The following is a 271,046-nucleotide window of genomic DNA, read 5'->3' as shown; positions in this document are numbered from 1 at the left end:
TGAGAACTATAAATATAGATTATTAGATCATACTTATATGTTAAAAATTAAAAAAAGTTAATAAATATGCATTCACGGTAAAAAAAAAAACAAAATCACATTATTAATTTATCATAATTATTATTTGTATTATTTTTATACATATTAAATTACATTTATAATTTATTTAACCATTAAGTATTTTGATTTTGACCAAAGATCATGTATTGGAGATTGTATATATTGGCTAAAAATATGATCAAAATAAAATATATAAATTAGTTTTGTAGATTTAAGTTAGACACAAACTCACGTTTTAAAAATGATATCAAAATCTATTCTAATAAGTGTTATTTTTATCAAACCACCACTAGATCATTAATTATTATATTACTAATAAATGTTCGGTTTTATAAATTTAATGTTTGTGATGTTTAGTCCTTGACATGAAGAGAAATATGTGTTTGATAACTTACATTGACTAATTATATGTTTAAATTAAAATATTTAAATGGGGTAAGCAAGTTTTGTGAGTTCAAAATATATTCAAATCCAAATTTTAAGATGTTGCAAATCAAATCTTTAATAAGCGAAATATTTTTTTTATTATGTAATGTCATAGTCAATATTTTACTTATATTTTTTAAAATATATTATGCATTTAGTTAAATTTATTTAATGATGTATCCAATAATTTTATAATTTTATAAAAAAAGAACTAATTTAATTATATATTATAAGCAATTTTAATTTAACGGTTGAATTGATAAAATTTAATGTGTAAAATTATTGAATATAATAACTTTATAAAAAAATAATCTGAAAACAACTTGTATATTTATTGTCCTTTTGCAAAAAAAAATTGCATTAACTTAATGAAATTTTATGAGAAAATAACCTAAGTGTATGTGATTCACATTTCTGAGATTCTAATTAAGTTCAAAATTTTCATGATTTCACTTAATTATTTAGGTTTTAAAAATGTTTGATGGACACCCATAATGCCATACAACACCTAGTTAGAGAGAGTAAAAAGAGAAAAAAATATAAATATGATGGATTTATTTGATATATAGGAAGAGAGATAAAGAAAAATAAGAGATATAAGTGAAATGTTTAAAATAATGAGTGTTTATATATCATAAAAGATGACAACACCTAACACACAAAAAAAGGCTAAGATCACTTGCAAGATAAACCAACAACGAAAAATGTCACACTTGGTATATATCGTGGTCAGCTACACATGATGCCACCACGCCAATCACTACAATGGTGCCCATGCTTGTGAATTTTGCGCCCAAAGGTGGCCAAGTTAGAGTTCGACGCCAGTGGTTTCTACAACACCATACCTAGCATTTCTAATACCTACCCATTCTTGCCTATTGATTTTTTTTTCTTAGTTGCTCATTTGTGTCTGTTCTTCTCTAATTTTTGTTGAATACCAAAAACTAAAATGTAATTACTTCCTTTTTTAATTTCTCGAACAAAAGTGTACTCATACATTCTATTATATATATGCAGTAGTTGTACGATTGATACACTTAATTGTGTCTTTAACACCAATAGGTAACAATTATCATGTTATCTCATCTAATCTCTTGTCATATATATGAACACTAAGAAAAAGGCCTATAAAGAAGACTTAATTAATTAGCATCATGTATACCAAGTACGCCTTAAACACTAACCACGTCTTAACTCTTACTCTTATTGACTTAAAGCATTAGAGGCATTACAGTTGTGACCTTCCTCTCATCATACCTAACTAAAAAGATCACCTATAAAGGGCACCAACCCTTCAACGTACTTTCAACCTGAAGGTTTGTGGCAGACACGTGTTTCCAAGGTTTGAGCCAATGAAAAACAGATAGGATAGAACTTAATTAGAAACACTTTTTTGTGGTTGTTCTCCTCATTAAAATTATAATTTTACTTTTATAACCTCTATAATTGAAGTCGGCATTAAAGATAAAGAATGATTATTAAATAAACCTCTAATTTCAATTGTAGAATAAAAAAAAAACTTAAAATGAATTGAAGCCAAAGTTATGTATGTCTCCATATTTCACGTACATTGCAGGTAGATTAATTGTTTCCATATATCAGTAAATGTTTGAACTTCGAAAGCAAAAACTTAACACTCGAAACAAATCTAGCCTCCTAATGCAAGTGGTGTGGACTACATTCCCATATCGTTAACTATGAAAACTTTTTGGCTGAACGTGGGGTTTGTCTTCACTCGTTATTACTTAATGAATTATGACATACAGCTACCTTGTCAGCTGCGTAAACTACATTTTTGGTGAACACTCGATGAGATTGATTGGCATATATGGCATTAATTCTTGAGTGTAATATACGCATTTCTACACCACCGTAAATATACTTCAGTGCTCACTCAGATACTAGCTCTAACCCCACACCCACCTAAAAAGAAAGAAATTAAAACACGTACAAAACTCTCAATTAATATATAATAAACATCGTCGATCGAGTATATCCGTGTTACATAGTATAATACAAAATTAAACATTTGCACGTAATTAATCCAATAATATCCAACATCAGTAATGCACATTAGACAACCAACGTAACTTTGCAGGAAATTAAGAAAGGGAAGGCTAAATAAGTGAGATATATATATTGCCGTCAGTTTCAATTACATTTCTAATGCATATTCAAACCTTGAGTTATTACAAACCGCCTAATGACACTGTTTTCAATTCCCATTAATAATAATAATAAAAAAACCTTGAGCTGAGATCAAATAATTAAGTGACATGACAATTAATTATGACTAAAATCAGTTAACTGTGCTAAGTGTTGATTATCGTACTCAACACCAGTGCTGTCACTTTACAGCCGCCACCTCAGTCCTGTGCATGGGTTAGCTTTTAGCAAGAAGATTCTGCTCCAACGGTGGAAAATCTTATATAGCATATTAATTCTTTACATAAGATTCCCACTAAATCCTGGGAGTAGTTAAAGAACGTTAATTGGACTTAGACAGTGCTGAAAGTTATTCTCCCTGGCAAAATTTCATATCCATATACGTTGAATGGTGGATTGGCAATTGGTGAATGTGGGCCACGTTGATCTTCTTCAACAGCAGAAACTTCCACGAACCATTTCCCTTTGGTTTCAATTTCCAAAGCTTTTTTCAGAAAAAAAAAATTAAAAACTTTGACAAAGCAAATGCTGTGCCACAACAGAGATAATCTCCGTGTGCTAATTTTCTTTCTCCTTATGGAATTTTAACTTTTTCATTTTTTATCTACTAATAGTTTTACGTTACCTTCCTTCCAATTTTATTTTTTTATATTAAATTAACGTATTTAAAAGTCACATTGGAATATATATATATATATATATATATATATATATATATATATATATAATAGATGTAAAATATTTATTAGTTTTACTTATTAATTAGTATATATTTTTCATTGAGAACCTGACTACTTATTTTTAACAAATATCTCTTTTTAATTACTTTTTTTTATTCATAAGACATAAATGTAAGACCCTTGCTTAAGGATTTATATCAAGTTTCATCACAATTAATATGTTAATGTTGGTAGATTATAATTAATTTGAATTGGATGGATTTATTTAAGCTCCTTAACAATTTTTTCCACTTGCAAGACTCTATTTGAGATCTTGTTCACATTACATATTTGAGTCTTTTTACTTTTAAATGAGATCAGTTTTAAGAAATGTTTTATTTTTTTATTATTTTACGTGACTTTATATTTGTATTTTCAAATACTGTTACTTAAATTTAATTTAATTTTAATTTTAAGTTTTAATGCATTGTAAATTAAATATATCTTTTTTAAACTAAAAGGAATTTTAAAATTATCATAGTCCCTATAGCCGTAATTTAAATTTATTTTTGAAATTTAAACTTATTTATCGAAAAACATATTTTTTATATTTTTCTTCTAAATTTTAAAAAAATGATCTATTTTATTTATTTTCATAAAATAAAATAAAATATATTAATAATATTGAAATTATTTTTAATGTAGAAATTTCATTTAAATTTAAAATACTCCTATAATATACTAAAATTGTACTAAAAAATATATTTGTAACCTTATCACTCTAATCACAAACATCAGTCTATCATATATCCTTCCCTCTTGATGATCTGGCCTTAGGATGAAAATAAGTTAAAGAAAAAACAAAAAGAGGAAGACAAGAAAAATGGTCGTGTAATTTGGGTCAAATAAATGTGCATCATAAGTATTTTTTACACAAATTCCAACATTTGTATTCTTGTGTGGTTGAAAATTTTGACTCTTTTGTCTGTTTCGACGACAATAGCCAGTCTTTATCTGTTCGCCACCCATGCAAGGGGAATGGCTGTACCATCGTTTCTTGTAGTCTTCCTTAGAATTTTCAAACATAAGTTGTTCAATACAACATTTAACCCAAAGAGGATCTAGAAATTTATTAAATGACACGACCACAATTTAGTCAGAGTTAATTCTCAATTAATGCTCCATTAATAGAAAATAATCAAATGGCACTCGCGTTTATTAAGTCATATCATTATCAACCTTGATTAGTGATGAATTTAGATATAGGGCGTGGAACTGGTGTAAAGCCATGATAAAAGGATTCGATTAATCCTTGTATATATGTTTGGAAAATAGATCCCCTGAGTGCCGTTCTATGCATGAGTGAGCACGGGTCTACTTGGTTTATTGTTTTGGGATTGAGTCTACTATAGTGAATAGTACATGGCTGCAATATTTATGTGACTTCTTATATATTGGATCATCATTGCAGCATCACACTTACTATGTTGTGCTTGTATAACTTTTCTGGTTGACACATCTTGTGGCAGCTTGTTTATTAATATTAAATTCTAATCTTTTTTCTGTGAAAAAAGTTAATTTATAATTGAATGATAATATAAAATTATTTAATGAAAGAAAGAAGGAAGGAAAAGACGAATCCTGGGTTGGGGCATGTATTGAAAGGGTAAATATTCTTTACCTCAAGAGACTTGCGTGAGCAATTTGTATAAATATGGAGAAAAAAAATACAATTTAAATTATATATAAAAAGATGTTGAAAAAATAGTTTTTTTTATTAATTTATAAATTATTAACAAATTTTATTGCAGGTAACATGTTTTGTATAATATATGAATTTTCAATAAAAAAATCAATAAAACAAATTATCAACTTTATTTAATGGTAATATACTAGCTAGTAGTTACAAATGAAACATTAATTTATTATAAATAATAATTAAAAAATAATTTTTAGTATACTTTTTATGTATGAAATTTGTAATAATTTTTAAATATATTTATTAACATGGAAATTCATATATCGGGGAAATATATTTAAACTAGTGCATGTAATATGCAATAGTATTATTTTAGTTAATTATGTATTACATTTAATTAATATAGCATTTAATATTAATGTGAACTTAATTTTAATTATATAATAAGCTTATAAATTTATCTTATTATAAATAATAATTAAAAATAAATAAATTTTTAGTGAGAGAGGGGGAGAGGGAGAGATAAAGATAGTGTTAAATATAAATAGAAAATAATAACAATATTAATATCATATTACGATATTTTTATGTTTTCCCGTATTATTATTTTAATATGTATTTTGTTGACTTCCATCTTATTGAATTTAAATATTTTATTTTAATTTATTATATTTATATTTATATTTAATTTCTCAAAATTTATGAATTTTCTTAAAAAACATTATTATATATTCATTATTTTTTTTTTGTATTATAAGATTCAGCATTTGATTTCTTTTTATTTCAACATGTTTATACATTATAATATGCTCCAAATAATAATGAAAATAATAATTTTCTTTAAAATATGTTTTTAGGTATGAAATTTTTCATTTTTAATTATGATAATAATTTTATAAATATATTTATTAATATGGAAATTCATTAATCAACATAATATATTATAGTAGATGAACGTAAATGTTATAGCCAATGTATTATTGAAGCTAATTATGCCTGTATTTAACAAATATAGCATCTAAATTTAATATCAATTAAGTTTATTAACATAATATGTTTATAATTTTAATTTGTTCTAAAAATTAATGTATTTAGTATATTGTTTAGATATTAATTTTCTTATAATTAATTTTACAATAAGAAAAAATTAATATATTTTTTCAGATATAAATTTTTTATAATTACTTTTATGATAAAAAGGTTTGAATGTATTTATTAATATGAAATTTAATTAATTTGAAAAATGCTTTATAATTAATTAATGCAAAAATGAATAGTATTATGTATGTTAATTATGTATTACATTTAATAAATTTAGTATTTAATATAGGTATGTAATTATTTTTTATGATACAATATACTTATAAATATAAGAATCTAACTAAATTAATTAAGTATCATGCCTAAATTATTATAATTTTATTGATATTAAGTTTGATTATTATAAATAAAAAATATTTATAATTTAATTTATTCTATAATTCAAGTAAGGAAGATTTGAAGTTAGAGTCTTATAGTTAAAAAATGATGATAAAAAAAATATCTCACTATGATAATCAATTAATAAAGATTAAGGATCACTAAAGAAGTTGATGAATATTTTACAACAGTAATAAAAAATATAATAATAAAATTATTTTCTATACTTATGTTATTATTATCATTTAGGCTTCTTATTTAAAAGCAAAAAAAAATGATTAATTTTTAACAAGTTAACTAAAATTCTAAAAAAGTTCAGCTATTTATTTGAGTTTTTATTTTTATTTTGAAGGACTGACTTATTTATTTATTTTTACTGAGAAAGATATGTGATAATTCATTATAATTTTAGAATCAAAATGACTATTGGCTCGTATAAATATAGATGCATTAGAGATTCACATATACTCAACTCAATTTTTTTTTGGACTGTATACTCAACTCAATTAATCATCACTTATCACGATAAAGTAGTGAATGAGTCGGCGAAAAAATAAAAAACAAAAATCTTGGTGGACTCACGGGGAGAAATAAGAAGAGAGGAAAAAAGACAATAGACTTAATTAATAGAGAAAAAGAATGATAAAAAAAATTTATACAATCATTTAATTATGATTTTATTATAAATTTAATAATTATTAAATAATTATCTTGAACTAATTTAAATAATAATATAAAAATAATTAAATTATTCGTGCATCAACATTAACTCTAATTGATAATATGATTTATTAGTAATAAATGCGATATAAATAAAAATAAAAGGTAGTAATTGCATTATTTAAAGTTTAGAGGATCACAACAGATGTCGAAAATAAAAAGATAGTGGCCATGTACATGTACTACGTTGTAAAAAGTTAATCCTGTGAGGTCCCAGAGTTAAATACGTGGACACCTATCATTCAGTGTCTCATTCTTTCCCCTTCAGAAAGAAAGAACTTGCTCTGCTCTCTCTTTGCTTTGCTGCTTCTCCCTATAATCTCTCTGCAAACTTGTTCAGGTAAGCCATAATATTATGGATTTTGACTCACCATCATATATATTCAGTCAAATTTAAGTTCTTATGGTATCAGAATTAATTCAAGCTGACTCATCTCTCATTTCAACTCATTTTTTCTTTGCATATTCCAGCAAGAAACCACTTTAGAATCAGCATAAAGTTGGGTTATTTCAAGCTTCTGATTCCAGGACGACAACAACAACAACAACAACAAAAAGTGGTTCCTTTTATTTTTCCTCAATAAAATACCAAATATCTTACTGTATCAAATATAATCACCTCCTGTGATTTATACTTTTGGTTCTTAATTTCTCCCCTCAATTTCCAAATTCTCTTTTTTGTCTTATGCTTAAACCAGTGAAAATTCTAGTTCAATAATTTGAGATAATTTTCTTCACATTTGTGTTATGTGACTATGCAGGAAGTGATTGATTTGTGATGGAAGATAAATATAGTCTAGGCAGGCAGCATAGTGGGATATGGAAGTCCTTGAGAGATGGAGACTTTGATGAAGAAGAAGTTTGGGACGTTTTCAAGAACAGAAGTAGTGATTATGGTACTTCTGGGGTTAGCAAGTTCAAAGACAAAGATCAATCCTCTTCTGTTCCTGTTCCTGCTAGGCCTAGTTCAGCCAGAATGATCCCAAGATCTAGCAATAGCAGCAGTGCTAGTTCCTCCAATGAAGATACGGTTCTTCAGCAATCAGCACCTGTCAACATTCCTGACTGGTCAAAGATTTATAGGACTAAACTCCCCAAGAACAGTGCTAATTCAAGGTTTGATGGTGATGGTGTTGCTAACTATGGTGGGGGTAGTGATGAGGATGGAGAGGAAAATGATGAGAGTGATTCCAAGCTTCCTCCACATGAGTTTATTGCCCGAAGGCTTGAAAGGAGTCAGATATCCTCATTTTCTGTTTTAGAAGGTGCTGGGAGAACCCTCAAAGGTAGGGATCTTAGCAAAGTGAGGAATGCTGTACTCTCAAAAACTGGTTTCCTCGAATCACTATAAAGAGGTCTCTTGAGTAGTGATGTAGCTTTATGGTAAAACATAATCAATTAATTTTTCATGGTGAAGGTAAAAACAACAAATAGTTGTTTCTACTTTTTTATGGTATCACCTGATTTTATGGGGTAGAATTGATTCTTATGTGCCATCCAAACATGATAGTAGCTCTTTTACATTTGGGATGTATAGTAGGGTTTGTAGTTAGAGGTTATTTAGGAATGGATGTTGTGTTCATATGCTTGGGGTATAAAAGAATTGTTTAGTAGCCATGTTCATTCTCCTTCTGTTATATCAAATTGTTTGTGGCAATCATAACTGATTTCATTCTCCTTCTGTTATATCAAATTCATGGGATCAGATGTGTGGTTTTGAGCATCCATACAAACTTAATGGTGAATCATAATTATAGAGCCATAAAACATTTTGAAGGATATAAGTGTTTTTCAATTTTACTTTGACTGTGAGTTTTTGTTTTCTTTTCCCCTTTGTTTTCCCAGTGCACAAGTCCAACTCTCCAAGCCTTGGTCTACTTCCCTAATCCTTTATTACTCTGTAATGAATAAAGATTCTGTGAGGTGTATCCATCCACCTTTGGATGAGGAAAGAGTGATAAGAAGTGATGGGATATAAAATAAGAAATGTCATGAGCGAAAAAAACAGATACAATTATACAAAGAAAAAGAAGGTGGAGAAGGAGTTGCTAGAAAACAGAAGTATATAAAAATTATTACTCTCTACGTCATTGATGCGTGAATAATTTTTTTCTGTTTTTAATGCTATTTTTTCCCATTTGGATGCTATTACCTACCGTATTTTTTACAAGAAACAAGTGATGATATATTTTAGACTATTACTTGTTTGTTGTTTTTAATAAAAAGGATCAGATGTAGTATAGTATTAAGTGAAATCAAAGCCCATGACAATATTGAATAGCCCTTGCATGAGTCGGAAAATAATATTGGTAATACAACTTCCACAAAGTTGTAATATACATCGACTCTGTTTGCAATTTTCTCAGTCCAATAAACCAAGCGTTTGCCATTTCACTTAAAAGTTGAAATGAGTTACTCGTTTGTGTAAAGCTATATGAGTTGAGAATTTCTAATAAATGTGGTATAAACTCGATTAGCCTCAAATAATTGTTTGTTAGTCCAATTTAGAATGACAAGCATTTATAAGTCTTTAAAACAACGAGACTTTTATTACCAGAACTCTGTAAGAAGGGTCTAAATTATTCAATCATGTTGTGGGGTGGGAAATTGACAGAGACATTCACCAACTTCGTGTCATCTAATAATTATAGACTAGATCAATGTATAGTATCTAATGACGTGTGACAATGTGAGAAGGGAAGGGGAAACAGAAACACCTAGTATGCAGTAGTCCCTATCAATTTTCAGCTTTGATCTCCATAAGATTAATTTAATGCAACCTACGTCTAGTGTACGCTTTTTGTAGCACATTTCAATTTTAAACGAGTTTTATTTTTTTCCCAATCATTTTTTTTACCTTTATTGTCTGTTTCGAATATCCATGCCAAAAAATTATTAAATGCAAATACACTGATTAAGACCTCTCTTTTTTAATTTTAAATCAGAAATGCATAACTGATAAAAAAAAATGAGAAATACATAAAGAAAGAATAAAGTTATCTATTGCGCACAATTCTAGTAGCATTATATATAGTACAGTCAACCTATCAAGTATCAACTTCTTTCACGACAGATTCCATGTTTAATTGAGTTCTTTAAATATAAACTACATGCCATTATAGGAGGAACAAATAGTCAAATACTACCAACAAGACGTTTTCAACATATTTTTGAATAAATTTGAACAATTATTCTAGTGATACCCAATATATGAAATTAATTTAATGATAAAAAATTAAAATAGGTAACTAACATGTATTCTTTATTATTGTAAAACATTCACGTGTCTTTTGAATCAATTCAACCTCGTGTGAGTTTTTGTATTTAAACTAAAAGGGGAAAAAAACTTCCAACGGTGCCATGACATATAACTCAAACTTTCATAACTGTTTTGTTTATTATAAACATTATATCGGGTTTTTAATAATAAAAAAAGTTTTCATAGACTATATCGTTTTAATGATTGCAATGATTAAATGTAAACTAAATGAGTAATGTTTTGATTCATCAATTTGTTTCTTGTTTTTCAAATATATCGGTGGCACAATATTATAAAGTTTTAAGTTAAAAATAAGGTGCATGTATATTTGGAATTAAATTTTTGTCATTAAGGTTTAGGTGACTTAAATGCAAAAATGAAAGATTACATTTTATTAGATGAACCTTAGTTGAATGGATGCATTGAAAGTTATTTTGTTTCAACTTTCAAGAAAACTTATTTATTATAGTTTGTGACAATCTTCACTATAAATAGAGAAGAGATTTAATGGTGAAACAATACATGCAGAGAGAGTGTGTGAGAAGAGAGATTGTGAAACAAAGTCACTTGTTGAGAGAAAATTATTTTTGTGTGAGAGTGCTATCATTTCTTGTAATCATTGAGTGAAATACTCGGGTTTATAGAGTGGTACATGATTTGGGGTGAGTTACAATTTTATAATCATTTTTGTGATAATGAAATATTTTTTAAGATGATTACATAGACATAGGTAAGAGGTGTCGAACCACATTAAATTCTTGTGTTTGTTATTATTTTTCTAAGGTATAATCTTTGTTGTGTTCTTATGATTTTTGTATATGTGAATAATTTTATTTGTGAGAGCGTTGATTATCCAACAAAAATAAGGGATATAGAATGAAGATTATTAATCTTTCACACCTAAAATAAAAATAGCATTGTATTTTTGTCCTAAATCAAACTAGCTAGGTCCAAGGGACAGAGTAATAGAGTATGTTGATTTGTCTCTTGCATCATATGGGACAACATACATAGTACATAGACAGCTATGTTTCATACCGAAAATGTTTGTTATGACCAAAAAAGCATCATGGAAGACCTTCCCTAGGAAATGTCCAATCTTATATGGGGTGCCTTAATTATGAAGAGGAGCTCATTGATCTTCTCACTTCACATGATATTTGTTTAGCAACAGGATAGCTTCTCTTAACTAAATAATCCAAACTTAGAATGGGGTCTAATGACTCTTATTCATCTACTATTATTTAATATCTACCTTATTCTCGTTTATTATGGTTCAATGACCCTACTTAACAAATTTCTTGCCTTGAAGAATACTATGCCAAACCCATGAAACAAAAATAATGAATTTGGGTCTCTATAAGCCCACCAATTCTACTTTGCTAGACGAGTAGTGTTACTAAAGGACAATATTTGCCAACTATTCTAGTGCAATCCTCTTCCTACCCTTATTCCTCCATCAGAACCTAGCTCCTGAGGAAATTAGAAAGGTACAAAAAGACTTAGGAAAGTGTATAACAGGCATTGCATAAGAGAGAATCCCTTTGTAAGACGACCTTGATTAGAGTTTCCTCTTCTCCCTAATCCACTGAAGAGTGATATTTCTAGATCTGCCCCATTCTGTTGGGAGACCAAGATAATTACCAACAATTGCCCAAGCTTCTTTTCCTAAGACACTAATAATATATATCTCTTTTAGTAGCAGTAGAATATATTTGCCAAAGATTAATCTAGACTTTGCTAAGTTAATCCTTTGACCCAAGACAGATTAAAAATATGGACAGCTTCTCCAGCACAAGTAATCCCAAAGATAAGAGCATAATCTTCCCATAGAAGGTATGTAGGAAAGAGTTGGGCTAGAAGGGGTTCACAATAAATCTCCATATGTAAGAGCTTTCTTAATAATCAATTCATCCTTAAAATATTACTCTCTTCTAAATAGTCTCTAATTTTTTTTTTTTTAAAAAAAAACTACTCAAGTGATCCCAAAAGTATAAAAAGTTGTGTTAAGTAGTTCTCCAAATATTAAAAAATACCTTCAAAATAGTTGTTAAACTTTGCTAAAATACATTAACTTAAAGGATTAAAAGTTATGGTTATTCAATACTTTAAGGATTATTTAAATGGTTATATTAATTTATGGATTATTTAAGGGAGACAGTAATACTTTAAAAACGAAATTAATGATTTATTCTTTTCTTCCTGCTTGAGGCCTCTGTAGGACTTTGGAACACATTTAGACTGTATATGTTATACTAGACAATAAGGCCATAACTAACTTAGCCCATTTATCCCGAAACCCATATGCTATTAGAGCCTTCTCCAGGAAAGTCCATTCTAATTTCTCATAGGCTTTACTCACGTCAAGCTTTAGGGCAATTCTTTATGTACCTTCTTTGCTCCTTCTCTTCAAAGCATGAAAGTCTTCATGTGCCGTGACTATTTTGTCTTGAATTAATCTGATTCCTACAAAGGTACTCTTATATGGAGAAATTAATTATGTTATAGAACCCTAAACTTAACAGTAACACAATAATCTTTGCAATAACTTAACATTAAAATTATAGGGTTCGATTATGTGTCTAAAGTGATTTATAGTCTCTGGTTGTGGGAGTTTAGAAACTATGGTCACAAGAGTTTCTATAGAGTAAACAGATCGGTATAGTGTTAGGATTGCATTCATAAGTCTGTAAAATTAACCTTCCAACCATGCCTTACTGTCGCCTTTCAATTTGTGTAAGCATATCCTATATCTTTGGATTGTAGTAGCATGAAAGAAGCTCTTGTTATTATCTCCCAATTTCAGTCATTTCAATCTAAATCTTTACCCCCAGTAGTCCTACTTCCATAGTCCTCCTTTGAATACTCTCCATTTCCTCACAAGTTTTATTATTATGGGGTCATTTCAAAGAACCAGCCGTTAGTCTGTTAGAGTCTAGAAATCTATAGATTTGCATTTGAAAAAATTGAAGTCTTTATGTGCCACTGTAGTAAGGTATTTTTGCAGATTTTTTATTTTTTTTATTTTTCAGTTAACTATTCCGTCCCCAGCATCTTCCTTTATCCTTCCCTTGTCTCTATCCTTTTTCACTAAGGTTCCACAATGCTTGTACTTTTCCCATAATGCCTCGTATTTAAGTTTTGGTAAAATATACTGTTATTATGTACTGTGAATTCTTGTTTTAATCCTTCAATTTTTTATTGGTTTAATTCATAAATTTTTAAAAATTTAGAATGGTCTCTATTATCATTTATTAATGACATTAGCATAAAATAGTCACCGAGGTAACATGTCCTGCTATCACTAAATAATGTTAGCGACCATTGAAAAAATATATAAAAATCAAATCCAACATAAGTTATTTTGAATGACTAAATCTAAATTTTAATTTGGCATATTAACAGAGACTACATATTTAAATTGTACTTTTTTTTATCACTTCTCATTTTTGGAATAAAATAATGACTAAGGAACAGTGATCAGAACTCACACACCTAACGTAGTTGTCACTATAGTTAGAGCCCTGTCTAGCTTTTTCTTTGTAGAGACAATATTTCTAGGATTATTTTGCCTTGTATACTTACATCCTTAGGGTAGGTTTGATTGTATAGAAGAAAAAGGATTGAAAGAAAAACGAAAAAAATGAATTAAAAAAGAAAAAAATAGGTGTGAGACTCACTATTTTTAAATTTTTTCCCATTGAATAGTAACCTCTACCCCACAATCAAACCATCCCTTGAAGTTGTGTTTGTCAGCAACAAGATAGGGACAATGGGCAACAATGGAGTTTTTTAGGTGGTTTTATGGAGTTGATTTGTGAGCAAGATTTAATTTAATTGGGTGAAGGTGGGTTCCTCCTTTGAAATTTTTGACCTAAAGGTGAGGAATGTACATTTATGTTTGTGTCCTTTTTTACCAATAAAATCCATTTATTTGATAAAATAAGACATATATTAATAAGGGTATATTAATATTTTTTATATGATTATATTACTGTAATGTTGTCTGTTAAGCATGATTACACTAAACCTTTATTTATAATAAATAAATATGATTAGTAGTGATTATATATGTGATAATTGTTATTTATAGGTATGTTTTGGGATTAAATTATATAAAAATTAGTAATTTTTTCTCTTATTTCTTTCTTTTTGTGCAAATAATTATTATTTTAATATCATTTAAGTTTTTGTGTAGAAAATATTAAAAGTTAATGAATTTATGATGTTTAGTGAGTAAAGTAAAAACCAAAAGAGTAATTTGAAAATTTGAAGAGGTGCCTTAGCGTGTCCTAGGCACTTAGCGTGAGGCACGGGCTTAGCAAGAATAACGCGCTTAGCGCTAAGAGGATAATTGTGGAAAGTGAATGCTAATAAAGGAAAACACACTAATTCAGGAAAGAGTCGCTTAGCACGATTCACCCGCTAAGCGCAAGAATTACTGTCATACTTGCTAAGTGTGATAAGCACGCTCAGCACGAAGGTTGTGTGAAAATTAAGCTGATCTGTTTCTATAAAAGAAGGAGAGAAAAGAAGGAAAAACAGACAAAAAATTCAAGAAAATACAATTCTTTATAGAAAGTAAAGGCTAGAAGAAGGAAAAATAATCATTGAGAGTCCTTCTTTCCCTTCATTTCCTTCCTCAAATTTTTCCTTTACTAAATATTTTTCTCTTGCAATTGTAAAACCTTTTATGACAATGAGAAACTAAATCTTCTTTGTTGGAAACTTGGTAGCCAATTATTTTTTATTTAGTTTTTGTTCTTATCTATTTAATAATATTAGTTTTGCATTATCCTTTCTTGTGCTTAGTATCATTCCTTATGGTTTGATCACTCATTTGTATGATAAGTTTTAAGGGTAACGTTAGAAAATGTTATTTTCTAATAGAATTAGGAAATGCTATCTAAATAAAGTTATCACTATGGGAGAAAAATAAATAAATTAAACTTTTTCACTCGAGGGATCTTAGTTAGAGTATAAATAGATACATGTGTAAACTGAAATCATTATAAATAGAAAAAAATTATTAATATTACATCAAGAATAACTCTGGTAGGTTAAGTTTCTAACAACCTAACATCTTATTTGTTTCCACTTTATTTCTCTCCTCACAACAAAAAAGGAACATTAGATCTACCTCCATCGAACTGTATGAAGATTGGAGTCTCCTCCCCACTTTCTCTATTTCTCATGTTAAAAGAGAATGCCATTAAAATGCCTACATAGGACCAAGCATTTTCAGCATCAAATTAGATAGACCCGGTACTATTAATCCACAAAATTCTCCTTTGACTAAGTAGGGTTGCCATAAATAAAAGTGCATGTATTCTACAAAATTTCTACTCTTATTAAATATATTTTTTCAATTATTCTGACTACTCTTATTAATTTGAATTAGTACTTGCATGGATGAAGTTAAGAAAACGGGTTTCGACATCAACTTTGGCTTTATACCTACATGGATGATGAGTACATTTTTTTGTAAAAGGGTTGGGGTAGCTCTTAGTACCCCTTAATATTAATACTTTTACTGATAATTAAAAATAAACGTCGTCTGGTTCAAGTTGAGTTTAGGTAACTAAGTGTTTCTTCACGCTTATAAGAAATAATTAAAACACACACAATCAGTTTAATTTGTATTTAATTCACTAAAATAGGATTATTACATATATATGGATCAGTTTGAATTTTCAACTGCATAAGCATGAATCTCAAATAGCATTAAAAATAGAGTCCTGCTGTTTAGTGCAAAAAAAAAAAATAATAATAATAAACCGCGCGAATACTCGTGCATATTTTCTATTGGAATTAATTGGAAGTTATAAAAGGAAAAAATAAAATAGCGTGGTTGATGTAAAAACACGGTGAATATTTGGTATATTATTTTTCGTACTAAAAAGTATTATCCTTGAAAATAAATTTTACACATTAAATTATGAAGTAAAATATAAGTTAAAAACTTCTGCTATATATACCATCAGATTTAATTTGAAACACATGATCGTGCAATTATTGTCTATGAACCGCACAGTTGATCATGTTCCGTACATATGAAGATGGACAACAACCCACTTGAGATTCCAGATATATAGAAAACTTAAAAGTGGCTAGAAATTAATAAATAAAACTAGAAATAACATGAACATCTCTGTCCATGAAAAATTGCAGTTCCTTGAGTGCAAGATGTCTCTCCTCTTGCACATGTTTTTCCATGAACCCCATTTGTAGCATTCCCCTCATCATCCCCACATGAAATCCAAAATTTCTCAACCTTTCAATTTGGTCCTCACTCCCACCTCCCAAGATGGCACCAGACGCAGCCCCACATGCATGCAACCCACCGTCCCTTTTCTCCAATACAAAGCGCTGCATGCTTTCCACGTTTTGCACCTCCTCACCACCGTCCCACAACGTTTTCTTCACGTACTGCGCGTCTTGCAACCCCACCGAACCCACCGCACGTGATATCTCAATCATCACACGTAGGACTCGCTCCGGGCTCGCACTTGCTGGCCCGTCGGGCCTCGCCAGCAACTCAAACCCGAACGGAACAATCCCGTCCCCGGTGAGGAGTTCTATGTTGGGGCCGTACATGGGCCCGTCGGTTAGGTGTTCATGGGCGTGTGCATTGGCGAGGTTGAGTAACAAGGCCGATGCCGCGGCCATGGCTTGTTGGCGGTGACCGCCGACAAGCTCGCAGGCGGCGAGGCATAGGGCCGGGACGGTGGTCCGGGGGGCGGAGAAGGCGAGGTGGAGCATGGGCTCGAAGACCTCGAGGGGTTCTTTGAGGGGAATGGTTTGTTTGAGGTGGGCTTCAATGTCGGCCTGCAAGGAGGCCCAGTGGGGGTAGTGGGGAGAGGGCATTCTGAGCGGTGCGGGCTTGACGGGTAAGGGGACACGGGCTTGGCATGATATGAGTGAGAAATGAATCTTGAAGTTGGCGTTGAGGAGAAGGGCTCCAAGCATACTGAGTAACAAAAGTGGGGAAGTGGTGGTGGTGTTGAGATGAATGAAGATATTTAAGGGAGAAAGAGGAAGCGTTGGGAGTGTGAATCTCACTGCATTATGTTAAGTACTAGCTAGGAATTCAATTTGAGAGGTGACTCTCACTGCATTAATGGGCATAAGAACTTGGCTTAAATAGACAGGGAAATTAGGCTGCTATTTCTTTTTTTTTTTTTGACAAATTGAGCTGCTAACTTTATGTTGGTTAAAGCACGTTCAACTGTTCAAGATAAGAACTAGGCTTAAATAGATAGGGAAATTAGGCTGCTATTTCTTTTTCTTTTTTGTCAAATTGAGCTGCTAACTTTATGTTGGTTAAAGCACGTTCAACTGTTCAAGTTACCTAAAAAGTTATGTTTTTCTTTTATAAAGTTAGATATATATATAGTTAGTTATGTTAGGGTATGTTTGATTTACATTTTTATTTTTTAAAATTGTTTTTATTTTTAAAATAGAAAAAGATGTTTGATTTAATTTTTTGTTTTCTACTAAAAATGTATTTTCAAAATGAAATATATTTTTAAATTTGTTTAAAATTATATTTCTTGTACTCAAAATGAGATTCTTGATCTCAACTGAAAACACTAAAAATGAGATTTTATTGTTTCAAATTTTTGATTCGCTTGAAAAAATATTTTTATTGAAAATGAAAACAGAAATCTAACCAAACACATTTTCATTATTATTTTTATTTCCAGTGAAAATAAAAACAAAAAACAACCAAACTAAATATCCTCTTAAACACTAATATTACCTAATTAATAATAATTAATTGGGTCTTAAAAGTGATTAATATTAACACATGGATAAATATAAACGATTATATTAATTTACCCTTAATCACTTGTGAATTAAAAATGTATATAGTTGACCATATATATGAGTAGACACTAAGTAAAAAAATTTCCACATATACAATAATTCTTATTCTATTAAACAATTAAAATTAAGAATTTGAAATTATAAATTTATTACTGTAAAACTATTAATCATTAAGAAGCTATACTACGTATGAATATCAAAATAATTATTGTAATTTTAAATTAATATCTTTTTATACTATTAGTATGTAGGATATTTATTATAAAATTAAAATTAATAAATAATTTGTAACATTTAAATTTATTTTTAATGATTTTTTTCAAAATTTCTTTTATTTAATATTTTTTTATTTTTAGCGGATCAATTTACTTAGTTCCGAAATGAGTCAAACATATAATTTTTAGGACAAAATATGTTTTTTTTTGTCTCCACACTTTAAAAAAAAAAAACAGGTTTTAATCTTTATAATTTCAAATCAACCATTTTGGTTTTCAAATTTTGAAAAATATGCAGAGTTAGTCCTTTTCCTTTAACACGTACTGTTAATGCTGTTAAGGAGTTAAATTTACATATTTTTAAAATTTTGAAGATCAAAATAATCAATTTGAAAATACAGAACCTAAAACTAATTTTAAATAAAAATACAAGAACCAAAAAATAGATTTTACCCGCATTTTTATTTAACTCGCCTAGGCAAGTGAGATTGGCTCACTACGTTATCTTAAAGTATAGCACACCACACCTATATGAAATGAAAGAGTTATGTAACACGTTCTTCCCAATGACAACGAAGGCCATATACTTTTTTGAGTTTTGTCCTTGTCAATGCTTGCCAATTATCAAACGTTCATGTGTTACCTAAAAACTAAAAAGTCCCCTTTAAGTATTAGACACATAAATAATTATTGTATTTTAAACGTGTTTCGCGAGTTTGAGTTTGAAGTGTAATCTATAAAATTATTTTTCTTATATTAAAATTTAACTTTTATTAAAAGGATAAGATAAAGGCAACAGAAATTAAACTTAAATTAGTTGATCATAAGTTTTTATACTATGCCATGAATTATTGGAAGAAAAAAAAACCTCAAGCAAGTCCAATGAAATGAAACTGAGTTTATCTTTCAAGTCATAAATTCAAATTCCCACTTGTTATCTTTTTATGAATGCTCTTTGGGCTTAGAATTTTTTGTTTACTGTGAATTGAAGTAATGTCGTCTTCACTAAAATCTTTTATAAGAAAATAAAGGAATTATTTCAAAGTTTTATATTGTTAAACAAAAGTACATAAATATGTTTATATTACGTTCGAATCAGAATGAACCTGATTTTTTTTTTAAACGGAGAGTTTCATTTTTACTAACTGAAATGGGAATTCATATGAAAAGCATAAATAACATAAATAAGGGATTAATAAAAAATATTGAATGATTATAAAACACCAAAATACATAAAATATTAATAACTTATATTTTTAAAAATATCTAAAAGAGCATTTATATTTATATATAATGGAAAAAAATATAATTGGAGTATTAATTAATAATATAAATATTTTATACTAGTACTACATAAAAATTAAACTCTAAAAAAATCTCGTTTTCTAATTAAGTAGGCTGGACAGCTGCCCACTTGACAAAAAGCCTAACTAATTTAATAACGAGATACGACAATTGTATGTTTAATTTTTGCCGATTGTAACAAACCAAACCTACTTTTGAAATATTTAATACTTAATGAGTTTAATCTGTCCTATATATCATCACTAATGCTGTAGTATGAAACAAATAATTATACTTTATTTCTAGATGCAGATGCAAAACGATGATTCTATATCGGTTTCATGACATTTTTAAATACGGTTTTAAATTATCTTTATAATTAAATTTATTGAAAAAATTTCTATGACAGTTCTTATAAAATTGTTTTAGAAAAGTTATATATTTTAAGATGATTTTCACAAAAATAATCGTCTTAGAATAATCAATTCTGATTTGATTCTTGAACCTAGAATCGTCTTAAAATATATTTTAAAGAAAATTAAAATAAATTTATTCCTCACTAAACAACTTTTATGAATTTTAAGTTTCTAACCCATGCCAATTGGATTAAGATTAGCCAAATATATATGAAATAAACTTGGATAAACTTAACTTGTTGACATATTAATACTATTAAGGTTACATAATTAAAGAAGTATATAATTATAATTAAAATATATTTTATAATATTTTTTAAAAATAAATAATATAAATATAATAGAATATCAAACAAAATATTATTTATTCTTAATTAAGGAGTTGTATTATCAATATATAATTATTTTTTTAAAATATTATACTTTAAAAAAATGACATTGGACTAGGTTGAAATGACCTAAAATATAACTCTAAATCTATCCTTAAAACAAATTGATCTAATTTCTTTAACTTCTCTCATTAAAAAAAATCCTTTAAGAATGAAAAGGTTGAGTTAGTAAAATGAGTTAGGTCACGAACACCCCTATCTCATATTATCCAAATACTCTCTTTGAATAAGTTGTCCCCAAAGATGAGTTGACAAATACCTATAATTTATATTAAAAAGCACTAATATATTTACCAACTATTTTTGCAATGAATCGAAATATTTATATTTTAATAATCTCAAATCACCCTTTTTAAAATCCCTATATAATTATATATATACTTAATCATTTTAACTGCTCGTCTATTTCAATATACCATTTTTGTAATCCTTATCTTTCAATTAGATTTTAACAGTTTTTTTCTTCTAAAAAAACATAACAATAGTTAAAAAAATAACTTTATATTATAATTTAATTTTTTATTATCAATTTAAACATAAGTTATATATATTTAAAAAATATTTACTTATTATAAATTTTAATATATTGAAAAGTATTAGTTTGTTATAACTTTTTATTATATAAAAATAAAAATGTACTGCATACCGTAGTAACCGTACTACTTATTTTTTTAACAAAATCGATAGGCAACAATATATTAAAATTAATACAGAAAATAATTAATTTTGCCAAAGGAGGTCGCAAGAACAAAAGAAAGAGAGAGAGAGAGATTAGAATAAGTTGATAACACCGTCAAAATTGGTTCCTCAGAGTTGAGGAGGTATTGTGTAAGGGCACGTTCTGTTACATCGTTCTTCATTTTGATTTTGGATGGATAAAGGTAAAGGTGCCAAGGCATTAGCGACCTCTTTGCAAAATCTCGATTTGAATCCTCCATCCAACGTCAAATCCAAGTCCTCCATTTCAATCACCCACCCTCAATTTCCCGGTATTTTTTAAACCCCTTTTTCTCTCTTTCAATCTGCTTTTGTATTTTAGAGATGGGGTGTTATGTTTATGTAAAGCTTTCACCTTTCAGTGCCCCATGATCAATTGCACTTGCTCTGTTTTGGGGATCAATTGAAGTTGAAAGACCGTTGACAAAACAATACTAACTCTGAAATGCAGTGGTTCTTTGTTTCTGTGATAATTTTAAGTAGAAAACTTCAAAAAACAAACAAAAAACACTTAAACACTCATTTGGGCCTTTTATTGCGATTGGTTTCAGTTTTGATCATGTTGCCAGGTTTTGTGGCAAGTGCTCATTGTTTAATTTGGTTTTGACCTTAGACTCTGTGTTTGTATGACTGGATTATGCTGAAAATGGAAGCTCAGTTTGAGTTTTGCCCCTGAATAGAATGAGTAAAATTTGTTTTCTTTGAAGGAGACACTAGGTGGGTGTTAGTTGTGAGAGGTTTCGGTAGTTTAAATGAGATCTTAGGGTTTAAACCTTGGTGGTACCATGCACCGGTTATTTTTTCATAAGCATGTGCCACATAATAGGCATTAACAAATTATTCGAGAAATTTTTGTGCAGGATTACTGCCTATGAAGACAAAGCCTCCGAGTTTGGTCAGCCTTTGCATTGGAGTTCTTGGAAGACATTTGGAGGATATTATTGCAGATTTGAGTGAAATTGCTATCAACTTGCCAGCTGATATAAAGGTAGGTTGCTAGAGAATGATTCTGATTCTTCAAATCCTTTAATAAGTCATTTATCCTAATGCTCATACTTGTCAACTAGTGAAATTCTAAATTTATAGTGTTCTCAATGTAAATGTGTGAGAAACAAAGGTTTCTCCAGGATTTCCCACTTTCTTTGCTAAAGAAATATCCTTTGTTGAGGCACCCGGTTAATATTCTTAAGTGGTTGAAACTTGTGTTCCGCTCACTGTCCTAAACACTTCTTTGTTTATCCCTTGTTAAAAATCTTTGATTATAATGTGTCTTCCCCCAAAAAAGAACAAAAAGAATCTTTCATCCTGCATCATGTACTTTATACATACTTACAATACAAATAAAGAAGTTAGTTATGCTTAATGACAGATAGCAGTGGCAGCTATTGCTAGAAGAAGAAAATTGTTGAATGATGATATCCTGATCGCATTAGCTGATACTTCCTGGGAAATCCTTGATGTCTCTGGCTCAGATGTCTCTGATTTTGGCTTGATAAAAGCAGCTGAAGTATGTAGATTCATTAAAGCTCTAGATATAAGGTATAGAACTATAATTTTTTATTTTATTTTAAAAATGAAACAATTACTATGCTTTAATTGTAATGCAATCAATCTTTGATGTCTGAGAAATGAGAATAAATAAGCTGAAAAAACAAGAATTTTCATAATATTTAGTCTTTTCATGTATATTCAAATTTCGGAAGACATTTCATGCAATATGCTCTAGCTTGTAGTCTTAACTCTGAAGCTTACTTGATGCTACAAGAGCATGTCATATGTCCCATTCAATGGACCAGCTGGTAGGCACATTTTGATAAAATATTTTGCTGTTTGAACTATATCATGAGTTTATTAGAAGTGAGTGATGAATGCAGATTGAGTTTTATGCTTAGATCTTCCTCTTCCATTGTAATTTTAATTGTATTTCATGGTTTTACTTCTACTGGATGTGGTTATTATTAATTTTCTTCACCTTGTTTTTGGTCCGTCAACAACTTGCCTTGAGGTTAGCATATTGTAGGATTGATGTGATGCTAACAAACATTTTTGTAGTGTTGTAGTGTGTTTTTTATATTATACTTCTCTCTCTTTCAGAATCACTTGATATATTGAGACTATTTGCAGCCGGTGCACCAAAATTACTGCTAATGGTATATCTGAGCTTGTGAAGCACTGCCACTTATTGGAGACATTGAGATGCGGGTACATATCTTGTGTTATCCACTTTAAGTTTTATTTCTTTGTTAATGCAATTTGTTCATTGTTTTGTTTTAAACTGTATTTTGTCTATCATTTAAGACATAATCTGAAAACTTGTACTTTTGCTTCAATGGGCCCTTTAGGTACCATGTTCTTGTTACTATTGTATCCATCATACTTTTATCGTTAGGATATGTAAATTGAGTTCTCTTCTAAAGATGATCAAAACATATTTACTTATTTATTTATAATGCCAAAAATTGGCTTTGATATAAAAAATTTGATGTCTATTCTCACGAAGGAAATGTTATCCGAAACTTGGGAAGTTGTAGGTATTGGGAAAGTTATTTTATTTTTATTCTCTCTTTTTAAAAAAAATCAAATTAAATTAAAAAGGTGGAAAATCATGTAATTTTAAAATTGTTTAGGGTGCTTTTTTCTTTTCTTTTCTTTTTTTGGTGTTTTCATGGTAGTAATTTCCTACTTTATTACACAGTTTTTTGTCTAATCAATTATAATCTTATTGGATACAAGACTGTGTCTTGACTGGGATTACATCATTACAAAACTCATAACAGGCAATGAACCATAATTAATATTGCAGAGGGTGTCCAAGGACTGACAACACTGCACGAAGATGCTTGGGTATATTTAAACCAAAGTTTGATGATTATGTGGAGGAGGATTCTTGGGAGGAGCTTGATACAAAAGAAATTGCTAGTGGGGCACAATCACTCAGGTGGCTAGTATGGGTATGAACTTGAAAACTTCTGTCTAATTTGTAATTGAATGCTAATTTTTGTCCTTACTGAAATGCAAAAATTCATTTATTTCCTTCGTAGTTTGATGTCTTTGTTTTTATGATAGCATTGGTTGCTGTAGAGACACATATGCTGCACTTCCTCCAGCCAATGGGGATGGAGTGAGAATTAGGAAAAATAGGCATGATGGATGGATAAGGATTTTTCTTTGATTCTCATTGCATATAGAAAATAGAAGTTGCTAGTAGTTTAATATTTTTTCATGGCCGACATTTCTTCAAGAAGTGATTATTTTATTTTATTTGCAGCCAAACATTGATAAAAATTCTTTAGAGGACTTTTCCACTGAGTGCCCACGTGTTGTAGTAAATCCTAAGTCATCACCCTTTGGGTTTAAGGGAACTGAGGTTCCTCGGGAAGCATTACAAAATATCATATTGGATGATGAAGTTGTCAAGGACATTGATCCCAGAACATGGACAATGCATGGGTTTGCATTGAAGCCCATCTCTCCATCTTCAAGTTCCACTGAATTATCAGTAGCCGAAAAATTCAGACTTGCATTTGTGGAAAGGGATAACCGATTAGCTCCGAAGCGAGCTAAAAATGCCCGGCAACATCAGCGTCGTGCAGTGAGGGAATTGATGCTGATGAGCACAAGAGCCAAGGCAATGGTCTTAGCCTCACAAGCAAGCAAGTCCCTTCATGGCCGAAGCTCATAGAGTTCTCACATCACATGTATTTTTCAGTTGCCCCAAAATGTACTTATAGCATTATTAACTTCTTCTGTATATAGTAAGAAGTTGTTGGTCATACAGATTTTGAATCTTAAGATGTCTCCTTTGACAAGTCAGAAAGATCAGGGCTTTCAATTTGTGCCTTGTTTGAGGTTTCTCATGAAATGAAAATTGTTCAGTTGCCCATGTTATGGAAGAAATATGATTGCCTGTTGCTTTGTTCCATTTATTGTGGAAATGCAAAATTAATTTTCCAACATCATTGCTTTGGAAGAAGCTCTTGATTCAAAAGGATGAAGGATTCCTTCTGCATGGTGTGATGTGGTACTGCTACCTAACGGTGCTTCTGCTGAGAGGGGCCTTGTTTTGTGGAATGGTGTGATGCATGGCTGTTCTGTCAAAACTGCTTATAATCGACTGTTATGGGAATGGTTGATGAGGAAAAGGACAGTGTCTGGCAATTTATACCCTGTTTTGAAATATCTCAAACGGAGAAGACACAAATTTTCCAAAGCAAAATTTTTAGCTGCAACTAAAATTTTGATTTGAGTCAGATGCAAACAGGCTTTAAGCACAATTATTGTGCATGTTTGATTTTCTGTTATAAAATTACGTTTGAGGCATAAGTCATTTTGTCAATGCATCAGGATCCTTATTTGTGCTTTTATTTTATTTTTATTTGTTGGATTTGCATTAGAATGTGTGTTACAACAATTCCAATTGCAAATCAAACATACATTATGTGTGCGAATTGGAGCTTGTTATATTCATTTTCAATAAACTTGATTTCGTATAATTGATTTTAGCTTGTGTTTGGACACTTTGTAATGCAAAAGAACATGTCAAATTTGTAAAGATCGTACTGTTGAATGGTAAAAGTTTTCTGTAGAATGATGTTTAAATATAACTGCTCTTTGTTAAACATGTTTAAATAAATTGATTCATGTTTAGTTACATTTACGAGAAAATTATTTTTAATCCAATGAATATTGTTTAAATAATATTGATAAAAAATACTTTTCGATGCACAATTCTTAATATAACTATGTATGTTGTCAAGTAATAATACAATATTAAATCATAAGGACATTTTTTTATCGAAGACATACTTAAGAGCATTTTTCTTCATGGGCTACTTTTGCGGTAGGGTTATCATGGTTGATCATTCTTGTAATTCTTCTACTGAATAAAAATAAAAGTAGTCTCTCTCAATGTTAATAAAAGAATAATTATTACGTAATCTTAATTTAAAAGAATAGTTTTTTTTTAAAAAAACTTAAATATATTTTTAATCATTTAAATTTGGATAATAATTTTTTTAATTCTTCAAAATAAAATACATTTTTATTAGTTGCTTAAATTTTTGAAAAGTTGTTTTTAGTTCCTTTTATTCTAATAGCATATACTAAAAAATAATTAGCCTAAAAAATATAAAAGTATTTATATTAATTAATTTTATATTAAAAAATGAATTATATAGAAAAAAATGAGAAAATAAAATTTAATAACTTCTAATACTAAATACTAGTAGTAGTATCAAACTTTAATTTATAATAAAATTGTCAATTTTATTATTTTCACAATCATAACAATTTGTTGAAAAAACATCTAAAAAATGGTTTTTGTTCTTTGAAAATAAATTATACATACATAATAAGATAATTAGATTTTATAATAAATACTAAAAATTGTAATTAAAATTTTTGTGATTAATTAATAAATTAAACTCTTAATATAATTTTGTTGAAATGTTTGAGTTGAGTAGTCTCAGTTGGGTTGAGCTGCTGCCACAACACAATCTCACAGCGCAGGAATTGAAGGAAAGATAGAGAAATGTGGAAGAGAGCCTTGGTCGGCGCCGTGGGTGCTCTCCGGCGGCCATATTCGTCGGGAGGTGGCGGCATCTCCTCCGCCGTGAACTCAATGCTCCTCCGCTCTCTAAAGGATCACTATCAAGAAGTCGCCAAAATGAACATGCCCCCTGTAAGCTCTCTCTCACTCTGTTAGTGTGCTAGGGTTTTACTTTAGGTTTAGACATTGACTAACTCACGTGAGAGTGGCACGTGCCTAGCAGAAAGTGAGTCCTCCTTCGCCGTTCACGATCGTGAAGGGAGCTCTGGACTCGCACGGTCCGGTTCTGAAGCGCAGCTACGGCGACGAAGAGGTGAGCATCTATGTCATGCGGTTGTTGACCCCCGAGGACGAGGATTCCGCCATCGACCAGCTCTTCATCCACGTCGACGTCTCCAAACCTCAGCAGAACGAATCCTTGATTTTCCTCTGCGGTTTGTACGAGGATGCTCTTGGGATTCACTCTGTTTCCATGAGGCCCAAGGTCCAGGACTCCGGCTACCTCCTCATCCCCTCCCAATACACCGGCCCTGTTTTTGCGTCAGTTCTGTCCTCTTTGCTCTCAATTTTTCTTTGTTTAGGGTTTATGCTTCTGTAGTGTAGGTCTGGAGATTGGTAATTAAATTAAGAAGAAAAAAAGTATGCACTCATAGTTTAAAATAGTTTTACATCATCATCCAATCACAAATCACGATTTTTACAAAACTATACACAGTTCATGCATCACCATTAAACTCTTAAATTAATGTCATTGCAATCTCTAGAGTATGTGAAAGTGTAAGGTGGAAAAAGATATATCAAACATGGACAGAGATTCAACGTTTACTGGTGATATGATTTAAGTGGGGAACAATACTTATTGCATGAGTTATCTTTTGAAGTTCTAAGATGGCATTGGAATCTTAGTGATTGTACTCGCTATCAGGTGTTGTTATTGGATCACCTACAAATATTCAATCTTGCAAGCTATAAGTTATGTGTAATCCCCGGGGTAAGCATGTGTCTTGGAGATCTCATGTTAACTAGTGATATGACCAAAATAGTACATATAGGTAGGAAGAAGCATTGAAATTTTTTGTAGACATTAGGAATTTTGGATTAAAAGAATGGAGATGAAGTAGAATGCCCTCCACTCAGAACTCTTGTTTTTTTTTATAGTAATAACTATTGTTGAAAATATCTCTACCGTGCGAGTTACTTCATTTCGTTTTGGAACTCAATTGTGAGTGTTTAATTAAGGTCAACGTCAATGATATGATGTGATTGATTCATTTTGATGTTCTTTCCCTGGTGAGAAAAGATAGGCTGGACTAAGGAGAAGAAACTGCGGAATTGTGTTTTGCATTTTGGGAGAAGAAAAAATTTCTTACTTTTGGAAGATGCGAATACGCGTGTTGTCCTAGAATGCCCGTTTTGTGTTTTATCATATACCTGTTAAATTTCGCTTGGAAATTCTTATGTTTTGTGCAGCAGGCATTTTTTTTTATATAGTTTTGACTGTCTTTTCTGTAAATGACAGAGAACTAGATGAAAAGATGAGAGATGCGTTTCACAGTTACATTGAGGAGAGAGGAGTGAACGAGAGCCTCTTTAAATTTCTTCAAGCATGGCTATATGTGAAGGAACATCGAAATCTGATGCGGTGGTTCAAAACCATGGGCTTGTTCATTGATGGAAAGAAGCCAGCTACAGGTGCATAACCCTCCGAGAGATCAAGTTATGGATTCAAAACTTCCAAGTTTTTCAATTTAAAAGTCCCTAAAGTTTCATAGTTGACTATTAGTATATTTATTTTGGAGGATCAATGCACCCACATAAGTACACAACTTTAAAGCGAGTGGTAAATTTTATCAATTTAACTATTTGTGATATGTAATGTGATTATGACAAATATACACACAAAATTTAAGATGATTTTTTTTTAAGTATCAAAATTCAATATTTGATATTACATTACAAAATATTTTGTGACATCATCTAATCAAACAGTACACCAAATTAAAAATAAGCCAACTGTAATTAGTAATGTTTATGACTTATCTGTCTCACTAACTTTACCCGTAGTTATTAATGATTGAACTTTCTGACTTAATTTAATACACAATGTTTTACCTAAATTATATTTTTTTTTACTTATTTATTATAAATATATTTTAATTGTAATTATATATTTTATCAAGTTTGTGACTTAATTATATATAATATAAAAATTGATGTCATTGTCATGTTAACAAATCAGACAATTTCAATCTTATTCTATATATTGTTAGGTCTTAATTAGTTTGGAACTTAATTCAAATAAAAAATTCTATTAAAATTTCATGTTGGGCAGAATCAATAATATTCAGGCACTAGTTAAAAGGGATTAGGAGATTATTATTCAGCACGTTCAATGTGCGGGTAGCCTATGTGTTATTCTACTGATAAAAAAAAAGTGTTATTGTGTTAGTTTTCTGGCCAAACAAGGTTCTAATGAACTTTTTATGCATTTTGTGTGTGCGTGAAATAGCGATAGAAAAAAAAAATCCAATAGTGTGTTTGGATGTGCTTTTAAGATATCATTTTCCTACAAATCCACGTTCAGATATTTAAATTGACGGAGAAGCTAGTATTTTAAGTATAAGGTTACGCATGTTTACTGGTGTAAACACCCAACCAAACATGCACGGAGAAGCTAGTATTTTAAGTATAAGGTTACGCATGTTTACTGGTGTAAACACCCAACCAAACATGCAGTAGGTCTCACTGTTAGGCCCCAGGGGTAGCCACAGTTTGGTTTAGATGGTCTTTCCATCTAAACCAGTCGATTTTGTTTGGTTTAGTTTTGCTTAATTTTAATCATAACTAGAACCAAATCAGCTTGGATCAGGTTGCCAATTTAATAAAAAAAAAGCAGATTGTTCAAAAAAAAATTAAAAGAAAACTAATGTACAAGCAAATCAGTCTTACTGTATGTGGAGTACAAATGGAGTTTGGCTTTTCAAATGCGGAATTCCCAACGTGTATTTTTTATAAAAAAAATAAATACTTAATTTAATTAGGTTTATTTTAATAATTAAATGTATTATAATTGATTTTTATTTAAAAAATTGATTAGTTTATGTTTTAAAATGTGTTAGACTTGTGAATTTAGGTTAAAATGATGCATTATTATTAGTATAAAATAAAAGATCAAATTGTATTTTATTAGTGTAAAATATTTTTTTTTTTGAAGTCATATGTAAAATATTATATAAAGTCACTAAGTGTCAATATGATAAGGACATTTTTTTTCTTAATATATGACCTTCATTTTAACGGAGTCCACATCTTTTGGATATTTCCGCATTTTTGCAAAAAAAGTACTAATTTGAAATTTCATTATTTCCCAACCCTGTTACTACTAGTAGTACTATATGGGGCGGCCATCAATGATCAAGAAAAACAATGGCAATGTAGGTAACATCCTCAAGTCGTACATAACAGGCTTCCTCCACAATGTGAGACCTATCACCATTGATAATTAACATGAAATCGGCCGAATGAAAAAGATTTAAGAATTCAGGAATTATCATGTAATCATAATGCAATTTTATCACACATGTATTCACAAATTTGTGCATAATCAAACATCAAAGTATCTCCCTCACATTTAAAAGTTTTTGAAATTATATATATTCATCTACCTTATACTTATTCTAGTCAATAAGTTATTTAAAAGGGTAAAAATATATTTTTTTCTCAATAAATTTATTTGAATTTGTTTGTATTTTTTTATGTTTAATAGATTTTATGAAATTAAAAATATTTGAAAATTCCATACTTTATTTCGTTTACTTATTTAAAATAATATTTTGGGAGGGATGCGTTTATATTCAATTACCTTAATTTAAGATTAAAAATGAAACAATAAAAACCTTTTATAAAATTGTAATAATGCACGTGATCAACTGAGAATGGAAAACTTTATAACGAAGAATTTGTTTCTTTGTTAGCAAGAAATTCTAATGAATTTTAGTAGCTTATTGATTCTAATTTAATGTTCTCCTTAGTATCATTTCTTTACATATTTAAAGCTATATTAATCCTCCATGGATTAACATTTTCTTATCTCTACTCTTGCATTTGAACAAGAGATTCAAAATTATGCTATTCATTAATTATCTAATAATACTGAATATGAAGATTTGAATACTAGTTCAATCGAACATTTGACGGGTGCACTGTTCAACGAACAGCGATCGATGCCTGTTGATCAGAGTGGGTAAAACTTCATTTCTTAAATTTGGAGTTCCCAATACCTATGTATATTAGCTTTTGTCTTTTGAACTCAATTTTGACCATGTCAATGTATCATACTGCCATGGGTTAGTTGAGTTGTTTTGCAATCCACGTGCTTTGACCCCTTGCAAGGTTACTAGTCGTCGGCATGCATTACATACAACGTCGCAAATATTTGTCTTTTTTTTTTTGCTTTCGAATTTTGAGAGATTTTTTTACCGTCATTAACGAAAACATATTGTATTTGTTGCTAAATCATATATATTTCACGACCCAAAAAACATATCTTACATTTGTTTTTTTTCTTCTGAAAAAAAAATATTAATGAAGACTCCGGAACCATTATCCTTAAATTAACTAACGAGTACTTTATATGATTTTTATGTTTCGATATAATAATTATTATTTTTTCTTACTTTTTATTTCCTAGACAAGTACATTCAGTTGTTATAACATTTTTTTCTTACTTTTTATTTCCTAGACAAGTATATTTAGTTGCTATAGCATTTTCATTTTTAACTTTGTGGTCATATCTAGATAGAGGGGTGTGGTAAAAGTTTCACGTGACGGAAAAAAAAAAATGAAACATATTGAACATCAGATAAAGATAATGTCGAGATAAATCATGTAAGTGGAGAACAATTCTTATCTTACAAGTTAATCTGTAGGGTTAAATTAAAGTTTAAACCCACTTTCTGACATGATATGAGAATAATTTATCTTAAATGAATCCCTATGTTTATCTTATTCATATAATAGATGAATATATATGTGCACCAAGCTGTATATCAGAGGCAGAATAAGATTAAAAAAAATACTAGCAGTTCTAGAAAGCAAGCAATTTAAAATGGAAGATGTTAACACACGCGGAAAAATAAGCAATCAATAATCCAACACGTTTTGATACTAATAAACCATTTGACCATGTAATGTGAGACTTTCCCTGAATGAAGGCAACGCGTGACCCTAAATATTGATAAACAAATAAGGAACACATATTTTTGAAGCGGCAAGCCAACCTTGACCATACATTAATTAATTACATATGCCTAGTGGCCGCAATTACCGCAACTATATATACAGAACGGGGTGGCATCACATAATCGTTTGAGAGTCAATTCTATTGTATATTTCCGATCATTAGTTGTTATTATTCTCAATAGCTATGTACCTCTCAAACATCTTCGGGTGCTTCTCCGAGGGCTCACCTGAAGAATCTCAAAAATACACATGCGATGGCAATGTTTGTGTTCTGAAAAACCCGAAGGAAAACATGGGCAAACCACAAACATTATCTAACAGCAAGAAATCAAGGCATAGCCTTCGGATTTCGTTTGCTCGTTGTGCCAAAAGGTCTCCTAGTTGTTAGATTTTTATATATATATATATATATATATATATATATATATATATATATATATATATATATATATATATATATATATCACTCTTGTGAATGGAGAGAGAGAGAGAGGCTCAGGTTCTGCTGATGCCATCAACACTACAGGTTACGTTTTATTGGTTTCATCTGTGATTCTTTGATCGTTTTCATCTGCTGTACAACGGCGTAGCTTATTCTATTCGCATGTATAAAAATTCTTAAAGAGATTTTAACTTTGATATTTAATGTTCAGTTATTAATTAATGACTTGTAGATCTCTCATATGCTACCTGTTTGTGAAGTATGCTTCAAAGATACGGGATGATTTTTATATGTATTGAATAAATGTAAGAGTTTTGATAATTCACCCATATATATAAAATGATGAATATTATATCATCTTATAACTTTATATTTTCTTAATTATTGAATTAAAAGTTTTTTTCAACATATATTCTCTTACCCCGTAACATATACTTTTTACTTTATGGACTTAACTTTCTTTTCATAATTTTTAAATTATAAATGAGTGATTTCTATACAAAACAAATACCATGGACCAACGATTTAATTAATATCGGTTTAATCTTCGTTAATATAGTGTTTGTTATAAAAAAAACTCTTAATATAAATACTAACAATATAATACATTATAATAAGAAATATTTTTTATAGCAATAATAAATAATAAATAATTTTTTAGTGTAAAAAGTTAATGTATTTTTATCAATAATACTTATGAATATAAATTTACAATATATCTATATTAATTTTTTTATTAGACAAAGATTGTGTATTTAAAAAGACAATTTTAATAATTAGTGTTTTATCCATTATACTAAATGATTTTTAATGCACATTCTAGTAATCTCTTTACTATTTAATTACCTTCTGCAATCACAAGAATCAAGTGTTCGATCGGCCATAAAGAAAAGTCTCGTAATGTCAAGCAAAGCTATAAATTTTGAGTCTTTGAAATATCTTTGCTTTTTGCTTCTTGTGGTTAATGTAGCTACTTTATAATAAATGCACATCTTTGTCCTCGATCGACCAGAAATTGTCCCTCGTGAATTCCTCCTTTTGGGGGGTTTGTTTAAAATTAAAAAAAGTAGGTGCAATTCGATTTTTGAAAAAAGTAAAAAATTATTATTTTTAAACAAAAAAATTTAAACAAACACAACACAAAAATAAAAAGAATAATTTATTTTATTAAAAACACTTTTTTTCAACAAATAAATTTAAACAAACTGATTTTTTTTATTTATTAAAGAGAGCGTGATTTTGAGATATGTGTATATATACTAGCAAGATACTATCTAAAAAATTTAGGCATATTTTTCAATTTAAATAAAATTTATAATTGCAACGTATTTTAGAAAGTAACTTGTAGAATTATGGATTTTTAAGTAGTTTATATTTAACAAAGATTCAAAATTTTAATAACATTTACATATTAATTTAACAAAATTAAGAATGCCATATGTCATTCTTCAAGAAATTAAAAGCATACATAGTGTTTGTTTGACACGCAAAACTTAGACATGAAATTAAAGCCAGTAATTTGAGTTGAAACTTAAAATTTGAGAGTTTCTATCTTTTGACATAGTTTTTTACCAATTAAACTTTATGTAATTTTTTCATTATTTTTTAAAAATTTCAAAATTTTAATTTTTTAAATAATAAAAATATGATTAAATATAATTTTAGAATTCTGAACTTTGAAATTTTTATTTTCAACACTTTTTATAAAAAAATATTTTGGAATTTAGGATTTTTTTTTGTTATTGTTTCTTAAGTGTTAGTTTTATAAAAAAAAATAATCTGATTGATTAAAGAATTAACGGTATCAAAACTCTCCAAAATATCGGAGTTACCATAAAATCTATCTTAAAATTTTAATTATAACTTCTGGAGGTTCTTAAAATTACAATTAGAATTTCAAATGTCAATAGCATGGAATTATAATGAAATCAAAACTAACTTTTCACCATTAAGATAAAAAGAGTCTCCGTTTATAAATGAATTCAAGCAAAGCTAATAGTAAAAAAGGTTTTGGCAATTTAAAGATTTTCCAAATTTGAATTTGGCTGCTGCTTGAATTATAACGGTTGATTTGGTAAACCAGAAAGAATAAAGGAAAGAAAAATTATGTTGGACTTTTCTACTTGATTACGTAATGCTTCTTGGGTGACTGAGTATCATAAATTTATTATATATATTCTTTTGGGTACTTCTCATTTATTTTTATCTTTTTTATCATATCATAAATTTTATTATATTTATAATTTTTTTCTTCTTTTTTTCAACTCTTTCCAAGTGTAAAATAATATCATAGATGTTCATATTTTTAAATAAGCTAAACTCATCAAATTTCATATGATTTAAGTTTTTAATCTTTATAAATAACTTCATTTGGTCTTAATCTTTCAAAGAAATTGTTAATTTTATTAAAGATTTGGTCGTATTAGTTTTCAACTATGACATTGATCTAAATCATCTAACATCAATAATTATGAGATAATATGTAATGCAACAAATTAATGTCACATTGTCACTAAAATAGTGATAAAAGTATTTTGAAAATGTTAAAATTTACAATAACTAAAACAATTTTAGAATCTTAAAAAAAATAGAAAATAAAAAGCGAAATAGAGTCATTTATGAGAGCTAATTAAGAAACATAATTGAACCATCTTAATGTTTAACTCATTTCAAATAAATGCATCAGACTTAGAACAACTTTTTTTAATCATAAGTCACTTCAACCTTCGTATTTCCAAAGAAAATTAAAACTAAATAAAGTCATTTATGAGAACTAAGGAACATAATTTAACCAGTTTTATGTTTAGTTTGATTCAAATAAATGCATCATTTTTTAATCATAAGCCAATTCAACCTTCATATTTCCATAGTTTGATACTTCTAATCACAAGCTACTCCAACCTCCATAATATTTATGCCAACCTAGAAAAATTTACACTGAAACACCCAAAACACTAGTTCTGAAGGGGTGTACAGTATTTTACTTAAATGTTGAACTAGCATAGTCGGGTAAAATTAAAGAAGGAAAAGCAAGTTGAGGTTTTTTTGCATTCGGGACATGTAAGAAAAATATAGCAGCATTAAGAACTAACAACAAGTGATGCCTTGCCCATCAATTCAGGTAAACAAGTTATAATCATCTAATGAAATCAATATCAAGGCAACCGAATTTCAACCATTTGTAAAGCATCATCAACAGGATTTATTGCTCACAAATTGAAAAATCTAAGTAACGCTTGATCATGAACGACTCCTAAATGTTATATATGATTTTAACTCTAGGATATAGAGCACAGACATGCTGCATTAACTCGGTAATTGTCATCTGGAAAAGATGGAAAGTCTTGAAATTGTTTTCTGCCAAATCTGCTCAAGTCTTCTATGTTGACAAATCCTACTTAAGAAAACCATCATAAGATCCCCAACATAAGCATCCAACGGAAAACAATCTTCCCAAGCACATGGTATTCATTTCATCTGTTCCAAATTAAAGAAGCAAAATGGAAGAGGCCTTTTTTTTTTTTTTCTCATTTATGCAAGAAGGTTTTTGGATGAAAATTGACAGAAGCCGAATGAAATTCCACAATCAGTCAATATATTCCTGTGGAGACATCCACATCAGAAATAAAACAATTCCATGTCATTGTTGCAAAGCAAGGTCTGGTTGCTGAGAGTCAACCAGCACCCCAGATGATTGTTTTGCAGGTGACCCAGGAGATTGGGAACCAATATTCATGTTACTTGGAACCATTTCTCTGGGCTTAGACACTGCTGCAGGTGTATTATTACTTGTAAGCTTTGCAACTAAGCTGGCATTATTCTGATCACTCGAGGGTAAAGAGTTGAATTCCACTTGTTTCGAACCCTTGTTCTCATACTTGTCGAGGTTCCTGGTTTGGACATTGAGCTGCTGATAAAAGAGATTGACAGGAGAATTGGGTCTTGGTCCATCAGAACCAAACAAGGATGATTTTTCATCTGATGTAAGCCCACTACTAGAACAGGCTGTAGGCTGTTTTCCCTCATGCATTGGTCCATTAACAGAATATTGTTCCATGGTGGATTCCACATTCTTACAATTTTTTTCAACCTCTATGAATTCAGTAGTAGACTGCAACTTAGTCGCTAAACTAGGTTGTTGCTGGGCATGATTATTAAGCATTGATACTGGGGTTGGAAGTGGTTCATACTCTCCAACCCAACCACGATCAAATTTACAGTCAGGTGGCAGTGCTTGCCGAATCTTCTGGGAAGCAACTTTCCATGCAGTAGGTCCCAGAGTTGCAGCAAAACGAGCCAAACTCCTGGCATATGAATATTCATCTTGTGGTCCAACCTGGTGCCCAAAAACACAACATTAATGCTTTAAACAAGAAAGCTAAACAATTCAAGGATTGGAAGTAAGAATTCACTCCCTTTGATACATACACTAACTAGCTGTGGCTTAACTTCACCCTCAAATGTTGTAAATAAGGAATCCGATCTAGTAGCTGGTAGATTAGACATATTATCTTGCACAGATGGTTTCCTTCCCAACTTGGAGAGCAGATCCCTCCCTGGAACAATAAAGTAACAGTCAAAAGCAGATAGCTAGATAATGACAGTAATATCCAACTGAGAGCATGCAAACATGAACAACGAAGGCATGAAATCTATGAATCACATATACTTCAATTTGTTTCACATATCCATATCCATATCGATACTTTTGGATCCTTCACCGATACGTACCAATAAAGTATCCAAATCTATAAAGCACCAACAATAGTTTAATTTGCTTCAGTTATCTCATACCAATACTCTTTGTATACTTCACCTATATGCGTATTGGTTAAGTATCCAAGCTTTTAAAGTATTTTATGAAAGTCTAATATAACTACAACATATAGAAATACTTTCCCTTAATGAACCAAAAATAAAAATTATTCTCTTTATGTATGATTTTAAGAAAGGAATAAGATTGATAGTATTGTAATTGTTCTTATATTTAAATAATAGAAAAAGTAATTTATAATGACAATAATTTATAATTTTATTTTCCATTCCAAGAGACATGTCAGATTCAATATATTGCAATTTAAATTAAATGGAATGAAAGTTTTTCATTCGAAATATGTTCAATAATTTTTTTTACTAAGAATATTAAAAAAGTTTTCTTTTAATTTAGATTTTTAAAATTATAATTATATATTTATCATTATAAATTTTTATATGTATCTTACACGTAACATATCTTGTATATTTTTAAAATAATCATATGAATGTATCTAATCCATACATTGTTTCTGTGCATCATAGCATGAAATAGACATTTTTCTGTAATACCTGGTATATAGTCTTCTACTTTCTCTTGATTTGAATCAATCAAGAAAGCATTCCCCTCCAGAAGGCCATCAATATTGCCAGGCCCTTCACATACAGCACCTTGCATTGGAAGGGAAGTTGGCAATACATCTTCAATAGTAGCATGAGTTGGACCTGAGGTAAAATCATAGCCAACAGGTTCCTGTGAAGCTTGACCCAGCGGCCTCTTTCCTAGCTTCTTAGTTAGGGAATTAGATCTTGTTTTTTGTTCAGACTTCAGCTTACTCTGAGAACGTTCATAGTCAATCCTTAACTTTTCAAACTTTTTCCTTGCTAGTTCTTGTATTGATCGTGCCTGTAACAAATATATAGGGATCATACAGCAAGCACAACAAAATAGCTACTTGCGTTATTTTTTCAACGGAAAGCAGTCAATTTTATACCTGTTTGTGGTATATGGTCTCCGCCGCATTGAATTGCATTGCATTTGAGGAAATAAAAAATACATCACTCTGCATTCAACAGTTGCATTCAAATCATCTATTTGCCTTTCAAAATCACTAAATCAGGAAGACAATATGTACGTTTTAAAAATGGTTCAAATGATAATAAGGGGTAGCCTAATGCACAATGTTTGAATGGATTGTGGATATTCAGCAGCTGCTTTAATGCACAAGGTTTGTGGATATACAAGTGGTTCAAGATGCAAAGGGGTCTTTGAGAAGGGGATTCACCTTTCACGTAGTGGCACAAAAGGGTTGAATGGATTAATGATGGAAGCTTTAAAAAAGGGTCTCTAACAAAGTGTTAAAATTGATAAAGATAAGGTAGAGGTCAACCTATTGCAATACGTAGATGACACCTTGTTTTTGAGAGAAACAATGAATAATGTAATTGACATCAAGAGCATCTTGAGATCTTTTGAGCTAGTATCGGACTTGAAGGTGAATTTTTCCAAGAGTTGAAGTGGAGAGATATGTGGATATCTTGAATTGTAGGTTCTTCAAAGTTCCTTTTGTGTACCTTGACATGCCAATTGGTGCTAATTCAAGAAGACAAGCGACTTGGAAACCTATTGTGGAGAAGTATGAGAAGAAACTAACGGGTGGAGCCATAAGATCCTCTCAATGGCAGATAGAGTGTGCTTAATTAATTTTATTTTTTTTTCATCATTACCTCTTTACTTCTTTTCCTTATTTAAGATTCTATATGGTGTATTGAAAAAAATTGTGTCCATACAAAGAAAGTTCCTTTGGGGCGGAGGGGAAGGTGATAGGAAAATATTTTGAGTCCTTGAAATATGTAAGCACCGTCTTCGAAACCAAGCTTTCGAGGACGATGCTTATGTAGACACCGTTTTCAAAAGGTGGCTATTTTCTAAGATGGTGTGTTCTCACCCGTCGTTGAAACTGTTAACTTTCAACGACGTTAGCTTCTACGACGGTTAACAACCGTCTTTGTATGCTATTTTGGACCGTCGTAGAAAAGGCTTTTTTTAGTAGTGAATGAAATGGGATGAGATATGTAGAGATGAAAATGAGGGAGGTTTAGGGGTAAGGTGCCTTGGCACTTTTAATGTAGCATTACTAGCAAAATGAAGGTGGAATTTATACCACCAAAAAGGCATGTTGTGGAGCAATGTAATGGAGTCAAAGTATGGGGCATGAAAAGATTTACTCAATGGTAATTCTTTAAGAGAATATTCAATTTGGTGGAGGAACATTAAAAAAGTGTGTAGGGGTGGGAAGAAAGGTAAGTGGTTTATATTATAATGAGATAAAGGGTGGGAGATGGAAAAAATACTAGATTTTGGAAGGACACATGGTTAGGCCGTGAGTCATTAGCTAATAAGTATCCTAGGCTCTTCCATATTTCTAACCAACAAGATGGGGTTGTTGCAAGATGGGGGGGGGGGGGGAGATTTGGGAGTGGATGTTGGAGTGGCATAGGGACTGCTTTGATTGGGAGAAACCCTCTCTAGAACAATTATACGAAGACTTGAATTTGATGTCGATGCAAAGAGACCAACCAAACAAGTGTGAATGGCCTATTGAGGCAAAATGAATATACTCAACAAAGTCTACATACAAATCTTTGCAGGTAGGCAATGGCAAGGAACAATCAGATGACACATGATTTATATGGAACACTAATTTACCACCGAAAGTTGTAGTGATGATATGGAGGGTCATGTTGGATAGATTACCAACAAGGACCAACCTATTAAAAAGATGTGTTGTTGGTACAGAAAGAAGCATTGTGCCCTTTTTGCCTAGAGAAATCGAAGTCAATTGAACATTTGTTATTTCTGTATCCAAGGGTTCGGTGGTTGTGGGTGCAATGTTATAAGTGGAAGGATATCTCAATAGTGAAGGGGTTTCTTGATAACTGCTAAATATGAGTTATTTTGATAGTAAAAATATATTGAAAATATCTTTAAAAATATTTATTTAGCAGTTATCTTTGCCTTAAATATTAAGATTTGATATTTTTCTTATTTATGGTTTGCAGATATGAAAAGGAGAGATTAAAAGAGAAAAAGATCGAGAAAATATCCAAACTATCAAGAAGATATGATTACAAGCAAAACAAATTCAAAAGATATCAAAAATATCAAAAAGGAAGATTTTTAGCATCAGACCCAAATCCACTACAACAACTATAAAAAGGAGTCAAGCCAAACAAAAGAGAATAACAACAACAACCCCCTCTCCTAGGGGTTTCATTTACTCCCTCTCTTTCTTTCACCCCCTTTCTCATTGTAGAGCCCTGTATGATGTACTCACTATTTATCAATGCAAAGGTATTTTCTATTCTATTATCTTTTCTGCTTTTATCTTGCATTATTCATCTTTATATTCTATTAGAGGTTAGACGCTCGAGAGAGGATAACTTCTAAATAAGATTTAAATAAGGTATGCATGCATTGGTTTTAGGGGTTAGACACTCGTAAGAGGGTAACTTCTAATAGAACAAAAAGAAAGGATTTCATAAGAAAGTCATTGCTAGGAATAGAATGATTATTTTATGCCCATGCATTCTTGCAAACATCTAGAATTCATATTTCATGTATTTTATTTGTTGAGTCTTTGCAAATGAATTTGGAAGATAGATAATTAAAATAGGCTTGTCATCGTGAGAAATCAGGGACAAGTAATTGAACAGATGTGGGTAGAACAGAGTCACCTAAGTTGATAAAGAAAAATCATAAACTCATACATCCTAGGCAAACAAGGCAGGCCAGGTCCCAACCTTATCATATTATGATTTTATCTTCTATTTTTATCTTTTACTTTTCTTATCTTATTTTTTTATCTTCTATTTTCTCTTATCTTTATCATATCTTAATTTAAATATTTTATCTTTTATATTTATCTTTAAATCTTTTATCCTTTCTTTTAAATCTTTATCTTATCTACTATATTTTCTTATCTTTATTTGAAATTCTTTATCTATTGCTTTTAGATTGGGTTTGCATTAATCTAAGTACAAACAAAATCCCTGTGGATTCGACACTTGGACTTCCGAGTACTTTACTACTTGTGACAAATTTGATACACTTGCCAATGAGTTAACATTTCTTTAAGGGGGGCAACAACAAAATGAGTCTTTATATGGTGTGCATTGGTGTAGTACACATGGAGATCCCATAATAACATGATCTTTAACGATGACATTTTTTATTTAGAGAAAATCCTATTAGGAGGTCATATGTGTAAGCTGGACACCGTTGAAACGCCCACCCACTAAACTCCCATGTTCATTCCAACAACCCATGTAATCATATTGCAAAAACAACCAAAATCTCAGAAAAGAAAAGGAACATCCCTCAACTTCAATAGTAGCAGTTGACTCATTTACACACCTCAAATTGTTCCAAGGTAGGATAAGATCCATTTTCCAACTTTTTTCTCACTGTAGCAAAGTCCATTGGATGCTTAATCACTTTGTGATAATCAGGAAGCTGCATTCAAACATAATTTGAACTTTCATCTCAAATTATCTTCCAAAAGCAAGATTAACAATTCACAAGAAGAAAAGCTCACACACCTCTTTCGAATCCACTGGCTCTGCATACACACCATATGTATCCTTCCTATATGAATTCACCAAAAGTCATGGCATCACCATGCAACAATAAAAGTTGAATATTGAAGTGCCATATAGATCATTCACCACAACTAAAACCAAAAGGAATGCATGAAGAAAGAAAATGGGAAATAAAGTCGCCTTACTTTTGAAGCTTGTAAAGGATAAACTCCAAGGTTCTCTTGTCAGGCAACGGAATCCCAGGTGGAAGCTTTGATGGAGTTCCTAACACTAGAAACAAAAACAAAACAAAAAGCCTAGTTAAGAAATTCAAGAGGACTATGTAGTGAAAGAAACAATGGCACACCCGTTTTAGTATCCAACATGGTATAGTGAAAAAAAGGGAAATTATGTAATTAAGAATTACGAATTACATTACAACCAAAACAACAAAATGTACACACAAACCTGAAGTAGAGTAGAGCCCTTTAGAATCCACTTTTTTGCCTTTTACCTATCACAAGAAACCAATACACACAAAATAAATAACATAACCCCAAAATCACAAAAAAAAGGCAAATATTGTGTTTATGTAAGAAAATATGTGATGGAGATAGAGGCAGAGACAAACAACAATGCATTCTAGGTTATCTAATTTGTAGTCATAGAGAGAGGGGGGTTAATAAAATGGAAGCAAACACAGTCAGAGAGTTTGCATGTGTGCATTAGTTTTTTTTTATAATTGACATGTTAGTTACTTATCTCCCCCAAATTCCCAACACAAAGAGAGCAAAAGAAAGCCCTAGAGAAGGAAACAAGATAGAGATAGTAAACATAATTCAATTATGGACCAATTGGTACAAAAAAATGAGGTAGACATTGACTCAAATTTTCAGCACTTCATTTTGTTACCTCACGCTCTTCTTCATACTTCTTCGCTTCCTCATTCCCTTCTTCTTCTTTTTCTTCTTGTTCTTCTTTTTCTACCTCATTTTCATACGATGCATGCACCCCACGCTCCCCTCTGTGACTTGGCATGTAGTCATCCTCATCCTTGTCTTTTTCTTCATTGTTGTTGAACTTCACCACGAGCTTTAACTTCTTGTTGTGCCTCTTCTCATCCTCTTCTTGGTCCTCATCTTCCTTGTTGAGGTAGTCAATGTTGTAACTCACATTCCGACGACGACGAAGACTTCGTCGGAGGTCTGGTTGCGAGGTGGCCAAAGATTTGTCAGAGCGACAAGCTAGATCTGCCTTGGAGGGACGCCCCCTCTTCTTCATTACGATATGATCCATCATTTGTTGTTGTTGTTGTTGTGTTGCATTCTTACTTTCACTCTCTTTATATCTCTCTAAAACCCTATTTGAGTTTCTCTCTCTTGGTTTGCTTTGGGAGGCTCCATTATTTTTTAGGGTACGTGCCTACTTTGGCTTTCCTCAAGAAGCTTAGTGAGGTCCGAGCCTAGCTTTCACCACTCAGACCTCAGCTTTGGATTAGGGTGGGTGAGGTAAGTTGTGTGACTTTGAGTGTCTAGTTCCCACTATTTCCTTTGTTTCTTTCTCTTTCTTCCTTTATTACTACAATTAATAATAAATAAATTAGTAAATACAATTAATATCAATAAATGTTTTCTTATTTTTTGTGTGTGAAACGACATTACTAGCTAGGAATGACGACATCTTTTGTTGCTCGTGCCCTGAACCCTCCCTTGCATGCCTCTTTGCTTGTTGCTCATATCTCTTCATCATTTCTCCCTTATTTTCACCAATTATCACCTCTTGTGGCATGTAAATCCCACCTTAACCTAAAAATTAATTAATTAAGTAACATGGCAAATTGGGCTAATGATTACTACATTGGCTTTTCTCAACAAGCTCGGTGAAGTCCGAGCCTGACTGTCAGCACTCGAACCTCAGCTTCGGATTAGGATGGATAAGTTTTGTGACTTTGAGTGTTTAGTTGAATTAGTTCCTACTATTTCTTTCATTTCTTTCTCTTTCTTCCTTTATTACTACAATTAATAATAAATAAACTAGTAAATACAATTAATATATATCAATAAATATTTTCTTATTTTGTGTGTGTGAAACCGATTGGGAATGATGACATCCGCTGCTCATGCCTGGAACCCTCCCTCGCATCCCTCTTTGTCTGTTCGCATCTTTTTGTCATTTCTCCCTTATTTTCATCAACTATCACCTCTTACAACAAGTAAATCCCACCTCAACTTAAAAATTAATTAATTAAAAATTAATTAGCATGATAAATTGGATTAATGACTATTAGGGAATAAAATACTCCTACAGTAATGCAGATTTTTTAGTTATTACGATAAAGAATTTTAAAGGAAAGGTTATGATGAATTTCTTAATCCATTTTGTGATGATTATTAGGTTCATGAAATTGAAGTGGGTCATTACTCTTTTGTCCAACTTTTGCATATATTAATTGACTTTACTTAATTGTTGTCTCTCTTTCCATCAAGGATTTAAATAGGAATACATAATCTTGATGAATATCTTATTCCCTTCAATTCATTGGATAAGACTTTTTTAAGTCTTTTTAATAAATTTTGTAGAGTAACGATTTGATATATGTTTTAAAATTTAAAGGTTTAAATCATTTTTTAGTATTTTTAATTTAGCATCTTTTTTATTTTTGTTGCCCTAAAAAATGATTTTAGTCCTTACAAATTTTGATTATTTTTTGTTTAACTTTTAAGTGATTTAGATAACATTTTTTTTATTATTGAAAAAGTTATATAAACTGCTTTAAGGACAAAATAAAATAAAAAAATTTACAAGGCAAAAGTTAAAGAAAAACATTAAATTGCAATGACAAAAGATATTTAATCCAAATTTAAATTATGCATGTATATTTGCAAGATTTTTTCTGATAATTGATATACTCACTTTTTTTATTTATTCAGAAAAAACCAAACAAAAAAAATAAAATTACAATTTTTTGGAAATGAGCTGAGCTTTTCTTTTTTTCAAGGGATAACTTAAGAAAAAAGCTTATTCAATGTGGAACTTCTTAATTGAAATTTTACTTAAACTTTCTTGTAAAGGCTTTCAAGAAATAAGTTCTAGGAGATATGGGACTTTCAACTGGAGAAACTAAAAAAATTCATGTGTACACTATTTTTAATTCTTTGTTATGTTTTAGATTAAGGGCTGGTTTTAAGTAACACTATTTAATAAAGCTAATATGGAATATTAATAAGTTCACTGTTGATGTTATTTGTGAAATGGATCATTGAATGACAAACTTGTTTTCCTTTAATCACATACGATCGATATATCATAGCCATGTTTGTTAATCATGATGCCTTCATTGGGTTAATTAATTATACTATTATAGTACTACCCATTAAAACAACTTAATTATACCTAACTCACAAATTTGTATGTAGCCACCCCTTGAGTTTGCTGATTCTACTGCAAATTCTATTCAACTTCTTGTAGAGTAAGTGATAAAACATACGGTTTTTATAATTTTCTTTTAACTATAAATTCCATCTTACACATCCAATCTTGTTTGTTCTAGCATCTTAGAACTAAGTGATTTTTATTTTATTTTTATCTGATAAACACTTGATGATCCTTATATCAACTTTTAATCAATTTTTTTGTTTGTTTATGGATTTATTGCATCTGCCCTTAATTATGGACTCGTTACATGGTGAAGGAGGTTTCGACACTGCTTTATGAAAGTTGTGTTGTCAAAGTTTGTAATTTTTGGACAACTTACAATTCAAGTTAGTAATGTTAAATATTGCATAGTAATTTTAAATTCTTGCAAAACTGGTAGACTATCATTAATTATGTAAATTCTTTTATTATGTGATTAAACGATTTTACAATTGTTGAAAATGATGAGTATTTTTGCTTCAAATCAATGTATAGAAAAATTAAAACACCACCTAAAAAATTTAAAAAAACCATTCTAAGACGATTGTTGAAAAACCAACTTAGTATGTCTGACTTTCTAGGACGGTTTTTTCGGTAACCATCTTAGTATGTCTCTTCTTTGTATGACTTTCTAAGACGATTATTCATAAAACCGTCTTAGAAAGTCATACAAAGAAGAGACATACTAAAACGGTTACAAAGAAAACCGTCTTAGAAAGTTAAGACAGTTTCAGTAATCTTTAAAGACGGTTATTTTTAGAATCGTCTTAGAAATGTCAATCTTTAAAGATGGTTTCGAAATTGTCGTTGTTTATGATGACACATTTTACAACACTGCGTGTTATGACGATTCAAAACTGTCATAAAATGGCCCGCAGAATCGACTTAAAAAACTTTGTTTGTAGTAGTGGGGTTACATACAAGTTGTTGATTATCATTTTTAGCCCGACATGTTCTTTTGATTATAGGCTTTTGTTTTTTTCTTTTTTATTCTTTTTTGTCTCAAAGCTTTCACACTTTTTATTCCTCATGTGAATCACATAAATATTAAAATAAGTGACTATAAGTAATTTTACCTACAACACATAATACAAAAATCAACCACGAAAACAAGTACATAATAATAACTCAATATTTTTGTGAAACTTTTTCTTTTGTTTTATTCTGGTATACCTGTATTTTTTATAAACATTATCAATTATTCATTTAGTTAGTGACAAAAATAATTTATTGTCAATTTATATATTGATAGGCAAACTCTTTTTTTTCACTTTTTTTATAAATAAATAAAAACTTTTGTTTGACAAGTCTCATAGTCTTGAACTCCGAATATCAATTATATTTCTTTGTTTCACGACTAATGCAATCAAACTACTTGTGAATTTTATTAAGAGCAAATTGTTGAACTTTACTTGAGTTTTACTCAAATTATACATGCATTTTCTCTTCTTTCTTTATTTTATTTTTTTACATTACTTTGGCCTTATCTAACACTATTAATTAATGTCATTTTTTTTCAAACCCATAAAAGCCCATCCCCTCTACTTCCAACACAAGCCTAATCCTAATTCCAATCCTCATCCGCTGGGGAGCTGGTGTTGCAGCAGTGGTGAGCAGGAGCGGTCGGTGCAATCCATCGATCAAGGTTCCTTCTTCTTATGGAACAACCAAACACCTCAATAATCACTTCCCCACAAATGCATTATTAATCAGCAAATTGGGATTGGGATAAAATCATCAAGAGCAACTCAAGAATTAAAAAATATTTTTGTATATCATATATTTTTTTAAAATGATCGATCAGAATATTTAATATAACTACATAATTTTATTTTTTTAGGCAAATGCAACTAAATACTTAAAATTTAAATTTAAGATAACTAAGGTGTATTTGGTTTAAGTGTTTATTTTCTGTTTCTATTTTCAAAATTTCAAGATTTATAAAATATGTATAAAAAAACTATTTTAAGGTATCATTAAGTTTTTACTTTTTTAAAAAAGACTGAAAATATTAGTTTGTTGTTTTTAGTTTTAAATCTGTTTTTGAAAACATTTACTAAATTTTAAGCAAACATATTTTCATGCCTTGTAATTAAGTTAAAACAATCTCACTTTTGGTCATCATGCTTGATGATGTACTTCCGTAAGGGTACTTGTCCAAATCTTTGTGACCTCCTTCTAATTTTTATTTCAGATTCGGATTTCCTATAGTCAAGAATTTGACACATTCAATCAATCACAATCGCGAATGGTTAAACAAGTTATATTTTATATCAAACTTGAAATTTAAACTGTCCAATCTTTGTCTAACTACATGGATTCATTGTATGAATGTATGGCATCCTTTTATTTCATAAATTATTCCTTTCTCAATTCGAAACTTCAGCCGAGTTTGTAATCTATGTCCTCATATATATATTTGTCTTAAATCTCAACCATGATTCAAGAAGCAGGCACAGAATTAAAGAACGCCAAAATGTCAATATTATAGTAGTACGTATATTTGTACGAGTATGTATAATGTAATACTTAACCGTGAGTCGTGCTTGACCGTAAGTATATGTCTCTACTCGTTATTAGTTTTTTGGGGGTTACTACTTAAGCCTTACTAGTACCTGTTAAGTAGGAAAAATTTCTAGGAAGCCTACATGATGAATAAAGCTACATTAGCTTCGAAAAATATGTAGTTGTGTGCATGTAGCGTGACATGGTTAATATATAAACAGGTTTAAACATGTGATTAGGATTCAATTTTAGACTCGTGCTTACAAAAAAAAAAATGTGCATGTTAGAAGATGTCAAGTCCATTAGTAGATTTCTAATACCGTAAGAGATTAGTCTTTTAATAACTCACGGCCAAAAAAATATTCAGATTAAAGAAAAAAGTTGTTCCTATTTAGATAAACCAGCTTTTATGTGGTGTATATCAGGGTTTTTTTTTTTTTTTTGTAAACCAAAGAAATGATTATATAAATAAAGGGGTATAAAAAAAATGTTAAGTTTCAAAGTAGGGAAATGATGTATGTTGTGTGTGCGACGTTGAAAACTTGAAAGAGTCTGAAAACAAAACGTAACTTGAGCGGAGCCACCGTAAATAAGTCGGGAGATGGTCTCTTGTGGTTGTGGAACATTGTGATGGGTTGCCCTATCGATTCTTTTCACGAACTCAATGCGCTGTTTGTTTGTGTTTTCTTAAATATTTTCAATTGAATAATTTCTTTAAAAACTTGGACATAATTAAATATTTTTAAGAAAATAAGCAACAGTTTCTATTTGGACCAAAAAAAGCTTTAAAAAGTGTGTCTGTGTGTGAATATTGTACCCTTATTGCTAAAAAGCTTTAAAAAGTGTCAGTGAAGCTCCTAAAATGTAATATTTTATTTGAACGGATTAACATGTGAAGACGAATAAATCACATATCACAGACTATATTTTTTTTCCCTTGAATGTCAGAGAATGGTGTTGTTTTTTCTCCTTAAATTGTAAAGGGATCATGGAGGTCTGTGGAATATATACACAGTGAGAGAGGGTTTAATTTATATATTGTTGTTTTTACACTAGCGTCTAATGAATATTGATTTTATTGTTACATCATAACCTAGGAAAATGATTAAACCATATTAGTTAGAAATAGATGTTTATATAAATTAAACTCTCTCTCACATGCGCGCACACATACAAACATATATCAAATTAATTATTTCAGAAATAACTCTTAATAAAGTTACTTATTTCAATATATTTTTCTGTATCTATTTAATTTTATTAATCCAACCAAAGATTCTGATATTGTCGAAGTCCCGACTTAAAAAGATTTGGATTCAGAAAACTATCTTTAGTGTCTTTATAAAATGCCACACAAAGATGATCACTTTGAACGAAAGGAACTTTATTGCTCCTTGTTTCCTTAGAATTTCTACTATAGGAACAAAATCATGATATGAACATAGAGAAGTGGAAAGAATATATGGGGCGGCGAAGGTGCAATGAATGCGAATCACAAGTCTATTTTAATTAGCTCATCAAAATTTATATATATGCATGAATGCTAGATTGAATTTGGGGAGTGATTTATAGTGGGATGAAGCATAAGTTGCAAGCTGACTTCCATAGTGTCAAGGTGGTATTGTGTGAAAAATTGAAATTCTTATGTAATATATATTCAGCATTGCTTTCAAATTAAGCCAAAATATTGGGGGGGACCACTGTGGACCTTAAACGTGTACTACTGTACACTTTATGAACATGAGGGTTTGAGCTAACTTTAAAAGCTTTAAGTTCAAAGCATTAATTATTTATATAGAAGTATATATATAGAACCTTTTACTTTGAGCTGAATGAAGCTTTTACTTTTCGGATGTGCGTATTTTGATGTGCCTACCTCTGCTAGCTTTATATACAACCCATCTACTAAATTAAATCATAAAGAACAATTGAGTAATACTATATATATAGTAATTGTTTTCGAAGTTCATCAGTTGGTTCTTTATTGGTCATTCAATTAGATATAGGGTGTCACTTGATGCATGTATGATGTATCGATCTGTGCCTTCGAATGTTCATTAATCAGCAACATCGATCAGATTATAAAACTAAACTAAATTTAAGAGTTAGAGTTGTGCCTAGCTAGTTGGGTAATTATCAAAAACAGGCCTAATTAACTTTGTCACAGTTTAGTTGTTGAGGGAATTAAAACTAAAAACCAAGGCAACAAGTTTAAGAATTTTACTTTTGACGTTGACAATGTTTGTCCCATTAACATATGACACATCATATTGACAATAAAATAAGTGGATGGAGTATCTGGAAAATACTCTTTGCTCCACTATCTCTCACTAGCATTCAATCAAATTTATCTTTTCACACGTAACGTGTACCTTTCATCCAGCTTTGTGGTATCTTTAAATATCAATCTAACTGTTGTCTACCTCCAAACACACCCTAAATCAAAAACAATTTGGAGTACACTCAAACAAACCCACCAAGATGGGTAAAAGAGCTTTCCTTATTGTCCATGCCTTCTTCGTCTTATTCAGCTTTGGTTCCTCAAAGGCTGAAATGGTTTCTGCCGTTTATGTGTTTGGAGACTCACTTGTTGATGTGGGCAACAACAATTACTTGACTCTTTCCATTGCTAAGGCAAATCATCGTCACTATGGTGTTGATTTTCCTACACACAAACCAACAGGGAGATTTAGCAACGGCAAGAATGCTGCAGATTTTGTTGGTAAGTGAATCCAAATTCACTCTAGCTATTAATATGCCACTTCAAACAGTTGTATATATAGAATATAGAGACATTTTTTAATAGAATGATTGTGTGGGTTGCAGCTGAGAAATTGGGTTTTCCAACTTCACCACCTTACCTGTCCCTTATAACATCAAAGGCCAACAAAAACAATGCATCCTTCATGGATGGTGTTAGCTTTGCCTCTGCAGGTGCTGGAATATTTGATGGTACAGACGAACGTTATGTAAGTGACCAGATGCAGTTCCCTCTTTCCCTTTAATTTTTTATTACCTCCAGGCTTTTTTTAAATTTATTTATTTATTCTGTTTATGCAATATATGGCCCAAATTAAATAGGGTTATGGGAATCTGACCCAAGATGACCCCGGATGTCTACATCCATCTTTGAACTAATCTTATTAGATTTGGGTAAATTATCGATTTAAATTATGGATTCAGTCAACGTATTCAATTATTGAGTTAGGGATCGATCTATTGAGTCATCAGTTAGATGATCTGATCTATATTTAAAAAAATCAAAATAATTTCATAAGATGTAAATTTGTACACTTAAAAATTAAAGGTTAATTAAATTCATTATATTTAAAAGCACACTCATGAACTTATTTAAAATTTTGAGTATGCAACATATTTTTTCATAGTTTAATATATATAACAACCTTAAGTTAAAATTTAATACACACACAAATTAGTCAAAGAAAAATTAAAAATAGTAACAATTTTATCACTCAAATTTCAAGATGCGATTATGATTGGTAAAAAAATATAAACAAATCTATAAATAACATAAGTGTAAGATATAAATTAAATTTTTTAATATGAGTAACGTTGTTCAATTGGAAAAAAAAACTAAAAAATGCATGACCCCCCGCCCCCCGGAGTTCTGAGTCATGCCGAGTTGGATTGGGTCACATGAGGTCACATGCATGACGGATCCAACCCAACAAATGACGCATATATAATTTTTAGGAAAATTTATTCCTAGAAATCATAATTCCTAGAAATTATAAAATACATTTGGTTAATTTTAATATGTTTCATGAAAATTAAAAATTAATGTAAAATACATATCTAGAACTTTCCCTGTAGTTGGGAAAGTTGTATTCCTATCCACTTCATGAGAATATTTTTTTGGGAAAGTGAGCTAAAATTAATTTTCATAAATCATAGTTTCTTGGCAATCTTTTTTATTAATTACATTCCAAACACAAGAATCATAATTTTCCACTTTAAAATTCTTGAAAAAATAAATATTTTTTATCTACCAAACGCTCCGTAGGCACATTATTAAAAATAAATAATAATCATATATATTCACTTTCTTCTTTATATCATTTTAATCCTATTTTCTTTATTCATTAATTATTTATTATAATTATTATTTTCTCTACCTATCCTCTCTTTTTTTCTTTTTCTTTTTTGGCTCCAATAAACCCCAAAGTAAGGTATACATACATACATATACATATATATATATATATATATATATATATATATATATATATATATATATATATATATATATATATATATATATATATATATAAATGGTACATAAAAATCGTTACTCTCCCAACTGAGCCATCCCTTATCCTATATATTGTTGGTATAATATTGTACTAAATAACAATATATATTATTATATATCATTTCAGAGACAATCAATACCGTTGAGAAAACAAATGGACTACTACTCAATTGTGCATGAGGAAATGACTCGAGAAGTAGGAGGAGCAGCTGGTCTACAGAAGCATCTCTCAAAATCAATATTCGTTGTGGTGATTGGCAGCAATGATATATTTGGATACTTTGAATCATCGGATCTTCGTAAGAAAAGCACCCCACAACAGTATGTGGATTCCATGGCTTTCTCACTAAAAGTGCAACTACAGGTAACACATAACATCACATGAACATGATTATAATCAAGTTACTTCATTAATCACTGATCAATAGATAGACTTGCTTTACTTTTACCTACTCATTTACTTAAAAAAAATTGTACAATTGACTTAATAATTATATTGCGGGGTTCCAATACATGCACCGTACCCTATTTGCATGCATGTTACTTTCTCGTAAATGTTCTATTGTGCTTAGAGGGCCAACTCTTGTGTCTTTTTTTTATTTTTATTTTTTGCAGCGATTATACGATCATGGTGCTCGCAAATTTGAGATTGCGGGAGTTGGGACACTTGGATGCTGCCCTGATTTCAGGCTGAAGAACAAAACGGAATGCTTTATAGAAGCCAATTACATGGCGGTAAAATATAATGAAGGCCTTCAGTCCATGTTGAAGGAATGGCAATCGGAGAATGGAGGCATAATCTACTCCTATTTTGACACTTTTGCTGCCATCAACGACCTTATTCAGACTCCAGCTTCCTACGGTACTATTTTATACAATAACATATCCAAATATTATTTTCTTTCTTTATTAAGAAACTTCCTTCTCTTTTATTTTCTTCTCCTTATAATTCAAATAACTTAAAAATTTATTCACTTTTTTTCTTTTATTTCTTTCCCCAACCAATGCTTATTAGTTTTTTTTTTTGAGTAAATGACCAATATTTATTCTCTAAATTTGTATTTCGTTATCGTTTTATTCTCTAATTAAAATAAGTTTAAATCACTTTCAGGATTTAGTGAGGTAAAAGGTGCCTGTTGTGGACTGGGTGAGCTGAATGCTAGAGCTCCCTGCCTGCCATTGTCAAACCTTTGTCCTAACAGACAAGATCACATCTTCTTTGACCAATTCCACCCTACGGAGGCAGCTGCTCGTTTATTTGTTAATAAACTTTTTGATGGCCCTTCAACTTACACCTCTCCCATTAATATGAGACAGCTAGTAGCTGCCTAGCTGAAGCTGACGATTGATTTTAGCCCTTCATCAATGACATTTTTTTTTATCTAACTCAATATCAAACGCCAAGTGTGGTGTTGGGACGAAAAAAATACTACTAGATTTGTTACCCCGTAGAGTAATCTAAGTAGGCTTCATGAAAAGTAATCACTGGCTTGCCAAATGTATTATTTTACTTGAAGTAGATTATATACTTAGATTAACATATGTTGAACGAAAGAGAAGTAAATTAAATTGTCACAAATAATAAAATAAAAATAGAAGTTTAATGTCGAGTTTATAAGAATTTTATTTGTAATTAGTTATGAATATAAATTTTTTAAGTAATAAATAAATTAATTTAAAAGATTGTAAAAAAATAATAAAATAAATTGACATAAAATTAATTTAAATTAAATAAGGGAGAAAAGAAAACATAAAAGTAAATTAATTAATTAAAACAAAAAAAATGAGAAAAATCAATATTATTGTAGAAGTTAATTCATGAGAATGTTAGGATTTAGCATACCAGAACTATCTTAAATGTAATGTTAATGATCTTTTTTTTTATTTATATTTTTTCAATTTTCATCTACATCAACTCATATACTATAATCATGACCCTCAAGTAAAAGAACCTAATTCATGTATTTTCTCTCTCAAACCCAAATCCCTTTGACATCAACACGCAGCAAAGAGGAAACAAACGCAGGAGCAATGATAGTAACAGAGCAACACCAGAAGAAGAAATAGAGAAAGCAGCAGACATGAACACAGGGGTACAAACAGCAAAACCAAAAAGGAGGATTACCAGGCCCGCGTATCTCAGAGATTATGCTTGAGGAAGGAATTACAAATGACGAGGAGCTGAGCTGGCAGCACAGGATTTGCTAGATCACAATGTCTTTTGTTAGGAAGCATCGAGAATCAAATTCCGTTATGCAGATATTCCTGCAAATCTGGATAATTACATGTAGCAATTGGCATTATAAATATATGTAAATAACTAGCAAATGAATAAGAACAATTACGCTCCTTCTTCCTCATTCTCGTGATTCTTTCTCTGTCCTTTTCTTCTTTTCTGGGAGGCCCCTGGCCCTCGAAGCCAGCACTTGAGCACGAGTCACGTACCAAGCAACATTAAAAGCAGAAAACAAATGCTGAAGAGGGAAAACTCTCTTAGCCATCTCATCAGCAACCCGGTTGTGTTCTCTAAACACGCGTCTGTAACAGCAACCCACAGGAATTCTGGACATCCTCTGAATGGTTTGCACTCTCTCGAGAAGAGGATGACTAATAAGAGACAAAGTATAGCAGAGACGAACAGCTTCAGCCTCTATCCAAAGCTAGCTGGAGGCCATTGAGGATAGCCCAAAGTTTGGCTTCTAAGATATAACAAGTTCCAAAGTTTGCCATAAAACCATGCAAAAAGACACCATAATGATCACGCAGAACTCCTCCGCAAACAGCCTCATTATCAGACATTCTAACAGCCGCATCAACATTAACTTTGATCCAACCTAACCCAGGTGGTATCGACCCTAAAGTAGATGTCGCAACGTTTGGGTCAGTATGCTAAGAGAAATCTTCGAGTAAACCAATAGTAACTAGGATGCTTGATAAGTTAGCAATATAAAGAACCATTTACAAGGAACTTATTTTAAATTTATTTGAACTTATCATGTGACATATACTTTGTGAAAGTATTTACAAGAACTTAAACTTATGATATGTTCATAAATTTTTTTTATTTTTTTATTTCAATTAACTCTTCAAAATAATATGATATGAACTTCAACTTAATTTTCTATTCAATATAAAAACAACTTATACATAATAAATATTCTACAAGTCTCTAATTAAACTATTTACCAAAATGGACCCTAAGTTTGTAAAAGACTTCAAATAAAACACGATTTAACTCGTCTTGATATAAAAGTCATGATCACATATGGCATCTCAATAGTTCCTACGAAAACAACCAACAGAAGACTTCAGTACAGTCACGATGCATTAAGAACTAGAGAAAATACATCCTCAAAGAAAATTTTTAAGTCGCCTTTGTCAATATCAAATTCCAACAACTTCTCCATGGCATCCTGCATTCCATTCAGAAATATAAATTAACATGTCTCTGAGAGAGTAAACAATATCCAAAGCAATAATTTGGTTCTTGAAAATTGATATGACACCTTGTATTGACGATCTTGAGCAGAGATGTTCTCATTGGATAACCGCTCAACATGTTTATTATTTGAAACGGTATCCAACACAGCTGTTGCTCTTTTTATGATTTCCTCTGGTACACCTGCATGAACCGTAAAGCTTGTTCTAATAAAATAAAAAAGAGCAGAACATAAAATATGCTTTATACATTTTTGTTGTCAGCAAAAAGGAAAGAAAGAAAAATATGCGTAGTGTACACTCTTTTGATCAGGAAATATCATTTTTAAACAGCAGTTTTGTAAATTACCAGCAAGCAGTGCACAGTGCAGCCCTGCAGGATTCCAAAAACCACACACATCATTTTCATGAGTGTTTCAATTGATATAACAAAAAATGTTAGTAATATACTAATCCACTCTTTGAAAGACACTTGCTGAAATTTATTTAAACTTAACTCACTAAATGATGTATTAAAAAGTGTGTTGTTAATATTTCTCTTTACTGTGTTAGAAAGTGTTTTATTAATACTCATGATATAAAATACTGATAAAACAAAAGCATACCATAGCTATGATGCGCATGCCCAGGGACAAGCCTGTGAGGAATATGATAATAACAAAGATGAAATCTCCGCAGATATCAAAACCACTTCAATTCTATACTAATCTCAATAGTCCAAACAAAGTACAAGGAAATCTCCTCTGCGCAGTGCATTGCATAAACCAAATACTATCATTCATGTCATGTGCAGATTATAATGTATCAGGATAAGCTAACTGAAACAGATGCTTGCTTAAATATATAAATTTTGGCATTCAGTTTTCCATCTTCAGAGTCTAACTACAAATGTTTTTGTTTATTACGTTTATATATATATATATATATATATATGTTAACTTGTCTGATCAAGTGAAGGTGAAGTATAATAGCATTCCTAATTCAGTAATTCCTATCAAATTCCTTGACATCAAATGACCTTATGACGATAAATATAATTCTTAGCATACTGCATGGCTGAATCAACAATAAAGATACCTGTATAAAAATACAATGTCTTCAATATGCGTGGAATTTCCGTCGGGCCTCAGTATACTCATTGTGTAAAACTTAATCTGCTCAGACTGAAATAGTCCAAAAAAATCAATGTTCATGATCACTTAACTGAGGAGTTCAAACACTTTCCACAATGATGCACAAGTATAAGTGCATAACCTTGGTCAAGGAATGCCCATGCAATAAATCCATGAGATGAGTGCACACAAAAACCTACAAAATTTACAGAATAAATCACAGTTACAATCTCTCGGAGAAACTGCATATAGTCCCTTCACCAGTTTGCGCTTATACATTTCGATTACAATTCGAGTCTAGGGTCTGAGTTAATAGTTAGTGATTAGTACTTCCTCTTAATAAAATTTCCAGGGAAATTGTATTTCAATAACAATGTCCTAGAAAACTGATGCTTGAGAGTGTACAAAAACTGTTATTTTTTAATTTCAACAAAGATAAAGGAATGAACTTTTAACTTCTACTCTCATGATTAATGAACATTGATTAGTTCATAAATATTTAATCAAATTGACTTATAAGTTTATAGAATTGACCCGAGGGCAACTGGAAGCATAAAGATGTTCATCACAGGAAAATGCTGTGAAGAAATTAAAAGCATGCTGTGAAGAAAATGATAATTCCTGAAAAGTTGAATTAAAACATATATATTACACATTTTCCGGAAAAGTCTTAAACCTTTGGAGGTTCATCAGTCGTGACAAAGTGATTTATGGTCCCAGCAAGTAGACCAATTCCATCTGAAAGGAAGATCAATTGATCAAAACATTTATGCTAAAAACTAGCATCTGCAGTATACACACATTCCATGTATTTATGATTTAGACACCTAATAAACATTGGATTAACAGACCTTCTGTAAGAGTGCCTTTACCAAATTCATCCACTAGACACAGAGAACGCGAAGTAGCATGCCTGCAGGTTCCTCAACATTAAAAGAAAAAAATAACACACACCCCAACCCACACACCCACATCTATACAGTTATACGCACACTGTTCTTTAATAAACTACAAATCTCCTGGAACCCTACATCTATTTAATTGTTCAGATAAAACCATTCAGAAAAACATCTGCAATTATAAAACAAGTGGGTTTAATTAATCATTTGATCCTTATACATGCATCAACTTTTCATTTTAGTCTCTGCCTAAAAATTGTTTGTATAAAAAATTCTCTGTTTTAGTCCCTATACCAACAATTTTTTTATGTTTTAATTCAAGTTGTTAGTTTTCTGGTAGTGTAAAACCGTCAGAAAAGGGAGGCATAGGACTAAAACTTAAAAAAATTCCTTGTATAGGGACTAAATGTAAAGTTTTTAGGTATAGGGACTTAAACGAAAAGTTGGCATGGATATAGAAACCAAATGATTAATTAAACCAAATAAGTGAGTAATATGGAAGACAGGAGCATCCTGCATGATAGTCCAAATACTGGGAGATTATACAGATTTTGCCTATGATCGATATATGTTCAATGTATTGAAGATATCCTTATTAGCCTTTATCTTGGTATACCTGAGCATCATCCCTATTTGATGTAGATCAATCATAAATGTTGATTGTTCAGCTGTCATAAGCCGGCTTCCTGTTGCACAAAATATTCTAAAATATCCCCCCCCCCCCCCCAAGGAAAAAAAAAACTAAACATTACAATTGTAAAACTAAGATCAGCATACAACAATGTAACTCCCATTTCACAAAGGACACGATTCATAAGAAAATGATACCTATCTGTCAGACCCACAGTTGCTGCATCAGCTGGCACAAAACTGCCAATGTGGGAGAGGAAAACAATTATAGCAACCTGCAAAATACTTCTCATTACATTATGATCATAGAGCAACAAGGAGCAAGGTTGTAGCATCATGTAATAGCCACACATTAGACTGTATGTTAAGGAATCAACAATCTGATGAACTGTAATGTGGAAGCCAATAAATTTTAGTCTTCAACACAGTCCCTCACAAAAATCCTTTGCTCAGGAAAGGTGGATAAACAAGAGCTCATCACATAAAACAATAAAAATGATAAGATTTTGTTTATTTATTTATAGTCTGTCATTTTACCGTAAGGTAATCATACAAAAACAAGACAATACAAGAAATGTTAAAAAAAATTCAGTTAAACTTTAATATTGAGTACAATAAATTTATATTATTATTAAATTGTGATGTCAATTGTCATGTAGTCAATTTGATATGTTCTTGTATTTATCAAATAATATAGTAATGTTATTAAATAATAATAATAATAATAATATAAAGTAATTTTTATCCCAAAAATACATGGTAACTAAATTCTTTTTAAATTGGATAACAGAAAAAATTGTTACGAGTGAATATCCGAAAATAAAAACATGCAAAACCCAAATCAAAACAGACCAGATAAATATTAACAATTGTAGTTTGTAGGTTGTCAGACCAGATGAATATTAACAACCAGAAGTTGATAACTTGATACACGTACTGCTAAAGAATAGTTCTGCAACACTTTTTTCATTTAGAGACTAGAAGTTAGAAACATTTTTTTTGGAGACTAGAAGGTAATGTCATAGAATGACCTTTTCAACATAATTGCTATTTAAAACAGTATGATCAAAATCCTAAAGAATACATATACCAGAAAGATAAAGAAGTAATAACTGACCTGCTTTAGATAGATACTTTTTCCAGAAAAATTAGGACCAGTGATGATATTAATTCTCCCTAATGTTGTAAAGAACAACGGAACAGGGATTAATAACAATATAATGTTATCAAAATGGATTTCAATGATATAAGTTAGCTAATATCAGTTATGTATGTCTACATCTATTTACCATCATGAAGAATCTTAGTGTCATTAGGAATAAATGTGTCTACAGTCATTTCCTGCAAAACATGCCTACAAACAAAACCAGTTTTTATCATTAACCATGTCAACGATTCTCCATTTCCAAGAGGTTCTTATAAACTAAATGGTTTGAACCTTCCATTTTTTATATCAAGCAAATTTTCTTCAGTCAACGACGGCCTGACATAATTGTTCTGCCGTGCAACCAATGCCATTGACAAAAAGCTGAAATAAAATTATCAATGATAAAAAATTGTCTGAGCAAGCACCAGTTATTATAATGACAAAATTTATCTTACCAGTCCAGTTCAGCTGCAAAAGTTGCCACCTTTATCAAATGGGTTTGGAACAACAATATACGTGAAAACAAGTCTCTGGTGATCGCCCTCTCCATATCTTGAATAAAAGAATTCATAAATAAGTAAGATTTGCACCAGAGACCAAGTGTTATAATTTGAATTTTGAAGGCAAACTCAATATTATCTATTTGAGTTTAGGAAGAAAATAACTACCTACATCACATAGTTCTTATACCACATAAGCTGTGTCAAGGAATTTCATTTTTTTTAATTAAACTCTAATTTCTTACAACTCTACACGTAATATTGCGTCTTTATAGAGTGTGCCTGTTTCTGCATTATCCCGCTTTCCAATGCACCTCAACATGACTAAACCAAAGTCATGGATTGGCATTCAACTGGATTTTAAATGGAGTTTTTTCATTTCAAGGTTAGAGCATGTTACAAGTCTGGGCAAAGGCTCAGCTACTTACTTCAAAGTAAATAAATAAATAAAAATAGGGAACTATCAAATGTATGCTTAAAATACCTAGAATTTTATGGTGGATATCTCCCAGCAGACTGTCCAATTCTCGTGTCTTTGGTGTTCTATAAAAGTATTTTTTTGTCTCTCCATCTGTATCACAAAACTGTATTTGAAATGACTACCATCAGAATATAACATATTAATTATGTAAATCAGTTGACCAAGTGCAAACGGCAACATACTGTGTATTCCCAATCTACAAGTTGCTCCAGAGTGGTTTCTTCGGGTTTTTCTCCAAAGATACACATTAAATATCCTACAGTAGAAAGATATGCATTGTGCAATAATAAAATATCCAGTGTTGTTTAACATCCGAAAAACAAATTGCAATGAAAAAAAAATATGAATTAGTGTTGTTAAACAGCCACAATGGCAGCAGGGCAGTGCCACCATGCCAAGGCGTGGAAGAAATCCAGCAAATCACTGTGTGGGACACTTGGAGTTGAGGATTCCTTGTGGTGGCAAATGGTGGCTGCAAGATCATGACAACATCAACATGGTGGTCCAGGGCGTTTTGTAAAGGAAACTTTTGTTATGTCCGAGAAATCAGAGAAGGGATATCTAAAAAGCCCAGCATCTTCCGGCGGTTTCCTCTGGCAATTTACGGTTCCTTCTTCAGCAACTTGCTGGCAACTGGACCCTCACCTCAGGCTCTGCATGTTCATGTCCCTGATTTTCCAAGTCTTAGGTTTTGCCTTTGTCACTGTTCTCTATTCTCTGTTTTTGTCTACTATGTTCCCTGCGTTCCCTCACTGTTTTCACTGTCCTTGACTATTATGTTCCCTGCCGGTCACTGTTCATTCTCTGTTTTTGTTATACATATGGCTTCATTGATTTTTGTGTTTTTGGTTTTTTTTATAACAAAGATTTGAACTTACAACCTCATCCAAATTATACACACCTTCCATATGTTAGTTTTGTTTTTCACAAATTTTATTTTTTTTAAAATAATCTTATTACTACTTACCAATAAGGCGGCATGCAATCTAATTATAAAATTTTACAGGCCACTTCAATAATGACTAGGGATGTCAACGGGCCAGGCAGGGGCGGGAAATACTCCCCTTTTCGTTCTCATTTCCCAACTAACCCCTCATTCCAGTTCCCGATCTTTGTTGTGAGGATCTTTATTCTCGGTTTCCATCCACGCAGGTTCCCATGGCTCTTCGCAATTTAAAAAAAAAAACATTAATTTTAAATTTTAATACAAGTCAATTTAAAAAAAATTTAAAAAGTTTCACCAACAATTTAAAACACTAATTTTAAATTCTAATAAAAAAAATTTAAAAAGATTTAAAAAGTCTCACCAACAATTTAAAGCATTCATTTTAAATTTAATATAAATAAAATATAAAACAACCTTTAATATTTTAATATTTAAAATATAAAATAACAATTAATATAAGAATAATTATGTAATTTCTTCGCACAGAATCCCGCAAGGTGGAAAAAATCTCCGTCTACGGGAAGTTGGAATCCCTGTGGAAATTCTCATTTGCAGATCCAAATAGACATCCTTAGAGATAATTAGATATATGATACATTATTGCAAGTGATAATATATGGATTATTTTCAAAATTTTAATGTTTGCGAGAACCATAATGAATGAAAAAAAAAATGGAAGGATTAAAACTAAATACAGTAATATTTACGGAACTTAAAAAATGTTTAATTTTTTTAATTCTTTGGTCTGTTTGTTTCTCTCCTTTATATTCTCTGTAATAGTGTTACAGAGGTTTTGAATTTGAAATCTGCAGGGTGCTAACCCTCTGGATTTGTACAGTAAAATACCAGAAACTCCTGTTGAAAAAGGGACGAGGAAAACTACCATAAGGTATCTGACAAAAATAATGGCTACGGTCCATCAATATATAGCTCAGTGTGGTGGTTCCAAGCTGAATTGTCTTTTCACGATATCAAGTCGAAAACTTTTCTCCAAATGATTGAGGCCATTTTTCTGGTCCAAGTTACCACCTCCAACTAATCATTATTCATAAGAATTCCACTTATCAAGAAGGAGATGGAGTTTGGGTCTTGGGTTGGGTCAACTGGGTCTATATGAAGCCAACTGGGGTCTTCATCTTCTGCGACGAGAAGGAAAACCCTAGAGGCGCAGCGATGCCCTCTATGATACTTCTCGTCACAATTGAAACACAACCCACGCTCCCGGCGTGAGATGAGTTCATCTGGAGTCAAGCGTTTCATCGTGAGCGGCGGAGGCCGAGGCGGCGAGGGCAAAAGAGATGGAAGCGTCGTGGGACGAGAGGTGGTGGAATGATGGGTGGGGGTCGCGGGCGCGGTGGCGGTGGCGGTGGCGGACGATGGTCGGACAGCTTCTCCTCCTGGAGGCTCGCGAGGCCGGCGGCCTGGACCAGGGTCAGAGGCTGGTGGGCCTGGACTTCGCGGCGAATCTCCGACATCAAGCCAGAGATGAAGCAACTCAAAAGGAAGGGGCCGGCAAGCCGATAATTCTATTAGCCAAGTTTTCGAACTCCGACAAGTAGGCCGCCACTGAACCCTTCTGAGTAAGTTTGAACAGGGCACCGGTGGGGTCCTCATACTGTGATGGGGCAAACCGGGTTTGTAGTGCTTGCAGGAATGCGGGCCAGGAGGTAAATTGGGCGTTGCTGGTCATGTACTGAAACCAAGCAAGAGCCCGACCCTCCATGTAGAACGAAGCTATGGTAAGACGATCATTGTCCAGGATGCCATAGTATTCAAAGTACTGGTTGATCTTGAAGATCCAACGAAGAGGTTCGGTGCCGTCAAAACGAGGCACTTCTAACTTCATTTTGTGGGTTGTTGCAGGAACAGAGGGTGAGTAGTGATGAACTGGGGTGGGGTTGTTCGTGGAAGAGGGGGTCAGGGGAGCAACACGGTTGAGAAGCTCGTCCATTTTGAGGGTCATAGAGTGCATGGTATGGCCAAGGCGAGCAAGGACATCCTCAAGATGGTTGGAGGAGCCTTCGTGCTTGTTGGGATCGGACATGAGAACAATAGCACTCCCTAGCTACTGGCTTCGAGGAACCAAAACCTCCGGCAATTAAGAAGAGGAAGAAGAAGACACAGAGAAGAGAAGGAACAGAGAAGGATGAGGTAATTTGTATAATTTTCATTGATTTCCTTACTTGTTATTTACTTATATTTATAAGCTTCCAAGTAACAGAAAGATTCTAGGAATATTTGTAATAACCAAATTTGTTAGTGCTTGTCCCCTGGAGCAGACAGCATCAAGCAAGGAGATTTTCCTAAGGTGCCTTCGCTGATCATCATCCATTCTTCCTCTGACGTAATCGTTGAGGTAAGATGGTTTTGCAACTTTTCTTTTGGGCTTTATTTCTTCCTGTACCCCTGGTTTGCTATTGTGACCCCTGCCCCTGCTGTTGTTTCTGAGTTCCTATCAGAATTCCACTTATCAAGAAGGAGATGGAGTTTACTAAAATATGTTGAAGGACCATAAGGAGCAATGGGACAAACATGGCTAATTTAGTATGCCAGTTCCTTGATCAATTTTTAAGCAAGCTCTACAGTCACAATAATGTTTGTGAAGTCTATTGATGGATCCCAACTTGTGAAGACTGTAGAAAAATTCTGAGTTACTTAATTCTCTTGTGGATGAGATTGGGGAGGAAAAAGGTATTCAAATTATAACAAGCAATAGAGGCAACTACGTTCTAGCCAATAAGGTGTTAAAAGAGAGAGGGGAAAAAAAACACTTTTTTTAGTCCTTGTCCTGCCCATTGCATAAACTTCAATCTAGAAAACATTAGAAACCTTCCTATTGTAAAAAAGAATATTTGAAGAGGAATCACTCTTGTTGGCTACACAGGTGTTGAACACAGGGCCAATGCTAGTGCAAGGAAAGCCCGATGATATAGTGATCACCCTCTATGGATAGGGTGATTCAAAAATAAAAGCAGCCTATCAGTAATTATACTTCAGAAAGGAAGAGCAATGTAATGGCCCATTACTACATGTTATGGATACACGTGTAATTCAGAGTCAGAAGTACCTATTTGCTGTATATAAACAATACAAGGAATGCGCTTGTCCTTGCATAGAACGGGAAGTTGTGCTAATTCCAATGATGAAACCTGCAAAAGATGTATCATGATGAAAATATATATATATATAATTTCAAAATTCAATTAAAATTTACACCAACAGCCACCTCTTCCAGAAATTCCGGCAGTTCCTCGTATATTTGCCTCAGCTCATCCAACTACACAATAACAAAATTACTCAAAGTCAAAAAATTAAACCTTAGCCACAGTAAAGATTAATTTTACCCAATGAAAGAAGAAAATTTTATGCATTAAAGTTTTAACATCTATGGATTAATTCATCTGTTTAAATCTCATCCTACAAGGCACATACATGTGTGAGGAAAAAATTTGAACGACACATTTTTCATCTTTAGTGGCATATGCATATTAACTAAATTCATTATATTCACACACTAAGGCTAAGAAAGGGAACAAGGACATTCGGTTTAACCTCATCACAGAAACCTTCTTTCACCACTGTAGCATATCCCTTCTCTTTAGTTCTATTTACATCTATAACACCAATTACCTGCAAAAGACATTGTCAATAATAACAGGAATCCAAATGAAGGAAAAACTACTATCACTATTATCCAAACAAATTAAATAAATCTCTCGATTGCATTGACTCTTAGGATGGTGGTCCCTGACCCCACCTGTGCAGAAAATCAGATGCTTTTAAGCATCAAAGCATCATTATATGCAAAAATAATTTACTTGCCTTTCTGATAATTAATAGGAGAGAAACAAACAAAACTTACCAGTTCATAGACATAACCAAGTTCTGCTGTTATGTGTGAACTGGCCTGCATTAGTGTTACTCATAAAATGAAGTCATTTAAGCTAGAACGTATATAGGTGTTCTTGAATAGAACAGATATGTAATGCACCTTCTCAACAATATCCAAGTTTAAATACTTCAATTCTTCTCGAAGACCTTCGGAAATTCCAACTTCAAAAATCTTGTTTACATGCAACATGGCACAAATACTCTAAAAATAAAAAGAGCATAAAAACAGGGCTAACACGAATTCTAACAGCACAAGGGAATATGAATATATTAAAAAGCATAATTGCATAAATACATGAAAGGAAATTTTACCTTCAGAAGAGCTGTCCAATCAAAGCTAGTGCATATAGAGCTTGGAGAGTCAAATTTCTTTAATGATTGATTAAATCTTCAGAAGTGTTAGCATACAAAGAATACAGGCTTTTGCTTAAATAAGGAACATCACATTAATAATTGTACTAATAACAGACTGGCTTATCTTCAATAATACTTATATGCTCATAACTCATAGCATATAAGCACATTATAAATGTAGTATGTAATAGTTAAAAAATATCATGTTTCAACCATTAATATTATTTTATGATCGAGATTTAAAATCTTGTGGTTACCAAAAATTTAATGAGCATACATCATGCTCTTTTTCAATTATTTAATGGGCTCTAAAAAAACAGAATCTATAAGAGAGAATTTCAAGAATAGACAACGGACATATAGTCAAATGAGCAGAAGAACAAGAAAACAAAATTCATCAGAAACAGGAATGCGAGAGTTCGAAACAAATTTCATACCTTCAGCAAGAGGGGGATGTCCTTCACAGATTTCAAGGTTTCTCGTAAAGAAGTAACAAGTTCTTCTGAGCATAGAAAAAAAGATATCTACTTCCCGTCAAAGAAAAACAGCACTTTTCATGATTATACGATTAATTTGTTGAAGATATGTAGTAAATAGATATTTCACCTATAAAGGGACAATAACTAAATAGAGTAAATTTTCTTCCAACCTGAAACTTGGATACTACAGATTAGTAAAGCATAATTAGACCATATATAATAGACTATAGATGGATACAGAATTTAAACGGTAGTTTAGAACTTCAAGATCAAGTATAGGCCTTAAGAACCAATTTCTGAAATGGGGAAAATATGAGAGAAACGTCACCGTAAGTTCTGAAGTTTGAGAAATGGGTATGTTATAAATCTCACATTCTCACTATTTTTTCTCATGTTACCTCAAAAGACGTCTACCCATTGGAGTCACGCACTGCATACAGGACAAACAATTAGTCTGTATGACAAGAAAATGGCACACACTATTCAAACAACTCCAACAAACCTTATTCATCATTCCAAATACTGAAAACCTGCAATTAAGACATTGCCTTAGATATTTACATATTTTTAGAGTAGAATATTTAAGATTAAGTTAACAACTACCCTTCTTTTGCTCTACCAATTCCCATGTGGCTTGGGTGCTTGTCTATTTGGAATATTTGCAATGCTTCATGAGCAGCTGTATCAAGTTTGAGAAAGTTATTTCTGTATCTCCATAGTAAAGGACAAAATCTGAACTCAACATTATCTCCTTTCAAGTTTCAAACAGCACAAAATTGAATGCATTTGCCTTTAAGGACTGAGCAAAATAAGGATACAGTGAAATTTCTGCTAAAGAATCTATTGTAATTGATGTATTTCCAGATTCTTTTTGCTCAAGAGTATCTACAATCCTTTCATTCTCTAATATTGCAAGAAGGCCACCACTAGCACGAACTTGTACTTCACTTCCCATGTTCATCATGGAACTCAGCTGCAGTTGTAACAGGGAGGTAGGAAGAGGGAAATACATACAAGCTATTAGAGTGTTGCAATAGCAATAATAATTGAAAGGACAAAGATTTTTCTCATACAAGACTTATTATAAGCAACAATGATTCCAGAAAAAATAATATTTATATTACTAATTTAAGCATGTGCATTGATAGTCTTAAGATACAAGGACAATAGTGCGTAGTTTCAGACTCACATAGTAAATCCTCTCCTTCACATTCAATCCATCATCCATCCCCGCCACTCGCAGGTAAACTAATCTGTAAAATCAGGAAGTAGAAGAAGCAATAGAATAAAGAAATTGCAGCCCACTTTTTTTGTTTTTTCTTTAATTGGATAAAAAGGAGTTGACAATTCATCAAATAAAAGATGTCATACAATAGCCTCATTTGAAACCACCACGAAAAATTATGCATGCTGAATAAAAAAAAAAAAGTAAATTATCAAGACTTTTGCTAAATCCTTTCACTGAAGCAGAACAATAAAAAAACATAAACTTTTCAAGGTTGAGAAAGAGAGGCAATGATGCCACTTGTACAATGAAAAAACAAACCACATATACCGATTTCAAACAGAAGGTAAATTCCTAAATCAACGGTTACTTTTGTGTGTGGATGTGTCTATAGATTTGATAATTTTTTACCATTAATATTTTGAAATCTTACATTTACATAGATTAGACACATAATATGCAATACAAAGTATAAAAATAGATGAAAGGTTAATATCAAAATATTAAGAATCTGAAATATCCACAAAAAACAATGTCTATCAACAAGTACACTGCAAACACTTGACTTAAAAATCTCTTTAAGATCTTAGCAGATTCAATACCTATGCCATGCTTGCTCATAGCTGAATATTGAACTTTTCACAAGCTTTACTATAGGAGACTCAGCTGCTCCATCTGCATAACTTCAATTCAATAGGTCAAGGGTCCCAGAACTAGTCTTTCATGACTCAACCACTTGATGGGCTCCCTACCTCTTTGTTGCAGAGCGGACAAGAAGGATTCTTCACTTTTAGTGCTTGTGTAAATAACCAAAGGGTTTGCTTGATATTTCACTGCACCAGTTATTGAAGCCAAAGACAGTCATATACTAGAATTCATAACTAGTAAGAGAATTCATCTTAAAGCCGATAGGGGTATACGAAGCACAATAATGAAAACTTGCATCGAAAGAGAAAATATCTATGCTCTTAGTTTGAAGTTTCAACTGTTATGCAACATGGCACCAAGGAGGAACATGAAAACCAAGATTGCATTTGGCCTAACTTTTTTAGAATTTGAAAGCTACTATAGAGTTAAAGTTAAAAAAATGTTTTAAAATTAAAGTTAAAGTTGTTTGGCAATTTAATAAACTTTTAGCTTGAAAATTATTTATGTTAAAATTATTTGGATGTGTATTCTTGGGCCTTGGAATTTGGAATAGTGAAAGAGAAAACAAAGCTCTTAAAATTAACTTATCTAAAAGCTCTTGTTCTATGTTTTCTTTATTTAAAGGAGGGGGACTCCTTTTATTTTTTAGAGCTTTTTTAGAATTACGTTTTGCACAACTTCTCCTTTTAAGAAGAGAAATCAAAAATAAGATGAGCAACTACCTAAAACTGAACTGAAATTCAACAATGATAAGTAAAGAAATCATACCCAGATCAATAACTGGAAAACCTTTGTCACCATCATCCCAAACTTCAAGTACATAAAGTTGGCGAAGGGTGGAATCATAATAAGAAACTCCTATTCTGTAACGAATGATTTGAGAACTCACTCTTGTTCATTAAAAGAGAAGTAAAGAAAAATAAGGTGAAAAACATAAACATGTAACTGGAGCAAGCACATTTAGCTGCAAATACCTTTTATAATTATCTAACCATTTTTTGCCAGTCAAAATTGGCACATTAAACATTACATTTAATTTTCCATGTTTCTTAGACAATTTGCCACTCAATTTCAAATATCCTTCCTGCAACATCATTCTTCACACATTTCACTCCCAGTGCAAGGAACTGTCATTTTGTTGTTGCACCAAACAATTTTATGCAAGATTAGGCAACAGGTATTTGAGCTATTACGAGAAGCTTACCTATTACCATTTAGGATGCAAGCCATGTAAACCTGTATAAAATCCAAATTTTCAAATTAAGGACTGAGGTTGCAGTGAAGCAAATCTAACATTTGGGTAAAAAGGTTACAAGACCAACTAACTATTGAACCTGAGGACTCTTGAATGTATAATCCCTAAGAAATTATATATGAACATATGGTTAACTATCACTCTAATATTAAATATTTAAAAAATAAAAAATTATAGCCTTTTCCCACTAGGCTAATAATTATTGAATATCAATCCAAGTTAATTATGTAGCCATAAACTTATTCAATTTAAATTACATTACTACAAAACTTGTTTATCAGATAAGCCTTACATTTTAATGTTTTCACATGCTGACTTCTAATATGAAACAGGTAAAACTTCTTACATAAAACTCATTGATATTGCGTGGATTTATACAACACAAGTTTGAGTGAGAAGATTTGTAAGCCTATCCCCCTGCCCCCTGTTTTCTCTTTTAATTTTTCAAGATGTTAATCTAGTCCATTTCTCAGTTATGCTAATCACCTCCATATCAGGTTGGAATGCGTTACAAATCCAAAAAAACTTGCCACTACTGTTGTAGCCCAACACAAACTTAACCATACCAACTAATAGTAAACAAAATTCTTGCTTAGAAGAAATCACGTCATGAAATTGAAACTCGTTCTGCCTAAACTTGTTCTTTCTAGTAACCGGCAGAGAGAAGCACCATAAAACGGTGCAGACAAGGTCATGCCTCCGACCACCGATGACTGATCACACTAAGCTTGAATTCTATTGCTATAACAAATCTAGCTAAATTAGCGACGAAGTTAAAAGTCATTAGAGAATCAAATATCTAAGTGTTACTTGTTTGAAGCTATAAATGTAACGATCAAGCATCATCAGAATGTTTTGACACATTCGGTTCAAGTTTCAACTTCAGTTTATCAATCTAAACGAACAAAGAGTTTAATCTACAAGTGAAATATATCCAGTTTCTATCGTAAAGAATTGAAATAATCTGGTTAACCGTAGAGAATCGTGGAGCGATTTGAGTTTTAAGCTAATCGATCTAAAACGCAGTGTGTCTTTCCATTGTCTGATTCCTAATAAAAAGTACTAGTAAATTAGAAGAAACAAAAACAAAAAAGTTTGTTGAATTTTGAGGCATATTGTGTGAAAGATGGACCTGAGGAACGGCATCGATCTCCTCCATGTCCTCCATTTTTAGCGATCTTGATTCTTCACACACGACCAACCAAGTAAACGAGCGAGTGAACTTAACCCAAAAGTCGAAAACCAAATGCCACCAGAATTTGAGCGCGCAAAATTCAAAATGCACGGTCTCTCTTTATATAGAGGTGCATAAAATATCTACCCGGTTTCCAAACTATGTATACGGCGTCGTTCGCATTTTAAGAAGCATTACTGGATAAGCTGGAAAAAAATGAGATGAAACGCATTAAAATAACATAGAGTAAAATGGAATATAATAAAATTTCATCGTTTGAATATAATACTATCAAACTGAATGAAATATTGGGATACTAAATGGAACAGAATAAATAAATACTTTTTAATTTTATATTACCCTTAATTTTAAATACTAAAATAGTACTATTATTTTAATCTTCATTTATTACACTTATATCTAAAAAAATATTTCAAATCCAATTATAATATTTGAGGTAAAATGTTTTTGAATTACATCACGAATTAGAAATGTCTTCAAAAAATTTATTGTCATTTCACAAGACAATCCACGTTTATATAATGAAAGTGATGGGCCTACAACAATTTCAGAACAATCCGAACTTGTACGATAACATTTTGTTCCATCATAGTGAAGCTTGTACATGTTTACTCCTTGTTTTTAAACCAATAACTCAAGGTTTTCACTTGGGGTATATCTTTGTTTTTGCCCATGTGTTGTATTCTATGAATCAATTTGGCTCTAATAACTCTAGTCCTAAGCTACCTGCAAGATTTTCATTGAACGTTACCTTGGTTGCTTAATCATCCTCCCTATGCTCGTAACTTGGATGTTCAATAATTAGCTACATTTAATTTTTATAATGATTGTTTCTTAACCATCCTCCGTGTGCTCGTAACTTTGAAATAGCAATTACTTCGTATTTAAATTTCATTTCTGTACTTAAGATATGAAAAATGATTTTTTAATGCAGAGTTTTGCTAATCAGTGTTCCAGGTACACCGATTAAACAATTTAAAGAGAAAAAAAAAATTGTTGTTAAAATTATAGAAAAACACATAAAATATTTGTGAAAATCGGAATCCGCATTATTATATGTCCTAACAAAAAACCTTTTTAGTTATAGTTTTTTAATTCAAAATTGATTTCCTTTTAATTGTATGTTTGGTTTGAGAAATTGATTATGGGTTTAGAATTAATTTGGGTCCAGAATTGATTATAAATTGAAATAATTTTATTAAATCACTGCTGAGATGAGTCAATTTTAATTTTGATCAAATTTTACATGTTTAAATTATTTTCAAAATTATGAATCAATTATGATGAAAAAAAATTAAGACAGAGTTGAAGCAAGTAAGAATAGATTATACTTTATTCAAAATCAATTTTATAATATTCAATTATATTAAATTAATTTCATTTAAAATTAATTTTATTCAAACACACATTAAGTATCTTTTGTATTAGATCCAAATTTTTATATTGAATTTTACTTTAACCTTGTAATAAAACTATTTAAACATAAAATATATCACTTTTAAAAAACCAATTTTATGAACATTTATTCAAATACACAAAATCAAATCCATTATATTCAACCGTGAATCCTTGTTTTGTTTTTATTATCATGTATGGTATCACAAGTTTGGACTGCAGGAAAGGACAGACCATCATGCATTTCGAGAAAACGAATTTAGGATGGGTTAGTAAAAGGGAAAGAAAAAAAAGAGTATTTAAATGAAAATAAAGTAATAAAGGTCTAAAATTCAAACTAATTTTTAATTTATTTTTCTCATTTTCATCCTATTTTTTCTCTACCAAGTCCATCCTTAAAAGAACGGCGAGACTGATTTAATGCAATTGCCAATTGCCACGGACTCATAGTATATAACGGAACGGACCAATATTATTACTTAAATCCCCGTTTGGGTTTGGGAATATTTTAGTGCAGAGGACGATGAATTTGTGATGTTCCACTACTACTAATACTAGTTGATATCAATTATGAAACCATGTTGGTCTTCTTCCATTCCATCTACTCTTGGCATGGCATGACCTCATCTTCGCGTGTTGTGGCTTAACGTGCGCCGGAAATGGAGGAGGAGCAGCAGACTTTTGTGTCCAAAGCGAGAACCGCCTTTCATTCCGCCGCGGCCAAAGCGGAGCGCGTTCTCTTGGATTTCAAATCCGATCGAGGTTCTCCTCGCGCCACATCAATCACTATCTCTCTATTTTTAGATTTCCTTTTTCTCCTTATATTCCGAACGGATGTGCATTTTTTTTTTCTTTTCTTCTTTTTTCTTTTCTCTTCTTCTCCCTTTCTCTTTTTGGGAGATTCAAACAAAAAATATTTTAAAAAATAAAATAAAATTAGAAATAATAATAAAAATTATTATTATTGTTTTCGGAATTAGCATTGACTCAATTTGTTGACCGTGAAGAAGATCACGATAAACAATCGTCGCCCAACACCTTCACCGGCCAACAACCAGAAGCTGAATCTCCTCACACCGACGAAAACGACTCCAAGGTAATGGCAATTATTGATTTGGAAGATGAAACATTGAATTTAACTATTTCAATCCTACCGATGTTCGCTTCGTTGTTGTTTTGTTTTGTTGCGTTTTTGTTTTTATTCCCAACGTATATGCACTTCCGGGAGCTGCATTTGATTATCAAACAAAAGTATATTTGTTTGTTTCGTGAGTTTCTAATTTGAGGTTAATAAGGGAAGGGAAATTTAGATCAGGGTGTTGAAATTCGTTGTTTGGTGAATCTAATGAACTATGTTTCTTATTTGATTCGTTCCCTCAATGACTTCCTCAAAATTTGTTTTTTTTCCACAATTAGTTGTGAAAATATTTGCAGGAGTCCTGCAAAGTGAATAGTTATAATTTCGACATGTGTCTTGGCTTAAAGATGATCGAAAACTGTTCATATGTTTTTGTTTGCGTTTATGTCTAGGTATTTATTACGTGACATTTGTCCTGTAATTACTTACTTACACACTTGGTCTTTGTAACGGGATGGTGCAGCTTCATAGTGAATCGAAGCATATAAAGTGGAGGCCTCCACATTTAGGAATTAAGCAGGATTGGCAAGATAAAATAAAGAACATCCGGAGAGGGAGAAAAGAAGTTGAAGATACAGATAAAGTTGGGGATGCAAGCATGGCAATTCCATTTTATGATGATAATTTGTACCTCCTGAATGTAAAGAATGATCTCGAGGCCAAGGTAAGAAAATCTGAAACATGTTAACTCAAGGATTCATCTTCCAACTGTGTGCATATGATTGAAGTCTCTAAACAAGGAAGTTAAGTCAGGAGGATGTTAGCAAAATCTGATAATGTATGCTGACTATGAGCATTTTGTTTTCAAAATAGTCTGTCAGATTGTGCCATCATCCTTTGTCTAGTAAGTTAGCAATGTGTGGTATGCTTGTGATAAATTGGTAATGCATGCTTATTAGGAATCTCATGGTGTCCCTCTTTCCAGTAAAATCATTGAATATACAATTGAGATTTCTTATTAATTTTCCTATCAATTATACAAATGAGTATCTTATTGATTTGCCAATTCAATTACACATATGGGTTGCTTTAATTATGTATGAGTAAAAACTTTGATTCAGGCTTCAGAAGCAATGCCCTCAGTTGAAGGCCTCACTGCTGCAACTAAAGATCCCATTCCTCCATCATCTGTGCTAAAGCAATTGGCTATAGCTGTTGAGTAAGTTGTAATTGTTTTTGCATATATTTTGCCTTCTGTTGTCCCGTTTTCCTGCCGCTTTGTGAACTACTGAAAGGTTCTATTCAATGTTGTTAAATTCTATTTCTCTGGTTGCTAAGTTCCCCTTCTCTATTTGGCACAGCACATATTTGTCGAATGCAAGTTCTTATAGTTCAACAACATAAGACTGATAAGAGTCTTGTTCTATCATTCAGAAAGATTTCTGCTCAACAATATATCTAGCCTCTTCCTTAAATTTTTTTTACCTCTTTACTAGGGCTGGAAGTAAAGCAAAGTCAATGAAAGATGTTATAGCTTCACCAGGAGGTTCTTCACCTGCTAGAGAGAGGGCAGGCTTAAGTCTCTCAGCAGTTAAGGCTTTAGTGCTACGGGAAAAGGAGGACAAACTTACATCTGAGTTTACTAGCAATGAGAAAGTTGTGCAGTTAATTAATTCTCTGTTTGATCCAGGTGTGTGAATTGTAGGTGGCTTGCTGATAACGTAATTATGTTAAAGAATGTTTTAATGCTTGTCCTCATTTTCCTTAACCCATTATCTGTTATGATCTTTCACTTCCGTTGTAATATTTGCAAGATATTCGCAGAAGGAGATTTCCTTAGAAGAAAGATCGACTCTAATCTGGAGGAAACTGCTATGACATCTTTGCCAAGAGATATTCATGGTGCGCCTCCCGAAAGCCTTGTTGTTAAGCTAGCTGAAATCCTTGGAAACTACAAGACTCTTCGAAAAATGGCTCTTTTCTGGTGCAGGGTTGTTGCTGAAGTATGTTTAACTTGAAAAGAACTTATAGTTCTGATATCATAATCATACACCTTATTACTTACCCAAAACTCTAGATTTAATTTACATTATTGATCAATTTTTCCATTATATATAAACAATTGTCTGAAGTAACTGTCAGTTTAAGTGATTATGATCTTAGTAATAGAGTGCATCATCATCTTTGATATCTTCATCTTAGATCATGTGATTTGGCCAGATAAATATGCAAGATCACTTGATGATGTCATGTTGATAAATGTCAAATTTTGTTTCCTACTTGTTTTGATTTTTAATAGTTATTTTAAAGGTTTGAGAACCTCATTTTGTTTGAGCAGTTGGGTAGTGAATTTCTTTTCCTTGTTTTATGCTGCTTCTTTTTTTTTTTTTTTAAATTCTGGTCTACTAAAGTTTGCATCCAATTTTATCCTTCCCTTCCCCTTTGCAAATAGATAAAATTTGTGGAAAAGGAAGCAAATTATTCATATGCTGTGTTATTGGAAACTTTGAAGGCTTTCAAACCAAAACAACCGAATCCCTCGTGTACTGTAAAGTTGTTTGCCTTTCTTTTCCTCCTCAAATCTGTTTGTCTACAAAAGAAAAAAGAAAAAAATCATATCCAAACTTCTTCTGGTTTAGGATCTGTAACTTGAACTTAACTAGAATCACTAATCTTACTTTTCCTTAATTACCAGCTGAAGAAGAATATTTTTAAACTTAATTAGTTATTTTACTGATACAGCTAAGGAAACTTTGGTTCGAGGAACAATACTTACCAGGAGTCCCCCAGGATGAGATTCCTGATCTGAAGTCATGTCTTCTATATCAACAATTTCAAGTAATTAATTGCTGCATCTCTCGGAAAAGGTTCCGTATTATTGCCACTGAATCTTTAGACTCTATGATGATGCAAGCTAATTCAGACATAAAAGAATCAACTGATTGTAGCGCTGAAGCTTCTGCAAGCCCTGTTCTATATGCTAGATTGAATAGTGGGGAGCTTGTTCTTCGACTTGGTGCTGATCATCCTGCTGGAGATATGACATTGTTGGAAACTGGCGAGCCTGTGTATTCTCCAATCACTCAGGTTTGATAAATATTTTTTTTTCTGTATAATCACTATTTAAAAATACTCTTGTACTTGAGAACTTTGGGACTGTTTCATGTAGGAAGGACCTTTGCTTACAGAAGATCTAATCAGGGAAACAGAGGAGTTTGTGCTGCGGACAGGGAGGTCTGTATGCTAACTGAGATTCATCCATGACACAATCTGTTATCTTAAATCTAAATGCACTTTCCGTTTTCCTTATATATAGCATATGAATCCCAATTGACTCTTTCATATAATGAACTTCTTTATTAAAATAATCAAGGTCGTCTTGCTTCTTGGGCTCTTCATTGCTTGTTAGATGTGTTCCTGTATGCCTTTTTTAATTGTTTTGCATGATCTAAACCTATGATTATGACCTATTGACTCATATCTAGACTATGAACTCCCACGACCAGGGTCTGTGAGTCTTGATTCTGAACCTATGACCTATGTCTTTGGTCTTTTTTTTTTAACTAATTTCTAGAATATGCATTGATGAACTAGTTGATCAACAAACATTCACAGAATGCTATTTTGTAATACATTTATGATCATATATCTGTTTCTTATGTAAATAATTTGTAAATGCTAGCTTTCTTTAATTGCAGATGTGCATCAATTATGTAATAGCTTATAGTTAGCATCATTTAGGAATTTTCTTATTACTGAGTTACCTTTTATGGTCAGTGTTGGTGCTGGGTGCTCTCAATTGCTCTCAGATATGCAGGCTTTCAAGGTAAGGGGCTCCCTTGAAGGGAACTTCTCTTACTGATATTGTGAATGCTTCTTACTATGTTGAATGTGCCTAATGTTCTGTCTGAGTTAGTTTTGTTTGTTATCATATTTTAGGCTGCAAATCCTGGATGTATTTTGGAGGATTTTGTAAGATGGCACTCTCCTCCTGATTGGACAGATAATGAAGCAAGTACAGAGGATAGTGATGTTTTTGATAGTGGTGAGCCATTGTCTGCCAGAGGTCAGCTAAGTCGGCGAATGCAAAAAGAAGGTGTACTTTCAGTCTTTTCCATCATAGATCTTAAATTCTGCTGCAAGGCTATTTTGTGGTCTTTTCTATGTAAATGGACCATCAACATCTGATAAAATTGTGGATTTACTTTGTTGAAACAATTGTTCACTGTATCTTGTCATCAATTGTAGTAAACTTTTGCTCTATGCTTATAAATTTTACCATCATTTATGTGTTCTTTATGGCTTTGATTTCCGAAGAGGTTGTGATTTGGTAAGTTGTGAGGAAGATATGCATGGAATCTACACTATGTATGATGGGAATTGTTTATTGCAGTCTAATGTAGGAACTTTTGTGGCAAACTGATCAGTTTTGGGTCCAGAATGTCTAAATGTAGAGTTTTAATAATTTTGAATGTTGAATTAATAATTTCATTGTCAGTCAATTGATATCAGCATAGATATTCAGGTTTCATATTCCTAATTGCCTTGGGAAGACCATGGAATTGAAAGTGTTAAAACCCTATTCCTCAATCTTTGTAGCATTTATGTAAGATATATATTACCTAAATTGGATATCATATCACATCTATGGTAAAGCATATGGAGATAAGTAAATCTTGAGTACCATCTTACTTTTATTATAAGTTATAATAAGTTATAACACACAAAATCTGCAAGAAATATGGGAACTGTTGAGCATTTATTTTCTTCTGATTTCATATTATTAAACTATCCGAATTGTAGGTAATTTATGGCGTGAATTGTGGGAAACATCCAAACCAGTACCTGCTGTTAAGCAGGCGCCTCTGTTTGATGAGGATTTGGCAGTGTAAGTTGGTGATGAAGATTTTTTGCATTAATTTATATATTTCAACCCTAAAGCCATCTCTTGAATCCCATGTTGCATTCATTTATAGGGAGGGCATCCTCAATGCATTTGAAGAAATGCATCCATCTGATCTTTTTGGACAGCTGTTTGTTTCTTTAGTAAGTTCTTTATTTTATCTTTTTATCACACTGATTAATTTTGTTGTGTATAGACAGTTGTCATTTGTCATTACATAATGGATCACTGAAGCATTAATATTATAACTCATAAGTGATGTATATTAATTAATTTTTTATTTGAAAATTGTATTTTCTTATTTTTTGGAGTTTGGTGCTGAATCTAAAGCAGATTGTAGAATATATAGTAATAGACTTGAATCATGAAGGTACCAATCAAGAACTAAACTATTTTCCTGTAATGCATGTCATAGGAGAAAAATGTATTGACATCTAGGCTCTAGGCATTTTTTGCGAGTTTAGAATTATTAGATTGGCCTGCTGGTTGGGCATGTCCACACGTCCCTTAACAAAACCTGCCTAGAGCTCTAGTATAAGGCAACTTGTTATCTATGCTGGTGATTGAAAGAATTTTATACGAACATACAAGGCAATTGGTCGCCTCCACATGTCCATTCCCAAAATCTCCCTAGAGCTCTACTATACAATGCAGCAAGATGTTACACATGCTGGATTTCAAAGGACTCTAGGTAGCATAGGATTATTCTTTAACACATGCACACTTGCAGTTTCACAATCCAGACATTCCCGATAATCCATAATCAGTAGACAATAACCTTATGTGTGTGTTTGGTAGAGAAGGGCATGTGTAGACAATAACCTTATGGATTATGGATCATGAAGGGCATTCCCATTAATCCATAATCAGTATAAAGTTAAAAATGAAATGAGCATTGATAGTAGACCAGGAAAAGTTTAAAACTGCATAATATGCTATTTATGAAATTTCCAATAGCATTCAGTGCATAATTTATCTAAAATATCTGCCCTTAACTGATAAAAATGCCCTTCATTATCCATAATCTGTATCAATGTTAATTATTTAAAAAATATTTATAACACTTCTAAAGCACTTGTTAGTCTAAAAATACTTCAATTTGTGTGTTTTGAGCTGGCTCCAACCACCAATAAAGCATTTGTTAGTATAAATTCTTCAACTTTTGTGTTTTAACCTGGCTCAAACTGGAGTATTTAAATCTCCAATGTGATGTCTGGTTATGGGGGTCCTAGGTCAAAATTTTTGGTCTTGAGAAAGTGAAAGGGAAAAAAAATGGAAACTGTGCAAACATACTTATCATCTGCCCGTATAAAGGAGATGAAATGTATTACTTTTAATATTTTTCTGTTTAAGAAGGGGGGATAAGGCTTTTGCTGTTGTAAGGATGGGGGATGTTCTTCCTGTTACATAGGACTAATAGTAATATCTTGTGTCATTCAAGAAAATTGATAGCCTTCACTGGAGGCAGTGTACTGTAAATTAAATACATTTTTAAACATCTTTGTCCTTTTTTCCTAATAAAAAATGTAAAACAGGCATTTAGTAAAACTCCTTTCCATACAGAATTCAGTAGCATTGCTGTTAAATTTTATGAAGATTAAAGCATTTTCTCTTTTATGCACCAATTTTTATTGAAAAGAAATATAATTATTCTTAACTTTATATTATTTCAGAATTTTTAAATAACATAAAGTATTTTGTTCCAAAATGTTGCTTAATTGATAAATTATCCTATTATATAATCCTGTAATTTTGTAAAGTTTCTTGATAGAAACTCTGCCTGTTCTTTCATCTTCGTATAAGTTGACTCGATTTGATTGATATGTACTGATGCTTATACCATTTCTATACCTTTCTAATCATAACCTTTGGTTTTGATTATATAGCTTGGTTTAGGATTTGGAATTGCCGAACCTATGCTGTCTGGTAACAGTGACTTCTCGAAGTTATTCTATGACTGCAAGGAGTACATAATTACTGCTTGTCAAAACAACAAATTGAATGAGAAAGTTGATGGTCTCGTCCAGGTGGGTACTCCAAGACTAAGTGACTTATGAAGTTATATAGCATCTCCTTGAATCCTTGTGAAGCCTCTCTATTGATTAATACCTAAATGAAATACATGGCCAATATGACATGTAATCCAGTCGAGAAATTTATTTCTTTATCCTCGTATTTGAACAACCATTCATTGTATAAATAAACTCACAAGCAGAGTCCTGAAGAAAAAGGATCACTCCAAGACTATCACAATGCGTGAAATTTGTAACTTTTACCTAGCCTACCTTCCAGAACTATTCGGTTTGCTGGTTTTTTTTTTTTTAAACATACAAGCTCGTTGTGCAAGATAACCCTACTTCTTAAGCATGGGGATGAAAAATCATTCCCCTGGAAATGTAAATTGATAATAAAACTCTTGGTAGTTGATTCATATCTGCAACTAATTGTTAATAACATCATTCAATAGAGAATTTAATGTTTGTATTCCTGTGTAGGTATATGAAACAGTGGAGAAAATGTTATTGAATCCTGAAGAAGCTCTAAAAATGATTAAGCAGACAGAGGAATCAACTACAGTTACCGGTGAACCAAGGAGCCCGTTTAAGAGGCTTAGCCTTATCTTTGGAGGCAAAGATAAACTATTGAGGAAGTCTGTCTCAAAAGATCAGACAAACGACGAAGAAAAGTCAGGTCGGCAATCATTCTCCAGTTTCTTTGACAGCAAGTCATCTTTGTTTGGAAAGAAGCCTCCCAAGTCTGGATCCCCATCTCCTTCTGAGAAATCTTCTATCGATACTGGTTGGCCAGTTGTTTAGACAAATTTCATCTTCCACTGTTTATTGAGGATAAGCAATATTTTTGGGTTCCCCCTCCCCCTGCAGATAACTGTAAATTTTCTCTATTCTTTTGCCAAATACTTGGTGGTTGTATTCTGTAGAAATTTTAATTAATACTTCATTCTTTTTTATTTGAGGGAATTGAAAATATAATTTTCGGGCCTTTAGTAAACATTTTATGTGTTCACTCTGTGCCAATACTTGCAATCTGCTCGGGTGTTGGAGATCCTTTGAGATACTCCTCAAGCTTGCAACTCTGTAGGAATTCGGTCATGGTTGACATAAGTTCTCGGTAAAAATTAATAATAATAATAATAATAAAACATTAAAAAAATATATCCTAATAGATATAAAATAATAATGCTTGTAATGATAAAAAAAAAAAAAAATAGTAATGCTTGCTTTTGGGTAGTTTAGTCACTGTCTGACAGAAATTCATATATTAACACAGTGAATTTATGTTTGAGAAATTGTATTTGGACATGAATATTGTTGGAAAAGAGTTAGGAAGGGAAGAGAAAATAAGGGGGAAAATATTGTCATAACAAATGTTTCATGAATAATACAACTCTTTACGTTAATGGTATGATCATGATGCACTTGCAAGTATTTCTATACTAACATTAACATAAACATAATCATTGATGGCAAATTTCTTTAGTACAAAGAACTCGTATTATTAAATATCAAACAATAATCTATTAATCTTTTGTTAAATAAAGACTATACTCACAAGAGGTTAACTAACATTTTTTTTTGGGGTAGTAGTAACCCCACTTGAGTCAAGGGCAGGAACAATTTGGTTTCATGAGATTGTAATCGCTACCAAGTCTAGAATACCTAATACTAATGAGCAACAGAAATGACACTTGGATGTTTTTATTATAATCTAAATGCGAACTAAAGATACAAAAGACCCATGCAGTAGCGCTTCAACCATCATGAGCTCAGTTCTCACGTTTACGTAGTCCTGTTTCTTCCTTCGTGACCTTCCTTGACTATCTATTCATCTTCTATTGCATTTACATCGTCAACCTTCTGCTCTTCGTTTGATGACTTATCATATCCGAAAGAGTTGGTAAAGAAACCTGGCACGACAAAATTTGCTATGAAGTATGCCGATAGAAGCACTGCACTGCAATACATAAAGAAATCTTGAGTTAACTTCTAGACTTTAAAGATCACACTAAACTCCATTTTGGAGTAAAAGGTTGTTATATAGCCTGAGCCTAGTGTCAAATTCAATTATAATAATCATGAAATATCAAATAAACAAGAGGGGTGCTAGCAATACAGTTTTTTTTTAGTATACCCTCTTTTCTAACTCCCAAATTTATTGAATAAGAAGTCAGACTTAAAAAATATATATTAATTTTTAATGAATTTTAGCTATGTGCTAGACATTATAATATTAGTAAGTAACTTTTCTCCGATCACTGCAAAAAGGGGAAAGAAAGAGATTGGACCTTATTGGGAGCAAGGTGGACAAGTCACCGGATTGGGCTGGGGCAACAACCACTAAATGTGGAAGTGCCTTGGTACTTAGTGGACTTGCTGAAGGTAAGTGCTGGCCACGTGGAGGTTGGTGAGTAGTAAGCCAAAATAGTTTGGTGGTGTGCCTCATATGATGTAACTGCGGTTTGAATTTTGCATGCAAAGGAAAAGGAAGCAGTGAAGGTTGGAGGTGGAGGCACCCCATATTGTTCCCTGTGTGTTGGTGTTTGGGATATTGGGATAAGCTTATGTTTCAGGGTGTGTGGAGATATTTTAGCAAACATGTCATCCTTTCTGAAGGGTCCCATTTTTGTTCATATGTTCTAGACAGGTTTATATATGCTCTAGTTTATTATTATTTCGAGCCTATTAAAAATGAACGAATAAGCGTTAGTGGCACGTAGCCAAATTATGGGAAACTCCAACAATTTTGAATAACACTAGTTTGGTTAATTTTGTTTGTAAGTAGAAATTAAAGAAAAATAATAAAGAGCTTATAATAACTTACGCATGGGTTAAATCAAGTTAATTAAACTTTATACATATCTCTTTATAAAAATTAATGTTTGATGGGAAAAATGAAAGATTTTTAAAAAATATTTCTTTTATCCTTACAATATTACCTATATATTTTTTAAGTCAACACAAGTGAAAAAAATGATGTACACCTATAATATAAATCAATTTACACAAATTATCTTGTATATATTTTAATTTATGATTAAATGATAATATAAAATTATTTTATGCATAATCATTAAATATATTAAAACAATACAATACTTTTAAATTATTAGTGAACATGAAAATTGAATTAAAAACAATTTTTTTAATCAAATGTATATATTCAAAATGATGTGTTTTTTTAGACAAATTTTGGAGAAAAGTACATTTTCAAAACTCAAATAGCTTAACTCATTATTCTCACTTATATATCAACTGTTAAGACTCCAACATTAGAATATAAATTTAAACCTAATAAAAAAAAACCATCACATTCTCTCAATGTCTTGGTTTTTATCATGACATTCGGCATTCCTCCCCAAGAGCAGTTGTGATCATTGGACTAAGATGTGCTTATCACAATGTTTTCAACATTCCACCTGAAATAACAACAATATTGTTTCTCCTCCCAATAAAGTATAAATCTACATTTTACTGACCAATTATTTGGGAAGCTATGGCCTATGAGAATCTATATACATTAAAATATTCTCCATGTTTGTGCACACCAACATCAACATCAACAGACATCTCCTTTCATAAAAGAAAACATCAACATACATCTATATTAGTAAAGATGTCAGATTAATTAACCTGCCTCGTTATCTATAAGGTAACACTACTTTATTTCCCCCTCCAAAAAGAATACTTCGTCTTTCTTTGCATGAATTCGAATCAATTTTCTAGAAAGAGTTACACCTGAGATCAGAGTTAATATCACTGACAGAATATCGTATTATTATTATTATTATTACTTAAGTGATTAAGTGATAATATGATAAATTAATATGTTATTATTTAACATTCAACGAACTTACATTAAAGGTAAGTATTAAAAGTAAAATTTTGAAAGTATCCTATAGTAAAATAAAAAAAATATTTAGGTAATAAACTGAAAAAAATATATATATTAGGTGTATGAAAAATATATTTAAGTATGGTAAGAAAGATGTTTTTTGCTATCTATCTCACTGGTTACTCATAGTGATGCTTTCAGTAAACAAGACAGTTTCTAATGCAGTCAGCGCTGCACGGGTGAATGGTCCTAAACAAAGTTCAAGTGGTTCTTTGGATCACGTAAAGGTGTGCAGACGGTGTTTTAATAAAAGCCGGAATAGGGTTTTGAGAAGAAGAAGAGGTGTTCCCCCCTGATCAAACCTTCAGCCAACTTCTCTACCTCATGATATCAACTCAACACAATGTATTTTACAGTTTTGATGAAACAAACACAAGTAATCTTACACTATTAGTGTTTCATAGAAAAGTGTCATTAAAGTAGTGGTCCAAATATCTAAAGTGTCACCATGGTCATTATATAGGATTAAAGAAGTGAAAAAGGAAATCTAAAGTTTAATTTAGTCACAGATTAAATCTTTAAAATAAATTTTAAAATCTTAACATTTTTGTCTTTATGGATGATTGAAGTGTTAATAATATTATTTGGAAGGGACTAATTAAATATTTGGGGATTAATTTAATTACAATTTTTTTGGGTAACTAAATCTTGGAAAATATAATTCAGCTAAGATTTTTGAAAGATTATAATTATTATAATGGTGATGTCTATTTGTCTTCATATTTTCTAGACTAGTATGGTCTTTAAATAACATTATACACTATCGTTATTATATTTTAAATGCATATGAAAGAACTATCCCGTTAATTACATATAAAATTAATTCGATGACTGCGCGCACTTTTATTTAATCTCCATTTTTCTGATATTTTGTTTTATTATCTAAAAAATATAGAAATACCGAGTGTCTCTTTTTTACTCTTTAGGAGTATTGGAGTGAGATTTTAAAAAATTATTTTGATATAAAAAATCTTATAGAATTTAAAAGATTAGGCAGGAATGTAACGTTATTACTTAATATTTTTTTTTTTAAAAAGACTTGTGATAAAAATTTATAGTTTGAGTTTTAATTGATTTATATAGTAAGAATTTAAAAGATTTAGAAGGATCTTATATCTCACGAAAAAAAAAGACTTTTTATGGACAAATTCTTTAAAAAAATTGTTTTTTTCTTTCATGGTAATCATTTTTATTTTTTAAAATTCATTAATTCTAGGTTTATGTCTTCTTGTACTAGCCATTTATGCATTAGCATACTCTCCTTCCGGCTCTTTGGTTTGAACAATATTTAGCTTCAAAATTATGATCTTCATTATTTGTTAAATGCTGAACATGAAGATTCATCTATTGGTTCAATTGGAAATTCATTAAAACAATAACATTCTTTGTGAATAAAGTTACAAATGTATATATGTTGTCTTCAATGAAAAGAGAATGAAATGTGATGAAAGAAAGAAAAGTCTAACAACATATAAGAAAAATAAGAAATAAAGTCTAGAAAAATCTACTAAAAATCATATAAAATTCATCGTAAAAAAATAATTTATTGAAAGTTATATATTTTTTAATATCATAAGACTCTTATGATTTTTAAATAAAATAAGTAGTTTTGAGATTTTTGGTGTGTTTGTTTAAATTACTTTTGAAAATATATTTGTTTACATTTTACTATTTTTTTAATATGCAAGTCCTACCTCCCTCTTGAAAAATCACATTTTTTAAAAGCACTTCTTAATTTAAAAAAAGATGAGCCTTACATTAATCTTGTCAAATATAAATCATGATTAACTTTAAGGTTTAATTGTAATTTTTATTCTCAACTTTTATATTTTAGCAAATTTTGCCTCCAATAGTATTTTGGTGCATTTTACCCTCAACTTTTAAAAATATTTCCAATTTTGCTTCCTGTCATATAGTTGTTAAATAATATTATGACTAACATTTTTTAACTATCACTAAACACACCTATTTAAAATAAGTATCTTTAACATAGTAAATTGGTAATGACTAAAAAACCACCATTATTATTATTAAGTCTACCATATATCAAACAAAGACAACAAATTGAAGTCTAATATGTAACTCATTGTTGTTAAAAGACTTCCTTAGAGTGGTACACTAAACAAAAGGATCAACAAAAGAAGTTTCAAGTTGAATAACAGTTAACATAAGTAATAATTATTTGTCTCTTAACTAAATGATTTAGGTTCGAATTTTGGTTGGGCCTTAGGTATGAAATAAATATTATAGGGAGGAGAATACTCATTTTGTATGCGCTCATAGTCTCCAACAAAAATTAATCTCTGCTTTCAACAAGAACTACTCTGTACCAACACTATTATCAACAAAAAAACATTCAAGCAACAATTACTATCTATTGGCACAAATGTTACCAAATCCTAAGAACAAAAGGGATGAAAGAGACAACACTGAGACCACTATGGATATCCAAGGTTACTTTGTGACTCTACAGTGTCAAAGTTGTTATAGGGAACGATCATAGGTAGATGATAAATTGGTTTTGCCTAGCAACAAGTTAATTTTCAAGTGATGAGATCAATGTTTAGACTTAAATTTCAATCAAATTCTTCTTGCATAGCTATGACCCACAATTCATAAGTTGGTACTTCATCTATATTTTTTTGTTATACTTTTGAAAGCAATGTTATAGACTTATAGCTTCAATTTTTTCTAAAGTGACTTTAGGTCCTTACTCCTCCAAAAATTTATGGAATGATTTGATAAGATGAATAGCTTCTAACTTCTTCCATTTTCTTCAATCTTTCGTTCTCTAATAAGAGGTTGGATGGTTCAAGCTATGACATCCTAGACACTAACAAGGGCAAGGAGTAATCACTGGTGACAAGCAAGGAACGACTCGTGACAAGCTTCCAATGAGAGGGATACATAAATGAATTGAATATATGTTGGAATGAGATAGATTAAATATATAATTAAGAATGATTTAAATAAATTAATTAATACTACTTATACTGATAAAATACATCTATTTTTCAATAATTTATAACTTAAGAATTCCACAATTAAATATGTTTGATTTGAAATAATTATGAGATGAATGATATAAGTATTCTTCAACATTCAAAATAAAGTTTCAATAATCAAATCACAAATTTATTAATTTAATAGTAAGTTAGTAACTTTTTATTTTTTTTTTCATGTAAGTTTATTGATTATTAGTTTTTTTGGATTTGGATACATTCGAAACAATCCGCTAATGGATTTTTCAATCCAAAAAGTCAGATGGATTAGTTTTATTTTTAAAATTATTATTAAAATAAAATTTAACTTTGTATAGCTCATTTTTTTTATCTATACAAATACTCTGACAAATAACTAGAACATTCCAAGATTGATTGAAAATATAAGAAAAATACAAATTTTAAATAAAAAAATGAAGAAAGCTTTGATTTATTTAATTAGCAATAGATTATTTTATCAGTAAAAAGATATGAATTAAAATACAAAGATTCAGACATTGAAACTACTCATTTCGAAAATATCATAAATTGATTTGATTGATAAAAATGCATTTTAACAATTAAATCAGAGAAATCTAAATTAATCAAGAAAGTATAATATAATATTATTTTTTTCCAAAGGTGAGGAAGAAAAATAATAATATTTAAAATTTGAAACACGCGATATTTGACGTGGAAAATAGTATTTTCAATAAAGATAGGGAAATTAGACATAAGAAATGCAATTATAGAGAGCGAATATAATACTATTGTTCTTCATAACTCTGTAGGCGGCGATCTCCTTTGTCTCCGTTCCATCGTCAACCCTACCTTTCGATCTGCGTTTGGCGTTCAGGTTAGTCTCTTTTTCCCGAGAAATAGCTTTTCTATTTTTTTCGCAGCGCAATTTCGCAAATCTGCATCTAGAACGGTTGAATCGGGAAAATACATTGCAATAGGTGTATTGTTGTTGTTTTTAAAATTCTTGTTTTGAAACGTAATGAATCCGAGACGTTATCTATGCAAGCATTTTCCGTTCAGTCCGATTATTTTTATGGTTTTGTTGGTTGAATTTGTTATTTGTCAAATTAGGTTTGAAGTCCGAAGGACGAAGAAGAGATTTCTGACAGCGTAATCATGTTTGGTGTCGTAAGGCGAAGGGTTGCTTCTGGCAGCCCGTCTCCTTGGGTGAGAGCTCGGTCTTTTCTAAACGCTTATGAATCATCATGAATTTTCAATTTGAATGTGTTTGTGTTAATCCACGGATTGAAGTTTAAGTTCAAGTGATGTTTGATGCCTGTTCTGCATTTGTTTCAGTTGCTTGGTCAGTCAGTTCAGAACATTCGGTCTGGCCCATCAGTTTCTGCTAGAGCTTCTTCCATTGCGGGAAAAGAGGTGTTTGTTTTTATTTTCTGCATATACTCTGTTGATATGTTTTTTCTTCATATAAGATACTGATGGTTATCGGTTCTCAACTGTTAATACTGATGGTTACTCAACTGTTATGTCTGCGATAGGGTTATGTTATTAGTATCTGCAAATAAGGCAGTGCTCACTTTTTGTCCTTCAAAATAAAATCGTTTGTTTTGTCGCTCATTTATGGACATGTCACATGTGGTTCCTATTTCCATTAACAAGGGACCGCCCAAAGGAGACTATTTTATTTTGAGGGTGTAAGAGCGAATTATATTTATAGAAACTAAAACATATTAGCCCTTCGGGATACGTGTTAAATGTACTACCTGGACAAATAGAATGTGAAAATATTGGGTCGCATCCTTGGTGGCAAATTCCTAATCTTGCTTAATTGTTGTAATTGTTTTTGATAAAATTTCTTTCATGAAAAGACTCTGATGCTCATCTGGTTTGTCCTTGGTGACAAGTTCCTATTCTGGTGCATTTCATTTTCTAACTTTTTCTTTTTTGACGTTGATACTATTTCCTACATCTATGGCTTCTGGATTTTTCAACAGTTTGAAAAGTAATTGGTCATCGTCATTTCTGTTTATGACCTTTTTTCTCTTGTGTGTTGTTTGAATCTTGTTCAAAATGTGATTGGATTAACATATGGTTGTTCAAATTCAATGTGATAAAGTAAGGTTTTACTTTTTTTACTCAATTATATCAGCAAAGTATGGCAATTACTAATTGATGTATAGACTGCCTGCTTTGTGTACAGACTACACAATGTAAATTTCTTGGGACAATCTTATTATCTATTTTTATTTTTTTGCACTCTCTTCTCTAAAAAATATTTCTTGTAAGTAATAATTAGCACTTGTGATTTTTTCATTTATTGTTTTGAGATACTGTATCCTACATACGGGTGATGACCTCATTATTTTTTCCCCACTGTTACTTATGGTCTTTGTTATAGAGGGTTAGATTTTGGAATTTATATGTTATTTGTATCCTTTGAAGTTTCTTACAAATATTGTTTTATTATGTTTAACAGATTGCATTTCCTTCAGGCGGATGTGGATTTGTCCGAAACTTCAGTCATATAACCCTTGGTAATTTTGGGTACATTTTATTTTAAATATTTTAGATGCTGTTGACTTAATTGCTTGAATGATTTCTGCAATTTTGCAATTTAAATCATAAATTTTGTTGTTGTTGCAGGAAGCTGGATTAATTCAAAGCCTATGAGGTTTGTGGCACCATTTAATAGTCCTAAGCATTGCTTTAGGATTCTATTTAATTTATGTAAAAAAGTTTGGCTCAGAAATAGGATAGATTGTAAGGGTGCCTTTGGTTAAGAATTTTGGTGCTCTTCTGTTGATGATCTTTTCACATGGAGTTTCAGGGGTGCAATAATGACAAATCATTAATTAATGATCAGATGGAATGGAAAATAGTTACAATTTCTTATCCACAGTGATGCTGTTCTGATATTGCCTTATTGCTCTGTAGGGTGGTCATTCATCCAGAGGCAACCGTTCAAACTTTGGGGCGTCTATTTTCTTCAGAAAGTGGTGAGCTATTGATGTGACACTATTGCCTTATTACCCTATTGATGTGTCTATTAATGTACCATTCATTTATCTGGAATTTACGTTGTTTAATTAACCTGTTTTATTTTGGCTTTCGATTGCTAATGTTATTTATATTTGTGATAAAGGAGATACGGTTGATGTTGTGGTTCCTCCTTTGGCTGAATCTATCTCTGATGGAACTCTGGCACAATTTTTGAAGAGTATGTTATCCTGTATATTTTTTTGTTGTTTTCTATTTGAATTGTTAATTTATGAATTATTGGTGACTGACTGTCGTGTTTTGATTTGTTATATGGGAGCAGGACCTGGTGACAGGGTTAATGCTGATGAGCCAATTGCTCAAATTGAAACAGACAAGGTGCTATGTCGAAGCAACATGCCAATTTTTGTGAAGGATTTTGATGGTTATAAACATTTAATTTTCTTGATTTCCAAATAATTAATGCTGTATTTTGTTTTTATTCCTTAATTAGGTGACAATTGATGTTTCAAGTCCTGAGTCAGGCGTGATTCTAAAGGTAGTTTCATAGATTTAAATTGTTTTTACTCTCCCCAAACCACCCTGAAATGATAGAAATTGTTACTCTCTTCTTTCTCGTTTCTCTTTTATTAAATTTGGCTTGTGTGATCTATTTAATGATTTGCAGCTTCTAGCCAACGAAGGTGATACTGTTGAGCCAGGTAACAAGATAGCAATCATTTCAAGGTCTGCTGATGCAACTCACGTTGCCCCATCTGAGACTACATCTGAGAAAGGTGCTCCTCAGCCAACCCAAAAGGTTAGCGAGGAGAAGAAAGCTCCCAAAGTTGAAACTGCTCCTGCTAAAGAGAAGCCCAAAGCACCTCCTGCCATTCTGAAGTCTCCCACCGAGCCCCAGCTTCCTCCTAAAGAAAGAGAAAGACGAGTGAGGCATTGTGATTTTTGGTCCTACCTGAATTATATTTAGCAACCATGAAAGTTGTTTTAATGTCTTCCATTGTTATCAAAGGTTCCTATGACAAGGCTTCGGAAACGAGTTGCTACACGGCTGAAAGATTCCCAAAACACGTTTGCTATGCTGACAACCTTCAATGAAGTTGATATGTAAGTTTTGTTGATTGTCAAATTGTAGCATAAGATTTTAATATTGCTCAAACTGTATGTTTTTACCCCATGTGTGTATAAAATGCACTATTACATTATTTGGTGACGGTTCTAATGGAACACAGTTGTCTAAATTTAATGAAGTTCTCTACCCATGTTCTGTCCACTACAGCTATGATACATTGGAGAGTCATTACATTTCTGTTAATTTTTCTTGGTCTTTGTCAGATCAACAAACCTGTTACGTATTCTCTCAATTTCTACTTGCTGTAGTTGGTTTACATTTCTTAATTTTTTGTTTAGAAGAAGATAGGGCAAGGATTGACTTATATGTATTGAAGCCTTTTTTTTCCCTTCTTGGATTTATGCTTAACTTTTTGCTCATCTATGTAATTTTTCATTATGCCACCGTGTTAGTAGTTTCTATGTGATAACACCAGTATCATGGGATATTCTGTTGATTAAATGAGGGGGAGGGGGAGGGGGAGGAATGTAATTCAGTTATTATGTAAACTTAATCAAAAAGAGTGATTCCATGTGTTTAATTGCCAATTCTTGATGTTGTGTTTCCTGTCATGTCCTTATATAGTGGATTACTATTGTCATTCTCTTCCTTATTGGTCTGCTCTTAATGATAGGACTAATTTGATGAAGCTCCGTTCTGATTATAAGGATGCTTTTGTTGAAAAGCATGGAGTCAAATTGGGGCTTATGTCTGGCTTTGTGAAAGTATGTTTTCTAATTACTGAAGTATAGACTAGCTGGGTTTTCTCTTTTTGATATCCTCATACACTTTTTATGGTCTCCATGTTAGGCTGCTGTTAATGCACTCCAACATCAGCCGATTGTCAATGCAGTCATTGATGGTGATGATATTATATACAGAGATTATATAGATATCAGCATAGCTGTTGGTACTTCGAAGGTTTTTATCAGCCACCTTTATCTTTTCTCATTTACTTTGTTTACTTGAGAAATCAATCAATCATTATACTGTCTTGATGAAACCTAGCCATCTCTGTGATCAACTTATGTCAACTATTGTCATGGCTATGGAGCTAATTTACTAGTGATCTTGTATATATTTTCTAATTTTGCAGTTTTTTGCATGGCCATGAAAATTATCAACATGCATGTTGTATTTGAACAAATATTGACCCTCAATCGCCATTCCAGGGCCTTGTTGTACCGGTTATCCGCAATGCTGATACCATGAACTTTGCTGATATAGAAAAGCAGATTAATGCTTTTGCAAAGAAGGCAAATGATGGAACTTTATCAATTGATGAGATGGCTGGAGGCACTCTTACAATATCAAATGGTGGTGTTTATGGAAGCCTTTTGAGTACCCCTATTATCAACCCTCCTCAGGTTTGGAAGTTATACTAAGATATATATCATTATATTTTTTTCTTTAATTTGTAAGGCATTCTTCGATATGTTTTGAAGTTGTTTCTGTATGTATATGATTGTACATAATAATTGATTGCTTTCCTTCTATCTTGGTAGGTTCAGGCATTGTTTATCATTTAATGAAAATGGTCATTATTTTTGTCACCAGTAACTCTTCAATATACAATTTGTTTTCACAGAAGGATCAGTTTAATTCTAAATATCAAGCCTAATATTCTGATCTATCCCTTACTAGTTAAATATGTATAATTTTTTTTAAATAATGCTAGTTATTGTGAACATTAAAATATGAAATGAATTATATAGAAAGAAAACTCATGCAGTTATTGTTTTTGGCAGTCTGCAATCTTGGGTATGCATTCCATAGTGAGCCGTCCAACGGTTGTTGGAGGAAATATTGTCCCAAGACCATTGATGTACGTGGCTCTAACATATGACCACAGAATTATTGATGGAAGAGAGGCTGTGTTCTTTCTGCGACGCATCAAAGATATTGTGGAGGATCCTCGCAGGCTTCTGCTCGACATATGAAGTGAACCTCTAATTTTAAATGGAGTAAATTAAACCTCAAAATTCAAATACCATAATGGGTACCCTTTTGTTTAGGTTTTGAATTGCGGCTGCCCGTAATTTATAATCTGTAATGAGCAAACTCTTTAGGATCATATCCCAATTTCCGTTCGATATTAATTCAGCATGGTTGTGTTTTTTCTACCTACTATTCCTCTCATTTAATATGAAGAGGGTCACAGTTTTTGGCTCCAAAATTGTATGAAACGACTATGAACTATACTGTAAGGATTGCCCCTGGAGTAATAATACGATTTCTTTTCATGGCACTATATTCTTACACTATTTTTTAGCAGATGAAAATTTTTAGATACATATTATCATAGGATCCAAGAAAGCGGGGATGATATAAAATGGCAATAATACACTGCCGTAATTAAATTCCTTCTAGAATTCCCCTGTTTTTATATACGCCACATCGAATGTAGCCTCTATAAGTTAATAATTCTCGTGGGAAAAAATGCTTTTATTTATTTATTTCTGTTAATTAAGAGCTTAATCCAAAAAATATGCATAGAATTCAACATGCAAATTAGTTTGTTGTTTGCTGGGAACATGAAAAATGGTCTGACGAGAGATACATGGTCATAAATATATGAAGAGGGGTTTCATTATCATTCTAAATAATAATTGTATTTCTACTATTGTTAGTTTTGTCTTTTCAACATTGTCAAGATTCAACATTCGTCCTCTGTATTGAACAGGTACTAAAACTAGTATATATATCGCATATAATAATATGCTTGGGTAAATTGCAAAAGAATCAGGGAAAAAAAAGTTTTTGGATGATCAAGGCGAGGTTTTATATTCTCAAGAAAAAGTGAAAAGAGAGGTAATTGATTATTGAATTGGGAAGGTAGAGATCACTCAAGCTTGCAGGCCATATTCAGTTTTATTCTCATCAAACGTGTTGCCACTGATTCCTCTTGTTCAAAGTTATTCTGTGCCTCCTGCGGTCTTGGAACGGAAAGCATGGCATAATCCTTTGCCTAATCTCACAAGTCTCCAAAAGCAGCTTATAAACACATGGTACTCAAAGTCAAAATAAAGAGTTTATTTTTCATCGAGGCTCTCATCTTACCTCCACCACAGAAATCAACATTCAAGAAGTTCTACAAAGATGATACAACTTTTATTCATACTTTTGATGATCCAAATAGCATTCATCTTAATATTATCTTTTGCAAATCCATTACGAAAATTGGTGGTCAAGGGGCTAGACCTCTTGAAGCAGGGGAGGGGCCCTTTAGTCACAAAAACTGTGGCAGCAACTATGTGTGTGGTCTTGAGCTCCACTGTGTATACTATAACCAAAATCCAAAAGCGCTCAAAGGATGCTGGCATAGTTAATCCAACTGATGAGGTGTTGATGGCACATCGTCTCTTGGAAGCAGCTTTCTTGGGTAATTACTCAAAAAATACATTCCTTGTTTGCTTACAAAGTTACAATACCAGCATTACTATTTTGTTACACACACAATAGAAAGAGAAGTTACTTACCCCACGTGTACTAGTGTATGCATCTGTTTAGTTTCATAACTTATCTGAAACAAGAAGGTTGAAATCATCAAAATTTCACTATGGAAGTTTACAAATAAATATTTTTCTAGGCTTGACTCGTGGCAAACAGAATTGAGAAATGCCCACCAATAAAGTACTCTATTAATTATTTGAAGAGGCTACATTTATAATTTTGAATATGTGCTAACTAAAAGTAGCTTTAGCATATTTTGACATTTTTTTATTGACAAATGTTAGTTGTTAATAGTTAATTTTTTATTAGTAAAGAGATTCAAACCCACTATCTCTCTCCCCTTTTTCCTTCTCCTTTCACCACCAAACCAACTTTATAACCCGCTTTTGTTAGCATATTTGCCATTACTCATGCTTGGACAATGCATTTAATTGAGAAATGAATTCTAACAAGTATCAATGAATATAGATTTCTCTTTCACTTCTGATATACTACTATGTGCAGAACATGAGTTTTAAATCCTATAAAATGGTAATTATTGGGCAGGATTCTCTCTGTTCCTTGGATTGGTGATCGACAGACAACATTATTATATTAGAGAGATTAATTTACTGAGGAAGAACATGGAAACAGCTAAAAAAACGAAATCACAAAGACTCCTTAAAGAGATGAGTGGAAACTGAGAAGTCCAAAGATCAAGCTCAAGTAAGCGGAAAGTACAGTTTGCACATAACCAATGTCCTGAAAAGGAAAAAATCTGAAGGAGGAGAACTGTGTTAAAGCATGAAGATGTTGCATGTCCATTGTATGAATGTGCAACACTCAGAATTGAATTGAACTGAATATACATACATAATTATTCTAATTGTGTCTGTAGTTCATATAAATGATTTATTTTATTTTTATATAACAATTACTGAATGTAAATAAGTTTCAAATTTGAAGATGTGCGAGCATTCATGAATTACAAAAGCATAACTGGTAGAAATTGCTTAAGGAACTAAAAAGATAAAGTGTTTTATTGGGATATGTAAAATTATATTGTCTATGACCTTTTTTACCCACTCTCTCCACAATAAATACTTCTCCTTTTAGTTCCTTCAACCATTGTCAGTCAACAATAACCCGGAAGTTACTCGGTTATAATGTTCTTTCTCATATAAAATTAACATGTTTTGCCACTAACATAGAAAGTATCAAACCAACATCATACAATTCATACCAACATCTGCTTGACACAAACAGTTGCACATGAAAACCTTAATAAAGGCTTAAATACTTATTTTAGAATGACAAAGATACGAACTTCAAAGCAGGGGAGAGGTAACCATGAGACCCCATCCACAATCTATTACAACAGTACTTAACCCATTTCAGGTTGGTAATCCAGTGGCTGTGGTGACTTTGCTGGAGGCACGGGAGGAAACAATGGTGATACTGATACTGGCGGTGATGGTGACACCGGCGGTGATGGCGGTAATGGTGACACTGGCGTTGGCGTTGGCACTGCTTGCTCAAAGGCACACAATCCAAATACACATAACCTCCCAAGGGGGCATACTCTTCCACACCTACCACAGTTGAAAATGTTCACATTTGTGTTTAAGCACAAACGGTTGCAGCATTGACGATTAAACGTGCACCTAACCCCACATACCCCACAATTCTCTCTGTCTCTAGTCACATCCACACAACGGTCTCCACAGCATATAGACCTTGGTGGAAACTCTCCTCTGCTACATATCAGTGGTCTTCCCCTGCATCCAATGATTTGGTTCTCATCTTTCTCCATCAATGATGTTGATGAAGATGAGGCATCAGTGCCATTCTCATGGACTTCTTTTGGTGTCGGATTTCCCTCTATTTTGATCAGCAACAGCACCAACACCAATGTCACAAGAGCTGAAGATTGTGCTCTTAGACTCATCTTGAGGAAGTGGCTTGAAGGGTAGCATTTTGGAACCATATATATATATGATTTATTTTCATGTTTATGTGAAGGTAAATTGCTTTTCTTACAAAGCCAGAGGGGCACGTTTTTCTTGCATGAATAACAACCATGGTCATAATCTCATGTTATGGGCGGTGGACGTTGTCTGTATATGTGTTTGGGTTACATATGCACTAGAAGGAATGCTTTGTCAGCTAGCTCTGTGCTTTTTGCATAATGAGTTGAGAGGCTTAACATTTGTATGTTGATCCTCAAAACAAGGTTGCGTGATTTAGGATTGTAAAACATGATGATGAATGCAAAACAAAACCATGAACTGTTTCGTTATTGAAGGGAACTGATTCACATGAAAATTGAAATGCCTTTTTAAAAAGATTGTAACCACCTCATGAATCTCCGCGTGTTATTTTATGATTTATTAGCATTGAAAAACCTGTGCATTGCCCGATTTTTAAAAAAAATAAAAAGCAAGAAAGAGTAACAGATTAAAAAACAAAGTCAATAAAATAAAATAAAACTGTCCAGAGGACATGTAACGACGATCAAACAGTTTTAATAATACTATTGATAAACCAAACACCCACTTCAAGCTTATTCAGACTGATCAGTTTTAATAATACTATTGAGGAGCCTCAAGACTTCAAGCTTACGCAGTCCTACTTACGCAATCCTGTTTGTAGTCCATTGTATCACCTTATGTGATCAGCTGAATCTTGACACTTATTAATTTTATCTTATTTTAAGAATATAAAATCTTAAGAGGAAAAAACATAGTTTTAAACTTTAAGCTTTAGAAAGCTTAAAAGAAAATAATTAAAATAATTGCCCAAATTCCCTATGGCATCACTTAAATAAGTAAAAAGGAAATAATATAAATAGATCATATAGGATATAAGGTATTCTCTCTAATTTTAATCACCCATTTGTATCCTTTATGTACTGGCTTAGAACGCTAGAGTCTTTACAAGTATATCACCAGAATTTGGTTTGTGCGTGTTGAAGAAATTCTGTCCGAATATTCAAGATGCAGGAACCAGTGCTGAATACTGTTGACGATGCAACGAGTAATGAAGTCTAAATTAAAATACTTGAGTGTTTTTTTGAGGCAGATGCATACCATATCATTAATTGCTACATTATACTTCATTAATTACTGAAAGCGTTTGGGTGGCATATGTCCCTACATGATATGAGTATGTGCCCTGTCCCAAAACTCAACAAACTTAACATGAATTAAAAGTAAAAAATAAAAAAAAAAGCTCTGCACTGTCTGAGGACTATGCTCAACTTGAAGCATTTAATGATTTCTTTTTTATACGCGACAGCATAAAATAACTAAATGACAGAATCTAAAACAACGTAGTACTTTGACAGCATCTTGCAATCAATTTGAAGACCAACTCATTAAACAATCTATTGATAGCCTCTATGATTTACAACATTAATCCATTTCTTGTACTACAACACATTCTTAATCATATTCAACTATTCACAACTAATTCTAACAAAATCTAAAACAATCAACAATTCATAATCAATTCTATCAAAATCTAAAACAATCAAACACTTACTGCACAGCCAAGAGGCACTGAAAAAACATCAATAAAGATTCTCGCCAAATTCTTATAACCCATAACATAAAACATTTATTAATATACAAACATTTATTACAAAGGGAAACCAGAAATACAGCAAGTGAAGATTTCATCCTTAAGAACTACTACAAGGACAAACAGATAACTGAATTTATTATTTCTCAGAGTCAAGTCAAGCATTATGATACATCATACCCCAAAACACCAACAACAGTACTCAGGTGAGCAGTTATTACATCGTACTTTCACATGAACGCGTCATAAAGGCAGATAAAAGCAAATACATACAACACAGGACCTTAAGGCTCAAGCACAGCACAATACTATGTGACTTAAACGGTGACACAATTCAGCAATTATTCTTAAAGCACTACGGATTTGCTGAATTTGTTCATAATTTTAGAGCCTTGTTAGTGTAGAATCACACATTCTTGTGAACCAGCTACCACCACAGTAGGGTGTTCGCTTGTGCTGACTGCATCAACTTCTTTGACACTTTCAACGTTGACATCCTCCAATTCACCACAGCCAATGGCTTCAAAAATAAGATCATTGACTTCTTGAAACCTCTCTTGAGAGAGGGACACCTCTGCAAGAAGCCTCCAAGCATTGCCTTCAGATGCCTCATCATAATCCTTCTTCCTCTTTAGAACCATGTGCCCACTAATTTCCCACACAGCAGGATTCACTTGGGTGTCAAGAAGCTCAGCATCCACTTCTCCAAGAGCTTGTTTCTCTGCATAACACTGTTCAGATATTTGGTAAATACCCCCACACAACTAATGAAAATAGATTAGGCAAATTCACTTGCTTCAAGAATTAGTTTACCTGTGGTAACAGATAGACTTGCTTTCCACAGTCAGAGATAAGAACATTGAAAGGTATGTTGTTGTTCTGAAGACATATACAGGCATCTGAAACAACATTTGATAAATCTTCCAGCGTATCGCCACCCTCAAAGACGAGACCTCTAACTGGATACTTCAACAGTTCAGATATCTTCACCCCACCATTTAAACTTGCAATTTTCTTAGTGGGGGCCTTCTCAATTGGGAAGGGCAGAGCCAAATAATAAGCCTGCATATATATTCATGCCAAAATCACCAAATTGCGATCAGATTTGTAGAATTAAACAACGGAATCATCAACATGAACTATTAAGTGGTATAATTTAGCATCCAGTACCTGGAAGTGAAGATGGTTAATGGTTGCAAAAGCACCCAAACTGTTGTAACCCAATCGAAAATATGGATTATCAGCTTCCACTGCCATGTGAAGTGCAAGGAGGAAGCTCTCACGGTCAATCCTTTGAGGCAAACACTCGAAAATGCGCGGAATCAGCAAAACATGCCCATACTCAATAGGACTGACCTGTTACGAAAATCGATAAACAAACAAACATCATCATCAGTCATCACATAAAACGCCTAACAATGAACCCACAAGAACAAAAGCTAGTGTCTATACATTGATGGCAACAAAGCTGGGAGAATTGTCAACATCAACTGGAGCATTTGGAAAGAACTGGACTTGTCCATCCTCGCTAGCTTCAAATTGGAAGAGGACCTCTTCTTGCCCAACTTTGGTAAAGTTGAATTTGTTTTCATCAAAGGGTTGAAGGACCTTGTCAACTCGGAACTCAGTTGGTCTCTTCTTGAGGTGACGACCCTCATTAAGCTGGGCAACGAAACCATATTCACCAGGAATCACCTACAACAAAATCACCACAAAACACATCAAACTCAGAAATCATACCATCCATATATCTATGCATAGGAAGACAAAAACAAAAGAAAACAGACCTTGGTTTCACAGGCGGTAACATCATAGCGAAAAAGTCCTCTCTGCATGCGATCTTCCCACTGCCATGAAAGGGTAAAATTTAGAAACTTTAACGCAAAGGGTAACAAGAAAAGATGGTGTTAACCGTTCTCCATGAGCAAAATTCCATATTTACCTCTCCAAGAAGAAGTGAGTCGAGGAATGTGAGGGGAGGCTCCCCGGCGCATGCATGCAGGGCCAAATCCTTTCCATTAGCCTTCTTGAAAGCATACAAAGGCAGCTTTGCATCTGTTAACAAAGCAAAAAACACAAATCACTATAAAAAAAAGAGCCATGTATAATGGATCCAACTCAACTTTAGAGAGTTATTGATGAGAAAATCAACCGTGAACATTACATGCACATGCATATACGAGTTGGAGAAAGAAAGAAGTACCTGGAAGGCAACAAGCTTTGAGGCAATTCCGACCACAACCTCCGACGGGACGAGGAGAGTCTGCAGCGTCGTCTTTTTGGTAGTTGGAAACGACAGTGGGAACCCTCTTGATTCTGAGCATCATTTTGTGGACGAAAAGTAGTAGTAGTAGTAGTAGAAGAAGAAGAAGAAGAAGAAGAAGAAGAAACGGTGATCTTAACTAGTCACAAAGTCGCTGTTTTTTTTTTCTTATTTAAAACTATGCAGGCTAAAAGTAATGAAAAGAGTGAAGAAACTAGAAGAAACCACCACCAGCGAGGAAGAGCAAGTCTGAAGGGCTACCACCTTCAGAAGGCAAAGCACCACGCCCACCGTGCGGCGAAGGGTTAACGGCAGTTACGCAACTACCCGTCCTCCGTCGTACAGATCGGACATGAATGAGGGAGCGAGACACTCTTAGAATAGCCGTGATGTCTGCAACGCTTCAACCCCGGGATTCAACCCAACCAAAATATTGAATAATATTCTTTCGCGGAGGAGTCGTTGAGAGAACAAACATGCAGAAAAGAGTAGATAACTAAACTAGCTCTGTTTTGGTGGATGAGGTGCCTTTGTTTCTTCTTTTATAGATAAGAGAAGAGAAGAGAAGAGAGACGTGCTTCAAATGTGGCTGTGAATAAACAGAGTACAAGAGAAGAGACAATAATTGAAAGAGAGAGGTGCCTTCATTTTTTTGTTCGCCTCGCTAGACGCTATTGGGCGTAATCAATGGGCAATACACTACTTTACTCATGACCCACCTTCAAGGAATCTTGGACTCTAGAATCTTCTCTCATTCCACTCATATTTTACACTTAATCACATGTATAAGTATCATTAATCTTCTGTTAGAAATAAATAAATGAAATTTTTTGATAAGTGGTTTATAATCAGTTATTCAATTAAAACGTTTTTATATAATATTTTATCCTACAAGTCATTCATTTTAGATTGTTGCACATGATTAATTACATGTTCAAATATGGCTATTTTCCCCCATAAGTAGTTAAGAGTGAATGAACACAATTATATAGTATTGTTATTAAGTTATTAAAATATCTAACCATGATTAACTTTCTGTAACAAGTAGTTAACAGAGGATGCCTTCTAAGGTGGACTAGTATGCAATGTGGTCCATGGTGGACTAGTTTTTATAGTGGTATGAAATTACAATTTCATCCTTATGAGTTAATTCTATCTCTTGGCTTTTTTTTTTTTTTTCATCCCTCATCATCTGTCTCTACGCTTCACGATGGCGAAGACAATTTTAGACAACATCAACACACATTTCCTCCTCCATGAACACAACATCGAAACACTTTTGAAAGTCTAGATTTGGGGAGGGGGAAAGAGCAATCAAAGAGGGAGAGAGGGTAACGTGCGTTTGCAAAAATGACCTAGTTTATTAGTTTTTCTCACTATTTTTGGATGTCGTAATGCTTGAGTGATAATGAATCTTGTATTAAATTTCGGTGTTGATGCTCTTCTCTAGTTTTTTAATGTCAATGGTTTTGAACTTTGATTTTTAAAATTGGCTCATTTAAATTGTTACCTTTTAGATGGTTATGAATATGCATGTTTCTCTCGGTGAAAGAAGAAGGGAAAATAAAACAAGGTAGTGACACCGACCTGACGACGCACAACGAATGAGGGAGGAAAAGGACCAAGGAACTAGAAAATGAGATGCTATGATAAAAGACAAAATACACAATATGAAAATAATTTTGGTTATTAATAATTGATAAAAATAATATTTCATCTTAACTGTTTAATATTTTATTAATAGTGAAAAATTACTTGTCAACCTTAAACCACCTCACTCACTTGATCACCTTAGACATCGTCGTTGTTCGTTAATAGAGCCATAAAGTTATTAAAATGTTCAATAGCGGTTGATTTTTACCTTGTATGTGAATATTTTTTTTTATACATACATATTGGTATGAAGTATTCATAAGATTAAAATATGAAATCTTGTTCATAGGGACAAAGTCTAACTCCAACTAACCACTTATTAGTTTGTAAAAAGTTAATAATAATCATAGCATAATTATATACAATGATACTTAAACATCCATCAACATTTTTTTTTATTTGTCTCTTTCTATTATATTATAAAATTTATAATACCTATCTTTATTTTTCTCTCCCTGATTGTCTAATTTTACTCAAATTATATATATTCATATTTATTTACTTTAAACTATTTATAAAACAAAATTAATTATATTTATGCATGTAATCAACCAAGTTTTTGGGTGGAACGCTAGATGTCTAAAATCCATATGTACGTTCATCATTATTCAAATTTTCTCCACCAGACGTACGTTCATCATTATTCATTTTTCCTCCACTGGTACCCCGTTAAATTTTCTTCCTTGATGGGGTATTTTTATTAGAATATAATGGTTGATCTGGTTGTTTAAGTTTTTTTAAAGTATTTTTAATTAAAAAAATCACATTTATTTTAAGTTTAAGCAAACTATCTGTATGTATTTTTTATGTAATTTGTTTACACCTTAAAAATTAATAAATTAGAAGTTATTGTCATGAGTTTTAACATAATTATTCAATCGGTAAATTTATTATATATTATAATTTGTGATTGAAAGACATGAAAATTTTATGGTATAAATGATATTTAATATTTTTATTTCACACCAAATTAATCTTTCTTTCACTTTCATTGTCGGCCTATATAATTTGTTTTCTCTTTTAACTAATGAACGGTTGACATTACATAAATAGTCATACTTCATTAAAAAGAAACTGATAAACTACTTCTTAAATTAAGTGCTCATCATGAGTCAAGTTGAACGATAGATAAATTACTATAAATTAATAAACATTATATCTGAAATAAAATTATTAAAAAATTCTTCTACATTTATATAAGAATTAAAAATTACAATTAATATTTTTAATTTCATGAATGTTATCATGTAATTATCTTTTTATGTATTCTTTGTCTTTTATATTAATTCGATTTTTCTTTGTATATTTTTTATTTTCTCATTTTACAATAAATGATTAAATATATAATACAAATTTTAATATTTTATTAATATTGTAAAATCACAATCAAAAAGGGAAAAAATTGTTAAAGTATCAAATAAAATAGGACGAAGGGAGTATAGATGTGTCAATCAACCGTAAGTATTGATTTAGATAGATAGGATCAAGAGAAATATTAATAACATATTTTTAAACACACTTTTTTAAATATAGTCTTTTTTATTAGTTGAAATTTTATATTTCCAACAAATCCTTTTTAACTTATTTTTTTATCAATTAAAATTTATTTTAAATTACAAAATCACAATTATTTGTCATTAGATAAAGAATATGATAAATTTATAATTTTTGATAAATTTCATTTAATAATAAAAATACTGCATATAAAAGAATATATTGGAACAATGTTAAGAGCATTTCTCTCATCTAGATTCATACTTACCCACCACTGAAGTAAGACTTGGGATGCTAATAAAACTTTCTTTTTGTTTAAAAAAATTAAAAGTACTAGTAAGATAACATTCCACCGATCGAAGTGTTTGCAACTACTCAATGAATAACCAATCCCATTTATGCTGGGAAACAATTCTTTATTTGATTAATTTCTTAATTACAGCTCGCCTTTTACTAGCAATAGCATGTTTTTTGGTCTTGTTCTTGGTACTAATTCCAACCCCACGTCCCCACCACAATTCTCTTTTTGCGTCAATATTTTTCTATGAAATATTGCCAAGGGTTTTTTTTAATCAATGCTTATTTTTTTGGAACTAGTCAAGAAATTTTAAAAAATTATTAAAATTTATATAAAATGTATTTATAAATGATAGAAAAATGTAATTTTATGTATTATAATAAAAAAAAATTCCTCTTTTACTTTCTTAAGTCACTTGTTAGCACATTTACCCATTGGCTGAAACAGTGCCACATGAACTTTCGCAACAAGTTACTTATTTATCCCCATGAGCCTGCCAAAATCACGTTTTCACGTGCGGCTTCACGCGTGGATGAAAAGACTAAAAGAAGTACTATAACTAGATAATATAAAATATGGTTAATATGATTTATAATGTAACGTGAAGTTCTGTCAAGCTCACAACGATCATGTTAACTTTGTTAGGTTATTTTTTCCTCTAACATTGTTTGTAAATTACTTTCAATGATTTTTTATGCTGTTATTTTTATGTTTTTCTTAAATAAACATTTCAAACTTTAATGTTATCCCAAATATTTCACAAACTTCAGTTATCGTTCATTTGTGTTTTTCTTGAACTTTTATTAAGTTTCCTGGCCATTTATCTATTTGAATATGAGAATTAGCATAAATTAATTCTAAGATTAAGAAATCAAAATTTTTAAATAATCACTTAAATCAACTTGATAAATACCACCAGTAACTAGAAAAATATGTTCATAATTTCTACATAGTTATGTACTAGAGTCTCCATCAAAACCTTTTTCAACCAATCCAAAAACATACGTTTAACTTGAGAAAGAAGAAAAGAATGACGCGTTAAAATAAATACACGTATATCTTCTCCCACGCACGAATATAAATTAGTTTTGTATATAAAAATTATAATATTTTGTGGACTTGAAGAAGTCTTGTTGTATATACATATCTTGTCTATATTGAATTTTGATGACGAATTTGTGGAAACCTAAAATATATGGGAAGAAGCTCTGAAATTTCTCTATCTCTACCAATAAACAGAAAACTCCAGTCCATGAAACTTCGAGGGTGAATTGAATGGCCACCAAAATATCTCTTTTAATTAATTTCTGCTGGTCCTCTCTGAGCCCACAAACACAATCCTCCAATCCTCAACCCATGTCTCCACATGATGCATGTGTGCACCACTGAAAAGCACAAAGTTGTATACTCACGTGAGAGGACGTTTGGGTGTTGAAAATTATAAATTAATAGACCAAATTAATTATCCTATTTATGTTGAATTTAAATTAAAACAGACATGAAATGGAAGTAAAATAAGTGTACGAGCAGAAGAAATAATATCAAGAATTTTAATGTAAAAAGTTTCCTCGATGTATATGTAAAGAAGAAATCACAAGACCTAGTTTACTAAAATATTTTTATGTTTTTCTTTTGATGGTAGAATATCTTTTAATCTTATCTAATAAGAATGATTTATTATATTTCTCAATTCTCAACAACACTCTACTATCTTGGATGGATGGGATATGAGATATCAAGCTCTAATCCTCAAAGTTTTCTTTTATATAAATAGCAATATATATATATATATATATATATATATATATATATATATATATATATATATATATATATATATATATATATATATATATATATATAACAATTATGGCAAAAAATAAATAAGTTGAGCTCATTTTAGTTCAACTTGACTTATTAATATTTAGTTTAGTTCAAAATTTGACTCAAACTTGATATAAATTTTTTTAGCTCGAACATGACTCGGTTCAAACTCGTTAATAACTCGATTTACCTCGTTAGCTCGAATAACATAAACAAGAGTCCAAAATTTTAAATCCTATACATTTTAAATTTTCAAATTATCAGTAGATTTTAGATAAAATAATTGTTTAACTTTTTTAAAAAGGAAAAATTTGGACTTATTCTATTAGTTTTGTAGAGTTACAAGATATAACAATAAAAAATCATAATTACAACTAAAATTAGTATAAATAAAACTATCTCATCATGCATATATAAAATAATACAAAATTATTTAATTATATATATATATATATATATATAGAGAGAGAGAGAGAGAGAGCCTATTCATGAATCAAACGGATCAAATTATATGCAATTCAAATTCGACTCATTTATTTAACAAACTCAATTGTTAGTTTAAATTTACCTCATATGATTTATGAAGCAAGTTCAAGGAGCTAATTATCAAATCAAATTTCAAATTGTTTTCGAGTTGATTTGATTCATTCGTGTCTATGGTGACAATTAAGGATAAATCAATTTTTTTAAAGGAAACTCATAAACTTATAATCTATATAACTTCTCATATCCTTATTATATTAATAAGATTACTTGAATATGATGTAATATTGAATAAAGAGAAATGTCCAACCATTTCTAACGGTATTAGTAGGGATGATAAAACAAACTTATCCATTGAGTAAAAATAGTCAATCCATTTATTTTGATGGGTTGAGTTGCAATGTTAAGCCTCTTGACCCATTTATCATGCCTTGTCTAACACATTTAGAAAGAAATTTTACTTAATGTCTTTTTTTGGGTCTTATTAGAAAATGATATTTTCCATTAATCTTTTGTTTTCTTCCTTTTGAAGCTTAATTCATAAATTTACATAATAATTTGAATATAATTCACGCTTAACCATATTCAATTTAGCACCGCTATATGTCTCAACTTTCGTGTTTGTTAACACCAAAATGGCAAAATCCTAGATCACAACTTGGGTCGATTACTAGCTAGCCTCATCATATTCCAATCTTGACTCACTCAAGTATCCCTCATGCACGAGTCTTGTATGTAAAACGATACTTAATGTTATGTGGATCGCACTCTCCCATAACATGACTCTTCTTATTGCAGATGCATTGTTGATGTTGATAGATACCTAAAATATCATCTCTTAGCTTCCATTTGGTAGGAGGCTACCTAAAATAGAGAATTTTGATAGAGTTTAATTTAAATTAATATTTTTTTTCATCTCCTTCACTAAACAAAGCATTGGACTTCTACATATATACTAGCTTAAAATAGTAAGTGTTTGTGAAAATAAAATCTATATAAATATATTTGTTCATTATATATTATAAATAAATCTAGAATGTCATTAGTTAGTGGCATACAATACAAGTGAAAATTCACTCATAAAATTGTCTCCTATTTTATCTTCCTAGTGTGATGTGGATTTGAATGAATGATGTGGGGGACTAGGGAGGGAGATAATAACAGAAGAAGGCAGAGAAATAACGTGCAAGATTACACATCAATGAAGGGATCATTCTTATTTCTTAAGACTAATTAAGAAACACTCTTTTTTGTCCTCTCCCAGACTCAGAGGGACCAAGACAAAGACAGACACTGCCCTCTGTTTGGAGGCTTAACCTTAACGAGTCCACTTTTCTTAACTTGCAATTAATATTAATATAAGGTACACTTCGTGAGAAATCCAACTTTGGAATTGAGTATTCAAACCATATATAGTTGTTACATTCGAATTTTAATCATCTTATCTGGTGAATATATTGAAATTAGAACTAGATTTCTTGGTCGTTCGATATACTTACTGGTCGATAAAAATGTAATGCTATTTTTATATTATTAATTATATACAAATTTATTAATAATGATATGAATTTAATTTTCATATATTGTCAATGCAAAATAACACTAAGAAAATGACAACCTTTTAGTTATTTGATTTATATTTCATTTAAATTTTATTATTTTATTGTATAAAATAATTAAACTTACTTAGTCCTTATACTTATACTTGTACAAATTTTATCTTCTAGTCTCCACACTTAAAAATCACCACTTTTTTAATCCTTGTATATATAAGCACTTTCTTATCTTTTTCAGTTCCTACTTTTAGGGTTATACAAAATTTACCTTTTGATGGTACTTATTATTTTTTAAAGGTAGAACTAAAAAGGATCCAAAGGTGCTTGTATAGAAACTAAAAACATAAAGTTTGTATAATCATATGGATCAAATGAGTAGTTTTTTTTCAAAAAAAAAAAACCATCTCATTATACACAAGAGATCTCTATTTAAAAAAAATGTTAAGTATTAATAAGGTATTCTTGTTTCTTTTGTTAATGAGATTAGTTTAAACAAACCTCAAGTGTAGTACCAATGAAGCATACAAAAGGTAGAATTAAATTAAATAATTATTTATTTTTATTGGCTTTTGCAAGAATTAGACTCACCTTATGCTAATATTATGCTTATAAATAAAAAATGATTATTATCAAAGAAATATATAAAAATTTAGTTTAGTAAATGTTTTTTTATAATTTTATTAAGACTCGTGAGGTTATTAACATTATAAGTAAAACAAATTATATTAATGACTATTATATTTATATTTATACTTATATATATATGTATTAATTTTCTCTATATAATATGTATATATAATAAAAAAATATTATGTGAAAATCCTCATTGTTATTTGTTTTTTTAAAATAACTATAAGGATTAAAAAATGTACATAAAATAAACGAAAATTTAATAAAAATAAAATCAGACAATAAATTAAAAAATATTATAAAATAAAATTAGAAAGAAATCAACATTATTATTATATATATTGATTATAAGGGAAATGTCATATAATTAATATTAGTTATTTATATTACATATATTTTAATTCTGAACATGAAATTTAATAACTATGGTGTTTTTTTACCAAGAATAACTATGGTGTTAAAGGTTAAAGATTAAAAGTTAAAATTAAAATTTACCATTGTTGCTTTTATAATTTTAAAGTCATTGTTATGACATTTTCCAATAGCCATGATGATTAATATTAGCCACATTCTTATATGCGTTCCTTGTCACAGTCGTCGACGTTCTTTGATCACTGCTAGCATCATCATATCGCTATCGTCATTTGGCATTGACATTGACCACCAGTGTGAATTGTAGGAATATTTGGTTTTTTTTTCTTCTTCTTCGTAAAGGTGATAACTCATTTTCTAAATAAAAAGCCAAACAATCGATGGATTTGGGTATTAAAATTCTACGATTCAGTTGAAACGAAAAGAAAATCAACATGTATGCGGGCCATATAATTTTATTCAAACATTTGAATGCTTAGAGAGATCCTAATATCGTCAATACCACTTATTACATATGAATATTCTTTTAAAAAATGTCGTGCTAATTCGAACTCTATTTAATCTTTCTTCTATTTAAAAAAAAACAATTCCGTTTCAATTTTTACATTATTATTTACGAACTGCTAATTAAAACGTGAGTCTCTAACAATTTCCACATGAAAGTATGTGAGTCTCTTTTTCACATTATATGCTCTCCTTCTCAAATGAAAATCTTTCCACCCTGTTCTCATTTGTTAGCTTGTCCATGTCTCTCTTATAGGGTGTATTATAAGTTTCATTATCGTTATTGTACACACAAAAAAATCTCATTAATTAATAAACTTTGGACACTTCAGCTGGCTAAAGAATAAATGACTCTGGTTAATGTGCATACAACACTGTTCATAATATCCCTTCTAAAATCCTTGATATCAGGATGTTTACGTTAAAAAAAGAAAAAAGAATCCTTTGAACTATCCAACCGTAGATTATTAAACCTTTGTTTTGACCCACCAAAACCATGGTTAAATAGGGTTCATCAGGATTTAACTTTTGGGCTTCTTTCGTGTAAAAATGACCCAAATTTTAGTCAGTCCATAACAACAAAGAGGAAAGTCGGCTGATCAGAGTCAAATTTTAAGGGAATAAGGTTGGGCTTTGCCATGATTCTTAGGGGGTTCAAAGTCAAAATGTCATAATAATCGTACCCTTAAATTAACAGTTCTCTGGGGTGGACTCACATAGGATCAGAACCGTGGGCTTCTTCCCTTAAAATCATATCAACGCCCACAAAAAAAAAAGTGAAAACCTTATTGGAGGAATATGCATTCACCGGCCTTATCACGCAACATCCAAATTAATTTGGACGTTGAATGGTTCCATTGCCCCCTGTTTTTGTTTCTTGTCTAATCTGTGTAACAAGTTTGACTCCGAGGCTATAATCTCATCTTGTCACAATTTTGTGCCAAAGCTCAACTTAATATTTTGTTCCTAATGGTTGTGTCATGGAACTTAATACTTAATCAACTACACGATAGAGTGAAGATAGGAAAATGAAAATGCTCCAAGTGGTTGTGTCATGGAACTTTTATGTGCCGACATTGATAACGCTTTTAACAGTTCACAACATTATACAATTGGTTTGCAAGTAGTAAATCACTAAACTAGATCTATCTAGCTTTAATTTCCATCCGAATTGGATTAAATATTTCATTACCATCAATTTGGTGGACAATGTAGAATCGAACTACTTTTATCAATGGCATGAAAAGACAAAATATTGAGTGAATTTATTTAAATTTATTTAAAAAATTAAAATAAGTGTTTTTTATAAAATAGATATGATTTTTTTTATAAAAAAAACAGATTTTTTTTATTTAAATAAACATACTAAAAAAAATAGAATAATGCTTATTTTATTAAAATAAATACTTATTTTAATAAATAAGTTCAAACCAACCAACTCATTATTACTTGTTTATGCTATCCATTTAAATGATGAATTTTTTTTATTAAGATAAATACTTATTTTAACAGAAAATTAATTATAATTAAAGAAGAAAGGATAATTATAATTAAAGGGTATTACACCACATTTAACAAGTACTGCATCGTATAGGAGTAAGATGATGATATAAAATCTCAATACATTTATATGTATATTACAAGTAGAATTAATCTCTTAAATAATAAATTGAAAAACAACTTTGTTCTCTCCACTAAAAAAATATTAATTGCACTGCAATATGTATTTTTTTGCGAATGATATTTTTATTGATTGTGTGAGAATTTTGTTTGAATTTTCAGTCCCTACAGCTATTATACACTGATGCAAGTGACTACTTGCACTGTTTCTCTTTGTCTCCCACACCTCTATTTATATGTCCATAACCCCATACACTTATTCCTACGTATTACTTCCTGCTACCCCTAATTATTCATTTATTTTGTCCATCTTTTTTATCGTTTATTTCATTCTTGCTTCTTGGCCACTTTAACTTCCTCGATCGCATTCACCAAAGTCATGAACAAATTCAACAAATCTGAACTTCTTGTGCTCTTTGTCCTTACTCTTCTCCTTGCGATCACACCCTTGTTACCTTCCTCTCTGAGACCAACCTACCTTTACTTCATCTTTAACGTTCTCATCATTGCACTTGCAGCTGAAGCGGGTGTTCTCTCAGTTTCTTCTAAGCCTTTAGAAGACAAAAAACAACATGTTTCTGTTACCCAGAAACCTGTAATGCCCCCAGAAGTGTATGAACCTGAGGAAAGGGTGGAAGTGGGTGCCTCAGAACATGATGAAAAGAAGCCTAAGGTTGTTGAAAAGCCTGCTTCTGATGAGAAGATTGTTGGTGTCACTGAGGTGAAAAAGTTTCCTTCAATGCCAAATCTTTTGCTCATAGGAGGTGGAGAAAGTGAAGGAGAAGTCATGGATGAGGAGATTGAAGCTGAAGATGAGGTTGGGGGAGTTAATGGGCAAGAGCTGTTTGCAAAAGCTGAGGCCTTCATTGGGAACTTCTACAACCAGTTAAAGAAGGATAGAGATCGAGAATTCTTGGCTTTATGAGGAAGCCTTTTAGGAATGCATTAGCTTTTTCTTTCTTTAATCTCTTGAATAAATTATTTCCAGCGTGTTAAATTTAGAAAAACTGAGGGTCTATTAGTTTTTAACCCATGTACAGATTCTAATTTGGAATTAGAGGTCAGGTCTGTTTACTACTTTCAATTTGTATTATCATCTTCTAAGTTCCTGTTAAAAGCATTTTACTGCATCCACTTTCATGCTCCTACAATAAAAAAGTTGCATGTCATTAAAACAACATTTTCTATTGAAAATAAATCAAGGTGTTTTTTTTTCCTGCTTAAATTAATGGAAGACTGAAGAGAATAAGAGAGGGGAGGCTGGAAAAGTAATTGGAATTCACTGTGGTTAAGACATGACATGTATAATTGGATATTTGTAACTGGATTTCTGCATGACTATCAATAATATATTGACTGGGTCTGCGTATATGATTATGATGTATGCTTCATATCTATCGTGTTTTATAAAGTACAAGATGCACTATGCAGATTATGTGATATCAATTAATGCATCTTGCACTCCTAACCAAATGTATGTATAACTAATCAAACTTTGATGCTGTGTAACTCATCAAACTTTAAGTCTACTTTAACCTCTTAACAGCAATGGTTTGCACAAACTACAATTAAGTAGTTAACAAGTAATTATCAGTTTTATTAATAATTTTTTATAGTATTATGTTTAAGGAATCAAAAGTAGAAATTTTTTAATGTTATTAATATATTATTTTTGTAATTTTTAATTAAAAAAATATTAATTTAACCATTACTCATAGTTAGTAAAATCAATTATAAATTACTAGTTTTAAAGAGTTGTTGGAAACGTATTCTCACTAACCATTTATGAGTTGAATGCAACTACTTTTAGCATGTTAAAATAGACTAGTTTTTAGTTAATTAAGCACAAAATTGATCTATTAGAGTCACCTAGTAAAAATAAAAAATGCATAATTAAGAATAATAATTCTTTAGCTCTATTTGAGTCGGTTTCCCGTTTCTTCTCAAGTCATGCGATGACTCATGACTATCCTATTAAAAACAACACGTTGGATATTTTTCTGTGCAATTGGACGAATTTTTTTCAAAACATGCAGAACTCTGAAAGTGTTACTTTATGTCCAAGATAAGTGCCCGGTAATGTTTGATAGTGACAGCTGTATATAAAAAAAGAAAGAAAGAAAGATGGCGAGTGTTTAATTTGACAAAGATCAAGCCTTATTTTGATTATGTATCTGTCCTGATTCCGTCTAATCCATCTTATCAACAATATATATACAGAGAAATATATTATCCAATTTGTAATACCTGCTGACAGGGTCTTAATCTGATACGGGTAACATGTTTCTGCCCCGTAGGAATTTTACAAAAGAAAATAAAAAAATTGGCACAGTGAGAAAAGCATTTTTATTTGCATGATTTTTGTTAATATATATTTAAGGTTGCTAAATGCTAATGTCAATGCACCCATCCTATGCGTGTACTCGCTGTATCCAATTGTCGACCGAAAAAATCACAAATATTTTTCTTAACATTAACATTAATTGTTAGCTAGATAGATTTATAGAACCCTGCCTATTTCACATGAGATAAATATGTTATGAAATCTGCATTTTTTTTATTATATTGTACTATAAAATATCTATCAATATTAGTAATAACTAATTTTTGTTAATAAAATATTCTCATTATCACATTTTATCCATTTATTACAAAGCTTAAACTCAAGAATAATACAATGTTGGTAAAGACCCATGTCATTATTTATATGATAGTGAGACGTAAATTTAAAATATATTAGATGTTAGACACACAGTGGACGTGTTGTGTATCATCTTGTTGCGTAAAACTTCTAGTATACATCAATCAAAGGATTCTAGGTTTACCATCTCTTCTAAAATTAATGGTTAGTTGGTTAACTTAGATGCGGCTTTTTAGATAAATAAGAATATGTCTATTAGCACATCATCTTTTTTTTCAAAGGAACAAAGAATAGACAGCCAAATTTGTCCAGGCACTGCGGCAGTATTAGTATAGCACTAAATTCCAATATCTCACTTGAACGAAGTTAGTAACTAATTATAAATTAGCAGAAAATGTAGAGATCTATGTTAATATGCAGCTTAATAAAGAGGTTGACAAATACAACACTCAGCAGAGTCTGGGGATATTTTTACACTATTAGTAATTCAGAAAAAAATTAAATTTAGAAATTCAACATTTTAATACTCTACCTTATTTTTTGACAAAAAGAAAAACCAAATTACACCAGTAAAAATTATGTTACTGTGCACAGATTTGCATGTCATTTCGTTGAGGTTGGTGACGACCAAAACCTTACTAGGCTGTAAGCTCTTCTTTGGCGCTTTTAAAGCTGATAATAAGTTGTAATCTTTCACAACTTTTTTTTTTTTTTACAAAAATCTTTGAGAACTAATAAGAATACATAATTTTGTCTCTTTCTCTCACTCTCTAAAAATAAAAATAAAGGCATTGCGTAGACATTATATTTTGGTATTTCCTGTGGGGTCAATTTACCTTGGAATGTTGCTTGAGAATCTCTTTTTTCTCTAAGATGTTATCTTTTAGGTTTTATGTTTTATCTTAATAATAGGGAATTAGAAATAAGTTTGATTTTATTTATTATTTTAATTTTTATTTGTGTAATAATAGGGAATTTGAATTTGATTGCCTATGGTCCAATATATAAACTAATGCATGCGGGAATTTGAATTTGAACCGTTCTGATTTGTTTAAATACATTTTTAAAAAAATTAATTATAAAATTAAATAACTTGATGAATGAGATATAGTGTATATTCTCCTTAAAAGAACAAAACAAAAAAGAACATAGGTTGTGCATTACAAAACTAATTATGAGGTATTAGACGATAATTCAAATATTTGTTAACTAATAACTTTTTCTCTCATATAGTAAAAATGCTTAAATATGTTTTTGATTTCTCATTTATATTCGAATTTTGTGTTAATCCATGATAATTTTTTTCTTCATGTTTGTTTTATGATATTTTAAAAGTTTTATTCTAGATCTTTACCGTAAGTTAAACGATAATGTATTCGTTAAACATTTGATAACGGATTTGTGGCCGTTAAAAAATTATTAGTATTTGTTTCAAAATTAAATTTAAAATAAATGTCAAATTTTTAAAAGAGAAGGTGCTTTCCTTCTCCCTCCTTTTCTGCGACCTCTTCCTCCTTTGCGTTGCTACCTTCAACGACTCTCATGTCCTCTTTGTCTTTGTCAATGTTGATCCGTAGTGTGCCCTCACTCCACCACCATCGTGGGCTTTTGCCGCCACAGTCACATGTCCCAAATCTCCAATGTCAGATTCTCGAACACGCCTTTCCCCGTGAGACAACCATCTATGGAGACATGGTTTGAATATTATGTTGGAAGAAAAATGGTTTATGCTTTCATAAATGGAATTGGTTTGAAGAACGAACGCTAGCTTGCCCTTTCAATTTGGACAGTCACGAATTTTGGCAATGACTTCAATTGGGTGTTCAAGAAGGGGTTCCTTGTTTGTAGCAGAATTGAGATTAGTAGAATGGTGTGTTGTGCGCTAGCTTGATGCCAATGAAGAGGTAAGAACCAAATTTGTATTCAAGGCGCGACACGATAGAACTTCAACAACGTTGCAACAGTGACCACTCATCCTTTAACCCTTTCATCGTCTTTCACAACGATAGACGAAAGTTACGGCATATATGGATTCGTGTGGTGCAACATGGTAGATCTTCGACAAGGTTGTGGCAGTGACCAATCCCCCTTCAATCTTATCATTGTCCTACGACAAACAAAAGTTGCTCCAGATCTAGATTTGTGTTGTTCCCACCATGTTGTTATTGTTGTTGCGGTGGTTGAAGTGGTTCGGCACCGGCGCCAATGGTGAGGAACAAATTATTATTGTTCTTAACTATAAAAAAATTTAAATTTGATTTTGAAACAAATATTGACGATTTTTTATCCGTCACAAATCTCATTATCAAATATTTAGCGAACATGTCATCACTTAACTGACGGTAGGGATTCAAAACAAATTTTTTCAAATATTAGAGAGCATATGTGAAAGAAAATTTTATCAAGGATCAAATATAAAATTCGAGTATATATCAAGGATAAAAAATATATATATATATAAGTCTAATGAAAAATACCCATCAAATTTGCCAAACTCCTAAAAGCAACCAAAATTGTGGAACCACTACTAAAAATATGCCTTTTTATGACACACATTCTAAGACGATTATGTGAAACCATCTTAGAATGTGACACGGTGACATTTTTGTAATTATGGATAATTATTTTTGTTTTCACGACTTACATTCTAAGACGATCTTGTTCGACCGTCTTAGAACGTAGGATTGTGGCATTTGTGTAATTATGATGAACGTAGACAACAACGGCTTCGTCTAAAGGAACGTCGTCGAAGGTGTGCCCTAAATTTCTAAAAATATTAGCCCCACTTGGCTATGTCGCGCGCACCTCAGCTCGTTCAACCTCGGTCAACCTCAATATCGCTCGCACGTCTCTCACCCTTGCTCAACCGATTCTTTGCTTGATTTGTGTTCTCGGTCTTGTCTCTTGTGTGTCGCTCAAACTTCATCCTCGCACTCACCCTTGCTCAAACTTCATCCTCGCACTCAGCGGCCATCGAACCTGTCTCCTGTGTGTCGCGCCGGTGTTGTGTGCGACCATCGTCAGCCAGGTAAGTAGTTTTTGTTCAATTAACATTTGCTTACAATGTTTCCTTGTTCATTCAATGTTTTCAATTATCAGTACCTTAGATGACATGTCTCATAAAAGCCCCTGTTTCCACTAACATATAATATCGAATTTAGTATTTGTTGTAGTTGTTCTGTTGAAGTTTGTTGTTCATCCCCAATGTAGTTTTGGTTCTTTTTTTACTTGTGGCGACTTAAGGGTTTGGTATTTTCATTATAGCCTACTCTTCCCAGTTGTGTCTTTTCGTTATATATTGAAAACGATATGGAGAGTACAGGCATTAGTGTAAGCTTTTACTATACCATGTTCAAACATGGAAGGTAGCTCTAGAATTTGTTAAAGTAGGTAGCGATTATGGAGCTATGACAAAAATGAGAAAACTTCAATCTTATAATGTTACGTGAATGAGTATGCAAATAGAGTGTGTCATTTTGGCATAGTAGCTAGTGAAGAGAACAATTTGGATTATAAATGGAAGTTTATAACCTTGTTCATTTTAAGCTTTGCTTCCCTAAGATATTATTCTGTGAGTGCTAATAAACAAAATTTTATTTAAACAATGTTTATACAAGTTAATGTCTATGAACAAAAGGTTGACACACTAACACCAAATTCATTTTAAATATTAACAATATTATGTAGTTAGTAATTATTACTACTAATTATCTAAATTAGTTATCAGTATGATATAATTAGGTACAAGTCCAATATGTATATGTAATTATGATCAGAAGAGTAATTTGCTGACAAAAGGAGAATTGAGAGAATTCAATCTTCAAAATTAATGGAGGAGATGATCAGAAGAGGAATAGCAGCGTTATTTCAGATGAAAAATAAATCAATAAAATAAATAACGAAAAATTGTTCTTTCCACGTAATGATAGAACTTTTGAAAGAAAGCATGACATGGAGGAATCGCACATAAAACTATTGGTTTATTTGATTAGTTAAGCATATTTATTTTCATGTAAATAATTTCCTATAAGGTATTTAGATTTCCAGCAGCATATATTCATTTATTTTTTATTATATGTTATTGCCCTACTATCGCGACAGATATTTCTTTCAAAAGGAATTTTATTCATGTTTTTTATAACTATACAAAAAAAAAGACGAAAATTTTGCCACCATTTTTATAAACGTTTATTGTAAGTCGTCCAAATTATGTTGAGATAAGTTTCCAATGATTAAGACCTACCTCCTACTTGGCATGTCCTTACAGAGGTGGAACACATGTCAAATGATTACGCACATGTAAATAGAGCAATAGATCGAACACAAGATAAAAGCTGGGATTTCACATATAATTGAAGCTGTGGACCACAAAATAAAAGTCATAATGTCACTCGTGTTTTAAGAATAAAAACTACATTGTGGAGTTCCTTAAATGTACATTAAATAGATAAAGATTACCCGCCTTTGTACTCAAGAGCCATTGACTGCATGTTTGGATTCCACATAAAATTCATTTTAGTTCCAAAAATTGTGTTGAATAATTCAAATTGGAGAAACAACAAAAAAAATGCTTTGCTTGTGACAATGGAAAAAAAAAAAAAGAAGCAAGATGACTAGATTCGTTATAGTGCATTGACGGGTATATTATTTTTTAAAATTTTATTTTTATAATAAAGTAATTTATATCAATACTTTTTGAAATTTCATAAAATTATTTTACTATATATCCGTTAATCTTTATTTATAACATATATATATATATATATATATATATATATATATACACCTATTTGTGAATATTGTACTATCATCCACTTGACTTTTTTTTTGAAAAATACTTTTATAGAATATTAATTAAATATCAAATTTGTGTCATAAAATATATGAAAAATATATTTATAATAATATTATACTGATAATATTAAATATTATATCAATATTGTTTGTCAAATATAATTTATTCATATAAATTATAAATTAATATATTCAAAGTCAATACATATATATATATATATATATATATATATATATATATATATATATATATATATATATATATATATATATATATATATGCTACTAATATACATTTTTTTTTCAAGTTAGTTTTATAAAGTAACTTTATAAAATATCAATTGATTATAAAAAATATTTCATCTTTATATAATTTACGATTAAATTGATTTAAAAAAATTTGAACTTGGTCACAATAAAATAGTCCTGCAAGTTTAACGGATTAATTTATCTATTTTTTTATATATTTAAAAATTAAATTTATATTTTCATCTATCATCAAACTTTTAAAAATAAATTTGAGTGTTTATCTAAATTAAAAAAAAAAGAAAAAGAAAAATCTGGGAGGACTTATAAAAAGCCCTGTTGGTAACATGAAGTCAGAGAGTGTCAGTGAGTGTTTGTGTTTGTTGGGTTGTGCCGGGGAGATGGAAGTGTCTTTGCTGGAGGAAGTAGAGAATATTCTAAGGTACAGATTTCGAAACAAGAAGCTTTTAGAAGAAGCCTTGACTCACTCCTCCTTCCTTGACGGTGTCTCCTACGAGCGTCTCGAGTTCGTGGGAGACCCCGTTCTGAGTCTCGCCATCAGTAACTACTTGTTTCTCGCTTACCCTGATCTAGATCCCGGCCAGCTCTCCGCCCTCCGCGCCGCCAACGTCAGCACCGAGAAGCTCGCCCGTGTCGCTGTCCGCATTGGCCTCCACCGCTTTGTCCGCCACAGCGCCCCTCCCCTTGTCGACAAGGTCGAGCGCTTCGTCGACGCCGTCAAGCTCGAGATTAACCCCGTTGCTCACGGCGGATCCGTCAAGGCGCCCAAGGTCCTCGCCGACGTCGTCGAGTCCGTCGCCGCCGCGATTTACGTGGACGTCAATTTTGACCTTCAGACACTATGGGTGGTACTGTACCTTTTTATCAGAATTCATCATCAAGTTTATGTTTTTCGTATGTTAGTTTTTCTTTCCTTCCGCTCTCCCTTTTTCTTTCACCACCAACCTAACCTAATCTTATGTCTCCTCGTCATCACGTTTATAACAAATAACATCTATCTATTACGCGGATAATTATTATTCATATAAGGTTTTAAGTCGTGTGCTTGTGATGTAAATTATTCTTTGATTATTTGATATGGTTTTGAATTGTGATTGTATTAAGTAGGGAATGCCATACTTTAACCCAAAAGCAAAAGCTTAAGGTTCAGGTGGATAGGTCTTATCTTCACTCAATTTTTTCACTTCTAATAGATGTGAGACTCCACCTCATACTTGTTTTCCAACAGTCTAAACAAAAAGAATTGTGATTCCGATTTTGTGGTAACCAATTCATTATGATGATAAGGAATGATAAGTATTATAAGTGATTATCAGGCAAGGTTTTTAATTTCATTTGCAGTGCTGAATCAATTCATTATGATGACAATGAATGATACCTATTATAAATGATTTTTAGAATAAGCTTTTACTTTTACATTGAAGTTGTATAATTCAAGATGATGAAAAATTGGTTTGTGAAAATGATTGTGATTGTGGCAGATAATGAGGGGTGTTTTGGAGCCAATAGTGACACCGGATGCTTTGGAGAAACAGCCTCAACCAGTGACTATGTTGTATGAGATGTGCCAAAAGAAGGGGAAGCAGGTTGATATAAAACCGTCAAGGGAAGGAGATTTAAGTGTTGCTAAGGTGTTTGTTGATGGAGAGTTTGTTGCCTCTGCTTCCTCTTCTCAAAAGGATCATGCAAAGCTTGAAGCTGCCAAGATTGCCTTGGGTAAACTAGCACATTTGGTGCCTTCCACCGATAAGAAGTCTGCCACTAACATGAAGCTCAACTTTGCTGCCGATGAAAATGGTACCTGGGTTGTTGAAGCACCCAAAAATAAACTTCGTGAGTTATGTGCGGTTAAAAAATGGCCTATACCAGAGTACATGTACTGTTCTTTAACATGATTTTCTTTCAGTTCAGTTGCATGTGTGAAACTTTTAATATTCTTTGTTGACTAACTTGTTGCATCTTTGCAATGGCTCACAGTATTGAAAAGGATTCAGGTCCCTCTCATGAAAAGAAATTTGTCTGCGCAGTTCAGATTCCAACTGCTGATGGTATTCTTCAAATGTCTGGGGATGAAAAATCTCGGGTGAAGGATGCAGAAAACTCTGCTGCTTCCTTGATGATTCGGGCCTTACAGCAGTATAATTATCTGTAGAAGAGAATGGCGTCTTCCATCTTCTGTTGTAATTGGCTATTGTTTAGACCATAGCGCAGCTTGGCAGATAAAATCAAGGTTTTTTTCTTTCACAATTTTTTCGTGAAATTGAGATAGCTAGCTATCTGTAAAATGGATCGGAATCATTAATATATAAATTTAAGAACTTTTTGTTGAGATAGTTGTCAATCTAATAAAGGTCCCAACTTTTGAACCTTCTTGAGACATCTGTTAATTTGTGAAGGGTTGACTTTTCCCATAATGTGTTGCTTTCTGATCAAGTAGAGCTTCCTATTCTTTAATTATTTAAAATCTAAAGGTCGACCTCTTAACTTCTCTCAGTTTTCACCAAACACTAGCTCGCTGGTTTATACGATTTTCGTTCATGGGAGTTATTATTCTAAAACCAGTTCGATTAACGCTTCCCCCTTATCTTCCACGTCAAAATCCAATGCTTTGGGCATTAGTTGCAAATCTGCCATCTTTGTCGCTGACCACCACCATGAGATGAGTTCCTTTTTTTTTTTCTCCCTGACACATTTAGTTCATGATTGGCTGTGTGTATGTTCTTGGATGTTTTATATTGTGTGTTTAGGTGTGATTTGATCAAGGAGGTTTCAATGGGTTTTTATGGAGGAGATTCTTGGATGTTTTATCATGGTGAGTTTTGGACTTGTTTGGATTGATGAAAAGAAATGGAATGAGATAGGGTGGAATATAATGGAATAAAATTTTCATTCTATTGTTTAAATATATTATAATAGAATGCAACAAAATTTTTATTCTATTATTTACAAGAAAAAAAGAATAATTATTTTATTCTCATATTATCTTAATTTGAAGAAAAAGTGAAATGTTATCTTTAATCTCTAACAATCTCTTTTACCCATAGATGAAGAGAAGTTTTTTATTTTTGAAAAAAAAAAGTCCATTCTTCAAAATCTCATCTATTTATCTTTATTTCCTGTGTTTACTGTAGTTGCTCCATCACTCTCTCAACCTCATCTTTGATTGCTTGCAACCCATGTCAAGGTATCAAATTTTCATATTAAATCTACGTAACTTCCATGGTATTTGGTTGTTGAGTGTGTGTGCGGCAAGTAAGAGAGGATTGGAAGGAAGAATAAGAATGCAACAAAATAAAATACTGGGACAAGCCACAACGTGGAGCAAAACCATTATAATCATCAGGTTGAGGGAGAAAAATATTTACCGTTCCATTGCAAATTTGGTGAGGAAGGAAAACGGTTAAAAATGATGGGATTGGATGGAATGGGTTTTCCATCACTTCCTAGTCTATTCCATTGTTTATTTTTCAATATAATCCCACTCCATTCCATCCCACTCTTCCATCTCCTCCCACCAATCCAAACATAGTCTTTGGAAGTGTATGTCTGTTTTGCTTTGGGTTTTTTTACGCCTTCAAGTGTGTCATTATGGATTAAAAGAGTGCTTTCATATTTTTTATTAACCGTGTGGGGGTTTAAATCTGAATCTGAATTTTCCCTTATTGGTGTTGTTTTGCCAATGTTGGTACTGAAATACAATTGAATCCTTTTTGTTTTTCTGAATCTGAATATTTTATTTTATAACATAGAAGTAAGTTGTGAATAAAATATAAGAAACATGATATATGTTTTCCATGAAATGTTAAGAGAAATTTAAACTTCACTCATAGGATAAATAATTTATCTTAATCACATTAAAATTTAAATTGGAAAAAAAATCATGCTTGATTTTAATTTTAGATTTTTAATAATTGCTATGATAATTTTTAATATGATTTTATTTTTCTTTTGCTTACTATTTCATGACTTAATTAATTTAACGAATGTTTTTTATCTAAACAAATTTCAATTTTCACTTTCTTACATTTAATTAAATGGCATAAAAAATTCAATTAAAAAATATGTTTCATTTTTTTCACATGGTGTTTAAAATCTTTTTAAAAAATGTAGATAAATAAGCATTCTTTTACTTTTTATAGGTTAAAATAAATAGTATAAAAAATATGCACAAAACATAACACTAGAGGATAAATATTTTACAAGAAAATACATTTGCGTACGAATTGTTATACTCGAAGTCATATTAATATCTAAATTATTAAGATGAAATATATTTTTTAAAGTTACTTCAATTTGTTGCGAACAAATGATCCGCCTAGACTTTAAATTATTTAATTACTAAATAATAAGAAATTATAAACACTGTGGTGCAGTTTAAAATATATGGCTCATTATGATTTTAATATTTGTATTCAATTAAGAGGTCACTATTCTCATGTATACTTCACTCTTAACATCTTACGGAAAGATAGTTCCCTTCCCATTCAATTCTTCATTCTCAATACATGCCCAACTGAAAATCCTATTTTATGTATGTAGCTAGTTGATAATTTTCACAAAGTAGCAAGTCTTTGTTCTCACGACCCCATCATACGATCGAATCCTCCTCCACCTTGTAGTGCAGGAACCCGATTGTCTCCAATATTATGAAGCAACTGCTGTAGCCACATCCTAGCTGTTGGGTCTTCCTGAATAAATAAAACCAAAACCATATAAAAATGTAAACATCCTAAAACCATGAATAATCTCGTCATAAGAACAGGAGAAAAATCTATAGCTCAGAAATTTGAAGAGAGCCAAATGTACTGGTTAATGCCCTATTGTTAATCTTCAATTCACTTAATCAACTCACTTCAATCTTATTGATTAAATCAAAATTTTATACTAATAATATCACTTACACGAAGGCAATTACTGAATGTAGCATCTCTTAACATGTCTGGAAGACAGGTTCTTAATGCCTTGCAAGCACTGTTTTGAAATGACCAAAGTTTTATTAGAAACTTGGGAAGAACGTAAAGGGCATGGGCAGAAGCCCTTATAAAACTGGAGTTACTATCTACTTAACAAACCTCTGATTATCTGACAGACGAAGATAACAACGAATAATGTGCTTCAAAAGACGACTTGAAGGTTGCTCAACAAGAGTTTCCACCATGTTTCCCAAAACTTGAGCTACTGCATAAAAGCGCTCTGCTGTAGTACAAATATATTTCAAACCAATTTCGTCCAACAGAATTTTTTGAACTATAAAGGTTGCAACCTGCAGTTGGTGGAACTTCCATTAGATTACACACAAATTTTCCCTTTTACAATTATTTGATTGGCATAAAAGAGGATCACGAGAGTGGCAAAAACAAACATGTGGCTTAGCATTTACAGGGCACCACCAAGTACAATGCAAGAGTTAAACAAACGTGTTATTTAAAGATTTAGATCTCAAGTATCAAGGACGGTATTTCAACCCATGTAACTACAAATACTGGTGTCAAGTTGCATTTTGATACAACCAAAATGAGTGTTTACAACACTCTCTAACATTCTTTTTATTTAATATTAGTTGAAATTGAAAATTACAATGGTTCTTACTTCTCACTTGATGAGTCTCTCCTAATTTAGAAGTGGAACCTACCAAAGTTTGTGATTTCCAACAAATTTTAACCAATAATAGAGTGTTGCTAGCACTCTTTTACAACCAAATATGTCAAGAAGAGTTTCAACAGTCCTGTGATAACCACTAAAAAAACTTATATTAAGACCAACAGTTCAAAAGATGAAAAAAAAAAGTTCTTAAATGATACCCCTCCCCAAGTTCACATAGTATCCATTTATCTTATGCCAAGACCACTCTCCTCAGTGGTAATCTCATTGATCAGATAAATGGTATGCTAATTGCCTTACACCTCCTATGTAGCATTGTATTGGAACATGCTTCACATGCATACATGTTCATCATACATACCCAAAAAAGGTAGCTCAGAAAAATGAAGCAAATAAAAATCAAGTTTAATTCATCCAAATAAAATATTTTATTGAACCAAATTGGTTTAAAACAAGATCAGTAAACTTACAGTTTTTGACAATTCACTGCCCATTTCCATACTGCGCAGGCACAACGGAATAATCTCTGTTGAAAGAAGGAAACTTATAACTTTTGTATCATCAACCTGGTGAAATATCAACAGAATGGAAATTAAACACATGACAAAACTCAAGTATAAATGTACATGTGACAAGCAAAAAAAAAAAATAGCTTCATCCCACTAGGAAAAAGAATCAACAATATCTTGAAGGGCATAAAATAGTTCGAAAATTTTGTTCCCTGATACTAACGATGAACTAATCCTAACAAGTTGAGTTGTATGTACCTGTTACATCATAGAAAATTATTACAGGATTGAATTTGAAGCTTAACAAATAGTTGAAAATCTACATGAACATTATAAGATTATAACAAGACTAATTATTTGTGGCAACTTAACTATTTACACATCTAGCTGTGTGCCATAGATTTATAATAATCAATAATCAGTTATTACTGTTTTTTAAATAGGACATATTAGTTGAGGTTATTGCAGTATTTAGTTTTTTATGGCAAGGTTTTTGGTGACAATAATTTAATAATTGAAATTATTCCCTTTTCAGCATAAATGTTGTATAAAAAATTATTCTTCTCATAGTCAAGTGTATTCAATAACAGAATCAGCAAGGACGTAGTACCTTCACTAAGGCACCAATGACTCCAAGACTGGTAAGCCTCAAATACTCAAATGGTCTGGACTTACTGGTTGTATTAAGGAAGGGATACAGATATAGAGGTATATGAGCTGCAGATGAGAAAAAGGTAAGTGTAAAGAGTGAACAGAGTAATATCTTTTTCCTTTAAGTGTTAATTTCAATGAGCAAAAACCCTGCTGAAACGGATATGGTAATGTCAAAGCAATGTCCTTAATTTTATATTAACAAAAAAACAACTAATATGTCTTTCAATTGCCCAAAAGTTTCTGTCCATGGATGCTTATGAAAGTATATTGGCAGTAAAAAAATACATGCATGACGGAATGCTAAGAAAGAAGAACAAGTGGTATGACCTATAAATTGAAAGAGAGAGAAACTTCGTTTTCAAGTAAGATAAAGTACAAGTCATATGAGATAAGATAGAGAGAGAGAGAGAGAGCAAGTTGCATTTAAAATTTAACTGCATGATTCTGTTTTATACGCAGAAAACTTTTTAGATTATGTATGGTCTTTTAAACATCATTCATGAAATTTTATAATTTAACAAATTATTTCTTAGTTTTTAATTGTTAGCACTTGGTTGCTTTTACAATATCTTATAACAATTTTAAATAAATGCAAAAGAAAATTTATTAGTGAGAAAAAAAAGGGAAAATATAGCTAGGAGATGATAAGAAATCAACAATCATTTTATATTTATGGAACATATACAGTACAAAAGCAAATTTGGGAACAACATGAACGACAAAAAATCCCAAAGTCAGCTCCATGAATCACGCAATGCTATTTGACTCAGTCGAAGACCAAATTTTCAAAGATACTATTTATCATAAATAATATTATTTAGCAAACAGAAGTTCACGGTCCTTCAGATGAATAAGAAAAAGTATCATTACCATGGAGGAATTGCATCCTTGTATCAAGGTGAGATGCCACACACTGTAAGAAATTCATGAGTAAAAGATATGTGTTAGTAAGAATGCATTGAAGAAAAGGAGAAAAAGACCCGACAAAGTATATGTGACTGGACCATGGTTCTAAATTGCAGCCGAAATATTGCTGTTGCAGTGCTGTCCGCAACCGCAACAGTCGGCAATTGCAGTGTCAATTTCTATCACACGAAATTCCGCAACGCATCTGCTGCCACCTAACCACAATAGAACCGTATTGGAGCAGCAACGGAACCTTAGCACCGTTCTATTCCACTTTTTGGTCAAAAAAAGATAAAAGATTTAGATTTCAATCTTCTATTCTATCTTACGATGCCCGAGACCGCTACTGCAATTTAGAGCCATGGAGTCATGGACTGGACCCATCTCCAAACCAATTGATTTTCAGAGTTAAAATAATATTTGGGACAAATTGAAAGTGTCTATATGTTGAACACGTACATGATATAAAACTTGATAGGACAAGGTCATATCAATTCTCACCTGAAAAAGAGCAAGAGCATTGCACACTCGAGTTGATTGTGCTGGAGTAAGGTTTGGAGGTGAAATAACAGGGAATATTGAAACTATTTCCTGGAAGAAGAAAAAAATCCTAGTGAGTGGTGGGCAACAAAGGTCAAAGAAGCACCTCTTCCTTGAGAAAAAAAAAATTAGGAGCATGTTTAATTCTCTCTTTATAATAAAAAAATTACACTACTCAACAATGAATTTATCATCTAAAATCTATCAAGTTTTGAAAATTGTTTCTTAAACAAACCAAAATGCCTCAAATTAAAGGACAACCAAATTTTCAAGACTATACATAAAGCTCCAGGATTTGAAGCAAACAAGGTATTCAAGAAACAAAATATTAGCCAGTAATTATGGGGATATTCATTCATAAAAAAAAATATAAAAGACAAGAAAGAATAAACAAAGCAAAAGAAAGCCAAGAGTGAAAAAAGGAATATGTAAAAATACCTGTAAAAGTGCTGACATGGTACCAAAAGAATTCCACAATAATGGAGCAAGATCCTGAAATAACTCTCTCTTCTAAAATATATAAAATATTAACCGTGTGAGCCTTGAAACGACGACGCATGAATACATGCATGAGTACTTAATTGGACTATTAAAACGACGCAGGAGAGTGGAAAAACGACGGAAGTTAAGTAGTACCTTGGAGAGTTCATGGAGAGCGTTTTCTCGGAGATCGGGGTTGTTGAGTTGGAGAACGAGGTGTTCCACAGACGCTATCCTGCTGCGATCCTTGGCGGTGGCAGAAGAAGCTCCAAACGACGTCGCGCCGCTTGTGGAGATGGATTGGGGCAAGTTCGCCATTCACTCCCTAAGAAATTATTGTATTATTATGTGCATTGAGTGAGTGGGGTTTTGTTCTTGTTCTTGTAACGCCAACTTCCTAATTACTAGCTGTTATCTATATCATGCCACCAAATGGTGCGCAGTGGAAGGAGCCTGCCACACATGATATGATATGTTTTGCATGCAAACTAAAACGCCCCTTTATATCACTGCGTGTGCGATCCCTACAGGTCCAATATAAACCTGTAGTAAATTAATTCATTTACTAATTAATCTAGACCACTTTTTAATATCCGTCAAATCTTTTACCCTAACCAATAAAAGAATAACGTCAAACTAGCTCAAGCTTAATTACTATTTCTTTCCATCCTCAGGGTTAACTTGAAGATATAGTATTATAATATCGAACTCTAAACACATTATATTTCATCAATGACTTGAAAACTTTTTTTTTCATTTAATTGTGCTTGTTAAGGTCTAAATTCTATCTTAAGTTCAAATTCATTCCTTAAAATTGATCTTCTTGATTAATAATTAATTCTACAAGCATTTAATATTCAATATTCATTTAATTTATTTATTAAAATTGATAACATGATAAATTGAATCTTGAACATATATATTTATTACCTCCTCATTCTTCCAATCTTATCATTATTAATTATATATGGAAAATATTTATTATTGTTCTCTTATGAAATTAAAAGTGAAAAGTTTTTATCGAGAAATTTAACAATATCCTCTCATAATTTTCAATACAACTTCAATCATAAAAAAAAATTCTATTTTTTCATTCTTTAAGAATTTCTTTGATAACATTTATATAAGCTACTCAACTTATGTCACTTTAATATTATTGTATCAAAATCAAAAAACACATTATTGAGGCAATATATTCGACGCGTGTTGTAATGCTGATGCATAGAGATACATATATTTATATAAGCAACTCATCAATTTATGTGACTTTTAATTTGCTTCTGGCTCTGGTTGGTTCTTATTGGCTTTGTGTCCCTGCTTGTGCTTCAACATGAAGAAGCGAATCCACGTGAAAACCTCCAAACCAAATGCGATGGTACCCAACAAAGCAAGATTCCCAATGTATCCCCACTTCCATGCAACTCCCCCTTCCAAAATGGTAATTCCTTTGAATATGTTTATGAATATGATAGCCAGCAACCCATAACCAAGAAAATGATGGTACATATTCCAATATTTCCGGTAATCATCCGTCACCTTTGGCTTCAAGCGAAAAGCCAACATCTGAAAACCAAACACCTATCTTTCATCAATGTACATCCTAATAGAGATTAATGCAATTAATAAGAATGAAATTGAATCAGTTTCTTTATTTATTTTTTCGGTTAAATCTATATATGAATAGGATTTAGCGATGTAAATCTTAAATACTATAGAATTATAATTGTTGGTTAGAAAATTAATAGTGGGTGACTATTTTTTTAACAGATAATTCAGCCTTTATATTATTTTGTTAATATAATGTTAGAACTATCGAATATTCAATAATGAAAATTTTCTTATACTAAATGCATTTTAGAAAGCAAAAAAATTAACTACATATTTTAAACTTTTAAAACAGATGCGGAGCATATATTAATTAAATATTTTAAAGCTAAACCTAATTACTAAGGAATGGATCTAAAACTTAAACCAAGGGTGAAAGCATATGCTTTTGAGGGATATATAATTTTAAAAATTAATTATTAAATCTAATTAAATAGGTTCCTTTTAGTTTTAATTTTTTTCTTTAAAAGCATTTTTTAATCTATTATGATTTTCTCTTTTAAAACATAGACCTTTCATCATCATTTAAAAGTAATATGCTTCTTATATTAATTAATTTTAAAAAATTCTTTTAATTCCCTTTAGACCTATGTATATATTGATCCCACACGTACCCTAAAACGGACTATCCATCTACAATCTCCTTTATATATAAATATATCTGTATAACCTATATTCGCTTTATTAGATAATTAAATAGTTTTGAATACTTTATGATGATATTTGATATTGTAAAGGTATATAGAAAGGGAGAAATATTAATTAATTACCTGGACTGTGCTAAGGGTGAAAATGAGAATGCCATAGTTTCGATGAGCGTGGAAGGTGTAGTATCTAGAAGAATGCCCGAGACTTAATCCAATAGCCCATCCAGTGATGCCAACGAGAAAACCAGTTAATTGGCAACCAATGTGCAGGTTAAACCACATTGGCTCCCATTTGAAAGGAAACACCCGAAAGTACCTTGCAGTAATAATTCCAATCGGCAACAGTGTTCCCCACCCAATAATGTTCAGAACTCCATGTACCTAAATTAATTTCATGCACAACCATAACTATAAATTAAATGTGCCTCTACAACACACAGGAAAGAAATCATTCTCCTAGGAGACTAATCCTGTTGTTTATTTGTTATTTGTGTAACGATGATCACCTCGATTGTATAGGTATATTTACCAGAGTGACTCTATTAGGAAAAGAAAAATGTATATGAATATAATACCTAATTAATTAGTAGTTAGACATGTGGGAAGTTGAATTTGCCATTCTTCTATAAACAGAACAAATTCAATATTCTTGAAAATATCTGGCTATCTTTAAAGTTTTTTTTAATTTTAGCAGTTTCACATGCCAAAATTTCATTGGAATCATAGTGAATCTTTGAACAGTTAATAGTAACATGTCGATCCGAATTCAATTCAAACTTCTAAAATATGGTTCAAATTTAATGAAAACCAGATTATTTTTTTTTGGCTTTTGCAGATTTTTACAGATTAAGCCTGCATTAGATCATGATCGAATTACAATAAAGGATATCAATTTTAATTCAGATTCAAAATTTAAAAGGTCTCCCTACATTTTATTGGGTGAATTCGGCCTAACCGAGTTGATTCATTCCATTTTGCCACTCTATGTGTAATGAACACTTACCATACACACACTTCCAAAACGTTAATTTACCAATAAAATAAAATATAATTTGGATCAAAGACAAGTAAGATTGGTAAATTTACTACAGAAACGATGACATATGTTCATGACCATTTTTTCGGAATCAAGTATCCCTCTGCCGAAAGTCATAGATGATGACCATCTTTACCTAAGAATTATTAATCAAAGAATAAAAGAAGAAAAATTAAGTTATCGCGTACCGATCTAAGATAACTCCGGTACTGTCCAGTGCTGCGACCGTTGTCAGTCAAGTCTATGACCTCTGTGCTGTCGACGTTCCGAAGAGTGGTTGGATGTCCAAGGGGATGTCCATCTTCAATGTCATACCCAACTTGCCACACATGGTTCAGCTTCGTAACGTTGTACACTTCAGAAGGAAGGACCAATCTAGCATACATGGTGTTCCTATTAGCGACCTTTTGCTCAACTGACATGTTGGTCACAAACGCGATTTTCGACGGAAGAAGGCTGCAACCGTTTCTGGTCTCCTTAGTGACGTTGTATGTGTCTATTTTCCACGTTCCGTCGCCATGTTTAATGGCTATGATGGCTTTGGTTCCAATCATCTCAGGCCTTTTTCCCGGGTTCACACCCCACGCCATCCACCCTTGTGGGGTGGGGAGTGTGGCACAGAACATAATTTCTAGTTCTATGGATTTATTCGTGACATTGTGGTAGGACCAAGCAAACTCTGCCCCCAGAGTGCGCAGTGTCTTGCAGTCTGAGAGGTTCTTTTGTTGGGCTAGCTTGAGGAATTCTTCACTGCAGGGTTGAGCACGGTGGCCAATGGCCAAGGAGAGAAAAGACAGTACTGTCAAAATGGTTAATGGTAAGATGAGTGAAGATGACATGTTTTTTTGTTGTCTCTTCATGTGTTTCCTTTTGGTGGGAAAATGTGATGCATAGAGAGATCTTATGAAGTGGTTTTCTCTCTTCTGAATGGTGTTTCCTAAAGTACAGCTAGTTGCGTCATGTTTTTAACTTGCTGTTGCTGCAGAATCACTTTTGCTCTTTTTTAGTCTCTCAAGTGGATTGGTTAGTACTGGCATACTTCCCAAAGAGGATAAGAATTTAGAAACTTCAAACCCACGTTCAGGCCGCAAGTGGGTTTTTTGTTGCTCACACAGCTTTCTTTTTGAGAATTAGTGTGCTAAATTTAACAAAGGTGCTAATTAATTACTAACTGTACGAATTAGCTTAAGTAGTTTTGAATTTGAGACCTGTATGTCCAGTTAGTTAAATTCTTAGATAGAGACTTTGTTGTTCATTATCCAGCTCAAGTATGATTAGCTGTAGTTTCTAACAAAAACAATTAATTACTTTGCATAAACATGTAATATATGTATGTATATAGTATACATTTGATCTGAAACTCAGAACAATCTCAGCTGACACAAACATACACCCGCTACTGTTTTTTTCTTCTGTAAATTGAGAATAAAACTACCAACATGGCATTATACTAATATAATTATGGAATTTCTTATTGCTGTCGTATATCTTCGACTTTTCACTCGTATTCTTTAATAGGTAATTGTAAGTTTTTTATTAGTGTTCTTTTGGATTCTATACTAAACTAAGGCACCATTTCCTCTCCTTATCATGCATAAAAAGTATATAAATCATAGACTCTGCCTATATGCTAAAAGGTAAAGAGAGTGTAACAACTAACTTCAAGGGATTACTCGCGAGTAAGGTAAGACAGGGTTTCACCTAACGTGAATCACGTTTAATAAGTCACAAGTGAGTCTACAATAAGATCCTAAAAGTGTTAGTCACCATTCGGAAGAGAGCTCGACAACTCGTGTATTCTGCTTTAAAAAAAGGATAAACTAAATTTACACAAGTTGGAAAATTATGCTTACGTGACCTGTAGGAAATTCCCTTCACTTTTTGCTATTTTATGTAAGTTCTCTAAACCAATAACAGCCAAGTTGTTGGTACTTAGTTTGTCGTTCTTATATTCATTACTTTATGACGCAGTCACATTTGTTTCATACTTCCATCGAAAGTTTGTATTGCAATACATAGAAGTAACCCATTATTAGTCCCAGTGAACACATTATCCATCAATCAATTTTACTATATAAATAATTATAGAAAGATGGGTAATATGTAAATGAAATTTACCATGATCGTGACAAAATGTAAAAAGACTAATATATATGGCAAAAGGGAGATTAGGAGAGAACACTTGAGGAACCATTGGTATAACTTATGCAAAAATTATGACCAGAAAACTGAGAAGATGTAGCATGGATTCAACAATAAAATGAGCAAATGAAACTTATATTACACCACTTCAATATTATGAATCTGCACTCTATCATTTATTATGTTTTGGTATACATTTTATCAATTTCATAACTGCACTTGACCGTTTTATTTTATTATTATAATATGAATATGCACTTTTGTCATACATTGTGTTTTGATACTTTTTACAAGTATGGAATTTGCACTTTATTATACATTTTTTTATGGAAATATTATATATCTTATTGGTTTGGTTACAATAAATAAATATTTTATTATTATTAAACAGTTTAAAAATTTATTAATTACCAAAATTGTTAAAATCATCAGAATGTAATTTAGAGACCGAATTTTAGGTCGCCAATCCGAAAACCCGATCTCGCAATTTAGAGACGGAAATACTGATCACCCTGAAATTAAAGTATTTTAATTAATTTTTTCAGCGACCAACCAAAACTTGTGTGGCTGTGTAGTTACCAAAACAGCAACCAATAGTATTTTCTAGAATTGGAATTCAAAATAATTTAAGAGTTTGTTTTGATGGAGAAATTTTAAATTCTGAGAAATTTTAAATTCTTAGAATTTCAAATACTTCAATTGAAATTCTTTTATTTTTAAAATTTTGTGTTTGGATAAAAAAAATTAAAATTATGAGGATGAAAAAAATGAATGAAAAAAAAAGAGAAAATATGATTGGTGTACTAGTTATACGTGTTCCTCTATGCTCACACCCGATCGATATTTTAGGAGCTCAGATGGTGTTTCTTAAAGAAGACTGTAAGAAGAGAATTTCAATTTCTCAAGGAAATTGAAATTCCAGATTTTTACTTGTTTAAAATTCCAAAATTTTAAATTCTTCATAAAAAGCATCCACACAATGAATTTTAAATTATAGAAATTCAAATTCTCTGATAAATTACTTTTCTCAGTTAAAATTCTCTATTCAAACGCACTCTGAATGAAATTTGGAAACCGAATTAGACTCGGTCATTGAGACAAGAAAGGCAACTAAACAAGAACAACAACCTAATTTATAATAGCAACTGATCAACTATTTGGTCGCTAATGGTACAGCCCTTGGATTTGTGGGACTGTATCTTTCGGTAGCTATTTGAGTCGCTGATATAAATCTCGACCGTTAATATAACCGGTCACAAAATATCATTTTTCTTCTTGTGATTTATAAGTAATCATTATATTTTGGTAATTAAATCATTATTTAATCATTATGTTTTTGGGTAATTGAATCAATTTTTAACCCAATTGAATATGTTTATTATTCCTATAAATATAACGAATTTTAGTTTTCTTCATAGATTTTTTATGGTTTTAATCACCATAAATTTATTTATTTTTAAATGCTCCTTAATGATAACATTAATTGTTTAAATTAATATCTAGTTACCATTAAATAGCAACACGAATGATTTTAAAAAATTAGGCTTAAATGCAATTTTGATCTCCTCATTTTGTTTAATTCACAAGTTTGATCCATCTATTTAAAAACAGAGACATTTAATCCTCCTATTTTAGAAAATCCATAACTTTGGTTTCCTTATTTAAAAATAAAAACATTTGATCTCATATTTAAAAAAAATTACAATTTTAGTGTCCATATTTTAACACAACTACATTAGCCCAATTGGTGGCAACTAAGACATTAAGCCAATACATGCAAAGCAAAATATCATATAACACCTTTTTTTTTAGAGTTACATTAAAGGGAAAATGTATTAGTCATGCAAGAATGAAGATGACACTATCTACAAGTAGTAAAACTATCAAATTGCTCAACCCACCCTAATTGGGCTAGCATGTGTGAGCCATGGCAAAAAGGGCTCTGAGGCCCAAAAAATTTAACTCAAGGTTTTAATTAAGATGTTTTGTATAAGCCAAGTTGAATATGTTTTAATCGAGGCTAAGGTGAAAATGTTCTGGCTGAGGTTGAGGTAAAAATGCTTTGATTGAGAAAAAGGTGAAAATGCTTTGGTCGAGGCTAAGTTGAAGATTTTTTGCTTGAGTCTAAGCTGAAATTAGTATGATCAAGGTTGAGTTGAAATTGTTGGTAGTGTTCGAGTTGAAATTACTTTAAAGAAGTCAAGATGGAAATGCTTAAGTAAAAATCAAGTTAAAAATGCTTTGGTTTAAGCCAAGTTGAGGGTATTGTGATTGATGTCAAGTTGAGTATGCTATGGTTGAATTCAAGCCAGAAGATGCTCTTATTGAACTCAAGCTAAAAATGTATTGGTTAAGTTGAAGATGAGTTAGTTGAGGCTGAGATGAAGATTGGCTAGTCAAGATTAAGTTGAAGATATCTTAATCAAGGCTTAGCCCAAGGTGCACTAAATCAAAGATGCACGAGTTGAGGTTGAGTCAAATATGCAATGGCTAAGACTGAGCATAAGATGCCCTAGTCGAAGCTAGGCTAAAGATGCCTCAACCCTCATGCGAGGCCTAGGTGAATATACTCTAACTGTGGGTGAGATGAATGTACTTTGGTCGAGGTTGAGGTGAAAATACTTTAAATAAGAACCATACAAAGATATTTTGACTTAGATCAAGTTAAAATTACTCAGGTTAAGATTGAGTTGAAATTACTTAATTGAGACTAAGTTAAAGATACTTTAGTAAATGTCGAGTAAAAATAACTATAGCCGAGATTTAAATTAAAAATACTCTAATCAATGTTGAGTTAAAAATATTTTTATGAATAATTAAAAACATACAATTTTAAAATAGTCATAACTGTGGGTTGACCTTGGTTATAAGTCTTGAGCCAAATCCTTTAGTAGGAGGACTTAATTTGTGGCTTTTTCCGCCAACAATTTTCAAACTTTGGTTAAGTCATTTTGTCTTTATCTATTTTTTGACTTTTTTTTAACCCAATCTATTTTTGACTTAGTAATCACTTATCACTTCTTACCTATTAGCTGCGTTGTTGTTTTTTTGTTGGTGGATTCTGTAGTTTGTTTCCATGAATCCTAAACCATATGCTTTTTGTGTACTAATAAAATTTTATTTAATTTTAGTCACACAGGTTTACTGATAATAGTGATCCAAAAATAGGTTCTATTGATAATAATATCTCAATACAATATTCTCTTAATAATTAAATAACTCAGTTAATTGAATTAAAAAAAAATTAACTCAGTTAATTGAGTCGGGACAGAGCCATGCAATGGGAGTAGCTGATTTCAAACCTTTATTTAATTAATCTTATTGACAACTAATTTTGAATATCTTATTATTTATTTTAAGATTTTAGATGATAAAATTGATTTTTTTTAACTGCGATACAATTGATTTTTGAATTTCAGTTCATGTTTTAAACTCTAAACTTATGTAGCTGAAAACAAAAGTTCAAATGTAACTATGAATGATGATGAGATTGAGAACCACGTATAGAGAAAGAAATGTCTTCAAAAGCTTAAAATAAAATAAAAAGCAACATTTTCATTTTCTAAATGTACATGACTAAAAGAAAAAAAATTGATATTTATATATCTTAATATATAAATATAAAATTGTAAAAAAAAAATTAATTTGATAGCCAGCTTCTTCTCACACCGATCCTGCATTTTCCTTGTCCAAGTCACTGTAAAAAAACAAAAGACAAAACCCCGAATCCCTCCCTCTCTCTCTCTCTCTTCATGGAGTTCAGACATCGAAATTACAGTGCCGAGCTTGAATCTCACGCGCTCCCTCGCCTACGCGCCGGAGCTCATCCTCTCTCTGCTCCACCTCCACCTCCACCTCTCTCCCAGGTCTTTCTCGTATCACAATTTCTCTCGCAATTTTTTTTTCTTCTGTTAACAATTAGGCTACCTTGCTTGAGCAGTTGTTGTGACTATCCAGAATCGGTGTTGCATTCACCGTTTCGGATGCACCACGAAATATATCAGTTTTTTTTTTATTGCGTAGAGTTAGGATTCAGTTGTATCATCCTGAAATAAGAAAACGCCTAGGATTTTAATCATTCAGTTAAATTAACTTCTATCGAACTTTCCATGTGTAGATACCTTTATCCTGTTTCATATAGTCTAATGATTCGATATTGTTGAAACGAGTGATGTGAGTGTAATTAGTTCTGTAAAATCTGATGTAATCTGGATATATATTCAAACAATCATAGTCATGAGTTGCATGCCAGTAGTTTATGTAACACTGCAATAGTGCACTAAGAGCTGAGGAAAGGAGGGGAGGTCGGGAACTAGGAAGGATTTCGTAAGTAACTACAATTTAGGACTTACTAATTTCTGTTGACTTGCTTAATGAAAATATTTGTTGACTTGCTTAATGAAAATATATATAAAAAACTGTGGTCGTGTTTTTTAGGTTGATTTGTGACGGTAAAATTTTACATATCTTGCGCTTTTGACAGTATTCATTTATTTGTTGATATGTTTGTTTTAGGTTGATGCCATAGATTGTGGGAACACTGATTTCTATGATCCACTGAGAGGAACTAATAATGATGCAAATGCCGCCCCTCCTGATCATGACAACTTGAATGAAGCTGCTGATCATATGCCAACAAAGGAGTGGACCTCTTTCAGGAGATTACTAACGCAGAGGTTTCCTGTCTCCAAAATGGTTTCCGTTGCTTCAGTAAGTTTTACAGTATTTTCTTTTTCTAGTTTACATAAATTTTAAAGATATACTGCATATAAAATTAAAATAAAAATATTGTGGTATCTAAGATAGCTAAGGGCAAATACAGTTTGCTGCATATGATGGAAGCATGCATTGTGATGACACTGTAGATTGGCTTTGAACATTCTTAATTGTCAGTGGTGGTAGATCAGTTTAGATCATAGATGTGAATTTTGATACTGCTGGCAAGTTAGGTTCAACCAGTGTGAATTTGGACATTACCTCCTTCTGCAAGGGTTATTCATTCTTTCCGTGTCTTTGTTTTAGCTGGCAAGGGAAAGGCCAGACATTTTTCTGTATGGAAAACAGTAGAACTATCTGATACTGTTTTATTGGTTTCCATGTGATTAAAACATTTTAATTGACTACATTAACGGATATCAATCATTAAACATTTTTAAGGGAGAGGTGTATTATCTGGCTGGAGCAGACTTGGGAAAGTTGTGAATATGTGTTGTGCATAAAAATAAATATTGACCAAGATATTTCTAAATATTCAACCATTTATTAATACATCTCATATTTCACCTTAGGTTCCTTAATTATTCTTTTTTCCACCTCTCAGCTATAAAGATAATGAATCGAGCTTGGGATGGGCATTGTTGTTTATGATTTTGCATTTTAAGGGCCCTATGCTAGTTGCCAGATAACACTGCTCATATGAGCTAACCTTCTGTTGAAAAAAGTTCACAAACTTTGAAATATTCTTATGAAGTGTAAGATATAGCAGTTAATTACTATATACTAACATACATCTGTAATTTCTATTGTGCAATGTTGATTGGTAGAGGATAGGTCTTAAAGTAAGATAGGTAAATAATCCCTTATATTCTTAAACCAGTTTTGATCCTTTATCTCTAACCCTTTCAGTTTTTATTATAATTATCTAATTATTTATTCTTTAAATTACAGATGCCCGATGTTTTAACGAGAAGTGGAAAATGTATGGCAATATTTTTACATTGTTTTTCCTTTTGTTTTATCCTTTATTTATCTTCACTTAGTTATGTGACCTCCCAATTTTCAGTACTTGAGAAATCTTCAACAAATATGCACTTGGAGGAATTGGAGGATCCACAAAAATTCGCAGACGAGGGTGTCAAGACGATTACGTGGCAGGAGTATGTTTCTCGACTACATGAACTCAAAGATGAAATTACTCGTTCCTGGCTTGCTGAAGATCGAGTGACATCCTTAAAGTTATCCATAAAGGTGAACTTTGATGTATTTAATGATTTCTTTTCAACATTATAGTTTGTATGAGTGAAATCACCTTTTGGCTTTTTAAATGAAAAAAGAGACATTTTTGTTTTAGTTATTCCATTTAGCTGGAGAGAGAGATGGAAACAATTGTGAAGGTGGGGGGTTGAGAGGGTGTCGAGTAAATTGTTGAAGAAATATTGGGTGGGCTGATTGAAGAAGCTCTTCATCAGAAAAGTGGGAGAGACCTGGGATAATCCCTTTTTCTGGGATAATCTATTTTCCCCTTTATCAGATAGTGTAGGGATTAACGAGCCCTTTAAAATGGATATGCCATTTTGTATTTTCTTTTCCGCCTGTACTTTCTTTACTCTTAGTAATATTTATATGCCAGAATACAAATGTTGTTTAATTTGGTTTAACAAGATTTTAAAATACTAGGGACTTAGAGAGATGGGCCTACCCATTTAAAATATAACTCGTTTTTATACTTAGTTTCGGAGTGGGAGTGAAATCATACTGATTTATTTTCATTTCTTGTCTAAGTTTGTCTTGATTATGATTGATTACGAGGGTCTGAAACTGATTATTCTGTTTGCAGGTTGCTAAGCTTCTGATGGATACGTCAGTATTTGAGTTTTATCCTACACTTTTTGTTCTTGTCACAGATATCATGGATATGCTTGGGAACCTGGTTTGGCAACGCATAAAGCGGAAAGCTGAGTTTTCCGAAGATGGAGCTTTACGCTGCAACTTAGCAGGTCCTTTGTCAATTTGAAACTCATCACAAAATGTTGTTTACTTCCATAATCTGTATTTATGTATTTTAGTCAGGTTAAGCTTGTGGCTTGTCTGAGGGTGCTAATAGTTTTTCAACATTAAATCTTTTTCATGCTAATGTTTTGAAGACTAAGGATTCTGTGTTTTAACTGCAAAAAGGTTCTGAATATCTCAAACATCAGAAGCCACCAAATATGTTTCATTTTGTATCTTGTATCTTGTTTATAGGAACTAATTTGTACATGTTATACAATCTTGATGATCTGCATTAGATAAATGGACCACTTTTAGAAGTCACATCTTTTTTCTTAAATGTTTTATTTGAATCTTGTAGAAAACTTTCAAGCAAGGGATATTTGTGCTGATGCCAAAGAAACTTGCTATAACTGGTTCAACAAAATTGGTGCTGTGCAAGAGCTTCTTCCACGCATGTGAAGTTCTTATCCTATGCCCTGTATTTAATTTATTCTGTACATGTTTTTTCCCCTGAAGTTATTTTTCTTCTCTTCTGTTTGTGTTGGTTCGAGACTTTCTGATGCCATGTTTAATGTGATGTGACAACTGATAAGCATTTTTTCTGTCAATATTGCTTGAAAAGTTGCTACAATATAGACATTTTCAGAAAAGTTTGAAAGATTTTGTCAATAACATTTTGAATTTTAACAAGCTGTTGCACTAAAGACTGTTTCTCAGTGACTGGTATTTGCTGACTGTTTATCTGAAATTGTACTAGTTACTTGGAGCTGGCAATATTGCCTTGCTGGCGGTTTTTGCTTGAGCAACCTTTAGACAGCCTCCGACGCTTGGTAATGATGATAAGAGGATTAGGAGATCCAGTAGCATCTGCATATTGCCGTCTTTATATGGCTCACTGTGCTCAGAAGCTGCCTTCACATGATATAGGTATTTTTGTTGATATTATATATCTATCCTTAAGATGTGTGAAAATGTAAACAAGAAGCAGATGGACCCCTTTTAATTGTTAAAATACGACCTGTATGTATTTAGATATATTTTGGTCTAACCTTTACATACGCAATTGTTTATCATAATGCTCTAACACTCTTACGAACTGTAATCCAAGACCTTAGTGTGAAATATTATATATTCTTTGGTGTCAGTACAGTCACAAATACTCTGGTTTAAAGTTCTTGTATTTCTTCCATAAATTGCCAAATTTAGAAAGTTGTTTAGAATGTGAAAAGTCAGCTGGTTAACACATCATTGTATTAGTTATACTGATAAAACAGAATCAATGAATCTAGATTATTGCTTCATACTCTTTCCTATATGAAAATTTGTGCTCTATAGCAGTGCTTAGTTGCCTCTGATTAATTTTCTCTTGCTCCTTTTCTGAAATGGGATGCAAAGGTCACTGACTTTGTTCATTCTGAATTTAATATATCCGATTGCTGTTACATACTTCTTTCTCATGTTTATTTTCATAAAACTTATTTCATAAATTGTGCAACTGGAACAGGCTATCTTGTTACATGTGTCAATGACATCAGAGTTGTTTTGATGCAAATCTTGTCAGCCAATGAAAGAACTCATAAAAATGTTAAACTCAACAAAAAATTGCAAGTCAGTCTGATGGAACCAACCATTGAGTATATTATGAAGTGTATATTTACTGGGTTGTCTCAGGTATGTGATGAAGTTTCTCTTCAAAAGTATACTTGTTTTGGATGTATTATATATGATCATATTTCCATATATCTTGTTATACAAAAGTGTATAATTGAAATTTCATTGATTAGTATGTTTGCTCTTCTATTTTGAATTTTCCATGAGCATTTCAAGGGAGTGGAATTGCAGGTTGAAATTTCATGAAACAGGTGTATGCACATATAATTAGCTAAATGGTTGGGGTTCTTCTCATTATCATAATGAAAACTCAAGTCTTATATCTTAATCTTCATGAAGAATTATTTTCGTTATCTTGTCAAAAACTGGATAGTAGGAAAAAGAAAGTCAGTTTGCTAATGTTTTTCCTGCTTTTCTCCCCTCTATATCCTATGTTTTATGCTGATCTAAGTATGTCTAACTGTGCTAAAGAGACAAGTCAATGAAGTTTTATCAGAGTTTGGATTGATGAAGAATCAACAGGATTTGGGGAGTGTTTCATGTGTTTCAATCATTCTTCATCATTTACTGAAGGAACTCCCTATAGAAGTAGTTAGTTCCAATGTTGTGCAGATCCTTCATCTCATTGAATTTAGCAAGGATAATTCCTTTGATCAGGTATACTTTTGCAATTTCTATCATACCTGGATACTTCTTGTACACATTATAAAGTATTTACCATTTTACCTTATTATAGAGGCATCTTCGTTTAAGTTTTTCCAATTTGCGGTTTTAATGTTCTTCTTTTTTGTGATACAGCATATGAATTACAGATTGCTTGGATTCAGGCTGTACGAAAGAAAATCCCCTGTTGATATTGTTGATGCTGTGTTAGATAAAGTTATTCAGGTATTTGTAAAATTCTAGCCCATCTTGCATCCTTTCAGAGTTACATTATTAGGTTCTTTGCCATTGCATATATTTTTAAATCTTCATCTCTTCGTCCATCTACACCTTGGGGGAAATTGTGTATTTTCTTTGTTGTTTCCTCTCGTGGTAAGGTGATAATTGGGGGTTGATTCTAGCCTTCTATATAATTAATTGAAAGCTAAACAATCATATACTCTTCCCCTTAGCATATTATAAATAATATATACCTTCACTTGTTTGTACATAAATCTCCCCATTTTTAATTTTTAACATACCAGTAATCCCTGTTATTTACATCAAGATATTTTTTTTGGTAATTTATCCAACATCTATGCTCTCCACTCCTGGTCAATTTGAGTATATGGTAATTTTTACCTCTGTAAAAAATGTGTAGTCTGGACATCATTTGTAAGCATGCTTTCAACTGTCATTATTTCCTCCAGGTATTTCATTTGTTCTCTAATTTGGCTGCAACTTTAGGTTATTGCTCTGTATGATAGCCTTGACGAATACCTGAAGGTTGTAGATGCTTATACTGATCTTATTCTTCAGAATCAGATGGTAAGTTCAAGTGAGTGAGTAGAATCAGACTGTTATTAGTTCTCCATGTCTTCTGAAAAAGGTTTCTTATGCCATTATGTATCTTCTTTGTTGGGTCACTTGGGTGCACTAAACTGTTGACCATTTTACATGGTATAGATGATTTTGGCTGAAATTTATGCATTTGTAGTAATCACCTTTTTATTTCTCTGAGAAAATATTAAATGTTAAGGTTTAGATATTTTTTAACTAACTATATTGCTTAAGGAACAGTGGCACTAATTATCCTTGTAAAGCTGTGATAAACAGGTGTTAAATATTACCATGGCACTGAAATTTGTGTCTGCTTAAGGCATTGGTTTTATGGTGCACGTTTGATTAATTTAGTGAGCTCAATAGGATCCATGTTCTAAGCTACACAACTTTCTTTTCTGGCTATCTATGCAATTTTAAATCTACATAAATTTTAAAACTTCTTCAAAGGCTAAGCTGGGCTTTAAGGCAGTTCTTATCCTTTTGTTGCTAATTTGATAATCACAGTTGATTGACATTCTATAATGTAAATGTAAATTTGATGCAGGAATAAAAAATTAAATAAATAGACAGAAAGAACAATTCTTCTGTATCATATCCTTTCTTCTCACAATAAATTCTTTTAATAAAATTAAATAAGAAAAGAGATACAAAAGGAAGTAGGAGTAATCGTAAGTCTTCAGCAAGGAGAGGTTTGAGCTTTGAAACTCTTTAGGAGCAACTAATGATTGTCTTGACTTGGCAGTTAACATTATATTACCCAAATGTTTCCTACAAGGCCAATGTTTGGCATTTGTGTCATCATCATCTAGATCTACACAGTATATCGACATATTATAGTTTTGTAGGTTGGGTGGGTGTGCTGGCAAGCTTTGTTGCTTCCCAGTAAATCCCATTTGCTAAATCTCAGGCTTTGAATTTTTAATTTACAACTTGCTTGATTCCAATCTCTTAGATATTGAACGTGCTCCTTCTGAATGAAGCTTGATGTCCATATTGGAACAAATTAATGGCAAAGTGTTTTTAGCAAGAATTTAGTGAATTTGATTCCTTAGTGCTGAATGAATTACCAATAATACTTGTCTTGATTAAATAGTCAATAGGGTAAGGGTACCTATGAACTGAAATGATAAGGAAGCTAAGTACAAGCCAATCCCCCAAAAGTAACAAGAGATCTATAACTAAAAAAATTCTGGAACTAAGTTTCTAAGCTTTTTTGTGCAAGGACGATTTCCTGTCCTCCTTTCTTTACATTCTTTCTTTCTATCTATTGGTATGTTCTTTAAGTAGACAATCGTCAGTCAAACATATATATGACAATTTAAAGAAATTCCATAGAAAATATTGAGATTTAAACTCTGGTCCTTGATGGATAAATTGTTATCTGATTACAAAGTTTAGTTGCAAATTGATATACCTGTTACTTTCAAATGACTAGAATAATATTTAATATTTTCTTTTGTAATCTTTCCTCTAAATACAATTGTTTATGCCAGGATAACCATTTGAAAATCATTTTGGAAGGCATTTCAAAGCGTACTTGGAATAAAGGAGTTACAGAGGATGAAATGCCGAGCTTGCAATCTCTTGTGGTGAAGCTTCTGTCTCATTTTAAGCATCTGGAAGATGTGTTTTCTCTGGTATGTTCCTAATAATATCTTGTTGTACTTGATCATCTTTCTTTTTACGTCTTTCTTTATCATTCATTCTTCAATACATGTCCTATAAATACTAGTGGTGATTTGGGTTGTTGTTGTTATTATTTTGTAGGATCAGTTTCCTGAAATCTTGGATGTAATGTATGGCAAGTCACAGGATGTTGTCTTTTTGCATATCCTTAATATGGCGACAAGGTACCATTTATCACAAACATTTTGTTTTGCTCAACTCCTTTCATTCCATATCACCCTTATTGACACTCACATGTGACATACCTTGGTTCTGTAGTCTTAGAATTTTGGGTTTGAGCCTAACTAAGCCTTACAAAACCGGCTAGTAAGGTGAGGGTTTCCCCCCCATTTATATATATTAACTTGTCCATATCACTAGTCGATGTGAGACTAAACCTTCACCCTTGAGGCTGCAATTAAGATGGGCTAGGGGTGACCGCAATTAAGGTGGTTTTCCAACATCTAGTTTGTATATGTTATGTATGTTCTTTGAGAGTTTGAGGAATAAGATTTTTTAACTTTTGTTACTTAATTGAGTTGATTGATATTTGTGTACAAACTCTGTCATGAACCAACTACCATAAATGATTTTATATTACATCTCTAATATGCCTCCACATGCCAGAGGCTTTGGGGCTTGAAGTGTGAACATTGCAAGTCCACTTATCTTGTGCTGAAATTCATTTATTAGAATTAGTGTGACAAGGATCAACTTCTAGACTGCTTGGTCATTAGAGGCTTTGATATCATGCGAAGAACCAACTATACCCAAAATTTGATCTATTAGGTGAAGAAATGTGAATGATTTTATATTAAAATTTAACAAATTCCTTTACTTCTGTGGCAATTTAAAAAAAAAAAACATTTTCTTTTGAGTTGTAAGGCCATACAGAGTTGAATAAATAGAGAGGCAGAGGGGGGGGGGGGGGGGGAAGGTGCAAAAGAGAGGGAAAGGGGGAGAGAGAGAGGGAAAGGGAGAAAAGAGATGCAGAAAAGAAAGAGGCACAAAAGAGAGATAGGAGAGAGAGGGAGGGAGGTGTTGAAGAGAAAGGGAGAGACAGTGAGAGGTGTGGAAGAGAGAGTGGTGTCAAAGAGAAAAAAGGAGAGAGGTGCAAAAGTGATAGAGTGTGCACTAGAGTTTTGGGGTGAGAGTTTTCAAATTTTTTTCATTTTGAAATCCCTTCTTTGGATTTGATATCCAAACAAGTCATTTTTGCATATGATATTTTAAATCCACTCAAAAGTTGAGTTCTTCTCTCCAAGCTCACCATTCAAAATTAGGCTGCGTTAAATACACCAAAATACCTACTAATATTGTACAATTTCATATAACCATTCATTTCTTTCCTCTCCTAAATCCCCTGTATAGGCTGTACTTGCACATAAAAGCTGCTGTAAAGTGACTGCACTAACGTAGATAATTGTTATCACAGAACCTATACAGACTTACACTTTTAAGTCTACTATCTTAGATCTAATTTTGAAAAATACATCTTATTTGAACTTTTATTTTCTTAAATCATGACTTGCTATAAGGCTAAGACATTGAGTCAGCTTTGCTAACATTAAATAAAGTCATTGAAACCCAATTAAAATTGATGGGATTTTTTTTCTTTCAAAAAAAGTTCCATGGGAAATTACATACAGATCCTGAATCAAAACTTAACCATGTATCCACACTACAGAGTTTACTTTTGCATTTTCAAATGTTTTTGTTTCATAATATGCTATCTGCCTGCAACATACTCTTGATTCTATCTCTCTGATTGGTGAGTATAATTTGTTAAGTATTCATTTCATTACCCTGGAATTATCTGTTATTATTTGTCAAGCAGGAATGGTCGCATTAGTGATCCGACGAGCATACAGTTGCTTTTTGAAATTTCTCTGGCTCTACATAATAATATAGAGTTTATGAACATGAAAGATGATGATGGCCAAGTGGCATGTTCAATAGCTCGCTTTGTGCACATGGTAACCTGTTCCTTTTGATATTATTTGTCTCTATGGTCCTTTCTTTAGTTGTGGTAATGTTTTTTCCATGATATGAATGTTGACTCTTAATTGCCTCTATTCACTAGGTAGATTATGGAACAGAGATGGAACACCATTTAGCATTTCTGGTTGATTGCCGAGGAGCTTTTGGTAGATTAAATGAGCTTAAGGTTTGTCTTTGTTTTTCTTAAAAGTTGTGGCAAAATGCCCTGCTATAAGTGTTAAAGTTATCTTGCTTTCTTGCAGGAAACTCTTGTTCACTCTAGCAATTCTTTAGCAATTCAAGCTTTGAAATGTGCTAAGAAACATCTGAATTTTGTCAAATCCTGTGTTACATTTAGTGAAGTCACAATACCTTCTATTTCTGCTCACAGGCAGTTTGATCTTTTTCTAGAAACTGCAGAGGTAGGTATGTCAGTTCTTGACACATCAATGTGGTATTTATTTTTGCTACTTTTATATTTTTCATGGATTCATAGTTTGAATTTTTCAGGTTGCATTCTTAGGGGGCTTGGTTTCTCATTCAGATGGATTGATTGATTCAGCAATCAGCTGTTTGCATACCTTAGACATAATTGATGGTTAGTTGATATGTAAAACCTGTAAATTTGTTGCTGACGCATTTTGGAAGTACTAAGAACCAAATTGAATCCTTGTCATTTGTTACTTGTGGCATGTCTATTTTGTGAAATTTATTCAATGTTAATTTTGTATGTGCTATGATGAAACAGTAGTGGTTAAAAGGTTTTGAGAACAATTATCACGATTCACAACCAAAACTTGTTCATGTTGTCCAAACTATAAATTGTTTTATATTTTTTAGTAACTCAATTCAGTCAATTGTTTTGAAGAAAGCCCAATCATTTGGGCATTTTTTCTTCACTTTTATCCCCTTTTTTCAAATATCTAATGATTTGAAGGCATTTATGAACTTTGTAAATCTTTTTTTTTCTCTTCTTTCTCCTTTGTCGAGTATCTAATGATTTGAATACAATAATTTGAGCATCTTTTTTATTTTTTTATTTTCTCTTTTATCCTTTCATCGAATATCTTATGATTTGAAGCCATTTATGAACTTCATAAATCTTTCAAATTCCTAAAACCCAACAAAGATTGGGGATTCTTATAACATAGAGATTAAAAGCTAACATGGAAATTGTTATATTATACAGTTAAGTCTCCAATAAGATGTTGATGTAGAACCTATATACATGCATGGTCTATAATAATGCAATGGTAAATGATCCGAAGGTGCAACTTGTGAAAATATTTTCCATTTCACTTCATTTATTGATTAACCCAGTCAGCAACTAGCAATCTAATATATATTTGTAGTTGACTGAAAATGATGTATCAGAGCTAAAATAGGTAGATCATTGGTTAAATTAGTTTTATGCTTCATCATATACAAACTGAAATGGATAAAGTCATTCAGTGGTAAATTATGTTATCATTTGGCTAATAATATCATATTAACTGTAATGGAAATTTTTTGGTGCCAAACTTTAGGGTTATTTTCCCTATATTGTTGTTACCCAAGGCTTCTAAGTAAAAGTTAGAACTTAAAAAGGAAATGTGATCAAACAATACTAAACTCTTCTTGAATACAAGTACCCTAGCAATAGTTCTTATAAATAACTAAAATAAAATTGGATACTTCGATATGTTAAAGACAGTAAGACACCTGCCATTTTTTTGCAAGAGGGGTTTTTATTGAGCATCATTCTCTTTGGTCTTTTGGTTGCTTGTATCAGCATTTTTTTGTTTTTAATGTAGTTAAAATACATTAACTGTGCCACCATGGCTTCTTTCTGAAAAATGACTTTTGTCAGTACTCTAGATAGCATTCTTATAATATAATTGACTGTTGATTTGCTTGATTTTGTAGGCTTCCGAACTCCAACTGATGTTGAAGGACTAGTTTCATCTATTAGAAAGCTATGTGGCTTCTTAATTATGGTTCCAGGTTGTAAATATTGTTTCAGCTTTGCACATTGATATACATAGACACTTCAAAATCTCTCTTTCTGGGATGCCTCCATTATTAAAATTTGTATAGAAATATATAGGTACTAGGTTAGAGATCAAGTTCCTTTTAACCTCTTCCTTGTATGCATGTATTTACTATGATTTTCTTCAACTTTATTGAAGGTACTCTTAGTTTACCAGTCACCTATTTCCCAAATAGCTTATTTACATTGATCAGCTCCCGGTCTTGGTAAGTTTTCTTTGGGATATACCACCCACCCCAGAATACTTCCCTTATTGTTTTAATCTCTTCTCTCCCTTAGTGCATCTTATTCGATGAATGAATTGAAAACCCTTGCAGGTTTGAACCAAAAATGAGGGCACAAATTTTTTCTGCTATCATATTATTATTGACAACTTTATCACAAAAGAGACTGCCATATCATGCAAATTCACAGGTATAAGTGGTATAGCTTTGCATTTCGTCTTTTCAATTGCATTAATGGAATAAAGATGACATATCTACTCTTTCACTCCAAAATGGACAAAACATTGAAGTTTGTTGAAGAGTATTTAGAGAAGTCTTGCTTCTTGTTTTGTGTCCAAAGTAGTGGATATAAATGTCATTTGGTGGTCATAGCTCCAGTATAAGTAAAGGTCTAGGGTTAAGCTAATGTAGTATAATTATTCTGAGCCAGTTAGTGAGTCTAATTTTCCTTCCCTTTACTTTTCTCTCAAACTTCCCCTGCTTTCTGTCTTATAAGCAAAGCTCAGTAATGTCCTTGTCTGCTTATGCATTGATCTTCCCTAGTTGATTAGTCACATTTTACCTGCGAAGACCTTTCTTTTCCTTTGGAAAAAACCTGCAGGGACATAGAGGTGGAGAGGTGAGACTATTTTATTATATGATTATCTATATTCAATCGTTGTTGAAATGAAGATTTCTATAGTCTGCGGAAGCCATAATCCCTTGTTCCACTATAATGCCATTTGAGATGTTAGTTCTTGTTAAAACAGGAGAAACAAAGGAATAATAGACTGGAAACCATGTGTTTGAATACACAGTGGATGCATGTTTATCGGTTAATTACATTAATTATACATCTGCCTATAAACCTCTATTATTCATGTACCAGAATATTATATTTTGACTTTCAACAGTTCTACTAACCGGTTTCTAACGAAGGTTTTTCTTTAGTTTCACTTGTTTTTTCATACTTGCACTGACTATAACAAGTGTAAGGTATATGGTTTTGTAAATCAAGGTGTTCCTGACATGTTATGGTTTATGGTTTTTGTATCTTAATCCTCAAAACAATATTTTTTTTTCCTTTCCAGATTCCAGGCAATGACATGTTATACTACGGGGATTCATCGTACAACCAAGAGCTTGTTTCTTTGTCTAAACTTGTTCTTGAGAACCTGCTTAGTGCCGTTCAACAAGAACCTTCCCAGGTATCATTATTTTGGCTGAATTAATAGTGTTTGATTTATTTAACCAATTATAACAATACTGATTTATTATAACAAAATAAAGGCTGCTCGAGGAATTATGGCACTTGAAGCTTGCAATTGCATTGCATCTTCTTTCATGGTAAGCTCTTCTATAGTTGTTTTGAACTTAGTTCTCACTATCATTGACGTGGGGAGAAAATACAAAGGAAAAAAAGAGGACTAAGATTATAATTTATAAATTCTTTAAAAACATTACAAAACTATTTCCAATTTAAGCATCATACCCTGGCAAATGGGTATTTAAATCAACAAGCAGTTAACCCATTAACTGGTTTGTAGTGTGTCTGTATGTGTATATATATGGTCTCTGCCCCGGCATCCCCATGAGATTAATCCCATTCATGGTAATCGTCTAATATTTCTTTAACGATAAGCAGAAATTTATGTACAACATTGTTCACTATACGTATATAATATAGTTTGCAGCATTTTGTTATAAAAGGTAGAAGCAAATGAAATGTCCTTGTTTTTGTCAGAGAAACCGATTCAATATATAATTATGAGGGAAAGGATGAATGTTTATTGATGAACCCTAAATCCCAATTGCTGTGCCAATGTGGTTGCAGCCTTTGGCTAGGTTTTGAAGATACCAAACGAACGATTTCCCTGGATATTCAAGATTCAAATTATCCTTTCTCAAATGATAAGATGATTTCTCTCAACCTCCCCTCTTTATTTAATATTTATAGGCAATATGCTTTTTTTGTTTCACTATTGCCGCCCTGGCAGCCCACCCAACCAACCTACCCCACTCCCTCACTAATAGACACCCAACTAACTACTAATTGAAATACGTGTTTGCTTCATTTCTCAGGTTCAACAAAATTGTTCTGTTTCACCCTTGTATGTCCTTATGGGTGAAATACCCCTTAATCCTAATGATTGAATGGAACAGAAAAAGGAAGTCAGAATATGCGTTTTCTTATGAGTCCCCATGATAATCTTCTATTGTAATTCGTAACATATTCTTGTTTGAATTATCCATTTTTAGCATAGCCTTAACTGGTATTATGTTAGGGGATCAATCCTTGTTGAAAGTCATCATACTCTGTTGTAACTTGTAACCACAAATTGCAAATGAATTTGGTTGCTTGGAACTTGCCGAGTTGTATCTGAATCATGTGCAGATTCTACTTCAGCTTTCTAATAATGGTTTCTTTCTTGATTGTTGACAGCTAAGCAATGAGTTATTGTCTTCTTGTCTTACACTGGTCGAAACTGCCAAGTCATGTTTGAGTGCCAAAGACAGATACCTCCAGTCAACCATTCAACTTTTAAACAAGCAATCGCCAACTTCTGTAGGGACTATGGTGTCTACTTTTGTATGATTTGTGTTCATCTAGGCTGATAGGTCACTCGTGACATCTATTTATAACCTTGTTTTCTCTGGGTTTTTTTTCTCTCTGAAAATGTTCTTTCTCCGTGTGGGTAAGGAACGAGCTTTTGTCTTTCCCTCCCTCTTATTTTTCTTTATTTTGAACGAGGGGGCTTATTTGTTGCAAATTTATTATTTCTTTTTCTTTCCTCTAGGAATCAAATTTATTACTTCTAAATATCGTGAACGAACTAAAAACGGGGCATAAAGTTAAATTTTCTACAGTATTCAATTGACCTTAGTATCCTCCTCTTAACTGAATAGTTAAACTAATTTTGGCTAGCATAACTGCATCTAAAAAAATTATGACGGATTGAGTTCACGCCATTAATTCTCCAAAGTACCTTTAATTCAGTGAAAACATTCAGTTACTGATGACGATCCCCTTTTGAAAGCATACAGTTGTTGTTCCAAATACGCGAAACAAAAGTACCGTGTGAGAAACATGGCGGCTTCTTGCGTGGGGTACCCCTAATGGGTATCATGGTGCAAATACTACTTTTAGAATGGGTTGCACGGTGCGTGTATATTAATATTACACCGATAGACTACTCTAGAACCATCTACATTAGATTTTTCTATCTATTTTGTGAAATATCCTGCTTCTTCCTCGGTCCCCTCCTCTCCCTTTCATCACACTCCATCATCATTTTTCTGTGTATATTAATATTACACAGATAGACTACTATAGAACCATTTACATTAGATTTTTCTCTCTATTCTACGAAATACCCTGCTTATTCCTCGGTCCCCTCCTCTCCCTTCCATCACACTTCATCATTCTTCCGTGTATATTAATATTACACCGATAGACTACTGTAGAACCATTTACATTAGATTTTTCTCTCTATTTTACGAAATACCCTGCTTCTTTCTCGGTCCCCTCCTCTCCCTTCCATCACACTCCATCATCATTCTTTTGCACATCCAAATAAAAAAAACCACCATCCATAAATAAAAATTAAACTCAGATTGATAGGGATAGTAATATGGGATTGTAGGAAGTAAGGGGTCTGCAAGAAGCAAAAAAGTGTGAGACCCAAAAAGAGAGGCAACAACTGGGATTACGTGACTAGCTATGACACATGCTGCATGTATCGCACGTACATGAAGCGTGTAGTAGGATTCGTATCTTTTTGGTAGTGCCTTTGTAGTGGTGAATAAGAGAATATCATTCTGTTAGGATATTCCCTAGATTTGTGTATTTTCTTATTATTGCTATTGGGAACTTTCCCTTAGTAGCCCTTATATAGTGTAAGAAGCGCTTCTGCAATGTGATGCTGAAAATATATCAGAAAAGTTCTTCCCTTAGTTCTCTCTCTTGCTCTCTCTCTCCCTCTTCTTCTATGGAGGTTCCTAACCCTTGAAGCTAGGTTGTTCCCATTCCTGTGCTTGATTCCTAACACCTTGAGGACAAGGTGTTTTTGATGGGGTTGAGAGTGATAGGTAGAAGGAGGCATAGGGGCAGCAAACACACGGGTGCAAACAGCAACAAACATGAGGAGAATTGTGAGGCTTGCTACCTCAGAGATTTCGTTTGAAGCAGGGGTAGTGCAGGAGTGCATGCTGAATATTCTAGAAGAGCACAAAATGCCAAAATTAGTTGTATAGAATTTAGTATAAATAGGAATATGTAATAACAGCATGGACATGGAATGAATGAGAAATAGCATAGTCCCTTCCCTTAGCTTTCTTCTTCTTCTGGAGGTGCTGACACTCGAAGTTTAGCAACAAGCCGCTGCACGTAACACAGATCTTCAGATTCAAATCTATAATAACATGCATTTTCTTATGAATATAGCGTATAACATTAAGATCTACAACAATACATAAAACAAGTCTTTACGATAAATGAGAATAAAAAATAAAAAACTAAAAAAAAAGTGTCAGATCTGCCGCTGAAGTCGCACCGAAAAAACTCCAAAGTTGTGGTAAGTGGCAACGCAAGATCTTCCATGGTCATCAGCGCCTCAGCACTCTCTTCTCTTCCTCCCTCGTCCACGATAGCACCCCTGGAAAATCCGTGCACCATAGGGGCTCGAAGGAGAGTGTGAGCGTTGTAGAGATCTATACAATCGCATGAGTACAAATTTTATAGATTCAAGGTCTTGCCATACTTGGATTTCTGATGTCCGATTGAGGCATAGACTGAGTAAGCAATCCATTAATCAATTAGATTGTTGCATCACTCCTTAAGCTTCAAAGTGTGGATCAAAAGAATTCATAGTTTCTTTCTTTTTATCAAACCAATTTGTATTTATTCTTCGACATTAAAGAACAAGCGTCACCATTATCATAGTAGGAGTTTTGTTAGGATGAATACGATAATTAGACGTTTGATTTTGGCTAGAATTTGCTGATTAGTCACTCAGACGATAGATTTCTATTGAAGCTAATGTCAAAGTTTTGAGGCTTTTGGTTATAAGAATTACTCGATGTGCAATGGAGTTCTCGTTGAAGAGCTTTGATTTTATCTAAGCAGAACGAACTCAAAATGAGGTATATTTCCTCACTACTAGAGATGACAACGGGGTGGTCTATCTCGATTCCCGCATAATGCAAAAGCAATTGAAAATAAACAAACGTTTAAATTTTTAATATCCATTTTTATTGGATTTTCTTAGGTTTGAGTATATATGTGGATAATTTACACTTTTTTATAATTTTAATTTACTTATATTAGTAAATAAATTATATATTAAATTTTTAATTATATTTTAATTCAAACAATATATAAATATAATGAATAATAAATAAATAAAAAATAAAAAATTAAGAATTCAATTATATTTTAAAATTTATTATTTAACTATTAAGTTAATTGATTTATATTTTTGAAAATTATAACAATAAAATCTTTATAAAATTGGTAATATTGTGTATATATGTTGAGACAAAATTATAAAAAAAAATATAATAATGATGTGTATAAATATAATTTGATATCTATTTTCACTTAAAAAATTCGAATAATACCTATAGTTGATCAAAGTCAACATAAGTTCCCCCGGTACCCACAACCACAAGTATGAGATTATTTGTTATGCCTACTCAATAGTGATTGAGTGCACACTATTTTGTAACTTTACTAATATAGTAATATAACTAATTTAAATAAATCTTTATGGTTTTATACTTTATCTGTATTTGGAACACGTGATTCTTAGGAAAATAAAATCTTAAAAATCATAATTCTTGTGAATATATCTAATATGTTTAGTTAGTCTTAATATTTTTTTAAGAATTAAAAATTATGTAAAATACATAATTAAAACTTTTTCTACACTTGGAAAAATTATATTTCTATCCCTCACTTTGAGGATGTGTTTTACGGAAGGTGAACTAAAATTGATTATCAGAAATCATAGTTTACTCAGGATTTTTTTTTATTAATGATATTCTAAACATAAAAATCATAATTTCCTACTTTATAATTTATGAAAAAACAAAAACTTTTCATTTACCAGACTTGGGTCGCGCTAAATAAATTGGCATGGTATTAGTGTGGACAAAACTCAACATCTTGGTGGCAGTGGCATTACTTAAGTAGTTTTGGTTATAGACTTATAGTTGACCTCCGAAAACTCTATTTGACTGTAGAATTCTCGAATTGTGATATTTGATTCAAACTAACCACATCAGTTTCATAGTCTTAATAGCTACATTAAGATTTAAGAGAGACTAAACTAATTATTATTATTAAACTAACTACATCAGTTTCAAAGTCAGAATAGTTACATTAAGAGAGACTAAATTAATTATTATTATTATTATTACTATTATTATCGAACTTAAATATACTGATGATAGTGTAAAAGTTTTATACACATTGTATTTTTTAAACAAAATATACACATTGTTATGCGCGGTAAAATTGATAATTTTTAAAATAATCATTTTAAAAATCATGATTTTTTATTGGTTGATAATGCATGGAAATTATACTATTATTATTAATTATATTCGTTTACGAATGGGCCAAAGGCCCAAAACTCCAGCTAAAACCTGGGCCCTGTGCATAGAGGTAGCCGGTAGGGCACATTCCGAGGGGTCATTATCCCAAATTCGTTCATTCATAATTTTCAAATCCCATAGCGACAAACAAGTAATCATCATCGTTTTCATATTTTAGAGAGAGAGAGAGAGATTGTGCGATCCACGAAGGTGCGTTTTGATAATCAACCAAGTTGCAGAAGCGATGGATCTGGAGGTGGCAGGGCGGCACGCGATGCTGTTCGACGACGACGGCATGGCGGCGTTCGTGAACTCAGCGGAAGCTCTGGTCGAATGGAACTCTCTTTCCATCGACCGCTACGATGTCCGCCATCTTCTCTCCGCTCCCCTCCCCCCGCGCCTCAAGCGCCGCCCTCCTCCGCCCGAACCCGACCTCGATCACCAGCGCTATCTCGATCTCCCTTCCTCTTCTGCCGACGATGAACAACAACAAGGTAACCTCATACGCAATTCCTCTATACTTTTTACTTTCTAGTTCCTTCCCTTTCTTATAGTTGATTTTCCCCAAATATGATTCTGTTTTATTTGGAATTGTGTTGGTTGTTGTGTTTTATATTTTCACCACGAGAAGCTATGGGAGCTTTGGTTATTGATTTTGTTTTGGTGCGTTTTTATTTGATCTTGTTTTATGTTCTTCCCTGGAGAGAAGTTGGGATGTTTTGTTAGTGTTCAAGGTTAATCCTAATTTGATATAGGCTACGGTGAGAAGAGTTCAATCAAATGGAAGTAGTTCTGTTTAATTAGGTTCGAGGAAGTCCTTAGGAAACTTTGGGAGTGAAACTATGGTTTTTGATTGAGCTCAGCGGTTTAAGATAAAGTTTTTGTTGCTTCTTTGTGGGCTTTAGCTAGAATGTTTCGTTGCATGATGAAAGGTTTGCAATGAACATCTTATTCAACAAATAAGCTTGCCTTCGTAATCTTTATTATTGTAACAATGAGGACTTTTATTTTTTGTTTTGTGACATATTGTGATGTGTGTATAGAGCAAGGGCTATTAATAATCAGTCACGGGTAATTCTCTAAGGTTTGTCTATCAAGTTTGTTCAATTTGTTCTCATCATTTTGACACATTGATATATTTGGTTAGACATGACATTTAGTTGGGGCAACTAGGTGATGGTGGGTTGTTTGTTGGCTAATGACTATCAAAACACTTTTTTTTTTTTTCCGTGGATGTTGGAACAACATTTTTTTTATCCAACTTCCACTTGAGTCTATGTCAAGTGTTTTTTTTTTCTTCCGACAACAACAAGCTCCACATTTGCAGGTTGGAATTTAATTTGCTACAGTTCCTGTGTCAGAATACTAGTTAGGATGTTTTCACCTGGCTTCAATTTAAGTTTGGCGTTGTGTTGCAACTACTGTTTTAGCTGGATAGTTTTGTTGTTATTGAGGATTATATTATATCTGATTCTGATGAAGAATGTCACCTTTTTGTGTGTAGATTATGGTTCAGATCCAGTGAGTTCAACTGGCTTTCATGCTGTCGCCTTTACGTATGGAAATTCTAATGTGTCCACGGAGACAAAGGACAACGATACCAAGTCTAGTTTTGATCCTAAATTCCCAGTACCAGAAAGCCTACTCAATAACCTGGTGAGTGACCTCTGTCTTAATATATACTTTAAATTGTGTGGTTTTCCGATGTTACTAATTTAATTGACCTTTCATTGTTTAACCAATGTGATTAGGTGATAATTGTCTAGGGTACATATGTTATTCTAAGGCTTACAATGTCTAAGTTTCAGATGCTCGGAGCATAAATGGAGTTCTTATGACTCAAGGTAGCCATTCACAGGCACCTTGATTCCTTTTGATGTCATGAGAAGGGGCCGTGCAGGTGGGATTAGGATGATAGAAATTTGTTGATTCCTTCTTGAGAGCAAATGGGATGATACATGCCTTCATAAAGTTCTGTTTCTTGATCTTTATCATTACCAAATTATATGTGAGGTTGTCTTGTGTTTGTTTAGTAAGATACAAGTGTCTAAATATTCTGCTCGGCTAGATCCTTTTTAAATTATTCTGCTTGGCTAGACCCTTTTTAAGTTTATACTTGTACTAATTTTGAAATTCACATTTACTGATGAAGAAACATTTTTTTTTTTGTTTTTCTTTTCCAGCCTCCAAATGAGAAAGTACATCAGATTATTTCACGGACTGCAACATTTGTCAGCAAACATGGAAGCCAGTCAGAAATTATTCTGAGGGTGAAACAAGGAGACAATCCAACTTTTGGATTCCTGATGCCCAATCATCATCTTCATGCGTATTTTAGGTTTCTTGTTGATCACCAAGAACTTCTGAAAGTTGACAAAGATGATGGAAGCTCAACTGAGGACATGAATAGGACTCAGGGGCTTGATCAATCAGGTGGTGCATTGTCTTTGCTTGGATCTGTCTATGGATCCGGAGAGGACGAGGATGGTACAACTGAGAATACTTGTGATGTTGAGAAAAAAGAATGTGAGGGAGCTGTTGATGCTGTTAGTAATTATACTTCTCCAGGAATAGATCAGGCAGAATCTTATTCAGATGTGGCCAAGAATGATGGAGGCATTTCTAAAAATCCAGTACCCTCTTTGAAAGAAAAAGTTCCTGTCATAAAGCGGAATCATTCTATCAGTACTGTTAAGACTGCTACCACAGCTAGAGCAAAAGGTGATGGCTTGGATTCAGTATCTAATGCACAGAACAAGTCACAGACTTCTGTGACGATTACTGCTAAGATTGAACTCCCAGTTGTTAAACCTCCATCTGATTTAAAGAGAGCTATAGAGAAGATAGTTGAGTTCATCTTAAAAAATGGAAAACAATTTGAGGCTGTTCTGGCAGAACAGGATCGACCTCATGGAAGGTTCCCGTTTCTTCTGCCATCTAATCGATATCATACTTACTATCTGAAAGTTCTTCAAACTGCTGAAGAGGTGTGTTTCTCAGAATTATTAACATTAACTTATTTTTAATTTTCAATTTATGTGATTCAAATTGTTCCCTGAGAACTGAGAAATTAGCTGCACTTGCACTTTACTACCTTGTAGGATGTGATCGATGTCACTCAAGATTGAATGCCTTCTACCCTACTCTTCCCTCCCCTCTAAAGCAAAAACATAATTTAATTGACTGATATTATCACCTGCAAACTTATCAGTACCCTAATGTTGGTTATTCTCATTAGTCATTGATCATGTTTGTATTTCTGTCCGTCATGCAAATTTGTATGCATGTGGCATGTATGCTCTGTATAGCTATAATGCCTTGCCATGTAGTTGTGATAAATTATGGATTATTGAAACAGTCATGGTTATTTTTATTCAATTTTGCCTTTCAAAGATTCTCCTCCATGGAATTCAATTTTTGGTAATTATTTTATTTGGGTTCTGGAGGGATTTTGTGCACCTTGTGTATTCCATGAATTATTTGGGACTGATTAAGGTATTGTTAATTTTGACTTTGAGCTGCTACTTACTGATCTTCCTAATTGTTTACAGTCTAAGTTACTAGGCAAGGGCCACCAGAAGCACAATCCAGCAGGTCGTACAGGGGACAATAATACTGCTGTACATGAAGATAGAGACAATCTTTCACATGGATCTATGGCTTCTGATCTACCATATGACATGGACCGAAAAGAAAAGTTCCAGATGATTATTGGCAAGTCTAAGAAGGATGGTCAAGATCCAATTCCAAAAGAGCAAGCTCAAAACACAATTAGCATGGATGCAGCAGCAACTGCAGCTATTCTTCAGGCTGCCACTAGGGGTATTAAAAACCCCAATTTGGAAGCTCTTACCAAGACATCAAGTGGTAGTGGTCAAGGCCTTGGAAGTGATGGTGGGTGTTTGTCCAGCTCTGGGACTGGTAGTCTGTATTCATTTCAACCACAAGGTTTTGTTGAAAATCAAAACCTGAATGTAAAGGCAAAGGCTAGTGCTTCTGCCCCTTTTGCCAAGGCTATTGCAGAAAAAGTAGCTATTGCAGCAGCAGGTGAGGCGGACTCCTCTGAAGCACACATGACTAAAGAGCAAAAGCTTAAGGCAGAGAGATTGAAACGAGCAAAGATGTTTTCAGCCATGCTAAAAAGTGGTGTTGGAGCAAGTGAACTATCACGAGCTTTATCAGTCGAGCCACCAGGCTCTGGAGTTTCAGGTTCAGATGCTGAGACTGGGAATCTTGTGGGTAAAGAAAGGGAAGGAAGTTCTGTTCCATTTGATGTTGATAATTCAGATAAAAGTCAAAAGTCTGAGGACAAGCTTTCTATTGATAATAATTCAGATAAAAGTCAGAAATCTGAGGAGAAACTTACTGATGATAATGAACGCCGGTCAAAAAGAAAGTACCGTTCAAGATCTAGTAGACATGAAGAGGAGGAAGAAGAAAACAAAGATAGGAGGGATCACAAAAGATCCAGGAAAAAACATCACTCTCATCGCGCTTCACACCACAATCGGGACAGGCATAAGCACAAGAGAAGACATTCCTCCTCCAAAGACAAATATTCTTACAGGGGGACCAAGCACGATAGCTCCTCTGATGATGAACATCATCGCTCAAGGCATCATCGTACGATAGCTCCTCTGATGATGAACATCATCGCTCAAGGCATCATCGTCATAAATATGATAGCTCCTCCTCTGATGATGAGCACCACTCTTCCAAACAACGACATAGGGATGATAACTTGTCAGACCATGAGCATAGACATTCTCGCCATTCTAATGAAGATTATAGTTCATCTGATGATGAGCATAGGCATCGAAGCAGAAGCAGAAGTGTAAGGCATAAGAGCAAATCTCATGCTGAAAGAGAAACAGAGCTGGAGGATGGGGAGATAATTATGAAATCGGAAAAGTCAGTAGTAAGTGGTGAAGTTGGACGTGCTAGTAGGGAGGCTTCTGAGGGATTATCTAATGCAAGGGCACAATCTCAAGCACCTGAAATAACTGATGTTTCTTATGAGCTTAGAGCCAAAATTCGAGCCATGTTGATGGCTAACTTGTAAAAGCTATATGGGGCTGACAATAATTGCATTGCTTTAACTTCTTTGGTAATATCATAGTCCATTGCTCCAACGGAAACATCCTGAATTTTTTCGTAATAACTAAAAGAATAATATTTAGAGTAGTCTACTAAAATTAAAAGAAACGGTTAGGTAAAAATTAATAATAAACGTGCAAAATTTGATTCTTTTTTTGCAAATTGCGATAACGCATAAATTTTATGATTAAGTTGGTATGGTAAAAGTAAGTATTGAAACAAGTGATATAATTACAGGAAAAATATATAGATTATAAATTGGTTAAATTGGAATATTAAAACCATATAATGAACTATAATATTTTTAGTAAATAAGTTTTTAGCATTCTTATTTATGTTCAAATCACTAAAATAAAACATAAATATATAATGGTGTTTGGTTGATCTCTTCTGTTTTAATCTTTTTGTATTTTTATTTTCTCAATCAAAAGGAATTGTGGAATCTCGGATATATTTCATGTGGCAAAAAAAATTGATATATTTCAAACAAAACATTATAATCTCGTGAGTAAATTATTAGGATTTTTGGAAAGAAAAAAAATCTAAAATTCTGGAAATTTTTGGACGGTTTAAAATTAAAGACCGAGACTTATTTTAAAATTATTTATGCTCTTATTTTACTCAAGGTATTATGATATATTATAACTTACTCGAAGTATTTCAGTGGCGGGCATTGAACTATGTAAATGACATCGTATTAGAACACTATATAATTCCTCTGTTGCCAAGAACCCTAGCTTTCCTTTTACTCTCTGTCACGTTTGTAGCTTCGCAACGCCACCGTGCACAGCCCAGTCCTCACTCTCCCGGAAAACCCTAATCAGCGCATCGAATATTTTCAATTGAAGTTTATGAATAGTTCCTCTAAATCAAAAGAAATCATTGAGTAACTATATTTTATTTAGTTATATAATTTAATTCATATTATGTTTTACATATTTAGTATTTAAATATCTCGCAAAACTAGAGCATATGTGAGCATTTCGAATAAATATTTATCTATGAGCATTTTATATTAGTATTTTGATTATTTAAAGAGTTACACACATGAATACTCTTTATTTTTGGGTAAAGAAGACATGTTCTTGAATGTTTACGTTTAATATTGTGATTGTGTCTAAGCTATAAAATAGCAACAAATAAACAACGATATTATTCAATGATAAGTACTACGAATCACTAAACTCTTTCAGCATTATTCTATGTTTTCCAACAACAAAAAAAGACTCCAAAAGCAATTGAGGTTTTGAAAATGGTTGTGACATCATAGTAAATATAAATCAAATGCTTTGTATCAATTGGAAATGGTAGTTTTAATTAAATCAAGGAACTTGACTTTCCTATTGAAATTCTGCTGTGCTGCTATTTTGTGCTGGCAAGACATTGAAGTTTGATTCAGCTTTTGTCTATGGGACTTGAAGCTTTTGACAGGCAATTTGAGTTTGGACATGGGCAAGTGCAATTTCTGTACTGTTGATTTGTTCATATAATTTAGATTTTGTACTTATTATATTTTTTAATGTTCCATTCAAGAAAACCACCTGGCACGTACGACAGACATCAAAACAAAAGAAATTTTAACTTCAACTGCAACTAAAACCCCCCAGTATTATTATAGCTATTGAAGCTGCAACTAGCTCGCTTGCCCTAAACTGATTATCGGAGAAACCAAGTAAAAGAGACTCCTACTATCCGGAGACTGATATATTATACTGTCTTGCCTCACTGGGAACTTCAAGCATTATATATTCTACGATAAAATCCAGAGAGATAGCTCAGATTCTAATCTGGTAAAAATTCCCCTACATATGTACCAAAATACTCTTTCATATTATTATTTAGAGTAGGCAATGGGCTATTTTTTTCATTCCCATATTGACTTTTGATTCACATAAATCTCAACATTCTAAATTGGGTTAAATAATATTTTCTCATTATAGAATTTCAAGTTTCGAGTTTTAATTCCTATAATTTTTCCTTATTTTTTAGTTACTTGTTTTATCATGACTAGTTTTTATGGAGTTAATTTTTTGTCGTTTTGGTGTCTATTTTTAGTTCTTCTGACCAACTAATTACTGTATTTTAGAAGCACTTAGCAACTAATTATGATGAATTATTTTCAAATTTTTTATGTATTTAATATGTCCTTATGTTTTAATTTTTTTGTAACATATTTTAAGATATTTGGATAAAAAAATTAACTTACTTGAATGGATGATTAAAAAATATAATAAGTACAAAATCAAAATACAATGTTATTCAAGAATTATTTTTCCATTCAAGATGAAAATAAAATAAATTAGTAAAGTAATTATCTGACACAAATTTGTTATTTGGTTTATATTTTACAAAAACATTAAAAATATTTATTTACTTACTTCTATATATGTGTGTTACAAATTACTCGTTTCCTTTAATTTTCATGTGATATAGACTAAGTGTCTTGATTCATATGGTCCTTTCTCTTTTGAGACTTTAAGTTAAAAACTTTCCTTTTGCATTGTAATATTTTGAAAAAGTAGCCGTTATGATTCTACTATACAAATATTCTTGGCAACTAAAACATCAAATCTTATGCAAGATATCCTCCCTCTCACAATAGTAAAATATAGAAGAGAATAAATCTTTCTCGAATGCCAAATATTTTCCTTTGATTTCATTTCTTTTTTTTTAGATTTGATATCACTATGTCTGGTAGGTGTGCAGCTTGCAAGAATCAAAGAAGAAGATGCCCTTCAGATTGCATTTTCTCTCCATATTTTCCTGCCAATGATCCTGAAAGATTTGCTCGTGTTCACAGAATCTATGGTGGCAGCAATGTTGGAAAAATGCTTCAGGTGTTTTAAATATAGATAACAATATTTGACGTCAATGTGTTAATGTTAGTCTATAATATGGAAAAAAAATATCAATATTAAAGTTAGAATATGTCATCCAAAGTCAATAAGATTATGTTACTAAACAACCTTTGTACATTTTGATGTTGCAGCAAATACCATCATACTTACGGGAACAAGCTGCAAATTCTTTGTATTTTGAAGCACAATGTAGGATTCAAGACCCTGTTTATGGATGTGCTGGGATTATCTCTAAATTATATGAACAAATCAACAGTACAGAAATTGCACTTGCCCATGTCCAAACTCAAATTGCTTGTCAAAAGCTTCAAGTCCCACAGGCAAAAGCTGAATCAAACTTCAATGTCTTTCCAGCACAAAACAGTAGCACAGCAGAATTTCAATGGGAAAGTCAAGTTCCTTGGTTTAATTAAAACTACCATTTCCAATTGATACAAAGCATTTGATTTATATTTACTATGATATCCCAACCATTTTCAAAACCTCAATTGCTTTAGGAGTCTTTTTTTATTTTTTTTGTTGGAAAACATAGAATAATGCTGAAAGAGTTCAGTGATTCTTAGTACTTATTATTGAATAATATCGTTGTTTATTTGTTGTTATTTTACATCTTATACACAATCACAATGTTAAACATAAGCATTCAAAAACATGTCTTCTTTATCCAAAAATAAAAAGTATTGATGTGTGTAACTCTTTAAATAATCAAAATACTCATATAAAATGCTCATAGATTTTAATTTTAAAATATTTATTCGAAATGCTCACATATGCTTTTGGCGAGATATTTAAATACTAAATATGTAAAACATAAATATAAATTAAATTATATAACCAAATAAAATATAGTTACTCAATGATTTCTTTTGACTTGCTGGCTTGCATGAGTCTCAGGGAATGGACACAACTTCATCATTTGCTAACACATTAAATGCAGCCACTGCTGCTATCACAGCATATATACCCCAATTTCACTGAAGCTCTTGTGGCAGCTATAACATCTGTCATGGGGAGTTCACATTCAAACACTAATGGCACCAATAGTACAAGTGGAGATGAGCAGTGCAACATAAGACTCGTTAATTAGTTTTGTTGGTGTCATTTCCTTTTGCAAATTGGTTTAGTTTTGATCGTTTTCATATTCAACATAGGTATAGAGATTTTTATTTAGTCAATGTCATGCATACAAAAGGATGTTACATCGGATGAATCACTATATTATAATCTTTCATTATTTGAGATTGATATCTTAATAAGGCATTCAATTTTTTAAGTTGTGTTCAATAGCATATATCGCTAACAAAACATTTTGCAAGCTTTATGAACTTTATTGTACAAACAAAAATGGCATGTTTTTAATTCTTTTAAAATAGCCAAAACAATAATATTAGTGTTTTTAGGAAGTGTTTGAACAAGTGAACAACTACATTATGGGTTTTTTTTTGTTTTGCTTTTAAAAGAACTGCATTATGGTTAGCAATTCTTTGAGCAAATTTTATTATAGTATTTTAATATAAAAATTACAAACAAGTCTTTAAAACCACGGGCTCATTTTTAATTTGAGTATAATGGGTTTAGTTCCTATATTATCAACCAAAGTTAAAATCATCTATAATATAATTTTAAGATATTTACTATAAAAAGTAATAAACGTATCATAACATGTGATTAAAGGACAATTTAAAACTTTTTTATACTCTTGATGGATGTATTATTTATTCTTTATTATAAATTTTAAAGATTTATTTGAAGTTTAATAAACATGTACAAGATAAAAAAATTTACACTGATCAATTAAAAATAATCTTTGACCAAAGCAATTAAAAGTTTGTTGAAATATTTATTATAAAATTCAAAAAAATTGTTATATATGATAATTTGTAATTAAGTAATGATTATTATCACCTTTTCCTTTCTCCCACTTTAATCCTTTTTTAAAAAGAAAATCTAAATAAAGAATAATGGTTGAATTAATTATGATACAAATTATCTTAATGATGACGCATATTACCTTTTTTAATTAATTGTGATATGAATTACCTTTTTTATTAAAATTTAAATTAATAATGATATAAATTATACTTTGTAATTGTAATCAAATTAAATATGATTTAAAAATGATATTAACTACTATTAAAAACGGTAAGTTGTCTCTTAATTAATTTAATCTTAATTTAAAAATAATAGTTTGTATTACAACTTATATTTATAATTAATTAACAAAAAAATTATAAAGAAAAAACACAGAACATAAACATAGTTTTGTTAAGTAAAAGAGAGTAAAAAAATACATAATAAAAGCATGATTTCCTTGATAATTTTATTTTTGTTTTGTTGCGCTCCCTCTTACGCAATGGAGACATGATCTGGTTGTGTAATTTTTCAGAATAATGTTTCAATGAAAAGGGTGCTTTTGGAATAATGTCATTTTTAAAGCACGTGGGGTGTAAATAGTAAAATCGGGAGTGAGTGGCAATTCCTAACAAAGGTTTACTTTTAAACCAGGTCGTCTCCTCTTATAGCCTACACACATTGTTCCTTCTTGCACGGTCGCAACGCTGTTTTGTAGCCGTTGTCTGCCTTCAAAATAAACAAAACTACTCACTCCCCACAAATAACCTTCACGGTATTCTATTTCTTCTCTAAACTTTTCGTTATTTCTTTCTAGAAAATCTGTGTTGGATTCATCATACTTCCTCTGTTTTTTTTTTTTTTTTTGTGTTATCATCTTCAATAGTTTTTTAGTCCGGATTCTTCTGCCGTCTATTCTGAAGCGTGGTTTTTAAAGCATATACCTTTATAGTCAAGTGATTCCTCTTGTTTCTTGGCATAGAAAAAGTTATTCCATTCAAACCAGCTTAATTAATGTTATCTCTTTTTTTCCAATATTTTTTCAAGTTACTTGCATGTCCTTTTGCTTCCTATATTGAGAGTTGAAGGATTTGAAACTTGAGTATGCAATTAATGGTTATTTGTGCGCTTCTGTAATAACATATAAGCATTTTGTCTTGTGTAGCCACTCCAATAGAACACAATGAGTGCTGCTTCTTTGCTATTCTCCTGCTCTATGCATGTGGGTGTATCTCATCCCAAGGTGGCTGCAAAACCCTCTCCATGCTGTTTGCTCAATCAGCCATGGAATCATTTAAAGTCAAAAACACCATTTGGGCATTCAGGAGTCTTTGAAAAATCTAAACTTTCGCATAAAGGTGATGAGATTCTGTGGAGGGCGGGGGCCCTTCAAGTTGAAAGTGCACCCTCCTTCTCTATGGGCCAAAAATTTCACCTTCATGATGTGATTGAGGCTCAGCAATTTGACAGAGAGACTCTCAATGCCATATTTGAAGTTGCAAGGAGCATGGAGAGCATTGAAAGCAAGTCATCAAGGAGCCAAATGCTAAAGGGTTACCTCATGGCTACTTTGTTTTATGAGCCATCCACTAGAACTAGGCTTTCATTTGAGTCTGCCATGAAAAGATTAGGTGGGGATGTTCTCACAACTGAGAATGCAAGGGAGTTTTCGTCTGCTGCTAAAGGAGAGACGCTTGAAGGTATGTCCTTTCAATTAACAATGCAAAGTTTTGTTAGTACTTAGTGGGTTCTTTCATTGTTATTCTATCTAAAATTGGAGTTTCATAGAACTTTACTTCTTGCAGATACTATAAGAACGGTTGAAGGTTACACTGATATAATTGTGATGAGGCACTTTGAAAGTGGTGCTGCCAAAAGAGCAGCAACAACTGCTAGCATTCCTGTAATCAATGCAGGGGATGGCCCTGGACAGCATCCCACCCAGGTATGAGGAATTTGCCACAATAAGTACAGATTAGAGTTCTAATGCTTCACATAGAATGTCAAGTAGATATTATCATAGGATGATTTATTTTTCAAAGTAATCTGGAGTCTATTGCCCTGAGCTACTTTTTGACTGCAGAGATTGCACCATTTCATTTTCATTGGTAGCATCTACCACCTTTTTGTTAAAGCCATGAATTAGCATTGAACTATGATAGATAAGCTTTTGCTGCTGAGCAATTTTGTGGAAGAATAACTATGTGTGTCTGGTAAGGCATCATGGTCCTCATGGGCATGGTTTTGGAGATCTGAATTGAAGCTACTGACTGTGTGGCTTTTGCATTATTTGTTGATTTGAACTGATTTGTTCCCTGCCAAATGTATTTCCAAACACAGGGAAAATCTACTTAACAAATTTGTTTCCGTGACTCACTACTCCCAATCAAATTTTTTAAGTGTATTACACTGCTACAGAAACTTTAAAACAAACTCCCTTATTCTGCTGATGCTGTCTCGTGGTATTTGAAACTGAAAGGACCACAAGTTGTCCTTATAATTTCTTAGGAGAAGTTGATTGGGTAGAAGGGGCTTACAATGACCTATGAATATAAAATGAATTCTTTTATGAGACATACCTTCAAGGCTTCGACTCAAGGAATTGTATCTTTCTCTTTCTTTGGGAAAAGAAATTTATTTTCAATTAACCAAAAATGCGCCAAAAACCAATTGAAGTATAAATCTAAATGCACAGTTCCATTTTTCTAGTGAAGTGCTTGATATCAAGGATTGAAATGGTAGCTTCCTTTGAGTACACACCAGTTTCCTAACCAATGGTAACAATATATTATGGACTTTTCAATCTGAAGGTTCCTTCGAGTATACTTTATTATTTAGGTACATACCTTATATATTTTACTAGTTTATTTACACTTGACAAGATGATTCCATGTTTTATTTACACCAGTTTCCATGTTTTATTTATTGTTTGTGTATTTTGCTATATTTATAATAGTTTAGGTGGTAATTGGATGATATTATTTTTGTGTTTCAAAACTCTTTCTTTTTCAAACTGCTCAGGCACTGCTAGATGTTTATACCATTGAAAGAGAGATAGGAAAACTGGACGGAATTAGAGTTGGGCTTGTGGGAGACCTTGCTAATGGGAGAACAGTTCGCTCACTTGCATACTTACTAGCCAAGTATCAGGATGTGAAAATTTATTTTGTCTCTCCAAACGTGGTTAAAATGAAGGTAATTGTTGCAAATACTAATTATGGTTTCATGAGCAGGATAAGATGTTGGGAATTACAGGACAAAATGAGTTATGGATTTTTTTTTGTTTTTTCGTAGGATGACATAAAAGACTATCTGACATCAAAGGGAGTAGAGTGGGAAGAAAGTGCTGATTTGTTGGAAGTTGCTTCTAAGTGCGATGTGGTTTATCAAACTCGCATTCAGAAAGAAAGATTTAGAGAGAAAATTGAACTTTATGAGGAGGCAAGAGGCAAGTATATTGTAAATCAAGATGTTCTAGATGCGATGCAAAAACATGCTGTGGTTATGCACCCACTTCCAAGACTTGACGAGGTAAGCACATATTGCCATGTCATGTGATATATGTTCTCCCGATACGAATGCAAGCATTAAGATTAAATAAACTAAATTGGCCCCTTAACTTCATGCAGATCACAGTGGAAGTTGATAGAGATCCAAGAGCTGCTTACTTTAGGCAGGCAAAGAATGGTCTATATATTAGGATGGCTCTCTTAAAGGTATTGCTTCTTGGTTGGTAAGGATGCATTCACTTTTCGAAGTGAATCTGATGATCTAATGTCAAAAAATTTCAGTTGTTTTCTTTGTTTCCTTTCCTTGCCTTTTAGCATGTTTGGTATCATGTTGACGTAATTTCACAGTTAGATCAGAGCTGGTAGGTATTGCTTCTGCATCTTCTGGTAAATGGACGTGGTTGCCCATGTATCTACTGTGTTTCCAAACATAGTTAGGCGTCACAAATACAGTGAGAGGGAGAAATAAAATTTTCTTTTTACATGAGTAAAATTTCCTTGAAATGCATGTTTTTTCCACTTCAGTGCGAGCTACAGTCACTAACTTATAATATAAACAATCTAAATTATTATAACGTGGAAGTTTCTAACATCCATAACCTTGGTAATTTGTTATCCATAACAAGAAACAGGACCATGCTTCATGTGTCCCACGGAATAATCTGCATATCATCAAATTATGGATTCAACTTTGCTTACACCATCTAATTCTACTGATATAAAATGAGTAAAAGTTGAAACTCTAGAAGGAAATGCACAATCATTTCTCTGCAAGTCTTAACTTCCTTCAGACTAAGGTTTGAACTCTGCTTCCATTTCTGCAGACTATTGAAGTAGTCTTCGTATGAATGATCCTTTTATGAGAACGACCAAATCCTGCAGAATTGTTTGTTTTACTTATGATTCTTATGCTGCTTTTTGACTTGGTTGCCTTACGCTTATGTTAATATCAAAGTAGGGATTGGGATACGTGATGCAAGGTATTTTTTGTTCTAAATGATTGTGTTTGTGCGTGGTAAAGCTTTATGGAAATCCATGTTAGGGCGCGAGTTGCTATTATCGTAATAATTTCATGAAATTGCAAATCGAATATCTTTAAAATTAGTCTTTGAATGTTAATAAAATAGGAACTAAATTGATGGATATTTAATTAGCCGTATAATCAAGAAAACAAATAACGTTGACTACAATCACAAATCTGTAATATTCTAATTCATAAATACTTTGATGCGCTTGTCTGAATCATAAATATCCCTGAAAACTTTCATTTCTCAACGATGCTTAGTAGTAATATATAAATTTCTCGCTACGCCATTTGCAACGATGGCTATCATTTACCTTTCATAGACAAATTAATAATCTACGTACTACCATTTAATCTTTAGATGGTGAATTCCAATTAGGCATAAAGCCTTCACTGCTCCTTATAACATATATATAGCCTATGTTAGCCGGCCAATACTCCATAGCTATGGTGAATATTATGAACATAAATGCAATACTAAGATGAAGAAGACGGTTATGGAAGAAAAATATCAAAATAAAATTGTGGGTTTCATTTATTTATTTAAAATATTAGTGCTTCTTTTTATTTTACAGGTTGAAATTATTTGTTTTCATTTTATTAATTGTATGTTTATAATTGGTTGTGTGTAAGGATATGAGATGTAATTGGGTTTGTGTCCAAGAATACATGAGGTGAATATATGACCAATTTAACATTAAAAAATCCTACCTTTTATAATTATTTCCGGTGGATGAAAAAGAAGACGGGAGAATAAATGAAACAAAGACTACGGCAAGTTAATCATTAAAAAAATCCATCTAATTGATACTCTAATGATCCCTACACATGTTCTCACTACTCCCCAATTGTGAATAATTCATCATTTACCTTGATGTAGTCACTCAAGCGTTCTCCGTTATCAATTGTGGCATTGCTGGTGCTTCCTAGAGCTCCTCTCTCAGTTGCTTTGTTAGGGTTTCCTAATGTTAGGGAAAAGAAGAATGGATTGAAGCCTTTATTCCATGGTCCTACATGCAATGCATCTTTCTCCCTCCACAAACATTCTTTTACAAATCCCAACGGTAAAAACATACGGAAACGAATCTCGAACCCCATACCAAGATTTCAAAATAATCCAACGCTTAACAAGTCCGACATCATAGTTTTACCGAGACAGCCATGAGTTTCTTCGGAAAAGGAAAAGTTACAATGCGAATGATATTTCTCTATACTCCGACATGTTTTCGTAATTCCCAACGGTGAGAATGTTCGGAAATGATTTCTGAACTTGGTTATCAAATTTCATGACTATCCAACGGTGAATAAATATGAAATCGTCGTTCTTCTAAGACAAGTTTGATGGTATGCGGGAAAAAGAAATGATTTTGGGAAGAGGATAGGGGAAAACGAATTTGAAAGGAAGAGGAGACATAGAAGCTATCGTCAGTATGACCTAACATGTCTCTATTTATAACTAGGGTACTCACAACCTATCATTTACTTTATTTATTTATTTTTATTATTTTATAAAAAGAAACTCTATTTTATTCTCTATAAAATGAATAAATAAAATACATTTTTTATTTTCTCTCAAACCATTATTTTAATCAATAAAATTATTTTTTCTTATTTATTTAATTATAGAAACCTCATCATTTTTCTAAAACTCTATTTATTTATATTTTTCACTAAAAAATCTTTTTAATTTATTTACGAAAAATGAAATATTACAATTTCACCCTCTTAAAAGAAGTTTCGTCCCTAAAACTTTGCCAAAAGACCGATGAGAGAGAGATTACACATCTAGTTCTCAATACCAAGTAGTGGTTTTTATCACAACACTCATATGTTCTTAGCAACTAAATCCGACAATCCTCATTTACTCAATGACAGTATTTCATAAGTTATGTTTTTGTATGAGAGTGACATCTCAACAACAATAGAATGTGAATGATATACTATTTGGAGTAGGGTAATATCGTAGGAGACATTGATGACAATTTGAAACGAACAAACATACACAAGAAAACACGACTGACTATATGGTTGACTCTTTTTCAAACATGAGACGGTTCAAGAAAAAAAAATGAGTTTCATGATTCTCACATTCTATCAATCCTGGTCCACAAATGGCTATCGAGAATACATGATTTTCCTACCCTCGGGTCTAAGCCTCTTCCTTCAACGCAATCTTTCTCACTTTGGTATATTTGACTCATAACGCTCACTTAATTAGGTTCAAGAATTAAGGTTCCTTACTTAATACTAGCTGGGGGCCAATTGAATAAGCAAAACAGATCACTTCTCACTTTTGTAAACTTGTTCAAGCTTAAGGTTTAGTGGTTTACTCCTTATAGAAATTTCACCAGAAAGCTTAAACTTACTCGAGTCATCTATAACAAGAGTTAAGGTTAATTCAATAAATCCTAAAATAACTTTGATTCGACTACTAGTAAAGAGTGTCTCATCTTAATCTTAAATTTCTCCTCATCTCAAAATAATTTTTTATCCAAAAAGAATTTAAAGTCATTTGTCACCTAGACGTAACATACTTTAAGAATCATCATCATCTAACTAAAATACATAACAAAACTCTTAACACGAAACGTGTTATGATTATTAAATATTCGAATTGCTGTAAAACTACTGACAAGTATATGATTTTTTAACACATTAAAAAACAAAAACAAATTAATAACATTCGCATAGTAATTTTGATGTTGTTTTTTTCTTTGTTAAGGGTATCCTCTTGTTGCTAAGACACATTTATTTAATTACTTCATTACTACCTTAATTTACATTGTTTTGTGCACCAGTTTTTACTTCCACCTTAATAATGGATATTAAAAAAAATATAAAGAGGTATTATATATTTATTAATTACTGTAGATTTTGAGTATAAGTAATTAAGTTGATAACATAAGTGTTATTTCGGGTTCCATAATCTTATCATTCTAAGAATTATACCAAAATATAATTATAACTTGTAAGTAATTGGTAAAGTTATGATGATAACTTGCTAAAAATATATAAAATAAAATGAATTATTTAAGGAGATTCAAAAAATATTTTAAGAATATTTCCTTGCATATTATAAATATTTTAAGTTAATGGTTAATATTTAATTTTTTTTCTTTGATAACCCGGATAGTGAATTTTAAGAGCTCTTATGGTAAATTAAAAATAGGGAAATCAATTTAGTAAAATAAGATAAATAAGAGTCTTTTTTTTTTTACGATCAAGCCTTAATATTATAAAAAAGATAAATATATCGGTGTAATTAAAACAAAAAAATAGATATTTTAATGATTTAAGCCAAATCAAAGGATTTTAAAATAAATTATTTTGATCCTCTAATCTTAAAAATTTAATGATTATAATATAATGAGAGTGGAATGTTAGCAACAAGACTGTATAAGAGAGACTTATTTTATACCCCCCACCACTGCAATCTGGAACCAAGTGCCTTTTGATTAAAACTCCCTACCACAAAATGAATTCTTTAGCATTGTGTTCCCTTTGCCTGTTTCTCATTGCTCAGTCTCCTTGGTTAACAAATGCTACAGTGTTTGGTGATGGTTCCGACCTAATTGGCCAGATTTGCAATGAAAACCCAGAGAAGAAGATTGAATGCACGAATATTCTAAGAGCAGATCCTACAGTCCTGGGTGCAAAAAATCTTCTTCAACTTTCGGAGGCAATCTTGAACTTGGCCGTGAATAAGACAGAAAAAGCTGAAGATTTTCTAAAGGGATTGGCGAACACAACAGATGTTCCGGCCATTGCAAATTGTGCACTTTATTATGAAAATGCGGTTGAACGCTTTATGAGTTCTTTGCAAGTGTTGAAACACCAAGATCTTGAAGTGGCTAACTATTTGGCCGCCATTGCTGGTGATGAACCATCGTCATGTGAGACAGAATTGAGTGCTGCACATATTGTTAACCATGCAATTTCTGCTGTTAACCACCAAACAAGTTTGCTTAGCTATATTGCATTCGTAGCCACAGGGAAACTTCTAACAGTCGTTGCACCTTTAATCTAAACTGTCTTAGTGCTCTAGCATCTTCTTTGCGGGAGAGTGATTAATAAAAATTAAATTCCAAGTTTTCTGCTATTTGTTTAATTACCATTATCTTTTCTTGTTTCGTCGTGCTTTTTATAATACTCAATTTTATCTGCTTAATAAGAAATAAATATAAAAAATGAAATAAAAGGATGAATACGTAAGAAAGGTTTAAATAGTCATAATGAGTTTATGATCATCATATATTTTGATGAAAATATTCATAAATAAAATATTTCATTTCAATTTTATGATTTAAAAAAATCACATGTTTTTGTCTTATTTACCTTTTATCAATTATATTATTTGTAACACAACACCAAAGAATAATGGAGTTGGTGTTGTTCCTAATATGCCTTCAGTTTCTGCTGAGATGCCACCAAGCACCAACATTGCTAACACTGAGCTCCCTCTAACTCCCATCGTCACACTTAATTAATTTCAACTTCTTTCTAATAATCCAAAATCAACTTTGCTCACAAATAGGATTCAGGACGGATTATTATGCTAATAACCCTACAATTGACATCACGTATTTATAGAAACAAAAGGAAGCCAATTTTTTAATAAAAAAAATAACTTGTGGCGTTAACCATCCAACTGCAAGTGAATTTCCTCATAGTTATTAAAATGTGATTAATTAAATAGATGACTTTCTTTATAACTTTACCTGAACCCATACGTTTCAATTTGGCATTCTTTTTCCTCCCTTCCTTTCTCACCTTTTCGGCGGCCAATTTTATGAAGAAAAAAGGGTAACGTGATAAAATAATGGTATAAATATCCCTTATATCATTATAGGTAAATATCTTGTTTACTCATAACATATACCTATATTTTATTTTAGGCTAAATTGGAATAAAGGTACGTGCCCCATAATCCGAATTCTTCTATCTCCTGATGTTAACAATGTATATATAGCAGTCAAGTACAAATATTTTCTTCTCAAGACATTTAACTTTTTTTTCATCACATGAGAATTAAAATTAATTTTTGTTTATCTACTTTTATCGATATGGGATGAGAAAAAAACGTTCGTATCCAGCTACAAAGTTTATTTTATATCCTGGGGGAAGTTCTATTTTTCTTTATTTTATATTGAACACAACAGATGTTCCGGCCATTGCAAATTGTGCACTTTATTATGAAAATGCGGTTGAACGCTTTATGAATTCTTTGCAAAAGTTGAAATGCCAAGATCTTAAAGTGGCTAACTATTTGGCCGCCATTGCTGGTGATGAACCATCGTCATGTGAGACAGAATTGAGTGCTGCACATATTGTTAACCATGCAATTTCTGCTGTTAACCACCAAACAAGTTTGCTTAGCTATATTGCATTCGTAGCCACAGGGAAACTGTCTTAGTGCTCTAGCATCTTCTTTGCGGGAGAGTGATTAATAAAAATTAAATTCCAAGTTTTCTGCTATTTGTTTAATTACCATTATCTTTTCTTGTTTCGTCGTGCTTTTTATAATACTCAATTTTATCTGCTTAATAAGAAATAAATATAAAAAATGAAATCAAAGGATGAATACGTAAGGTTTAAATAGTCATAATGAGTTTATGATTATCATATATTTTGATGAAAATATTCATAAATAAAATATTTCATTTCAATTTTATGATTAAAAAAAATCACATGTTTTTGTCTTATTTACCTTTTATCAATTATATTATTTGTAACACAACACCAAAGAATATAACACCATCTCACAACTTTCATACATTTTGGTTCATTCTTTTACTCTGCTTGATTATTATTTTTATATCCAATGCTTTATTACTTGTCTGCCTATGTATTATTTTGCCGTATAGCTTTGTTTGTGGTCGAATGATTATAACCCTTTTTCCCGGTTGGAATGATGCGATTGATATAAATTAATTACCAATTGAATTTATGTTATGCAATTAGCATAAATTTTGTAAGATTTCTTAATTTGAATAGAAAAAAAAAATAGAGTTTAAAATAGTTTTATAAACTTTGAGTTATATTGATCTTATTATTTACCTCAATTACTATCATAGTACCACGGTCAATAAGTCACTTGCTTTTCAGATAGTATTCCCTAAATATTATACTTAGCAAATAAGCTCATATAACAAAGTGCATTATAAATGAGTGAAATAAATACCAAATATTAACTCTAAATCATTGTTTTTCCACTTCTGTTGCTGACATGGGTGCAACCCTAAATCAAATAAAATTTTAGTCTCTTGAGTTTTCAGTTCCACACTTCCACACGAACAAGAAGCTTCAGGAGGAAGTGGCGATAATCCCGTCGAAGAGGCTAAGGAACAAGATCGCGGGGTTCTCGACGGCATCTCCCTCAAGCTCCAGGAGGAGGAGCGCAAGCGCCGCATGGACTTCGTCCCCGGCCGATTGACGTCTCCGCCATCAACACCAACCACATCGAGGTCGACAAGGAAACCCACGACATGCTCCACTCCCTCGGTATCAACGACATCCCGGCATCACCCTCTTTTATAAATCCAAGACAATAAGTGTATCATAAGGAGATGAAAAAGCACCATAAATTGTACGAGACATATGGCCAAAATGTATTTATATATCATGAAGAATTTGGTATCCAAAGGACCAAAAGAAAAAGGGCAATGTTAACATGTGCCCTTAAGGCACATGTTAAGGAGTAATAAATGGCTCATGGTCCCACCTATTTTATTTTGGACAAAGAGAAAATTAACTTCAGTCAAATAAATATAAAAAAGTGTGCTTTTAATTTTTTTATGCCAAAATTACCCTCACTCATTTAACACATACTGTGTCTATTTTCTTCCTAGATTTTGTTAGTTTCCCGCTAATTTGTTCGAGAGTCTGTACTACTTCCACCACTTTGCACATTTCTTTTCAATTCCTCTCTACCACCATATGCTCTTATGAAAAACACATTGATAGATTGAATTATTAACCATGGATTTGTTTTTTCTTCAAAGCCCACATGCACAGTCTTTTCTTCGTAGCTCAAAGGCACAATATCAGGTACTTTTATCAAGCTTTTTTTTTTCTCCATTGCTCTCGCCAATCACATGTGTTTTTTGGACACTTGCAAAATATATATATATATATATATATATATATATATATATATATAGAGTTTTGTAATATATTTTTCTATTTATTATTTTTATTTGTAGATGATAAATAACACAATGGGTGAAGGTAATACTAGTACTAGAGATATGAGCACCATAAATAACACAATGGGGGAAGGTAGTACTAGTACTAGAGATATGAGCACCGATAAAATAAATGTTGATTTAAATGAATATCCAATTGAAGATATTTCTTTAGAGAATGGTTATTCAGGAACAGTTAGTGAACATTTTGATCATGATATTGTGGCAAATGATGTATTAGAAGTTGAGGAAATTGAAACTTATGAGAAAGAAAATATTGTGTCTTCTAGTCAGAATATTGAGATAAATGAATTTGCAGAAGAAGTTGATAGAGATGAAACTTATAATGAGACAAATATTGTTCCTTTTGTTGGTCAAATTTTTCTTAGCGAGGAAGAAGCATTTGCATTTTATAAGAGGTATGCATATCAGCATGGGTTCTCTGTTCGAAAAGGTAGATTCATCAAACGAAATGGAATTATGAGGAGGCGTGATTTTTTTTGCCATCGTGAGGGTAGAAGCTCGTTGAAAATCATAGAACCATTAAAAGAACAGAGAAACAGAGAATCAACAAGGTGTGAATGTAAAGCTTATTTAAGAATTTCATTGCAGAAGTCTCATGATATATTTCCAAGTGAGTGGCGAGTTACAAAGTTTGTTGTTGAACATAACCATGTTTTGCTAACCCAATCAGAAGTGCGTTTTTTACCGGCTAACCGAACTATCTCTGAAGATGATATTGAACGCATTTTCTTGTTAAAAGAAGGGGGGCTTTTAGTTAGACAATTGATGCGTGTCATAGAATTAGAGAAAAATGTGAAGCATGGTTATCTTCCATTTATTGAAAGGGACATTCGTAATCTTTTTGTGAAAACCAAGAAAAAAGTTGAAAGAAATGATGCCAAAGATCTTCTCAAGTACTGTGAGGATGCAAAAAAGAGTTGCTCTAAATTTCAGTATGCATATACACTTGATGAAGAGAGAAGGTTAGAGCATATTTTTTGGTCTCCTGCTTCTTGCTCTGATTGGTACCAAAAATATGGTGATGTTGTTGTGTTTGATACTACATACAAGGTCAATTCTTATGAAATGCCATTTGGGATTTTTGTGGGTATGAATAGTCATGGGAAGACTGTACTTTTTGGTTGTGCACTCTTACGAAATGAAACAATATCTGCATTTCGTTGGTTAATGAAGGTAACTTCTAAGCTTATTATTATTGTTTCTTTAATGATGGTATCTTAGTTTCTAATTAATACTTTTTTTAACGCTTCTAAATTTTCTTTAGACTTTTATATCTTTGATGAAGAAGCCACCAAAGACTATACTAACGGATCAAGATCCATGGATGAAAGAAGCAATTTCAAAAGACTTGCCATCAACAAAACATAGTTTTTGCATATGGCACATCACTTTTAAGTTTAGTAGTTGGTTTAATGCTATACTTCGGGACAAATATTCAAAATGGTGTTCTGATTTTTACGAGTTGTATAAATTGGAGACATGTGAAGAATTTGAGCATCAATGGCCAAAAGTTGTTGCTAAGTATAACTTGCAGTCAAATAAACATGTGAAAGGATTGTATGAAATCAGGAATTACTGGGCACTCGCTTATCTTCGTGACCATTTCTTTGGTGGGATGACAACTACCGGAAGATCAGAGAGTATTAATGCATTTATTAAAAGATTTATAAATTCTCACACAAGTTTAAGTGACTTTACAAAGCAGGTATGGTGTAATTGCCAATATATTAGTACTTTTCACTTCTAATCTTATACGTTGATTAATTTAAATTAATTTCAGGTTGATGTAGCGATTGATGATATTAAGCAAAAAGAAGACCATGACATAATGTTAGAAAAGTGCAAAAGAATTAACTTGAAGCTTATGTCACCCTTGCAAGAGCAAGCTCATGGTGTTCTTACAAGATTTGCTTTTCAGAAGTTTCAAGAGGAGTTTGAAAGGTCCACCCAATATTCAATTCATCATGAAAATGGTAATGAATTTGTGTTGCGGTATTATAAAGATGCTAATAGTAGAAAACACATGGTCTTTTGGGATGGTAAAATAGCTACATGTAGTTGCAAGTATTTTGAGTTTTGGGGTATATTATGTCGTCACATTCTCAGTATTTTTCTTCATAAAGATTGTCATGAAATCCCTTCTAACTACTTGCCGTCACGATGGCGGCTTCAAACATCACATGACGATGATGAAGTAGATCCCCAACAAGTCAATGTTGTCTTTGAGGAACAAGTCGATGTTGTTCACTGTCCTCCACCTTCCAAAACAAAAGGTCGTCCCAAACGAAGACGTCTTAAAGGTGGAAAAGAGCTATCACATAACATGAATACTTGTGGATTGTGCAAAGATGTAGGACATAATATTGTTACATGTCCTCTAAAAGAAAATACTCAATTTTCTGGTCACACAAACAAGAAGAAAAAAATTTGTAAAGATGCAAATTTAAATCCAATTCTTCTTCCAAAAGTTTAGGTACATATTTTTTCATTTCATTTATTAAATTCTTTAGATTTCTAGTTTAATATACTTTTGTAGGATTATGTATATCCGATAATTAATAATATTTTATTTGTTTCTACCCTTTGTTTCTAACAGGAATATGTTGGCAATGTAGCATGTGGAATGATACTTCATAGTTTAGAAAAGAAAGCTGATGTTGGCATAGGCATGAAGGCCCTGGATCTATTTTTTATGAGTTTTTTATTTTAATTAAACATTTGAACCTCTTTTTGGATATTTTTTGTATTGGAATGGTATTATTTCATTTGAATTGCTAATATATTTTGAATTAGTTTTTATTATTTATTTAAATTAAAAAATTCCAGCAATGTTAATGAAGGGATGAAAAAATACTTTTATTTTGCAAAAGATGCTACGCAGGTGCTTCATACTCAGTAAAGAGACAAAAAAGTCAGAAAAAAAGAAACTCTTCAGTTTAGCAATTTTGAGGCGCGTGTATTTAAAGTAGGAAGTTCAAAAGCACACTATGTGTGTCATATAGTTGAGGGTAATTTTGTCTTTAAATTTTTTATGAGACACATTTATGATACTGTTTTTTCCAAAGTATAATAAGTGGGGACCAACCATCATTTATTACACATTAACATGTGCCCTAAGGGCACATGTTAACAGCAGCCAAAGAAAAAAACTATCATGTCAGTTCATGTCCCTACAACAACTAAACTTCTTTGATTCAGCATTAGAAACTTACAGTAAACTGAGCATGAACACCTCGAAGATTTTCTTGCTTCCATGTTTCAGGAAATACAAGATGAAAAAGACTTTGATTCACCTTGTTGAATTCCAATTATACAATCAAGGAAGCCCGGTAATACTTTTTCACCATATTCGATATCAAAATTAAAGCCTGCATATCTAATATAGGTTTAGAGGAAATATGTTCACAATGTACTACAAAAAAAAAAAAAAAGACTTCTATCACTTATCAGTTTATTATCATCCTTCAAGCACATCACCCGACCTTTACTTTCTTCAGAAGGAATACTTTAAACATTTGATTCATCTTGATCAATGGTTGTTGCTGAGATGTCAAGGACAACAACATCTCCAACCTGTGAACAGCAAAAAAAATGTAGCAGCTGGCTAATTTTGGGTTGGCTGGTCGAAATTATTAATACAAATATCAATTATCAAGATAATAAATACATACCAAAGGAAATAGTGTCTGTATGAGAGTTATTTATTAGTATAAGATAGTAAAGATACCATAAAAATTAATCAGTAAATATCCTCATTGTATCAGCCACAACTAAATATAAAACACATGCGTAAATCCATATAGTGTGTGCTTGCTTTATAGAACTTGGAAGTGTTATACCTAAAATGATTCATGAAAGTTTCAAATGAATAGAATTTCTAGTAAATAATCATATTAAAAAAATAAAAATAAAAAAGCAAATGGTTGTATGCCAGCAGACTGGTATAAATTAAATTTAGTCACCTGTAGCCCTGTCAGTAACCACTTTCAGAGCACCAATGGATTTATAACGCCTTCTAAATTCTTGTTCAGATGCTGTGTGAGCATCTATATCACTATCCATCTCAACAACAATCTTTAAATTTTTGTATGCATTATTATCGGGAATCCATTTGATTTCTGGTGCAATATCAACAAGGACATCATATCTGGAGATTGGAGAAGTTAAATAAATGAGAATAGTTGATATAATCAGCCTGTAGAAATCGTTGGCTTTGGCTGACATTCTGACAATATTAGCATTCTTCATGATAGTCTTCCTTTTCTCTATATTATGTCAGAATATAGTTTTAGTATTACAGATGCAGCAAAGGAAGAGAAAAATAACGAGTCTAAAGGAAAATATATTTCAAAAAGCTTAACCTATAGATTACCCAAGAGACCCAAGAGAAGAATATGTCTCCTCCATCTCAGAAAACTTAGTCACTATTCGTACTGATTCCTGCAAAGCCCTTCCAGTAACCTATAGACAAAGTTAATTATGAAATGCTCAAGTGTAAGATCAGAATAATACTTGATCTAATAATCCACTTTATTCAGTAATAACCTTGGACAAATGATCAGGAAATTATAAAGATTTTTTTTAATCTGTTGATCAGTATCAAGTCCTCAGATCAAAGGCATATCAGTGGCACAGATTTTAAATAAATTCACCATTAGATAGCACTGCTAAATATACTTATGTAATGAGGAAAGGTCATGAACCAATAAGCTTGTCTTTCAATAATGAAGTAAGATTTCAAGATCAGGGAATTATTAACAGATATAATTGCAAGTAAACGCAATGAATCCAAAAGTGTAAAAAGAACTAACACCAAGAGAAAAAAATAAGGATATCAAGAATAAGAAAATAGAAACTATATTGCAACATACCGATGTCATAGCATGTGAGAGTGTCCTCCTCAATATAGATTCAATAGTAGCCTTCTGAACATTTTGACTCCCAACGTAACTAATAAGAATGCTTTCTGGAACTTTCTTTCCAGGGCGAAATCCAGGGATCTGTTGACTTAAAACAACGGTAAATTAGCTCATAAAGATAACATGCAGCCCTTGGATGCTGAAACCTGGGATCCATGACAATCTCAAGTAAATTCATATATGATAGGATAGAGCACATCCCTTAATATTGTGAGGTTTAGTAACCCGAAATTTTCATTGAGAGGTTATAGTTTCAAATTTAGAAACTGGAAATCCTCCTGACCGAAAAAATAAAGTGTACCATATTCACAGACAACAATAATTTGATGCATATATTTTCTTTGAGCCAGAATATGAGAAAGACATTACATTATAATATTATATAATTATATAAAGCAAGTGTAACCCCATAGCTAGCACCTTTGCTTGCTTCATAAACTCTGCTATGACCCTCTTGTAACAATCCTCACATACCAATGATGGCACCTCCACATGCAATCTAACCTGCAAAGGGAAAGAGATGCAAAAGTACATATTCAGTGATGTGAATTCTGGTCCAGGATATATGCTCAATTGCTTACTATTATCTTATTTTCAAGGCTTTCTTTTGCAATTGATTAATAAGCTTGCATGGAATTTGAATCCTCCCCTATTGTTTAAGTAAAAGATATGAAAATTACAAACAACATAATTTTACATATTTCAATAAATATTTTTTTTAGAAAAATTCTTAATTAATGTTGAAAAACTAGTTAGTATTTATCTTATCTTTATTCCTATTAGGAGATGTGAAAAGACATGCAAAATAGAATGGAATGAAACGAAATGAGATTAGATGAGTTTTCAAAGATACGAAATGGTGAACTTGATGATGGGCACTTCGTTGACTCCATCGTTGACTGTGTTACCCTCCCACCACCATTCATGTTCTTTACATCCTCTAAGTAATCTACCGAATTATTAAATAAAATGTTTTTTTATAAGCGAAAATTATTATTAGATGAAAGGAACCAGTGTACCGAATATGAGCTACACGAGTATCATTACAACAAAATCCTATACACCTAGGATTAGGATCAGAATGATGAGCACATTAAAATTATCATGTGACTGAGAGTCCTCACAGTCTATGACACCGCTAATACGGTTAAAAATACATTAATTAATTGTTTTAAAGCACATAGACACCTTTTTCTAAGCTGAAGAGAAGAGCGTAAATAGTAAAATATTGGCATAGGCAGGGAATGTCAGCACCTTCCAGGGATTGGCAGCAGGCTTGTGATGGCGATTCCTTTGGCCCAATGCGTGACACATACCTGCCACATTTCAATCCAATTGCCTTATTATCACCGTATTCAAATGGAGTTGGTGTTGTTCCTAATATGCCTTCAGTTTCAGTTTCAGCTGAGATGCCGCCAAGCACCAACATTGCTAACACTGAGCTCCCTCTAACTCCCATCGTCACACTTAATTAATTTCAACTTCTTTCTAATAATCCAAAATCAACTTTGCTCACAAATAGGGTTCAGGACGGATTATTATGCTAATAACCCTACAATTGACATCACGTATTTATAGAAACAAAAGGAAGCCAATTTTTTAATAAAAAAAATAACTTGTGGCGTTAACCATCCAACTCCAAGTTAATTTCCTCATAGTTATTAAAATGTGATTAATTAAATAGATGACTTTCTTTATAACTTTACCTGAACCCATACGTTTCAATTTGGCATTCTTTTTCCTCCCTTCCTTTCTCACCTTTTCGACGGCCAATTTTATGAAGAAAAAAAGGTAACGTGATAAAATAATGGTATAAATATCCCTTATATCATTATAGGTAAATATCTTGTTTACTCATAACATATACCTATATTTTATTTTAGGCAAAATTGGAATAAAGGTACGTGCCCCAGAATCCAAATTCTTCTATCTCCTGATGTTAACAATGTATATATAGCAGTCAAGTACAAATATTTTCTTCATTTAACTTTTTTTTCATCACGTGAGAATTAAAATTAATTTTTGTTTATCTACTTTTATCGATATGGGATGAGAAAAAAACGTTCGTAACCAGCTACAAAGTTTATTTTATATCCTGGGGGAAGTTCTATTTTTCTTTATTACTGACAAATTTGGATATGAGTTTATATATCTTTGATGAACCAATATTGAAATACTTCAATTTAAATTTTTTTATTTTCAAAATTTTATGTTTGGATAAAAAAAAGTTAAAATTATGAGGGTGAAAAAAATGAATAAAAAGAAAGAAAAGATATGATTGGTGTACTAGTTATACATGTTCCTCTACATTCTCAGGATCGAACGATGTTCTACAATCTCGAACGGTGTTTCTTAGAGAAGAATATAAGAAGAAAATTTCAATTTCTCACATTTTAGAAGGAAATTGAAATTCCAAATTTTTAGTTGTTTAAAATTCTGTTTTAAAATTCCAAAATTTTAAATTCTTCATAAAAAGCATCCAAACAATGAATTTTAAATTACAAGAAATTCAAATTCTCTGATAAATTATTTTCCTCAATTAAAATCCTCTATCCAAACGCACTCTCTTATTTTATTAAACTCGCATTTTAATTAAGACACCCATTTAAATTCCTTGCATGGGCACGGCATTTGGTTTAAAGTTCTTTAATTGAGCTAAAATGCTAGTTGACGTCTATTTAAAGATTTATCTATATATATATATATATATATAGATTTACTTCATTTAAATGTGTGTATGCAAGAAATATAATATTAGTTTTATGAATATAGTCAGCATAAGAATTTACTCATTATTGTCTTTGGATATACAAACTAATTAATTCTATAACAAATAAAAGTAAACAGTTTATCCTTCTTCTCACACGTTAGTTAGTGTACTTGGGATCATCTTTCTTAATATGTCAACCTTTTTAATGATGCAATAAATATATAAATTCCTTATCTTACTCTTTTATATTTTTTTCAAACGCAAAAAATCTTTTAAAATATCTTCAAGTGTCTTGCTTCTTTTATTTTTTGAATGTCCTGATATAATTTAGAATGTCAAAGAATGACAAAATTTGATTTAATATTAGGGAAAAAAATGACATGACTTGATATAACATCATGAAAAATAAAATTCTATTTGAGTTTTTCATAATTAGAATGGATCGATTAATTTGTTTAATTTCATGTAATTGAGAACAATCTCAACTTATTCTTTTCAAATTTTATAGTTTGTTCATGACTTCACAAGTAACCTTACATACATATTAGCACAAGAATCTACTCATTATTATCTTTGGGTATACAAACTAATTAATTTCATAACAAACAAAAGCAAAGAATTTAACCTTCTTCACACCCAAGTTGGTGTACTTGGGGCAACCCTTCTTCACATGTTAACCTTTTTACATGTGCACACTTAAATTCCTCATCTTGCTCTTTTATATTTTTTTCGAACAAGCACAATCTTTCATAATATTCGTAAGTGTCTTGCTTCTTTTATTTTTTGAATGATGTGATTTGATTTAAAGTGTTTTAAGAAAGAATAACTTAATTTGATGTAGCATTACAAATGACATAATTTTATATAGCGTCATGAAAAATAAAGTTCTATTTGAATATTTTATAGTCAGAATGAGTCGTTTTGTCTAATTCGATGAGATTTAGAGCAATCTTAAGTGATTCCTTCCAAACTTTACGGTTTGTACATGTAATTTTGGAATTTAAGTCATAATAAAGAATGGTCTAGTTCATACTATCATCACAAAATATCAACTTAGTTTGATCTAGCTAGCGTCATAAAAAATTAGGTCTTATTAAATTTTTTTAGTTAAAATAGGTTAATTTGTCCAATTTCATGCAATTGAGAACAATCTCAAGAGATTCCTTCCAAACATTATAGTTTGTACATGTAATTTTAAAAATTCATTAATTAATTTGAGTAGTGAAATTAAGGATAGTAACAACAACTAAAAAGAAAATAATAAACATAAAATGCACATTTAATCTTTAATTATGATAAATTCAAAATCCCAAATAAAATATTTAGCGCACAATTAATTTTCAATCTTTGAATTTAAAACACAAACTGCAAGTGATGTTTTTAGTCAATAAATCTAGATAATTAATATATTATGTTAGTGGGATGATTTGAAATCATGAAACTATGGCCTCCTTATTACTCTAATCCCTATGTCCCTCCTCCCAGCCATGGGATCATCTTATACAAATAGTACTCTTAACATAGTTATAATGATAAATCTTGTCAAACATTTATTGTAATTTGAACATTCTATTGTTTACATAAAAAACTTAATTCTAATAATTATCACACATGTACTATTGCATGCATCAAATTACATCTATTTTTGAACTAATTATAATTTGTATGAATAATAGTTTTAAGTCAAATTTACATAAATTTAATCAAATTAACCCGCGTTAACTTTTATATATATATATATATATATATATATATATATATATATATATATATATATATATTCAATTATTCGAAAGAAATACTAAATACCTTAAACTAGGAGGTCTTAATACACAAGTTTATCGTTTATATATGTGCAAACCCAAAAAAATTATGTATATATCATCACTTAACTTACATGACCGCCTAACAGTCCTTGGGTGAGAGAAATATTTCAGAAATTGTTTTTAACTTCAACCCTCAAATCTTTACGTACATACAGGTTGATTACAAAAATAAAATTTCAATCTTATCAATGATGTCCTGATTAGCCGTATAATCAAGAAAACAAATAACGTTGACTACAATCACAAATCTGTCATATTCTAATTCGTAAATACTTTGATGCGTCGTATGTTAGCTTCAATAAAAAAATGTTAAGAGTGCGTTTGAATAGGGAATTTTAACTGAGGAAAGTAATTTATCAGAGAATTTGAATTTCTGTAAATTAGAATTCATTGTTTGGATGCTTTTTATGAAGAATTTAAAATTTTGAAATTTTAAACAACTAAAAATCTACAATTTCAATTTCCTTCTAAAAGGTGAAAAATTAATTTTTTTTTTATAATCTTTTCCATCTGAACTCCTAAAACATCGATCTGGTGTGAATATAGATGAACACGTATAACTAGCACATCAATTATATTTTCTTTTCTTTTTCATTCATTTTTTTCATTCTCATAATTTTAATTTTTTTTATCCAAACACAAAATTTTGAAAATAAAAGAATAAAAGAATTTCAATTGAAGTATTTGAAATTCTTAAAATTTAAAATTTCTCAAAATTTTAAATTTCTCCCTCCAAACACATTCTAAAAGTTATTGATATAAGAACAGTGCTATACCGTACGAAAAACAAAAACAATAAATGCACGAATCAGTTAATTTAACTCCGATTTAGGTATTATAATTTGTAGTCACGTATATTTGTGTGGACTCATACAATGAAATTCTCGGAACATTTAGTATTTTCCATGGGATATTATTGTCTCAGCAAACATCATTTGATGAAAGAAATGGAAAGTAACTATTATTGGCACTGTAGCAGCAACGTGAATAACCAGTGGTTTTTTAAACTCTACCCAAAGCAAAGAAAAACAAGAATAAAATGAATTAAGACTAAAAAAAATAAAGTCACGTGAATGTTGTAAATAGACATGGAAAAATGAAAGCAGCGTCACTAATAAGAGAAATAATTTTAAACAAGCAGTATAACAACTTAATGAAAGTGATATTTAACATAGCTAGAGGTGTCAGCTAATATGTAGGGAACTGATGGTCCACATTGTGGGCCCAAGATTCTAAGCCACCAACAATATCCTTGGCAGAAGTGAAACCCATTTTGTGAAGATACTGAACAGCCCTTTGAGAATCATTTCCCCTTCTACATACTACATACAATTGTGCACTTGACCCAGAAACTGCACCACTTTCCTCTTCCTCTTTCTTCAAAGCTGATGATACTTCAGGCAGCCTAGCCTCTAATGTTGAGAGTGGAATGTTCAGAGACTTTGGTAGAGATGCAATCTTGAAATGGTGTGCTGGTCTAACATCAACCAGCACATGAGGTCCCTTCTTAATAATTACTTCACTGTACTCCTTGCTGCTGATTCTTGATTCTCTGGGAAGTAGATTTAACTTCAAAGGAGGCTGCATATGAATGCAATGGAATGCATTAATGACATGGTAAATCTCAAAATATTATATACTGGGTGACAATTTAGTAGTCTTTTGGGAGGAATTTTATCTCCAGCAATCTCATCCAATACAAAGTGCAAATGAAAAATATACCCAACTAAACCTTAAACAATTTCATCTAAATACAAAGGAGGTGAAAGGCAAGAAAAAAAAGAAATCATACCACACGCAAGGGAGTCTGAGTGAACTTCTCATAATCAAATTCTCGGAATTGCTGTTGGGTAAATGTTGCATTTTCTCCACAAGCTTCACACTGCATAGACCTTCCTCTAATTTTGACCTGTGCAATAAAAAAAGTATAATCAGTAACTAATAAATAAGATCTTGCTATGGTATCATGCTCAAAAAACCATAATATAATTTTTTTACTTTGAGACAGCATAATTACAAATATGATTTGGAACTGTATATATTACAAGTCTCCGTTTAATTTGGGATAGCCAGTTTGTTAAGCAATTTGATATTAGAATTATAAAGAAAATGATTGGTCTGCATGACAATTATTATTAGTAACAGAAAAATTGGTGTGAATATGAGAATCACTCAATAGTAATGTCAATCAATTCCTCTAAGGAGTATCCTCAAGTAGGAAAACCTTTATCCTAATAGTTCCAATCCCACTAGGATACAAAACCCTAACTTGTCATCCAGATAGTTTATTGAAATAAAATCCTAATTTATAAGAAATCCTAAACATTCAAACAATTATGTGATGCCCCACTTGTAAAATCCTAATAGACATTTTGGAGTTCTTAACATACAATACGAATCCGTCCAGACAATGCATCCAAGAGAAGCATCCTTCCTGAGAGTGGCTCACCAACAGAAGCTGCAATCTTAATAGCCTCAAGAGCTTGGAGACAGCCAATTATACCAGGAACTGAAAATGATCAGAGCCAATGTCAGAAAAACAGAAAACTAGCAATAGCAGAACAAAAAAACACAAAGGTACTAGTGAGAAGTAATGCAAGTTGAACAATAAATATTCATAATAACTGACACGAATGATAAAATGTCCAGCATCCAGTAATCACAGTTTAGCTAAACGAATTATAAATGAAACAACTTAAAACATTCCAAACAAATTGAATTTTTAGCCAATAAGTCTTACTAAAGAGTACACTCTCCAGTAAACTAAGAATTTCTTATAGTTTACAAAAACCTCCTTTTGAGTAAAACTTGGTTGCTTAAAACATAGATATTTCCACGTTTGTAGAGACAGTTTTGCAAAAGGAATCAAACAATCAGACTCATTTTTTGTTGTCACTAATAGTTATAGTACATATTACTAAAAGTCCATGACTGAACTTCACAATGAAAACAGGAGAGCAGAAGAATTTAGTCTTATGGTTCACATTGTTCATGCTTATGTAAATGTCTCGCAGACTAGCAATGAGAAGTAAAACTGATGCAGTTCACAAAGACAGTAGTAATTTTACCTACTCCTAGAACTCCACCCTCAGCACAACTTTGGCATGCTGTTCTAGGTGGTGGAGTTGGAAAGAGGCATCGATAGCAAGGACCACCATTGTAATTGTAGACAGTAAGCTGCAGTAAAAGTTTCCATAGTTAATCCTCAAATTATGTGATATAATCAAGCACACAGGAGTACTTGTCGCTCTATGAAGCATTATTCAACTTAAATGCTGGGAAAAAAAATAATTAGACATATACCTGCCCTTCCAATCCCAGTGCAGCACCTGATACAAGAGGCTGCATCACAGGAAAACAGTTAATGTAAAAAATTGCATTAGTAACTTAAGTTTTCCCATAAATCATACTATGTACATAAGTATAAAAAATAAGATAAATATAAGAACCAAAAACGAAATTGTTTAACTGAATGAAATATAAGAAATCCATATAATTGTAACTTTTCAAATTTATAAAAAACTGATGTCTACAGGGAGCAATTGCACCAAGATTTTGGAGATAACTCATATGGCACATACACACTGAAATATTTTATAGGCATCATGCACATAGGAGCACGCATAACTTCCTTTTTGTTGAATTAATGTAGATATCTTATGCATTGATGAACCAAAACATAAAAAATAATGCTGACTTAGAAAGTGTATTCATGGAGGAACCAAAAAATTAAAGCAACAAGTGAAAAGGCCCATGTAACATTAATTCAAATGGTCACAATCTGTTCATACATCAAAACATTAAGATTTACCTTTCCTAGAACCACACAGCAATCACTGATCAAGTATCGGGTAGGAGCATTATCTGTTGCATCTACTATTATATCATATCTACCAAATTCACATAATTATAAAAAAAATGGTCAGTGGTAATATAAAAAATGAAATGAAAAAGGTTAAGTATAGAAGAAAGAGGCCTCAAGCAAAAAGAAAAATCAATCTTATAATAGAAATTATACTTGCTGAGAATTTCCAAAGCGTTGGAAGTCTGCAAAGCTTCTTCATGTTCCACAACTTGAATAGTGGAGTTGATCCTAATATTCAAAATATCTTAGTTCCAAGAAAAATGATGATACTAATATTACAATAACAAACATTTGAAAAAGAAAATTTCTCATGGGATTTTATTTGCAGTTTGTCAACAAAAATTGATGTGATGAATAGTTGGTGAAAGAGTAACCTACGAGCCACAAGCAGCAGCGGCAGATTTCACTTTTGGCTTACCAACATATGCTTCCGTGTGGATAACCTGAAATAAAGCACCAACTTGTCCAAATTAATAAAAATAGTGAAGTTAATTCAAAAAATCTGTAAACGAACACAAACACAGAAGCAAGACGCATATTAACACTTTGTACTCGCAAAAGTGCAAACGCCCAAAGGCTGATGCCAGACACAAGCACAACAATACACAATGTATGTGTTGCACCTGCTATGCCAAAAGAGGGTGGGAAGGTAAAACAGATAATACAATACCTGCCTATGCATATTATTCAGCTCAACCACGTCATGGTCAATAACACCAAGCATATAGACAGAGGTCCTATTTTTATTATTTTATAAAAAGAAACTCTATTTTATTCTCTATAAAATGAATAAATAAAATACATTTTTTATTTTTTCTCAAATCATTATTTTAATTAATAAAATTATTTTTTCTTATTTATTTAATTATAAAAATCTCATCATTTTTCTAAAACTCTATTTATTTATATTTTTCACTAAAAAATCTTTTTAATTTATTTACGAAAAATGAAATATTACAATTCCACCACCTTAAAAGAAGTTTCTTCCCTAAAACTTTGCCAAAAGATCAATGAGAGAGAGATTACACATCTAGTTCTCAATACCAAGTAGTGGTTTTTATCACAAGACTCATATGTTCTTAGCAACTAAATCTGGCAATCCTCGTTTACTCAATGACAATATTTCATAAGTTATGTTTTTGTATGAGAGTGACATCTCAACAACAATAGAATGTGAATGATATACTATTTGGAGTAGGGCAATTTCATAGGAGACATTGATGACAATTTGAAACGAACAAACATACACAAGAAAACACGACTGACTACATGGTTGACTCTTTTTCAAACATGAGACGGTTCAAGAAAAAAAAAATGAGTTTCATGATTCTCACTTTGGTATATTTGACTCATAACGCTCACTTAATTAGGTTCAAGAATTAAGGTTCCTTACTTAATACTAACTGGGGGCTAATTGAATAAACAAAACAGATCACTTCTCACTTTTGTAAACTTGTTCAAGCTTAAGGTTTAGTGGTTTAATCCTTATAGGAATTTCACCAAAAAGTTTAAACTTACTCGAGTCATCTATAACAAGAGTTAAGGTTAATTCAATAAATCTTAAAATAACTTTGATTCGACTACTAGTAAAGGGTGTCTCATCTTAATCTTAAGTTTCTCCTCATCTCAAAATAATTTTTTATCCAAAAAGGATTTAAAGTCATCTCTCACCTAGAGATAGCATACTCTAAGAATCATCATCATCTAACTAAAATACATAATAAAACTCTTAACACGAAACGTGTTATGATTATTAAATATTCGAATTGCTGTAGAACTACTGACAAGTATATGATTTTTTAACACATTAAAAAACAAAAACAAATTAATAACATTCGCATAGTAATTTTGATGTTGTTTTTTTCATTGTTAAGGGTATCCTCTTGTTGCTAAGACACATTTATTTAATTACTTCATTACTACCTTAATTTACATTGTTTTGGGCACCAATTTTTACTTCCACCTTAATAATGGATATTAAAAAAAATATAAAGAGGTATTATATATTTATTAATTACTGTAGATTTTGAGTATAAGTAATTAAGTTGATAACATAAGTGTTATTTCAGGGTTCCATAATCTTATCATTCTAAGAATTATACCAAAATATAATTATAACTTGTAAGTAATTAGTAAAGTTATGATGATAACTTGCTAAAAATATATAAAATAAAATGAATTATTTAACGAGATTCAAAAAATATTTTAAGAATATTTCCTTGCATATTATAAATATAGTAAAGTGTAACAAAATATTCATTATTTAAGGATCATGTTAACGAATAAAGTAAGAATATTTTTAAAAAGATAACCTCAAAAAGTGAAATATATTCTCTCTCTTTTTCTTAATAGTCAAGCATCTATCAAAATGTCATTTTAATTACTTAAATCAGAAAACAATAAATATTTGGATTCTAAGTAATCAATGCTTCAATATTTTATTTATATATTCAAAATATAATTAATAGTAGGCTTGATTACAAAAAAATGCATTTTTATTTTTCTCATTTCATTAAATCGATTCACTTATTTTTTTTAAAAAAAATTATTATTAAATCTCTTTATTTTTATCAAAATTTATCATCAATAAGAAAAATTGAATGTTAATTATCACATGTTTACATATAATTAATCATTTAAGAGATATTTATGTGTTTAAAAAATATCATTATTAATAACTAAAATGATTTATTATTTTTTTAATTTATCCTCATTAGTAGTAATTAATAGTAGTAATTAAGTAACTAATAATTATCTTAAAAATAATTACTCCAATCACAAAATATAAACTTCATCCACCCAAAATAACATTTATATTAACAAAATCCTTAATTCTCAGAATGAACAGCACAGACCAAATTAAACAAGGAGAATGAGAGATGCCTAAAATAAGTTAATGGTTAACATTTAATTTTTTTTTTCTTTGATAACCCGGATAGTGAATTTTAAGAGCTCTTATGGTAAATTAAAAATAGGGAAATCAATTTAGTAAAATAAGATAAATGAGAGTCTTTTTTTTACGATCAAGCCTTAATATTATAAAAAAGATAAATATATCGGTGTAATTAAAACAAAAAAATAGATATTTTAATGATTTAAGCCAAATCAAAGGATTTTAAAATAAATTATTTTGATCCTCTAATCTTAAAAATTTAATGATTATAATATAATGAGAGTGGAATGTTAGCAACAAGACTGTATAAGAGAGACTTATTTTATACCCCCCACCACTGCAATCTGGAACCAAGTGCCTTTTGATTAAAACTCCCTACCACAAAATGAATTCTTTAGCATTGTGTTCCCTTTGCCTGTTTCTCATTGCTCAGTCTCCTTGGTTAACAAATGCTACAGTGTTTGGTGATGGTTCCGACCTAATTGGCCAGATTTGCAATGAAAACCCAGAGAAGAAGATTGAATGCACGAATATTCTAAGAGCAGATCCTACAGTCCTGGGTGCAAAAAATCTTCTTCAACTTTCGGAGGCAATCTTGAACTTGGCCGTGAATAAGACAGAAAAAGCTGAAGATTTTCTAAAGGGATTGGCGAACACAACAGATGTTCCGGCCATTGCAAATTGTGCACTTTATTATGAAAATGCGGTTGAACGCTTTATGAATTCTTTGCAAAAGTTGAAATGCCAAGATCTTAAAGTGGCTAACTATTTGGCCGCCATTGCTGGTGATGAACCATCGTCATGTGAGACAGAATTGAGTGCTGCACATATTGTTAACCATGCAATTTCTGCTGTTAACCACCAAACAAGTTTGCTTAGCTATATTGCATTCGTAGCCACAGGGAAACTGTCTTAGTGCTCTAGCATCTTCTTTGCGGGAGAGTGATTAATAAAAATTAAATTCCAAGTTTTCTGCTATTTGTTTAATTACCATTATCTTTTCTTGTTTCGTCGTGCTTTTTATAATACTCAATTTTATCTGCTTAATAAGAAATAAATATAAAAAATGAAATCAAAGGATGAATACGTAAGGTTTAAATAGTCATAATGAGTTTATGATTATCATATATTTTGATGAAAATATTCATAAATAAAATATTTCATTTCAATTTTATGATTAAAAAAAATCACATGTTTTTGTCTTATTTACCTTTTATCAATTATATTATTTGTAACACAACACCAAAGAATATAACACCATCTCACAACTTTCATACATTTTGGTTCATTCTTTTACTCTGCTTGATTATTATTTTTATATCCAATGCTTTATTACTTGTCTGCCTATGTATTATTTTGCCGTATAGCTTTGTTTGTGGTCGAATGATTATAACCCTTTTTCCCGGTTGGAATGATGCGATTGATATAAATTAATTACCAATTGAATTTATGTTATGCAATTAGCATAAATTTTGTAAGATTTCTTAATTTGAATAGAAAAAAAAAATAGAGTTTAAAATAGTTTTATAAACTTTGAGTTATATTGATCTTATTATTTACCTCAATTACTATCATAGTACCACGGTCAATAAGTCACTTGCTTTTCAGATAGTATTCCCTAAATATTATACTTAGCAAATAAGCTCATATAACAAAGTGCATTATAAATGAGTGAAATAAATACCAAATATTAACTCTAAATCATTGTTTTTCCACTTCTGTTGCTGACATGGGTGCAACCCTAAATCAAATAAAATTTTAGTCTCTTGAGTTTTCAGTTCCACACTTCCACACGAACAAGAAGCTTCAGGAGGAAGTGGCGATAATCCCGTCGAAGAGGCTAAGGAACAAGATCGCGGGGTTCTCGACGGCATCTCCCTCAAGCTCCAGGAGGAGGAGCGCAAGCGCCGCATGGACTTCGTCCCCGGCCGATTGACGTCTCCGCCATCAACACCAACCACATCGAGGTCGACAAGGAAACCCACGACATGCTCCACTCCCTCGGTATCAACGACATCCCGGCATCACCCTCTATTATGAAGAATTTGGTATCCAAAGGACCAAAAGAAAAAAACTATCATGTCAGTTCATGTCCCTACAACAGCTAAACTTCTTTGATTCAGCATTAGAAACTTACAGTAAACTGAGCATGAACACCTCGAAGATTTTCTTGCTTCCATGTTTCAGGAAATACAAGATGAAAAAGACTTTGATTCACCTTGTTGAATTCCAATTATACAATCAAGGAAACCCGGTAATACTTTTTCACCATATTCTGTATCAAAATTAAAGCCTGCATATCTAATATAGGTTTAGAGGAAATATGTTCACTTATCAGTTTATTATCATCCTTCAAGCACATCACCCGACCTTTACTTTCTTCAGAAGGAATACTTTTAACATTTGATTCATCTTGATCAATGGTTGTTGCTGCGATGTCAAGGACAACAACATCTCCAACCTGTGAACAAAAAAAAATTGTAGCAGCTGGCTAATTTTGGGTAGACTGGTCGAAATTATTAATACAGATATCAATTATCAAGATAATAAATACATACCAAAGGAAATAGTGTCTGTATGAGAGTTATTTATTAGTATAAGATAGTAAAGATACCATAAAAATTAATCAGTAAATATCTTCATTGTATCAGCCACAACTAAATATAAAGCACATGCGTAAATCCATATAGTGTGTGCTTGCTTTATAGAACTTGGAAGTGTTATACCTAAAATGATTCATGAAAGTTTCAAATGAATAGAATTTCGAGTAAATAATCATATTAAAAAAATAAAAATAAAAAAGCAAATGGTTGTATGCCAGCAGACTGGTATAAATTAAATTTAGTCACCTTTAGCCCTGTCAGTAACCACTTTCAGAGCACCAATGGATTTATAACGCCTTCTAAATTCTTGTTCAGATGCTGTGTGAGCATCTATATCACTATCCATCTCAACAACAATCTTTAAATTTTTGTATGCATTATTATCGGGAATCCATTTGATTTCTGGTGCAATATCAACAAGGACATCATATCTGGAGATCGGAGAAGTTAAATAAATGAGAATAGTTAATATAATCAGCCTGTAGAAATCGTTGGCTTTGGCTGACATTCTGACAATATTAGCATTCTTCATGATAGTCTTCCTTTTCTCTATATTATGTCAGAATATAGTTTTAGTATTACAGATGCAGCAAAGGAAGAGAAAAATAACGAGTCTAAAGGAAAATATATTTCAAAAAGCTTAACCTATAGATTACCCAAGAGACCCAAGAGAAGAATATGTCTCCTCCATCTCAGAAAACTTAGTCACTATTCGTACTGATTCCTGCAAAGCCCTTCCAGTAACCTATAGACAAAGTTAATTCTGAAATGCTCAAGTGTAAGATCAGAATAATACTTGATCTAATAATCCACTTTATTCAGTAATAACCTTGGACAAATGATCAGGAAATTATAAAGATTTTTTTTAATCTGTTGATCAGTATCAAGTCCTCAGATCAAAGGCATATCAGTGGCACAGATTTTAAATAAATTCACCATTAGATAGCACTGCTAAATATACTTATGTAATGAGGAAAGGTCATGAACCAATAAGCTTGTCTTTCAATAATGAAGTAAGATTTCAAGATCAGGGAATTATTAACAGATATAATTGCAAGTAAACGCAATGAATCCAATAGTGTAAAAAGAACTAACACCAAGAGAAAAAAATAAGGATATCAAAAATAAGAAAATAGAAACTATATTGCAACATACCGATGTCATAGCATGTGAGAGTGTCCTCCTCAATATAGATTCAATAGTAGCCTTCTGAACATTTTGACTCCCAACATAACTAATAAGAATGCTTTCTGGAACTTTCTTTCCAGGGCGAAATCCAGGGATCTGTAGACTTAAAACAACGGTAAATTAGCTCACACAACCGTGAACCAAGTTAGGCGCATATATATATATATATATATATATATATATATATATATATATATATATATATATATATATATATATAATCATTTTTTTACATATATTTTTCATGTTAATCATCTTTAAATGCTAATATTTTTTTATTTATTCCTTCATATACTTGTATTTATTTAAAACATTGAGACTTATTTTAAATAAAATATTTTATAAAACTCCAAAAATACTTTTTAAATCAATTAATTAAAATCATCAATTTTATGATAGATAATCATTTATGATTTATGATTTACGTAATATTTACATTGTAAGTATATTTTAATTAAAATTTTATTCACATTATTAAACAACAATTGCATATGCCTAATGTTTTAAAGATATTTAACTACAAAGAAAATTATTTTACTCGGTTTCTCTTTTTTTAAGTAAAAAAAGTTTAAACTAAAAAATAGATTAACCTATAGCAAAACACATCAAATATTTGGATTCTTGAATAATAAATAGGAATTCCTTGAGATCCAAATCTATATCAACTTCTTTCCCGTCACACAATTCACCATTGACATACTTCCGTGCTTCATTTGCATTTTGTATGAATTTACTATTGTGGTACAAAATAAGACCGATTTCATCATATTGTATTTTTATAAATAGAGAACAAAAAAAAATTAGAATAAAGAAAAGAAGACAAATTTCATAACCGAGAAGATAAGAAAAGAAGTTTGAGAATAAAGAAGAGAACAAAAGAGAAGATGTTTGATAACAAAGGTCAGATGGACAATGACCATCACAAAAAATGCAACGGTGTTAATTGGTATTCATGAGCTTTTATTGCAAAGTAACTCTAATTTACGGTTTTTTTTGTTAAGATTGTAAATATTTTCATTCTTGTATGAATTTATAAAGTAGAAACTCCATTTTTGTGAACTAATGTTGAAATGTTGCTGAAGAACTCACTTAGCAGGGCAGATTGGCTAAGTGAGTCTCATTCGCTTAGCGAAGCAACCAACTTGCTGAGCAAATGCAAAACCCTAGAAGATGTTAAGCTAGAGAGCAACGCACAATCAGCTCGCCCAGCGAGGACATTGTCTCTACTCGCGCTTAGCGTGCCCAGACTCGCTTAGCGGATATTCACTTACTCTCGCTCAGCGAAACATGCTCGCTGAGCACGCCTTCATGTGCTGAGAAGTCCAAGATCCCTTAAAACACTGAGTTGGTGAAAAATGAGAAGACACCAAGCTTTTACTACGTGAAATAGAAGGAAGAAGGCACTTAGGCTGGAGAGAAGGCATTTTCTTCATCCTTTACCATTTTCTTTCATGTTATTCCACAATACCCACGATTCATCACATATTTCATTTATAGACACTGCTTATGAATTATATAATATCCACGACCCCACACTTGTGTTTTAAACATGTTCAACATATTGCACTATAATTTAACATTGGTTCTTAAATAGGAAACCTACATTTTCTCTTTAACATAGTACATAAACATTTTCTCAATACCAACACTGGTTGGGTTATTGTACAATTCACAACTACAACATATTTATTGTCACATAAGTGTTAAACAACACATTTATTTACAACCAAATATCATGTCCGCAATTTAACATCTCATAATGTCGCAATCAATCATCTCATGTTTACATGTATCTCGTAAATTGACACATTTCACTTTGTACTACTCAATCTCCATAATAATATTATAATGTCACTATAATAATTTATTACACCTAATAACTCATATACACATCACACGGTAATCATATTTGCATGATACAAAACATACATACATACATACATACATACATACATACATACATACATACATACATATATATATATATATATATATATAGTAAATCAAGCTACACTATTTTTAATCAAAAATTTTTTATAACAATTAATTTAATATTACATCAAAAGAAATTATCACTTGACATTTATCTTACAACTTTCTTTAATTTATTTTAGTGTTACAATAAATATATACACATAACATGTTGATCATCGTTGTGGAAAAATTAAAACAAGATAATAATTTGTATAAAATAAGTCATTGAATAATATTACTTGGAATATATTTCACGTTAATCAAAAGAACTCAAATTTTTTAAGTGTTCACACTCAATCCAAAAACACATCAATTTCACAACAATTTCTCATTGGAACATCAACTGGTTCATCAAACGTATATAATTCACAGTTATAATTATAAGGATAGAATCAAAAATTGCAGAAACACCCAAAAAATCCATTTAATTGATAATCTAAGGATCCCTACACATGTTCTCACTACTCCTCAATTGTGAATAACTCATCACTTACCTTGATGTAGTCGCTCAAGCGTTCTTCGTTATCAATTGTGGCATATCTGGTGCTCTCTAGAGCTCCTCCTTCAATTGCTCTGTTAGGGTTCTCAAACGTTAAGGAGAAGGAGAATGGATTGAAGTCTCGATTCCATGGTCCTACGTGCAATGCATCTTTCTCCCTCCACGGACATTTTTCTTCAAATCCCAACGGTAAAGACGTAGGGAAATGATTCGCCAACCCCATACAAAAATTTCACAATAATTCAACGGTTAACAAGTTCGGGATCGTAGTTTTACCGAGACAGTTTTGGGTTTCTTTGGGAAAGGAAAAATTATAATGTGAAAGGTATTTCTCTCAGCTTCAACATGTTTTTATAATTTCCAATGGTGAGAATGTTCGAAAATGAGTTCCAAAATTGGTTTTCAAATTTCATGACTATCCAACCGTGAATGAGTTCAAAATCGTCATTTTTCCGAGACAAGTTTGATGGTATGCGGGAAAAAGATATGATTTTGAGAAGAGGAGAGAGGAAAACGAAATTGACAGGAAGAGGAGGAGTAGAAGCCATCGTCGGTATGACCTAACATGTCGCTATTTATAGCTAGGGTACTCACAACATATCATTTACTCTATTTTTTTGTTTTTATTATTTTATAAAAATAAACTCTATTTTATTCTCTATCAAATGAATAAATAAAGTTATTTTTTCTTATTTATTTAATTATAAAAACCTCATCATTTTTCTAAAACTCTATTTAATTATTTATTTTTACTAAAAAGGAGTTTTAATTTATTTACGAGAAATGGAATGTTACAATTTCACTCCCCTTAAAAGAAATTTCGTCCCCAAAACTTTGCCGAAAGATCGATAAGAGAAAGATTACACATTTGGTTCTCAATACCAAGTAGTGGTTTTTATCACAAGACTCATATGCTCTTAGCAACTAAATGCGGCAATCCTCGTTTACTCAATGACAATATTTCATAAGTTATGTTTTATTATGAGAGTGACATCTCAACAACAATATAATGTGAATGATATACTATTTGGAGTAGGATAATATCATAGGAGACATTGATGACTATTTGAAACGAACAAACATAAACAAGAAAAAGCGACTGACTACATGGTCGATTCTTTTTCAAACATGGGACGGTTCAAGAAAAAAAAATGAGTTTCATGATTCTCACGCTCTATCAATCCTGGTCCACAAATGGGTATCGAGAATACATTATTTGCCTACCCTCGGATCTAAACCTCTTCCTTCAACGCAATCTTTCTCACTTTGGTATACTTGACTCATAACTCTCACTTAATTAGGTTCAAGAATTGTAATGGTTCAACTCTAAGGTTTCCCACCTGATACTAACTGGGTGCTAATTGAATAAGCAAAATAGATCATTTCTCACTTCTGTAAACTTGTTCAAGCTTAATATTTACTCCTTATAGGAATTTCACCAGAAAGCTTAAACTTACTCAAGTAATCTATAACAAGGGTTAAGGTTAATTCAAGAAATTCTAAAATAACTTTGGTTCGGCTACTAGTAAAGGGTGTCTCATCTTAATCTTAGGTTTCTCCTCATCTCAAAACAACTTTTGTCCAAAAAGGATTTAAAGTCATCTCTCACCTAAACGTAACATACTCTAAGAGTCATCATTATCTAACTAAAATGCATAACAAAACTCTTACACGAATCGTGTTATGATTATTAAATATTTGAATTACTTTAAAACTACTAACAAGTATATGGTTTTTTTACACATTAAAAAACAAAAATAAACTAATAACATTCACATAGTAATTTTGATGTGGTTTTTCTCTTTGTTAAGGGTATCCTCTTGTTGCTAAGACATATTTATTTAATTGCTTCATTACTACCTTAATTACACCAGTTTTTACTTCCACCTTAATAATGGATATTAAAAGAATATAAAGAGGTATTATATAGTTATTAATTACTGTTGATTTTGGTTATAAATAATTAAGATGATAACATAAGTGTTATTTCAGGGTTCCATAATCTTATCATTCAAAGAATTATACCAAAATATAATTATAACGTGTAAGTAATTGGTAAAGTTATGATGATAACTTGCTATAAAAAATATAAAATAAAATGACTTATTTAAGGAAATTCAAAAAATATTTTATGAATATTTCCTTGCATATTATAAATGTAGTAAAGTGTAACAAAATATTCATTATTTAAGGATCATGTTAACGAACAAAGCACCACCAAAAAAACATGATTTAGCGATTGACATATTCGATCGCTAAATCCCTAAACTCGGTCGCTAAAACTCTTAGACACCAAAATAGTGACCGAATCATGTACGTTGCAAAAACTCAAGTCGCTAAACCATCAACGACCGAATTTCTATTTGGTTGCTATTTTGCCACCAAACAACAGAGTCGCAAACACATAAATTTCAGTCACTAGATATTTGGTTGCTATTATGCTTGGGACCAAATCAGCAACCGAAGTTGGGATAGCTAATTCGGTCGCTAACAAGTAATTAAATTTTAAATATAAAATAAATTAAAATAAGATGAGGTTACTAATTCGGTCACTAACAAGTAAATAAATTTTAAATATAAAATAAATTAAAATAGGATGCGGTTACTAATTCGGTTGCTAACAAAAAATTAAGTTTAATTGTAAAATAAATTAAAATAAAGGTTGATCGCTAATTCGGTGGCTACTAAATAATAAAGTTTCAGAAAAATACTAATTCGGTCGCTAGTTTTACATTTTTAAATATATTTTAAAAGTTTTGTCTAGTTTAATAATTAATTTTTAAATTTAAAATAAATTAAAAAACAACTTGATTTTTCAAAGAAAATATGCCATTATTTTTATTTTTTTCATTTATTAGATTTTAACCTATTTAATAGTTACCAATTGTAAATATAATTTTTAATTAAACTACATAATCAAACTTATATAATCTTTCCTAAGCTAGTTTCTACTTAGTGATGCCATCTTAATTGAAAAATATTACTAATATATTAATTTCAATATTTTTCTAGCATAAAATATATTTAATTATATTATATATTTATTACAATTTATAATAAATAAAAATTTTGTTACTTCAATTAAATAAAAAATGGAAATTAATATTTATTATAAATTGAAGTATGCATAGCGACCGAATTATTTTTGTTCCCTATAATAGTCATAGCGACCGAAACCATTTTGGTTGCTACCTTCAACTACATATTGGTCGCTACTTCGGTGGCTAAAATACTTTTATTTTGTTACATATACAGTAACCGAAATAGTCACTGAAGTTTTCAACGACCTTTCATTTCGATCGTTAATGCAGTCGCTAACACAAATTAGTCATCGCGATCAATTTCGATCGCAAATTCAGTCGCAAGTTACAATGTTAACTGTTTGGGTGCTACTTTGGTCGCTAACAGAGATCGAAATTATTCGGTCGCTAATTTTGGTTACTAAATTGCATTTTGCTAGTAGTGAAGTAAGAATATTTGTAAAAAGATAACCTCAAAAAGTGAAATATATTCTCTCTCTTTTATTTAATAGTCAAGCATCTATCAAAATGTCATTTTAATTGCTTACATCGGAAAACAATAAATATTTGGATTCTAAGTGATCAATGCTTTAATATTTTATTTATATATTCAAAATATAATTAATAGTAAGCTTGATTACAAAAAAAAAATGCATTTTATTTTTCTGATTTCACTAAATCGATTCACTTGTTTTTCTTAAATTTATTATTAAATCTCTTTACTTTTTTCAAAATTTACTATCAATAAGAAAAATTAAACCTTAATTATCACATGTTCACATATAATTAATCGTTTAAAAGATATTTATGTGTTTAGAAATATCATTATTGATAACTAAAGTGATTTATTATTTATTTTATTTTTAATTTGTCCTCATTAGTAGTAATTAATAACAGTAATTAACTAACTAATAATTATCTTAGAAATAATTATTCCAATCACAAAATATAAACTTCATCCACCCAAAATAACATTTATATTAACAAAATCCTTAATTCTCACAATGAACAACACGGACCAAATTGAACAAGGAGAATGAGAGATGCCTAAAATAAGTAAATAGTTAACATTTAATTTTTTTTGTTTGATAACCCAGATAATGAATTTTAAGAAATAAAATGATGACTCTTATGGTGAATTAAAAATAGGAAAACTAATTTAGTAAAATGAGATAAATAAGAGACAATTTTTTTACAATTAAGCCTTAATATTATAAAAAAGATAAATATATCGGTGTAATTAAAACAGAAAAATATACTTTTTAAAAAAAAATAGGTATTTTAATGATTTAAGCCAAATCAAAGGATTTTAAAATTAATTATTTTGATCCTCTAATCTTATAAATTTAATGATTATAATATAATGAGAGTGGAATGTTAGCAACAAGACTGTATAAGAGAGACTTATTTTATACCCCCCACCACTGCAATCTGGAACCAAGTGCCTTTTGATTAAAACTCCCTACCACAAAATGAATTCTTTAGCATTGTGTTCCCTTTGCCTGTTTCTCATTGCTCAGTCTCCTTGGTTAACAAATGCTACAGTGTTTGGTGATGGTTCCGACCTAATTGGCCAGATTTGCAATGAAAACCCAGAGAAGAAGATTGAATGCACGAATATTCTAAGAGCAGATCCTACAGTCCTGGGTGCAAAAAAATTTCTTCAACTTTCAAAGGCAATCTTGAAGTTGGCCTAGCTTGGATAAGACAGAAGAAGCTGAAATTTTTCTAAAGGGATTGGCGATAACAACAGATGTTCCGGCCATTGCAAATTGTGCACTTTATTATGAAAGAACGATTGAAGACTTTACGAATTCTTTGAATGCGTTGAAACGCCAAGATCCTCAAACGGCTAACTATTTGGCCGACATTGCTGGTGATGGACCATCGTCATGTTAGACAGAATTGAGTGCTGCACATATTGTTAACCATGCAATTTCTGCTGTTAACCACCAAACAATTTTGCTTAGTTATATTGCATTCGTAGCCACAGAGACACTTGTATAGTTGCACCTTTAATCTAAACTGTCTTAGTGCTTTAGCATCTTCTTTGCTGGAGTGTGATTAATAAAAATTAAATTCAAGTTTTCTGCTATTTTGTATAATTACCATTATCTTTTCTTGTTTCATCGTGCTTTTTATAATACTCAATTTTATCTGCTTAATAAAACAAAATATATAAAAAAAATGAAATAAAAGGATGAATGCCTAAGAAAGGTTTAAATAATCCTAATGAGTTTATGATCATCATATATTTAGATGAAAATATTCATAAATAACATATTTTATTTCAATTTTATGATTAAAAAAATCACATGTTTTTGTCTTATTTACCTTTTATCAATTATATTATTTGTAACACAACACCAAAGAATATACTGAACAAACACCATCTCACAACTTTCATACATTTTGTCTCATTCTTTTACTCTGCTTAATTTTTTTTTTATATCCAATGCTTTATCACTTGTCTGTCTATGTGTTATCTTGCCGTATAGTTTGTTTGTGGTGGAATGATTATAACCCTTTTTTCCGGTTGGAATGATGCGATTGATATAAATTAATTACCAATTGAATTTATGTTATGCAATTAACATAAAATTTGTAAGATTTCTTAATTTCAATAGAAAAAATAGCCTATAAGCTCACACAGTTTAAAATAGTTTTATGAACTTTGAGCTATATTGATCTTACTTACCTCAATTACTATCATACTACCACGGTCAATAAGTCACTTGCTTTTCAGATAGTATTCCCTAAATATCATACTTAGCAAATAAGCTCATATAACAAAGTGCATTATAAACGAGTGAAATAAATACCAAATATTAACTCTAAAGGTGAGCAATTTCGAAGGCGTCGGGTCCCCGGGAGGAATATTAAATACTCTTAAACTCTAGCATCTGTATCTCAAGAATAAATATATTTTTATAGTCTCGAAGAGATAATATTATTATTTGATGAAATTGTAATCTATTTATAACCCGATAACCTTTTCAAAAATGTCAGAAACTATATACTAAATAAAACCACACTAGACCTACCAATCTCACACAGAGCCTACATTGTGAAGACTTCATCGGTAAATTCCCACTTCTCTAACAGAGCCTAAACTCTTCGTCAGATGGCTTATGGATAAATCTTTAGCTACAACTTCAATCAATTTTTTATTATGAATTGCCCTGCCTTTACTTTATTTTCCATCACAAAGAATTAAAAAAAAAATTTCAATCTATAAAAGATATCTAACACTAAAGACATATCATTTTAAAAAAATTAACATAATAATAATAGTACATCAAAATAACATACCATTAACTTCTATTTATATTTTAGTTAGGCTCATAGAAGATCGATCTCTAAGTTAGAAAACATAAATTTCTAGAAAATGATTGGTAGATTATCGATCCACCCATCCTTATTAATGAAAGAAGTCAAAGAAAATTCATTAAGTTGCGATTGATTTAATGTCTTTATCCACTTAACACGTTTTGAAGTATCAGCTCCTGGTCCTTTGCAATCAACTTCAGCATAAGTAAAGTTACTCCTGCAAAAAAAAAATTTAGATAAAACAAAATGAAAAGGATGATTCAAAAAAATTATGAATATTATTTTTTGAAGTATGTTCTAAGAGATAACATATAACTTACTCGCTACCAGTATAATTCCATGGGTTCCATCCTTCGGGAGTCACCACAGAAGAAAGATATGTTCCATGAAATATTACCCTCGAGTAAGCACGCCAAGCTCTTCCTAAATTTACCTTTCCATCTCCGACAAGAGAACCTCCTTCAAACACAAAACCGCTTGGATCAGTTGGTGACTCTCGTCCTTGAGCTGTAACAAAGCCTGGTCCAGTACTATTTATTCCTACAGCATTGATTGAACAATTCTACACATGGAAAAAATGTAAAAATATTTTATTATTTTATGTTCAAAATGATTTCTTTTGAAAAAATATATTTTGTAATTACCTCATAAAAAGATTGTCCATAACCCCATATAAAGTCTATTTCACCTTCTATATAACAATTCTTAAAGTAATGACGCCCCGTTGCATCGAACAAGGTGTCTTGATAACTAATGAAATTACATCTAAGGAAAAATGACTTGTCTCCATATATTCTTGCTGCCAAGGCGGGTTTAATTTCAATTCTTCTATTGATGCTGTTATATGTGTTCTGCAGTTAAAATAAAATACATTAAATATTAGGAATAAATTATCATGTAACTAGAGTTAGAGTTAGATCAATTGATTAGAGTTAGTTAGTTATAAGTTAATTACTCTTGTAACTAACTATATAAACTGTACTATCTATCAGCAAACTTTTATTCCGCAATAATCTACACTTCTTTTCTTTTCATTCTTATTAGTTTTCTTTGTGAGATCCTTCATAGTAGTAGGTTCTTTGATTAGAAAGAAGCAACAAAAATAACAAAAAATTATTAAAATAATTTTCTTATAATTTATTCATGTACCATGAAACCAATGTCAGTAGCAACCACATTAGGAGGCTCAGAAGTGAATGTAGCGCTAGTGTCAATTCCTATATGGTCCCAGAAAGTTATGATTGTTTTTCGGCTTCCCTCTCCTTCTAAAATGATGCAGGGCTTTTCTTGGGGAATATAAATCTTTCCTCTACACAATGAGAATATGGAAATAACTATATACATGTGAAAATGTGAATATATTTCTAAAAATGCAATTCAAAGTCAAGAAAAAAGTACTCAATATATTTCTAAAAATACATGTGATTAGTTTTTTTAAAAAAGTATATTCTAAGACAGTTCTTTGAAAAACCGTCTTAAAATTTTAAAATATATTTAATTTTTTAAAAAAAACTAATTACTTTTTGCAACATAAAACACTCTTTCTAGTAATGAGGGTACCAAAGGCAAATACATATTATATAATAACTACAACTAAATTCCCACAATTTCAATTCAACTTACATATATAAGCCAGCTTCTATGTGAATCTTTATCCATCGATCATTGTTGGTTTTGATTGAATCAATTGCAGCTTGAATTGATCCAAATGTAAAATTGCCCTGTCTACCAACAGTAATTGTGGCTGAAATGTCCTTCCCACCGCAATCTATTTTAAAAAGAAAACAAAAGTTAATAAACCAACAAGAAAAACTAAAAAATATATATTATTATAATGTCATCAAACAAATTAGTGACAATGCATGCCTTGCCATGCAGCCATTCCTTATTTATTTATTTATTATTATTATTTGACCATTCCTATTTATAATATATATGTTTTTCTTTTGTTTTCAATAAAATATTGTTTGAAGCATTTTGATGATAGAATATTCATGCTGGTGCGACATCGAACAAGGCCGTTTTCCTTTGTCTAAGAAAGAAAAACAAAAGGGAAAAAAGTACTAGAGTTTTGGAAGCAATAAAAATCAATAATTCATTCCTAAAAATTTATAAGCACTGCAATTTTTAATATAATTAAAATTAAAGAAGTTACATGCATACCTCCACTTTCAGCTAATATGGTACCACCAAGAAATGATACGGCCAACACCAAGTATATATTCATACTTCAATTAAAACTTAAATATTTTGGCTTCAGAGGTTAATTATAGAGGATGATGAGATAGGAAAAGAGTTATCGTCACATATGAAACTTTAATATTTTGGCTTGGCAAAGATATATATAGAGGATGATGAGATAGGAAAAGAGCTCTCGTCGTAGTGTATAATTCTAAAAATGATATTGATTAATATTAAAAGAAAGCTGAACATAGTAATAATTCTTAAAAAAATTTATGATGATATCTCATCTAACAATTCTGAGGAAAAAAAAAATCCTGCTGGAATTGAATATGCTATTTGATTTGCTCTATCCCTATGGTTCTCTTATCTCAAACTGAGTAGGAAAGAAAATACACTCACGCTTGCTAGTAGCTGCTGTGTAATTCTAAAAATGATATTGATTAATATTAAAAAAAAGCTGAACATAGTAATAATTCTTAAAAAAAATTATGATGATATCTCATCTAACAATTTTGAGAAAAAAAAAATCCTGCTGGAATTGAATATGCTATTTGATTTGCTCTATCCCTATGGTTCTCTTATCTCAAACTGAGTAGGAAAGAAAATACACTCACGCCTGCTAGTAGCTGCTGTGTAATTCTAAAAATGATATTGATTAATATTAAAAAAAAGCTGAACATAGTAATAATTCTTAAAAAAAATTATGATGATGTCTCATCTAACAATTCTGAGAAAAAAAATTCTGCTGGAATTGAATATGCTATCTGATTTGCTCTATCCCTATGGTTCTCTTATCTCAAACTGAGTAGGAAAGAAAATACACTCACGCCTGCTGTGTAATTCTAAAAATGATATTGATTAATATTAAAAAAAAGCTGAACATAGTAATAATTCTTAAAAAAAATTATGATGATATCTCATCTAACAATTCTGAGAAAAAAAAAAATCCTGCTGGAATTGAATATGCTATTTGCTAGTAGCTGCTGTGTAATTCTATTTTGAGATAAAGGATTAAGTTACAAAAATATTTTGTTAACGTAAGACATTAGAACAAGCTATGTATTTAGAGAAATTTTAACAATATACGACACTCTTTTATTATCGGTTGAAAATTTATCAAATCTCATGAGATAATGTGTGTCTCACCAACTATTCAATGACTCCCATAATTTTATTTTATTTTCTATAAATTGAGTCAAATCTCATGAGATAATGTATGATTTTAAAAAGTTGCTTCCTTTATGTACTTCAGTGATGAAAAAAAAAGTGATAGCAATGAACTTTCATTCCCCATTTTAGTTGAAATTTATTATAATATTCCTTGTATGATAAGTTTCATACAAACAAAGAATGTTAGCCAGCATTTTTCGTATAATGTTTATTAGTCGAAAAACACTCGGTAACAGTACTTAGTGATAATTTAAATGGCATTGTTTGATCCGAATTCTTATAATTAAGGGTTCATTCTAATCCTACATTATTCTTGCATCAGCTCAAGTGAGTTTGAAGGGAATACGAATCCAAGCATGAAAGTCAACATCATCCATGTGGTGTGTATGTTTTTTAAAATTGTAATTTTAATTCTCAAATTTAACATTTGGTGATTTTGATCCCAAGTTTCAAATTGTAACATTTAATTTTTCAAGTTCCAATTTTTCACAATTTTGATCTTTCAATTAAGTCGCTTGAGTTGACCGTTTAAAAAAATATTGACCACTCATTCAATACATTTATTTAATCTTTAATTCGTGATTAACAGAATAATTACTGGAGTTTTTTAATTCATTAAGTTTCCACTTTTTTAAAAAAATACAATGGTAAAACATATATAATTTTCTTATTATTTCTCAAAATCTATAAAATATATTTTAAAATAGAAAAATTAAATGTACATAATAATAGTAATAATAATAATAATATTTTATTTCATGATTTCTATTCGAATGAATTAAATTTGATTTAAAGTGTAAATTTCTATATTTGGATTTTGAAAAAATTAAAGCACAAAATTATAATTATAAAATGAATTTGAGCTTTGGTATATCCTCCGAAGTCAAGAGAACGAAAAAACCTGCTACTCGGTGAAAGCTTGGCATCTGTCATCGTTTTAAAAAAACTGTTCATTTCGAAATTACCCCTTTCAATACCATCAGTCAAGACTTTGGTTTGGTTTGTTGTCATGACACTAGTTTTGAATATATTTGATTTTATTTTAGATAAAAAATTTAGAATTAATTTAAAATTGATTTTAGATTGAAATAATTTATGTATTAGATTTAAATTTTTATAATAAAACATTTAAACATAAATCATATTATTTTAAAACTAAATTTCACCAATTTTATGGAGGTGAATTGGAACACATCCTGGTTGTCCTGCGTTTTTGTTGGACACACCAAACACTGATCAGTTTCATGTTTGGTCATAAAAGAAATATGAATCCATCCACTTGGCCAGCAAAACATTGTGCACCTTGTTGCATCGATCTTAAACACTTTTGGAACAGTCTAAACGTCGTCGTAGTGTGTTTGCGGGGATGTTGCAGCAGCTCGAGGCTGTGGTTGTGGGGAAGGGGTAAAGTTGGAATGAGAACAGATTTTAAATTGAATAATAGATATTTTTAAATTGATGGTTCGGATTTGGGATCATCACTCTCATTATAATAGCTGTTTCATACCTTTCCCTGTTTTTGTTTTTTCAGTTGCAACAACCCTAGTAACTCTCTAAAAGGTGAGAACCCACAGGACAGGGATTCCCTCCTTAACTTGTTAGATATATAGAAAAAGAATAAAGGTAGCAGCTTGATTTGGTTTGGTTGATTTCATTGTCGATTATTATTGAAAAAGAAGGAAATTTGTTGATGGATTACTACGGGCTATGTGACTGACTAGTTTTGGTTTGCTTGATTGAAGATCAAGGAAGGAAGGAAGCAAGATGTTGGGTGTTATAAGGCACAAGGTATGGTACTGTCTGTGTCTCAAGTCTCAAGTCTGATTCCTATTCCAATTACGTTTCATATGATTTATTTTATTTTATTTGCAGAGTATTCGCCATGCCTTCTCCGCTATAAGACACTTGTCTTCTGCAGCTAAAGAGGTATGCATTATTGTTCTCATCTCTAATCTCTTAATCTCTTACTATCAAATATTAAAGTGGCCATTGTTGTTTCCATGCAGATTACTGTCAGGGAGGCTCTGAACTCCGCACTCGATGAGGAAATGTCCGCTGATCCTAAAGTGTTCTTGATGGGTGAAGAGGTTGGGGAATATCAGGGTGCATACAAGGTTGGTTGGTTGGTTGGTTGGTTTAGTTGTCTTGCCAACCTCTCCTTTTAAGAACTTCATTAACTTAACTTTCTTCTTTCATTTTAGATATCCAAGGGGCTGCTCGAAAAGTTTGGCCCCGAGAGGGTTCTTGATACTCCAATCACTGAGGTCATTTTTCTTACTTCATACTTTATTTGCATCTCTTCACTGGATTTATAATGGTGATGGCTTTGGGATGCATTCCTTCCAACTGTGTTGTTCTTCATGCTTATTGAGCATCAAAATTTACTTTTTTCAGCTTCTCACTTTAAAATTTGTAGGAAAATAAGAACAGGATTTGTTTATAATTGGTTTCAGCTGTTGGATTGAGATAATTTTTTTGTGAAATATAATACAGGCTGGGTTTGCTGGGATTGGAGTTGGTGCTGCTTACTATGGTCTAAGGCCTGTTGTGGAGTTTATGACTTTTAACTTCTCCATGCAGGTTGGAGTTTATCTTGATTGCATCCTTTCTTTCTTAAATTGAGTGTGAACTTGAGTGATATATTTTTTACAGCAGCGTCACTTAATTTATGTATATGTACAATGTTATGTAAAGCTTGCTGCCCGTGAAGTTATTAGATGGCATTGTATGAGTTTTGTCTTCTGTGTGATTAGAATACCAGGGTTATGAGGTTTTCAACACATGATGATTCATTCCACAAGGAAAAATGTTGACTTCTCTGTGAGGCTGTGTTGATAATCACAGTTATCAATCAAGGATATAGATGCGTGTGGCCAACCCCAGATAGCAACTATTCTGAAGATTACATATACAAGATAAATTGGATAATTAATTTACAGTTGATACATAAATGTTCAAAAATAAAAATTACTCAGTGAACAACATTTCATCATTGATAATCAGAAGTTATAGTGATATAGTCTAGACATACAATCATCACAAATTACAAATGTTAGGCATAATTAACAAGTTAATAACAACAAAGGATCATAAGGATATAAAAAGTACAGTGCCAAACCTTATTAATAATTATGAGCCTCTAATGCCATGCGGACTATGAAGTGCTAGCTACACGACACAAGGAGAAAAAGTAAAAAGGGCTCACTGAGGTGACAGGATGGGAGTTGCTATGTAGAACACGAGTGGGTTGCTCGAAAATGACAGCAAACAACGGAAAATGGTGAACCTCAAACTAGAGAGTGGAGGGGGCGTGATGGAAGACAATGCATGACAGTAAATGGCATGCTGCTGGGTCCTTTGGACAGAAAAAAATGATGAAGCTCAAGCGAGAGGGGGAGGTATGATGGATATGACAATGTAAATCAGCAGGGCACATGACGAAATCCCCAATAGTGGTTGTGATTTGACACGTTTAGGGCTTGTGATGTCTGCTCTATCAAAATCGAATGTGATTCTCTGTGCATTGTGGGGACAACAAACAAAATGCTGTGAACTTCTGTGATTGACTACTCTGTTATTAAAGATATAAAACTAAGGATTTGTGGTTGGGATTCAGTTTATTGTTAACAGAGACAATCATTCTTGGCTTTAAAAATCTAATAATTTTGTGGTGTTTAACTATTAGTTTGAACATCACATTGATGCCATACAAATCAATCTAGTTTGTTAGACGCCAGGCATGCCGTTTTGCTGGAATTTTGTTACTTGTCAACTCCTGTTGCTTCTATGCTCAAGTATTATGCTTAGGTATGAATTATGTTGGAAGATGAAACCTCTTTCTTCTGCATGAAGTAAGCTTTTATGTTTACAATCTTAATATTGAGCTTTGGTAGCTTGAATGTTGAAATACTAATAAACTGTGAAGAATATTGTGTCCACATGTGTAATGGTGTTTATTTTGGGCTTCATTTGTTTGATATGCAGCTACATCATCTTCATTTATTGGCTAGCGGATTAATTATTCAGTTTTAACCTTTGTTGCAGGCAATAGATCATATTATTAACTCTGCCGCAAAATCAAACTACATGTCTGCTGGGCAAATATCGGTACCTATTGTCTTTAGAGGACCCAATGGTGCTGCTGCTGGGGTTGGTGCTCAGCATTCTCAAGTACGGTTCTCCTAGCTGCTTTCTTTTAAAGACAAACTTTATTTAACCATTTGAGAACTGATAAATAATTCAGGTTTCGTCTTTGTATGCCCAACAACTTTTCCTTTATGCAGTGTTATGCATCTTGGTATGGCTCATGCCCTGGGTTGAAAGTCTTGTCACCATATTCATCTGAAGATGCTCGTGGTTTGCTTAAAGCTGCTATAAGGGACCCTGATCCTGTTGTTTTCCTTGAAAATGAATTGTTGTAAGTTGTGCTGCTTGATTCTCCCACCCCAAAAAAGACACTTGTGCTGCTTGATTTGTACATGAAAATGAGTGGTCATAGATTTTGACATCAGTTCTTGTTTCAAAAAATATTTAATTTGATGGATTATGTCCTCTAGATATGGTGAGTCATTCCCTGTTTCGGCCGAAGTTCTTGATTCCAGTTTTTGCCTTCCCATAGGAAAAGCAAAGGTAGTTAATTATCTGTAGCATATTAAATACCCCTTATATTTTTGGAGCCATATTTACTACACAATAATACATTCTTATTGATTTCTTGTTTGCTTCATGCATTTTACCACTAAACAGATTGAGAGGGAAGGGAAAGATGTGACTATTACAGCCTATTCAAAAATGGTTGGCTATGCTCTCAAGGTTTGTTTACTGTGAGATCCTTTTGTATTATAAATATGTAATATGTATTATGTGTTGTTCACTTGTCTTGTTTGTTCAATTTGCTGCAAAGTATGTGAAAGATAGGTTTGTCTTGCATTTAAATTTAAATATTAAATAATAAGATAAGACAAGAATCAATTATAACTTTTTTCTGGATGGGTTGGTGTGTTACGTAGCGTTTTATATTTTCTTAAAAAAAATTGAAATCTCTGACCCCTTACTGTACTACCAAAGTAGAGAACATTCTTAAATATCTCTTCTCTTGGTGTTTAGGCTGCTGAGACACTGGCAAAGGAAGGAATCAGTGCTGAGGTAAAACTTTAGTTTGTAATGAACTTCCCCTCTTTTTTGCAAAAGCATCATTTGGGTTATGATAATGGTGAGTGATGCTCTTATCCACATAGGTCATTAATTTGCGTTCAATCCGACCGCTTGATCGGTCCACAATCAATACTTCTGTCAGGAAAACCAACAGGCTGGTGACAGTTGAAGAAGGGTTTCCTCAGCATGGTGTTGGCGCTGAAATCTGGTTTATCTCTTTGCATTAATTTGTTTTTGTATGAATGTATCTTACTGGTTAACTCTTGGCAATCATGAGTGTGTACTTCTCTTGCACAGCACATCTGTCATTGAGGAGAGTTTTGGTTATCTAGATGCACCGGTTGAGAGAATTGCTGGGGCTGATGTTCCCATGCCTTATGCAGCAAATCTGGAAAGAATGGCTGTCCCACAGGTAATGGTTCTTAAATATTAATTGTTTTCTGTGACTTTTGTCAGCATGATTTGGAAGATTTGTTTTCATTATTTTGATCCTGAAATGTATTTCTATTTTTGAATGGGTGAAATGACTTGATGGTTTTGTAAGAGATGAGTTTTGTATCCTGATAAATATAGCTAGATGCTAATTTGTTCAAGGTTTTGGTTCTATCCTTCATTTAAATCTGATTGCTTCCTGTTATATGTGGATGTACAGGTTGAAGATATTGTTCGTGCTGCAAAGAGAACATGCTACAGATCCGTGCCTTTGGCTGCATCCGCTTGAATGTTCTGGAAATTTTTCATGCCATGGTCAGTTCTTTGTAGAAGCAAAAAATTTCCTTAATTTCCACCATAAAACAGCAGGAAGAAATTGTAACCAAAGAATGTTAGTCTTAACTCATTTGTTATGTTAGGCTTTGGTTTAAAAGATTCTGTCATATGCATAATACTGTCTTAATTTTCAGGACTCAGATGCTATACATTTTTTTCCCATCTCAGCATATCTGGGAGGAAGTTAATGTTAAATAACTTAGACAACAGTGACACAAGGCAGCAGGAAGTTTTCAATGTTTTTGGTTTCTGCTTGGCAATAACTAAAAGTCAACTTTTTGAATACATTATTTCCAGCGGACCACTTTAGTGCAAGATCTAACTTGCTGTTATTTCATCTTCGTTTACTGTTTTAGTTACATTGGCAAACTAGAGATATTTGATTTGATGTGAGGTCCTTATTCTTGAGGTTGTGGGTACTTAGTTCATCTTCTATTTTGATCATTTAATTAATGAAGCATTAAGTATTTTTTTTTCACTGTTATATTCTTAACATTTTTATTTTTAAACAGCTTATTTTCTACAAAAATTGTGGGGTAAGTTAATCGGCCCACATAGTTTTTTTCTTTTTCCCTTTAAATAAAGAGGATATAACGCGAATGGAGGCCATGATGTGTTGTGGAGCCTGCCAGCGTCAAGTCCTTTCTCCACTTGCCCTCTCCCTCCCCAAATTTGAAGGTAAGACAATAGTGGAGCAAACGAGGCACAAACATAGTTGAGAAAAATGCCCCCCAACCAAGACGTGGTCCAAAGCCTAAACACTTCCTATTAACAAATTTGGATACCTTCCCTACCCTTGAGTTGCCTCTAATCACAATTCTTGGTCTTTCAGAACATGATTCCCATCACTAAATCTATTATTTATTTCCTTTTAATAATCATAATTTGTATTTCGATTTGGGAAAATATTAGTGCATCTAAACCTAGTCATGTTATTTACTTATTTAAAAAGAAAATCGTAATCATCCGATTAATTAATGAGTAATTTGAGCATACAATCACACAACATTAAACAAACGGATAAAAAAAAACACATTAAACGTTATAGAATGATTTTCAACCCAAATTTATGGAGAATTTTTTGTATGGGTTGGGATCATCATAGGTCAATTTTCACACAACCAAGATTCTCAATTAAAAATAATAATAAGACTTGATTATACGTTTTTTTGTGTGTCATAAGCTTGATTATGTGTATCACACATAACATCGAGATGAGAATAGTAGAAAATGATGTAATAATTTCTCAATTTTAATGGCCGGAGGTGAAACAAGTTAACAATTAAAGGGAGAAGAACAATTTGTTGGGAACTTATTACTAAGATGTCACCAATTGATGTTTCTCTACAAGAAGTTGTGTGCAAATCAAAGGTGGGATTGTGTGGCGTTAATCAATCCCATAAAGAGAGATATCGCGTATAAGTATGATTACTAGACAAGGAAATAATAAGTGGTAAGGTGAGGGGCACCTAGGTGGGCATGCTGGAATGGTTTGGCAGCAACATTACATTAGGCCTCCAATGAATTGTGGAGGGTCACTTCACACGGTGCGTGCGTGTTTAAGCTGGCGTTGACTTTTCACAAATCTCTAACATTGCACCTTATATTATGCTTCAAAACAAAAACAAGACACAACCTTCCATCCCCGCGGCTTCTAGAAGTGTCACGTTCATTTCAGTAAGTGGGGCAGGAATATGCAAAGAAACCCTCATTTTCTCTCTTTCCAAACACCCCTTCCAACAACACCTTCCTCTCTTTGGATTCAAAGATAAGCCAATAATAGCTCAACCAGAGGACAAGGTGGCCTAATGCTTCATCATTCAAACTTCTAACACCGTATTCCACTATCCTTCTTTTGATACCAAGGAAGAACGAAAATACAATATATATAATTTTCTTTTTTTTCAACTAAAATATATAAAAAAAAAAACATCATAGTACCTATATTTTCTTAGCCCTCTTTTTTTACTCGTAAGGTTAGATTGGACTCTAAAACTTAACCATATGCAGGGCTTGACAAAAACAGAAACAAAAACATTAACGGTGACATTTAGATTGCATTGATTCTTTTCTTACAACGTTACAAGATACCACAAAAGAAGAAGAAAAAAGAAAGGATTTTTCTCCCGTCCAAATCCAATCATTCACACCTAGATCTATTTAACCCACGCTGCCAAACAGCTTGAGTGCCATTGGAGGCAAAATGATAGTAGTAGTTCTTTTCCTTTTGCAATTGCTCCCAAAATAAGAAAAGGTAACAACAAATAATCACTCGACTCACCAAACAAAGTTTTCTTTGAAAGCGCTCTTGCTTACACTTGGTCATAAAGGTAAGGAAGAAAATAAAAATAATCAAAAACTACAATAAAAAGCCTTTCGGTACCGGAAAAGCTGCATTTGCTTTGCCTCATCGTCTAACAATTTACATGGAATCAATCAAATTCAATTTGGCGTTACATTCAAACATTGGAAATTTCAACTAATGAAGGCAAAAAGAACCAAACCAAAAATAACGAATTGATTTTCCAAGTGTAAAGAAAAAATAGTAAAGAGAAATAACTAAATCTAAGTGTTAGAGCAACACTGAAATTCTTAACTATGATAAATTGATACATAGAAACAAAGAGAAGAGGACCCGTGGGAGATTACATATATACCCACATTGGATTACCCGCAAATTCATTTGGTTTTTCAAACGAACAGATCATAATTTCTTTCTCTTTTTCTCTTCCCATTCAATATTTCCTTCCAAATAAAATGTTTTAAAAAATAAATAGTAAAAAGAAGAAAATATACCCAACACGGAATCTGCCTCTGACAGAATTAAGATCATATTACCATAATCTTACATCTGATCATTTTTTTAATATATTTTTTCCCTCATAGCAATAACAAAAAATCAAGTTGAAGAGATAAAAAAAATGAGAAATTAAAAATCATCATCGCACGATAATCATCAGAGACAAAGCGCGGTGCAGCGTAGATCATCATCCACGACGGCAGCATCATCATCAAACGGCAGCGCGTTGAGATCGAACGGCAAGGGAGGTCGAAACGACGAGGAAACGATGTTGTCGTCGCTGTCGTCAACGACGGAGGAGGAAGAGTCGCAGTCACTGTGGCAGTCTTCGGGGACAAGAGGGGGAGTGCGCGGGTATCTCCGCGTAGTGGTCAAAAACGGCGTCGTGGTGGTTGTGGTTGTGGTGGGAGGGCGGGGCCCACTGAAGGACTCAACGGTGCTACTCATGCCACTTGAAGTTGGTCTTTGAGGGTTGTTAAGGTTGTCGTTGTTGTTGTTGCTGTTGTTTTGGTGGTCGTGGAAACCAGCGTAGAAGAAAGGATCCGTGGTGGGGTGTTGATAGCAAAAAGGTGAGAGAGGGAAATTGGTTTTGGCCTTGGAACCTCGGAGATTCCGAGCGGCGGTGTCGTAGGCACGTGCAGCATCCTCGGCAGAATCGAAGGTTCCCAACCAAACCCTGGCTTTCTTCAACGGGTCTCTGATCTCCGCCGCGAATCTCCCCCACGGTCTCTTCCGCACGCCCCGGTACCGAGGCTCCTTTAAAACGGATCCGTTCACCGCCGCCGCCGCCGCCGCCGCCGAGGCTCCTCCTCCTCTGCCCTTCCGCATCTCTTCGGAGAAACTAATGAAACAAAAAAAAAAAAAAAGACAGACACCAAGGTTCGTCCGACGCGACAAGGTGTGGTCTTGGATTGGATTGGAGCTCAGAGATACATGTGTGTGTGATATATATTAATGGGTTTTTTTCACAAGTGGATGTTATGGAGATGGAAGAGGTATAATAAGATGATGAGGATGAGAAATGGAGAGAGAGAATTGAAGGCGGTACCACCTTCTCTTCTTCTTCTTCTGCTCCTTCAACTACACACACAAAAATAAATTATTAATAAATAATACAAAAAATGGGTCTTCAGCGTGTTCGCGTCTTTCATCTCTCAATGGGTTTCCTGGCTTGTCTCTAATCTAATACCATTTTTTTAAATAAATAAAATCTTTTTATTTTAATTTCTTTATGAAAAAAATATTTGTCAACATCTCAAATGCTGGTTAACACGGAAGAGAAAGAGAAAAAAAACAAATATAATAAATAATATAATACGATAAGAAAACAATAAAAAATATTGATAAAATCAAGAGGTGTTCAAAAATAGACTCTTTCTTTATTACCTTTTTGGCTGCCTTCCTTCTCAAACTGACCTCTTGTCTTGCTTTATCTTCTGTTATATTATTTTATAAAAAGAATCTCTGTTTTTAATGTATTTTTCTCGTTTACAAATTACGAAGAGTGAGTTAAGGGATTGCCGAAATGACGAGAAGGCCCTTGGGGTTTCTTGGAGGTAAATTTGCCTTGCCTTGGTTGGTGTACTTTTGATTTGGTGAGGTCCCTTTCATGATAGCATACCTCTCTGATTATTTCTTCTTTTTCCAGGGAACACACACGGAGGGAGGGGTAAACATAAATGCAACAGATGAAGATCTTATCTCTGTTTTAAATTTTAATAAATAAATATACTAATTTCCTTTCTATGAAGCAAAGGATTTCGATCGATTTTCTATAAAGAAATTAGTTTATACAGTATTTTCTTTTCATCTATTTCAATTATTTCGGCTGTGGACGAGGAAGCGAATTATGTGCCATGCGTAAGTGCAATTTTTTATAGCCGCTTAAATGTATATTTTTTATTTTTGTTTTTCATAAGAACTTTATTAATTACTAATTAGCAGTGTGAACTAACTATATTTTAAAATAATCACCAGTCTAATTATTGGTGTAAACTGTACCTATTTTCTAACACTATACATACACAATCTTAATTTTTACGAATTATGATTCTACATTATTATTATTATATGATAAAGGGGAAAAAAAGTCCAAGCAAAAACAAACCGTCCAATAAGTTTAAATAGATATTAATAGCCTCCATCTTAGTTTCAAAAACATGAATTTCAATTTTAAGACTTCTCAATTAAGCGATACAAATCTTTTAGTTTAGGATATTTTAAAAATTATAATAATGCTTACGTTAATCCACAATTGTCAATGCGGCTAAGTAGCTCACTTACTTTTTTGTTGTACAAGAAGTATCTCACTTGCTTAAAAATACATATTCCACATAATTAATAGTTAATGTTGTAGCTTCATTTTTTGCTGAAAAATCAGAAGAATAAAACAATGTCAATTTGTTGTCCTCAACCAAATAATTAGGGTATTTGGTTTGTATTTTTATTTCCTTTTTTTTTTTTTGAAAATGATTTTTATTTTTAAAATATTAAAATTCTGAAAACATATTTTGTTCGACTTCTTGTTTTCTGCTTTCAAGAAATAAAAATACTGAAAACACGTTTTCAAAATGAAATATATTTTTAAATTTGTTTAAAATTACATTATTTGCCACCGTGTTTTCATTTTACTCAAAATAAGGTTTGTGACTTCAACTGAAAACGATATTTTATTGTTTTCAATTTTTAATTCGTTAGAAAAAATATTTTCACTGAAAATAAAAACAGAAATCTAATCAAACACATTTTTATTACCATTTTTTATTTTCAGTGAAAATGAAAATAGAAAATAACCAAACCAAACATCCTCTTATATTTTTTTCTTATATCTTATATTTTTTTCTTATATCTTTTGATATGACTTTTATTTATTAATAATTAGTGGTGTTAATTATTCAGCCAAAAAAAATGGTGTGAACTAACTTTCTTTTAGAATAATCAAAGATGTAATTACATAAGTGAACTATGCATTTTTCAATAAGCACACGCAAAGTAAAAATTACAACAATGATCTCATGTATGTTTATATGTTAAAACCTAATAACTAAATACATTTTCCTTCCACTAAATCACTAGATTTTGATTTTGGAGGGATCTTAGGTCAATTTCTAATAATGATCCATAAATTTTATTTTCTAAAAGGAAATCAGTTTATTTTTTCTTTTTGTTCATTTTAATTATTTAGGCTGAGAGCGAATAAGTTGGATGTGCTGTGCGCAAGTGCCATTCACATTTAGCCAAATATTAATCCTTTCTATTTATAATTTTTTATAGGAATTTTGGTAAATTCAAATTTGTGGTCAGAACTAACTTTTTATTGATATAAGCGATGGTGCAATTACTTATGTGAATTGTACTTATTTTCAGACACAAAGTCGGAAGCACATGGATGTTCCTGTCTGTAAGTTAAATTCTAATGAATAAATACGATTTCCTTCGTCTAAAAGAAATAGATTTTAATTTTGGAGATATTTTACGCCAATTTCTAATAATTATCCATAAAATTTCTTCTTTTTATTTGCAATTTTTGTGAGAAAAATTATTAATAACTATTTTAAAAAAATGGATCGGTGTTGTAACAACATATGTGAAGTATACCTATTTTCGGTGGGCACATGCAAAATGGTAATGCACAAATTAATGATCTTATATGTATCATAATAAATAAATATAATCTTCTTCCACTAAAACAACTGATTTTGATTTTGAAGAGATTTTATGCTAAATTCTATTAATAATTTGTAAATATTAAATTAGATTTTGGGTTTAATTTTAAAAATCAATTTAATTCGATAAAAATTAAGTTTATATGCATATAAATATTTTTAGTTAGAAAATTCTCACGTCAATTATATTTCTACAAATATGTGTTTTAAGTTACAATTTACAGTCCTGATTTATATTTTCTACAATGTTGTTCTTTAAATAAGATCCTATTATTTCGATATATTCATGATTTTTTTATTTTGAATTATTTGATCTTTTTTATTTTCTTTGTATCATTTATTCCTTTGTATTCCCTTTCGGCATATGCTTGAACCTGAGATCAAAGAAGGCAAATGCTTCCCCATCCACTCTCCTAAACTATTTCCAGTCTATCTTAAAAATCAAAAGGAAAAAAATGGTGAGTAACTAGTATTTAATTAAATTGTAGTTTAAGATTATATTTAACTGTTGTAATTTATTTAATTAAAATTCAATTTAAAAAAAAAAAGATAAAAGAAGGTAAATTAAAAGAAAGAAAATAAAAAACATCAAATATACATATAAGGAGAAAATGAATAGTTTGAGAAAGAAATTTTTTAGCCAGTTATAAAAAAAACATGCAAAATATACATCTAAACTGAGAAAAGAAAGATAACATTGAAAATAATTAATTACTTTAAAAATAAATAAAGCGAAAGTCTCGTTTTTAAAGCTGCATATTTTTATTATAATACAAAATAATGTCACCAATTTCTGCACATTCTTTTACACATATGAAGGAACACAGATTCAAATTATTCAAAACATTTAAAAAATTGTTATGTTTTAAGACTGCATCGTTGCAAAGTCATTCTTTTACATAGCTATAATTTTTTTAAATATAGAATGCGGTAGTCTAAAGAATTAATACTATTTTTGTCGGATCAAATTATTATTTAGAGTTTTGAACAAATGATCTGGATTGCATTATGATTGTTTCCGTTGAATAAGAGATATGTTTCCATTTCCAATATCCCAAATCCATCAAAGAAAGAATAAATTAGACGCCAGTTTGTACATTGAAGAAACTAATCAAGGTTGATTTTGTTCAACGTACTACTTACTTTCTTTGCTTTTGCAACTTTTGACCAAATAAAAAGCCAATAGCATATACACCATTGTAATATAAGAAACATAAACTTGAAAAACCGATTCCCTAATTTTCAAGAATCACGTATTTTCTTTCCGTTTTACATAACATTGAACCAAACAACGCCTTAAAACCAAAGAAAATAAAAGAGCTAGGGGGGAGGACACACATAAGGATATACAACTACTGCATCATAATGAGCACATTATAAAGAAAAAACGAATTGATATATTAGTGATTATTACGATAGTGAATATACTTTAATAGTTTTTTTTTTACCAATACTTTAATATTTGGCAATTGTTTAAAAACATTGGCATCGCAAAAGAAATTTTGATATCAACAATACTACTTTATGAGAGGAAAATCCAAATGATGGAATTACTTAGCAGAAATGTGAGAACTCGAAACCATATAATTTGATTTTCGAGGGTGCAACTCTCAAGTCTTTACTGCTGAAATATGCTGTACATGTTCAGTTCAGATTGCTGCAACCACATCACCTTTCTACAAAATTCTCAATTACAATAATATCCATTTGACTAAGCTAAAAGGAACTATCAATTGATTGGGCATGATACTATAGTTTTTAAATAATAAAATGAAAACAAATAGTCTTGTTAGATGAGATATATGTTGAATGTGTATGTATGGAAAATTAAATCGTACTCAAAGTCGTTTCGAAAAATAATGTGAATTCATTATATATGCATCTATTCTCACTAGAAAATATCACTGAAATTCTCAACAAAGTAATGTTTCAAATATCATCAACTACATTTTCTCCCCCTGTCATGCTCATTTTTTACCCTTTGCTTACGTATGAAAGAAAATGAGTTATTTTTTCTGGGTAAGAAATTCACCAGACTGGATTTTACTGAACAATTGGTACGTTTAGCATTTCTTACCCTTCTTCAGCTTTCTTTTTTTAAGTAAACAGTAATTAAAGCTTCTACCGTTTCAGATAGACGGTGCAATTGTCAAAGGTACGATAAAAAGATACAACTATTCAGAAGCACAGTAACATGCCTGCTAGTTGAAAATGCTTTAATTTAATTTCGAACTATTTTTCATCACATGCATCAGTACGTAGGGTAAAGGAAATTTAAATATATTATTAAAAAAATTAATTAGTAAAAAGTAATATAAATAAATATTATAGTTTTAGCATAATAAATATTCGTATAAATTTTGTACAAAACTACTAGTTAAACTAAGTAGGTGATAAATATATGAAGTGACATTAAAAAATGGACTGCGATAAGATAGTAGTTAAGAAAAAAATAAATTACGAAGTTATAACCTCAAACGCTATATGAAATACTACTAAAACAATATAGACCATTCAAATAAACTCTTTTACCAACCATACTAATTTAACAAACTGTTTTTTTAATAAAATAAACTAGAAAGTAATTTAATCTCCTCAAATACTGAGCTAGTTTGTTTAAATTATTTTTTTAAATATTTATTTTTAAAAAAAATAAGTAATTTTACATTTTTTTTATGTGCTTGTCTAAATTATTTATATTTAAATAAATATTTTTAGAAATAAAACATATTTATTTCTTAAAAAAATACTTATATATCTTTTAAATGACTTTTTTAAGTTTATATATATATATATATATATATATATATATATATATATATAAATAAAAGGAGAGATCAAATTATATTAATATAATTTTGATAATTACTAAATTATTTTATAACTTTTAATTGAATAATATTTTCTAAAACGTTATCGTTAAATTGAAAATTTGTTTCACATGTAGCACATATAAAATTTCATATTAATCCAAAAATATTTATTATCTCGTTTATATATATTAAAATTAATATATTATAAACATTTTAAAATATATTAAAATATAAATCTTTTTGATTTTTTTTTTGTTATTGTTTAATTTTGATAAAATTTGACACAAATAATATAAGTAATATATAGATATAATTCAATATTTAAATCAATAAAAAATTATATTTTATATCAAGTTATAAAAATAATATAATACTTCTCTCTATATATATTAATCAATAAACTATTTTAGACTTGTACTCCTTCGGTCTATTTGGTTGGATGACAATTTTCACAATTTCACTGATAATCAGATTTCGATCAATTCTATGAGATTACTGGTCAGATACATGTTATACACATTCAACCCTTAGATGTTAAGTAAGCCTAATTACTTACACAAGAAATTTCAAGGGATCTTGATGCACCAATAAAGTCGTGATAAGATTGAGCTCATAGGATTATCGAATCGATCGGTTACAAAATAATCTTATATATATTCTTACATTTTACTTAGAAATGAGATTACACTTTTCACACTTAAATGCTCTTGCATCATATATCTCCTTCCTATAAAACACGATCTAGTTACAAACTTACAATAACAATACTTATATATCCATAATCTTTCCGACATTAATGTCAATATATAGTACCCATTATAATTTTTGTTATAATTTGGAAGTATGAATGATGTCCGCACGACTGAATGCACCCGATCGGGGAAAAGAAAACTTAAAAGAAAACCTATGCATGTCCTTCTATTACATTTTTAATAACTAAGAAATATTAAAAATATTATACAAATATTTGTCAATATAAGTCAAATATAAAGATATAAATTAAAATACAAAACTAAAAATAGGTTAATAGCGGTAAAAAAATGTATATTAAGAATATATATATATATAAAATAGATATATGATCAACTCAAGTAGGTGAATTAAATTAAAGTAAGGTTTCACTTTATGTAACTCCTGTCAACAGTGGAAGATCCACACTCTAATCAGTTAAAAAATTATACATAATATTTAAAAATTATTTTAGAAATAGGTTGCTCCTTTTAACTTAAGGTCCTAAATTTGCCACTGCATGCAAAGTGAGAAGTGCTACATAAGGAACGAACGACAATAATATTGAAGAATATATTGATTGATTAAGATACATGATCAACCGGTGATATATAAAAAATAACATATAATTTCTCTTTCTCTCTCTAACTATTTATCAAAATATATTTTACAATAATAAAATGAAATACGCGTTTCATCATATGTTCAGTAAATATATGTTATAATAAGAGTTGAGTTCATCATTTAGGCATTTACTTACTTGGTTCTATTCATATAGTAAAAAATTCAATAGATATATAGTATCAACATATTTGCCGCAAAGGTGAGATTGTAAGATGTGAGGAGAGAGAGAAGTAGAAAAAGGAGAGGCAAAGAGAGTAAGGATAGATATGTTGGAGAGTTGTGGGGACTCCTCTGGAAATTAGGGTTGGGCATTATGAATGCTCTTTTTTGTTTTTATTTTCTTGCGAAACGCGCACGCCAGTTGCAGCAGCTCGCTCGGGAAACGCATTCATTCATCGAATCATGCCCAAGTTAAGTCCAATCCTTTGCTCTCTCTCACAGCCTTTTGTCTTTTCTATATGATTTTTCATTCTTAAATAATTTCATTTTACCTTTAAATTTATAAAAATAAATTTGAAAACTAAATCTCAACGCACCAACACCCACTAATAATAATATCATATGCTCACACCACCCCAACTGCTTCATCCAATCATCTCTCACCTTGGACTTGCTTGTTTAAATCAAATTAATTAGATTACCCTAAACTTTCAATTAGTTTAATAAAGTTGCAGAATTAGCTTTATAAAATACTACTAACAGATGCAAAAACTAATTATTGACGGAAATGGAATTAAACCTTTTTTATTTTTTGGAAGGCAAAGGGCCCAAACCCAAAGTAAAACTACACACAAATAACACTAGGGGAGTCTGGTCTCCCCAAATATCAGAAACTCACAAGCTGCCTAATTTCAATATGGGGATGCACATGCCATAATAGACTAAACCCTGCCCTAACGAACGTGTCTCCCGTTTTTAAAGTAAAAAATAGATTTTTTTTTTTTAACTCTGGTAATAAACATAGACGTTGTTGACAAGTTTTTGTTTAATTTTTTTAAAAAAGTATTTAATCTCTCATTTAACCCCTTTTCGTTTATATTGTCTGTTAAATATTTATGTGACTCTGAAAAATAAAAATAAGAGATAAGATAAAAGGTCATAATATTTAAAGAAACTAAAACAAAAATCAATACTTGTCAGGAAAAATAGTGAAAGGCTAATAAACAGGATTATATGAAAAATTTTAAAAATTCGAAAACTAATTATGATTTTTTATAAATAAAGATAGAATATAAAATTGAAATATTTTATAATTTAAAAGATATAATTTAGCCTAAAATAGGTATCTTTATGTTGTACCTTTCGTAAGTTCCTTAGCAAAAAAGAAAAATGAATGGACACTAGGCTACAAAATGTACTTCTTCGGTCTTCTGCGTTTGCGTGGATGCAATTTTTCATTGATTATTCGGAATGATTTTGGAAAATACCCACGTTAAATAGATAATATGCGCCTTACTAATAAAAAAAATATAGATTGTCTATTGATTTAAGAGTTCGATTCCCTGAATTTGTGTGGATGAAAAATATTCATTGAAAAAATGTAGTATTTCAAAAGATGGTATAAATATGCTTTTATTTCTGCTATATATTGTTTCATTGTTTGATCATTGTAGTATTATTATTAATTTTTTGGGTAGAAAATAAAATAATATTTTTTAATTAGTTCTTTTGGAATAAAATGATAAGGACTAAAAGCAAATTAATCATATGTTACAATAAAATAAAAGAACAAGTACTAAAATAAATGTTGGGTTCGCTTTAACAAAATATCATTTGGGCTAAACCGCTAAACAAGCCCACGAACTCTTACCCGGGGCCGTTGGTTGAAAGACCCAAATAATTGATTTTCAACTTTGAGACAAGTTATCTCTTTGACTCTTTCACATAAATAATTTTGGTCCTCTTGAAATATGTAATTATTCTATTAAATTGTGACCTTAGTATCTATGGTTATTTTTTATTTTTAATATCATATAAATTAAGTGCTAACCATTAAGGCGTAAGGTAGTAAATAATATTTCATTTGTACGTAAAATTTTCTCCTCTTTCACGCTCTAACAGAGGTACTTGAATAAATAAAAAAAAGGTTAAATAAGACTTTAGTCCGCCAGCTTTTTTATATTTTAATATTCAGTCATTCAAAACTTTTTTTTGAAAATTTTTAGTCTGTTAATTTTTCATCAGTTTTTTAGTCCTTCAGTTTTCTTTTTCTTTTTTTAGTCTCTCATTTATTTTTATTGCTCAAAATTAATTCTAATTTTATTCCTATTTAGTCCTTATTATTATTTCTTTGGGACTAATTTTATTCCTATTTGAGCCGATTTCTCTAAAATGTTGACGGGTAGCTCCTTGCTAATCGGCTCATTAGAATGACAATAAAACTGCTTGAGATAAAAAATTTGACAAAACAAGAAGAAAGGAAATACAATGTAATGATAGACATGACATAAGCAGAAGAGAATAAGCAAAAAGATCAGCAATAACCCTTAACCAGATCACTGTTGTCCTAAACAAATTGAAGATAGAACACAAAGTCATTGAGTACGTTTTGCAAAATTACCACCCTTTGGTCTCAAGGCTATTGGGTGTGGACCCTCTTAAATTATATATAGGTCGAACACTTACCCAACTTCACATTGAAAAAACAAATAAGCAAACCTTTTTCGCCCTCTAGGCTTGGGACTAAAGAGTTGTGAAGGCTTTTAGATTGAGTACTTACTCCGTCCATAATTACCATGGCTTGAGTTCATGACCACTAGACACCAATAGTGTAACATAAACAACTTGAGAAAGGGTAAATTTTTTTGTCGATTAACCCTTAGTAAATTGAGACGAGACCATAATTCCTGCATATTAACCCTTAATGTATTTCGTTGAATGATTGACATCACATCTGACTCTCTTACCAGAATTCCTGCATAACACACCTATGGTTTGTAGTTGCCCGGAAAAAAATAATTATTTCACTAAAATACGTCAAATTAAATATTCACTAATTTATTATAGATTATAGTGTCCTTTGATAGTTTTTCTTTTCGAAATTGACAACATCACTCGCATGGTCGAGTCAGAATGGCTGATGAAAGCTTTCGTCCTTTGATAGTATTTTTTTTTCCCTTTTTTTTTTATGGAGAAATAGACGGCATCACACGCATGGTGGCCGGTGGGTATGCACCAAGTGGGGTTTATATATATATAATGTCCTTATAATTAACCTATGCTCTTTCAAGGACAACGTATCAATTTGTTTCTATAGTCATTATTTTTTGTTTATGTTAACAATTTAGGGAGCTTATTAGTTATTAGCCTCCGTTTTACGTACGGTGTAGTCTAATAAGAGTTTGTAAGGTAGTACTCGTTTAAATAAATAAAACCACATTCCAAAGACGCTTGCATTGCTTGCTATATTAACTTGCACAACAAGAAGTTATAAATGCTAATTTAAAAGAGCAGAAGAAATGGATCCTTTAAAGAAACGTAGAGTAGAAACACAAGTTCAAAAGAAATGTATTCTATATTATTCTTCATTAAAAAATAGAGATAATTACAAATAAATGAGTCAAGGAAATCAATAACCCCACAAAGTAATCATCATAATGATTTATTACAAACAGTAACGCTAACGCATATTTCTCAAAGCCTAAACACGTGCTACCAATGGAAAAGCTCCTAAAAACTCCCGCGAAATCCAGATAAATCCAAATCAATTAAGGTTTCACCAAAAACACTCCATCTCCATCATTTCAGTATCCCGTGGGAAATTCGCAGTTACCATACTCTGCAACACAAATTCAAAAACACGGTTTCAACACAAATTATTAACATCTATTGGTACAAAAAAAATAATTTATAATCTAAACTCATGCATAATGCTTTTAATGCAATGACATGGACAAAATAACCGTTCCATGTCGACCACATAGGGCCAAGCAATCAATATTCAATAATAAACCCTCAATTTCAACCTTATCAACTGATAGGGCCATAAGGGCCAAATAATCAATAAAACATAACATTTATTGCACGTAGTCGGTACTTACTATTAATGCATGCTTAATTTAATTCATTTTGACCCGGGGGAAATAAGCTTTTTGTGTCTCATATGCTTAATTTAAATTAAAAAGATAGGATATAGTTTGTAGAGAAATTATAAAGTAAAATAATAAAAGATATATAATTATAAAAATAAAAAATATAAGTAAGTACTCACTGGGAGGCTGAGTGACGACATAAGCAGTGCCACCAAAATAGCACGTGCCGGATGCACGTGCCATCTTCTGATAGTAACTGTTGAAAGCGTAGGAAGCATGTGCCTCCAAAGTGTTAGGATCGTAACACGTGGCACCTGGCTGAATGGGAGTGCAATCAGCCCCACCCTCTCCGCAAGCGTAGTTAAGAGCGTTCTGCAGTTTCTTCTCCGAAGAACCGCCATTCGCCACGCACCACGTCTGGCCCTTAGACGACGTCGTCACGTCACCGCTCACCGGAACCTGGCTCTTCCCAACTCCGGACGGTGGCGCCTCCGCCGTGAGCTGAATATCATAAACCTTCTTCTGACTTGGATAAAACAAGCCGTAGTTCCTCTCCGATGTGGGACCCGTTTTCTGGTTCTCATTGAAAAGCGCGAAGAGGAAAACGTCGAGTGACTCATTGGGCTTCAAGGGTGTCCCACTCCCACTCAAGACGCGCTTAACCAAGTTTCCGTTATACGACGCCGCATTGTCGGGGCTGGCTCCAATCTCATTAGAGTCCCCAGCAGAAGGCCAACCAGTTTCCGAAACTGCAATCTTAACGTCGTCGTATTTGACTGCTGACATGGCAGCAAAAACGGCGTCGATTTGAGCGTCGAACAAGTTGGTGTATTTTAAACCATTACCCGAATCAACCACGCCAGGGTTTTCCTTGAACAGCGCGTAGTCTAAAGAGATTTTATCAGAGTTTGCAGCGTAAGCGAAGAACGGATAGGCATTCACCATTAGGTAGGAACCGGTTTGGCGGAGGAAGTCGAGCATGGGCTTGATAACCGGTTCGAGGAGTTCGGTTTTGAAGGAACCGGATGAGGCGGGGAACGAGTTTTGGAGCGCCGAGAGTGCGATGGGTGAGGAGATTTTAATGTTTTTGTCCAGGCTGTATTTGACTAGAGAAGCGTGAACGTTCTTCATGGCGGGTACGAGGAACTTTGTCGTGTTGTTCGGGTCCACGAACACTTCGTTTCCCACGGCTATGGCTTCGATTTGCGTGGCGGGGTAGTAGCTGGAGATGTTGGCTTGGACCCACGCGTCGGTGAAGGACTGTTCCGCGGCGGCGTTGGCGAGAAGCTCGTTTGGCATGGCAACCACCACCTTCATTCCTGAGTTGGCAAACGCGGTTAAGACGGTGGCGTCGGTGTCGTAGAGCTTCACACGGTTCAGCCCCTGACTCTTAAGAAGCTCCACCACTTTCGCCGGTGTAGGTAGGTCGTTCGCAATTCTTCCATAGTTTATTCCGATTGATCCCGCTTCTGCAAAGCCCGTCAGAAAGTTAACAACTTTCAAATGCAAAATGAGATGAAGCAACAAAATTTACATGCAGTTTCATAAGTGTTATTTTCTAATTACAACTAGAGTTCATGTTGGTAAGACGAAATTCAAATACAAACTCAAAGAAGAGAAGTGGGAGATGTTTTTACCTGACGATGAAGAAATGTAAGAGATAAGGATGAAGAAGAAGGAGAATGTGAGAGGAGCCATGCTCTGTTTCAGAAAGGTTGCAGTTATTTTGTTTGTGAGAAGAGGGTGTGGAATTTTATAGAGTGAGTGATTGGGGACTTAGTGGGGCAACATGGTTGAAGGGAAAAGAGCTTTCACTTTACACCGTGTGGGGACCCTTGACCTGTGTTGGAGACCCACCCACCAATGAAATATCTCAGAACCGCTAATGTTAGGTTAGAAAAAATGTTACTACTTGCGGAAAGCAATTTATTTTTTTTCCTGTAAAGAAATAAAGGGTTTGAAAATGTTAGCTGAACTGTCCGTTGGATCATGTAGTGGGCTATGTTGATGACCGTACACGTGGAGCGTATCGTTTGGGACAACGTTGTCGACAGGGACACGTCACGAATGGAACGGGGTGAGGTCGCGATTGCCTAGGGACATGTTTGGTTCTATACCCGAGAAAATGTAATATTATTGGCTTCATATTCGATTGAAACAATGATGAATTTACGGAAACAGGGCCAAGGTTTCAATAATTTTGCTCAAATTTGAACGTTGGACTTTGCCATCCAGCCGTGCTTGATTTGATGACATGTGCTTGCCTCTCTTTTTGTTTCTTCCGGGTAAAAAGAAATTTATTGGGTGGGAATCAATTAATTCAGGACTATATATATATATATAATTCATCAATTCCCTTGGCAAATGAATAATAGGCATCATCATCATGACAGAGTCGTACTACTATTTTATGATTTTATCATTTGCTATGGAATTTTACTTCAGGCTTTACATTCATTTCTTCCTGTAGATTCAGAGCACCTCCAAATCAAAGTTTGTTGAACGATGTATCAAGTGAAAAAATTATTTTTATTAGTGAAATAAATTTATGGGATATGAAGATTTAAAAAAAAAATTTATATCTTCTGTAAAGATCATTTATATTCAAGGGGACATGTACTGATGAAGACTTGACAAATGAGAAATGCAACAGGCTCTATCAATCATCATTCTCCTCGTTTGGCAACGGAAAATGTTGGTAATCGATCTGTGTTTTTCTTCTGATTTCATCCATCACAACACGGAATAGTATAGCTATTGATTAATTTGAAATGATAATGATTTTATATTAGTCAAAATCTCAAAAGGCCGTGAAAGACGACACTACTACTGCACCTTCGTGTGGAAAGTCCATCTTTTTTCCCAGAGTTTTATAGAAAGTTTACTTGCGGCTTGACCTTATTGAATTTGAGGATAATAACTAACTCCTTGAGCTAAGCAATAAAAAGGATTTTTATACATTTTCTTATTTTTCACATATATCATGCTCAGTTATTATTGTTAATGTGATTTCTATCTTATATATTTGGTGGGTAGTTAAAGAATTAAAAGTAAAGAAAAAAAAATCATAATGTCAAAAACAAATAAATTATTCCATAATTTTTTATTTTATTTTTTAACTTGTTAATCTATGTATACTTATATAGCCAGTACAGATATATTAGATTAAGATTTTTTCATCAGTGTAAAAAAATTATATATACCATTAATTTTGTATATTTCTTGTGTTGTCAAATTAATTAAATTGTATAATAAAATATATTAAATGATAGGATAAAGTTTTTTAGACAAATGACATGCCAAAATTCAATTTTTGTCCTTTGATTATGATATGTATTTCAGGATTATTAATATTTGATTTAGTGACCCTATGAAAAAGAAAATGAGTGAAATTTCAAGAGAATGCACCTTTAAATAGCTAGTGACTGATAAATAAACTCCAAAATAACGACTTTTTTTGTGCAGCCTAAAATAATGACATCTGGGTAGGGTGTAATTGGTATCGGCTTGATTTGGCCCAATAAATAAATTTACATATTTTAGTATTACAATAATATCATTTGATGGTTAAATTATTGTACTGATCATTTAGAAGTCAGATTATTATTTTTAAAAATAATAATCTTTAACAAACTAAACAGAGATTGATGCTATCGTCATCAATACATATCCAAACATAGCAACATATACAACCAAAAACTCAAGTTGCTCTGTTATTTTTACTTAATCATTGGTTTGTCCTAAATGACATATTTTCAAAGGGTTTTCATTTAACATTATTTTAGTCTACATAATCAAAACTGCCAAATGATTGTTACACCCTATATCCCTATAAACAAAAAGAACAACACTAGGAAATAATTAATGTTAAAATATTTTATATTTGTCCATTTTTTATCATCTTAACTAATTATAACTAAATTTATTTCATTTGTCATATTACCGTGTGGACAAGGTTTGAGAAACACATATGGCAAGAGGAAAAATGACGTGCAATTAGCAAGAAGAAGAAAAAAAAAACGGAAGAAGAATGACGTGCGATTAATACTTTTTATACAATAAAAATTATTGGGCCGTAGATTAGTCGGTGAAATGCCCCATTCTTCTATGCTAACACAAACAGCCAACTAGCTTTGCCATTATGAATGATGCAATCAAATATGTATGAGGGGGGACCTTTTGCTAATTAAAAATGCTTGCGGGCGAGGGTATCAGTAATTAATACTTTGGTGCCAATTAATAAAACATCAATTTGACAATTTTAGTACTTGTTTTCTGCAGTCATTTTATCCTTCAATAATATTATTAACCGTAAAGAAAATCAACAATAATGGCAGCCATTGAGTTTATTTATCGTTGAATTAACCATAGGAAGTGGTTGGAGTTGGAGGGCATTTTCTTCTTTCTTTCGGTTCAACTCTCAACGCCATACATAGGGCGTTGGCATGCACAAAAATGAAGATTTGAAGGTCCCATTTCAGGTCGGCACAGTCATGTTATCATCCAAATTAAGTAAAAGGGACTTGTTACAGAAAAATTTTGGTAGATGAAAGATATATTTTTATTTTATTGAATTAATTTAATTAATGATCTGCTTATAAATTTTAAAAGACATATTATCGAGTGGTAGTTATCAACAAATCCTTAGCTGTATATTTTGCACAATAAATGAACCTTTTGTTTTCATCAAGTCAAAATTGGTTTGTCAACTTGCATCTTTCCAATTTCACACAGGTATCGTTTACTTTAAAAATCTTAATAATAACACAAGGAGCAAAGACGTTTCTACACTTATACTCTCAGGTGTACTAAAAAATGGCAGGCGATTTGGATTGGTACCCTCTTTAGGTCGGTAAGACTCGTTCATATTCAATTTCATAGTGTTCAATTTCTTAATAACTAGTGTTACATTAGATATAATTGCATCTGGTACACTTGGTTGTCCAGGCTACCAGTCTACCACGATATGTGATGGAGAGTAACATTAACAAGAAGTAATACATATAAAATCATTCCTAAATTTTTCGATTTTTTTTTAAAAAAAGAGTTGATTCTTGGTCATATTAATATTTCATAGTTAAGTAATTAGTAGTTTATTTTTGCCATCTTAAGTTTTTTTTTCTTCTAAAAATTCATTTTCAACAAAAGTAGAAATAAAGAATAAATTAATAAATCATTCATGCTTTAAGCGATCTGTAAATTCTTCAATTAAAACTGGAGATTTTAGGTGAATTCATCCCTAAAACTATACATAAGCTTATATGGGCAATTTTTAATGTCTTTATGATCGAGGTTCACTCTACGGTTTTCTGGTTGGTCACTTGGACACCAATTTTAGCTTGCTAGGGTTTGATTGGGCACTGTGGTGGGGATGAAGATTTTTTTATTTTGGAGGGAGAGGCTTTTGTCCAACCATTTGAGGAGGGAGCATTTTATTGTGCGATTAGGACTCTATTGATGGATTGGGTGGAAGTGGGACATGCATATATCGTAATGTAGACGTTATGTTTCATATTTATCCTTGTTTCTAGCCACGACCCCTACAGAAAAAAAAAAGAGAAGGTTATTAATGGATTTATCTTTTCCATGGCTTCAGGCATACAGCGGTATTTGTAAACCTAAGTAACTCGTTCACCAAGAACATAAACGATAGAACTCATGTTTGGCTGTGAAATATTTGGTTAGAAAAAACAGAAAAATAAAACTTTTCAAACTAAAACCAAAAGTTAGTTTAGAAAGAATTAACTTCAGGGAACAAATTATGGCAATATATTTAAAACACTCTCATACTCTGCTATTAAATCTTAATCTTTAATATTTTCATTCTTTGATCCCCCTCCCTCCCTCCCCCCTCCCAAAAAAATTAAAATCCTGAACCTTTTAATTATCTTCCCTTAAAATAATATATACAGTGTATATTTTAGGTCATCCAAATTCCTGGCATTCAATTCAATCTTCAATGTGCCAGAGTGAGAGATAGATGTAAATCTTAATGGGAAAGCATTCAAACGCATAGGATTTTGTATATTATGATTTTTTATACCTGAATTAGACCAAGAAGCCATAATCATGTAAATCATAATGTGGAAGCCGTGAAACAGAGAATCGTGAAAGTCATGATTGTCCATATCCCGATTAAATAAAGCCATAAGCGTCAAGAACGTCTTTGAGTATAATTGATGAATTGGTTCTTCTTCCATCTCACTCTCTTTCACACACATAGTACGGAAGATTTCTAAGAGCGCAAGTAGAAAAACTTAGCGTGTGTTTTGAGGGAGAGAACCAATAATACGTTCCTCAAGTATTAGAACCAATGGATGAAGTCAATTTAATCTTTAAAAAAAAATTGATACAATTTAATTTAAATTTTAAATACTGAACAAATACCTCGTGAAAGGCCAGACTTATTGGTCCACAGATGATTTTTTGTTTTTGGTCATTATCAGCATCTCCTTTAGTTCATGTTATGAAATCGATTTCGTTAAGGCTATTGCATTCTGAAATAGTCTTTTCAGAACATAATGAGAGATACAATATACAAGTACTAAGAATGTAAGAAATAAATGTCGATAATGATCCAATAAACAAAACTGTTATTTGGGTTGGCCTCTAGAATTATGATAGGGAGTTGATATTTGTGAAGATGATTATAGAGATAAAATAATAGCTTATGAATGTAGTTATTATAGAAATAAAATGAGTATAAAAATTTATATACCAAAGTATCCTATTCCCTTTATATATAATTATAGATTATAGACATATTAAGGAATGTTATTCTTGATTAAAAGATATTATTTGTTTCTTATGTAAGAACAAAGTATTTTACCCTTTAAATATTGCATTGTGATCTCAGGTTTGCCAATCTTGTCCCACTTACCCCTTTGCACTTATTAGTGTTTCTAAGATTCTTAAGCAGTTGATTAGATCAATGTTTTTAAATGTTGTTCCTCCAGGTTGCCCTATGATAATTTCGTCCAGCACTGCCCCTTCAAACGTCAACTCCAATAAGGGCAAATAGATTTTCGACTGTCACTCCTTGGTTTCTCACGGTTCAGAACAGGTCAAAGAAAGTTTTCCTCATCAGTCAAAAGGATACTCACATTAGCTTATTTATCATAGGCAAAAACACTGACATTGAATAATTTCAGTTTCACAACATAAAAAACACACGTACAACTGAGGGCAGTTTCAAACACAATAAAGAGCAATGCACTTGCTGGCTCTTTGTCAAAAGGAGTGCATAAGAGAATCCACAGGTGACATGTATAGCATTCAGAGTTTGCTTCCTGCACCCTATTGCATTACCAAATAAAATATGGAAGTGCAAGAAGTTTCACTCTTAGATCCAAATGGAAAGTGGATAGCGGGCTTGGCTTCGAACGTATGGTCCATCAGGAAGACGGGCAGGTCCCAATAACACCATTATTAATGTAAGTTGGTCTTCCATTAAAAGGGAGCACACTATTTACACCTCAGTTTTGCTAAGTACACCCATATTCCCTTTCTACCTCAATTATCCATTATACCCCTTTTCTTAAAAAAGTACACTCCTTTTACTTTCCAAAAATATATTTTCAAAATTACATATACTTATTCCAGAAATATATCTTTGAAACTATGATTCATACTTTTGGAGATATATTTCCATAACAAATATATATTTTTCATTAAAATATCACTTAAGAATTAAGATGATTGATGGAAAATTAAAAAAAATAATAAACATTTATCTTATATCCATGTTTATTTGTATTATTTTCATCCTATCATTAGTGTTATTTAAATCTTATTTTCATCTTGTATTTATTAATCTTTAAACGCTAATTTTAAACTATCTTTACCATATATTGATTATATAATATTATGTTTTCATCATCATTATACAATATTTTATATTTTCCTTGATGTGACAATGTATTTCAGAGTATGTTCATCACTAACTTTATATGTCATTAAATCATTGACATAGACTTGGATAGAAAATGAATGAACACACTCAAAGAAAAGAAATCATCATAAAAAAACTTTTCTTTGTAACTAAGGTGTATAACATATAAAGTTAGTGATAAACGTACCTTGAAATCCAATGTCAGAATGAAGGAAAACATAAAATATTGTATAATGATGATGAAAATGCAATATTATATAATAAATATATTGTGAAAATAATTCAAAATTAAGATTTAATGAATTATAAAGATAAGATTTTAGATAAGATTTAAAGAATACTAATGATGGAATGAAAATAAAACTAAAAAATATGAATATAAGATAAAATGTTTATCATCTTTTTATTTATTTATTATAAACCATCTTAATTCTCCAGTGATATTTTATTAAAAAATATATGTCCATTCTGGAAGTATATCTCCATAATTATGAATCATTGTTATGGAGATACAGAATTAGTATATGTAATTTTGGAAAGCAAAAGGGGCATGCTTCTTTTAAAAACATGGTATAATAGGTATAATGTAGAAGATTCACAAATACATTTTACCCAAATAAATAATTTGTACTATTCACATTTGAAGAATTGATGTTCTTATTATTATTTTTACCTCATAAAGACAATAAATGGTTGAATAGCTTTTGAAGCAGCACGGATCCAAAAAAAAATCAGCTGTAGGAATAATATTCACATATATAATTAACTACGAACAATATTCATATTATAGTTTTTTTTAACTACATTTCAAATTATAAAAGCATTTTATAACTATACATACATTAAGAAAAAAATCTGGTGGTGCAGTTGGGCCTAAATTGAATCCGTCCCTGTTTTGTGGTTATAATATATTACATACCATTCAATCAAGTTGAGTATAATTATTGCCTAGACTTAGCAAGCCTACCCAAAACTATATTAAAATGGTTGAATAGCAAGTGAGTATAAAATAGGCATTAGGGTAAGATTTAGCGATATATCATTAGCACGATATGTATATTAAAAATAATTAAATACCGCGGGAAAAAAATATCCTATTTTGAATGACTAGGCAAGAATGTAAATATTTATGATTCAAAATTAAATTTTAAAGAAATAAGAAAACTTCACATCTAAATTACTTTTTCTTTCTTTCAGAATTCACATCTAAAATACTTAAACACGACATATTTTCCCTTCTTGTTTTCTTTTCTTTTCATTTCTGGCTAATTAAACTATTTTTTTTATAGATTCCTCCAGTTACGTATGAGATTATATATACAATGTATTTCCTCTATTTCAATTTGATTAATGTTTACATTTTTTTCCACATAATTTAGGAAAATACGTAATCATTTGTGCAAGACAACATATTAACAAAAGTTGTTAAATATTTAACTGAAGTTCAATAAAAAGAGACTTTTCCTATTTACCCCAGGCTAAAAGTAATCACCCTAAAGAACATGAAACTTGGTAGTTAAAACTATTATTACTTGCACTTAACCCGAAATTACCTAAATAAGAGTAATATCCAAACTTAACTAATAGGATACTCTATTAACATTTGGTCACGTGATCTTACATGTGGAATCCAACAGATTCAACTGTCTTTCTCGTTGAATATGCCTATATAGGTGAGTTCTTCTTAGGCATGAATAACTTCACTCATTCATTACTCTCTCATACACATTTTGAGTTGATCGTCAGAATCTTTACAGGTAATGCTACTAAAGTCACTCATCATGAACAACCATATCCACATCACAACAATACTAAAATTGCACAATTATAATGTTAGAGAATGCGATTTTATATTGAAAAACCTTGAAGATCAAATTGCACCACTATAATACCTGAGATGGGAAAAGTCTAATTAAGCCAAACATAAATAGAAAGTTTGACCAAAGGGAAAAAGAATTAATCAACCGGACCGAGGGTTTGGAAAAGTGAATTTGGTATTGTTTTTGTAATGAGGTATTCACATGAATAAAGTTACCTGCCATGTATTTGTTTACGTACACAAAGGCATTAAAAAACAAGGCACAAGGCACATACCGTTATGCTAGTATCCAGAGATTTTTACATACACAAAGACATTAAAAGACAATACACATGGCACATACCATTATGTTAGCATCCAAGTGTGAATTGATTGAATTCCTGAAAAATACCTTTTCAAACATCTCGGGCTCCATTCTATACAATAGCAAGGCTAAGAATAATTAGTTTACTTACCGTTCCAAATTGAAATGTATAATAAAGCCGTTCAATTACACAGAAAATTCACCCCTAGCATGTTTCTCACGCGCCTAGCTTGATTAAAAAATATTTTTTCTTTACATTCTATTCTATTCAGGTGTTTGAATTTGTTTACAAACAAAACAAACGAGAGACAAAATGCACTAGCCACGACCCTAGGAAAACGAGACCGTAAATCGTAACCCCACAACACTAGAGTAGACACAGTATATATAAAGAAACAAAATGGGAGAGAGAGAGAGAGAGAGGGAGAAATGAAGAAAGGCAACGTTCAAAAGAACAATATACGGTGTTCGACACTATGCATTGCTTCACTCTCTCTCATCACAATCTTCATTATTCCCTTTTGTGAGTCCTTCAACTATGGCCAAGCCCTGTCCCAGAGCCTCCTCTATTTCGAGTCACAGCGTTCAGGTCGCTTACCCTACAATCAAAGGGTCACTTGGCGTCACCATTCTGCCCTCACTGATGGCCTAGAACAAGGGGTACATACATTACTTCAAACCTTAAACTGTGTTATTTACCTTTTGTGCTAGCTTTACATTCATTCTAATATTATGGTTATTGTTTTTTTGGGCACGTAGGTGGACTTGGTGGGAGGGTACTATGATGCAGGGGACAATGTGAAATTTGGGTTGCCAATGGCTTTCACCATAACACTCCTCTCATGGGGTGCTATAGAATACGGCGAACAAATCGCTGCTGCCGGCGAGTACGCTCACGCTCTGGAGGCCATCAAGTGGGGAACCGATTATTTCATCAAGGCACACACTCAACCAAATGTTCTTTGGCTTGAGGTATTAATTTCCATTCCAGTGAATATTCTTTTCTAAATTTTATTTTTGAAAATTGATTATCCCACGCGCCGCCGTTGAAAATGGGACGAATGAATACTTCTTCCAAGCTAATCGGAGGAATAGATTTAAATGTCGGAAGAGTCAACGGATTCGTCCGGAATTTCCTGCAATCTCGCCGTGACTGGCGCTTGTTATCACTCGCAGCTGGGGCATGAACATGGAATTTTATAAATAAGATTTGTTAAATTAAAGTATAATCCAAAAGGAAAATTATTATGTAATCCGGTCGTATAATTTCAATTAATCATGGGATATGTTATGATTTTTTTTAATAAATTAAGAAATGTAACTATTTATAATTATTACATAAAGATTAGTCGACATCCAACGTCCAATTAAAAACATAAAGATTAGTCGAGATTATAATACCTTAAATAATATAGTAATAATTATTTTTAATATATTAATTAGAAATTGTGTTAGTAAATGTAAATAATGAGTAATGATATATATATATATATATATATATATATATATATATATATATATATATATTTTAAACCTTCTATCAATACTTCTTAGTTTTTTTTCTTTTTATTAAGTTATAAATACTATCATGTTTATATTTTTTTTCAAACTCTTTGTAGGGGTAAGATAACATGTTATCAAACATTTTCCGCAAATAATATGTTTTTAATACTGTACGTTACAGATTTCACTAGTTTAGGATTCAGACTTGCAAAAATGACAACAACATATTTAGCGAAGTATACAGAAATAATAAAAAAAAAATAGAAAAAAAAGTGTGCTACGTTAATGAAATGAAGACGATAAATTCCTTTATAAAACTGGTTATATGTGTATATTTGGTCTTATGAGTTAAAATGTTCAGGTGGGTGACGGCGACACTGATCATTACTGTTGGCAGCGGCCGGAGGACATGACGACATCACGGCGAGCTTATAAGGTTGACGCCAACAACCCCGGCTCGGATGTCGCGGGCGAGACGGCGGCAGCATTGGCAGCGGCATCCATTTTGTTTAGGAGAACAAACCCACATTACTCTCAACTACTTTTGCATCATGCACAACAGGTTACGTAGTTATGGATTAATTTAATTAGGATTAATTTGAATTGGTCGTGAGAGAGATTATAAAAGGGATGTGGTTGTTGTGTTTTGTAGTTGTTTGAGTTTGGTGACAAGTACAAGGGCAAGTATGATGAGAGTGTTGGAGTGGCTAAAGGGTATTATGCTTCGGTTAGTGGCTACATGGATGAGTTGCTCTGGGCAGCAGTTTGGCTATATAGGGCCACCCAAAAGGAGGAATATTTAACCTATTTTTTGGACAAGGCTTATGACTTTGGTGGGACCACTTGGGCCATGACTGAATTCAGCTGGGACGTTAAGTACGCTGGTCTTCAAGCCATTGCTTCCATGGTATGTAATTCCCTCACACACTTCCCAATTTGAAGACTCACTTCCCTTCTCCTTTTTTCTTTTCCTTTATTGTAAATTGTAATATCTCCTTCATTATTCTTCTACCTTTCAAAGTCTTAAACTGTCAAAAAAGGTACATTAGAAGTACTATACTCACTTTCAAAAGAAAAGAAAAAAAGCGCTATACTACTAGTATTATCGGACCTTAGTTACATATTATGGGCCAAGGTTTATTTCTTTTTATATAGAGAGAGAAGTGACACTTTCATACTACACTTTCTTTTACTTTCTTATAAATATTCTCTTTTTGATAAATTTTATTTCTCATTTAATATAAATCAAGAGAAAAACATTGTTTAACAGTTCCTTATGGAAGAAAAGAAGCACAAGAAACACGAAGTCATACTCAAACAGTATCGTTCAAAAGCCGAGCACTATCTATGCGCGTGTCTCAACCTCAACAGCGTTACTAACGTGGAGCGCACCCCAGGAGGGTTACTATACGTCCGCCAATGGAACAACATGCAATACGTAGCAACGGCGTCGTTTCTTCTCACGGTGTATTCTGATCATCTCCTAGCCACTGATCAGAAGCTGCATTGCCAAAAAGGGGAGGTGGGTCCCCATGAGATGTTGGCCTTTGCAAAATCACAGGTTGATTATATTTTGGGCTCGAATCCAATGGCTATGAGTTACTTGGTAGGCTACGGTCCAAAATTCCCGCGGAGGGTGCACCATAGGGGCGCATCCATTGAATCATATGGGGAAAATAAGGGCTTTATTGGGTGCACTCAGGGTTATGATAATTGGTATGGACGCGTTGAACCCAATCCAAATGTACTCATTGGGGCACTCGTTGGTGGGCCTGACATCAAAGACCAATTTAAAGATGAGAGACGAAATTACGTTCAAACAGAGGCTTGTACCTACAATACTGCAGCACTAGTAGGGGTTTTTGCTAGATTGCATCAATCACATGCACATGCACATGCTCATGTTTATTACAATGAAACCCCTTTGGTAGCTTCTAGCTAATTGGGGTTATATAGATTTTTTTTTGGTCCATTATTCCGGGCAAAGAATATTTCTTAGCAGTGCTTACTTAATTTTTGCACTGCCATTGTAATTGTAATTTGAGTATTTTAGTATATAGTAAGATACAAACTATACAATCAATGCTGACGCAGAAACGCGTCTGGACACATTAGGTGGAATAGCAATTTGTACCAATTTATACTTAGTCTAGCAATTGGAAAGAGTTGCATTCGTAGTTAAATTAGAAGGTTATGTTCTTTTGGGTTAGTAGTTAAAGACTTGGACAATTTATACCATGTGCTTTTATTTTTGGTCGTATTTACGACTTTATTCAAACCTAAGAATTTTAATTTATCACAAAGAAAACAAACTAATTAACTAATTTAAAAACGTGAAAATTTAGTGAGTTTCAACGTCAAAAAGGACAGTTGAGAGAAAAGTTTAAAGTTTGATAGATTGGCAACCTAATAGTAATAGTTGCAGCTACGGACACAAAAAGGGAAGTGTCATTGGTAATACTTGGACTAATCTTAAAAAATGCACTTCTTTCTTCATAACTCTGCTTGCTTGGCATCTGATTTTCCATTCTTCTTCTTCCCCTTTAATTACGGTTGCAACGAAGGGCCCAAAAGCACTTTTCCTTGAAACCGAATTTGCGGGGAAATGGTCTCGCATGAGGCACATGGAAAAGCCACCCAAAACGAAAATCAAGCAGGATTTAGTGCCACGACGTTAATTCAAGTATATTTATTTGTCACAATCACAGGGCATCCAGTTCATTTGTTTTGGGCATTATGCCATGGCTCAAGGCAAATTAAACCTGCCGTGACCTGAATCTTCAATATATAGTACTCGAATCTGCTTATTCTAGTATCTTCACAATGCATTGATTCTACCATCGTACGACAGGGCCCCTAATCTGCCAAACAAAATGCTCATTAAATTTTAAAAAATGTTTGTTGGCAAATATTTTAATATATATTTTTTTATATAAATATGTTTAAAAAAATTTTTATTACTTGGAACGTTATTTTAAGTAAGATCTTTGTTTATTATTAAGGTGTCTTATTTTTTTTTACTTTTTTTTTTAAAAAAGTTGATTTAATTTTTTTTATGATTTACATGCTTGATTTTGAATAACTTAAATTGATTGAAATTTTTAAACTACAATATAATTATTTTTTATTTAAGTTGTCTTTTTCAGTTTCAAACATCATCTAAAAATGTTTTAACAGTGAAAAATGTTATTAAAAATGATATTTAATTTTGATTGGAATTGAAGAAAAAAATAAATTATATTAATATTAATTATTTGAATTAATACTTCACAATTTGATTAATTTCAATTTTAATTATTTTCAAAATTTAATTTTATATATTTGCACTATATATCTTTCCTTTGAACTTGGATTGTTTCCAAAAATATATTAAGCCATTCTCCACGTAAATTTTGTTTTTAGTTTTATTATGGTTAATTCTATTTTAAATTAAATTAGTTCCAAAAATAAATTGTTCATTAAATATTTTCATGAATAAATATTATAAGAAATGAAACTTTATTAAAATAAATATTTTTTGTAATTAAATTTGAATCAAATATTGACGGAGGAACATTTTTCATCAATGATTAGAGTGAGTATAAATTTCATTTGCAAGGTCTAAATTTAGTACAGTAGAAAATGTTATCAAATAATTATTTTATAACAATCATTACCTTGGATACCATAATTTATTGTATCATTGTCGAACTAAAATATACATAAAATAAAACTTATGTTAAAAAATTAAAATTAAATTCATGCAATAATTTAATTGTAATTTTTTTAAATTTGCCTAAAAAAAATATTATAATTAAGATAACTATTTAAAAGATAACTACTATTAACGAATAAATAATAAAATAATATTGATTTCATTTATTATTAAATTTATTGTTTTGGAGAAATGAAGATGGGGACTTCGCGTGACATCCTTATATATAGTCACAATTACCAAATCAATTACCAAATCAATCTCTTGAAATATTTCTTAGTCACAATTTTAAGTTCTTCAATGATTTTATGCCTAAATTAGTTCTGATTAAATCTATTATCAAAATAATTTCTACAACTTTTTGTTATTACTTTTCTCATTTATCTTGTCATTTTTTTAATGTCAAATTTAACCCTTGACCTAGTCAAAGATGGGTAAAAATTCCCTAAAAGAAATAACAAGTATTGTGTTTGCCAACTTTTTTATTTTTGCTTACATTAAGAGTTAAGAGGCTAGAAACTCCCCATAAAAGAATGAGAAATGATAAGTATTATGTTTAATTGAGAGGAAAAAATATTACTACAATTTTTGATTATATTTTATAAAAAAAACATATTTTTATATAGTTTATGATTTAAAATAAAAAAGTTAGATAAAATTTTAATTAGAATTAATTAGTTTTAAATATTAGCATTTAAAAGGGGTAAAAATATAAAAAGACTCCTGGAATGCGATGGTTTGGTGTCGTCGGCGCTCATCACGACGTCAACATGGAATAGCATAATAACTGTTATGTATATTTTGTTGTATGCTACTAATAGACATTGGCTCTTTGTCTCTTTTCATTGACGTAATTGTTTCTTCCATGAAAGTGGTCCAATCATATTATCTTAATTCTTTCCGTATTGTCTTTGATGTTTTAACCTTTTTTTATTTATTTATCAATATTGTATTGCACTAATGTAAGCTTTCCGTATTATCATATTGACGTGCTAGCCTATTTTTATATTTAGTGTGTTGTATGTATTATGTTGTTATAGGTATTATCTGATTTGAACAGGAGATTTGTGTCATTTGATGGTGTTATTGTAGACGTTCATTATGCGTGTGGTATTATCAAGTTGAATTATTTTCGGAGATTGATTTGTTTGCTTAATTATGATCTATGAACTATGAACATGATACAAAAATTTGTGACTGCCAAACTCTTGCATTCATCACCAATTTATTTAACTTGCCTGCATCTCTTATTCTCTTGAATATGATGCCTATAATAAGGACATGCTGAAATTGTTTTGATGGGAATATTATTTAGACTGAAGGTTATGTACTGACTTGATCCTTTAGGAAATTATTGTTCGGACAAGAAACCTGCAGCAGTAAATTGGATCGAGGGACGTGGGAAATCAGTTGTTTGTGAAGCAATTATCAAAGAAGAAGTGGTGCAGAAGGTATTGAAAACCAACGTGTCTGCCCTGGTGGAGCTTAACATGCTCAAAAACCTTGCTGGTTCTGCTAGTAACATTGTTTCTGCCATCTTTATAACCATCAATGATGGGAGGCACCTTCACATCTCAGTGACCATGCCTTACATTGAGGTGATTTAGGGAAGGAAAATGGAGAAACATTAGATTAGATTGTTGGCATCCACGTTTGGCTCTGCATTGCTGTCTGTTTAGATCTTTTATTATTTGGAGAGAGGAAAGTAGACTTATACTCTAGATGTTCCCTGTCCCCCTTCTGGATCATTTCTTCTTTTCATTGCTTCTTCCATTCAGTGGGTGTTAACACTTTTTTTCTCCTCAATCAAGACATACATTTTACTTGTTATATTCTAATTCTTTTCCCCTGTGTAATATGCTTAGCATGTTTACAATAGATTTTTGCAAAAAGCACTAGAGGTAGTGTTTAGCATTGGTGTTCGAGGTATTTCATTGGCAAAATGCTTCTTAAGTATTCAAGCATAAGGATCATCACTCAGTCATTTGATGTTGGCTTATCGATGTTATAGGATGAACTTATAAATTAATAGTTTTAAAATAGTTAGTGGATAATTATTTTTTTTTTGTCATGTTTTTCGGTTCCTAATTTTGTATATGAAAAAGAGTTTTGTTCCAAGTGTAGAATTTATTTCAATGATTTTTACACTTTAAATGATTGTATATGTTTTCAATTCATGTAAATAGGATACTGTTTACTTTTAGTCACTTGAAATTAAATTAACTTATTTTGATCTCTCGTTTATAAAAATATGCTAGAGTAATCTTTATTTTCATAAATTAAGGAGAAAAAATAACATGATGATAAAATTGACTTCACCCAACACTTAACATATTGGATTGACTCATTGCTTTTAGGAGTATACTGTCAATGTTCCTAAGAGATCATATGCTGTTAACCAGGTTTGTAACTTTGCCTGCAAGAGCAATTTTTATTAAGTACAATTTGCTGTTGTGGTTGTAATACTGGGTTTTAGTTTTGAGGTTGAGTGAACTTTGTTTTATTACACCATTTCAAATTACATGTTTTGTTTAAGAATCGCCACACTTTCGAGAAGCCAGTAAAGATTTATAATTAGGAAACTGGTATTTATGAGTTCTCGTCTTGCGTGGGATGAATTTGGCATATTCTGCTACATCTATGTGCTTTTGTAAAATACAGGGGAAAATAACGAAAAGGCTACTCTGTATAGGAGGCCATAGTTAGTGAGATCAGCAATTCCAGATGGTTTCTGCAGGTTTTATATTAGAATTGTGGTATATAATTCTTTCTGTCAACCGATCTCAAGTCGATTAAAATTATTATGAATGATAAATTTATTAATTTTAGAATAATTATTTTACAAATTATATCAACTAAAATTTTTAATTTTTTATAATAAAAAATAAAAAATTTTAGTTGATATAATTGTTAAAACAAATTCATTGATTTGCAACATAAATTTTTTTATATTAAAAATGTACTTTTGATTCTAGATCATACATATGATTTATCATATGTAATTTTATTGAATCATTTATATTGAAAATAATTACATAGCTAATACTTAAAGCCACTGGAACTGAAACAACTTCTGCTTCACGTCACTATTTAAAATGTATGACTATTCATGTAAGCATGAAGCTGAACAAAAGAAAAAAAAAGTGGCTGAGGTTTGTGTTGTATTTGAAGAGTAGCGACCGAAAAAATCGCAAGGCATAGCTTAGCTCCACATACTGATAATAATATTATTGTTATTTATTTATTTATTTTAATTGGGCCACTCTTCCTTTCTACTACACTCTTGATCCTCTTCCTCTATCTTCTTCTTCTAAAGCCTCTGTTCATCTTTCTCCATGCTCTTCCACACCTTCTCGCTCTTTTCCCCTCCAAACTACAACGCAAACCCACCAACAACCCAAGGCTGCTGACGATCATCGACCCCATTTTGCTCTTTTACGGCGTCGCCACCACTTCCTGTTTCGACACGCAAACACTTATCGTCACCGTTAGTGTTTTGGCCGCCGTTGCTCTTTCTCTCTTCCTTGGCCTTAAGGTTCTTCATTTTTGTTCCTTCACTTCTGGGCTTCTCTTACTTTTCATAAAAATTTCTTTTTTTTTTCCTTCTTTGTTATAGATGTAATGTAACACTTACTGTTTTACTATAAGACCCACGTGCATTTATGTATTTAGTTATCTATGCTTTCGGAAATGTGTTCTTTTTAGTCATAGTGTGGGTCCAATTTTGCTAATTATTCACGTTTATTAAATAGTGTCTCTTGGTCTTAAGATTGATGTTACTTCTGCCTAGTGCCCTTCCTCTCAGCTGCTTCAATTTTGTTTTTGGAAATTTGCAAACATTCACCCCATTTTGGTGTGGAACAAGAGAGATAGGAAGAATAAACAAAAGCAGAGGCACAAAGGGATAGAAGTAACAAGTAATGTGATGGAAAGTATAGAGAAAGATAGAGAGAGATAGGATGAAAAATGATGTGGAATAAGAGAAATTTAGTGAATGTTTATAATTATTCTTTGATTTTTTTTGTTGGTTTTGATAAAATAAAAAACAATTTTTATGAGAGGGGTGGTGGTGGACTAGTGGTGAATGCAACAACCCGTTTATCTCATTCAGAAATTTGCTATAGGATTCACACGCATAATTGCATCCACTTTTGCTTACGGAAGTGTGTATGCTACTTTCTGACATGACATTGTGGTTCAAAGTTGATGCTTGTGATTGCTAATGAGTGATTGGATTTTGCAGGGTGATCCGGTGCCTTGTGAGCGTTGTGCTGGCAACGGTGATTATCTTTCTGCATTTGAGCTTAAACATTGATGTGCTATGCTTTATGTTGATTATTTAGGGAAATTATTAAGGCTTTATACCAAGAATATGAGGAACATTTTAAAATATTAGGAGCCAGGATATCACTATTTATGTGGATACTTGGGTTCTGCTTGATTGAGCATGTGGATAGTGAGGGGATCGAAAATACTAACAATTTCCCTCCTCTTCATGTTTTTGTCATATCAATGAAATGCGTAGTGTTTTTCATGTTAAAATCTCCACCTGCCAGGCTCCTATTTTCCACCTATTCAACCAAGCAGACATCAGGGGCACTTGGTTCAAGTTTCGAACAATATTCCCAGCAACAACATGCCTGAATTTGTATTCCCATCAGGGGAGCTATCAGTAGCAAGTGCTTTATGAATTTTGTTTATTTTCTACTGAAACTAAAACTTCGTACCCCATTGCCCAGAGGCTCTTCGCTATGCGAAAGTATGGGGGAGGGATGTTGTACGCAGCCTTACCCTTGCATATGCAAAGAGACTGTTTCCGGATTCGAACCCATGACCAACAAGTCACCAAGGCACAACTTTACCGCTGCACCAGGGCTCGCCCTCTTATTTTCTACTGAAACTAAAAGAAGAAAACCTTGAATGAGAAGATGCTGACTCAGGGTCACCTGTATAAGTTTGTGGATAACATGATCTTCGAATTTTGACTTGATGACAGGTCTTATTGGGTTTCTACGACTATAATGTATGACAGAATATAAAGCTTCAACGGCTCAACCAATTGTTTTTGGATTAAGATTTTGCTTCCTAGTATCCCAGTTTTTGCTCTCCTTACCCCTTTCCACCTATGCTTTCTCCTTTCAATAATTATATCACCCAGTAAATGGAGATATATTGTATGACAATAGGTCATTTGGACTGGAGAAAGAAAGTCTAGTACCTATTTTAGTGAATGGTTATGAATGAGAATTCTACTTTTTACTGCCATTTTCCCTCTCAATGCTTTTACTATTCTTGTGACCCTCTTTGTACTTTAACCAATGGGATTTCTGCAAGTCTGCCTTTCATAAATTGACTTGTGTTTTACATTGTATATGAAGTAAAGGAGAAACTTGTGTTAGTATTATTGACAGAAGTTACTATTTTTGAATAACATTGCTGACAAGCAGGTGGGACAAAATGTGTTTTTTGCAACGATGGCAAGATGAAGCAAGAAATGGGGTTAATTAACTGTAAAGTATACAAGGGTTCAGGTATCTCTTTCTGTTCTCATATGCATAACACAAATTATTATGATTGCTTATATTTTGCATTCTTTTACTTTGGATTCAATTCCTTTTTATTTACCACCTATAAGAATTTGTTTACTGTTGATGTGTGACTGAAAATCAATACTCTTTCTCCCCCCACGTTCATGAATGGCTTAAGCTTACTTTAGGCCTTTATATGGTTCTTTCTGTTTATGCGTGTGTTTCCACTTTATAGGATTGATATTCTGCAAGAAATGTGGAGGTTCTGGATATTCCCGTCGGCTATGAGCTGTGAAATTACTGTTATATCTAAAAACCATCTGTTCTGAAGTATGTAAGATCTTGTAACAATTTTACTGTCCATAGTGTCTTTTTTCTGTGAATCATTTTAATCATGCTAATCTGCGGCCCTTTGAGGTATTGGCCAATTGCTTTTGCATAAAATCAGTCAAATTTTGTTCTTATGTTAAATTTCCGTTGCAGAGATCTCATATAAGTGTAGCAATCATATCATGTAAAAAAAAAATGTTTTTAGTCATATAAATTTGACCGATGTAGTGTTTGATCTTTTTTTATATATAAGTTTTTTTTCTCCTTAATGATAAAATATGTTTTATATTTTCATCTATAATATTTATATATATGTAACTTTTTTTAGAAATATAAATTGAATAATAGATAATAACATAAGAGTAACTTAAATAAATAAAAAAATATAATATTTTTTAAGGTTTATTAAAATTATGTTATATTTTTAGTGAAATAAAATATATATTTTTTATGATATTATGTGTCTATTTTTAAATACTTAAATATAAAAGAACTTTATTTCATATTTCATCTTGAGTTCATAGGATCTGAGGACCGACCTTCCTTGTTGTAAGTTTTTGCTTCTAAATTTTTAACTTTAGAGCTACGAATCAAAATCTTTTAGCTAATATTATGTCAACTCAATATTTGTTTCTATAAGGACATACTTGAAGAAGGTTTTAAGTTAAACACCTTAAATTTGTGTGCAAATTTAGTTGGATTACTTTTAAAACATTATCTTGAGAAGAAGTGACAAACATAACTCAATAGTTGTGAAGGTAGTTAAGTAGTTAATATTCTCATATACATTAAAATATAAGTGCAAATTTGATTGGATTACTGTTAAAACTTCATCCTTTTTGCTTTCATTTTTTGGATTTGATAAATTTTTTAAATGCAAGATTAAATCATAAGATGTGATACTATTAGAATTTGTGATCATGAATGAGATAAAAGAGAATAGAGGAATTTCATTGATACCATGAATAATTACAAAAGGGATATATACTGTAATAACAAGAGATAAAACTCATAGACTATATTAACAGTAACAAACTCCAACTAACTTAACCAAATGAGATTAGACTATATTAACCGTAACAAACTGCAATTAGCTTAACCAAACTTAACAGCAATAACAGAACGTACAAACCAAACATAACAGCGATAACATACTGTAACAAATCAACTAACTATTTGCTTGACAATTTTCCTTTCCAGATACTATCTTTTAAAAGATAATATTCGTTAAAGAAAAAGGACATCAATACATGGGATAACCTAACAAATATAATTCATGTATACATCTAATATTGAGTGAATTGCATTGGTTGTATCCATATGAAATCCTCTCTATTTTTGTTCTTCAGTTTAAAGGATGAATATCAATCACATTCTTTGCTGGGTTCTACTCTCATACTTCATATTAGCTTCTTCTTCTTCCTCTTTCTGCAACCAACATGACAGCTCTGTCTTGCTACTTTTCAAAAACTCATTCAACACTCCTTCCATACTAGAAACCTAGATAAACAACACAAATTGTTGTGAATGGGATGGAGTCACGTGTGACACCATCTCAGGTCACGTCATTGATCTTGATCTTAGCTTACTTAATCTTCAAGGTCAACTCCATCCCAACTGCACCATCTTCAGCGTAAGCCACCTTCAACAACTCGACATAAGCTCCAATTACTTTTTTGGTGACATTCCCTCCACAATCTCTCACTTGTCCAAATTATAGTCACTTGATCTCAGTTTCAACTCCATAATGAGACTTGATCCATACACATGGAACAAACTCATTCAAAATGCTAATAATTTAGTAGAGCTTCATTTAGGTGGTGTGGACATGTCTTCTATCAGAGAAAACTCTTTGTCATTGCTAACCAATCTGTCTCCAGGTGAACTTCCAAAGTCCAACTAGAATACTCCACTAAGACTCTCGAATCTCTCTTATTCCGCTTTCTTCCATTGGCCATTTGAAGTCTCTTAACGAACTATTTCCGATTATTTGCAATTTTGATGGAATGGTTCCCTCATCATTGTTTAATCTAACTTAACTCTCCATTTTAGATCTTAGCAACAACCAGCTCATGGGACCAATTGGTGAATTCTCATCTTATTCTTTCAAATACTTGTCACACTCTCTAAGAACAAACTGTAAGATAATTTTCCAAATTCAATATTTGAACTCCAAAATCTTGCTGTTTTGAGTTTGTCATCTATTGACTTGAGTGATCATCTGAACTTTCATCAATTCTCAAAGTTCAAAAATGGATAAACTTAATCAATTAAAGTACACCTATTAAATATGATAAGCTTATAGTTATTTCCTTCCCCTATGATTTGTCATTTTCACTCTTTGTTAATTAAGCACACCTTCAACAAGTCTCGCAACCATTGTGGTTTCCCATTCATGAAAACATTATATCCCAAAAGTATTCCAAATAGCAACCCACTGATTCCACGAGAGGTCCAACTATTCCAAATTTCTTAAATTACCAAAGGATCGTGGAATGATACCAGTGATTGCATTGTGCGAAAGGTTAAGCCCTTTGAGAGAATGCAATTCTCCAATGACTTTCAGATGTTCTCCTTCAAACATATTATTTGATAAATCAATGCTGTGAAAATAGTTAACACCCTCTCGAGCTCCATGTATTGACCTTTCATTACAACCATTACTGAATCAATATAGAAATCTTGATCACCCATATATTTCAAACCAGTTTGTGATCAAATAAGTTTCATGGTGTCATCACTAGTTTCGGTGCCAAGCATCCATTTCCCAGGCTGAGAAATTTTTTATCCTCAGATAACAATTCTAGTGGGCCTTTGCCAACATCATACATCAAGAACTTTCAAGGCATGTGAGTGTGAATGACAACCAAACTGGTTTGAAATATATGGGTGACCAAGATTTCTATAATGATTCAGTAGCGGTTGTAATGAAAGGTCAATGTATGGAGCTCGAGAGGGTATTAACTATTTTCACAACCATTGATTTATCAAATAACATGTTTGAAGGAAAACTTCCGAAAGTCATTGGAGAATTGCATTCTCTCAAAGGGCTTAACCTTTCGCACAATGCAATCACTGGTATCATTCCAAACTCGTGGAACCAGTTGAAAGGAGAGATTCCTATGGCTTTGATCAATTTGAATTTTCTGGTTATGTTACCTTTTACAAAACCAGTTTGAGGGTATCATACCTAAAGGTGCACAGTTTAACACATTTGGAAATGATTCATATGCATGCAATGCTATGTGGACTGTCTTTGTCAAAATCCTACAATAAGGATGAAGATTGACAGCCACATTCAACATTTCACCATGAAGAATCGAGATTTGGCTGGAAAGCTATACCAGTGGGACATGCATGTGGGTTGCTATTTGGAATGCTTTTGGGATATAATGTTTTCATGAATGGGAAACCACAATGGCTCGCGAGACTTGTTGAAGGTGTGCTTAGTTAACGAAGAATGAAAATGACAAATCATAGGAGAAGGAAATAGTTTATCCAAGTCAATTGGTGACAAACTCAAAACAACAAGATTTTGGAGTTCAAATATTAAATTTGGAAAATTACCTTGCAATTTGTTCTTGGAGAGTGACAAGTATTTGAAAGAATAAGATGAGAATTCACCAATTGGTTCGTGAGTTGTTGCTAAGATCTAAAATGGAGAGTTGAGTTAGATTAAACAATGATGAGGGAACCATTCCATCAAAATTGCAACTACTCAGAAATAGTTCGAGACTTCAAATGGCCAATGGAATCGGGAATGTTTCCTGAGAAAGCAATATAAGAGAGATCCAAGAGCCTTAGTAGTATTCCAGTTGGACGTTGAAAGTTCAACTCTCAGCTTTTCATTTGTATTCAAATACAGTCTTATAAGATTGGGTAAGAGGCTTTCAGTTGGCAACTTCCCATCTAATTTGGTGTCTGTGAGATAATAAGAGAGACGAGAGAGGAAGACAAATAGGTTAGCAATGACATTGAGCTATCTTCGATAAAAGACATGTCCACACCACCTAAATGAAGCTCTGCTAAATTAGTAGCATTTTGAATGAGTTTGTTCCATGAGTATGAATCAAGTCTCATTCTCACGGAGTTGAAACTGAGGTCAAGTGACTGTAATTTGGACAAGTGAGAGATTGTGGAGGAAATGTCACCAAAGAAGTAATTGGAGCTTAGATCAAGTTGTTGAAGGTGGCTTAGGCTGAAGATGGTGCAGTTGGGATAAGACTGACCTTGAAGATTAAGTAAGCTAAGGTTAAGATCCATGACATGGCCTGAGATGATGTCGCACGTGACTCCATCCCATTCACAACAAACTGTGCCGTTTATCCAGGTTTCTAGTATGGAAGGAGTGTTGAATGAGTTTTTGAAAAGTAGCAAGACAGAGCGGCTAAGACCTTCATTGGACTACCCACCAAGAAAACGGCTGCAACAAGAAAACGAATGCACTAACACTGTACAGCTTTCGCAAGCAAGAAAAGAAAACGAATGCACTAAATTTAATAAATATTTACTATATATATTTATTAAATTTTAATAAATATATATAATAAATATTTCAATAAATATTTAAATATATTTATATGTATATATATGCATATTTTTAAAAATATTATTGTTTGGAGTGTTATTCTAAGTAAGATTTTCGTTCATTATGATCATGTTTTCTTTTTATTTTTTTTAAAAAAACAAACTTGATTTAGTTTTTTTTCATAATTTGCAAGCTTAATATTTTATAACAAAAATTGAGTGAAATTTTTTAATTAACAATACAGTTGTTAATTCTTTTTTATTTAATCTATCTTTTTAGGTTTTAAACATCATCTAAAGATGTTTTAATAATAAAAAAGTGTTTTTAAAAATGTTATTCAATTTTGATTGGAATTGAAAGAAAAAAATTATATTAATGTTAATTATTTGAATTAATACTTTACATTTTAATTATTTTTAAATTTTATTTTCATATAGATATTTGCATTATGATATTTTTCGTTTGAACTTAAATTATTTTCAAAAATATATCAAGGCATTTTCCACATAAATTTTGTTTTTAGTTTTATTATGGTTAATTCCATTTTAAATTAAATTAATTTAAAAATAACTTTTTATTGAATATTTTCATGAATAAATGTTATAAAAAATTGAAATTTATTAAAATAAATAAATATTTTGTGTGTTTCAATCAAATACTCAGTGAGAAATATTTTTTTTCATCAATGATGCATTGAGTGCGAGTCATACTTATTAAGCGCAGCAATCACACTTAACGTGAAAATTGCATGACAAGTTAAGGTAAGACAATTAATTAATTGTTGAAAATCTCATTACAAAGAAATAACACTGATTCAAATAAATGTGTACCGTGTACGTGCGAGACGAGACAATCTGTTAGTCATTTAAATATTATACTTTTGCATTTGCTTTGAATTGATTGAGCCTGGAGTTAGTTGGGGTATACTCGCAACATTGCAACCCTCATTCTTGGTTCTTTTTGTTGGTTGGGATCATAAAAGGAAAGGAAAATAAATAACTTTTTCTATCTTTGTGTAGCCTATCGTCATTCGTCACTGATCTTTAAAAAGAAAACAATTAATCAACCTTAATAGGATATGTTTGACTGTCAATACGGAAAGATCCATAATAATTGAAAATATGTATTTGGTTTCAATATCGTAAAACTTTGATATATTTTCTTTAGATACTATATATATATATGTGTGTGTGTGAAGCAAATAAATTAAGCAGAAGCTAATAGCATCGAAGGAAATGATGAGTACCCGCTTTTGCATGAACTCGATATCGGCAAACAAAGTTTCATGCTGAAAGAATTGGAGTGCGTAGTTAGTCCAAAGGAATAGAGATATTCTAACTTGGAATTTTCAAAATAGTAGGCAAACCATTTTATTCAAAATACAAACTGAAATTATCTTAATTAGTTGCTAGTTTTTTACTAACTTATTGCATATCTACATAAATTCACAATGCCTATATATTTAGAAGCTTAAGATGCTTCATGCTGGTAGTATAATACCTTTCTGGATCTAACTCTGCTTAAACCTTTCTCCAGTCTACTCTCCAGGTTCTTTAATTCCTTTAGACTAAGAGAGCTAAGAGCTTCACCAAGGATGTGCCTGGAATGCAAAAAATCACATTGAATTGTTTCATTTCGATGGAGAAGTCTGCTAAATAATATTTTTAAGAGAATGGAACATTGACCTGTTTAGATTCTGAATGTCTCTGATTTGTCTTTTAAATTTGGACGCTTCCTGCTGATAAAACTGGTATTGATAAATAGTGTCAAGCAGTTAGAGAAACCTTGTGGAGGAGCATTAATATATAGTAATTAATTTAGTGATAGGAGAATTAAAATGCAACTAGAACACAGAATAAGTTATAAAACAAATAATTGATTTTTCAATGTGATGATTTGAATTATGTGTTGAGAAACATGCATGATATAGTCTATAGAGCCCAAGTGAAGAGAGAACATGAACACGAGAGATATTAACAAAATCATGTGTATTATTGATATATCATGAGAGAAAAAAGTTATATATATATATATATATATATATATATATATATATATATATATATATATATATATATATATATATATATATATAAGGAGAAACTAAGTAATTTAACTGTTATCTTATTGAGCTAATAGATGACTGATTTCTAACTATTTCAGCCTGTATATAATCTATGATGTCGTAAAAAATTGGTTAAATTTCGGCAAATCATCCTAAACTCGTCAAAATAGGTTGAGTTTCATTATGCGATTAAATGTGAAATTTACATAACTTGCTGACTGAATGGGTCAACAGAGTGGATATTTTTATGAATTATTTTGTTGAAATTATATTGAACATATTTTTATTAATTTGTTCTGATGATATTAGTATATGATATTAATTTTTTAAGAATATGATTCAAATAGTGGATATTTCTTTCTTCATAATATAATTTATTTTATATTTAAGAATAATTTATTTTATATTTAAGAATATGATTCAAATAGTGAACATTACACAACTATTATCAATTATGTCAATCAATATTAATTTAATAAATTATTATTTATTTTGTTATTCTGTTACATTACTTTATATTTTTTCATGATAAATTTTTAACATTTATACTAAAGACTATTTAGTAATAGGATTGTATTATTATGATAATAAAAATATATTTAGATTTTTTAAGTATTTATTTATTGGATAAATCAACTTATGAATTAAATATTATATATATATATATATATATATATATATATATATATATATATATATATAATTTATTATCAATTCAATCCAACCCATAATAGACTAATTGGATTGGATTGCTTGTTATTTTCAACCCATTCTTAAAATTTGTCCAATCCATTTTTAATTTTATGAGTTGAGAGCATATTCAATTGGTTTGATCCATTTTAACATTATCTCGTGTGTGACTCATCGCACCCCTCAATACCAAACTGTCAAGTATTGGTGAAGATGCCCCTTGAACATTTGAACTCGTAAATGCCACATTCAACAATAAGCATTAGACTATTAGAGTATCCTAATGATAAAGGATTTTAGTGGCTTTGAGAATCACTACAAGAAAAATGGCATATACCTACAGACAAAAACTATCACTATAAATAGAAAATTCGTAGGTAAATGTATGATAGACTTTGTCCTACGGACGTTTCTTCCATCAACTTTGAGGAGGTGTATAATGACGACTAATTGTCTGTTACTATAGATTTTACCTACTATATATAGTGTGTAGGTAAAAGTCATTAACTTCTACTTACATCTCCTAACTATAGGTAAAAGTTTTTAATATGTATCTATCATCTTCAATTGTAGGTAAATGTTTAGATCTTAGAAAGAGCTTAGAGCATACATAATTGAATTGGGCAGTGCAACAATCCAATGATCCTTCTAGCTCCAACTCCAACTAGCTTTGCCAAGTTCATAATTACCTAGGCCTTGGCTAGAGCAGGCCCTCCACTATTTTTCATAAGATATTCATATGATTTTAATTAGAACCAAGGTGAAACATGGTAATGTGACTACTACTCATGATTAAGATTAACCTACCTGATGAGAGAAGGCATATGCCATGGTTCTTTCCCTCTTGACTGCTGCTTCTACTACTCATGAGGTTTGCCAATTGGATAGCACCATATTACTAAAGACACCAATAGCAATCACCTTTGCAAGCATCAAATGGAACTCAGCTCATCCACAAAAATTAGACACAAATTTCAATTCTTACTATAAAAATCACTGTCTATCTCTTTGTTGCTGGATATGTAAAATACTTAATTGTAATTTGTAAGTAATAACACACTGACAGACAACAGTTATTCTGTGTACAAACTTATTTGTGCTCTGATTCATCTTGTATGAATGCATGAAGTGCCTCAACTACTAGGGAGAATGACATAATCAAAATAAATAGTTGTCTACACAAGTAGTAGAACAAGAAAATTCAAGATGTTAGTGCATATGATGTAATGTACCAAACAGGAGAAACTATTGAATTAAGTTTGCGATAGTTAATTCAAAACAATGTCATACATAATTCTTTTAACCTCATACAAGCAGTCATTTAAAGACTCAACATTGTAAAATTCAAACCAGAATGTCATGTATTATCCCTTCTTTAACAAACTAAATTGCCTTGGTAAAATATATATATCTTTGGGCAACTCAATATAGTTAAACATGCCAATTCAGAATATTTTTTTTACCATTTATTATGCAATATCATTTAGCATTTTACAAAATTTTTATGAAAAATAGTTCTACATAAATATAAAAATTTTGTTTTGTGGATATTTACATTCAGGATAAAAATTACATGTCAAGTTGTCAAAAACCTCTCAAATGGAATCAGACCTGATTTGTAATCAACTGTAACACTGATAATCTCTACAACTTACTTTTACATGGTTACTAATTTTATTATAGAAGTATCATTCTAGTAACAGGCAACCAATTGGCTATGGTATACAGTAACAACAGTAGTAGTAAAGGAAATGAGGAATACTTACGGCATTTGTAAATGCAGACAAGACTTCTAGCCTTTTATACCTGAAATAAATCATTAGTTAAAACTGCAGACATGGTTGAAATGATTAGTCAAACAGTAAACAGTAGTACTAAAAATACCTTTAGAGTGCACACAACACAAGCATGCACGCACACAAGGTACAAAGTTTAGACATGTTTGCATCTAGCATTAAGTAGTGATTGTTGGACATTTTCATATTTTGAATACAACATGCAAACAATGGCATATAGACACATGGCAAAAGGTTATCTTTTAGTACATGAGATGCAAACTACTACATATGGACACATGGATATGTGTGTTAGGTTAAGCTAAAATACAAGTGTAACAATAGTGAAGCAATTAATTCAAAAAAAAAATTCCTCCACATGTCAGTTCAGCCCCATGCTCATTCAATAAATTCATCTATTCCCAGTTTAAAAAAAAGTCCATAACTTTATCCCTTAATCTTACATGAGAATCGAGAACTAGCCCTCAGTACAAAACTTAAGAGAATAACACCAAGCACAAAAGTTAGAAAAGGAACACATGAGCCAAATGTAGGTTCTTCAGCTTATAAAATCTAGCAATACCAGGTGGTAAAGAACTAACAAGTTCCCTTTCACGCAGGAAAAACAATCATGCTTTCTACAGAATGTAGTCAGTGCACCACTTTGTCATACATATTCACTCATACCTTATGAATTCTACAATTTGATACATGACATAATTGTACAGAAAAATTCTCCAAAACTAATTATTACAATTATAACTATAATAGAAAAGGCAAAAGCAATTACAGGGTTATTTCCAGAAGAACTATCCAAGCACCCCTCTCCTACAGTCCTACATACTTTAGGCAACAAAATTCAGTTACAGTACTTAAGTAGAAACCAAGAAATGAAGCATTGTTGACAGGTACTGACAATAAATAAGTAAATAAATCTCACCCATAAGTATACTCTTGATCGGCTTTCTTCCTAGACGCGGCCATAACAAATAACAAAAATGTAAGAAGACCACATCCAAAAGTCAAGTGAACCGCATCAAGCACCAAACCTGAAAACGCCAAAAGCAGAGATTCAATATGAAATAGTTCATTTTAAACCAATCATCCAAAGCAAACAATTCTGAAAAGTAAAATTATCGTTGTAATGAAAATTGAGCGCTGAATCTGACCTACGCAACCGGTGAAGAGTCCAAAGAGCCATTCGGTGGTGGAGTACGCGACATTGAGCGACATTTTATTACCAAATTTATCCTTTAGCTGCTTCATTTGTAACTCCCCACTCTACCATTCAAACTCTTGACATCCTCTCTCTCTGATGTTTGGTCTCCACTTTTTCAAAACTTGTTTACTCTTTAGCTGTTACTGCAAATTATGCCCATTTTGTTTCAATTCTCAACTCTCACATCAGTTATATTGATAAAAAAAACTGTACTAATTACATATACAATAAATTAAATTCCAAAAGAGAAACACAACACAGTATATTCATGTTAGAGTAGTTAGTTAAGTGCTAGAGCTTATTAGGATTCTATTTGAACTCTATTAAGCTTGTCGACAGCTGTATCAAACAACTGAGTTTCCAATGCAAGCATCCTACGCTCATATAAATACTGTTCACTTTTGTTAATCAATGTAATTAGTATTCTCTCATTCCAGAATATTAGAAGTTAGAACACACACACACTCTCTCTCTCTCTCTCTCTCTCTCTCTATATATATATATATATATATATATATATATATATATATATATATATATATACACTTAGATTTCTAACAATATGAGCAGTTGGGTATATTCAAATATATATATATATATATATATATATATATATATATATATATACTTAGATTTCTAACAATATGAGCAGTTGGGTATATTCAAAAACAACCTTTGAATTTGATTGTTAATCTTATTTTGAAGTTTAAATTCACTAATATAGTGAATGGGCACCAAATTTAATGTCCAGCATCAATTTCCAACTTAAAACGCAAGATACTATAACATAACCAAGCTGCGAAGTATAGACTGTATAGTTGTTAATATCAGTTAGTATAGAAATTAATTAAAATATCATGTCAAAGTTATTGGTCAAAACTTTAAAAGTCTAATGAGAGACGCAAACCAGAAAACAAGAAAACGTGGTAAAAGGTTTACCTTGATATGCGCATATCACTGTTGACATCACCGATGACTCTGGGTTCATAAAAAGTAAGTCCAAGGCTATGTCTTTTAGCCCCAAGAATTACTTTTGCTCCCTTCAGATAAAAAGGATTTGAATAGTCACTAGTCAGAACTATTACCATTTGTTACTAGACCTCTTATCCATCTTCTATATTTGCAAACAGAAAAATAAAGGAAAATGTACATTTGAAAAAAATACCGGTGTCACCGATGATGATGTATTTGAAGAGATAAACGTAAGACATTCTTAGAGGTTAAGGTTGAAAATTGAGATCGATGGTTGGAATCTCGAATTGTTGTGCAGAGAATAAAAAGAAGGGAAAATGATGATTAGGAATCAAAATGAAATTTAAACAGTTCCAGCCAAGCGAAGCCAGGTGAGGCAAAAGAATACGTTTTCTTTATACTATACCCACTTTCTCTCTCCACATTTTGGATAAATTATTATTAGGTACTTTTAGATTATATAATATGATATATAATTTAAAAAATGAATAAAAAACATGATAATAGTATATAATTAAGTGTTATTAATATTTTTAGATTAAAAAATTTAAATATGTGTCATGGATTAATTGAAACCATATAAATTAAATACTCCTAAATTATCTAATAACTTTTCCCACATTCCTTCCTCCTCCCTTACCACTGTTACGGAACTTTGCTGCAAGCTACAATCAAATTAATAAAATATTATGATTAATGATATGATCAAGTATATCAGTAGAATTACAAAAACAAGAAATGACACGATGGGAAATTTACCAAATACTTAGATTTAACAACAACAAGTATATGGATGAAATCTCTCTCTCTCTCTTGCAAGGATCAAATCGAAGTATATATCTGTTTCGTGTAGGGACAAAATAAAAAAATATTAGCAAGCACAAGGACTAAATCTAATAGCTTTATAACGTTGGCAAATGATGAAACAATTTGTAATCGACTTTTCATGTAGAAATAAAATGTTTTTCCATATAGGAACAAAAATGAAAAGTAGCATCAAATGTAGGGGTCAGATTTTTAATTTAACCACCAAAAGTATTTCAAATTGTAATTTTTTTGTCAAGCATAGACAAGCATTTTCTTGAATAATGAAGAAAAATTCCCTTCAAACTGTTAGTGGGTGTGTACACTAGTATACTAGTATTTCAGTCCATCAAAATTTCCCTATAGATCTTGGCAGGAAAAAAAAACCAGGTAAGTGGAACTGTCTATTCTCATTTCTAATTGGGATTTCCTATATACGTTACAATATCTAAAAGAAGCTAATTTATTTGCACAGAGTTGTCTTTCCTATATATGTGACAATATCTAAAAATAATCCTATGAGTGATATCTAGATAGTTTAATCATCGTTTTGTGAGCTTCCAAGGAACTAAATCAGGATTTCTAAATGCTTGGATGACCAGCAACGAGTCGTTTTCCAGCCAAAGACGATTCCAACCCCTTTGAAAAACAGTTTCTATGGCCAACATAGCACCATTTAACTCTGCATGTAAAACAATTGAAACACTAAGATTAAGAGAAAAACAACCCATAACAGTCACATTGGAGTCCCAAAAAATACCACCACAGGCCGTGGGATCAGGGTGGCCTTTAGCAGCATCATGGTGTTACATTTAACCCAAGAACAAGGCGGGGGAATCCAATCAACTAGAAGGATGGAAAAAGCTTTAAGAGGGTGCACCGTAACATTAAAAGCCTTTAGAATGCTTAAATCAGCTATGAAAGACCTCATAGTACCTTTGCTAAGATTACCAATGAGTTGAACCGAGGCCAAAATCAAGCACTTGGCTGATTGAAGAGTAACCATGGCGTTGTCAAACCTGAGTTTCTTCCTGGAAAGCCATATAGTAGAAATAATATAAACAACAACCGCAATATAAACATGAGTTAGTTGAGAGCTCTAATTCTGATCAAAAGCCAACAAAGCTTCAAGAATAGATGGGGACTGCACGTTTTTTTGAAACAAAGAGAACCATAGCCAAAGAGATTTAACAAAAACACAACCAAAGAATAGGTGATCCGAAGTTTCAGCTACTGAGTGACAAAGGCTACAACAGGAAACAATAGTGCAACCCCTTTTTCGAATGACATCATCAGTTGGCATCTTGTGGTGGAAAATCCTCCAAATTAGAAAGGTTTGGAGGGGGGAACCACATCATTTCAGATCATCTTGGTCTAATTAAGAATCGCACCTTAAGAATTCAAGAAACAGAAAACAACCTTGAGGGAGAGGTTCCAAGAATCAGAGTGAATCCATATTAGTTTATCAGGATAATCCTGAATAGGGATACAAACAACATTGATCTATTGGCTAAGATTTAGCAACTTATGAAGCAGAGATTGGGGAATGAACGAGTTGTTGTAAAGCACTCAGCAAAACAAAAGCTCAGTTAAAACCTCATAACGAGTTTGAAATTGGGATTGAGATTCCAATACAAACCTGCAACATCCTATTCTCCTCCAACTCTGTTTGTTGTACCTCTATCGCATTCACTTCGTCCTCAGTTTCCAAGATAGTTCAACCTCACGTCCCTGAGATCGAAAACACCACAATTAGGTTTTCTCTTAATTAAGCGAAGGAGAAGTTAAAAGACATGAATATTCTGTGTTGTGTAGCTTGAAATAATTAACCTTCACGCTGTTATTCTATTAAGAAAAATATGCCGTAATTTTAAAACAACATTCATTCTGGACCAAATTAACCAAACAAGAGCATTTTCTATCATTTCTTTGATTTTTTTAGCTTACTAAATTTACCTGTGTATTAGCTTCAGAGACAGATTCTGCATTTGTGGAGGCAGCACATGCTTTCTTGTACCTATCGATAGTTCCTCTAACACTGCAAAACAATACAACAAAAGAATAGTAAAGATGTTGCAGGAAGAGGTCGATGTTGCATCAGTGAGCCGGTGTAAGTTTAACTTTCTCTTTAATTGAAGTGTCCAAAACACATATATAATGGAGAGAATAGGTAAAGAATTGACGTCAGGAATGAGAAGCTTTATTCCACAAAGATGAAAGCAATAAAAACATATGGGAAAGAGAACTAATTTGCCTTTAGCCATTCTTAGAATCTGCTATCATCATGTTACTTTTAGCTACTTAGGGTAAAGACATCAGAAGCGAGAATAATAATATCTAAACACTATGATGTATTTTCTTAAGAAATATAGGAGATGAGGATGAGAAAATGAGTTTATAGTTTCTCATAAAAATTGTTTCTCTACACTTCTAAAAATATTTATTTCTCCTAAAAGTTGTTTCTCTACACTTCATAATTTGTTAGTTTTATGCACAAAATCAAATTCTTACACGTTTGCTTTTACACGTTTTGCCTTTTCATCTTACATTCATCTGTTTTTTGTTTTTTTGTTTTACGTACCCATAAGAAATTCAAGTTATTTAAAGTAAAATCACCAGATAATACCCATATGTGCTGGGAAACGCCCTAACCATATTAGACTTTCCTCCATTATGTAAAGGACAAAATTTACGAAAATGGGAAACAAATTGGGACATCCATAACCCTCGATATACTTATTAGTTTAAATTTATTTACTTTATGCTCAAAACCAGTTTATAACGAATACTTTAGTAAGAATTTTAAAAAATATTGAAGCATTATAGACTAAAAATGCCCTTAATTAATTATAAACAATTAATCCTGTGAAAATTCTGTTGCAACCTTAAAGAAAACTGTACCCATTTTGAATCAGGAGCCCTAATATCCGATTTGATTGCTTCTTCGTGTAACCTCATAGTACGGAGATAAAAATATTTTTTAAAAAGAGAAACTATATTAGTACAAATTACATTTTTGTTATCTAATAAAAATAGTATACAATTAAAAGATATAAAGAGTATAAGATAAGATGATTAATGTCATAAAAAAATATATACAAGTTTACTATGTGAATAAAAGTCTGAAAGGGTTATTTTTTTAGTTTGCAGTTTCTGCGCATTTCCCCGTGATCTATCTCTCATTAGAATTGAAGTGGTCTTCCTCCAACTTTGTGTACATATGGAAAAACGAATTGAAGTGATCGAGGTGTGACTAAATACTGAATAGTGAAAAGTCTGAAACCCTAACTCCCAATTGGATGAGATGTTTGTGTTGTGTCACTATACATTGACAAATAAGTGGTATTAAGTAGGAGTCAAGATGGAAGCAGCGCGGCTCATTGAGTGCATGACAGCTTTGTGCAGCAGGCCAGAAGACCCTTTTAAGATTTGAAGGATGACAAGTGGAGAGAGAAACTCAAGAGAGAGGGATTGGTAAAGCTTAACAATAGCAGATACACCAGGAAGCTAAGATTTCTCACCTGCAAATCTTTGTAACCCTAACTAAAGCTTTCTCTTCATCTGCTACATACTTCATATTGTTTCACCTTAACGTCTATAATTTCTATCCCTTACACAGATCTGCACCCTTCTAAACAAATCACTGGGAAGACGCGTGATAGAGAAACAATTAAGTACAAGAGTTAGAAAGAATGATATATACATGGGGAGCCTAGAGTATTCATCGGTCAAAAGTTAAAAAAAAACAACTATTTTTCAAAGTATTAATGCTTGTTTAAATAATTAACCTCTTTTAATAGACATTTTTTCATACATATAAATTAAAAAATTAAACTCTTAATCTCATATTATTATCTGCTAACTATGCCTTTCAGTCATATATGATACCACATAACAAACAAAAATAATCATAATAAGAAAAAAGGTCTTAACAACCCCATATATAAAACCCTTGTTGTTTCTAGATATGGTTTGTGTTATTTAAATGGTTCATAAGATATGAAATGAGATTGAAGGAGAGAAAAAGTACGGTGTTGAATTAGTAGTAAAAGAATATTTGAACTTGTTGTTGGCATACTCAGAGGCGTCCACGGCTTGAGAAGACAACAAGAGCAACCTCAGCATCACACAGAACAGACAATTCATAAGCCTTCTTAAGCAAACAAGGGGTGTGTGTCTAGCTAGCTAAGTAGGTTATACCTATGCAATGAGAACTATTTGTAGTTCTTTGGTGTTATGCAACAAGTGAGGAGAAAATGTTGCAAAATATGGAAGTGGGATGGCGTATGAGACAGGTATTTATGGACAGAAAATAGACCCTCCAACTCTCAGTACTGAAAATAATAATTTGGTAGTAACTCCTTGTGTAATATTTGGAGAATAAAAGAAAAAGGGTATAGTGAGAAGGGGTTTGGGATTTCACCTGTCAACTTTCATGCTCAATGAATTAACCGTTCATTTTTCTTCATGTATGGGGAAAAGGTGAGGAGAGGGACAATGAAAGTGTCTTTTTGAAAGTGACTTTAAAGAAGGATATATCAGCACAGCAAAAATTTGGCTTTTAAAGAAGGATATATATAAATTGAGGGAAAAAAAATGAAAAGATCAAGCAAAGCAATTAACTTACAAGAGATTTCCATCCGGAAGGCATCTCCTGAAAATTCAAACAATAATGTAAAAGATATCAGCACAGCACAAATGCACAACCCTATCGAGTATCAATATATAAATATACTTTATTCATGGAATGAAGAAACCCTCAATAATCTCCCCGAACATTTCTCCGAATAATGCACAGCAAAAATCCTTTGACAATCGCAACATTTTATGAACAAAGAGCTATTAAATCAAATCTGAGTTTCATTTCAAATTATAAGAAAGGTAGAATAACAGGAAGATTGAACTAAACAATAAGAATTCGAAGTGAAAAACCAAAAAGATTCGCAAAATATTGAATGCATTAGTTGGGGGAAATTTAAGAGCGAAGGAAAGAAAAGGGACAAACAGGTAGCCTCCATCCTTGAGCTCTCTGAGGAAAGCGCCGAAACCCTTTTCTCTGACGGATTTGAGTTCGTTCTTCACCACCGACGCCATCTCGCTCTTCTCTTTTCAGGTATCTGAAGCTGGATAAAACCTTGTCAAATGCGAAGGTTCTATCGATCTGTTTGTTGGCGATATTCTGAACAGCTAAAACCTCTCTTCTATCTTCGTTACACGAAATCACAACCGGCGTGTGCAGCCTCGTTTCATCTTCACTCAACGGCCTGCAAATACGACACCAATTTATTTTTTTTTTCATTTTCAGTTTCGGAGCAGTGAAACATTAAAACAAACCTTAATGACCGAGTCAGCGACGAGTTAGAGCGAGTCAAACTCACCTGCACCTCACGAGGACCTGCACATTGACACCTTTGTCCTTATCATTATTGAAAATCTCATTACAAAGAAATAACACTCATTCAAATAAATGTGTACCGTGTACGTGCGAGACGAAACAATTTGTTAATTGATTTAACCATCGTACGACAGGGCCCTTAATCTGCGAAACAAAATGCTCATTCTTTAGTTCTATGCCACTGAATAATAACCCAATCTATATTGGAACTTTCATTAACACACAGCCATTATCTTGAGCATATAGTTAGGTTTGTGGCTATGTGTTGGGGATTTCAGGACACAGATTCTTCACCAGTTTTCTGACATGACTATAGAACGCGGAAATGTTGAATGAATTCTTCTTACTCTTTACAGATAACAAGGAGAATCAACCGCATATCATTCTTGTTTACTCATGTTATGACATCTTATTCATGCCAAAACATGTAATGGTAGGCACTTATATTTGTTAAATTGCATGAGCTCTAATTTTTTTCTAAATAACATAGGATTTTCTTTTCTCCTAATTAACTCTTGCAGGTACCAAACTCTCTTGCGAGCTTGTGGCCCCATATATTGTCTTGTACACAACACAAGGAGTCAAGTTATAATTTTATTTCATTATATATTGTCTTTTTTCTCACATTCTACGAAGGATAGGGGTTTTTGCTAGATTGCATCAATCACATCCACATGCTCATATTTATTACAATCAATGCTGACGCAGAAACGCGTCTTTTATCTCACATTCTAGGAAGATAGGAATAAGGCCAAGTAGGTAACTCTTCAGTAAAAGTGTAAACCCTTCTTTCTTTCTCTCACAGTTTAAGTACATCTTTTAATATCAGGCGGAAAAATATGTTTGAGGTAAAGATATTTTTGCAAAGAAATCAGGGCTCTTGTTTTTACTTTTACTTTTATCCATTGGATTATATTGCATCATACGGTACAGTAATTTCAACTAAAAATCAAACCTACAGTAAATGTTTTAACCCACCTGGCATGTATGAATCTCTGTGCATGTGTTTTTTTTCCATTCTAAATGGATATTGTTTTCATTACCACTTAGAACTTGAGTAGACAGGACTGAGTTTTGGCCCACTACTTTAATTTTCGTGGTGCCATAAGCAGAATCAAGGGGAACGGTCATGGCAGGAGGTCGCCAAAGCTCAGAATGTTCATCCAATACTTGAAAAGATTTTATTATCATTAATATTTAGCTTGTGGGGTCATAGGGCAAGGGGAGAAAACAGTGAAATGAAACATTCTTCTGCATGGGAACGTGTAAAACTGATGAAATAAAAGAGGTACGGTGGTGGTGGTGGCATTTGCAGCATAGTGGGGTAAGGGCTATGTTGAGGAAGGAATCTTAATGGCAGAGGATAACTAGCTTATATAGCGCTACATAGCAAAAAGTGTCAAAAACATGTTAATAGCTTTAGGTGTTTTCTTTTAGGATGACTCCAAGCTTTTCTCACGGGATAATAAACCCATTCTCTCTCTTCTTTCCCTATGCATTAATATCTCTGCCCACACACGTTAAAAGAAATTTTGGTCTTATTATAAAGTGCTGCAAAAAAGAAAAAAAACGATTATAAATCATGCAATTTGTCAAATTATTATTCGATCTCCACCTTCCTCCAAAAACAAAAGGCAAGAACGCTTTTGTCCTTCTCTGCTGTCGTTTTTATTTACCTGTTCTGAATAAATTGAGTGTATGCGTATGGTTCGATTATATTATTAGGGTTTATGGAAAATTTTGAAAAATGGGTGATTATTTTTCACAAATTGTCTTAAACAAGCACTTCTTATAATGATATAAAGGTAATAATTATATATAAATATTTTGGGATGGCGTTTAATTTTGTGATTTCTGAAAATAAATATATTTCATCGACTAATTAAAATCTCATAATTAAGCATCGTAAATAGGATTAATCTCACCTAGTAAGTTAGGAAATACCGTGATACTAGTTCTTGAGTTAATAATATATATATAATTTTGGAAATCTTTCAATACTAGTCTCTTCAAAGGTTGCTTACGTAGTGAAGATTTCTAACTGTGGAATATATCAACTTATGGCTACATTTTTTTGGATAAAAAATAGTGTTAAGTACCACTACTTTTAGAAAGAGATTCATAAATATTTTTGACGCAAATAATATATAAAATATTCGACACATATGGCATTGCTTAGCGCACTAGAAATCAATATTCCATTATTTGCTATCAAAAAAAAAAGAAAAAAAAAACTGTGAAAACAAACCGTGGCGTGAATAAAAAGATATGAAAGTGACGTAAACGATTGTGGTAATTGCTGAAATGGCTTGATTAATAACAATAGATATAATAAACGCAACAATTAATGGTAGCTGATTACCATTGTCAATATAGAGATGACAGTGTTAGTAAGATATTTTCAAACGATTTGATCTTCTGGAGATCATATTAAATAGGACAAATTAAGATATTTATCAGAAAGATGAAAACATCATTAAAGGTAGTTGTTTGAATTTCACGTGCAAATAATCACACAAATATAGTTGCATTTACTTTCAATGAATTAATTAATAAAGTGATGAGTAAAAGTTAAACAGATAAGACATATGTAACTTCATGAATTTGTATACATAAAAGGGAAGGCTCTTTTAATTTGTATACTTGATTTCATTTTATTCCTATTTTATAAAACAAATAAACATACATGTTAAATAAATTACGAACGACCCCTGTACGAATTACAGACTAGTTTCAATTAAAAATCAAACCTACAGTAAATGTTTTAACCCACCTGGCATGTATGAATCTCTGTGCAGGTCTTTTTTTCCATTCAAAATGGATATTGTTTTCATTATCTCTTTGAATTTGAGTAGACAGGACTGAGTTTTGGCCCACTACTTTAATTTTCGTGGTGCCATAAGCAGAATCAAGGGGAACGGTCATGGCAGGAGGTCGCCAAAAAGCTCAGAATGTTCATCCAATACTTAAAAAGATTTTATTATCATTATTAATCATTAATATTTAGCTTTTAACAATTTATTTGAATGTGAGAGTAAAATAAGGGGAAAATAAATAGAAAATGGAAGTAATAGAAATAAAAAAAAGGAAAGTGGAGAAATATTTCTTTACTTATTTGGATAAATGAAAGGGATGATAAAAAAAGAGTTTTAAAAAAATTTACTACTTAATAAAAAAAATATTTAATAAAAATTTCACGGTATGTATATTACTAACTAGGTTTTTGGATAGGAATGATAAAGTCTATCAGAATCTTTGTGGGTACTCTAAAAAATATTCACAAGCAAAGAAGATATTATCCATATATCAGGACGGTATATGAAGACGAACATTTACATACAAATTTATCCAGATTATGTATTTTATTTAATTTGAATATATATTTTATTATGTATTTATTTGAAAAAATAATAAAAAATTATGACATTTATAATATTAATATCAATGATGAAAAATCAATAAAATGATAATTGACTAAAACAAAGTTATGTAAGTTGAAGAAAACATTTATAAAATACAATAAACATATTATCATTATTATTTATGTATGTCTTTATAAGGTTTAAATTGATAAAAAGATAGCTGATAAGATAAAATCAGAATTAATAGGTTTATCAGGACAAGATCATATTCATATTAGATTAAATGGTAATTTTATACATTCAAATTATCTTTAATAAACTCAATCAATTAAAGTATACCTATTAAATATGATAAGCTTATACTTTTTTCAGGATAAGATCAGAATTAAGCTATCTACATTCCTGGTATTATCTTAGTATTAACACGAATTGAAATTTGATACAATGTTTTTTTATTAAAAAAATGCGAATACCT

At 31.8% G+C, this 271,046-nt stretch overlaps 30 protein-coding genes and 2 pseudogenes across 64 annotated transcripts; 18 read left to right on the top strand and 14 right to left on the bottom strand.

Annotated features, from left to right (window-relative positions):
• The first annotated feature begins 7,333 nt into the window (after window positions 1–7,333).
• Window positions 7,334–8,842, top strand: LOC114383093. Its single transcript, XM_028342688.1, has 3 exons — window positions 7,334–7,489; window positions 7,621–7,706; window positions 7,911–8,842. Exon 3 carries the CDS (start codon window positions 7,928–7,930, stop codon window positions 8,498–8,500), a length of 573 nt encoding a protein of 190 aa, XP_028198489.1. The 5' UTR covers window positions 7,334–7,489; window positions 7,621–7,706; window positions 7,911–7,927; the 3' UTR covers window positions 8,501–8,842.
• A 7,510-nt stretch (window positions 8,843–16,352) lies between these two features.
• On the bottom strand, window positions 16,353–17,540 carry LOC114384219 (heterodimeric geranylgeranyl pyrophosphate synthase small subunit, chloroplastic-like). Its single transcript, XM_028343879.1, has one exon. The coding sequence runs from the start codon at window positions 17,375–17,377 to the stop codon at window positions 16,526–16,528; it is 852 nt and encodes a 283-aa protein (XP_028199680.1). The 5' UTR covers window positions 17,378–17,540; the 3' UTR covers window positions 16,353–16,525.
• Window positions 17,541–21,287: 3,747 nt separating this feature from the next.
• Window positions 21,288–25,752, top strand: LOC114382979 (protein AMN1 homolog). The gene is made up of 6 exons (XM_028342536.1): window positions 21,288–21,531; window positions 22,120–22,247; window positions 22,629–22,798; window positions 23,384–23,461; window positions 24,063–24,210; window positions 24,528–25,752. Exons 1-6 carry the CDS (start codon window positions 21,414–21,416, stop codon window positions 24,939–24,941), a joined length of 1,056 nt encoding a protein of 351 aa, XP_028198337.1. The 5' UTR covers window positions 21,288–21,413; the 3' UTR covers window positions 24,942–25,752.
• Window positions 25,753–26,707: 955 nt separating this feature from the next.
• Window positions 26,708–28,741, top strand: LOC114383384 (mitochondrial acidic protein mam33-like). The gene is made up of 3 exons (XM_028343048.1): window positions 26,708–26,939; window positions 27,031–27,347; window positions 28,327–28,741. Exons 1-3 carry the CDS (start codon window positions 26,790–26,792, stop codon window positions 28,505–28,507), a joined length of 648 nt encoding a protein of 215 aa, XP_028198849.1. The 5' UTR covers window positions 26,708–26,789; the 3' UTR covers window positions 28,508–28,741.
• Window positions 28,742–35,551: 6,810 nt separating this feature from the next.
• Window positions 35,552–43,205, bottom strand: LOC114384593 (bromodomain-containing protein bet-1-like). Its single transcript, XM_028344300.1, has 9 exons — window positions 42,736–43,205; window positions 42,292–42,337; window positions 42,030–42,114; window positions 41,845–41,890; window positions 41,660–41,758; window positions 38,238–38,306; window positions 37,816–38,149; window positions 36,919–37,046; window positions 35,552–36,826 (listed from the first exon to the last, which is right to left on the bottom strand). Exons 1-9 carry the CDS (start codon window positions 43,120–43,122, stop codon window positions 36,131–36,133), a joined length of 1,890 nt encoding a protein of 629 aa, XP_028200101.1. The 5' UTR covers window positions 43,123–43,205; the 3' UTR covers window positions 35,552–36,130.
• Window positions 43,206–50,105: 6,900 nt separating this feature from the next.
• On the top strand, window positions 50,106–54,375 carry LOC114383258 (GDSL esterase/lipase At5g55050-like). 2 transcript variants are annotated; one of them, XM_028342882.1, is made up of 6 exons: window positions 50,106–50,464; window positions 50,569–50,711; window positions 52,143–52,379; window positions 52,631–52,877; window positions 53,127–53,137; window positions 54,022–54,375. In XM_028342882.1, exons 1-6 carry the CDS (start codon window positions 50,224–50,226, stop codon window positions 54,169–54,171), a joined length of 1,029 nt encoding a protein of 342 aa, XP_028198683.1. In that variant the 5' UTR covers window positions 50,106–50,223; the 3' UTR covers window positions 54,172–54,375. The 2 variants fall into 2 exon arrangements, with proteins under 2 accessions (XP_028198683.1, XP_028198682.1); XM_028342881.1 differs by lacking the exon at window positions 54,022–54,375 and having other exon boundaries at window positions 50,120–50,464; window positions 53,127–53,625.
• An 842-nt stretch (window positions 54,376–55,217) lies between these two features.
• On the bottom strand, window positions 55,218–70,270 carry LOC114383533 (DNA mismatch repair protein MSH5-like). The gene is made up of 34 exons (XM_028343219.1): window positions 70,153–70,270; window positions 68,970–69,001; window positions 68,534–68,628; window positions 67,870–67,950; window positions 67,720–67,792; window positions 67,082–67,145; window positions 66,711–66,865; window positions 66,496–66,597; window positions 66,395–66,422; window positions 66,291–66,322; window positions 66,131–66,188; window positions 65,851–65,937; window positions 65,372–65,428; window positions 65,160–65,261; window positions 65,031–65,075; window positions 64,721–64,798; window positions 64,395–64,445; window positions 64,236–64,317; window positions 60,405–60,478; window positions 60,226–60,325; window positions 59,697–59,793; window positions 59,533–59,622; window positions 59,384–59,448; window positions 59,212–59,270; window positions 58,293–58,369; window positions 58,081–58,167; window positions 57,417–57,478; window positions 57,242–57,303; window positions 56,708–56,761; window positions 56,531–56,616; window positions 56,059–56,090; window positions 55,803–55,826; window positions 55,522–55,637; window positions 55,218–55,428 (listed from the first exon to the last, which is right to left on the bottom strand). Exons 1-34 carry the CDS (start codon window positions 70,186–70,188, stop codon window positions 55,333–55,335), a joined length of 2,439 nt encoding a protein of 812 aa, XP_028199020.1. The 5' UTR covers window positions 70,189–70,270; the 3' UTR covers window positions 55,218–55,332.
• A 1,804-nt stretch (window positions 70,271–72,074) lies between these two features.
• LOC114384877 lies at window positions 72,075–80,602 on the top strand. 3 transcript variants are annotated; one of them, XM_028344699.1, is made up of 15 exons: window positions 72,075–72,372; window positions 72,618–72,706; window positions 73,212–73,412; window positions 73,810–73,907; window positions 74,185–74,378; window positions 74,513–74,691; window positions 75,431–75,555; window positions 75,637–75,775; window positions 75,858–75,922; window positions 76,466–76,514; window positions 76,628–76,784; window positions 77,492–77,576; window positions 77,665–77,734; window positions 79,478–79,618; window positions 80,087–80,602. In XM_028344699.1, exons 1-15 carry the CDS (start codon window positions 72,270–72,272, stop codon window positions 80,405–80,407), a joined length of 2,016 nt encoding a protein of 671 aa, XP_028200500.1. In that variant the 5' UTR covers window positions 72,075–72,269; the 3' UTR covers window positions 80,408–80,602. The 3 variants fall into 3 exon arrangements, with proteins under 3 accessions (XP_028200500.1, XP_028200499.1, XP_028200498.1); XM_028344698.1 differs by having other exon boundaries at window positions 72,621–72,706; window positions 75,431–75,775; XM_028344697.1 differs by having other exon boundaries at window positions 75,431–75,775.
• Window positions 80,603–81,043: 441 nt separating this feature from the next.
• On the bottom strand, window positions 81,044–82,196 carry LOC114384878. Its single transcript, XM_028344700.1, has 2 exons — window positions 81,895–82,196; window positions 81,044–81,563 (listed from the first exon to the last, which is right to left on the bottom strand). Exons 1-2 carry the CDS (start codon window positions 82,125–82,127, stop codon window positions 81,431–81,433), a joined length of 366 nt encoding a protein of 121 aa, XP_028200501.1. The 5' UTR covers window positions 82,128–82,196; the 3' UTR covers window positions 81,044–81,430.
• Window positions 82,197–87,209: 5,013 nt separating this feature from the next.
• LOC114384874 (dihydrolipoyllysine-residue succinyltransferase component of 2-oxoglutarate dehydrogenase complex 2, mitochondrial-like) lies at window positions 87,210–92,817 on the top strand. 2 transcript variants are annotated; one of them, XM_028344693.1, is made up of 15 exons: window positions 87,210–87,338; window positions 87,575–87,670; window positions 87,800–87,868; window positions 88,938–88,995; window positions 89,105–89,132; window positions 89,396–89,457; window positions 89,604–89,678; window positions 89,781–89,836; window positions 89,952–89,996; window positions 90,126–90,383; window positions 90,468–90,562; window positions 91,201–91,291; window positions 91,377–91,487; window positions 91,739–91,933; window positions 92,315–92,817. In XM_028344693.1, exons 2-15 carry the CDS (start codon window positions 87,620–87,622, stop codon window positions 92,504–92,506), a joined length of 1,386 nt encoding a protein of 461 aa, XP_028200494.1. In that variant the 5' UTR covers window positions 87,210–87,338; window positions 87,575–87,619; the 3' UTR covers window positions 92,507–92,817. The 2 variants fall into 2 exon arrangements, with proteins under 2 accessions (XP_028200494.1, XP_028200493.1); XM_028344692.1 differs by having other exon boundaries at window positions 87,800–87,877.
• A 412-nt stretch (window positions 92,818–93,229) lies between these two features.
• Window positions 93,230–94,963, top strand: LOC114384876. Its single transcript, XM_028344696.1, has 2 exons — window positions 93,230–93,948; window positions 94,566–94,963. The coding sequence occupies exons 1-2, from the start codon at window positions 93,666–93,668 to the stop codon at window positions 94,700–94,702; spliced, it is 420 nt and encodes a 139-aa protein (XP_028200497.1). The 5' UTR covers window positions 93,230–93,665; the 3' UTR covers window positions 94,703–94,963.
• A 188-nt stretch (window positions 94,964–95,151) lies between these two features.
• On the bottom strand, window positions 95,152–95,981 carry LOC114384875 (stigma-specific STIG1-like protein 1). The gene has a single exon (XM_028344694.1). It carries the CDS (start codon window positions 95,944–95,946, stop codon window positions 95,383–95,385), a length of 564 nt encoding a protein of 187 aa, XP_028200495.1. The 5' UTR covers window positions 95,947–95,981; the 3' UTR covers window positions 95,152–95,382.
• Window positions 95,982–97,596: 1,615 nt separating this feature from the next.
• On the bottom strand, window positions 97,597–100,431 carry LOC114383348 (GDP-L-galactose phosphorylase 1-like). The gene is made up of 7 exons (XM_028343008.1): window positions 99,784–100,431; window positions 99,523–99,635; window positions 99,368–99,427; window positions 99,033–99,275; window positions 98,751–98,936; window positions 98,394–98,642; window positions 97,597–98,311 (listed from the first exon to the last, which is right to left on the bottom strand). The coding sequence occupies exons 1-7, from the start codon at window positions 99,905–99,907 to the stop codon at window positions 97,976–97,978; spliced, it is 1,311 nt and encodes a 436-aa protein (XP_028198809.1). The 5' UTR covers window positions 99,908–100,431; the 3' UTR covers window positions 97,597–97,975.
• A 10,225-nt stretch (window positions 100,432–110,656) lies between these two features.
• Window positions 110,657–111,259, top strand: LOC114384590 (annotated as a pseudogene).
• Window positions 111,260–118,319: 7,060 nt separating this feature from the next.
• On the top strand, window positions 118,320–120,354 carry LOC114383156 (ribonuclease 3-like protein 2). The gene is made up of 3 exons (XM_028342764.1): window positions 118,320–118,827; window positions 119,461–119,855; window positions 119,957–120,354. Exons 1-3 carry the CDS (start codon window positions 118,360–118,362, stop codon window positions 120,129–120,131), a joined length of 1,038 nt encoding a protein of 345 aa, XP_028198565.1. The 5' UTR covers window positions 118,320–118,359; the 3' UTR covers window positions 120,132–120,354.
• A 2,022-nt stretch (window positions 120,355–122,376) lies between these two features.
• On the bottom strand, window positions 122,377–127,133 carry LOC114383003 (CCR4-NOT transcription complex subunit 9-like). Its single transcript, XM_028342574.1, has 9 exons — window positions 126,826–127,133; window positions 126,628–126,699; window positions 126,151–126,240; window positions 125,614–125,656; window positions 124,700–124,806; window positions 124,051–124,146; window positions 123,052–123,242; window positions 122,881–122,950; window positions 122,377–122,667 (listed from the first exon to the last, which is right to left on the bottom strand). The coding sequence occupies exons 1-9, from the start codon at window positions 126,985–126,987 to the stop codon at window positions 122,557–122,559; spliced, it is 942 nt and encodes a 313-aa protein (XP_028198375.1). The 5' UTR covers window positions 126,988–127,133; the 3' UTR covers window positions 122,377–122,556.
• A 603-nt stretch (window positions 127,134–127,736) lies between these two features.
• LOC114384321 (cytochrome b561 and DOMON domain-containing protein At3g25290-like) lies at window positions 127,737–130,916 on the bottom strand. The gene is made up of 3 exons (XM_028343985.1): window positions 130,146–130,916; window positions 129,045–129,302; window positions 127,737–128,232 (listed from the first exon to the last, which is right to left on the bottom strand). Exons 1-3 carry the CDS (start codon window positions 130,815–130,817, stop codon window positions 127,939–127,941), a joined length of 1,224 nt encoding a protein of 407 aa, XP_028199786.1. The 5' UTR covers window positions 130,818–130,916; the 3' UTR covers window positions 127,737–127,938.
• Window positions 130,917–135,765: 4,849 nt separating this feature from the next.
• LOC114385057 (UPF0505 protein) lies at window positions 135,766–150,653 on the top strand. Of its 3 annotated transcripts, none has more exons than XM_028345001.1 (23): window positions 135,766–135,965; window positions 136,615–136,809; window positions 137,767–137,797; window positions 137,882–138,066; window positions 138,656–138,815; window positions 139,169–139,265; window positions 139,568–139,737; window positions 140,315–140,481; window positions 140,893–141,078; window positions 141,220–141,309; window positions 141,811–141,891; window positions 143,400–143,543; window positions 143,674–143,756; window positions 145,409–145,547; window positions 145,655–145,738; window positions 145,815–145,973; window positions 146,062–146,149; window positions 147,457–147,534; window positions 147,720–147,786; window positions 147,898–147,994; window positions 148,875–148,991; window positions 149,074–149,130; window positions 150,227–150,653. In XM_028345001.1, the coding sequence occupies exons 1-23, from the start codon at window positions 135,852–135,854 to the stop codon at window positions 150,377–150,379; spliced, it is 2,742 nt and encodes a 913-aa protein (XP_028200802.1). In that variant the 5' UTR covers window positions 135,766–135,851; the 3' UTR covers window positions 150,380–150,653. The 3 variants fall into 3 exon arrangements, with proteins under 3 accessions (XP_028200802.1, XP_028200801.1, XP_028200803.1); XM_028345000.1 differs by having other exon boundaries at window positions 147,457–147,537; XM_028345002.1 differs by lacking the exons at window positions 135,766–135,965; window positions 137,767–137,797 and having other exon boundaries at window positions 136,671–136,809; window positions 147,457–147,537.
• Window positions 150,654–154,498: 3,845 nt separating this feature from the next.
• LOC114385480 (splicing factor, suppressor of white-apricot homolog) lies at window positions 154,499–159,512 on the top strand. Its single transcript, XM_028345586.1, is given in 5 exon segments — window positions 154,499–154,874; window positions 155,885–156,036; window positions 156,564–157,367; window positions 157,932–158,997; window positions 159,000–159,512. Coding segments are annotated over 5 exon segments (2,715 nt in total). The 5' UTR covers window positions 154,499–154,624; the 3' UTR covers window positions 159,443–159,512.
• A 2,652-nt stretch (window positions 159,513–162,164) lies between these two features.
• Window positions 162,165–162,801, top strand: LOC114385208 (LOB domain-containing protein 24-like). The gene is made up of 2 exons (XM_028345228.1): window positions 162,165–162,314; window positions 162,467–162,801. The coding sequence occupies exons 1-2, from the start codon at window positions 162,165–162,167 to the stop codon at window positions 162,746–162,748; spliced, it is 432 nt and encodes a 143-aa protein (XP_028201029.1). The 3' UTR covers window positions 162,749–162,801.
• A 2,028-nt stretch (window positions 162,802–164,829) lies between these two features.
• Window positions 164,830–168,193, top strand: LOC114383133 (aspartate carbamoyltransferase 1, chloroplastic-like). The gene is made up of 6 exons (XM_028342734.1): window positions 164,830–164,961; window positions 165,352–165,886; window positions 165,992–166,131; window positions 167,208–167,381; window positions 167,481–167,717; window positions 167,816–168,193. The coding sequence occupies exons 2-6, from the start codon at window positions 165,370–165,372 to the stop codon at window positions 167,921–167,923; spliced, it is 1,176 nt and encodes a 391-aa protein (XP_028198535.1). The 5' UTR covers window positions 164,830–164,961; window positions 165,352–165,369; the 3' UTR covers window positions 167,924–168,193.
• Window positions 168,194–172,194: 4,001 nt separating this feature from the next.
• On the top strand, window positions 172,195–178,452 carry LOC114385207 (protein FAR1-RELATED SEQUENCE 11-like). The gene is made up of 6 exons (XM_028345227.1): window positions 172,195–172,678; window positions 173,879–174,125; window positions 174,995–175,220; window positions 175,922–177,100; window positions 177,192–177,632; window positions 177,708–178,452. Exons 1-6 carry the CDS (start codon window positions 172,195–172,197, stop codon window positions 178,398–178,400), a joined length of 3,270 nt encoding a protein of 1,089 aa, XP_028201028.1. The 3' UTR covers window positions 178,401–178,452.
• A 1,429-nt stretch (window positions 178,453–179,881) lies between these two features.
• Window positions 179,882–182,305, bottom strand: LOC114385206 (trigger factor-like protein TIG, Chloroplastic). The gene is made up of 5 exons (XM_028345226.1): window positions 182,101–182,305; window positions 181,267–181,397; window positions 180,799–180,927; window positions 180,300–180,388; window positions 179,882–180,074 (listed from the first exon to the last, which is right to left on the bottom strand). The coding sequence occupies exons 1-5, from the start codon at window positions 182,303–182,305 to the stop codon at window positions 179,882–179,884; spliced, it is 747 nt and encodes a 248-aa protein (XP_028201027.1).
• Window positions 182,306–186,405: 4,100 nt separating this feature from the next.
• LOC114385205 (adenylyltransferase and sulfurtransferase MOCS3-like) lies at window positions 186,406–189,971 on the bottom strand. The gene is made up of 9 exons (XM_028345224.1): window positions 189,918–189,971; window positions 189,626–189,690; window positions 189,401–189,475; window positions 189,194–189,272; window positions 188,686–188,724; window positions 188,451–188,559; window positions 187,773–187,891; window positions 187,175–187,291; window positions 186,406–186,963 (listed from the first exon to the last, which is right to left on the bottom strand). The coding sequence occupies exons 1-9, from the start codon at window positions 189,969–189,971 to the stop codon at window positions 186,571–186,573; spliced, it is 1,050 nt and encodes a 349-aa protein (XP_028201025.1). The 3' UTR covers window positions 186,406–186,570.
• Window positions 189,972–194,981: 5,010 nt separating this feature from the next.
• LOC114385204 (trigger factor-like protein TIG, Chloroplastic) lies at window positions 194,982–198,627 on the bottom strand. Its single transcript, XM_028345223.1, has 6 exons — window positions 198,400–198,627; window positions 198,244–198,248; window positions 197,535–197,606; window positions 195,899–196,034; window positions 195,400–195,488; window positions 194,982–195,174 (listed from the first exon to the last, which is right to left on the bottom strand). Exons 1-6 carry the CDS (start codon window positions 198,625–198,627, stop codon window positions 194,982–194,984), a joined length of 723 nt encoding a protein of 240 aa, XP_028201024.1.
• Window positions 198,628–209,494: 10,867 nt separating this feature from the next.
• Window positions 209,495–214,438, top strand: LOC114384209 (pyruvate dehydrogenase E1 component subunit beta-1, mitochondrial). 6 transcript variants are annotated; one of them, XM_028343863.1, is made up of 15 exons: window positions 209,495–209,512; window positions 209,640–209,668; window positions 209,851–209,896; window positions 209,981–210,034; window positions 210,115–210,222; window positions 210,310–210,372; window positions 210,602–210,688; window positions 212,153–212,278; window positions 212,392–212,525; window positions 212,665–212,737; window positions 212,855–212,920; window positions 213,215–213,253; window positions 213,346–213,470; window positions 213,560–213,674; window positions 213,915–214,436. In XM_028343863.1, exons 3-15 carry the CDS (start codon window positions 209,873–209,875, stop codon window positions 213,981–213,983), a joined length of 1,083 nt encoding a protein of 360 aa, XP_028199664.1. In that variant the 5' UTR covers window positions 209,495–209,512; window positions 209,640–209,668; window positions 209,851–209,872; the 3' UTR covers window positions 213,984–214,436. The 6 variants fall into 6 exon arrangements, 5 of the variants coding, with proteins under 5 accessions (XP_028199664.1, XP_028199666.1, XP_028199663.1 ...); XR_003660609.1 differs by lacking the exon at window positions 209,495–209,512 and having other exon boundaries at window positions 209,544–209,668; window positions 213,915–214,085; window positions 214,165–214,263; XM_028343865.1 differs by lacking the exon at window positions 209,495–209,512 and having other exon boundaries at window positions 209,544–209,668; window positions 213,915–214,009; window positions 214,165–214,438.
• A 2,022-nt stretch (window positions 214,439–216,460) lies between these two features.
• LOC114384210 (ethylene-responsive transcription factor 3) lies at window positions 216,461–217,957 on the bottom strand. The gene has a single exon (XM_028343867.1). It carries the CDS (start codon window positions 217,656–217,658, stop codon window positions 216,987–216,989), a length of 672 nt encoding a protein of 223 aa, XP_028199668.1. The 5' UTR covers window positions 217,659–217,957; the 3' UTR covers window positions 216,461–216,986.
• A 10,199-nt stretch (window positions 217,958–228,156) lies between these two features.
• LOC114384883 (glucan endo-1,3-beta-glucosidase 12-like) lies at window positions 228,157–230,482 on the bottom strand. Its single transcript, XM_028344706.1, has 3 exons — window positions 230,330–230,482; window positions 228,872–230,161; window positions 228,157–228,439 (listed from the first exon to the last, which is right to left on the bottom strand). The coding sequence occupies exons 1-3, from the start codon at window positions 230,388–230,390 to the stop codon at window positions 228,405–228,407; spliced, it is 1,386 nt and encodes a 461-aa protein (XP_028200507.1). The 5' UTR covers window positions 230,391–230,482; the 3' UTR covers window positions 228,157–228,404.
• An 8,652-nt stretch (window positions 230,483–239,134) lies between these two features.
• On the top strand, window positions 239,135–242,392 carry LOC114383688 (endoglucanase 11-like). Its single transcript, XM_028343411.1, has 5 exons — window positions 239,135–239,366; window positions 239,466–239,678; window positions 240,571–240,771; window positions 240,862–241,116; window positions 241,480–242,392. Exons 1-5 carry the CDS (start codon window positions 239,136–239,138, stop codon window positions 242,149–242,151), a joined length of 1,572 nt encoding a protein of 523 aa, XP_028199212.1. The 5' UTR covers window position 239,135; the 3' UTR covers window positions 242,152–242,392.
• A 422-nt stretch (window positions 242,393–242,814) lies between these two features.
• On the top strand, window positions 242,815–245,510 carry LOC114385203 (3-hydroxy-3-methylglutaryl-coenzyme A reductase 2-like). Its single transcript, XM_028345222.1, has 3 exons — window positions 242,815–242,892; window positions 244,944–245,013; window positions 245,251–245,510. The coding sequence occupies exons 1-3, from the start codon at window positions 242,815–242,817 to the stop codon at window positions 245,508–245,510; spliced, it is 408 nt and encodes a 135-aa protein (XP_028201023.1).
• Window positions 245,511–247,137: 1,627 nt separating this feature from the next.
• On the top strand, window positions 247,138–249,884 carry LOC114383689 (annotated as a pseudogene).
• A 923-nt stretch (window positions 249,885–250,807) lies between these two features.
• LOC114383045 (agamous-like MADS-box protein AGL5) lies at window positions 250,808–268,557 on the bottom strand. 24 transcript variants are annotated; one of them, XR_003660380.1, is made up of 16 exons: window positions 266,820–266,851; window positions 266,442–266,468; window positions 263,771–263,852; window positions 263,454–263,545; window positions 262,751–262,845; window positions 261,770–261,850; window positions 261,651–261,675; window positions 260,978–261,078; window positions 259,989–260,181; window positions 259,760–259,868; window positions 259,610–259,662; window positions 258,811–258,873; window positions 257,852–257,965; window positions 257,655–257,761; window positions 255,975–256,036; window positions 255,814–255,889 (listed from the first exon to the last, which is right to left on the bottom strand). XR_003660380.1 is itself a non-coding variant. In XM_028342625.1 (11 exons), exons 4-11 carry the CDS (start codon window positions 266,906–266,908, stop codon window positions 254,158–254,160), a joined length of 516 nt encoding a protein of 171 aa, XP_028198426.1. In that variant the 5' UTR covers window positions 266,909–267,078; window positions 267,149–267,209; window positions 267,290–267,353; window positions 268,188–268,557; the 3' UTR covers window positions 250,808–254,157. The 24 variants fall into 24 exon arrangements, 9 of the variants coding, with proteins under 9 accessions (XP_028198426.1, XP_028198429.1, XP_028198425.1 ...); XR_003660379.1 differs by having other exon boundaries at window positions 258,811–258,850; XR_003660382.1 differs by having other exon boundaries at window positions 258,811–258,850; window positions 259,610–259,655.
• Window positions 268,558–271,046: the final 2,489 nt, after the last annotated feature.

Source organism: Glycine soja, chromosome 14, assembly GCF_004193775.1.
Source record: "Glycine soja cultivar W05 chromosome 14, ASM419377v2, whole genome shotgun sequence".
Lineage (NCBI taxonomy): Eukaryota > Viridiplantae > Streptophyta > Magnoliopsida > Fabales > Fabaceae > Glycine > Glycine soja.
This window is presented reverse-complemented; position numbering and strand designations above follow the sequence as displayed.

Coding starts and splice junctions, on each gene's coding strand:
- LOC114383003 (XM_028342574.1), bottom strand. CDS start 126,987: ATGGCGAACTTGCCCCAATCCATCTCCACAAGCGGCGCGACGTCGTTT. Junction 123,243..124,050: donor GCAGTGAATTGTCAAAAACT/GTAAGTTTACTG, acceptor CACCAACTGCAG/GTTGCAACCTTTATAGTTCA. Junction 122,951..123,051: donor CGTCTGTCAGATAATCAGAG/GTTTGTTAAGTA, acceptor ATTTCAAAACAG/TGCTTGCAAGGCATTAAGAA.
- LOC114384593 (XM_028344300.1), bottom strand. CDS start 43,122: ATGATGGATCATATCGTAATGAAGAAGAGGGGGCGTCCCTCCAAGGCA. Junction 42,115..42,291: donor AGGGCTCTACTCTACTTCAG/GTTTGTGTGTAC, acceptor TTTTGTTTCTAG/TGTTAGGAACTCCATCAAAG. Junction 38,307..41,659: donor CTACCTTGGAACAATTTGAG/GTGTGTAAATGA, acceptor TGTTGAATGCAG/AGTGATGTATTTTTTATTTC.
- LOC114383688 (XM_028343411.1), top strand. CDS start 239,136: ATGAAGAAAGGCAACGTTCAAAAGAACAATATACGGTGTTCGACACTA. Junction 239,367..239,465: donor CTGATGGCCTAGAACAAGGG/GTACATACATTA, acceptor TTGGGCACGTAG/GTGGACTTGGTGGGAGGGTA. Junction 239,679..240,570: donor CAAATGTTCTTTGGCTTGAG/GTATTAATTTCC, acceptor TAAAATGTTCAG/GTGGGTGACGGCGACACTGA.
- LOC114383093 (XM_028342688.1), top strand. CDS start 7,928: ATGGAAGATAAATATAGTCTAGGCAGGCAGCATAGTGGGATATGGAAG.
- LOC114384321 (XM_028343985.1), bottom strand. CDS start 130,817: ATGAAGAGACAACAAAAAAACATGTCATCTTCACTCATCTTACCATTA. Junction 129,303..130,145: donor ACCGGAGTTATCTTAGATCG/GTACGCGATAAC, acceptor AAATTAATTTAG/GTACATGGAGTTCTGAACAT. Junction 128,233..129,044: donor TCACCCTTAGCACAGTCCAG/GTAATTAATTAA, acceptor TTTGGTTTTCAG/ATGTTGGCTTTTCGCTTGAA.
- LOC114384876 (XM_028344696.1), top strand. CDS start 93,666: ATGATACAACTTTTATTCATACTTTTGATGATCCAAATAGCATTCATC. Junction 93,949..94,565: donor CTTGGAAGCAGCTTTCTTGG/GTAATTACTCAA, acceptor ATTATTGGGCAG/GATTCTCTCTGTTCCTTGGA.
- LOC114385205 (XM_028345224.1), bottom strand. CDS start 189,971: ATGCTTGGTGTTATTGACCATGACGTGGTTGAGCTGAATAATATGCAT. Junction 189,476..189,625: donor GCCGCTGCTGCTTGTGGCTC/GTAGGTTACTCT, acceptor TTTGAATATTAG/GATCAACTCCACTATTCAAG. Junction 188,725..189,193: donor GCTGTGTGGTTCTAGGAAAG/GTAAATCTTAAT, acceptor CCTGTGATGCAG/CCTCTTGTATCAGGTGCTGC.
- LOC114385207 (XM_028345227.1), top strand. CDS start 172,195: ATGAATTCTTTAGCATTGTGTTCCCTTTGCCTGTTTCTCATTGCTCAG. Junction 174,126..174,994: donor TTCGTAGCCACAGGGAAACT/GTCTTAGTGCTC, acceptor TTGAGTTTTCAG/TTCCACACTTCCACACGAAC. Junction 177,101..177,191: donor CATTTCGTTGGTTAATGAAG/GTAACTTCTAAG, acceptor AATTTTCTTTAG/ACTTTTATATCTTTGATGAA.
- LOC114384877 (XM_028344697.1), top strand. CDS start 72,270: ATGGAGGAGGAGCAGCAGACTTTTGTGTCCAAAGCGAGAACCGCCTTT. Junction 76,785..77,491: donor TCGGCGAATGCAAAAAGAAG/GTGTACTTTCAG, acceptor TCCGAATTGTAG/GTAATTTATGGCGTGAATTG. Junction 77,577..77,664: donor TTTGATGAGGATTTGGCAGT/GTAAGTTGGTGA, acceptor ATTCATTTATAG/GGAGGGCATCCTCAATGCAT.
- LOC114383384 (XM_028343048.1), top strand. CDS start 26,790: ATGTGGAAGAGAGCCTTGGTCGGCGCCGTGGGTGCTCTCCGGCGGCCA. Junction 26,940..27,030: donor CCAAAATGAACATGCCCCCT/GTAAGCTCTCTC, acceptor CGTGCCTAGCAG/AAAGTGAGTCCTCCTTCGCC. Junction 27,348..28,326: donor TACACCGGCCCTGTTTTTGC/GTCAGTTCTGTC, acceptor TGTAAATGACAG/AGAACTAGATGAAAAGATGA.
- LOC114385206 (XM_028345226.1), bottom strand. CDS start 182,305: ATGGGAGTTAGAGGGAGCTCAGTGTTAGCAATGTTGGTGCTTGGCGGC. Junction 180,389..180,798: donor TCTCACATGCTATGACATCG/GTATGTTGCAAT, acceptor CTTTGTCTATAG/GTTACTGGAAGGGCTTTGCA. Junction 180,075..180,299: donor TCTTCTCTTGGGTCTCTTGG/GTAATCTATAGG, acceptor TCCAATCTCCAG/ATATGATGTCCTTGTTGATA.
- LOC114384878 (XM_028344700.1), bottom strand. CDS start 82,127: ATGGGGTGCCTCCACCTCCAACCTTCACTGCTTCCTTTTCCTTTGCAT. Junction 81,564..81,894: donor TCCACCTTGCTCCCAATAAG/GTCCAATCTCTT, acceptor TATGTATTGCAG/TGCAGTGCTTCTATCGGCAT.
- LOC114382979 (XM_028342536.1), top strand. CDS start 21,414: ATGGATAAAGGTAAAGGTGCCAAGGCATTAGCGACCTCTTTGCAAAAT. Junction 22,248..22,628: donor ACTTGCCAGCTGATATAAAG/GTAGGTTGCTAG, acceptor GCTTAATGACAG/ATAGCAGTGGCAGCTATTGC. Junction 24,211..24,527: donor CACTCAGGTGGCTAGTATGG/GTATGAACTTGA, acceptor TTTTATTTGCAG/CCAAACATTGATAAAAATTC.
- LOC114383258 (XM_028342881.1), top strand. CDS start 50,224: ATGGGTAAAAGAGCTTTCCTTATTGTCCATGCCTTCTTCGTCTTATTC. Junction 50,465..50,568: donor GAATGCTGCAGATTTTGTTG/GTAAGTGAATCC, acceptor TGTGGGTTGCAG/CTGAGAAATTGGGTTTTCCA. Junction 52,380..52,630: donor CACTAAAAGTGCAACTACAG/GTAACACATAAC, acceptor TATTTTTTGCAG/CGATTATACGATCATGGTGC.
- LOC114385203 (XM_028345222.1), top strand. CDS start 242,815: ATGGTCTCGCATGAGGCACATGGAAAAGCCACCCAAAACGAAAATCAA. Junction 242,893..244,943: donor GTGCCACGACGTTAATTCAA/GTATATTTATTT, acceptor ATGTTGTTATAG/GTATTATCTGATTTGAACAG. Junction 245,014..245,250: donor AGACGTTCATTATGCGTGTG/GTATTATCAAGT, acceptor TTGATCCTTTAG/GAAATTATTGTTCGGACAAG.
- LOC114384210 (XM_028343867.1), bottom strand. CDS start 217,658: ATGCGGAAGGGCAGAGGAGGAGGAGCCTCGGCGGCGGCGGCGGCGGCG.
- LOC114384209 (XM_028343865.1), top strand. CDS start 209,873: ATGTTGGGTGTTATAAGGCACAAG. Junction 209,897..209,980: donor TGGGTGTTATAAGGCACAAG/GTATGGTACTGT, acceptor TTTTATTTGCAG/AGTATTCGCCATGCCTTCTC. Junction 212,921..213,214: donor TGGTTGGCTATGCTCTCAAG/GTTTGTTTACTG, acceptor CTTGGTGTTTAG/GCTGCTGAGACACTGGCAAA.
- LOC114385204 (XM_028345223.1), bottom strand. CDS start 198,627: ATGGGGTTGGCGAATCATTTCCCTACGTCTTTACCGTTGGGATTTGAA. Junction 195,489..195,898: donor TCTCACATGCTATGACATCG/GTATGTTGCAAT, acceptor CTTTGTCTATAG/GTTACTGGAAGGGCTTTGCA. Junction 195,175..195,399: donor TCTTCTCTTGGGTCTCTTGG/GTAATCTATAGG, acceptor TCCGATCTCCAG/ATATGATGTCCTTGTTGATA.
- LOC114383156 (XM_028342764.1), top strand. CDS start 118,360: ATGGAAGTGTCTTTGCTGGAGGAAGTAGAGAATATTCTAAGGTACAGA. Junction 118,828..119,460: donor ACCTTCAGACACTATGGGTG/GTACTGTACCTT, acceptor TGATTGTGGCAG/ATAATGAGGGGTGTTTTGGA. Junction 119,856..119,956: donor TGGCCTATACCAGAGTACAT/GTACTGTTCTTT, acceptor AATGGCTCACAG/TATTGAAAAGGATTCAGGTC.
- LOC114383348 (XM_028343008.1), bottom strand. CDS start 99,907: ATGATGCTCAGAATCAAGAGGGTTCCCACTGTCGTTTCCAACTACCAA. Junction 99,636..99,783: donor CAAAGCTTGTTGCCTTCCAG/GTACTTCTTTCT, acceptor CTTTGTTAACAG/ATGCAAAGCTGCCTTTGTAT. Junction 99,428..99,522: donor ACTCACTTCTTCTTGGAGAG/GTAAATATGGAA, acceptor CTTTCATGGCAG/TGGGAAGATCGCATGCAGAG.
- LOC114384883 (XM_028344706.1), bottom strand. CDS start 230,390: ATGGCTCCTCTCACATTCTCCTTCTTCTTCATCCTTATCTCTTACATT. Junction 230,162..230,329: donor TTACATTTCTTCATCGTCAG/GTAAAAACATCT, acceptor CGGGCTTTGCAG/AAGCGGGATCAATCGGAATA. Junction 228,440..228,871: donor TGTCGTCACTCAGCCTCCCA/GTGAGTACTTAC, acceptor TTTGTGTTGCAG/AGTATGGTAACTGCGAATTT.
- LOC114385208 (XM_028345228.1), top strand. CDS start 162,165: ATGTCTGGTAGGTGTGCAGCTTGCAAGAATCAAAGAAGAAGATGCCCT. Junction 162,315..162,466: donor ATGTTGGAAAAATGCTTCAG/GTGTTTTAAATA, acceptor TTGATGTTGCAG/CAAATACCATCATACTTACG.
- LOC114383533 (XM_028343219.1), bottom strand. CDS start 70,188: ATGGAGGACATGGAGGAGATCGATGCCGTTCCTCAG. Junction 69,002..70,152: donor AGATCGATGCCGTTCCTCAG/GTCCATCTTTCA, acceptor GATTTTATACAG/GTTTACATGGCTTGCATCCT. Junction 59,794..60,225: donor TATCCACCATAAAATTCTAG/GTATTTTAAGCA, acceptor CTTTTATTCAAG/ATATGGAGAGGGCGATCACC.
- LOC114383133 (XM_028342734.1), top strand. CDS start 165,370: ATGAGTGCTGCTTCTTTGCTATTCTCCTGCTCTATGCATGTGGGTGTA. Junction 165,887..165,991: donor TAAAGGAGAGACGCTTGAAG/GTATGTCCTTTC, acceptor TACTTCTTGCAG/ATACTATAAGAACGGTTGAA. Junction 167,718..167,815: donor CACTTCCAAGACTTGACGAG/GTAAGCACATAT, acceptor AACTTCATGCAG/ATCACAGTGGAAGTTGATAG.
- LOC114384219 (XM_028343879.1), bottom strand. CDS start 17,377: ATGCTTGGAGCCCTTCTCCTCAACGCCAACTTCAAGATTCATTTCTCA.
- LOC114383045 (XM_028342625.1), bottom strand. CDS start 266,908: ATGGCGTCGGTGGTGAAGAACGAACTCAAATCCGTCAGAGAAAAGGGT. Junction 256,037..263,770: donor TCTCTGAAGCTAATACACAG/GTAAATTTAGTA, acceptor TATCAATACCAG/TTTTATCAGCAGGAAGCGTC. Junction 254,185..255,535: donor TCGAGTTCATGCAAAAGCGG/GTACTCATCATT, acceptor TTCTTGTTGCAG/CCGTTTTCTTGGTGGGTAGT.
- LOC114384875 (XM_028344694.1), bottom strand. CDS start 95,946: ATGAGTCTAAGAGCACAATCTTCAGCTCTTGTGACATTGGTGTTGGTG.
- LOC114385057 (XM_028345000.1), top strand. CDS start 135,852: ATGGAGTTCAGACATCGAAATTACAGTGCCGAGCTTGAATCTCACGCG. Junction 136,810..137,766: donor AAATGGTTTCCGTTGCTTCA/GTAAGTTTTACA, acceptor TTTAAATTACAG/ATGCCCGATGTTTTAACGAG. Junction 138,067..138,655: donor CCTTAAAGTTATCCATAAAG/GTGAACTTTGAT, acceptor TTCTGTTTGCAG/GTTGCTAAGCTTCTGATGGA.
- LOC114384874 (XM_028344692.1), top strand. CDS start 87,620: ATGTTTGGTGTCGTAAGGCGAAGGGTTGCTTCTGGCAGCCCGTCTCCT. Junction 87,671..87,799: donor CTGGCAGCCCGTCTCCTTGG/GTGAGAGCTCGG, acceptor CATTTGTTTCAG/TTGCTTGGTCAGTCAGTTCA. Junction 91,934..92,314: donor CTATTATCAACCCTCCTCAG/GTTTGGAAGTTA, acceptor TGTTTTTGGCAG/TCTGCAATCTTGGGTATGCA.